This window comes from Xyrauchen texanus, chromosome 20 (assembly GCF_025860055.1).
Source record: "Xyrauchen texanus isolate HMW12.3.18 chromosome 20, RBS_HiC_50CHRs, whole genome shotgun sequence".
Taxonomy (NCBI): domain Eukaryota; kingdom Metazoa; phylum Chordata; class Actinopteri; order Cypriniformes; family Catostomidae; genus Xyrauchen; species Xyrauchen texanus.
Window position 1 is genome coordinate 8,864,018 of NC_068295.1, and position 253,795 is coordinate 9,117,812.

At 40.0% G+C, this 253,795-nt stretch overlaps 1 protein-coding gene across 1 annotated transcript; it reads left to right on the forward strand.

Annotated features, from left to right (window-relative positions):
• The first annotated feature begins 62,009 nt into the window (after positions 1-62,009).
• LOC127660285 (zinc finger matrin-type protein 4-like) lies at positions 62,010-205,008 on the forward strand. Its single transcript, XM_052150415.1, has 7 exons — positions 62,010-62,286; positions 102,546-102,650; positions 117,119-117,211; positions 137,976-138,135; positions 151,569-151,793; positions 167,759-167,855; positions 201,246-205,008. The coding sequence occupies exons 2-7, from the start codon at positions 102,546-102,548 to the stop codon at positions 201,262-201,264; spliced, it is 699 nt and encodes a 232-aa protein (XP_052006375.1). The 5' UTR covers positions 62,010-62,286; the 3' UTR covers positions 201,265-205,008.
• Positions 205,009-253,795: the final 48,787 nt, after the last annotated feature.

Genomic DNA, 253,795 nt, shown 5'->3' on the forward strand with positions numbered 1-253,795 from the left:
TATGCAAGAGTGGCTGAAGGAAAACTCTGAAAAGTCCTTGAGTTGCCCAGACTTGAACCCAATCGAACATCTCAAGTGAGATCTGAAAATAGATGTCAACCGACGGTCCCCATCCAACCTGACAGAGCTTGAGAGGATCTGCAGCGAAGAATGGCAGAAAATCCCCAAATCCACATGTGCAAAGCTTGTCGCATCCTATCCAAAAAAGACTTGAGGCTGTACTCACTGCCAAAGGTGCTTCAACTATGTACTGAGTTTAGGGTCTGAATATTTATGTTAATGTGATATTTCAGTTTTTTCTTTTGAATAAATTTGCTAAGTTATCAGAAATCAGTTTTTTGCTTTGTCATTATGGGTTGTGGAGTGTAAATTGATGTGAAAAAAAATATTTAAAGCCTTTTAGCATAATACTGCAACATAACAAAATGTGAAAACAAAAGGGGGTCTGAATGCACTGTATAAATATAAACACACATGGCCAAAAGTTTGGAATAATGTACAGATTTTGCACTTATGGAAAGAAATTGGTACTTTTATTCACCAAAGTGGCCTTCAACTGATCCCAATATATAGTCACAACATTAATAATGTGAAATATTACTATTACAATTTTACAAAAATGTTCAGAACTTCTTAAACTACTTCAAAGAGTTCTCATCACAAAATCCTCCACGTGCAGCAATGAGAGCTTTGCAGATCCTTGGCATTCTAGCTGTCAGTTTGTCCAGATACACAGGTGACAATTCGCCCCACACTTCCTGTAGCACTTGCCATTTATGTGGCTGTCTTGTCAGGCACTCACGCACCTTACAGTCTAGCTTATCCCACAAAAGCTCAATGGGGTTAAGATCTATAGCACTCTTTTCAAATGATCTGTTGTCCAATGTCTGTGTTTATTTGCCCACTCTAACATTTTCTTTTTGTTTTTCTGTTTCAAAAATGGCTTTTTCTTTGCAATTTCTCCCATAAGGCCTGCACCCCTGAGTCTTCTCTTTACTGTTACACATAAAACTGGTGTTTAGAGGGTAGAATTCAATGAAGCTGTCAGCTGAGGACATTTGAGGCATCTATTTCTCAAACTAGAGACTCTGATGTACTAATCCTCTTGTTTAGTTGTACATCTGGCCTGCCACATCTCTTTTTGTCCTTGTTAGTGCCAGTTGTCCTTTGTCTTTGAAAACTGTAGTGTACACCTTTGTTTGAAGTGTTCAGTTTTTTGGCAATTTCAAGCATTGTATAGCCTTTATTCCTCAAAACAATAATTGACTGACAAGTTTCTAGAGAAAGCCGGGTTTTATTTTTTTTCCTAATATTGACCTTAAGACATGCCAGTCTATTGCATACTGTGGCCACTCAAAAAACAAAGACAGTCTTAAGCTTCATTTAACAAACCAAATAGCTTTTAACTGTGTTTGATATAATGGCATGTGATTTTCTAGTACCAAATTAGCAATTAAGCCTGATAACTCAAGGATAAGGAGTTGGAGTGATGGCTACTGGAAATGGGGCCTGTCTAGGTTTGATCAAAAACTACTTTTTTTACAAATATTGATGGTGTTGTTTTTTAATTAAAGTACCAATTTCCTTCTGAAACAGCAAAAGCTGTACATTATTGCAAACTTTTGGTCACCTGTGTGGGTGTGATATATATATATATATATATATATATATATATATATATATATATATATATATATATATATACTTTAAAATGTGAAATTAAGACATGTAAATGCTGTTTAAGCAGACACCATGTTTGTGAGACAAACCAATGCACAGGACCCCAAAAGGTCAAGGTTGTCGGAAAGGTCACGCTGAGTGACATTGTCGGTTAAGCCTCCATGTTGTGGCAGCAGGGTCACAAACTTTGACCTCTGGGCCCTGAGAGCCTAAGCCTGGGAGGGCGGCCCAGGCAAGAGTTAAACAGGGACCACCATCTCTCACTAATTGACATAATCTCTAACTCCAGTAGCTGCCCCCGTTTCTCAGCCGAGCGGGCAGGTTAATCAATAGAACAGAGACAGTGGAGGGTGAGAGAGGGCCAGCGGTCTAAACCCATTCAGCCTTTCCAAAAGCTCCTCTATGAAGAAACCTTAACAAATAAAGCTATTCTCTGGCATTGTTTCATTGGGAATGGCCGATTGCCATGTCTGGCTCTTGCGACCCACTCCTTACAGCACACACTCAAAGTGAGTTCCCATGAGGGAAGTGGAGGCAAAACACAAAGCCCCTTTAAGCAGAAGAAATACAGCTTTTTAGCAGGGTGGTAGAATTGGGGTCATTAGGGTTGTGCCACCCCCTCAATAACCTTTACCTCCCTCTTTGCTGTAGTCGAGCACACCCCCTTCGTACAGGATTCCCTCATTCATATGTATAATGGCCTTGTGAAAAGATGCTGGGAGTTCAGCCACTGATGGGCTGCCAATCAATCTGTCACTCACAACTGTCAAATAGTATATACAGTGGCCCCAAAAAGTATTTGGACACTTATATCATCTGAAAACAAACGATGCTAGACCTAACTACACTTTTCTGAGCCATTTTTACAATTACTTTTAACCAGCAAGTTTTTTTGCATTTTTAGTGGATATATTAGGTCACACAGGTGACCTATATTTACTACATACAGAGCATATTATTCCAAACAACCATTCTGTTTCAGTCAAAAAAGACCCTGTAAAGTACTGTAGATTTACAGCACACCTCCCTCCCTTTTGCTTATAAACATGAACATTGAAATAGCCTATTTCACACTGAGCACAATCTTTGATACTAGAATTTCATCTAGAAAAAGCAACACCTATATGTCAGTGGTAGTGCTTATTCTTCTACAGTTAGGCTTTGAATAGATGCCTTTTTAACACATCGATACTCGGAAGTTCTTCCCGATGATTATACACACATATATATATATATACATATATGTAAGATTGTTTAAGATATATATAGTGCTGCTTGTTGCATAATAATTTTTATCTTTTCAAACATATTTCGACATGGCGTGTAATAAAATTGAAAACCACTATTTTCTATAAAGGTACACACTCTGCCGCCAACAGATGTCGAGCTATGACTCGGGCTATGACTATGGGCTGCTCAAAATTCTGCAATACTACAGAGTGCAACTCACATAGTTTTTCATTAAATTTGACCAAAATCATAATCAAAGGACATTGATTATTTACTGTAGCCATCACTGTAAGGCATATTGTGTATACATATCTTTCATATAACCTACAATGTATTTTCAGTTGCAAGTATGTAATTTTGTGGTTGGACCTATTTAAGGCTACATACAGAGAAATTGCATGATAAAAGTCACCATTCCTAATCGTTCAGTTTCAGCAGATACACCAGTTTCAAACACCAACCTGCAAACTCAGCAACGTCACTTTGTTCATTTTTAAAGTACAAAATCTTCAAAACTTTGGACTACAATCTGCTGGGCCGCATCAGTGCCTTCCCTACCTGTGACCGACCTCAGTAAACATTATATCACCCGCTTGTGGTTTCCGAAAGCTATATCAACAGACAACATTAAATGGAAGGCAACTAACAGTGAATTGGAAAGCACACAAATAAGGCTGTCAATGTTTATACATTGATGCCTGAAAAATGTATTGATAAAATAACATGTAGATCAACAATCGATATATCTATATATTTATGACATCCCTATTTACAGTAGATATACAGTAAACCCTTCATATTAAAGAATGCAAATGTCTGCCCAATAAAATGGCAAAAAATACCACAGACCCCAAACATATCTAGGGATCAGGATATCATACATATCTTTCGGGATGGAGCAACCATTTAATAATGCCTTAGTTACCACCTAGCAACACCCTGACATTGCAAAAACAAAACAAAAATTTACTTATCCATTGTTGTGGAGAATTCAAAGGCATTTTGACTAAATACAAGATTAAGAATAGTTTTTTAGTTTTTAACACATAAACGGGTCAAAAACAACTTTCCATATTTGACTGTCTTCACAAATCCCTCTTAATTTTGCAAACCATTCCCTTCATCCACCTGGCTCCATTCTGGTATGTAATGCTAACTTGATCAAATTGATAAATCAATTCCCAATGGATGAAATCAAGTACCGCCTATATTTTATACAGTAAAATATCCATTTTGTGTCGCAAATGGCATTTCAAGTTGACTTTCATTTTATACAGTAGCTCCGTACTCTATACTCTGTATGCCAACATTGCCTAATTTATTAAAGAATTAAGGGATTTTTTTTTTTTAAGTTCTGTGAGCATGTGATTCTGTGGGACCAATCACAATTTGTCCACTCAACCCAGAGTGAGACAATCGCATCCACCCAGCTCTCGCCCAGAAACACTCCTCAATGCCTGCATTCAGTGAAGAGTTGAGCATAACAAACAAAACAGCCATACAAATGGCATTCCACATTGCACATACTGTAAGTGTTTCACTGGATTCCATCTGTAGCACTGAGCTCATGCTGACCATGCCCACAGGAAACAGGTCAACAAACAGAAACAGAGGTGAGCACCTGTTTAAAGAACTTTGCTAAAAAAAAAAAAAAAAAAAAACTTTGAACAAAAAAATGCTACACATAACCTCACTATGGTACATACTTTTTAATTATATAATTAAATAATCATTAAAAGATCATGGTTGATATTGCTTACAGTTAATTTGTTACACTAGAAAAGTAAATTCGAGTACACTGCATTGTGGCAGACATTCCTCATAGTGTGCACAGCTGTATGCATACTTGATTTATACCAAATATAAGTAATATGCTAGTATTCTTTTGCAAACATTATAAATTACAAATTATAATAGGCCATAAATTTAGCCTTTAGTAGCCAAACCATGCCGGATAGATATATTGCCAGATCCATGCAAATCTGGTGCTGAATCAGGGGCTCCACCTGGAGGAATCTCAGCCCAAACTTAGTAAGAGCTGGCAGGCCAGTCTCTAAGATGGGAAGAACAGGTTTATGTGATTCACAGCCTTTCATTAAGCGTTCAATCACTGCCAAAATATCTCCCTCTCACTTTTTAATTTACATCACTGCCATACTCAAACACATCCATCCATTCAGGGGTGTCACTTCAAGGTTATCACCTGCCAAGCCACAGCTAGAAATGATTACACTGCTTTCCTGACACTGCCAGAGGTGGGAACTTCCAAGGGGATGTGTAAGGTGCCACATATACTTCACTAGTGTGATTAGATTCTTGGTCTGACCCATCACATTGTTGTTGCCATTGGGTTTTGCACGCACTCTTGGCCTCTGCACACTGGCCTCCCCACTCCATTCTGCTGTCTCGACTGAGTACTGTACCTTTACAAATAATTTGGTTCTCATCTGGTTTGCCTCAACTAAGACCCAGATTGTACACTAGACATCTGGACAAGTAGTGACACTCTCCTTCTAGAGTGCATTTGATTGGGCAAAAATCTGTATAGTGTAACAACATTTTTGGGGCATTTTTCACAGAAGAGAAAGATTGTAAATTTTACAAGCATACTATATTTCTGCTAAATGTTGATTTTGTCAATTTTTACCACTATGCTGGCATTTTTTTAAATCAAACATTGAATTTTATTATTGTAATTTTTGTATCACTGTATGTGATGACATTACATATTGAAGGTTATAAAGTCTTATGAGTATATTCTTTATTGCTCTTTTATGCTCTTTTCTCATGACTGCCATCTCAACTTACTTCTGAATTTACTTCACTGAATTGCATAATTTATTAAGCTAATAATTCACTACACAAAATGCTTTGTGGTTGCCACAAATGTAAACACAATTAATGTAGTCGTCTTGGTTGTACTTCATCACTTTGCATAGTTGTATTAATGTTTTCGAGCACAAAGGCATCTCCTGCCTTCAAGAACAGTCCATATAATTACAGTACACCTAACTTGGCTTGCTACTATGAAGTAACAGAGGAATTTGACATCAACAAAAAATATATGTTTTCTACTCTATTCTTTTTTATTTTTTTTTTTTTTTTAAGTTGATTAGCCAATTTATCCTGCTATCCTAAATGCATAATCACATGGTATTATTTGAATTTTATTTTGCATTTAGCATAATTTAGCAAAACAGGCTCAATTTGGGTGAAGATTCATGACCCACCAGTTGAGAACCACTGGTTTAGAACCATGGTCGGAAAAGCTGAATTTAGGAAGCACTTGGCTTGTGCTGTTGTGGTTCCATCTAATTCAGTGGCATTACAGCAGTAATAGGGGACATGGTACTGAAGGAAAAAGAAAAAATGTGAGGCAGAAATATTGAGCTCTTATGTTTGTGCAAAGGGGCCAAGTCACAGATTGAAATGATTTATGATCTACAATGTTGGTCTCTTCTTTTTTTTTTCCTGCTCAACTTTCAGAGGTTTGGAAGTCTAGCTCTCCAAACTCTGACAACATACACTCACATTCTTTGTGTCTATCTCTATATGTCTATATCTCTCTCTAATGCAAATTGTGAAGTTGAGATTTCTGTTAACACATTCCATGATCTCTTTCCAAGACAAGCGATCATGCACTTCAAAGGAATCTAAGAGGTTTATCACAGCTCCAGTGTGCTGCTCTATTTATGAGGCAGGCAAGAAATCATGCAACACATTTTAAGTGCCAAGAGAGCTGTTCGCGTCAACGACCCAAGCCAGATCAGCAAGATCTGAGGTTCTGCCGATATCCCTGGCAAAAAAGCAATGCAATATATCTCACCCCTCTTGTCCTCTGCACTCGATCTAATGAGCAGCTGGCACACTAGAGCCACCGGGCCTTTCATACTCAACAGAGGAAAGATTTTTGATTGTCATGAATGACAGTTGAGACTTGATGGTTCCTGTTGGAAAAAATTGCATTTGCTGCTCTCCTAACCTGGCTAAGCTGGTTACCAGCCTACAAATGCCAAAAAAACATTTTTAAAAACAGTCAAGAGACAGGCCTGAATAAGACCAGCAGACCAGTTCAGGCTGTTTCAAGCTGTTTTTTGCTAGCTGGGGTGGTGGAAAAAGAATACATTTAAATTTGTAATTAATGTTCTGATCTTTTACACTCTTAAGCAATGTGACACAATGGAAACCACACAGACGTCTAGCTCGAGTGTGTGTTTGTCGCCTACTAGCATCGCTTATATATCTGTTTTCAGCCTTTAATCCTTAACATCTGCCATTTTTCAGCACGCAACAGGTTTCCCCCCACATTATTCTCTTATTGTGATTCAACTGTGTGCATTTTATAGCGCGCACCCATTTTTCTCCTCTGTGTTACATGGATTATTGATCTCAAAGCACCACTTATCAAGAACAACCAACAACAACAAGCAACTGCGTGCGGGATTCAAATCAATCTCAAACCCTAACTGCTCAGGAACAACCAACAAAAAACAACTGCGGTAAGTCATGCCATCCGCTCATGTTATTTCTTCCTGAATTGCATGTCACATGTTTACAATAGCCTCTTCCATCAGCAGTGAGTGATTCACATGTGATAATTGTAAGGAATTAATCAGGCTGACGGAGAAGGTTAATGAGTGTGAGACACACATCCGAACACTAGTGGAAGTCAGTGAGAAATAGAAGCCAGTAGATACTGTTTCGGATGTGGGCAGTAGAGAGCAACAAGCACACTTTGGTTCTGGCTGTAGAGCCCCTGCAGCAGGGCGTTTGGGTGACGTCGGCATACTCGTTCAGCAAAGCAACACTACTTTCCTGTTTCCAATCGATTCTCCCCACTCATTGATGCACCCACTGAGAATCATGTCGAAAAAGCCCTTGTTATTGGTAAATCTATTGTAAGGAACGTGGAAAAAGAGACTCCAACCACTATTGTTAAATGCATTTCGGCTGCCAGAGCATCTGACATCAAATCAAATTTACAAGTGCTGGCTAATGCTAAACGTAGATTTTTTAAAACTGTTATTCATGTCGGCACTAATGAGGTCCGGCTTCGCTGACATGTTTGTTCTGTTGGTACATGTTTTTATGTCTTTTATTTTGAAAATCTAGTTCCTGTTTTAAGTCATGTGATTCCTATTTCCCTTATGTAAACTTGTCATGTGTTTCCCCTGTCCATGTGTCTTGTTTTCATTGGTTGATTACTTTGTTATTAGTCTTGTCTTTTCATTGGTTTTAGTTCATTTAGTCTTGTTATCTTGTTTATAGTTTAGTCTTGGTAATGGTTGTCTTGTTTACTTGTTAACCATGCCCTTGTATTTAAGCCCTCGTGTTTGCCATTGTCTTTTGTCATGTATTGTTGTTTTGTTCCAAGTCTAGTCTAGCCAAGTCACGCCTAGTCAAGTATAGTTTAGACAAGTTCATGTTAATGTTTTGTTCACGTTTAGGGTTTGGGTTTCTAGATTTCACAATTCATAATAAACTGCACTTGGGCTCATCTTCACACCATTGTCTCTTCGTCTGCCTGTTTCCAGCAGCATCGTTACATTCGCCATTTGGAGATGAAAAAAGATAATGATAAAGAGGTATGTGAATTTGCACAAATTATGTCAGACAATGTAATATGCTCTGGTCCCCTCCCTGCTTGTTGTGATGATGAGGTTTATAGTACATTAGTGTCACTGACTGGCTGGATGTCTGAGTGGTGTCTGGAGTATAATAGGATTTATAGATAATTGGAAGAGTTTTTGGGGTTGACTTGACCTTCTAAAGAGAGACAGACTCCATCCCTCCAGGGAAGGTGCCGCTCTCCTCTCTAGTAATTTGGCTCATAGTCTTAATAATGATAGTATTTGACTAACTGGGGCCCAGGTCAGGGATCAGACAAACTGGTTAATCTGAACATCTACTTGCTGCCTTGAGACGTCACACAGGTCACATAAACTACAACACATAGAGACTGTATCACCTAGATATCTCATAGAGTCTGTTCCTACCTAACACAATACCCTCACTAAATCATTTAGAAAAAAATGTATTAAGGTCAAACTTTAACAAAAAAGAACATCATATAAAACAGGGCTACTAAACATTAGATCTCTTTCTACCAAAGCACTAATTGTAAATTAAATTATTACAGATCATAATTTGGATGCGCTCTGTTTGACTGAAACCTGGCTTAAACCAAATTAATATATTAGTTTAAATGAATCTACTCAGCCAGCTTATTGTTATAAACATGAGCCTCATCTGAAGGTTCGATGAGGAGGTGTTGATACAATTTACAGTTAAGATTTTGGTGATACTCAGAGGACAGGATATACATTTAAGTCTTTTGAACTAATAATGCTTCATGTGACACCATCAGATATAAATAAAAAAAACTATGTTGTCTTTCATCCTTGCTACAGTATATAGATCACCCAGGCCTTATTCTGATTTCCTTGGTGAAATTGAAAATGTTTTATCAGCTCTTGTAGTTACTGTAGATAGAGCTTTAATTGTTGGTGACTTAAACATTCACATAGATAATGAAAATGACATATTGGGATTAGCATTTATCGATATTCTCAACTCTCTTGGAGTCAGACAAAATGTAACAGGACCAACTCATCGCCATAGCAATATACTAGATTTAATTCTGTCAGATGGAGTTGATAATATAGAAATTCTGCAGCAGAGCGATGACATCTCAGATCATTGCCTCGTCTCTTGTATGCTGCGATCAGCTAATGTTACTCAATCTACACCACGCTATCATTCAGGTAGAACTATTCTTTCGACCACTAAAGATAGCTTCACTAATAATCTTCCAGATCTATCTTGTACACTCGGTATACCCCAAAGCCTAGAAGAACTTGAAAAAAATTTAAGAAAATATAAGTACAGTCATCTCTAGCACTCTTGATAGTGTCGCCCCCATTCAATTAAAGAAATAAGCCCTGCACCATGGTACAATGATCACACTCATGCTCTCAAGAGAGCAGCTCAGAAAATGGAGCGCAAGTGGAAGAATACAAAATAAGAAGTATTTTGCGGTACATGGAAAGATAGTGTCTATAGCTACAGACAGGCACTAAAAGGAATAGGAATAAAGTTAGGAATAAAGCCTCAACAGAACCAGACATTAAGTTGCAGCACAAGTCAAGACTTCATGAATTTCTTTACTGATGAAATTGAAATAATCAGAAATAAAATCGGAATTATGCAATCATCTGTCATAGCACCTCAGAAAACAGTGTCTCGTAATTTTCCTCACTTGCAACTTCAATTCTTCACTGTCATAGGTAATGAAGAGCTAAAAAAAACCTATCGAAACATCAAAAGCCACAAATTGTTTGTTAGATCCAATACCAACTAAGCTCTTAAAAGAGGTATTTCCTGTAATTTCAGAACCTCTTCTTAATATTATTAAGTCCTCGCTATCCTTAGGACATGTCCCAAGAAACTTTAAAATGGCAGTTATCAAACCGCTTATTAAGAAGCCACAACTTGATCCTGGAGAACTGGCTAATTATAGACCGATTTTAATCCTTTCATATGCATTAGAATGGCGTTTTCTTCCACTGACAAATGGAGATTCAAAAATGTTTACAAGAATAATTAAACTGCTTTTGCTAATGTTGACAGAAGCAATATGATAAGTGTGGGTGAGAAACAGATCAATACTTAAGTCCTTTTTGACAATAAATGCCCACTTTCACTTTCTTCTTTTGTTTTTGGCGATTCACATTCTTTGTGCAATATCTGGGCTGGATGGAGAATTTATAGCAAAAAAGGACTTAATTGTTTTGATTTTGCTACGTTTGCTACATTACGTTTCCTCTCATCTGCACTAGAATGGAATTTTCTTCCACCGAAAATGGAGGTTCAAAAGTGTTTACAAGCTTAATAAAATTAATTGCTAATGATTGATTGCTTTTGCTTATAATGACAATATTAATTCTAAACTTTATGATCTTTATGAAGTCTGCAGTAAACTAATCAACACTCTAATTATCTTAAAAATTATACAATTATATCACTTGTTAAATGTATTAAATTAGTCATGCTGCCTCAGCTCTGCAAATTTTTTCTATAATAGACTGCTGTAATTTAAAATACGAGGATACAGCACATTTGATGTGTGATTAACAAATAGCCATGGAAAAAGCAAACAGTTTGAGTGAGCGAGCAGGGTTGTGTGAAAGTTGAATTCTAGCCAGTGCCCTGGTTCTATGGATGAGGTATTTGTTTGGATATGAGCTCAGGTCTATGAAAATAAGGAACTCATCTACTTACCACCTTTTGAGGACAGAGCAAAGTTTCCCTTAGAAACTCTTGACCTGTGGACATGTCATCAAGCTATCTGTAAACACAAAGAGACTGTGCTTTTAAATATATGACTATATATACACTGACAAACATAAACCACAATACAAAAGTGCCCAAAATAAGAGATTTTCTTAGTGCTGCCAATGTTTGTGTATTACACAGAACACACAAAACGTGCATATTTATTTCAGTGGCCATGTTAACAGGTTATAACATTCACACTGCTTATGTAAGAAGAGCAGCGCTGCAGAATAAAGAAAGTCACATAAGTTTGAATATGAGGTGAGTAAATTATGACAGAATCTTTATCTTTGGGTGAAATATCCCTTTAAGATTAACATAAAAGGAATATTCTGGGTTCAATACTAGTTAAGCTCATTTGACAGCATTTGTGGCTTTGTTAATTTTACAACTTCACTATTTTAATGACGTAAAGCCATAAAGACAAAAACACGAAAACGACCGTAAAAACTATGATTTAAGCAACTTAGCTCAAATAATGCATGCGTTTTAACGGAAGAATTTATGCAAGTGCTTTCCTAAAATTATAAGCTTTACATTTATGCCTTTAAACCCTCCAAAAATGGACCCATTTACTTACATTGTAAGTGCCTACTGTATCCTCAATTTGTCCATTTTCTAAAGAAAATGGAAATTTTGGGTGAAAATAAACATTAGGTATTGAACCCAGAATATTTCTTTAAAAACAAATGAAAACAGCACACAGCACAGAAATTGAATTCACAGTGGCAACGAGAGCCATGTACTGTAGCCTGAAAACCTCTCTGTTTAAGCAGAATTACTTGAGGAGACTGTGATGTCATAGTACAAACATTTCATTAGGAAAAACAAATGCCTCACGCTGGACCCCTGTCTAGCATACACATCCCTCATTTATACCAACACAGTAATGAGCTATTACTTCCAGGTATAATTTGGAAGACTTCTTACTGTATATAGACATGTATACATCCATTTTATAATGATAATAATTATTTTCAATTGTTTACATAGTGGCTATCTACAGTATATAATTTTAGCTTTACAGAGCATGTTAAATAGAAAAACAAAACAGCATTAAAAGCAAATAATTACAGAAAACATGATAAATAAAATAAAATGTAAGCTAAGGTAAACAAAAACAACAGTAAGTAAATGCAGTGACAAACAGGAAAAAAAAAAACAATATAGTTTCAAGCAGCGATGATGGGCCCAAGCACCATGTGTCCATTTCCAACTGGTGGCTTTCGGAAAACAAAGAAAGGTGGAAACATCTAACATCTAAATAATCTAAATAACACATTGCACAAAAGAAGATATGAGACACTTCCTGTTTTCCATTTTTCACCATTAATTTAATGCCTTACCATTGTAACCCCATTTGATTTATAAAAAATCTGTTCACAATTTAGCATCTTCAATGTCTTGGCATAATGTCACCCATATTTGGTACCTGTAACATGAAATCCCAAGGAGGAGTATTTCAAATTTCAGAAAATGCATTTTTTAAACTTCCTGTTGGGCGGAGCTTATGACTGTCAGTACAAAACCTTGATTTGATCTTTATGTGTACAACGTTTGGTGACGGTAGCTCAAAAGGGATGTGCTACAGAGCAAACATACTCATTTTCTGACACAAATCTGAAAACATCTGTGAAATGTTTGTGCTACCATTCTTTAAAATAAATGGCAATTGATTTTATATTTTGATATCTAATGCAGTGACATTCATACACTTTTAAGTGTACTCTACTGCTTTGAATTTCTCTGTGATCCAAAAACACCCAACATATTTTTAAACAGGTTATGTGAAATCCACTCCTGTGCTGGAACCAAAAGCGATTCATCTTAATTCATACCAAAGCATCTGTCAGGAACAAGTCTTTATTCTTGAGCAAATCCCTGTTGTAGCTCTGCTTCAGAGATATCGCTACCTCTGTTCACTGGATCTCAAATCACCGGCTGTTCACTTTGTCTCCAGCACTCAACACCTCTGTATAAAGTGAGCGCGATGTTGTGCTGGCAGCCATGAGCTGATGAGCTGATGGCCTCTTTATTTGCTCAAAGCAGTTCATCAGTCCTCGGGCTAAACTCCTGTCTGCACATGGACGTCAAACTCGGGTAAAGTCAACTTTGACTCTGCATATCCACTGGCCCTTAAGAAATGTGCTTAATTCCATTCAAAATGCTAGAGGTATACCGCTTTGGAGGTACGTTTGATGAATGCACAGCAGTGTGGTTGTTTTAGTACGGTCTGTGACTGCTTTCAATACATAATCATACAGTAACTACAGTGGCCCCAAAAAGTATTTGGACACTTAAGCCACACTTAAAAATGTATGAATGTCTCTGCAATATACTGTATAAGAAAATATCATCCCAAGTAGCATTTATTTTATTTTAAGTATTTGGACAGCTTCTTGTCAAGGACAGTCAGACATTGGACAGTAAAATGTTAGTGAAAAATATAAAGTGTTAATGTGATGAACTACACCTGTGGCTACACTGTTAGGAAACCTATATGAGAACTGTAGAGGAAATTACTTTTTGCATCCACTAAAAATCACCTTGCAACCATTTGATTTAATGTAATTTGCAAAAAATGCTATATTAATTCTATACAGTAATTTGTTATCAGATGGCACTTTTTAAGTGTCCAACCATGTCTAATTACAGTTTGGGGCTACTCTGCATGATTACGACTGGAAAAAATGCACTTTATTTCCCAATGCCTAGTGTATACATACGGTGTCAGTTTAATTCACTTTTGTGAACCCAGCCGCAATTCCCTGCACGTGTATGTCACTTAGCTCCCATAAAGAAAGAATTGAGAACATCCGCTCATCTTCATGCCAGTGGAAATGTACAGTGAGTCATTTAAGAGTCCATGTGTGGGGGATTAGCTCAAAAGATGATGTGAAATCTACATTTATGTTGTGTTGAGTGCATCCCAGGAGCTTACAGCCCTTTGATTCAAACAGGTGATGTAATTCCATGGAGAAATAAATTGATTGCTGAAGATTAGAACTGCAGTGTCTTTCTGGAATGTCGTTTTTGGATCACACCTGAGAACTGCTGTGCTGCAGAGGGGCTGTCGTTTCCAGGAAACACTTAGTAGGAACATGACGAACGCAGTGAATTCCATTACAGTGATCACATTCTCACATCCTGGGCTCCGTATGGACACATGAGACCTGAGTCAAACCTCAGGGGTGAGTGGAGACATGTCCAGATCTGGAGAATGTATGTCCAGGCAGCTCATGACAGTTCCACTGTGTTATCTATGGTTAGAGTTGGCTCAATGTCTTAACAATTTTGGGAATGTTGTCACCTCAGGGGGATATTCCAAGTAAATATGAAAAGATAATTATAAATAAGCACAAGAACATGCCTTAAGTAAATAACCAAATAGTATGAACCCCAAAGTGTGCACTCATCAGCAACACATCCAAGTATCCACATTTTAAGCATTGGGAAGACAAAATGTAAAAACGTTGTGAAATTATTAAATATTTTAAATAGGTGAAATATCCTTTTCCCCAGCTTGATAATTAGAGACAATAACAGTTGTGGCCAAAAATATTGGTACCCTTGGTAAATATGAGTAATCAAGGCTGTGAAAGGCATTTGATCTTTCATTTAAAAAAAAATGAACAAAAATCTAACCTTTAATTGAAGTAAAAAAAAAAAAATCCAATTATTAAATAAATATTTTTCTCCAAAACATGTTGGCCACATTTATTGGCACACCTAGAAATTATTATGAGTAAAATATATCTGAAGTATAACATTTGTTTTGTGCACCTGGGTGACTATGAACATGAAATTGTTCAGCCATGACTTCCTGTTTCACAGGGGTATAAATACGAGGTAACACACAGGCCAAATTCCTTTAATCATCATTTACAGTGAGTTAGACTAAAGAATATAGCTCTGATGTGTGGCAAAAGGTTGTCGAGCTTCACAAAATGGGAAGTGGCTATAAGAAAATACTGTTTGAAAACAGTGGCTGCATCTGAATTCAGAGTATGTACTGCTTTTGATGAAAAACGTACTTCTTGGCAGTTTAAAAAGTATCATCTTTTGGTATGCGAGTGATTAGTATAAATACTTTCCTAGTCATACTTCATACATTTTATATACATTTCAATTTTGTCATTTAGCAGACACTTTTATCCAAAGCATCTTACAAATAAGAAACAAGCTATTTGTCATACAAAAGTCAACAATATCCGCAGTATTGCACTGCCAAGTTCTCAAAGTGGTTCGAGTAGAATATAAGCTAGCGTAGCAAAAAGAGATTGAAGGGTTAGAATTTTATTTTTTTATTTTAATTGTTACATATTAGTGTGGATATGTTAAAGGGATAGTTCCATAAAAAAATGAAAATTCTCTCATCATTTACTCAAGCCATCCCAGATGAGTATGACTCTCTTCTGAATACAAATTAAGGCTTTTAGAAACATATCTCCGCTCTTTAGGTCCATACAATGCAAATGAATGGTGTCCAGAAATTTTAAGGTCCATAAAGCAAATAAAGGCAGCATAAAATAACCCATATCTTCAGAAGCTATTTGATAGCTGAGGGTGAGAAAAAGATCAATATTAATGTCCTTTTTTACTATGCTGCAAATCTCCACTTTCACCTTTACATTTTATATTCTTTAGATTTTTGGACATTCGCATCCTTTGTGCATACTGCCTCATACTGGGCAGGGAGGAGACTTTGTTTTGGACAAAAGGACAAAGTCTTGAAATTGTACACTTCATTGAAAAAGAAAATACTCTGATTGAACTTTGTCACAAGGACTATATTGTTCCGTTATTTTTTGTATTCTTTCTTTTACATATATACAAAAAGCATTTTAGTAATGCCTGCATACCTGTAAAACATAAAAAAATTAAATAAAAAAAAAAGGGATGTTAATATATAATAGATCACCCAAATATAACAATTTCTGACATCTTTTACTCACCCTCCTCGTTTAAATCAAAGAAATGTTCTCAGCCTCGCTTACAATGCTAGGAAGCTGAAGCTCTGGGGCGTGCTTTTAATTTGTAAAGTGAGCATGTATTGTCTATCACTGCTTTTTGTACATGAGCAATAATATAATCTCATACGCATGATCATGGTTGGAAAGATGGAGTATGAAGTAAACATAATGATGTGATTAAAGCACTGAATCCACCAGATACTTTATCATCAGATTGTGAAGCTCTTATTAAAGATGTCACTACTTTCAGCTCACAGTGATTGGTTGGCACCCGGCCTTATAGTGGTTCTCATTTGCATAAAGTTGAGCATTTTTCAATTTGAGTGCTGTGCGCACAGGACGCACTACAGTGCCAGGCGAAAGTATAAATAAGGCTTAATGAGAAATTGGCAGAGAAAATTGGTTCTTGCAAATTTGGCACCATTTTTTGGAATGTGTGAAAGTGAAAGAAATTTGAAAATGGGGCAGTCTTCCACACCTTCCTTAAAATACTTCCCCCACATTTTGAAAACCAGTTCCCTACTCTGCTTTTGGCATATTATATAAGGTTGTTATGTTTATTTGAAAGCAGACAGATATTTTTTTGCAATTCTGTTGGGTGACACTGGTCCTGGTACAGAAATAACACACTTCACCTTTAAAAATCAGTAATTGGAAAAACCCATAAAGGTTGAACATTAATCTGAAATATTGTGGGGGGGGGACATACAATGTATATTTGAATACGGCTATGAGCATGTATGTGCACAGATTCCTTCACTGTTGTAAATTAGTTGAGGATAAATTCAGACTAAATGTTAGAAATGTGGTTCTCTCATAAATCAAAATACTAAATGTCAACAGACAGCTAGGAATCCTTTTTTTTTTTTTTACAAAGCTACAATATTTTCCCTAAAAAGATTCCAGTGCATTCCATGATACTTCCACTATCACCATTAAATCACATCTCCTTCTACTTGGTGACTCTTTAACCGTCTCTATAAATCAGACAGCTAATGAGATCTGACCTGCTGATGATGGCACAGCAGCCACTGAAAAATGTTCCATTTTGTCTCACCTCACGGTTATAAATCATCTGCTCCGCGTCTCTGCTTCCTATCTCTCTGAAAACCTGACTGACAGGCTCCATGCAGACTCCTACTGCAAAATGGGGGATACAGGGGAGAGAAAGACACAGATTAAAGACTTCTGCTGTAGGCTACGTGTGTAACTAGCTGGCTGAAAGGCTAATACATTAACATTCATCTTGAAAGAGAAGTATTCTGGAGAGACATGAGGAAGAGAAATTAAGTGTGCTTGTTAGAGCAGACTGCAAAATGATTCAGAAAAATATTCAAAATGACAAAAGCAAAATGGACTTCCTGTCTGACTTTTCAGTCCTTATTTGATGTAAAGCTGAAAATAATGCAAAGACAACATTGACATCTAAATCATCTATCTGACAAGTATACCAAACAAAAAAATAAATAAATTTGAAAACTGCGTATGTCTAAAAATGTTTTAGCAAGAACTCTATAGAGTTTTAAGTGATTATGTAGCGTGTGGGATGCACGTGTGATGGCGGCTGGCAAAGATTTGGGCCAATCAGAAGATAACTAGGGTATGTGAAGGAGGCAAAAGTTACACCTACACACTCAACTAACTTTAGTGAAATAGCTGATTTATATTGAATGACTTGAACAAAATAAACTTCACAGAAAGAATGACAAACAATACAACAAATAAATCTTAAAATACAATAAACACAATTAGATAATTAAATTCAATATACTTTCTCCTCAAATTCTGTTCATTTAGTCCAATTACACTGATTTAGTTTAGTGGAAGCTAATAAAATGTTTATCGATTTAATATTCCTAATCTATTATCAAATTTAACTCTTTTGTAACCCTTTCCCAATTTAACTTAATGAAATTTAATTAAAACCAAATAATACATTTACAGTTACCTATCAATTACCTATACAATTCAAATAAACAGTTATACAATTAAACAAACAAGAATCAAATCAACTGAATTACCAAATGTACAAAATTCAGAGTTCTTCTTTGAATAAACGTTCAGATTCACAAATACCTCGACCTTTTTGTTGTCGAATGAATTCGAAGTGAAATGAAATCCACGAACAGAAGATATTCAGTTCAGATAAGACTCTGGGGTTTTTGGCTCGCCATCAAACTTTCCAGACAGTTCATGCAGAAACACCCACAATGAAAAGTCCTCTAGCTTTGTTGAAAACGTTGTCCAACTCGAACAAAACGCGTATACAAAAACGTATCGGTTACCTAACGTAACCTCGGTTCTCTCTAGATGAGGGAACGAGTATTGCGTAAGCTAGCTTACGCTACGGGAAAGATTCATCTTTTCTGAGATATTGAAGCCAAAAAATTATCCTTAATTTTTGTATCCATTGTCAACGCAGTGTGGCAGCTGCAGACCTTGAGCGGGCTAGCTAGCGAGCTCATAGGTTGCTCTGCGGCAACTGCTGCAGCCTATAGACGAGCTTGGGCTGAACTCGCGATCCAATGAGAGGCGTCCGCGGCTCACTGCATCAAAGCCCGCCAAAATGGGCGTGACTAGAGTGCATATAAGCGTAGTTCGTAGGCTGGAACCCTGGTTTTCATTGACTGAAGCTGAAAAGTCGCCGTGGCGCTGAAGCACGGCTGGCTACGCAATACTGCTCCCTCATCTAGAGAGAACCGAGGTTACGTTAGGTAACCGACACGTTCTCTTACGAGAGGTTCTCTCAGATATGTAAGCTAGCTTACGCTACGGAACCCATTGTCAACGCCGTCGCGCCAATCATCCACTGTATGAGCCCCAGGGAATTAAGGGGGACCCGGGAGCCCTTATGAGTGGGGAAATAATATTTGGCCGGCAAGAATGCGGGTCATTGATTGTGTAATACATAAGCACACAGTGGGAAGGGAATCGACAGAGGGCGGTGCCGGTCTGTGTGGAATGTGTCCCATCAGTGCAGCTCACCAGGGAGCTGTAGCGTATTAAACCGCTAGTAGTTTTGCCTGCAGAGCGGGCACTTCCATATTGTAAAATCTGACAAAGGTGGAGGGGAAGTCCATCCCGCTGCCACACATATGTCGTGGAATGGAAATCCCGCTGGACCATGCCCACGAGGATGCCATGCCTCTAGTGGAGTGAGCCCTAATGCCCAACGGGCATGGCAGGTCTTTTGACGCCGTATGCAGCAGCAATAGCGCCCACTATCCATCTAGATAGTGTCTGTTTCGAAGCGGCGAGACCTTTGCGCGCCTCCGAACTAAACGAAAAGCTGCTCAGAGCGCCTGAAAGCAGCGGAGCGCGGTATACAATCTCAGTGCTCTGACCGGGCAAAGGAGATTGGCATCGCGTTCAGCTATCGGATGCTGGCAGCGCCGATAGGGAAATGACCTGTGCTCTGAAAGGAGTACCGATCACCTTGGGAACATAGCCGTGTCTAGGCTTTAAAATGACCTTGGAGTCACTTGGTCCAAACTCAAGACACGCAGCGCTGACAGACAGCACGTGAAGGTCTCCCACACGCTTGACTGATGACAGGGCAGTCAGAAAACGGTTTTGAGTGAAAGGTATTTCAAATCCACGGATTGAAGTGGTTCAAAAGGGGGCTTTCATAGTTTCGAGAACTATAGAAAGATCCCAGATAGAAACCGATGGGGGCGCGGGGTTCATCCTTCTAGCTCCCCTGAGGAAGCCGGATGACCAGCTCGCTTTTACCCCATGACTGGCGCGCAGGGGTTCAGCTGAACGCCACAACGGCCGCCACATACACTTTGAGCGTGGATGGGGATCTGCCCTTATCCAGCAGCTCTTGTAGAAATACGAGCAGCGACTGACACCCCACATGTCCGCGGGTCCAGGTCTCTGTCGGTGCACCATTTTGAGAACACAGACCATTTTGACGCATAGAGTCTTCTCGTGGAAGGGGCTCTAGCGTGTATGATGGTGTTTATTACTCCTTCTGGCAGAGCGACGGGTAGTCGCTGATCACCCACGCATGCAGCCCAGCTCTGGGTGGGGATGCCAGATTGTGCCGCGAGCTTGAGAGAGGAGATCTGCTCTCACTGGGATGGGCCACGGCGCTGTCAGTGACAGCTGCGTAAGCTCCGGGAACCATGTCTGATTCTCCCAACGCGGGCTATGAGGAGCACCGAGTGACGCTGCTTCCTGATCCTCTGCATTACCTGTGGCAATAGCGAGACGGGAGGGAAGGCGAAGCGGGCGCCTGGGCGAGTCCTGGGCCAGCTGCCCTCGCTCGAGAAAAATATAGGGCAGTGAGAGTTGTCTTTGGACGCTAAAGAGGTCTATCTCTGCTCTACCGAATAGGTGCCATAACGCCTGGACTGTTTGAGCGTGCAGGACCATTCCCCTGGGGAATATTGTCTCTGGACAGTCTGTCCGGCCGCCGCTCAGGTGGCCTGGCACGCGCGGCCACCCTCAGCGAGCGCAGGTGGCACTGGGACCAACTCAGTATGCGTTTCGCCAGATGGAAGAGGCTCCTGGATCTGACACCGCCCTGACGGTTTAGGTAGGATACCACAGATCTGTTGTCCGAACGGACCAGGACGTGGTGACCCTGAATGACCGGGAGAAAGCGCACGAGCGCGTACTCGACCGCTATCATTTCCAGACAATTTATGTGAAGGAGCTTTTCCTGAACTGACCATAGGCCTAAAACCGGAGAGCCCTCGCAGACCGCGCCCCAACCGGTGTTGGACGCGTCTGTCGAGGTTTCTTCAGAGGCGTGAGGCTGTTCATCTGAAAAGATGCGGCTAGTCGCTGAACACGGCGTGCGCGCTGTGTAGATAAGCGAGCCGTCATTGCCACGGAGTCTAGTTCTATTCCCAGGAAGGAAATGGTCTGACTGGGCTGTAGTGAGCTCTTGGTCCAATTGACTGCAAGACCCAAACTGTTCAGATGGCTGAGGAGAACTGCTCTGTGAGACAGAAGCTCCATATGTGACTGAGCCATAATCAGCCAGTCGTCCAAATAGTTCAGAATTCGCAAACCCTGACTCCGAGAGGGTGCGAACGCCGCATCCATGCACTTCGTGAAAGTACGGGTGCTAAGGACAGGCCGAACGGAAGGACGGTGTATTGATAAACCTGGCCGCCGGCTGAATCTCAAGAATGGCCTGTGACGGGATTTATCTGAATCTGAAAGTATGCATCTTTCAGATCGAGAGAAATAAACCAGTCCCCTGGCGCATCATGCGCGAGGAGTTTCCTGATTGTAAGCATTTTGAACGGTCTTTTGCAAGCACCTTGTTCAAAACCCTGAGATCTAATATGGGTCTGAGGTCGCGCCTTTCTTGGGAACAAGAAAATAACGGCTGTAAAGCCCCGACTCGCTCAGAGAGGGTGGCACTTTTTCTATGGCCCTTTGCACAGAAGGCTTGCTATTTCTGAACGAAGCATGCACGCTTCTTCCGTGTTCACAGTGGTTTCGAGCCAGCTCTGAAGCGAGGAGGGCGGCGATCGAACTGTAGCAAATAGCCCTGTTGTATTGTGCTTAACACCCACTTGGATATCCCTGAATAGCTTCCCACGCTTTGAAGCGTAACGCTAGAGGGTGAATGGCCAATTCGCTCTGATTGCCGCACACAGAGCGCTGAACAAAATGTGTGAGCGCGTTTAGTGTGTTCATGCATGATTGCTCACAGACAGCATGAACAGGCTGTTTTGTGAGTGACTTCCGATTGGAATGAATGGGGAAAGAGTCACATCTGTTACGTGATGCGCAAGCATAGTCATGGGCACGGACTTACACACAGAGGAATGTTTGCTGGCCGTGTAACAGAGCGGGCAGAGAATGGGCGCACGCGACGCATTTGTGGGCGCTTTCATTGATTCTGACGCCGAGCGGTTCGTGAATCGCTTTATGTGAGCGTGCTCTGGTGGGGACACGAGACATGCAGTGCTTGTGTGCAGAAGTGAACACTGGATTGTGGGCACATTTTCTACACATAGGGCTGGTCGTGTGACAGAGCGGGCAGAGAATGGGCGCTACAGACGCATTTGTGGGCGCTTTCATTGACTCTGACGCCGAGCGGTTCGTGAATCGCTTTATGAGAGCGCGCTCTGATAGCGGCACGGGATGTGTTATGCTTGTGTGTAGGGGCGAACACTGGGTTGTGGGCACTTTTTCTACACATAAGACATGTTTGCTCTTTACAAGATTTATTTGGGTCGCCGTGAAAATGGCGCTTGAGTGCAGGCAAGCGGGCAGTGTCACCGGCTTGTTGGCTGCTAAATTCACCACTGTAGTAGCCTGAGAGAAGGGGACTGACAGGGGCAGAGTTTTGACGGTGGTCCGCCGCGGCGGACTGAGCCGCCGCTTGTTCAACAAAGTTAGGAAGACTTCGGTTGCTCTGGTTTCAGCGCTACCTTAAATCGAGGCCCGCTGGGGCGGCGGTCTGCGGCGGCTGTCTGAACGCTGATCGAGGGCGGCCGCCCTGTCGACGCTGAGAAGTCTGAGTTTGTTGAACTGGGCGCTGTGAAGAGGCTCGTGCAGGAGGCTGGTCACGCGAGCGCCTGCAGAGGAGCTTAGCGCGACGCCGCAGGAAGAGGTTCATGGCTTGGGTGGCTTTCTGGACTTCTGAGAAGCGGTCAACAATGCCACTCACCGCGGAGCCGAAGAGACCGGTCGGAGAGAGCGGTGCGTTGAGGAACGTGGAGCTTCTGCTTCTCCCATGTCGGCTAGTGTTAGCCATAAGTGTCTCTCGGTCACAGTCAGCGATGCCATGCACTTCCCTATAGCTTGGGCTGCAGCTTTGGTAGCTGAAGGGCGCAGGTCTGTCGCGCTTCATAGATCAGTAACAGCCTCTGGGTGCCTGCCTTTCTCATCCCACTCCGGCAGAAGGTCTGCTTGTAGGATCTGTAAACGCCATTGAGTGCAGCGCAGATGCGCTTGGCCGGGCGGCGAATAGGCTCGCCAACATAGGCGGAAGTCGCTCTGCAGGCCTTAGACGGGAGCACAGGCTTGGAACGCCATCTCGCGGAGGGCGGACAAAGGTGTGCTGCTACCGAAGTCCTCGACCGGGGAATGGATGAGTAGCCTCTCTCAGTGGCGCGGCCCACCGATGCGCAGAGAGGTGGAGACGTGGGAACGGGTCCTGGCTGAAAAAGGAGCATTCCACGACTTTGCAAGCTCTGTATGTAATTCCGGCAGGAAGGGAGCGCCCGGCCACGGGTGTAGAGCGGCGATGGCTTTGAAGAAAGCAGCCGCCGAGTCTGTTGGGTGCCTGCTCAGGGGCGGTGACCACTCGAGCCCGAGGCGGTCGACGGCCTGTGTGAGGAGGCGTGTTAACTCCCTTCGACCGGGCGCTGGTCCTGCTGGATTCCTGGGCCGAGGAGGAGGCTTGGGAGCCTGACCACCCTCGCTGTCCGAGCCATGATGGAACAGCGGCCCTTATCCTCCGCCTCGTCATCCGAGATGGCAGCAGTGCGGCCGCCGGGCGGCAACTGCGCGTCCCGGGGCGGGAGGGTGAAAGCGATGCTTGAGGGAGAGGCTCCGGCGAGGCAGTCGCTTCAACCACAGTTTCCGCAGCCTTTGTGAGCGGCGCTTCTTCCTGCGCTGCTGAAGGTAAGGCGGCGCGGCAGTTTCTGCTTTGAACGCTTCGAGTCAAGCCCGCAGGGTCGACATCGGTAGCTCCTCACAGAATGCGATCCGCCCTCAGCGAGGGCGAAGCTCTGCGTGCCCCAGTCCCAGGCAGAGAGCGCAGATGATGTGGCGGTCTCCTGTGCTGAGAAGGGCGCGACATGAGGCGCAAGTGGAGCGAGGCATCTTGAAAAAGACGCCGTACTCTTTTGTGAATAGTTCGTGAGAACTAGCTTGCTTTTAAAAGGATACGCCGTCGGATGGCGTAGCTCGCAGGATGGCTGAAGGTGGCTGAGACGGCCGGCTTCTTCTAGCGCTGTCCACGCTTGCTTGATGCCCCTCGAACGACGACGCGGCTTCCAGGTCAGCGATGCGAAGAGCTTCGCTGAAGAGATGAAAATCAGGGTTCCAGCCTATGAACTACGCTTATATGCACTCTAGTCACGCCCATTTTGGTGGGCTTTGATGCAGTGAGCGCCGGACGCTCCTCATTGGATGCGAGTTCGCCCAAGCTCGTCTATAGGCTGCAGCAGTTGCCGCAGAGCAACCTATGAGCTCGCTAGCTAGCCCGCTCAAGGTCTGCAGCTGCCACACTACGTTGACAATGGATACAAAAATTAAGGATAATTTTTTGGCTTCAATATCTCAGAAAAGATGAATCTTTCCCGTAGCGTAAGCTAGCTTACGCAATACGAGAGAACCTCTCGTAAGAGAACTGGCCTGCACAAAGCAGAAAAACATTCTCAGAAAAAACATTCTAACATTTTAGACAATTATTTTAACTTTCTTAACTCTTAATTCATTTAGCTTTAGCTCTAAATGCTATACCTCATGTTGGCATTTACACAACACGGTTTCTCAACTAAGTTCACTCAATAAACAAGCGTTTCTGATTCTCATTTAAATTTAGAATAAAAGACTAAAATTACCAATTTCCTCAATAATTAACTAAACTTTTTTTTTTTTTTCAGGTTTTATCTGGATGAACTGTGAAATGATTTTACTTAATCACTCAGCTTTATCTCGATTATACATCAAGATTCACTCCTCGGGTGAATGAAGTATTTTTTTTTTTTCTAGAGCTTTTGCTGCTATAAATTCCTAACAGCGCAGTTAATCTGCATCTCGTTACTCTTCACATCTTCGTCTGTTCTGTGTCTGTCTGCGTTAACTCTAGGGTGGAGTCAGCTGGATTGGCTGATTGGATAAATCGCGTTTGCAGCGCTGATCCAGACTCTTATTGGTCAAGTTCATCTACAATATTTTTACATATATTTACAAATATTAAAAATAAATACACAATTTTGCAATTTTTCTGACTCTTTGGTTCTCATTCTGTTTCTAGCTACTTAATTTCTTCACATATTTTAGTTAAATATGCACTTTTTAGTTTGTTAGACCTGGGTTACAATAATATTGTACAGAGTTTATAAAATATATTTAAAAATATATATTATTTTAATCTTGCATGCACACATTTCTTTTTTTTTTCTTTCTTTTTTTTTTTTTTGCATGTGAAAATATCTGTCAGTCTTTTGAATCTGGCATTCTGTGGGTGAGTGTGTTTGTGTGTTGAGCTTGAACTCCATCAGTGTAAGGCTCTCTTGTGCATGATGACTGCTGGCTGCACTGGCCGTGAAGTTGACAGTGATTTGCTCATGTCGTCTGGTTTATCATCTCAGAGCGAAAGCTCAACAGATCTGTTGATGGAGAGGCACATGTAAACAAATCCACTGCTTCCTGTGAATGCTGACTACAGTGCCAGAAATGTATGTACAAGGCTTGTACACTTTCATCCTCACACACAGAACAGTTTCAGTTCATTCCAATTCTGTGCAGCGTCTTCCAGTTTTACTTCGGAGGGGGCTAAAAATATTTTTTCAGACATTCTTCAGCCAAAGCAAATATGAAAACATAAACATGAAAACAAGTATCATGAAAGGCACATAGACAGCCCAGACACCAGAAGATTTTCTGCTGATGCTGGACTTCTGCTGGTGCCACACTGATCCCAGTAGAGTTCAGGGTGTTGAAGAGAAATTTGTTAGTTTTGTAGTTGCAGAAAATTATTGATGCCTTAATGCCTTTTTTATGCCATGTTGCTCATAACAGTTGACGGCGCTATTTTGTTGCTGTGTTGTTAACAACCATTTCTGCCGGATGTCGGTCTCAATAAAGCTCATTTGATTTCTTTGGGTTTTGGAAAGAGGGGCGTGGCTAATTAAACGGCTCAGTCTTGTGGAAGTAGAACAGCTAAAATAACTTGCAGCACCTTTAATATTCCCTTTAATACAACTTATAGTAATAAATATGTAATCTAAATATGAATCTAAAGGTTGATTTCCTCGCAGTGATTTTGTAACGGTTAAGGTCAGGGAATTGAAAGAAAGGGTTGATACAGGTAAAATTAACCATGGTTTAGTAATATTGTAGTAACCATGTTTTTTGGAAGGAACAATAGATTTAAAACAATTAACCATGGTGTTACTACAGTAATATGGTGTTAATATAGTAACCATGTCTAATTTTGTGGTTACTATGATTTTTCTACAAAATACGAAGGGAAAGTTAGGGTAAGGATTAGGGGTTGGTGTAGAGTGTCTGTGGGACTCTAAATAAACACGATAAACATGCCCCAGTGATGCCCCTATACTGTATTTTAATACAGATTATTAAAAAAAATATTCATTTGGTTTGGCCCACTTTTGCTTTAATGACAGCATGCACTCAACCTGGCATAGACTTTCCTGGCATGATCCATGTTATCCCAACATGATTTCTCCAAAGAGCATCTTGAGTGCTTCAATGTAAGCAAGGAAGTCTAACATTTCATACAAAGGTGTTAACACTGTCAATGTCACAAATTTGCTTACATTTCATTAGTTACTTAGGAATAGTGCTGAGTGTTATTCTTAATTCATTTTACTTAATAAAGTTTATTTCTGGTTTTAAGGTTTTCAATTCAGTATTTTCAATTTGGATTCAGACTGTGGAACTCACTTTGCTTTTGTCTCAACTATGATTTTATATAAACTTTACAAAGCTTAAATGTTGTAAAAGCTTTTTCCAGCATAGAGAAATATGTTATAATTGAAATATCTTGGACAATTTGCATGTCACGGACCATGATGTATGACAGACAGTGAGTGTTCCAGGCTTGCTTTGGTAGCATAGCTCAATCAAGGTACTAATGTCAGTGATGATATCCGTTGTGCCTCATGTAGTTTGTTTGTGCTGACTGACTCTTGTCTGTCACCACCAAATGACCCCTCTAAAACAGGAATTAAGAACAGTAATCTGTTTTCCTGTAGTAGTGTGTACCTTACAATGGATGGCTAATCTTAATTCAGCACATATATGAAATTACACCCCAAGAGTTGAGCCAGTTGTTAGAAATGTACCTTTTTAAAGAATTTGTATAGTCACTGCACATTTTTCCAAAAATTAAAGGGCCCCTTTGTTAGCAGTGGCAGACTTAGGCATGGGCAACACGGGCAGCCACCCATGGCAACATCTGTCCAGGGTGCTTGCCGGACCCTCCCAGCACTACTGATTGGTACTGGTGCTGAAGGGGGGGGGGGGGTTCTTCTAGGGCACCGTACAAGCTATAACCGCCACTGCTTTCAGAGGAAGGGGGTTCCTTGGGGCCCCCATTAGGCACCTAGCTCAGTGTGGTCGCACTGGTTGCACCATCCTAATGCTGGCTCTGTTCTGAGATAAAACTCATTTATAGACTGCATGAAATCAAAATTAGAGTTTTGTGGCTGTAACAGGTAAAGGTCGGGCAAGGAGGAAGCAGGAACCAGCTGAACGGTTAACATAAATGTTTAATTATATAAATGAACTTACAACAACATAAAACATAAACACAGAGATACACATGCAGCTCAGCCACGTGTCTCTCTCTCTCTCTCATATCGGCGTCTCCGGCTGCCCCTTATCTCACTCTCCCGCTGATCAGCTGATTCAGCGCTGGCCTCGTCCAGCATGTACACAAATTAATCAGAAAACAACTGGACTCAGCATTGTAAGCATGCATGCACCATTGACAGGAGACGTGAAACATTGCTTCCAGTCGGCCTTTATCCCTTTCTGAGAATTGATTAGCCTGATTAGGGGCTGGGTGTGTGGAATCATGACCCGGCCCGGCTTCTGCACTGCCACATTCCTCCCTCATTCTCTCAGGACGGGGACCCCCTGGCATGACTCTTTCCCTGGGAGGGGCGTGCCTTCCGCACCGTCTGCCGACAGATCATCCCCGTCTACCTGGATGAAGTTAGGGGACAAGTGGAGGGAAACAAAAAAAAAAGTGTGGCACCTACACTCTGTAACAGCGATCGTGCCAAATTAACAAAACATTTTAAAAAGAGAGGGAAAGGCCAACACAGAGTGGCAATGGAAGAGAGAGAGGACAGAGAGAAAAAAAATCGGTTCTCCGATACGCCGTAGCTTGGTCCTCGGCCACTCCTCTAACCTCTTGATGGACCACAGCCACACCTCCCCAGATGGATCAGAGGCAGACCTCAGTCCCCTGGCAGACAGAATGCCCCGCTGCATTTTTGGTGGACGGTAGGGGTCTCCCCCGCCCCTGGCAGCGGTAACCGCTCCATGCGTTTGGTTGGGAGCCCCTCCTCCCCTCGTGCTCGGTGGCCGTTCCTCTGCTTCCAGGCGGCCGGGTCCTTCGTCCTCCGGCGGATGGCCGCGGCTGCTCCATTGAGTTGGATGGTAGTGGCGAGGACTCTACTACAGCGCATCCCTCCTCCTTCCTAGATTTCGGCACCAGTGTAAAGGGATAAGATTGGCAAGGAGGAGGTGAGAACCGGCTTGACGATATAAATAATAGTTTAATGAAGAATTGAACCAAAAGACAAACACACACAGGTGTCGGACAGCTGACCGTAAATCTCGCACTCTCTCTGCCGCACTGCAGAATCCAGTCGGCCTTTATCCCTCTCTGAGTCTTGATTAGCCTGATTAGGGGCCGGGTGTGCAAAATCACGATCCGGCCCCTCCCTCCCTCCCTGCCACACTGACTGATTGCCTCATGGTATGGACATGCTTTTAGTCTGAATTATGGTGTAGTTAGCAGGGGCTAACTTGACCATGCTAATCAGCAAATCCTTGACCCCTTGGTTGAGTCAGACTACAATGAAAACAACACCTGGTACCATAAACTGTGCACACACATGCACATCCCATAAGTTGAGGGGTTTTAGTGGATGTATCAATAACAAACATTTCCAACAGTTTCCTAATTTACTACTCAGGTTAAGGGAGAGACAGTCATTGACTGCTTTATCGATAGGCTGTTGAGTAATGACCAGCCGCTGTGAAAGCCAACACAACTCGAAATAGCTTAAGCCTGTCAACTCCTAGGGTGAAGGGGCCTCAAGGAGAGCCAGGCCAGCCGTAATAATCTACTTATTCACAAAAAAATTATGGCTTTATTGGTTTCCTGTCAAGGGCCAGAGGCTTTGAGCTGGAATTATCTCTTCCTGAAGTGAACAGCAGATAACATATCTGTGAAAACACCATCTCCCATGACTAGCGATGTGTGCATATGTCAGTATGTTTTTGTCTTATGAGACATTCAGAACCTGTAATTACACATTGTGTGCTGTGTTTACACTGTACTTTGGTTAATTAGTTGCAGGCATTGATCCAAACAAAATTTGAACTGAAGAGACATACTATATATTTCTCAACTTGAATTGTTGACCTCTGCAGGCACAGTGATGGCCAAAAGAAAATTTCAAGGGAATAATGAATAGGTTATATGTTAAAGGAACAGTTCACCCAAAAATGAAAACCTCAAAGGGGCCCAGAGCTTGAAGGAGAACTGCCTTTCTACTAGAGTCATTTGAGATCTCTGCTTGGTCTCACTCTTATTCTACTTTACCAGAGGCTCCAACACTAGACAAATCTTTTTTAATACCCGACCAACATGTATGTTACATCTCATCTCCCCTGAAGGGGTTTAACACTTTAAACACGTGTCATCTTTAAAATTTGTTTAGAAACAGAAATATAAACACTCAGTTTAAACCTTTATTCAATTCAATTATTTGGTGCTACATAAAATGTACCTTTTTAAGTGGAGGTTTTAGACTTGTAATCTTGTAACAAAATGTTGTTCTTCTGGAACATTAAGTAACATATGGAGTGGCGGTGGCGTAGTGGGCTAAAGGACTATACTGGTAATCAGAAGGTAGCTGGTTCGATCCCCACAGCCACCACCATTGTGTCCTTGAGCAAGACACTTAACTCCAGGTTGCTCTGGGGGGATTGTCCCTGTAATAAGTGCTCTGTAAGTCACTTTGGATAAAAGCGTCTGCCAAATGCATAAATGTAAATGTAAATGTAAACATACAATTATGAAATAAGAGAAAATAGATTTTGTGGCTGGCTTTTATAATACAAAAGGTATTTGCTGTCCATGGTAAAATCTGCAATACATTCATTTGTCATTTCTAACTGCATGTTTAAATGAATCACTTTATCTCAGGGAGTACTGCAGCACAAGTGCTTCTACTCATTTAAGTGTGCAAGGCTGATATCACTTTAAGATTAAAGGGAGATTTAGTGCAGAAATAGAGCAGATGTACTGTACTGCTGGGTCCATGATAACCATACTATTCTATCTTCAAACTCATAACCTCTGGTTCTCTCAAATCCACAGCCTTGTATGCATCTCGTATTTACCACAGTTTGTAGACTGTTGATCTTAGAGGGAATTAGTGACTGTGTGTGTCTTGCTTCCTTCTTATTACTTCATACTGTAGTGGCTGGGCAGGCCAAGTTTCGAAACACCAAATGTATGTTTTTGATGTGTAAATTTGGTCAGTCTTTTGTCCAAATATAAATTTTTTGACTGGAGAGGAAGCTTTGAGTTTGGAAAGTTACAGTAGGCTATCCCGTCATAGAATGATGGTCTGTTTTACTTCAAAAGATCAAAGAAAATGTGATTTTCTCTTGATATGACCCCTTTAAGCCATGATGCTTTAATGCCGTTTTAGTTTGAGCAAAAACTTTGTTAGGCCTTGTGCAAGAGAAAGTGGAATTTTAATCCTCTTTGTGCCTCTCCTAGCTATTAATCTTTTTAATATATGCTACAGTGGGAAGTAATAAGTCTGAAAGTGCCATGATGTTTGAAGATCATACTTTCTAGCAGAAAAGACTGAAGGTTTGGTGGGCCTCCATGGATGATCAGTTCCATGGCAGTAGAATAAAGAACATTATTTGCTAAATCATCATGTTACAGCAAAGTTACTGTAGTTATTTGGACTGGAAATGTTCAGCAGTTGCAATGAATGGTAAACTGAGTGTCAAATCAATTGAAATGAAATATCCCCCATTCCTTTAATTGTTGCTGGCCTTGTTCAGAAAACATTGGCAAAGTAAGCCGGTCAATTTTGTGCAATCAAAGAACAAAGGCTGAGTTAGTGAGACCTTGCCAACACCTTCTAACTGAGCCTGCATTTCCCGCTCACACAAGGTTATTGGATGGACACCTGCGTGTGAAGCTGCCACTGAGCTGTAGTGACTAAAAGCTGAAGTCTCTCTCAGACACTTAGCAGTTACGGAGGTTGATGACTCTTCAGAAGTCATCGTGGACTGTGTTCTTAACCCCAGCGTTTCCTGGAATGTACTTGGGAGCTACAGGCAAGTAAGTTTTTTCCATGGCACTTCAATTCAATGGCTTTATCATATCTCCCAATGCTATTAGGCAGAGAGCAGTTTAACAAAAAAAAAAAACACACACACACAAAGACAATTATATGTTTCAAATACAAAATGAAATGGCTTGACAGTTTAATTTCTATGTTAACTAATTAAAACAGGTAGTTGGGATGAAAATGGTGTTTTCAATAGCCTTTATTATAGCCTTCATCACAGCCATGATGGCTTTCTGTTCTATTGCTAGTTAGAAGTAGGTTCATACAGTATAAGGGGAAGGAAAGGTTTTTATTCTAGAAAGGACAAAAGTCACCACTACTTTTTGAAATGGCTTTCGTCAGGTAAGTGTCTAATGCAGAAGTTCTTGAGCAGGAATTTTCATTTTGTTTGCATGTGTTATCAGTAGCCATCCAGCGATGACGTTTGTAATTTTTATTGTTATGTTTTAGCTTGTTGCAGCTGTTTTTCAGTGGCATTGAGTGACTGCAGATGACGATGTTCTCTTGTGCATCCAGACACACGCTCTACTCACGGCACAGCTCACGCTCCTTTCCAGTTAAATACCAAATCAAAATTGTAATTATTAAAATAATATGTTATATTAGGGCAGATTAAAACCCGGAACTCCTTGGGTACTGGGACCAATCCATCATTCTACATAAAATGTACTGATCTATGTATTAATCCACTGGCAAAAAAAATCCTGACAGTGCCAGATGTATGGATGAAGTTATAAAATATATATATTTTTAAATATGTATTGTAGGTCTTAAATTGGTCATCAAGACTGACTGTTTATCAAAACAGTAGAAAATTGTTTGACATTTTCTGTACATTAATATTCATGAGTTTCACCACATTGTGATCCCCCACACAATTCCACATGTGTGCGCTTAGTCACATTGTTTACGTATGTTTACATTTACTGTACACTGTGCAATCCACACATTTTATTAATGAAGACAAACTATCTTTTTTTGAAAGGTCTAAAAGTCTTTAGCACTGTTTTATTGAAATGTTCCAGCAACAGTTGTGTATAATAATTTTGACAGCAGTATTAATTAAAACATGCAAAAGCAATGTGTGAATTCATACCGTCATTTTTAAATATTGAGCCACATATACATCCAAACATTCCATTTCCGTGTCTATTACACCCGATTGTACTTTCAGTCCAAAAAAATTACAAGTCAAAGAAATAATGATGGAATGTCAGATGTTTACATCAGAATTTAATAGAAATAAATGGTAGCCTAATACTTTAAAATAAGGTTGTATGTGTTAACATTAGTTAACTACATTAACTAATTAACTTAATTAACAAGCTAACATGAACTAACAATGAACAATATAATAATAAAATGTTTAATTTCTAAGTTGTACATGTTAACATTAGTTAATGCATTATGAATATTAATATCAACATATAATAATAAAATGTTTAATTTCTAAGTTGTACATGTTAACATTAGTTAATGCATTATGAACGAACATGAACTAAAATTATCAATTGTATTTTTATAAACAAACATTACCGTAGATTAATAAATGCTGTATCAATATATTGTCTATTGTTAGTTCATGATACCGAATGCATTTTCTAATACAATTTTTGGAAGTACACTGGCATACAGATGGCCTCAAAGCTAACAGACATGGACTAAAAGCTACAAAACACCAGTTGTGAATTCATGAGGTCTATAAATGTCAAAACCTTTTTATTTCAGACTTCAAGACACTTAAAATGAAGTAGGCCTAATGTGTCTGTCACAAATACATTTTCTGCTCAAAGTTGCTCCATTATAGCAACCAAAGAAATTTCAGAAATCAATTCAGAATATCTCCAGAGCCTTAGGTGTCATTTTCACACGCCTGGCTCCTATCTACATTTAAATGACTAGATTTTCTCTGTATTTGTTCCACATGCGGCTGATTAAACTCTTATGACCGGAGTCCATTAAGAGAGCAGCCCAGATCGCAAACATTCTGACATGGTGTGGCATCTGCAAGGCTGGTCGCAGGACCTCCAGCTATATGCCATCAAAAGATTACAGTATGTAGTGGATAACAGCACACCTCAGGGTCTGGAGAGATATCAGAGGCTCTCAAGCAATGTGTTGATGGAGTACTTCCAGTTCTGACAGGGGAAATTTGGAAGTATCACATGATGCTAAGCCAACAAAGAAGAAGACCATGAAAAAACTGTTGCACCACCCTGCTGAAAAAAACAAACAAACAAAACAGATGAGAATAGTACAAATTTCAAGCTGGTCAAGTTAGTTAGTGCTAGTTTGGTGCTGGTCTATCTGGTGGACCAGCATGTCCATTATGATTTTTTAGAAAAGAATTCAGAATTGTTAACCAAAATGGTCTTTCTAGTGAAGCTAACTGACCAAGTAAGTCTTGCTAGTTATGCACAATCTAGCACTCAAAACAGTCTGCAACCTGAGGAATTGCCCCAGGCAACTTGTGATTACAGTGGTATAATGGTTTTGTGGGCGCCTGTGCACTTATCTGATTTGCCTAATACCTTTAATGAATTGGGTGTTAAAATACACACAACATGTGCTAAACAGTAAATGACAATATCAGTGGGTGCATTTCAACCTTGGTGAATTTCCCCCTTAAAGGTGCTATGTCATATATTTACTGCACTAAAGCATAAAATGATCATAATATGTTATCAGAGATTTAGGAAACATGCTAAGTGTGAAGACTGGCTTCTCCAAAAACAATGGTACAAGTCAGTATGTTCTACTTTTAAATGTCTGTTCTTGCCGGAATTTCTGTTTGTGTTTTGGTCTGTGTAATCCCATCTACTGCTCATTTTCCCAATAGTATTTTGACACCCTGGTTTGCCAGATTTGAAACAAATTAGCAGGCAAACACAGCATGCTGCAACCATGGAAGCCAGCAATACATCTAGCTAACATTGACAGAGATATAAAAATCCACATGAGCTGGTTTATAATTAGCAAACAATAAAAACATTGCAAATGCATACATTAGTTAATCAATTTACAGTGTAAGGCTCATCGCTTGCCATTGTCAGTTTTCTTGTTCCTGTTGCGTGTCCTCAACTAGGCAACCCGCTTGTGCTTCAAGTCTGGGGAGTAGGGGGTGGGGGAGACAACTCTCTCCAATATTTTGAATTTGGACTGCAGTACCTAATTTAAACGCTTGATGTCAACGTTACATATTGCTCCTTTAAAGGGTTAGTTCACCCAAAAATGACAAAAAAAATTTTTTTTAAATAAAATTAAATAAAAATAAAAGCATAAAAATAATCCATAAGACTCCAGTGGTTTAATTCATGTGCTCTGAAGTGATCTAGTTTGTTTTGGGTAAGAACAAACCAAAATATAACTCCTTTTTCACTGTTCAACTTGTTATTTCAGTCTCTAGGCTTGATCATTATTTTCAAGCTCAATTACTCTTCCTATAGTGCCATCTAGTGCTCTGTGCATGTGTCAAGCGCTAGGAAGTGAAATGGAGGCTTCAGAAGACATTGATTAAACTACTGGAGTCTTATGGATTACTTTTATGCTGACTTCATCTCCTTTTTGGAGCTTCAAAGGCCTAAACACCATTAACTTGCATTGTATGGAATTACAGAGCTGATATATTTTTCTAAAAATCTTTTATTGTGTTCAGCAGAAGAAAGAAAGCCATACACATCTGTGATGGCATGAGGGTGAGTAAATGATGAGATAGTTCAAGCAACAATTTAAATTATCTCTTTAATGTGCCTGCAGTCTGCAGAGATGATTAACTTTTACCCTGAATGTGACTGTCCTCTACTGGCCACAGCCACTTTGAGTGTGCATGACATTACAGTCTCCATGGAAGTTCTTCATACCCTGCCTTACTTGATGTTTTTAGCTTAGGCAATCTTTGGATCAAACATAATTGAAATGTTTGTAATTTCCAGTAATTCCTTTACTGTTAAACTTTAATATAGATACCACAAGAATATGTAAACTGTTTTTCTGAAAAAAGCTAATGTTTAGACATGCTATCATTTGACATTTTGGCTTTAATGTAATTCTCTCTGCAGTGAGGCCTAAGCTTCTCTAACTGAAAGTCTAGTATTACACCACAAAATGAAACAAACTTCTCTTTGTGTAATCTACTAAATACATTTTCCTTTTTTACTGTCTTCTGTCATAGTCAAGTGAGTAGCAACAGTGTCCCAATTACAGATGTTTCATCAAGAGGATGGCTGCGATTTGTTTACAGCAATACTACCATATTACTCCTAATACTCCAGTATGCACAAGGACGGATTAAGAACTGAGAGGCCCATGGGCATGGCTACACCATGGAGGCCCCCCCCCGTGACGTATCACGTAACAACATTCACTTTTATGTGGTACAGGACGCATGCCAGATTTGGTTGGATTATTCAAATTGATGGAAGAAAAGTTTGGAGCAATGTCTTACACGACATGTACTTTTTAATTATGAACAGATCCACAATAATGTGTTATTAATAGGGATGTGCATGGTATTAAAATAAAAAAATCACTATTTAGTTATTCTGCATGTGTTTAGAGGTCTTCAAGATCTGAGTCCGACGGTACCTGACAAACCTACAGGTTTTGGGCCAGATTCGGGTCAGTTTTACAAGAAAGCTAAAGGGCGAGTTACGGCTGTTCACATGTGTGTCGAGACCATGTAAGCATGCACTGGACGGATGTCTTTAATCATTGTGCCACAACTGTATTTATAAGCGCATCTCAAGACACCTGCATTCTGTTTTACAATTTGTTGTGCAGGACTGTCACATTTTCACATTAACTCATCTCGAAACAACTGTGTTCTGTTTCACTATTTGCATCAAGCTTTTTCAGCGCTGGTGTCACAAATCAACATTCTGATGAGGTAGCCTACAGGTTGCAAAGAGGACTTAATGTGACTGTTACACATGACTCCAGATTGTTTTTCACCTGGCAAAGGTTCAGGGTTTGATTAATGGTGAGCCAATGTTTTTTCCGCCTTTTGCTCTGGTGTGCAGACAATAATTACACAAGTTAAATGCTGAATCATTTCAAAATCAAAGCATCCCGAAGAAGTCCTATAAAATTCACTGCCTCATGGAAAGTGAACCTGCCCGGGCAGAATTACGCATTTTCTATTTATTAAGAATAGGCCTACTATGTTGCAGGCAGTGAAAGAGATTATTTTTGTTCAACTTTAATGTGATTTTAACATTTGGAGATCTATGTATTGTGCGATTTAGGCTCAAAGCTCACTGTGCACTTTATTCCCTGCTATCTGAGTTTCTGTTTGACAGATCCATGGCAATAAACGTTTTTATTCCAGAGTTTTATTCCGACAAATAACACAATAACCGTTCATGAACTCTTGTGGTTAACCAAATATTACAAAAGGTTACTGTGCACATACTGTATTTTGGGTATTAAGGCACCTTTCTCGTTATCATTAAACATTAAATGCATGCAGGACTTAAACATTTTAGTATTCTATACTGTTGCAAGAATTCTGTCACTTATATGAATTTATACCATCAGCTTTGTGGCACCGAGTGCCTGTGCTCACACTGCTGTCATCCAGCACGCATACCTTTTGTGCTGAATACTGTATCTGAAAAGGCACCTTTTACTTCCAATGAACCAGAAATAATATCAGTCGCAATTTTTATCATATTCTTAAAGAATTATTTGATCGTACTGCCAAAAGTTATGATATTTATTTACTCAAATGTGGTTGAAAAATGGCTAACGCTTTACAATATGGTTCTATTTGTTTTATATAATTTACATAATTTAATGCATTACATATCATGAGCTAAATATGAACAATATACTTAAAAGTATTTACTAATTTTAGTTAATGTTAGTTTTGTAAGTTAGCTAGTTAATTGTTCATAAAGTTCATATTACATTTTAATTTAAAAAAGTTTTTGTACAGTAAATGCTGAAATTAAAATTAACCAAGATTAATCAATGCTGTAAAAATATTGTTTATATTTAGTTCATGTTAACTAATGTAGTTTATTAATGTTAATGAATACAACCTTATTGTAAAGTGTTACTGAAAATGCAAAAATATTTGTTTTTTATTTTGAGGTGATATAACTGGATTCCACTTGCTGAATAAAACATGCAATGGGATGTTGTCATGTGGCAACGTTGCATACTAATGTTTGTATGTTATTACATAATGTATACTGTTCCACATGCTACTGCAAAGTATGCTGCACAGTGTGTAGTATGCTAGTCTTCCATTTTGAATGTAAAAATAATGAGAAGATCAGAAAAAGGATGAAGAGAAGCAATTGTAAGAGGCAGATCAAAATTAATGGTAAAAGGTTAACAAAGCATAAAGTTGATAAGGAGCAGAAAAACCTATGTGAGATTTTCCTTTTAATTAGGTTCATAGTTTGGAATATTACATTAGCAGTTACATATTAGCTGTTTTGTGTGAGGCTTAGCAGTAGGTATGAGGATAGAAAATAGCATTAGCTCAGAATAACACACCTGGCCACAGTGTGTTGCACTCACAATCTGAGCACATTGGCATTGTTAAAATCTCTTCTGAGACTAGATGAGACCCATGTGAGATTACACTAATCTTTACAAGAAAAAAATCCAGACTGATCTCACAGAAAAATCAGAAACAGTAGGTTGACCATTCTTTACCTAAAATCAGCCTGTGCTTACAGAAATTCAAATGACTGACCCCAGTGGCCAAAGCGGTAAGTGTTGTTGGGCTTATGGGCACGTGTGAGCTCGATTTTCTGAGTGAAATGTCCACTAAGCGGTGCCAAAAGTGAGTTATTTTCAGCTGTTCGAGCTGTAATAAAGTGAAGAAAAAAATTCACATATTATAAACTACAACATAAAATGTATGGCCGGTTAGAATGGGTCAGTCAGCCCCTGCTGGTAGATGCCTTAAGGTGCGTACACACTGCCAGCGACTTTGTCGCTGCAGGTCGCCAGTGGCTGGCGGTGAAGTCGCTAGTGGGTGTTCCCACTACTGGTTGCCTAGTAACGTTTATTAATGACATTCACGGATGTCATTCCATTGCTGTTGACAGCAAATCTCTTTTCTTGCCACTAAAAACAAACATTTTGGAGGGAAAAGACTAAATAGAAATGGAATCAGTACATAAAATGCTTTATATCAAAGATGAATGAGAAACCAGGCGTGCTGTTTGCCAGAGTGGCTGTTTATCTGCGGCGAAAATGCAAATGCCGGTCTGTCTGGGTCCATAAAATCCCCGCGATCTCAGATACACCTTTCCACGCAGTATTTTTCTTAAAAATGTCCTTGTATGTGGGAAGAAAATTTCTAACAGCAAGAATTAGCCTTTCATCCATCTTTCCATTACTGCAGGAGCTGAGAGAGAGAGAGGATCACGTGAGCTCTCCCGTCGTCTCTCCTATTGGCTGTCGCTTCCGTTAGTCGCTCCAAAGTTGAACTTTTCTCAACTTTGTCACGTCGCTGGACACGCCCACATCTAGCGCCAACGGTCGCGACAGCTCGTGTTGCCGGAAGTCGCTGTGCTCGCATTGAAAATGAATGGTATGGAGTCGCTGTCGCGCGCGATGTCACTGGCAGTGTGTACGCACCTTTAACTACACCTACTGGAGGTAAAGTTTCTCCATTTAAAGGGGTTAAGTCAACTCCAAAGGGGTTAAGGTTTGGGAAAGGTTAAGATCAGGGGCTCCCTATATCTTTAATGGCCATTTGGAGCTATGCCAGCAGCTATTCCCGTCTTGAAACGTGTCCTGATTGAGTTATCAACGTGAGTACAAGCAGCAGTTGTTTACCATTATAACTAATGTAACAACTCTAGAAGACATCAGCTTCAAAGAACAACACTTATGTTTGTCTGCCACAGATGCATTGAATGTGCTATGGTGTGATAAATGTTAGTGTTTGTCTGCCGCTAGCTCATGGATGCGTTTCAAGAGATGTGAAGAATGTGAGCTGCTCTCTGGTGGTGATGTATTTGGAGAACAGCAGTTATGAGAAATGTATTATACCATAATAATTATGATCAGTGCAAAGATGCAAATTAAATCAAAAGCAATTCACTTTCATGATAACGGACAATTGCCTTTACATCAGCTGCAATCTGATGCCATAGTTCGCATGAACCATACTCCAGACCACCTTAACAAGTGAACTCGTGTGAGATCTAGAGTTTGGGAAACAGTTTTCAATTCATACAACCAAACCAAACTTTGACATCAAACGTATCTGTGTGTGCACCAAAAATGCTAGTGTGAAAGCTCCCTAATATTCTGAGGGCTCTTATAGTATGAAATTGACTTACTTTTTTCTTTGTCTGGTGGTGACGCACCAGCCGAGGCTGCTGAGCTTACAGATTGTTTTTTTGTTTCCCCCCATGGGTGGGTGGGGCCTCCTTTCCGAATGTTTATGTGATTGAATCTGAAATAATATCTATGAAAATATATCTCAATTCTCTTGTATCGCCTTTCCTTATCACTAATCTAAATTTGTCTCTTTGTAGTTCACACCAACAGACTGTTTTCTTTCATGTCAAGGAAAAGTTGAATCATGGAAATGTATATAGGAAAACATTTAAGACGCTTTTGTTACTGTAAAGCTCGCAAAAAGGGAGGGCAAAGAAATGTAGACATTTCCCTTTCATTCACTTTATTGAATGCCATTAATCATTATCTTACATACAGCCCCCTAAGAGCCAATTCAAACACAGAAACCAGAGAAAGATTTACTGCTGGGTTATAAGAAAGACTTGCAACACAAGGTATACAATTTCACTTAAAGTGATAAAAAATGAGCTCCAAAAGAGCAACTACCAATCATCAAGAAAAAGATAGATGTTAAGTGTGAAGAGGTCTCTCATTGAACCCTCTTGCACTCTCATAAATTTTGAACAGTTTATCTGGTCTAAGTAGTCTAGTATTTCTTCCTAAATAAGAGGATTATAGGTACGGGCCCTGCCCACTATTATTGGTGCTAGCTAAGGCAAGTATCACTATTACTATTGCTCATACTATTTGAACAAACCACTCTTCCTAAGCAGGACTCAACAAAAATAATACCTATTCTAAGCATTCAGACTTTAGACAAACAATAACACGGTAAATAAAACAATAAAAATCATAGACCATATAGACTAACATTAAAGGACAGACCTGATCCATATCTACCCATAGGAAAGAAAAATCACAATGAGATCTCTTTAACATTTCAACTGATATCCATTATGTCTCCTGAACTCTAAAAGACCAACGTGTGAGTATTAAAACCTACCTCTGGGTAAGGAAAAGAATATCAGAGAAATTTGGAAGTGTGCTTTTTGACTTGGGGTCAGTTATTAACCACATGCCCTAGCAACTGCATAATAACATACTACAAACCACTCTCAACACCTTAGAAACTAAATAGCAATGACCTGGCTACCACCTACAACAGTCTAGCATCATAGTGACAGGGTTTGTACTGGCAAGTATTACTCACACTTTCTTCCAACATTTTAAAAATCTAGTTGTTTTCGCTGTTGGCTTCATTTAATTGTTATGGGCATAAAGACAGTTGGGTTGTGGAGCAATCCTTCACATAATCATTTGTTGATCTTTTAGATATTTCTGGCTTGAAGTTCCATCACGTTCAGCATGTAGCCTACCACAACTTGGCACATGCAGCCTCAGTGGTGGAATATGTTAATGTTGCTTTGTCTAAACAACTAAACAATGCTACTAAACAAACTGAGATAAACCCGATCCAGAGGTCGGAAAACTGTGTGAATGCTGTTAATGAAGAACAGACAGTAGCATTGATATTGAATGCAGAATGCAGGAAACTTTGCATGAAAAAGATGATGGCAGTATGAATTCAACCTTGCAGGACTCAATGAAAACAGCCTGTGTTTTCATATGAGCAATACTGCAGCACTTTCATGTTGTGGTCTTCTTTGTAAATGTCTGTTGTGGGATTCACAAACAACACTTGTGTCATTCTAATGGAGGAGAGATCTGACAATGTCAACATTTATAGCTCACTCAAGGGCAAAGGAGAACCTCAACCACGGGTAATACAGGGTCAAAGTCATTGTCGGTCCTTTACAATTGTTGCTAGTCAGATTGTATGGTATGACGCTGGTGAGATCTTGCGTAAAATTCATGGCATCCTGGGAATTTGTGGACTGCTCATTCTTCAGAGCGAACTTTAATTTTGAAAGTACGATCGTAATATGAGGTGAACGTAAAATAACAAGATATTTATGTTGTCAGAATGTCAGTGTTTAATTGATCGGCGGTTGGTTAGCAAGTCACAATAACCGATCAAAGACTGTCAGTTTTTACAACCAAAAATAATTCACATTTTCTTAAATATGTCTAAGATGGCAATATGGAGGCTAAAATCTTATATTGGCACTGTGCTTAAGCAGGACCAAATGGACTCTTTCAAAACCGTGAGAGCCTAAAGTCTAGGCTTATCAAGGCCATTAACACTAGAGGCCGTGCTTTATAATTGACTCGGGACTCCTTAGCAAAAATCTAAATCGTACTTTCCTGCCTGCTGAGGTACAAATCCTATTGCTTTTATGTGGCTTCAGAGGGCCGTTGACTCCATTTAGGGTTGTAGAACTCTGAGGCCCAAGCGCATAGATCAACAGCGTAAGGACGGCATTGAGACGTTTTGCCACCTTACTGGAATAATTATTGGTCTCATTCAACCTAATGATGGACTTATCCTCAGAGCAGTGCCAATGATGATTTAAACAGAGGAAGAAAACCCCTCTGGATGGTGGAATCGAAGTCCAACACGTTAACTGCTATAACAACATAAAATCCTTCACAGAAATAAAGAGCTCCATTGTTGTGGAGGCTGGAGAGCATGTCATATATACACTGCTCTAATGAGGCTGCTGACAGCAGAGGCAGGAGAAATCAGAGATTACTTAAGGTGTCAGACTCTTTGGACAGTAAAGGGTAAAGCAGAACTGAACAGGTGCAGTGCTTGTATAACACACTGTTAACTATATGACTGCTTGTCTTGTGCATTAATTCTAAAGTAAACAGTAGACAGGTTAAATTTTGTTTATTGTTAGAAAATCACATTTGATCTCATGAAATGTTAAAAGGTGAAGTTTTTTTCAAGGTTAAAATACTTTATCCAAGATTATAGAGATAGTTCACCCAAAAATTGTAATTCTCTCATTTACTCACCCTCATGCCTTCCTAAATGTGTATGACTTTTTTTCTTCTGCATAACAGAAATAAAGATTTTTAAAATAAAATTTTTAGATCTGTTGGTCCTCACAATACAAGTGATCCATATGACTCCAGGGGTTAAATCCATAAGTTCTGAAGCGATATTATAGGTGTGGGTGAGAAACAGATCAATATATAAGTCCTTTTTTAACTGTAAATCTACACTTTCGCTTTCATTTCCACATTCTGGTGTGGAAGTGACTTTCATTTTCACATTCAGCCAACTACTGGTTGGGGCTGGTCAATTGTGGATATATTGATCTGTTTCTCACCCACACCTATCATATTTCTCCAGATGATATGGATTTAACCACCTAACCATATGGATAACTTTTATACTTTTATTTCATTTTTTGACCCTCTGGGTTCTGGTCACCGTTCACTTGCACTGTATGGACCTACGAGATATTCTTAAAAAAAAATCTAAATTTTTTGAAAGAAAGAAAACCATGAGGGTGATGAGAGAATTTAAATTTTTGGGTGAACTATCCCTTTAATCTGCTAAATGCTTACAGGAATATTCCGGGTTCAAAACAAGTTAAGCTCATTCAACAGTATTTGGATTAAATAATGATGGGGATGAAATACAAATTATTCAACATAAAAAACATGCATTAACAATTACAATAATAATACAGTTTCTTTAATCTTTTTTTGTAGTAAAGTTATAATAATAGAGAGATGGCTACACAATAAGCAAATGAATATGTACATTACTGTGTTATTAAATCGGTACATTATAAGCAACTTGAGATTAGTATACATTCATGGGCAACTACCTTTTAGTATAGGGCCAAGCGTTTATGGGGCCCTAAGCAGAATTTGATTTGGGGCCCCTCTGTGATGCCAATATGATTGAATACTGTCAATGCTTAATTATTTGCACACTATAAATCTAACACACCCCTTATCAATTTTATTAGTTGTAGCTGTGTTGCTTACAACATACCAATGTCTGCCTGGCATGATTTTACACTTCTACGGTTTTAATTGTAACAGCAACACACCTTTATTTACCCAATCTTGTTATCCATCTGTTACCTGTTTTGTGGACTTCCTAGAGAACAGTTTGCAGCAGAAGCTGTAGACTGCATCATTTATTTTTGAATATGTGAGCCAGCTCCACTTAACATTTTTCCCCATTAATTAATTTTCTGTAGGTGTTGTGCTAGTGGAAACTTCGGCCATCAGGTTTTTCAGGGAATGTGAAGTTTTCCTTTATAGGCAGTGGCCCTCTGATTACCAGATCAGTCCTTTCTGAGTCAGACAGGATAGATGACCACTCAGCTGGGTCAACTGGAGGAGCTGCTGATCCATGGTGTAGGCTGGAAGTTACTAAGGGGGTAGATGTGACATCGATCCCAATGACCACAGAAGTAGAAGACCTATAAGGAAATTGCATTAATAATTATAATTATAATTAGAAATATTAATCTCAGGATATTCTACAGTAAACTGAGCAAAAAGGCTGCTGTGCTATTAACTTGCCACATCTGCTGAGGTTGAAACAGACATGGAAGGAACAGTAGGATCAGTGGATGCAGGTGCTGGGAAGTGCTCCTTGCCTGCAGAAGATGGACCTGATGAAAGATGAAAATAAAAATAATAAAAGCTGTTAGATGTCATATAAGAAAGGTAATGCAACTGTCTGTCAAAAACAAAAAAAAGGTCTCACAAAAGGCATGGTTTATCCATATAAATATATTAATCTGGGATTGTTGAAAAATCATCATCAGCTGTAGCACTGGCACTTTGGGTAGGTGGCGTTGGTTGTGCCCACCTCTAAAATATTTCAACAGTGCTCCTAGGGAAGTTTCATAAGAGTACATATTTGACGGAACAGAATGTTATTTTCTCAACATAAATCAGTATACACAGCAGCAAGCCATCTGTACACCTAAAACAACAGCTCTTAATATATAACTAGCTAATTGAGGCATAATGATATTGGAATATAATAGCAAAGACCCCAAAATGGTAAACTAATGTAAATAATGTTAAGTTGTTATCAGTACCAAGTATATGGAACAGAAGCTTATTTTTATTACAAAATATATATACCCGCCCTGCGATGGACTGGCGACCTGTCCAGGGTGTCCCCCGCCTTTCGCCCAATGTTAGCTGGGATAGGCTCCAGCCCCCCGCGACCCTGTACACAGGATAAGCGGTTGACGATGGATGGATGGATGGATGGATGGGATATATATACCCGCCCTGCGATGGACTGGCGACCTGTCCATGGTGTCCCCCGCCTTTCGCCCAATGTTAGCTGGGATAGGCTCCAGCCCCCCGCGACCCTGTACACAGGATAAGCGGTTGACGATGGATGGATGGATGGATGGATATATATACCCAGGAAAGTTATTTTTACACAGAAGACAAAAACTTTAATCTTAAACTAGCAAAGTAATATGTTGTACTATAATATATTAATATGTCAAGGCTATTTACGGATGTTTAATCAAACTTTCCTAAAAAAGAAGATATGCTACATAGGCTATGTTAACTAACTAGCCAGCTAATGTTAGCTCATAACATAGCCAAGTTACTTAACATAAATTTATCGTGCTGTTTTTTTCTCTTCCTCTGTTTTCTTCTTTTTCCTTTTCTCTGGAACAGAGGATATGGCCTTTTTTGTGACATTGCTGTTTTGCTGTCTGAATGTGTTTGCATCCTGATGCCCGTTTTAACATAATATTGTGTACATTTTAAATACAATTTCTGCGACGGTAAAATAAAGGAGAAAACAGCAGCATGTGCGCACACACACACACACACACACACACACATATGTTGGTGCGGCCATCCTTATGAGGACTCTCCAAAGTCATAATGAATCTTATTCTGTAAAAACTATATGGGGCTTTTCCACTGCATGGTACAGCTCGACTCAACTCTGCTCGTTTTTTTGGGGTTTCCACTGTGTATAGCACCTGTTACTGTTTTTAGTATCACCTCGGTCAAGATTCCAAGCAAGCCGAGTCGATACTAAATGTGACGTCAAAACCCTGCAGATCACTGATTGGTCAGAGAGAATCGTCACTACAAGCGACATGGGACATCAACCCGCTAGATTTAAAATTAGCAACAGCAAAAGCAGTATCATTTGTTCACGTGACTTTTGAATTGTAAAAAGTAATGGCTGTGCGCAAAACCACGCCATGGTCAATAAACGAGGTGCAGACTTTCCTGTTGTTAGCGACGAATGAAACGATGCAAAATGAAAAAGTCTTTTAGGAAGTGTCTCAGCTGTTGGCCACACACAGCTACCACCGGACCTACCAAAAGTGTAGGGAAAAGTAAAAAAAAAAACTTAAAAGTAACTACAGAACTATCAAGGACCACAACAGCCGGAGTTGTTCAAACAGAAGAAAGTGGAAGTGGTTCGACCAAATGGACGCTATCTATGACAATAGTCAGGCGAGCAATGGGAGGGAGAGTGGATGGTTGATGGAGGAAGGTACATTTTGTTACATTAACTCCATATTCTGCTTGAAAGCTTCACTTTATTTAGATGACCAGCTACTGGAAAGCTTGCTTCTAAAACAACCAGGCCAATTTAACTTTTGTAAAATCACCATGCAACAACTGCTTTATGAAGCACAATGAGCTAGTAGATAACAGCTAGCGGTTGTGTTAATGTTTATGGTCAGTAATGTTTGTGACGCATTTAAGATGATGTCACGGCAGTAGAGGTGGTGCAACTATGAAGATCAGCCCATAATCCCACCCACGTTAAGGCTGCACTAAACTGCAGTGGAAAAGCAAGCTCAAAGTAAAGCGAGCAGAGTCGAGTCAAGTCGCACCGTAACGTGCAGTGGAAAAGTGCCAATATATTATATCCCCTAACCCAAACCCTACCCCTAACCCTCACAAAAAGCTCTCTGCATTTTTAAATTTTCAAAAAAACATTGCACACACACACACACACACACACACTTAGGGAACCTGAAACTGAGCAATGTTATAAAATAAAATAGAAGTCCCGAATATTAGTAAAATTTGACAGTAACTTCACTGGAAAAAACGTAGCATATCCCCTGAATATAAATTAAAGTATGACAACCAATATAAGTTTCACCCCACCAGAAAAACATATCCAAGCAGTATAGCAAGTAAATAACTTTGCCAAACAGTTAACAGTTAATCATCAATCTGAACCAGCAGTCCTGGCATTGCTGTTCTGAACTGCAACTGACTGAACAGCGTAGCTTCTTCAGCTGACACACACACAACATTTGTATTAGCCAGCCCTTCTTTCCAGTGTTTATGGACATGACGTAAACACACAAGGATAAAAAAGAACACAGACCTGCGATTTTGCACCAAATCCGACCCGACAGCTCAAAATACAAATCATTATTGCAGGCTTACCATAGTGAATCAGGGTGAGACAAGGACAGGGTTCTGAGTACAGGATAAACGTACTGTGAATTACTCGCTCAATAATGGAATTTTGTTCGTTTTTAACCAAAAAATATTATTACGTTGTGCAGCTTTAACATTAACATATTGGCCCCATTCAATTCCATTTGTGAGTGCCTCACTGTAAAGATTTCTTTAAAGAAAAAGTGGAACAGAATATATTTTGTGGTCAATGTCCTGATGTTACCATTTACATCTGTGGTTTATGTGTTGGAGTGATATCTTAAAAACATTAACTCAGTCTTGTGCCATTAAAGGTCAGCCAGTACGATTTGTTCCTAAGAGATGCACCATACAATTAACAAAAGCACATGGCAAATTCTGTGCATATCTCACCCTATTTGCATTACCAGTGGACACAAACACACAAATCTCTACTAATTTGTCAATCAACATCTCCGTACATGGAAATCCCTATAAAATGGTCTCCAGAAAATCATGACTATTGAATTAGGAGGATAAAAATCTTGAAAACTCACAGGTAATAAGGTTTGATGGTTTTACCAAGCAACATCCTGTTGAAGCGTTTAAGGCCTTCACCTCCAACCACAGAGCTGTTGACCCAAACCCTTAAGATTCTGCCAGAGAATCCGCTTCCCCAAACCACTTATGCAATTAGAGTCGTGGCTAATCTCAAGAGGTGTTGAAGCCACGTCAAAACATCTATGCCAACATGTGTAGCGTGAGCAACAATAAATGCAGCTCTATAAAGAACCCTCATAAATGTCTGGGTCTTTCTCCAACCACAGAATAACACTTTATGATTTGAAAAATGAACCCAGAGCACAACTGGATGAAAAGCCAGGGGTGACAAATTGCATGCATTTTTTGCATCCTTTTTGCCCTTATAATATTTTTTTTTGTTTTGTTTTACAGTCTGGTTTTATAGGCAGTCCTCTCTGGGGTCATTAGGAATGTCTGAAATTTCTGTTTCTAAAGGTCAACATGGCTTGGCAGCACACTACATTTCTGATCTTCTCTCTCAGTAGGCTCCAACCAGACTCCAACAACTACTCTAAGTTTATGAAATAGCATACTTCGTAATGTTCCAATGTCCTGTGTATAGTTTAAGGGTGATCATGCATTCTGGGTTGTGGCCAAACAATGCTTTTAAAATGAAAATTAAAGCATCTCTTAAGTTGTCCTTTTTGTTTTTGCATACTCAATGTTGTTCTTTTGTGTAATCGTTCACCCAAAAATTCACCTTCGCTCGTGTGTATAGACCCCAGCTACGTTTCCCAAAAGCATCGTAAGCTTAGGTTGATCGGAGAGACCATTGGTGCCAAAAGTTTCTACAATCTTCAAAAATTTTGATTTTAAATTCACTATTGATTTATACAGTATTTAACACGTATTTCACACAATTACATCATAAGTAACTGTAATTCAATTACTGAAAAATTAAGAGTAATCCTTACTTTATTCAATGAAAAATGTATTTAATTACAGTAATTAATAATGTAATGCATTACACCCAACACTGTTTGTGAAAAAATAAATATGATTCAGGACTTTTATGATTATACAGTGCATGTCATTGAAGAGACGGTAAGTTTATCCCTTACAGCCTTGTTTACTCTAGTAGGTGTCGCTCTGTATAATTGTTGGTGTTATAGATCAAAACTTCCTTTTCATTCTCTTCCATTGTTTCGGTTGTGAACTATGAACGATGAATTCAATGACTGTCATTCGACTTTTGACAATCAATAACTATCAAAAATTATGATCATTTGATTGGAGGTGCCTTTCAAAATGTTCTGATGTAATGGTAGCCAGCTGATAGGTAGTGTGCACCGTGTGTACCATGCCGGCTGATATCGGTTCGAAACCTGCTCTGACAGGGTCAAGCAGGACTGGTTACAGTGGTGCCGTGATCCAGATGGGAGTGAGGTTTAGGGAATGAGTGTAATGGTAGTCAGCTGGTAGGTAACTGTGAAATGTGTAAACCTCACTCCCCGGTCTCAAGAGGCGCACTCTAGCGACTGATGCCAGAGATTGTAGTCTTTAGCCTCCTCGTTAGCGCCAGAGGTAGGGGACTCCAGTTACATGACTTGACTGGAGTCTGACTCCAGTTGCAAATTTAAAGACTTGTGACTTGCTTGACTAAATGAAGAAAATGACTTGACTTGGACTTGAGAACCATTTACCAACAATTACACTAAATGTGTGTGTGTGCCTTTTCTAAACCTTTTCAACAGTCAACAAAATACCATAACCATTTGCTGGCAATATAAAAACATAACAGGCAGATTTGCAGTCACAACACTTTATTTTTTAAACATGACAAGTAGTATAAAATATGCAGAATGACTCGTGAAGAAATCCAAGTGCTCTCATAGCGATTATGACTTCTGAAGACTTTAACTAAAGCCATAGAATGCAATACTTTTATGACTATTTCATATAAATGTATTTCTGAAGGGAACTGACTGTCTTTAGAAAAGTTTCGATGGCATTTTCTTTTAATTTTACCTCCGTATAATGCAGGGGTCGGGAACCTTTTTGCACTTAGGAGCCAATTTCAAAAATTTTGTCTTGACTTGAAACTCATCAGGACTTGACTTGACTTGCTTGAGGTGAGTCACTGACTTGACTTGACTTGACTTGCTTGATTTGTGTGCACTGCTCTTGAGACTTGATGTTTAAGACTTGAGACTTGCTTGTGACTTGAACATGTCTGACTTGCTCCCACTTCTGGTTAACGCGCCAACCTCCCATTCCGGCTAATGCCGGTTCGAATCCCATGCAGAGTAGGTTAAGCAGGACTGGTTGAGAACAGTTTTATTAAGATGTTTGTTCATACAAAAAGCCATCAACTGATTAAAGATTCAAACTGATTCAAAAGACTTGTCTCACAGGGAATAATTGAAATCCCCACCACTATAAATTACCATAATCTCGTTGACAACCTGCATTAATTGATTATGAAATGGGATTTAGGTTGGGATTATTGCATGATTATTGGACGGAGGTCTTTTTCACGAGGGACTCAATTCATCAGAGATGGCACGTTAGAGCAAAAAATAAATAAATGTTTATGCTAATTACAGAACCCAGTGGAACAACAGACTGAAAGGCCGCACAAAAGCAAGAATTGAATGTTGTGCAAAGCTCTCTAGTTCCACCTATTGATTAGAAAGGCTAACTGCACATCTGTTGTAAAGACAATGAAAACATATTTTTCTGGAGTCTACAAATTACAAGTCAGGAAAAAGAGAAACGTTCAACCTTCACAGATTTTAGGATATCTTGAGCTGTGATATACAGGTGAAACTCGAAAAATTAGAATATCGTGCAAAAGTTCATTAATTTCAGTAATTCAAATTAAAAGGTGAAACTAATATATTATATAGACTCATTACAAGCAAAGTAAGATATTTCAAGCCTTTATTTGATATAATTTTGATGATTATGGCTTACAGCTTATGAAAACCCCAAATTCAGAATCTCAGAAAATTAGAATATTGTGAAAAGGTTCAGTATTGTAGGCTCAAAGTGTCACACTCTAATCAGCTAAACACCTGCAAAGGGTTCCTGAGCCTTTAAATGGTCTCTCAGTCTGGTTCAGTTGAATTCACAATCATGGGGAAGACTGCTGACCTGACAGTTGTGCAGAAAACCATCATTGACACCCTCCACAAGGAGGGAAAGCCTCAAAAGGTAATTGCAAAAGAAGTTGGATGTTCTCAAAGTGCTGTATCAAAGCACATTAATAAAAAGTTAAGTGGAAGGGAAAAGTGTGGAAGAAAAAGGTACACAAGCAGCAGGGATGACCGTAGCCTGGAGAGGATTGTCAGGAAAAGGCCATTCAAATGTGTGGGGAGCTTCACAAGGAGTGGACTGAGGCTGGAGTTACTGCATCAAGAGCCACCACACACAGACGGGTCCTGGACATGGGCTTCAAATGTCAAACGCCTTACCTGGGCTAAAGAAAAAAGAACTGGTCTGTTGCTCAGTGGTCCAAAGTCCTCTTTTCTGATGAGAGCAAATTTTGCATCTCATTTGGAAACCAAGGTCCCAGAGTCTGAAGGAAGAATGGAGAGGCACACAATCCAAGATGCTTGAAGTCCAGTGTGAAGTTTCCACAGTCTGTGTTGGTTTGGGGAGCCATGTCATCGGCTGGTGTTGGTCCACTGTGCTTTATTAAGTCCAGAGTCAACGCAGCCGCCTACCGGGACATTTTAGAGCACTTCATGCTTCCTTCAGCAGACAAGCTTTATGGAGATGCTGACTTCATTTTCCAGCAGGACTTGGCACCTGCCCACACTGCCAAAAGTACCAAAACCTGGTTCAATGACCATGGTATTACTGTGCTTGATTGGCCAGCAAACTCGCCTGACCTGAACCCCATAGAGAATCTATGGGGCATTGCCAAGAGAAAGATGAGAGACATGAGACCAAACAATGCAGAAGAGCTGAAGGCCGCTATTGAAGCATCTTGGTCTTCCATAACACCTCAGCAGTGCCACAGGCTGATAGCATCCATGCCATGCCGCATTGAGGCAGTAATTAATGCAAAAGGGGCCCAAACCAAGTACTGAGTACATATGCATGATTATACTTTTCAGAGGGCCGACATTTCTGTATTTAAAATCCTTTTTTTTATTGATTTCATGTAATATTCTAATTTTCTGAGATTCTGAATTTGGGGTTTTCATAAGCTATAAGCCATAATCATCAAAATTATATCAAATAAAGGCTTGAAATATCTTACTTTGCTTGTAATGAGTCTATATAATATATTAGTTTCACCTTTTAAGTTGAATTACTGAAATTAATGAACTTTTGCACGATATTCTAATTTTTCGAGTTTCACCTGTATAGCCTAAACTGCCCTCACAACTCGATCAGATTAGGGCAGGATGTTGCAGAGAGAGAGAGAGAGAGAGAGAGAGAGAGAGAGAGAGAGAGAGAGAGAGAGAGAGAGAGAGAGAGAGAGAGAGAGAGAGAGAGAGAGAAATGCTACACACAAAAGTTATGGCATTAATAAAATGAACAACAATGACTTTGTGTGATCTGTCATTTCTAATGTTTCACTGATGTAAAATGTGCATTGTGTTGCATTACTATTGTAACGTGAGGGTTCTGTATGTGGTGATGGATCACTCCTTATGATAATAAACAACAGAATGGAAGACTTTCTGAAGTAGTACTTTACTGAAAACCGATCAACTACCAAACTTCCTTGTTCAGACATTCCACGTGACTGAACTAACCAATCAGAAGCGAGAACTTAGACTGAGGTAAACATGAGAGAATCAGAGAGGCAGATTCAGCAGAATATCCTGACCGTGTTAAATATGTAAACACGTAAATATGTAAATAATTAACTGACTAAACATTGCAAATACATTCCTAGTAAATTACTCAAATATAAATTATATTAAATTCTGAGCATTACAACTTCCAAATATGAAATATGAACTTCTAAATCTTACACTATCATAATACACCACTGCACAAGATTAAACCAAAACACACATACTGCTCTGTGCATTTATAAAAACATTGTTCTCGAAAAACAACTTGAAGAAAAAAGTACACTTGTGCCATTATTAAACTTTAATCTGGCTAATTTTCAAAACATATCTCTTTCCACTAGATGGCAGGAAACATCAGTGCCTGAGGCGAAGCACTGCAGAAATCCATCAGTGCTGTCCTTAATGTTTGTTAGTGTGGGACGCGCACCTCAAAGACTTCATGCTAACAAAGTGCAATAAGTCAACATTATATTAGTATTTACTTTCTTATAGGTTCCTGGTCTCATTGTGCAATGTATATCTGTGTACATTAGTCCAACGATTAGATCAACTTTCCATTTGGCTGATGTCACCTCGGCTGTACAGGCTATTGGTTAATGAAAACTGATAGCATAATAGCTAGCTATTGTTTTAGGCTACAGTTGTAGGCAAAGTAGACTTTCTAAAACCTTGCCAATGTTTACCTCAGTAATTTAATGTTAGTTAACATTAGCGTAATAAAGGTCACTATCGAATTTTCAGAAAGAAGCAAGCAAGTCATGGTTAATGACTGTGATATAATCTAAAGGTTATTGGCTATTGAAACAAAGGAACAAGACCTGTCCAAAGGGACTGTCCTGTCCAAACTTCCTATTTCAATAGTAAATAACACAGCATCAACACAGAAAAGAGTGAAACCAGGTCTTTAAACACCCTTTTAAAAATATTCTTTAATTTTCTTTAAAAAAAAAAAAAAAAAAAAAAACCTTTCAAATGATAATTAATGTATAACACTAATAGAAGTCACTTTAATCATAAACGTGCATGACACAAGTCTTGCAACTCCTCAGGAAACACAGCATGAGAGGAAATCTCTGTAATTTTCTCTCCTCTCCACATGTTTACCACTCAGTGTGAGGAAAAAGAACTTAATGAATCGGTTTAAAAAAAAAAAGAAAAAAATATGTGTCTCACACTTTGAAGAGTGCCTGAAGCTTGAATTACATATCAAGCTTCTTTAGCGTGCACGTGCGCACACACACACACACACACACACACACACACAAAATCCCCAGCACAGAATCAAATCTCAGAGCTCAGATAGGCTGCAACCAAAAGCAAAAAAGCGTTAAAATATCAGTACAAAAGGAGTCTTAAAAATTGTTTCTTTTATTTTATTAAGTAATGTCCACAATATTAAAACACTGCCTGTTTAGTCATTGTCTGAATAGCCAACAAGGCCTTAGGATTTAGACAGCCATAGATTAGAAGCAAACAGGTGAGTGACAGGTATCTTTCCTGTATCAGGTGTCTTTCAGAGTGGGACATTCTCCATGTATGTTGCCAAGTGTTGTAAATCCTAACAGCTGCTGGAGATTAATGCATTAGATCTACCACAGCTCTCACTGGCCACACTATGAGAAATAATCACTGTTGTGCCAAGCTGTCAAAGAATACTAACAGAAATCCCTCAGAGATCAACCTCACAGACACTTGAAAGTATTGACCATGTATTAATTGCAATGTCATTAACATAAAATGGCATTTGCTGTCATTCCATTCCAGACTCTAATTCAATAATGGCCTCAGTGAATTTTCAAAACTAAGAGAATTTCAGGGTGCAGAAAATAATTGAAGGAAATGCACATTTATGCATCAACGGCACAAACATTATCTGTATGACAAATACAGAATGTCGCTTTTAAACAGGGTTTTAATTGTGGTTTAAATGGCAGCAAATTAGCTCAGCAGTGATCACCAACCTGGTATCATAGAATAATTTTACTATACCTACATTTTTGCTAAATTATTTTAAAGTGACATGCTCTACATATCACAACAGTTTCCTGGAGAAATGAACACTAGAGACGGTTCAATAATAATTTGTATTTCCTTTTATTCCCCTAATTGTTAAATCCATATCTTCACAAGCGATATGAGAAACAGATCAATATTTAAGTCCTTTTTTACCATACCTGGTAAAAAAACATCTCCACTTGTGGACTGAAAGTGAAAAGTGAAAATAAAAGTGAGAATGGAGATTTATGGTAAAAATAAATAAATAAATAAAAAGGACGTAAATGTTGATCTTTTTCCTCACTCACACCTATAATATCACTTCTGGAGGTATAGATTTAACCAATGGATTTGTTTGGATTACTTTCATGTTGCCTTTATGTGGTTTTTGGAGCTTCAAAGTTCTTGCCACCATTCACTTGCAATGTACGGACCTACAGAGCTGAAATATTCTTCTAAAAATCTCTGTTTGTGTTCTGCAGAAGAAAGAAAGTCATACACATCTGAGATAATGTCAGGGTGAGTGATTAAATGATGAGAGAATTTTCCTTTTTGGGTGAACTGTCCCTTTAAAAAACAAATTTGTTTGAAAATGTATCTTGCTTTTAGTGCAATACAGTGGATATTTTACCTCGGAACTGCCAAGAAATGTGTAATAAACCACATAATACCATTTTGCAATCATGCTGCCACAGGCATGTCATTTTTACGAAGCCACTTTTTTGTTTCAAATCAAATTTTGTAATGTTGTGATTCCTCTCGAAGCTGGTTGGTTTGGTTAGGGTTTAAAACTTCTTTTTTTCAAGGATGTTTTGAAACCCTTATGGAGAAAATGAATAGGGAAAAATACTTCCAGAACCAATGCTTCTGAAAAAGTGCCATCCTTTCCTGGGTATTTTCATTTTCAGGAGAAAAAAGAAGCGTTACCATGGCTGCTTATCTAAGTTTAAATACTGAACTGGCAAGTGTGACGTCTTTAGAGAGAGAGACTCGTACTGTAGCTTTCAAATAAAAAATAAAATAACTTTCATCCCTGAAAGCTACAGCCAATAACAAGCAGCAACACCACACTCATGCCTCGATGCCAGTGCCATCAAGAGTGTTCATTTAGTAAAACTGCTGTAAATGAAAATAGATGTGTGCATTTGACAGTAGTTCAGCCCTGCAGCTATAACAGAGTCCATTAGCCACAGTGGCTCACTGTGTTTTGGAGACCAACAGGAGCTGAGCTAATTCTCTCTGTAGTCTAATGAGCTGCGGCTGAATCCTTGTCTCTTCAGACCTGAGGAACGTAAGGCAGGATACAAGCAGTTCGTAACGAGTCCCATTTGACCTCTTCTCGGAGGCAGGCCAGCGTTGGCGGCACCTGCTCACAGCGGCTGTCATCAGATTTCAACCACTGTCCAGACAGGCTGGCCTCTACCACCAGCTCTATCCCACAGCAGAGTCACGTGAGAGACCCTGCTGATTCAGACACAGAAAGAGTAAATGCCAAGGACTTTTCAGGATGCAAACCAACATGCGCGTGCACACGCACACACACACTTGCAAAAAAGTATCTATCTTTAAAGGAATATTTTTATGTTTATTCACCCTCATGTTTCAAACCCATATGACTTTCTTCTGTGAAACACAAAATGACATTTTGGAAATTTTGAAGAAAGTACAGGTCATTTATTTCCATTGCAACTACAATGAATAGCTTAGAATAGGATGCAAAAAAAATCATAAAAGTGGTTAATATGACTCGTGTGCTATATTTCAACTCCTCAAAAGTCATAAGAGAGCTTTGAATGGGGAAACAGAGTGAAAATTAAGATATTCAATGAAAATCATAAAAATCCACCCTAGTAGTTCTCCTTGGCACATTTATGAGAAGCAGCGATGTTGGTCATTAATAAAACATTCTTTCAGTCAGATCTCTTCAACAAATACCTGTTTATTGATTTAGTTTACAGAACCAGTCTGGTAACTTTAAAGCACCTCCTCCCATTCCAAAAGTCTCCTGGTGTATTTCATGAAGGAAAGAAAGTCAAATAAGTTGAAAACTACATGAGGGAGAGTAAATGATGACTGAATTTGTATTTTTGATAAGCTATTCCTTTAAAATTGATGAAACAAATTTGATGCAGTATTATTTTTTGTGCAGTCAGATAATAAATTTTTTAAAATAAACTCACACTCAGTACCTTAGAAGATAAAAATGTACGTGTCAAAAAACAGCCATAAAAATATTATATATTAATATTATTTTCCACTTTCATTGTTGTTTTTACACACACACACACACACACACACACACACACACACACACACACACACACACACACACACACACACACACACACACATGTTGGTGCAGATATCATTATGAGGACTGTCCATAGACATAATGATTTTTATACTGTACGAACTTTACTTTCTATCTCCTAACCCTAACCCTAAACCTAACACTCACAAAAAAACGTTCTGCATTTTTACATATTCAATAAAACATTGCTTAGTATGTTTAAGAGATTAGAATTATGGGGACACTAGAAATTTCCTCATAAACCACATTTATAGCATAATGCCCTTGTAATTACCAGTTTGTAACCTAAAAAAAATGTCCTTGTAAACCCTTGCAACAGTCGCCTTCAGCTTGCTCACTGAGTTTCTATATACAATTATTAATTAATGACTTATTTTTAAACACATTTCACAATCGTATTTCATCAAACTACACAATGATGACTCTAAGACATTATATATATTACAGTTTAATTTACAGTTTCATGCCTGATCTTCTGTAAAGCTGCTTTGAAATGATGCGTGTTGTGAACAGTGCTTTAGAAACAAAAATGACTCTGACATCCATACCAACACACCAAGCCAATTTTAGCTGCATCATTTATCAATTGGCCTGCAGTGCTCTATAATACAGCAAACAGAAAATTGGAAAAAACATGCATTTGCTCCATAGGCTAAACATGAGAATAAAATGGTGCCATCTGGTGTAAAAAATATAAACATTTGTAAGCCATGGAGCCGTAATGAAAGCATAATTTCATAGAATTCATGACTTTATGCTTTAAGGGCACTCGGCTCAATTATTGCAGTTTCAAAGGGAACATTTTTGTCCTTTAAGATCCTGAGTGAAACTATTTTGTGTAAACAGTGTATTATAGGAACTAAGGTTCTAATAACAAAATTTCCCCAAAAAACACACACCTTTGGCAAAATGTATGCCGTTGGCATTAACACAGCCAAAATGATTGAAAAAAAATGAAAATGAAAAAGACAAAAATGTCTGAAGGTCGCACAAGGGTTAAAGTAATTCATGCTACTCCAGTGGTTAAATCCATATTGTCACATGTAGTTGCTGAAATGAGATGGGAGAAGTAGGATATATTTGCAGGCTTTAATAAAAATGACCATACATTAACAAAATTAGAAGGTATTTATACATACAAGGGCTAATGTGGGAATGGAGAACAGGTGAGAACAATAAGGAACAGATGGCAGTGATGAGGGCAGTACATACTGGGTAATTATTTGAAGTAGAAACACTTCAAAATAAGACGAGGGAGACAGACTGTGACACATATTTTCAGAAGCGATATGATAGGTGTAAGAAACAGATCAATAATTAAGTCATTTTTCATGATTGATACCAACTTTCATTTTCACATTCTTCTTTTGTTTTTGGAAATTTGCATTATTTGTGCATATCACCCCTTACTGGGCAGGATAATTAATAGTCAAAAATTACTTAAATAATGTTCTGTTTCTCATCTACACCTTTTATATTGCTTATGAAGTTAAGAATATAACCACTGGACTCTTTTGGGTTACTTTCATTTGGGCCTTATGTGATTTCTAGAGCTTCAAAATGTTGGTACCCATTCACTTGCTTTGTATGGTCCTACAGAGCTGATATATTATTCTAAAAATCTTTGTTTGTGTTCAGCAGAGTAAATAAATTCATACATATCTGGATGGCATGAGGGTGAGTAAATGATGAGGGAATTTTCCTTTTTGGGTGGACTATCCCTTTAAATGACCCTGTGGCATGGGGGGTGTGGTCATGTGTCTGTCTGCGGGGAAAAAACTGGTTCACAATTATCCCTTACACCTGTCTCTCATTATAGTGATGTATAGGGAGACTAAAAGCGACACCAGAGCGTCAGTGGGGAGAGAGTGACCAGAGAGCACGACAGCACTGAAACGAGAGAGTGATTATTATTTAGAGTGCTTTATTTATTTAAAAACGATTTCTTTGTTATCGATTGTGTGTTTAAGGGGAAGAATAAAAGGACGGACCTTGAACCTGCTTCATTGTCTCCTGACTCCTTCATTGCCCACAAACTAAGATCTCATTACAGACCCTTTAAAATATTAAGGCTAGGTCTGTTTTTCACTCTTTTCTTGCTTATTGAACAATTTTAAGACCTTCACTGTGAGATGCCACAACTCATATTTATGATTCAACCTGATCATGACCATTGGAGGAAACAAATTCTTTAGTGACAAACACGAACAGCCAAAAAAGCATCTATGCTGAACTTGCATTGAATCAGATATCACCACAAATGGATAGAGCATCTATTCATTTTCCTTCTGTGAAAATAATAGACTAAATTACCTCAAAATATCCCTTTTTATATAACAGTTAGTTCCGGTCCTCTGTGGTGAAGATATTTTTCTATGATGACCTCTAAACTGTATAACTGACAGTTGTCCCATGCATGATTTCCAGCTGTGCTAGTTTATGTCTATCACAACTCTCTTTCTCCTCACAAAATACAATATTTTATATTATATATATGGTGGCCCTGCGATGGACTGGCGACCTGTCCAGGGTGTCCCCTGCCTTTCGCCCAATGTTAGCTGGGATAGGCTCCAGCCCCCCGCGACCCTGTACACAGGATAAGCGGTTGACGATGGATGGATGGATGGATATATATATATGGTGGTGGCGTAGTGGGCTAAAGCACTGAACTGGTAATCAGAAGGTTGTAGGTTCGATCCCCACAGCCACCACCATTGTGTCCTTGAGCAAGGCACTTAACTCCAGGTTGCTCTGGGGGGATTGTCCCTGTAATAAGTGCACCGTAAGTTGCTTTGGATAAAAGTGTCTACCAAATGCATAAAAAAAAAAATAAATAAATGGTAATTAACAATGTAATAAGTGAGATAGCATGCAGTCAGACATAAAAAGAATCACCTTCAGAGAGAAATCCCTGCTATTTAACTTGTGGGTCCTGATCACCTCTGTGTTTATATTGCTATAAAGACTGGCTGACTGTGCAATCTCCCTCACATAGATGTCAAATTACCTGATATTTTGTGACTCACTGAAAACAAAAAATAAAAAACGTCCTTTTTAATAATATGCTGTATACTATCACATTTCTTACTGGTTTGATGCAGTTTAACTTGGATTACAAGTTTGGAAAAGAAAATGTGTACAGATTAAGTAGAAATGTCAGAAATATGAAGAGCATCAGCCTGTACCAGGATGTGGCCTTATTTATGACACAAGAGACAAAAGAACACCAGCGTCACCGATTACAAAGCGCTCGGATGAATCGGCTTCCTCTGTCTTCTTTGTATTTGCATTGAGATGGGATGGAAATGTTTGAATGCACTACAAAAGCAGCTGTCAAATCTGCTAGGGGACTATAAAAGGACATTAATTTATTATGCTCAATTCAGTCTTTTGTATTCGTTAAAAAGCAGATGTTGTATGATTAAACAGGGCAATCTCAATATGGACTTTATACACTGAGAAGACTTCATTTAAAAGGCAATCACTAGTGCTGGGTTTGAGTCCTCCTTAGTCGAGTCCGAGTCAAGTCAGAGTCGAGTCCGAGTCCAAAAGGGGCCGAGTCGGACTCAAGACAGAGTCCATAACAGGCCAAGTCAGAGTTGAGTCCGAGTCTGAATGAATCTGTTCATGAATCTGAATTAAAATGTGTTACCGTAACCTCAACGTCAATATTTTCTTCTTATTTTAAACTTCACAACTAAGAAAAACAGTTTGTCAATATACATTTAAAACAAAAACACCTCTGTTGCATTTCATATATATTTGATTAGTATCCTGCTGAACAGACTTCAAAGTGATTTCAGAATGAAAGCATATGCTTCAGGATGTATGAAGACAAAACTGTCCTTCAACACAATTCTTATTGTGTTCTATTGAGATTTCAATTTGTTGCTTTTCCCCTCCACTCAAACATAGACTAAAGAAAGTGAAAGCTGTGCTTATTACAACCAGAGTTATTATTATTTCAAATTTGAGGTTATGTATAAATTTCAAGAATGATGTATGATATGTCTAACCATTAGACGACCAGGTGGAGGATCGGTGATGATCTGCTTCTGCAAGGCTGGAATCAGGCAGATTCAACTTTGTGAAGGACGCATGAATCAAGACATGTACAAGGCTATTCTGTAAGAAAACTTGCTTGCTTCTGCTCTGACAATGTTTCCCAACTCTGAGGATTGGAATTTACAGCAGTAAAATGCTCCATGCCACACAGCCAGGTCAATCAAGGTGTGGATGGAGGAGCACCAGATCAAGACCCTGTCATGGCCAATCTCCAGACCTGAACCCCATTGAAAACCTCTGGAATGTGATCAAGAGGAAGATGGATGGCCATCAAGACATCAAACGTGCCAGGAGTGGCATAAAGTCACCCAACAGCAATGTGAAAGACTGGAAGAGTATGCTAAGACGCATGAAAACTGTGATTGAAAATCAGTGTTATTCCACCAAATATTGATTTCTGAACATTCTATGTTAATACATGAGTATTGTGTTGTTTAAAAAATGTATATTCAATTGCGTTTTCTTTGCATTATTCGAGGTCTGAATACAATGCATCTTTTTTATTTTGACCATTTGTCATTTTCTGCAAATAAATGCTCTAAATGACAATATGTTTATTTGGAATTTGGGAAAAGTGTTGTTAGTACTTTATAGAATAAAACAAAAATGTTAATTTTACTCAAACAGTAGTGTCTTACCCCCTCTCTCTCTCTCTCTCTCTCTCTCTCTCTCTCTCTCTCTATATAGTGTGTGTTTTATGAAAAAGTGCTGGCTATATCTGTGGCACAGAAGAACACTGACAGAAAAATAACATGTTGCCATCATGTGTTTTGGACCATGAATTATAGTGATACCACAGTATTCTTTAAAGTATCTTGAAGTACAATTTAAATACCATGGCACATAAAAAAAAGTATCAATCAGTACCATGGTAGTCTATATAACAAAGTACCAAGGTATTACATATTATCTGATACCATCACTGTACTGTACTGTGTAATGGGTCTGCCACATTAGCCTAATTTTTTTTTTTTTTAACACCAAATGCACGACAAAAGTAAACCGTAACTCTCTTCTCAAGTGGCGCCCAGACTCTTCCAAATGAGCTTGTAGAATGACACCCGCGCGTGTGTGTGTGTGTGTGCGCGCGCGCGCAGTGCATTCCATATCTGTGGTAGTAGTCTCTCTGGATTACTGACGTGTGTGTCGGGGCTCTTATAACTGTGCGTTCTCGCTGTAAGCGCGCAGTCTGACGGCGTCGCCGTGCGCTCCTCACTGCGCTCTCCTATCATCTCTCACGATTTCACGGTTTATTAAAGGCGAGGATCAAACATTAAGATAGAACATTGCTTACATTTCGTTGGTTCTTCAGCATTTTAACCCACGTGCTCTTGGGAAACTGTGCCTCTGCTTAAGATTCGAAACGAACCGCGATTCATCGGAAAATAAGTTTGCCGGATACAGGTGCTACAACTCCAGCTGATGATCACAGACACATATTTAGACTGTCAGATTCCAAGAGATCATTTCAGTTCCAGCGCAAGGTGAGTTCAGATACATTATACATTCCATTATGATGAGGATATTGACGATGCTGGTAAGAGTTGTAGTTTCACTGTTTACTGAATGTCGGAGATCCCGGTTCACAGCAACAGTGATGCTTGTTACAGAAATAGCGGAGCGCGACTATAGTTGTCACAGTTTTTACTCTAGTGAATAGCTGTTTTAGTGGATATCTCTGTGTGTGTGTTTGTGTGTGGGGTGGGTGTAGTTGAAAAGTCTTAAACTGTGTATACACGTGCCGTAAAGTTTTACACACACACACACACACACACACACACACACACACACATGTTGTGTTTCCATGTTTTATGGGGACTTTCCATAGACATAATGGTTTTTATACTGTACAAACTTTATATTCTATCCCCTAAACCTAACCCTACCCCTAAACCTAACCCTCACAGAAAACTTTCTGCATTTTTACATTTTCAAAAAACATAATTTAGTATGATTTATAAGCTGTTTTCCTCATGGGGACCGACAAAATGTCCCCACAAGGTCAAACATTTCGGGTTTTACTATCCTTATGGGGACATTTGGTCCCCACAAAGTGATAAATACACGCTCACTCACACACACACACACACACACACACACACACACACACACACACACACACACACACACACACACACACACACACACACATGTTGTGTTTCCATGTTTTATGGGGACTTTCCATAGACATAATGGTTTTTATACTGTACAAACTTTATATTCTATCCCCTAAACCTAACCCTACCCCTAAACCTAACCCTCACAGAAAACATTCTGCATTTTTACATTTTCAAAAAACATAATTTAGTATGATTTATAAGCTGTTTTCCTCATGGGGACCGACAAAATGTCCCCACAAGGTCAAAAATTTCAGGTTTTACAATCCTTATGGGGACATTTGGTACCCACAAAGTGATAAATACACGCTCACACACACACACACACACACACACACACACACACACACACACACACACACACCTAAAAAGCAACCGATATTGTCCATGTAATGTGACAGCATGTGGTTGGGTTCATGCTGTCACGCTATATGGGGTAAGTTGTCACACAAGAACTTATGGTTTATTGACACAGATTTCAGAATTTTGTATTCAAAATATGAAATATTATATATATTATCTTCCACAACATATGCTATCTATAGACCTATCAAAAATGATATAGGCTATTTAATGACTTTTTATAAGAATACAGTAAAACACATATGAAACTCAAAACAACTCATGAAATAACAAAAATTCAAAAAGTACCAAAATATTATACCATTAATTTAATTTAAAGTAATTAAGGGATTGTATACAATTATTACACTCTTGTCCTGAGAACAGTTCATCCATTTAGTTACAATCTACCTTCATTGTAGTATGACCTTACCCAGTGTATGCCAGTGTAGTTTGTTTTCCCTTGAATACTTAAAAGCTATTACAAAAAATATGATATTGATGGATAGGAATCACAATAATCATCCTAATTTACACAGTGTTAATCTATGTGTTTGAAACCAGGATATAAAAGTATGATATTTTCAAATCAGTTTACATGCAAGTAACATTTGTAGGTGCATTAATTACTGTATTTGTAGATGAACATGTTAGATCTGTTGTTAGAATATTTAACAGGATCATGTGTCCGAGTGTCAAACTGCTTTAAACTGAAGTTGTAGCGCATAAGGTGAAAGCTTGAGAAAATTTAGTCAAATTTTAAGTTACATTGATCTTTATCCATTGAGACTCTTATAAGCACATCCGCTGATGAGAGCTGCCTGCCCTTGTCATTTTACTGTCCTGAGAACATGTTCATGTTAACAAGAGTTTCATGAAGAATATGTCATATAACATCAGGTATTCATTGGTAATGAGCAGTGAGTGAACATTGCCATTATCACATGACTGTGAAAGACTTTAGGCAGAAATGGAACAGAGTGTCGAAATGTCAGTTTTACAGTATTTTATGACTATTTCACACTATTTGAATTATATTTGCCACCTAGGTTAATACATAGTGTTCATTATGTGCACTATGCTGCAAACACTCTGTATCATTTTCTTAAGCTTTATTTACAGCACACTAAATGCCCATAGCATACAGAGAAACTTTTGCACCACAAGCTTTAAGCTAATATTTAGAAGACAGATGTTCTGCAGAACTTGCTGTTATTTCTATAAACGTTCACACTATATTTTTGGTATTTTAAAGAGCAGGGCAACTGTGCTGCTAGGGATGAATTGACTTGTAGTTTCAATTTTGTATTTTGTGTAATTGAAGATTTAATTTAACTGTGATTCCAATGTACATTAATGGTATCCCACCAGTGTTCTGTGAAGATTGCATTAACACACACACACACACACACTCATGTAGTGTTTCCATGTTTTATGGGGACTTTCCATAGATATAATGGTTTTTATACTGTACAAACTTTATTTGTAAAGTTTTTTTTATAGACAAAACAAGTGAAAAAAAATCTACCAGTGCTGAAGAAGTAATCCAAAGTCTTTAGAATACGTTACTGACCATGAGATATCTAAAGGAAAACATTACAAATTACATTTTACAACATGTATTCTGTAATCTGTAGTGGATTTTAAAAGTTACCCTCCCAACCCTGGTAATAAATAAAAATAAATACAAATTCTACAGAATCGCTGGGTTTTTAGCACATTTAAGGGAATGTTCTTAAATAAATACCGTTTTGTTTTCCGTGGCATGATGTTGATTACCACAATAAATAATTTGGACTCATCTCACATTTTGTAAAAACAAAGTTTTACCTGGAACATTCCCTTAATTTTCCTTAATCCAGTTCCTTCATAAATAACTTTTTCCACGCTAACTCTGTTGTGTTGGGTTAGGGCTTGTCGAGGATGTGTAACAGCATGAAACAACAAATCATACTGGATATGCTGGCCATGAGACAGCATCCATTTATTAAAGTGCACCCATATAAAACATTTATATTTAAAATTCTGTCCTTATGTACCCACTGCCATGTCCACGTTCCAAAACAGTTTGCTGTTTTCCATATTTATTCTGGGGAACACAGAAGAAGACATTATACAAATACTTCATTCAATACAATTCCACAGCTATTAAAAGGAGAAGAAGAAAAGAAAGAAAAAAACTATTACAAGTAGTCCATTTGACTTGTGTGCTATATTTCAAGTTTGCTAAAGTCATGAGCTTGCTTACTTTGAATAACAGACCGAAAATCAAGCCATTATTCACTTTGAATCTCCTCCTCTGCCAAAGCTCTGATTTCTCATTTGCGTTAACATCGAGATGTAAAATTCATAATTGACGCCAAACAACATTAGTTCATGCATAAGCAAACATGCTGCGCTTGTTTGAAAATGCGACAAGAAGTACAAGATTTGAGAGCTGCAGCAGAGTGGAAAAGTTTAAGAGAATAACAACATAAATTTCAGTCTGTTCCACACATAAAGCTATCATATGGCTTTAAAAGACTTGGGCTTGGTTTCCAAGAATGTTAAGAAGAATGTTGGTAGCACTTCATTTCTACGGCACATTTCCCAAAAGCATTGTTATCTAGGTAGTATGTATAAAGGGTACATCAATTAAAGGGATAGTTCACCCAAAAATGAAAATTATTTCATATTTTTCTCACCCTCATGACATCCCAGATGTGTATGACTAACTTTCTTTTGCTGAACACAAAGAAAGATTATAATTTTTTTAAATATCTCAGCTCTGTAGGTCAATACAATGCAAGTAAATGGTGGCCAGAACTTTAAAGGTCCAAAAAGCTTATAAAGGCAGCATAAAAGTAATCCATATGATTTCAGTTATTAAATACAATCCTCAGAAGTGATATGATTATTATTATTATTTCCTTTATTTTTCCAGGAAGGTCCCATTGAGATTAAAAGAAATCTCTTCCTCCAGGGAGTCCTGGCCAAGATGGCCACACTACAAAATTACACACAAACACACAACATATATAAAACATTCCAGAAAGTCAGAGCACAACATTCATCATAAATCAAGTAAAACAACAACATGATTCAATCATTGTATACTGTAGTAAATTTTTAAATACATTCAAAGGAGGAATTGTTTCTAGAGGGACAGTAGCTTGAAATTCATTCCACAGCCATGGGGCATAGTAGGAGAAAGATGATTTTCCATGCTCTGAATGTACCCTAGGTACTACTAATTTAATCCCATTAGATGATATAGTGGGTAGTTTTGGGTGAACAACTTATCAATATTTAAGTCCTTTTAGGCTTTGTGAGAGCCCTTTATTATGATTCACACTACGTGCAATCACGTTGCATGCATTTTTGCATCACCTTCATTAATCTCTGTGAAGTTGAGCATTGCTACATCTCAAACCAAAGCATACTTTTTTCTTTATTTAAATTCAGTAATAGTTAATATCCTAACTTTTGGCACCTCGATAAGTTTACATACAGTCATGCTTGTCAGTATTTCAGCATTATTTGCATGTTGAGAAGACAAACTCTTGGACATATTGGCCAACGTTTCAGCACCTTTGGACTGGACAGCTCCCGTAACGAAGTACTTAAATTTGACTTTATAACAAGTGATCTAAGTGCAGTTTGGGAAACAGGCATTACTTCATTGTAAAATAATGAGCAATATTAGTTAAGATAACCGTAAAGCTTAAATTGCATAGTTATTGGGAAACCCAGCCTGGGAAAAGAGTGCATGAGTCATTTGGACTACTTTAATGGATTTTGTTTCTTTTCTTTTTTTTCTGGAGCTTGACAGCAAGGTTAAGAAAACAGCATACAGGTTTGGGATGACATCATCACTGTGAGTACAGGTTTGTGAAATATTCCTGTTAGCTATTGTTCTGTTTCAATCCTGGAATGTACAGCAGATTCATATGCTTTGTTCAGCAGTCCATTCCCCTGATATCTGCTCAGTTCTTTGTTCAGGGTTTGGCTTTATTGTTTAATACTGTACACCTCTGGAAATAAGGCACGTGGGGCTTTTTCTCAGGATGATATATTTGTCCTGTGCCCTCTGTGCTTTATCTGTGTTGAGCAGGGATTCTCTCGCAGCTGTGGCACATGTCAATGGGATTGATGGATTTGGTGCTAGCACACAGGGGAGTTTATGGATCTTTGCGAGTGGAATAGCAAATGATTTGCTGTAAAATACAATGCGTGAGAGAATGACCCTAGTGCACAGAGACAGAATGCAAGAAACAACAAAACGCTTAAAATAGACACTTAACATTTTACTATGCACCAGGGGCGAAATGGGAAGTTAATTTGGCTATGGATTTTATATGGGGGGTTTGATGTCCTTTTGTATATCGGGTTTGGCACAAAGTGTGTGAGTAGATGATGACAATTTTAATTTCCGGTTGAACTACTGTATCTCATTGATAAAAGGCACATTAAAATCATTGCAATATTCACAAAATTGCTTAAAATTATATCACCTGCAAAATCGCTGCAAGTATATTTGAAATATCTGATATACAGTATAGCTTAGCCCCACTCACAACACACTACTGCCTGTGTATGCACTACAAGCCACAATACAGTTCAGATTATTGCAATGATTTCTCTTTACCCTCGATTTTACTTTATGCACATGGAGTCATAACCCAAGAGGCTTCCTTTAAATACCATATTGTTTGCCTAATCAACATAATTGCTACTAAAAAAGCATAATCATCTCAGAGGAATGATTATTATTTGCTTTTTTCTTTTCATTTTTTGCCTAAGAAAGGCTGCTCTTCTGACCATACACTCTAGTTGTTGTTTTTTCTCAGAACTGCACCATGGCAACAGGCATGACGATCAATCAGGAAAAAATCATGTATCTTTGGTATATCTGGAGATTAATTTCTTTTCTCCCTCTAATCGTATGCAAACACCTATCTCATTATTTTAGGATGTTGCAGTTGCATTCTGTTTTAATACATTATCATTGACGTAATTAAAATACATTTGGAACTAAAAGGCGATAAATCCTGCTGACTGTCAGTGCAAATGATGGATCTGATTACTTCTCTTTGAGCATGCAATCCGAGCTTGCACATTAAGCGACATCTATTTAAAAATTATTGCAATCATATCAAACTGAATTTCTGAAAAACTGGTTTCTGACATTATGCTGGTGTGTAAAAAGGCTTCTGTGTTAAAAAAAGAAAAGAAAAAGCTAAACAGCTCGGTCTAAGTTGGTTTAAGCTAATCTAGAAAGTCTTCCAGCCTGGCCAGCTGAAAAGTGCCTAACACTGCCTATAAAACCAGCCTGAACAGATAATTATACCATATTAGATTAGCAAATCAGTTTAGGCTCTTTTAAGTGTTTTTTAGCAGGGTTTGAAGACAGTAGTGAACCAAAGATATATAAAGTTGCCTGTCAGGTGGTAACTGTAAGAAGAACATACTGTAGACCAAACCGACTGTGTTTACATTAATGTCTCATCATTAAGTGTATTTGATAATTTAGGCATGAACCCGCAATAGCGCTCAAACATTAGCCGGCAGCCGCCTGTCAATCAAACAACACATAGCTACAGGCGTCAGGAAATAAGAAGTCAATCTTTTATATTTTTTCTTGATCAACCAACCAGTGGTTGTCTTGCTATCGCGATCGATGTAATGAACACCACAGTTCTAGATGTAGAACATAGGCTAAGTATAGAAAATAACTAAAAAGTTCATAGATATCAATCTTTTTTTTTTTTCAGATAAACATTCAAGATTGCTCTCACATCAACCCACATCATAGACACACAGAAACTAGTAATCAGAAATATGATATTTAATAAAAAAAAAATATTTTAATTAAATATGAAATGTTTACCTCGATATGTTTCTTCAAATTAGAGGCAGGATTAATGCTGATATATGGCTTGAGCAACTTAAACTCACATGACACAATTAAGCAATTGGCCTTTTTCATTGCAAAAAGCCCTTTCAGGTGTTGAACTGTGCTTGAGGCATCTTCCACAGTTGGCGCCAGATCTACAGCTGCTATTCAAGTGTGTGATTTTATTTGATGGGTGTCACGAGACTCTCTCTAGCCAATCATGTTGATAGATAAAAAAAAATCAGGACGGGGAAGTAGCAAACACAGAAGGCGGGAAAATAGCACAGTAAAAGTACAGTTACAGTACTTAAAATGAACTCAAGTAAAAGTAAAAGTATAACATTTTTAAACTACTTTAAAAAAGTACAATTCCTGGTTAAAACTACTTACAGTAAAGTGAGTATTTGTAATTCGTTACTTTACACCCCTGAAATCATACATCATCAATAGCAATGAACTGAGTTTGTACGAATTGCTTTTATACCATTTGTGAACTATACCAGAGAATTATACCAAAGACCAGCTTTTCAATGGAACTTGGGTGCAGTTCCCTAGTGTGCACGAGTTCAGAAAAATCACTTTTATACCAACCAAACGGACGTACTGGAATTCTGGGTGTGAAAGACACTCTGAATTTATAACAAGTAGATCTGTCTACACAGCAAAAATATTTTTCTTCAACAGTAGTTTTGCCTTGTTTGTAATCAACTAGGGTTGGGCGATGTCCCCTAAATTGGCAGTTGACGATGTTGACAGTAAAACATCGCGATGGACGATGATATCGTCGGTGGGGTGGGGTGGGGTGGGGGATTATATAATTTCATATAATTTTCAAAAATTATATGAAAAATTATAATTTCGTTATTTTACTAACCCAACTAATGACTCGTCGGCGCTTTATCAGTAGGTTGCACGACACGTGAAGCATTGTTTTTTTTTAGCTTTCACTTAAGAAGAGTTGTGCACTTTTTATTTTAATATATCTCTTTACATAAACACTATTTTCCACTTAAAAACTATAATTTTGTTATTTTACTCACTGATGACCAAAAGGTCAAGGCAGAAATGACCATGTACCTGCAGGAAATGGCCATTGATGGGGAAGAGGACCCGCTGACTTGGTGGAAGGCAAGATTAGCCTTAGCGTTAAGCGTAAGATTAGCGTTCATGGCAAGATTAGCACGGAAATATCTGTGCATATGTGCTACTCCATCAGAGCGGGTCTTCAGCACAGCGGGTAGTGTAGTTACTCCAATACGCAGCTTATTAAAACCAGATAAAGTGAATATGGTGGTATTTCTGGCCAGAAACATCGAAATTTAAACATGGTCTATGGTGAAAGATATTAGACTTCTTTACGCATTTTTCGCCATCCGTTGCGGAGCTATTCGATTTTGCATATTATTTTTTAAACGTTCATTTGTGTAGTTCATATGACCACTTTACAATATTTCAATAACATAATTTATTTTGTAGCCTGTGCTGAAGTTAATTGTGCTGCTAATTAGAAGTGAAATGTTAATGCTGAGTTTCGGTCTGAGTGTTGTTCCCGTTTTCTTGTTCTTTATTTGTTGTTCTTCTATGTTTTAATAAATGTGTGTTATTCATATTCACCTTGTTTCTTTCATTTGATTTGACATTATGGATTTATGGCCAAGGAAATTTTTCTTTAAAAGTATTAACCAGACAAAAGTTATTTCACGTTCACTGGTCTGGGTTGATCTTAAACTGCCGCTTCAGTGTATACAAGAGCTATGTGACAATGAGCAAGATTTTCTGAGACGCTACAACTACTAATAATTAATTAATAAAGGCTATTTTCTTGTAGCCTACAACATAAAATATTTTAATCTAAATGTACAGTGTAAGACATGTAAAAAAAAGACAAGAAGCTAACAATGTCAAGATCAATATTTGTGTAGCCTGCCTGACACGGTATTTTCACAGACTAACACGTCACGTCTCTGGCATATACTACAGTATTTAAAATAGCATATATGCATTAGTTATATTCTCAATTTAATTTACAGAGCAATCCCTGCAAAGTTTTTAGGTTAACTATAGAAGAGACTAGGATTAGTGAGTCACACTAGCAAGACTCGCAAAAGGGGGCGTGGCATCACGATGGTGGCTCTACATCGTGATGTTGGTCAGCCATCACGATGGACGATGATATCGTCCATCGGCACAACCCTATAATCAACCATAAAACAAGATTATTTTTTGTTTGCTTTTAGCTTTTAATTGTAGAAATTCACTATTCACAGAAAACCATGATTAATTTAATCCATGAATGAAAGTGTTCAATGACAGGGCAGTTACTGAGATTAAGCGGTAGTATTCGGCTGGTCATGTGATTCTAATATGTAAAATAAAACAGCTTTTATAAGGTTGCTAATATGATTAGACTTTAGAAAAATTACTGAGTGCTCCTTTAAAAAAATTAAATAAATAAAAATAATAATAATTGCCAGTAAGATTGTTATAGGATGTTTAGGCAATTTTACTGGAAGGCAAGACAATAATGAACTACTGGTTAAGACAATCATTTATTTGCAGTCTAGTGTGAAAGCACCCTTATAGCAGTGCCAAAGGCATGACGTGGGGCTTCAGGGCCGCTCAGTGCTTCCTGGCACACGAGGAGCCCAACGTGCCAGCTCCCCAGCGGGCAACACAGTCTTTCTGCTCTCACTACATCATGGAATCCGTCCTCATGTGCTAGTGTCATGTAGGCATAACTGGTTCATCCCCACACGCTTTTCCAAGAATTATATAGGGGGCAAAATAGCGGAATTCACCAACATACATGACTGTGGTGTTGCATCTGGCAGTCACATCTTTCAGCTTTATGGGGGGAAAAAAAATCAGTGGAGTCCTGTGATTGACAGGTTATGCAAACAAGGACATTGCAAGGTGTTTGAGTGAAGAGCAGAAAATGAAATTCTCACTGAAATGAATCTTTGCGCTTATTGCATCATGGCTATTTTTAGTCTTCCTGCTGACTTAGGTCATATTCATATGACATTTAGGGGGGAATTCACTTAGAATGAATTGTGCTTGCTGATAGCATGGTTTATTTCATGCATTGTCTGCGTTGTTGCATTTGCTGGCACAAATCAGGTATCGATGCAATCGCACCCAGAGTTTTTGTGCTGAACACTGTTTGCACACTGCATATCCCAATAAATTTTTTTGTCATTTTTCAATGAAAATCTTGACATCCATTGCACATTGATGATATTATGAAAGAAGCTCGATCTTAGTGGCTTGCACGTTTACCTGAAAACTTGTGTTGTTTCGTGCTAAAAACAAAGCAAGTTCTTGCAAGAACACACATGACAGAATTTAAATTTTTCAGTGAACAATTCCTTCAAATAGATGCAAAACAAAAGATAATCATCACTATTCAATATGCAAACAGATGTAAAAAGAAAACTGCGAATACTACAAAGATGTCATCCCTGCCTTCACATTTTTAAGGGATCTCACTGTGAATTTGACGACATTAAGTGAAAGTTCTTCTGCCGAAATCGCCCTGTGCTTAACAATTTTTAACTATTGCCCCCAGTGACTAAAGTTGGAAGTGTTGTTGAAAATATGGGCATGTGTGAGCTCCAGTTTCCATGTGAAATTTCCACAGAGTGGTGCCAAAAGCGAGTTGTAAAGTGAGTTGTTTTTAGTTGTAAATTATCAGAATCAGAATCAGCTTTATTGCCAGGTATGTGTACACATACGAGGAATTTGACACAGGATTGTACTATGTAACACAGTCAACAGAAATTCATATTTTTGTATTATATGCCCTAATACCAAATCCAACACTAAACCTAACCTTGAGTGCTGATAAAATGTAATCCTAATGGGAAAATGCAATCTCCGAATCATGCTCGTCATTGATTATGTGAATGCGATTACCTTCTGGTTTCCATGGGATCAGAACCAGTGTTGCCACAGTTACTTTGAAAAAGTAACTTAGTTACTTTACTGATTACTCTATTTTAAAAGTAACTTAGTTACTTTACTGATTACTTGATTTGAAAACTAAGTTAGATTACAAGTTACTTTACATTCAGCAGCTGCCGACAACACCCCCGCCGCCTCAACATAAAAATGACAACCTGTTTTGCCAAAACTCACTTTATTGGAAGTGCATTTTTAACAGTAATGTCAACAATGTATCTCCTGACATTTTAAGTTGAACTTAAAAACTATTTCCTGAAAAAATACATGTTTATAAAAAATTAAATAAAGACAGCTGGCCATCACTTTCATCCTCCTAACATCATACGTGTGTCTACCGCGAATTTTCCAACATGCCAATGCAGCCTTGTTGCGCTCTAATGTGGATCTACTGATCCAGTGGAGGGTTACTCCCATATAACTTCTGTTGTTAGCAGTCCAAATATCCACGGTAGTTGACACAAAGTCGACCTCATTCAGAGCGGCCTTCAGATTTCTCTCCATCACTGCATACTCCTTCTCCATGTAAGAAGAAAAAGCTATTCTGTGAGGAAGCTCGGCATTGACAGTAGTAGGGATCTTGTTTATTATCGCATGAAACAAGGGCGAGTCAACCGTGTTTAAGGGCAGCATTTCCTCTACAACATACTGCCCGACCAACTTCTACTCTCCACCACTTACTGGTTTTACACCGAAGTCCAGCTTTTGCTGTGGGTGGTGGGGGACCTCCTGCTCTCTGCTTCGCATCACCTGGTGGGACTTGCTCTGTAAGTTTGACTGTGCAGAGCTGCGACTCCAAATGTTTATTCAAATTTGACGTAGTATTTTTGTAACTAGATAGCACTTTGTCGCCTTCAGCACAGTGTACAACGAACCTTAATATTTCCATCTTTAGCTGACAGAAACTCAAAATAGTGACTGTATTTCTAGCTAGAAAACGCGCATCTCTCTCCTCCCTCCATTGTTGTTTACATTTGTGTCGCTGCGTGGTACACATGAACTGTCCTCATGCTGAAAACATGACTCGTCGCATACATTCACTCCCCGAGACGCAAAAAGAAAGCAAAAATATATATTTTTACTAAGGAAAATTACAAAAATAGTAACGCACAGTGACTTGGATAAGTAACTTTAATCTGATTACTGGTTTGGAAATAGTAACGCGTTAGATTACTCGTTACTGGAAAAAGTGCTCAGATTAGAGTAGCGCGTTACTAAGTAACGTGATACCGGCATCACTGATCAGAACACATGTCTCTGAGGCTGTTCATGCAAAGTGTTTTCAGTAGTAGCACCATAGAAAAAGGTAAACACTTTTGAATTGGTACAAAGATGTCAGATGGGACATGCCGTTTGTCAGTAACGCAGCAGAATGGGGTCGATGGCAGTATACTGGAACATTCGTCAGGAACATGTTGAATTCTGCGGTGTGCCCTTTGAGTCTTCTTGGCTGGACAGCCACTTCTAAGGAGAGTAGCCATAGTAATATATAGTCTCCATTATAGACAATTTGTCTAATTGTGAATCTTATGTAATATCTAAGCTCTTCGAGATGAATTTGTAACCCTTTCCAGCTTGATGCAAAGCATCAATTCTTGATCATGGGTCTTCTGAGATCTCTTTTTTTGCAAGGCATGGTCCACATCACAGAAAGAGTGTTGCCTGTTGGAACGTCCAATTCTTGGCGAAGAGAAGTCAGTGTGGAGTATGAAAATCAATATTTGTATTATCTAAAGGTTTGTGGTGTTCATGACCTTGAAGCACCTGTCCTCAGGATTTGTTCATTTGTTTTATTTCAGTTTTTCTGTCATTATTTTGACAGAAAATTTTTCCGTAGCTAATGAAAATATTGGAATCAAAAAAGTCAAATCTGTTTGCTTTTAAAAAATACACGAATAAACAGTATTGCACCATACTCATTTGAGATCACGTATACACTGTGGCTGTGTGTGTATTTCTGAGACGTCCCATTATTCCTAGATAGGGTTTAGCTAGCTGTGCTAATCCTCAGTTATCTTGAATATAGGGTAAATAGGCATTTATTCAAAGGATTTTCTTGGAAGGTCTGATAACAGCTGCAGCCCACATTTAGCCCCAGACCACATCCAGGGCATTGTGAAATGAACCAAAAGACTCTGGAGAGCGGAGGTGTTTGTGCGATAGCTTGCACACAATCTGAATAATGGACGAGATCGTGGAAAATGAATCTGCACTGCACACTAACAGCCTACACAAAACATTAAGCTGCAAGTTTAACAAAGGGGCATTAGCACTGTGGTCTCTCTCTCTCTTTCTTTCTCTCTGTCTCGCTTCTCTGATTGATGGCAAAAAGAGAAAAAATTCTGTATTTTTGTCTTGTTTTGTAGTAACAATATCTAAACAGCCTTAAAACAAGATACTTTTACTTGAGAAGCAAAATAACATAAGATATTAAGTCTCAATTTCAGAAAAATTAATATAGAGAGGTTTATGCTTAAAACAAGTAAATAACATGTGCAAGAAAAATAAATTGTATTGTAATAAATTGTCATTTGTAAGGGAAAGCAAAGTTATTTTTTTTTACCCCATTGGCAAATAGCTTTAACTTGTTTTAAGCATAAACCTTACCCAATTTTGTTCGATTTTTCTGTAAAAAAAAAAGATGACATTATGTAATTTTGCTTCTAAAGTAAATGTATCTTGTTTTAAAGATGTTTAGATATTTGTGATGGAAAAGAAGTAAAAAATACTGAGTATGAAAATGTTTTTCAGTGTTGAAAGAAGGTTTCTCATGGCTCTGATTCCTATTCGGACTGACGTGCCTCTGTGGTTGGGGGTTGTTTATACAGCTTGGAGGCTTTTGTTGGTGTGTTATCCTCATTTCTCATCTCTGTTAATCTGCCAATCTCACCGTGGGCTTCCACTTGATGGGCATGATGAATTTGTCAGTTTTATGTTCACAGGACTGCATATAGACAGGCCACCCTGGTCTTACACAGCGTCCTTAGCCCAGTTATATTCTGCAGTGAATGCAGTATATTTTAAACATTTGTATTTTTTTAAGGTAATGACTGTGTTTTTGGTGACTTAACCTGTTGATACGCAATTTTACCACACTCGGGAGTGACGTCACTCTGCTTACATTTAACATATAATTTACCATCTACAAATGTAATTAATGTTAACAAATTATACATCTTTTCAAAGGTCTAAGGGTTCAACATTGATATTCGATCTCTGTTTCACGATAGCAATGCTCCAGAAACAGCCATTTAGTTATTTGTGCCAGGAGTACAAATGAAAACATGCAATATCAAAATGGGACTTCATACATTTGTTATGAAAATGCGATCGCCAGATGAATCCAGTTCGCCACACTTGGGTCAATTGTCCATGACAAGCATTCATTGAAAAACACCCAATAGCACTTTTTGCCAATTAAAGTGATCAATCTAGGAAATATTGATATATTCTCCATTCAAAAGATACTACAACTGTGTCCATACTCCAAAGGGTCCAGTAAATACAACCATTTAAGTTCAGGTATGTCATTTTCATGGTTTGTGCTCAAAAAGGGGATGTGTATCAACAGGTTAAAGGAATAGTTCACCCAAAATTGAAAATTCTGTATCTTTTTCCAGTCTCATAAACATGTCATATGTCGTTCGAGAACCAAGCTAATTTTGGCATCAGTGGCATTGATGCACCATTTTTTTAATAATTTCCAGTGTATTAGTTAATTACATTTTCGCACACAGTGCTATTGAAAGGCTTGAAAGAGTATGTGTAATATAGCACACAAGTTACAGTATATGTATATCTTTTGAGGTACTTTAAGTTTTTTTTGAGCATGACCGACGTAGTCACTGTGAACTGTGGTTGTAAGTCAAAAGCTCTGTAAAATAAAATCCTTTTGTGTTCCACAGGTAAAAAATAAATAAAACAGCAAACATATTTGTATCATCAGGGTGAGTAAATTATGACTGGGTTTTCATTTTTTTGTGAATTATTCCTTTAATTGTCTTTCTGTCCATCTGAGCTAAGAGGGCATCCTTCTGGGGCCGTCTTTAGTCTGTAAATGAGCTTGTGATGCTAATGTTCTGGTCCATTACCCTCTGAAATGACAGTGTACAGTAGCTCACAGCTTGCTGGAGCCCCCAGTTAAAACAGCGCTGTTTCTGACTATGCAAATAGTATGAGGGAATAATCTATATTAGCTCAGTGACTGTGCTGCATTTTCGAAAATTCTTAATGACCAGTTGTGTCAGCACATCAGATTTGCAGCTATGAAATGTAAATGTCAGTGCTTTCTGATAGAATTTGCCGATTTCAAGGGACTAAAGCATGCAATTTATTAACCAAATGTACTTCTTTGATAACAGGTCTAACATGAAAAAATGCATAAGTCAGTGCAGTATAGGGCTGCAACTAACGATTATTTTGATAATCGATTAATCTAACGATTATTAGAATGATTATTCGACTATTCACACTTAACGGATTATTCTGCTTGTGTACCGACTTAAAGGTTATATTAAACGTGCTTACTAACAATAAAGAGGAAAAAATCTTCTTTTAAAAATACCTCTAAATGTCATTCATTGAATTAAAGGGGGTATTTTAATATGACATTATATATATATATATATATATATATATATATATATATATATATATATATATATATATATATAAAAAATATATATATAGTTTATATATATATATATATATATATATATATATATATATATATATATATATATATATATATATAAAATTCAGTTAATTCAAATGCATTACATTCTTATGGCAGAAGAGTTAATCATTGAAAAGACAATATAAAAGCAGTTTTAGAATACAATGTATTGTTTACCACCATATTATTGAACATAAGTCAATCATTGGCATACAGTTCACAGCAATCCATTTCACAAGTGAATTTGTCAATCAGTTGGAGATTTATTATGAGGGCTTGTTTAAGGACCTGTCAATGAACATTTGCGTCAGACATGCTTGTGTAGAGTCTGCATAATAAACATACATTTTTAGGTCACTGTGTCAAGTTAAATATAGTTTAATACTTAGAACACATCTTGAGATCTCTTAAATCGAAGTGTTTTAAACCCAAGAACGTAACACATGTTTGTGTTGTGTTGTCTGCTGATGGGTGGTTGATTTCTTCACTGTATAATCTGCATGTTGCCCATACAGCTGAAGTTTCACTTACTGCCCCCTGGAGTAAACGTGGTACTACAAGCTTGTATTTCTCAGGTATCTTCCTTATTACAGTTCGGGGGAATTGCGATTAATTGCGTTCATTTTTATAACGCGCTATTTTTATTAAAATGAATCGCATGGAATTAACGTGTTAAATGGACAGCCCTAATAATTATATTAATATATAATTAAATAAAGTGTTAGACTAAAAGTAAACCTGTAAAATCTTTTTTTTTTTGTCTCTTTACAACAGTATAACTCTCTTAAAATGTACATAATGTCATACATTCCCTTTTAAAGGGACTTTGCTCCCTTCTCACTTCTGCAATCATTTTACATTCCGTTTCCGTTTGTCCTACAAAGGCCATCTCATTTAAATGAGGCTTGTTTAACAGAGGACATTCGGTATACCTTCAAAGAGGCTTCCTACCTAGCATGCAGCCTTCCAAACTAGACACCGCCAAAGACATTTCTGAAGCTGCTTCTGTTTACGGTGGGGTGGTAAGCAAAGAACCACGAAGGCCCATATCCCTTTAGTCTTCTTGCTGATGTATTTTTAATGGTTCCCTCGTGCTGATGGATGAGTGAGAGAAGTTCTCATCAACTTTTTAGGGCTGTGCCTCTTTTATGTGTCTGTGGGATTCGTGCCAGTCTTGGGAGCCTCAGGCTTTCTGGCCTGCCAAAATTAATTCCATTTACATACACATTTCTCTACCTTCATATCAGGGTCTTCTCCCATAGAGACTGATGTAATGTCGGGTGGATATGGGCCACTGTTAAAAAAACCTGTGATCTTTGATACTGTAACCCCATTCCATAAACCTTAAAGTTTGAGCACTAAAGAATGCAACAGTGCTGATAATCATATTACATATAGTGTATAGTTTAGAGTAGTGATTCTCAATTGGTGGGCCATGACCCAAAAAGGGTTGCACGTTTGTTCTGATAAAAATATTACTATACATACAAATAATTAGAAAACATTTCCAATATTTTTTGTCATCATTTTCTCTCAGCTTCATGTTGCTCCAAAGTGTATGACAGTTTTTTCCCCTCGTGGAGGACCAAAGGAGATGTTATGCAGAATGTTAGTGACTGACATCCTAAAGGCCAAAGTATACTTCGGTTGTCTGCATTGCTGATTACTCCATGCATAGTATGCATTACGCAAATGTAGCAAATTTCAAAGCAGTTGTAGTGGGCATGCATTGAAAGCGTTTGTATTTGATCGCAGTTTGAAAATATATCCTTTGAAAGGCAACGTGGTCAACTGATTTGATACGGAAAGCACAAAAACTAAGTATTACTAGGCCTTTAATCACCATTTCTTTCAGTGTACGGAAAAAAGATAAAAGCAATAAAAGTTAATGGTGACTGAAAGTTGTTGGGCTGTTCGATTCCAGAAATGTGGGATTCGACTCCGATTCTGAGGGGTAGAGCCTGGAGTTTTTCAAAAGGGTGGCCAGGCAGGGGCAAGCAATCAGTCTGTGGTGGCACAAAAATGTACGGGCAGCATTTTTATATCGTCGGACTGTGGGGGCGGGCGGGGGGTTGAGTGGATACAATGACAGTGGATACCTTTGTACAGAGAGGATTTCACCTTTAAAGAACTAAATTGTGCCAAAACAAAAAAAAAAAAAAAAAAAAAGACTAAAACTGCAATTGTGAGTGGGGTGGCCATTGGGTTGGCCAGGCTTCAGTCCATGGTGGCCACGGCCACCCCTGGCCACCCTCTAGCACCGCCACTGTCCTAGAGTCGATTCCAGACTCATATTTTTTTGTTAAACGGACAGAAAAGTTAAATCTCATAATAAACAGCTCAATACTAAGTCTTTGCATGATTTATAATAGCATGAATGACATTTACTTTTAATATTTCCATTCTAAAATTAAATCAGGGCCTATGTGCACATACCAAAGCATGAAGCTTCAGTCCCATGAGATAAATTTGAGGGAAGTGTGAGTAGATGCCCCTGTATTTCGAAGAACTACTGCAAATAATCTTAAAAACACCATTTAACCTATATTGAAATTGTCTGTTTCCACTCATGAGCTCTTGTTTAGAAATAGGTTTATATTAGAATTTACAGTGACTGTCCACTACCTTTTGTATAAAATGTCCAAACAATACTGTAGCACTCTTCACATGAAGGACGACAGGAAACACGTATTCCCCACAAGGTAAGCTTTTTAATTCACATTGCTCTTTACACTATAACTTAACACACACAACACAATAACAGCGCACTGGGTTAGTCTGTCATCTTCCTCTCCTGGAGGCCCACTCACTGCCCTTTTATGCCGCTCTCCCCGTGCTCACTGAAATTACAGGTGTTAGACATAATTTAGCTCAGGTTTAAGCGCCCTTACCGCTTTTCTCTCCTGGACGGGCGCTTGACCACGCCCCCGCTGCCACATACCCCCACCGCCCGACTCAGGCCGGGGCGTCATCCGGCCTGCCTACCACTCCCCCCCCCATTTCTGGAGAGGAAGTCGGCGACAGCCATCTGCACCCCCGGTCTGTTGACCACCTTGAATTTATAGGGCTGCAGAGCTAGATACCAACGGGTGATCCGGGCGTTAGTATCTTTCATGCGATGGAGCCACTGCAGTGGGGCATGATCCGAGCAGAGGGTGAAGGCCCGCCCCAGCAGGTAGTAACGGAGGGTGAGGACCGCCCACTTGATGGCCAAACACTCCTTCTCCACGGTGCTGTACTTAGTCTCCCTTAAGGAGAGCTTCCGGCTAATGTACAGCACCGGACGCTCCTCCCCCTCCACCACCTGCGAGAGTACGGCCCCCAGCCCTCTGTCTGAAGCGTCCGTCTGCAATACAAAAGGGAGAGAGAAGTCAGGTGCATGAAGAAGCGGCCCCCCACAAAGTGCGGCTTTAATCTGCAAAAACGCCTGTTGGCATTGCTCCGACCATTGGACCGGATCTGGAGCCCCCATTTTAGTGAGGTCAGTCAGCGGGTTGTGACATCCGAATAATTAGGCACAAACCTCCTATAATAGCCAGCCAGCCCCAGGAACTGCCTCACCCCCTTTTTGGTCTTGGGTCTAGGGCAAGTCGCAATCGCCGTGGTTTTGTCAATTTGGGGACGCACCTGGCCATGACCCAAGTGGAACCCCAGATACCGTACCTCCACACGCCCAACCGCGCACTTCTTAGGATTTGCTGTGAGCCCCGCCCGCCGCAGCGATCTCAGGACGGCCCTCAGATGTTGCATGTTCCGCTGCCAGTCATTGCTATAAATGATTATATCATCTAAATAGGCAGTGGCGTACGCGGTGTGAGGTCTGAGGATCCGATCCATAAGACGCTGAAACGTGGCTGGTGCTCCAAACAAACCGAAAGGAAGCGTCACAAATTGGTGTAATCCAAACGGCGTAGTGAAGGCTGTTTTCTCACTGGACATTGGTGTCAAGGGGATCTGCCAATACCCTTTGTTAAATCCAAGGTCGAATAAAATCGAGCAGTACCTAACCGATCGAGCAGTTCATCAACACGGGGCATTGGGTACACGTCAAATTTAGACACCGCATTGACTTTTCTGTAATCCACACAGAATCAAACAGACCCATCACTCTTGGGAACAAGAACAACTGGGCTGGACCAATCACTGTGGGATTCCTCTATTACGCCCATATCAAGCATCGCATCTAATTCCTCCCGTACTATTTTCTTCTTATGTTCGGGTAAGCGATAGGGGCGGCAACGCACCACTGCGCCCGGCTCGGTCTCGATGTGGTGCTGTATGATGTTTGTACGACCCGGTAGAGGGGAAAACACATCCGCAAATTCCTTTTGTAATTCGGAAACCTCTGTGAGTTGACGCGGTGAGAGGTGGTCTCCACAAGCAACCGGAGTGTTAAGATTACAGTTTTTGTTTACCTCCGGTCCGAGCTCCGCCCTCTCGGAACTACCGTGGCCAGCGTCACAGAGGCGCCTCCTCCCTCCACAATTTCAGGAGGTTGAGGTGATAAATTTGACGTCGCGCCCTCTATCGGTACGTTTAACTTCATAATCGAGATCCCCACTCGTCGTGTGACCTCAAAGGGTCCTTGCCACTTGGCGAGTAATTTAGAGCTTCGATGTTGGGAGTAATCACGAGTACCTTATCTCCGGTGCAAATTCCTTAGCCGAGCACCCCTGTCATACAGCCGGCGTTGGCGTTCTTGAGCTTGGAGCAAATTCTCCTGTGTTAGTCAGCCCCAGTGTGTGGAGTTTTGCTCTAAGATCAAGAACGAACTGAATTTCATTTTTGCTATTAGAAGGTCCCTCCTCCCAAGCTTCGCGGATGACGTCAAGGACACCGCGTGGGCGTCGCCCGTACAGCAGCTCAAACGGGGAGAACCCTGTGGAGGCTTGTGGGACCTCTCGTACTGCAAACAACAGGGGGTCTAGCCACTTATCCCAATTTCTAGCATCATCGTGTACGAATTTACGAATCATGTTCTTGCGATCCACTAGGCCATCAGTCTGCGGATGGTAAACGCTAGTGCGAATCGATTTAATGCCCAAGAGCTCGTAAAGTTCGCGAAGTGTCCGTGACATAAAAGTCGTGCCTTGATCGGTGAGGATTTCTTTCGGAATCCCCACCCGGGAGATTATCTTGAAGAGTGCCCCTGCAACACTACATGGGGAGATGTTGCTCAGAGGCACTTCTTCCGGATATCGCGTCGCGTAATCCACTAGGACTAACACGAAGCAATGTCCGCGTGCTGACCGTTCTAATGGCCCGACGAGGTCCATCCCAATTCTTTCGAAGGGGACCTCGATTAATGGTAGAGGGCGCAATGGCGCTTTTGGGGTGGCCGGTGGGTTTACCAGCTGACATTCACGCACGCCGCGACACCACCTCGCGGACGTCACCGCCAATGCCCGGCCAATAGAAACAGTCTATTAGACGGAGAAGTGTTTTCCGTTCCCCTAGGTGACCGGCCATAGGATTATAGTGAGCCGCCTGGAAAACCATTTCCCGGCGGCTCCGTGGGATCAATAATTGTGTCACTTCCTCCTTTGTTTGAGCGTCCTGCGTCACTCTATATAACCGATCTCTAATCATGGCAAAATATGGGTATGCAATGGCGATGCCCGGCCGGAGCTGTTGACCATCAATTACTCTCACTTGGTCAAGAGCATGTTTAAGGGTTTTGTCCCGTGACTGCTCTAGAGGGAAGTCCCCCTCAGGGAATTCCCTGAGAGGAGAGGTGGCCACCTCGCCCCTTCCCTCCTCATTCCGAGCAGCCGAGGACGGCCCCGTCTCCGCCTCCCCTGCCAAAGCATCGCACACCGCACACCTCTTTATGCAGGACCCATCCGCACAAATACCCTCTAAAATATCTTTAAAATTCGGCCAATCAGTACCCAAGATTAGCGGATGGGTGAGGCGGGAACTAACCGCTGCCTCCACACTATGGTTTCTTCCCCTGAATTTAATCGCCAAAGTCACCATGGGATACTCGTGAACATCCCCATGCACACACCTCACCCTCACCAGTTTCGCTAAACCCAAAGCCCCGGGTTAAACCAAGCGTTGGTGGATGGTGGTCTGATTGCAGCCGGTATCCAGCAAAGCTTGGTAAATACCCCCCCTGATCCTTACCAGAATCCGGTATGCTCCAGCCCGATAGGGGGCAGCCTGCGGGACGTCGGAGACCCGCACCACCGTACCCACCTCCATCAGCGGACACTGATCCCGGAAGTGGTTCGGGTCTCCGCACCTCCAACAGGCCGGCCCAGGCGTTGCGGCCGCACTTGTGCTGGCGGGCGCCCCCACCTGAGGAGGAGAGCGGCTGAATGACGGGGAATGGGAGGGTACATTCTCCCACGGCCGGGAAGTTGGTCTCTGGAACCCTCCACGCCTGCGCGGGGCAGGAGCAGGCCCTGGGGAGAGAACAGAGGGAGAGAACATAGGGGAGGGGGAGAGGGCAGGGGCAGACACAAGGGAAGGGGAAAGAGAGAGAGAAGAAGAAGGCTCATCCGCCCTCGGGATCGCCGCCAAGTGGTCCTCCGCCAGTCGAACAGCTTCCTCCAGCGACGCCGGGCGATGGCACTGGACCCACCCCGCCGTCTTCCGAGGCAGCCGTTGAACGAACTGTTCCAGTACCACCTGGTCGATTACTCCCTCGACGTCGCGGTCCCCCGCGAGCAGCCACCTCCGACAGGCGTCCCGGAGCCGTTGAGCGAACGCGAACGGGCGATTGGACATTTCTAATTTCATGCCCCGGAAGAGCTGGCGATTCTCTTCCGGGCTCCGACCGACCCGCTGCAGAATAGACCTCTTCAGATCGGCGTAGGCCAGGAGGTTCGTCGCCGGCAGCTGCTGTGCCGCAAGTTGAGCTTCCCCGGAAAGGAGGGGAATCAGGCGGGCTGCCCACTGTTCGAGGGGCCAGCCCCAGATTTCTGCTGAGCGCTCGAACAAATCGAGGAAGGCCTCAGGATCATCTGCTGCCCCCATCTTCTGAAGCATGGGGGGGCAGCGTAGCGCGGGTGTCCGGGGTCGCGGTTGTGGCCGACACGGCCTCCTGGCTGAGGAGGCTACGGATGGTGAGCCGTTCCTCTGCCTGAGCCCGCATGATTTCGAAAAATTGCCGATCTTGGTCCTGCCGGAGCTCAAGCAGGGATTGCTGGTGGCCTTGATGCAGCGTCGCGAGGGACTGGAGGACTTCTGCCAGCTGGGAGGACTCTATGGGGCGACCACTTTCCATGCTTGGAAATGTTGTTTCCTTTAAATTCCCAGGTTTCGGCACCAGTGTAGCACTCTTCACATGAAGGACGACAGGAAACACGTATTCCCCACAAGGTAAGCTTTTTAATTCACGTTGCTCTTTACACTATAACTTAACACACATAACACAATAACAGCGCACTGGGTTAGTCTGTCATCTTCCTCTCCTGGAGGCCCACTCACTGCCCTTTTATGCCGCTCTCCCCATGCTCACTGAAATTAGAGACAGGTGTTAGACATAATTTAGCTCAGGTGTAAGCGCCCTTACCGCTTTTCTCTCCCGGACGGGCGCTTGACCACGCCCCCGCTGCCACAAATACACTTCCGTTTTATTTAAAATCCAGGTTGATGTACTGATTTATTTAAAATACTTTTTTTTAATATTTTAAATGTTTTTAAAATTGTATTTTTTTTAATTTGATTTCAAAAAATAATTTAAATGTAAAATTGTGTAAAATGCAGGCTAATTAAAAAAAAAGATATGTGTGTGATGAGGAGGAGGGCGTGGCTGGGCCGCGAGGACATACGGCCAGTGCTGAATCAGGTGATCAGCAGGCAAGGTTGGGAGGATTACTTTTTAAATGTACTCCACTACAGATTACAGAATACATGCTTTAAAATGTAATTTAAATGTATTCCGTTATATTACTCAAAGTCAGTAACGTATTCTAAATACTTTGGATTACTTCAGCAGTGGTAGATTTTTTTTTATAAATAAATGACAATAAAATGCAAAGTAATCTCTTCAGTAATCAAAATACTTTTTGAATGTACATTTATTCTAATTACCAATTATTTAAATTGTAACTGTAGTGGAATACAGTTACTTATATTTTGTTTTTTAAATACATAATCCTGTTACATTTATCCCATTACTCCCCAACCCTGTCAGCGGGAGAGCGAGATAAAGGGGAGCCGGAGATGCCAGTTCTAGAGAGAGAGACAGACGTGGCCGTGCTGCATGTGTGTCTGTGTTTGTCTTACGCTTTATGTTGTTTAAAACTAATTTATATCATTAAACCTTTATGTTGACTTTTCAGCCAGTTTCTATCTCCTCCTTGCCAATCATTGAACTGTTACAATGTGTAAAATGTTTTAAAACACTGTAAAAGTGGCCAGAACGAGCAGAGAAGTGTTACATTCTAACTTTTATAATTGCAGCACATTAATTGTTTAAACTTTGACATACTGATTTATTGATGTGATCTGGGAAGCTAACTCAACTCTGCCATCTCCTTGTTGCAGACTTGTTATTGTTTGTTTTTAATTTACTGTCACAAATTTGGCATGTTACTTGATTTTAATCCAAAGTAAAAATACCAGCAAACAATACAGGTCTGGAAAGCAGATATGTTGAAGGGCTTGTTTGACTGCGAATACAGATGAACAAACGGAGCGGATTTACAGATGCTGATGGACTACAACAGACTTGGGTCTTTTGACTCAGGTCAGCTCAGGTCACTACAAAAGACAAGAGTTAGGTTGATGATCTTTAAGATGCAGCCATATCATAATTCTATAGTAAACTGTTTTAGTGCGTTTAGGTTTCTGAAATGTTTAGGAAATAAACACGGTCTAAAAATATCAACCGGTTTCCCTGAAAGGATTCTACCCCAGCATTCTCGATTCCCAACGCCTCAGAATCAATTAATCTATTCTTTTTGGAATCGATTTTCAGCCCTAGTGACTGATACCAACAATCTGCCAAAAATGTCTCTTTTAGTGTTCCATAGAAAAAGAAAGTCAAATGAGTTTGGAGCATCATGAGGGTGAGCATTTGCTGACAGTTTAAAGTTTTGAGTGAACTAACATTTTAATGGCCATGTGTCCATACTCTAATGTATTTGAGCACAATTTCATCTGTCACTTGGCATTATGGCAAATTCTAATATAAAATCTGGCCTATTGTTTGGTCCATGTGTTTAGCTGGGAAATCAAAAAGAAAACACTTCTGCTGTTGTTTATGCATTTAGAAAATTGTCTAATTAAGCTTTCCAATTCATAATTTCATGTTCATCATTTTGCATATTCTTTGGCATATGTAGTTCATGGTAATATTAATACAATTTCATGATTTGATTTAAAGTGACAGTTCAACCAAAAATTCTGTTTACTCACCCTTATGTTCACAACCATGACTTTCTTATGTGGAACACAAAAAGATGATGTTTGGCAGATTCCACCATTCACTTTAAGGTTATCTTTTTTACTTACAATGAAAGTGAATGTTGTCGGAGGCAAAAAGTCTGCCAAACATCTCCTTTTGTGTCCCACAGAAGAAAGAAATTCATACAATGAGTAAATGATGACAGAATTGTTATTTGAAGGACATTTTTGTTTCTTTTGCTTGTTACATTTTTTTTTTTTTTTTTTTTACTGTGTAAAATCTGTGTCCTGATGCAGAACCAGTTTAGAAGCACGGTTTTAGAATGACTGTTGATGCACAACTCTACACTGCAGGCTGATAATCAAATAATCCTTTCTATATTAGGCACAGAACAGCACGATGCCGGGTTATTTTGCACTGCATCACTTGATACATATGGAAGAACATGGCACATTACACTCAGCTTTATGATGGTATTTCTAATTGCCGTTCTAGAATGTAGGAGCACATTTATTTGAAGGAGGCCTAATGATATCATGTGGTGGGATACATCATTCTTTTGGCCAGCTCTGAAGGTCACTCATGACATCGAGCAGCCCATTGGGACCAGAGAAATGGAGTCAAGTGATGACCCTATGCATGATTTGAAGACTTTTTGCATATTTTCTGTGCTGGTTTGGGGGGAATCTGTAAAATTCTGCGGAATAGATTGAAACATGGAAAAATGTGTTAAACAGAGCCTAAAGTACTACACTATAATTGGTAACTTATGCCATAATAAAAATAGCCAAACTGTTTAATAAACAAACAGACAAGGGGTGGGGGATGTGCTGAACTTTGTAAATTATGGGCGTTGAGTTTTCTGTAGAGTTTTCCTTAGAGGTCTGCAGTAGTGATAGAATGATTAATCAGCCAATTTGGCAATATTGAAATCGGACGTTTACTGTATTGGCTCAGTCAATTAACTCACAGCTCCCCACTGTGTCCCAAAATCTACAATTAAAATCTTTGCCATTAATGCACATATTGTGTTTTCAAATATTTTTTTGTGAATTGAGCATAGAATGTGTAAAAAAAAAAAATATGATATCAGCACCAGATAGCATCAGCCATTGAATAACCCATATTGGTTGACCACGAAGTAGCTGAAGTTCAAACCTCACTTATATACAAGACCCTGTTACCCATCCTGACTGGTACTATTCCATTTTAAGGCCAAAACTTACCCAAATGAAATTTGCTATTATTTATTTATTATAAGTCATGTTAAAGTAAAAAACATACATTATTTCTAATAAATGTAAACATTATAAATGTAATTAAATTATTAATTATTGTCTCATTCATTGCAAACTCAAAGTTATCCTTAGAAAAAAAAAGATTGCAACCTGGCCTTAATCCTGACAATTTTTCAGTCCCCCTTGGGCTCAGGTCAGGCAGCAGACCTCTAATCCATTTTCCTGGATGAAAAAAGCTGGAGTGTTGAGCCGAGCTGCAGAGAAGACAGATGAGATGGTGTTTTACTATGCTCTTCACAATGAGAGGCTGTTCTCAGAATACCTGAATTGTGATTAAAGCGATGCATGAACCGAGTTCATTGATCACCCTATAAACTAGGGTTGCACCAGTCCGATACCTGGATCGTTATCGGCTCTGATACTGAAGCTTTTAGACGGATCGGGTATCGGTCCGACGTGCTCGATCCAAATACTGATACTGTGTGTTAGTCAGGTTCGTTACTGTCAAGCTAAAAAAAATGACATAAAATAACCATTAAAACACAATTAAAGTAGTTTAAAAAAGTTCAAAGCCACTTGAAGAAGTGTGATAGCTCTGTGAATCACAAAAGGATGTGTTTTATTTGAGCAATATCACATGAGCAAGAGTGCGATATGGCCCTACATCAGCACTGCTGCGGCCGAGTGCCATAGTTTCATAAAAACACTCATTTGTGCATGGAACTACTATTTTACGTGACGGATCAGAAATTGCTGTTGCTGGTTCAAACCAAACCACTTCAGAAATAGTATCATGGCTTGTGTTGTTTCAGATAAGTTATTGGATAAACAAGGATGGATGTGTGTGTGTGTGTGTGTATGTGCGTGTGTGAGAAAGAGAGAGAGAGAGAGAGAGAGAGAGACGGAGCGTATGCGATCACCTGTTGCCACACCCAAGCAGAAATGCTGTCAGCTTTCTGAAGGTCAGCTTTCTCAGTGGAAAAATAGCATCCAAGCGGGCGTATTTCTCGCTATTTGGCAGTAGTCATTCACTATAGAAACCACAATGTCCTGCTCCATTTTAAACAGCTCCCATTGTATAATTAATCAGTCTGTTGTGTCTCTCAGCTGTGATGAGCAGTAATGCTGAAGTTGTTAGTTTAAAGCCGTTTAAAGCTCTTTCCTAGCTTTAGTAGTAATATGAGCGATCACGGTGTGCTGTATGCAAACACTGGCTTTAAACACAAAATTTTTCTTTTGCCACCACCTGCTGGCTAACATATGTTATGTCAAAACAAAAAGACAAACCATGGCTCTTAACAAATCTGCACTGCTCTAACACTTTAGTTTAGAACGGCACAAAAACAAGCGGTGTGATACACACAGTGAAGCGTCGGAGTCCTGATGGTGTCAGACCATCAGTGCTCATGGAACGTCTCTCCTCCAATCAGATTTGAGGACCTGAACTAACTGTTGTATAAAAGTAAATATATAAAATGAACGTGCAGCTCCAGCGTGTCAGTGAATGGTGCTGCTCTGTTTACACACACTCGCGGCTAATTTATCTTTCACAGCGGATTTGAGCACTACTCCAGAACAGCATCTCAGATGTAGATGCTCAATAGTTCGGTTCACTTATAATATGCATTTAGAATGGCACCGGAGGTGACTTTTACCAGAATTTGAATAAGAAGCGAATTAAACTACTGTGAACTTGCCTACATATAGACACACTTACAGGACTTCCTGGAAAGTTCATTATTCAGAATGTCAAAATAAATGTATATGGGTTTAAAAGATAAAGGTGCACGATTGAGATATATCATTATACAGTATATTACTATTATAATATATTATTATTTGTTTACAAATTATAATAATATTTAAGTTGAATGGGTTCCAAAAAAATAACTGTGTGAATGAAAAGTGTGCTGATATCTTACAACTAAATTGAACAAAAAAGAGATCTGAATCCTTTAAAGTCCAGATGTAAGCTGAAAAAATGGTGCAAAAAAAAAAAAAATGGCTTCTTTTATACTGATGACTTATTCTGTTAATTTTGCTGCTACATTATCCAGCATACTAGTTAATAATAAAGTGTTTCTTAATAAGCTTTACATTTATATTGAAATAATGTGTAGTTAGACATTTGTGTTTCTTTACATATTAAAGAGCACACACAAATAGTTCCACACAATAATGTAAAGATATTCTAAACAGATTATGCAAAAAGCAACATTGGTATCGGATCGGGATCGGTATCAACCGATACTGAGATTAATGATATCGGAATCGGATCGGAAGAGAAAAAGTGGTATCGGTGCATCCCTAGTATAAACACAATCTATTTAAGCTTATTGCAAAATATTCATATATAACTAATATACAGTATAAGTAGTTTGAGAATGTAGGGGGCCGACTTGTGTAACTGTCACTGCTTAGTTCTTTTGCCACATTGTCTGTTGTTGAAACAACTGGAGAAGACTTTCAAATTTTTTCTACAATGTAAATTGCACACACTCATACCTTACATATGTAACATACATAAGTTGTTAACAAGCTGTTCTATGTAAGGACTACAATGGTTATCCAATTCATCAAGCACATAAACTCACATCCTTGTGGTAGTTGTACTCCTCATTTAGCAACATGTTTGCAAATTATAACAATATGTGTGTAATTTATGTTGTAGAAGAAATCATGAAAGTATGATAGAGAAATGTTAACCTAATATTTTATTTAACTCATAAATCGAAAAATGCAGTTCTAAAAATCCATTGGAAATTTCCATGGAAACCCATGGCTCACGAATGCTAAACAGAACAGTTTTATGGGAGAGGAATATAAAGCTGTTGGTGATTTTCACCACATGGGCCCTGAATAAAACAGGACAACATCAGCATGATTGTTGTGATAGCATGACCCCTGCACACTCACGTCCAGCTGTCAGGAGAGCAGGAGGCAGATGGGCGATTGAGAAATGATGACTCATCACTGATGAAGATGTGCACCACGTCTGGAGGCTGGAACTGGCACAAATCAAAATCACATTGCTCAGTGTTCTGATGTGCGGTATGTTTAAACTTTCACAGGCAAATGTAGATGTGGCCTGGAAAGAAGCATCTTCTGGGCTGTAAAAGGTGTTGTACCTGTGGCTTTGAAATGTCATTAAAAGAAAGAGATTATGAGGAATATATCTAACTAGATTTGCATTTCCTGAAGGACATATCAGTGTGTACAAGGTAACAAAAATATAGTGTTAAAAGTTTTAGGTAAGCTTAGGTTTAGACTTTGGTTCTGTGTAAATAAAATGCTGCATCAGAGCTGCTCTGCCGTTGTCATGACACTCTGCATGAATCTTGTTCTCTTACGAGAGGTTCTCTCGTATTGCGTAAGCTAGCTTACGCTACGGGAAAGATTCATCTTTTCTGAGATATTGAAGCCAAAAAATTATCCTTAATTTTGTATCCATTGTCAACGCAGTGCGGCAGCTGCAGACCTTGAGCGGGCTAGCTAGCGAGCTCATTGGTTGCTCTGCGGCAACTACTGCAGCCTATAGACGAGCTTGGGCGAACTCGCATCCAATGAGAGGCGTCCGCACGCTCACTGCATCAAAGCCCGCCAAAAAGGGCGTGACTAGAGTGCATATAAGCGTAGTTCGTAGGCTGGAACCCTGATTTTCATCTCTTCAGCGAAGCTCTTCGCATCACTGAACTGGAAGCCGCGTCGCCGTTCGAGGGGCATCTAGCAAGCATGGACAGCGCTCGAAGAAGCCGGCCGTCTTCGCCACCTTCAGCCATCCTGCGAGCTACGCCATCCGGCGACGTATCCTTTTTTAGAGCAAGCTAAGTTCCTCAGCGAACTTCACAAAAGAGTATCTAGCGTCTTTTTAAAGATGCCTCGCACTTCCTGCGGCTCATGCCGCGCTCCTCTCAGCGCCAGAGACCGACACATCATCTGCACTCTCTGCCTAGGACTGGGGCATGCAGAGCTCGCCCTCGCTGACGGCGGATGCGACCTCTGCGAGGAGCTTCCGATGTCGACCCTGCGGGCTCGACTCGAAGTATGCAAAACCGGAGCTGCCGCGCCGCCTTCTGTTTCGCCACGCCGGAAGAAGCGCCGCTCCCAAAGGCTACCGGAACCGGTTTTAGAAGCGACTGTCTCGCCGGAGCCCCTCCCTCGAGCATCGCGTTCACCCTCCCCGCCCCCCCGGGACACGCAGTTGCCGCCGAGCGGCCGCACTGCTGCCACCTCGGAGAGCGAGGCGGAGGACAAAGGCTGCTGTTCCATCATGGCTTCGGACAGCGAGGAGTGGTCACAAGCCTCCTCAACGGCCCAGGAATCCAGCAGGACCCGCGCCAGAGTCGAAGGGGAACTGGGAACTGATACGCTTCCTCACACAGGCCATCGACCGCCTCGGGCTCGAGTGGTCACCGCCCCCTGTGCAGGCTCCCAACAGACTCGACGGCTGTTTTCTTCAAAGCCATCACCGCGGCCCGGGCCGCTCCCTTCCTGCCGGAACTCCATGCCGAGCTCTCTAAATCGTGGAACGCGCCTCTCTCGGCCAGGACTCGATCCCACGTCTCCACTGCTCTCGCTTCAGTGGACGGCGCCGCCGAGAAGGGCTACTCTTCCATCCCCCCGGAAAGCCACCCAAGCCATGAATCTCTTCCTGCCTCGCCGCGCTAGCTCCTCTGCAGGCCGCCCACGTAACCAGCCTCCTGCACGAGCATCTTCACAGTGCCCAGCTCAACAAAGCCAGACTTCCCAGCGCCTACAGGGCGGCCGCCCCAGATCGCGCTCAGACAGCCGCCGTAGACCACCGCCCCCCCGCGGGCCTCGGCCTAAGATTGCGCTGAAACCTGAACAACCGAAGTCCTCCTAGCTTTGTTGAACAAGCGACGGCTCAGTCCCGCCGCGGCGGACCACCGTCAAAGCTTCGCCCCCTGTCAGTCCCCTTCTCTCAGGCTACTGCAGTGGTGAATTTAGCAGCCAACAAGCCGGTGACACTGCCCGCTTGCCTGCACTCAAACGCCGTTTTCACGGCGACCCAAATAAATCTTGTAAAGAGCAAACATGTCTTATGTGTAGAAAATGTGCCCACAACCCTGTGTTCGCCCCTACACACAAGCATAACACATCCCGTGCCCCTATCAGAGCACGCTCTCATAAAGCGGTTACGAACCGCTCGAGCATCAGAGTCAATGAAGGCGCCCACAAATGCGTGCACGCGCCCATTCTCTGGCCGCTCTGTCACACGACCAGCCCTATGTGTAGAAAACATGCCCACAATCCAGTGTTCTCTTCTGCACACAAGCACTGCATGTCTCGTGTCCCCACCAGAGCACGCTCACATAAAGCGGTTACTGAACCGCTCGAGCGCTAGAGTCAATAAATGCGCCCACGAATACGTCGCGTGCGCCCATTCTCTGCCCGCTCTGTTACACGGCCAGCAAACATTCCTCTGTGTGTAAGTCCCGTGCCCATGACTATGCTTGTGCATCACGTAACAGATGTGACTCTTTCCCCATTCATTCCAATCGGGAAGTCACTTACAAAACAGCCTGTTCATGCTGTCTGCGAGCAATCATGCATAAACACACTAAACGCGCTCACACATTTTGTTCAGCGCTCTGTGTGCGGCAATCAGAGCGAATTGGCCATTCACCCTCTAGCGTTACGCTTCAAAGCGTGGGAAGCTATTCCAGGGATATCCAAGTGGGTGTTAAGCACAATACAACAGGGCTATTTGCTACAGTTCGATCGCCGCCCTCCTCGCTCCAGAATACTGCGGCTCGAAACCACTGTGAACACGGAAGCAGCGTGCATGCTTCGTTCAGAAATAGCAAGCCTTCTGTGCAAAAGGGCCATAGAGAAAGTGCCACCCTCTCTGAGCGAGTCGGGGCTTTACAGCCGTTATTTTCTTGTTCCCAAGAAAGACGGCGGCCTCAGACCCATATTAGATCTCAGGGTTTTGAACAAGGTGCTTGCAAAAAGACCATTCAAAATGCTTACAATCAGGAAACTCCTCGCGTATGTGCGCCAGGGGACTGGTTTATTTCTCTCGATCTGAAAGATGCATACTTTCAGATTCAGATAAATCCCGTCACAGGCCATTCTTGAGATTCGCCTTCGACGGCCAGGTTTATCAATACACCGTCCTTCCGTTCGGCCTGTTCTTAGCACCCCGTACTTTCACGAAGTGCATGGATGCGGCGCTCGCACCCCTGCGGAGTCAGGGTTTGCGAATTCTGAACTATTTGGACGACTGGCTGATTATGGCTCAGTCACATATGGAGCTTCTGTCTCACAGAGCAGTTCTCCTCAGCCATCTGAACAGTTTGGGTCTTGCAGTCAATTGGACCAAGAGCTCACTACAGCCCAGTCAGACAATTTCCTTCCTTGGGATAGAACTAGACTCCGTGGCAATGACGGCTCGCTTGTCTACACAGCGCGCGCCGTGTTCACCGACTAGCCGCATCTTTTCAGGTGAACAGCCTCACGCCTCTGAAGAAATTCCAGAGAGTGCTAGGTTACATGGCCTCAGCCGCAGCAGTACTTCAGCTGGGTTTACTGCACATGCGCCCGCTTCAGCATTGGCTAAGCACCCGCACGTCTCGCCGGGCTTGGGCCACAGGCCGCCAGCCCATCAAGGTGACTCAGACCTGTATTTCAGCTCTGCAGCCTTGGACAGTGGCCGAGTGGTATCAGCGAGGAGTGACAATGGGAGCTGTATCTCGCCGAAAAGTCATCTCGACAGACGCGTCCAACACGGGTTGGGGCGCGGTCTGCGAGGGCTCTCCGGTTTTCGGCCTATGGTCAGTTCAGGAAAAGCTCCTTCACATAAATTGTCTGGAAATGATAGCGGTCGAGTACGCGCTCGTGTGCTTTCTCCCGGTCATTCAGGGTCACCACGTCCTGGTTCGTTCGGACAACAGGTCTGTGGTATCCTACCTAAACCGTCAGGGCGGTGTCAGATCCAGGAACCTTTTCCATCTGACGGAACGCATACTGAGTTGGTCCCAGTGCCACCTGCGCTCGCTGAGGGCGACGCACGTGCCAGGCCACCTGAACGACGGCCCGGACAGACTGTCCAGAGACAATATTCCCCCAGGGGAATGGTCCCTGCACGCTCAAACAGTCCAGACGTTATGGCACCTATTCGGCAGAGCAGAGATAGACCTCTTTGCGTCAGAAGAGAACTCTCACTGCCCGATATTTTTCTCGAAAAGCGAGGACGCGCTGGCCCAGGACTGGCCCAGGCGCCCGCTTTACGCCTTCCCCCCTGTCTCGCGATTGCCACAGGTAATGCAGAGGATCAGGGAAACGCGTTGGTGCTCCTCATAGCCCCGCGTTGGGAGGATCAGACATGGTTCCCGGAGCTTACGCAGCTGTCACTGACAGCACCGTGGCCCATCCCAGTGAGAGCAGATCTCCTCTCTCAAGCTCGCGGCACAATCTGGCATCCCCACCCAGAGCGCTGGGCGCTGCATGCGTGGGTGATCAACGACTACCCGTCGCTCTGCCAGGAGTAATAAATACCATTATACACGCTAGAGCCCCTTCCACAAGAAGACTCTATGCGTCAAAATGGTCTGTGTTCTCAAAATGGTGCACCGACAGAGACCTGGACCCGCGGACATGTGGGGTGTCGTCGCTGCTCGTATTTCTACAAGAGCTGCTGGATAAGGGCAGATCCCCATCCACGCTCAAAGTGTATGTGGCAGCCGTTGCGGCGTTCGCTGAACCCCTGCACGGCCAGTCATGGGGAAAAAACGAGCTGGTCATCCGCTTCCTTAGGGGAGCTAGAAGGATGAACCCCGCGCCCCCATCGGTTCCTATCTGGGATCTTTCTATAGTTCTCGAAACTATGAAAGCCCCCCCTTTCGAACCACTTCAATCCGTGGATTTGAAATACCTTTCACTCAAAACCATTTTTCTGACTGCCCTGTCATCAGTCAAACGTGTGGGAGACCTTCACGCGCTGTCTGTCAGCGCTGCGTGTCTTGAGTTTGGACCAAGTGACTCCAAGGTCATTTTAAAACCTAGACACGGCTATGTTCCCAAGGTGATCGGTACTCCTTTCAGAGCACAGGTCATTTCCCTATCGGCGCTACCAGCATCCGATAGCGAACGCGACGCCAATCTCCTTTGCCCAGTCAGAGCACTGAGATTGTATACCGCGTGCTCCGCCGCTTTCAGACGCTCTGAGCAGCTTTTCGTTTCGTTCGGAGGGCGCACCAAAGGTCTCGCCGCCTCGAAACAGACACTATCTAGATGGATAGTGGACGCTGCATACGCGTCAAAAGACCTGCCATGCCCGTTGGGCATTAGGGCTCACTCCACTAGAGGCATGGCATCCTCGTGGGCATGGTCCAGCGGGATTCCCATTCACGACATATGTGTGGCAGCGGGATGGACTTCCCCCTCCACATTTGTCAGATTTTACAATATGGAAGTGCCCGCTCTGCAGGCAAAACTGCTAGCGGTTTAATACACTACAGCTCCCCTGGTGAGCTGCACTGATGGGACACATTCCACACAGACCGGCACCGCCGCTCTGTCGTTCCCTTCCCACTATGTGCTTATATATTACACAAACACTGACCCGCATTCTTGCCGGCCAAATCTTATTTCCCCACTCATAAGGGCTCCCCCAGGTTCCCCCTTAATTCCCTGGGGCTCATACAGTGGATGCTTGGCGCGCACGGCATTGACAATGGGTTCCCGTAGCGTAAGCTAGCTTACGCAATACGAGAGAACCTCTCGTAAGAGAATGTATCGGTTACCTAACGTAACCTCAGTTCTCTCTAGATGAGGGAACGAGTATTGCGTAGCCGGCCGTGCTCGCGCCACGAGCGACTTTTCGCTTCAGTCAATGAAAACCAGGGTTCCAGCCTACGAACTACGCTTATATGCACTCTAGTCACGCCCTTTTTGGCGGGCTTTGATGCAGTGAGCGCACGGAGGCCTCTCATTGGATGCAAGTTCGCCCAAGCTCGTCTATAGGCTGCAGCAGTATGTTGTTTTTTGTTTTTGGCACCATTCTGATTAAACTCTAGAGACTGTTGTGCGTGAAAATACCAGGAGATACGCAGTTAAAGAAATACTTAAACCAGCCTGTGTGGTATCATCAATCATGCCATGGTCTAAATAACTGAGATCACATGAGATGGTTGATGTGAACATTAACTAAAGCTCCTGACCTGTATCTGCAGGATTTTATGTATTGCACTGCTGCCACATGATTGGCTGATTAGATAATTTTATGAATAAGAAGGTGAACAGGTGTTCCTAATAAAGTGCTTGGTAGGTGTAGATTTTGAATGCAGAAAATTATCTTACTGTAAGTAACCAATCAGATGACCACATCAACACCATAGAAATGCCCTAGCAACCAACCAAAAACCCTTGTAACCACCCTAAACACACTAGCAATTCAACTCTGATCGCACTAGCCCGCTTCTAGCAACCACCAAGAACACTTTATTAACCTAACTAGTAACACCCTTGAAACCACCTACTAGAACACCATAGTAAGTAGCAACCCATCTAGAAAACACCCTTGCAACCACCCAAAACACTCTAGCAACCTTCTAGCAGCCACCCAGATCACCCTAGCAACCCATCTAGCAACCACTCAAATCACCCCTGAAACCCTACCCAAATCACACAAGTAACCTTCTAGCCACTACACAGAACATCATAACAACCATCTAGCAACACCCTAGCAACCATCCAAAATACCATAGCAACCTTCTAGCAACCACCCAGATCACCCTAGCAACCCATCTAGCAACCACTCAAATCACCCCTGCAACCCCATCCAGATCACACTAGCAACCTATTTGCAACCTCCCAAAACACTCTAGCAGTACCCTAGAAACCACCCAGAACACCCTAGCAAGTAGCAACCCATATAGAAAACACCATGTCACCATCCTAAACACCCAAGCAACTCAACCCAGATCACACTTGCAACTATGTAGAAACCACCCAGAACACCATAGGAACCCATCTAGCAACACCCTAGCAACCACCCAAAATTTCCTAGCAACCATACCCAAATCACACAAGTAACCTACTAGCAATTACTCAGAACATCGTAACAACCATCTAGCAACACTCTAGCAACCATCCAAAATACCCTTGACACCACGCTCAGATCGCCATAGCAACCATCTAGCAACCATCCTGATCACTAATTACACGTAATAGTTTACAGTCGTATGAAATCTTTATAACATAACTTTTTCATCATGATTATGGAGCTCATTTCATCTGTGCTTGTATTCTTGTTAGACTGGCACGGATAAATGTTTTAGGACTTAAGTCTCTGCAAATACAGAAAAAAAAAAAAATAAATGTTACCACAGGGCTCTCGTTTGGAGGAAATAAAAATTCTAACATATTCAATTAGACTAGCGCAGAGGTGTGCTCAGAGATCACTGCCGTGTCACAATACAATTATAATCTCTAAAATTAAATTGTGTGAAACAGATTTTGTGTCTGAATGCACACGGAGGGCTTGTTTTTAGAGCTCGTATAGTAAGAAATCATGAAGGCAGCAAAGTGAATCAGAAATGAACTTTATTATGCCACAGTATCTTTTTCCTCTGCTTATTTTTTGGCAAGATTTTAACAACCGGTTTCTAATAGGAGGATACCATCTACTGAGTGACAACAATTGTTTAAACATTGAGATGGTGGAGTATTAGTCTTGGATAGACAAACTTTTCACTATTGGCATAAAGTCACTTAGTTTGGATGACATGAGTGTGAGTAAATGATGATAACATTTTAACTTTTGTGTGAACTATCCTTGTAATTCAGCAGCCTAGTGAAGTAAAGGTCCAGTATGTTCTCAGCTGTCATGATGGAGACAGAACGATATCTGAATGTGTACTCTATGTTCCTTTACTGCTTGATTCTTTTCATTTTTATCTGAAGTTCTCAGCGACTGTGAGTCATCGGTGTGACGTGATGTCAGGCTGATCTGTACCCATCATCTCTGCACACTCACTACACCTGACCTCCTCAGCTCCACATAGAAGCTCCTCAAGAATCAGGATTAAACCTCTGAATAATTGATTCTCCACATCAGAATCATGCACCCTCACTCTCAAATGGCAAAAGAAAGATATTGAATTCTCAAGGCACTTTGCTTTTCAGTAATACATCAAGAAATTGGTTTGATGGGTTTCCTTGGATATCTTATTCTTGAGGATTTCAAAGCCCAGTAATCTTTTGTAATAACTGCTAAATGATAATACAACTTTACAACTCTACATTAGGGATAGTTTTCTGTCATCATTTATTTCCCCTTATGTTTTTCTAATTTGAAGTTCTTACTTCTGTGGATACAAAAGGAGATGTTAGGCATATATTCTGTAGGTCTCAGTCACCATTCTATTACATTATATGGAAAAAAAGTTGTAATGAAAGTGAATGGTGGCTGAGACCGTCACTCTACATAACATCTCTTTTTGTGTACCGGGACTTTTCCCAGTGGGAAAACGGGGCCACGACTGGCTGAACAGGGCCAGATATATGCCAAAGGGGGCCGCGTAATGCAGAAAAGGACAGCGGCATCCCCCTTGCTTAACAACATTTGGGCTGGTTTCTATGTAAAATCCAAGGCTGAGTTCTCTTCCCAGTCTGCCTCGGTGGTGTAAGATAACATTTCAAATGCAAGAAATAAAACATTTGTCACTAACCTTTGTTTTCTTCAAGAAAAGAGAGAATGACAAATTTTGCCATGTCCCCAGAGACTCCAAATGTATTCCTTATTTGCCTTATATATATGAATGTGCCCCTTATTTGCCATATTCCTTATTTTACACATTGCATAGCTCTTATTAACAAACAGAAGCATGTGCCAAGGACTGAAAAACATGCACACCTTTTCTTAGCGTTAAGTGAAAAATTGTCTCACAATCTCAGTGTAAATTCTAAGGCAGCACTGGATGTAACCTGCATTGTGTTAAGCGCAGTGAAAACAAATCAAGAGACATGTTGATTGTAAATTTACTAAAAAGTATTGATAAAAATAGCTCTGTCTCATTTCAATTGGACTATTGCACCCAATAATTGTTTGTGCTGTGTATTTTGGTGCTTATCAGAGTATAGCATAACAGGTAAGCAACATGCTAAACTCAAACTCTAATAGAATAAAGTGTAAACAATTTACAAGTCTCTCATGCATGTCACATGATGAACGCTATTTCAGTGTTGTGTGTGAGTGACGATTAAGAGAGTTGCAAGCATTTCAATTTCTATTACAGTTCACAGCAATCCATTTCACAAGTTAATTTGTCAATCAGTTATAGATTTATTATGAGGGCTTGTTTAAGGACCCGTCAATGTACACCTGCATCATGCTTGTGTAGTGTCTCGGGTGCGTTGCTTCATAAACATCAAATTTTTAGGTCACTGTGTCATGTTAAATATAGTTTAATACTTAGAACACATCTTGAGATCCCCTAGTTTGGATTTGCGCTTCATCAAGTGTTTTGAACGCAAGATCATAATGCATGATCGTGTTGTGTCTGCTGAAGTTTTTTTGTTCACTGTATAAACTGCGAGTTGCCATACAGCTGAAGTTTCACTTACTGCCCTCTGGAGTAAACAGGTGGTACTACAAGCTTGTATTTCTCAGGAATCTTCCTTATTACAGTCCGGGGGCATTGCGATTAATTGCGTACATTTTTTTTTATGTGTTATTTTTAATAAAATTAATCGCACTGAATTAACACGTTAAATCGACAGCCCTAATATATTTGACGTACCATGACGGACCCTCCACCTCCAAATCGATCCCGCTTCACAGTACAGGCCTTGTTGTAACGCTCATTACTTCGACTATAATTGCGAATCCGACCTTCACCCATGGTGAGACAAAACTGTGACTTGTCAGTGAAGAGCACTTTTTACTAGTCCTGTCTGGTCCAGCGAAGGTGGGTTTGTGCCCATAGGCGACATCGGTGATGTCTGGTAAGGACCTGCCTTACAACAGGCCTACAAGCCCTAGGTCCAGCCTCTCTCAGTCTATTGCAGACAGTCTGAGCGCTGATGGAGGGTTTGTGTGTTCCTTGTGTAACTCGGGCAGTTGTTGTTGCCATCCTGTACCTGTCCCGCAGGTGTTATATTTGGATGTATCGATCCTGTGCAGATGTTGTTACTCGTGGTCTGCCAGTGCAAGGACAATCAGCTGTCTCCCTGTAGTGTTGTCTTAGACGTCTCACAGTACGGACATTGCATTTATTGCCCTGGCCACATCTGCAGTCCTCATGCCTCCATGCTGCATGCCTAAGGCACGTTCACACAGATGAGCAGGGACTCTGGCCATATTTCTTTTGGTGTTCAATATAAAGGTCTCTTTAGTGTCCTGAGTTTAGTGTCCTGAGTTTTTATAACTGTGACCTTAATTGCCTACCGTCTGTAAGCTGTTAGATTCTTAACGACCATTCCAGAGGTGCATGTTCATTAATTGTATATAGTTCATTGAACAAGCATGGAAAATGTTGTTTAAACCCTTTACAATAAAGATTTGTAAAGTTATTTGGATTTTTACAAAATTATATGTAAAATACAGTGTCCTGAAAATGGGACGTTTCTTTTTTTGCTGAGTTTATATATGTATATATATATACACACACATAGATCAGCCACAACATTAAAACCACCTACCTAATATTGTGTAGGTCTCCCTCGTTCCAGCAAAACAGTGCCAACCCACATCTCATAATAGTATTCTGAGATGATACTCTTCTCACCACATATTCATGTGAGTGGTTATCTGAGTTACCATAGACTTTGTCAGTTCGAACCAGTCTGGCCATTCTCTGTTGACCTCTCTCATCAACAAGGCATTTACGTCCACAGCACTGCTGCTCACTGGATGTTTTTTTTGTTTTGTTTTTGTCACCATTCTGAGTAAATTCTAAACACTGTTGTGTGTGAAAATCGGAGGAAATGAGCAGTTTCAGAAATACTCAAACCAGTCCATCTGGCACCAACAATCATGCCACGGTCATATTATATATATACTGTATATATAAATTGTTTGTTTTGTTTGTTTGACTACTGACCAACTGGACAAAAAATATAATACAGTTTGACTTGACTTTGAAAAATTTGTTAAACGAGTCCAAGGTCAAAATAATTCAGTTTTATGGTTGTTTTGTTTGTTTTCAGATGAAGTCTGCTGGAGCTGTTGATGTAGGACTCTTTACAGAGAGCTACTGTAACATCTGCAATGCTCAGTTGATCTCTGAGTCCCAGCGTGTGGCACACTACGAGGTGAGTTATCCTTCTCTCTCTCTCTCTCTCTCTATATATCTCACGCACACTCGTGTGACACACATTACTTTAAAAGCGTCTCTCATCAATTGATCATCTGGGATGTAATAATCAGTTGTAAGCTAAATGCTTCTCTCATGTATTTTTCACGAGCTTCTTTTAAAGTTGTAATGCAGTGTACCTTTCCCAAGAACCCACAACCCCTCCATAAGTAACTTAATGATTGACCATTAAAGAATCATCCCCCTGCATTATTTACATCACTCACACATGGTTCACTAGGCCACGGAGTACGCAATCACTAGATTAACGAGCAAGCTAATGAGGACAAACTCCTTTACACAAATCAGTGTGGCTAAGGGAACGTGTCTGTTCAACTAGATCGTTTGGCTAGACAAAGCCTCACGGGGAGCCAATAAACTATATACAGTGTTACGGTAACACTTCAGCTCTTCTGTCATTGATACCCGTGATCCCTCTTCTTAACCTCTTAAACTCTGCAGAGAGGCCCTATGTGGCAAGCCGTTTTAACACTTAAAACCCTGAAGTCCCTGGATGCATAAGTTAGGCATATGTGATATCATTTGAAAGCTTAGAAAATTTGAACTTTACAGAGAACCCCGTTACTTTTGCATTTAGTTACATAAAATAAAAAAATAAGGCCTGAAAACATTTGTTGCAAATTGGACCCACCTAGAGGTTACGTTTTAGAATTGTTTTAAATAAATATAAAAATCCTTCACATAGCACTTAGATATATCATATAGTCATTACGGCTGTCGATTTAACACGTTAATATTTAATTAATTCAGTGCGATTAATTTTATAACAAATAACACGTTTAAATAACACGTCTTATTTCCAATGACACCTAGATAGGGCTTCTAGACAACTCAGAAGCCAATATATTAAACAGAATTGTGTGGAAGCTCTTAGCACTTCAAAAAAAGACTGGTTGTCTATGGGTGAGGGCTAAAATGTGTTAGAGCACCACCTACATTTCAGATCAGTATAATGTGATGAAAGGTGATAGAGAAAAAAATATTTGTTCTAGTACTTGCTGCCATCCAGTGAAATAAAATAAGGCTTTTTGCTTGAAAATTAAGGACACAGAGCTGAAATGGCATGCTTTTAAACTTTAGACATAAAAAAAACAATTATCATAAAATTGTAAACATATATAATGTTATTTATTCATTATTGCAATTTCTTAAAATGTAGGGGGTTATCTGTAAAATGGGACAAATTTTTATTAAACTAGTCCACTGTATGTGTGCACAGGGAGCTTTTAAATTTGAGTGTAAAAAATTTAATGCGGCAGTCCAAAAATCCAGCAGAGCGTAAGAGGATCAGTAAGCACTCTCAGATGTCCTGCATTTCATGTGAAAATAGGTTGGATTTACTTGTATGTGGTCTGATTATGTGTTGGAATTTACTATACAAATGACAATTTACTGGGGATTTCAAATTTTATTAGATTAAAGATTAACCAATTTAATTTTATGGAAATTTGTTATGAAATTTAACTGCTACATTTTTTTTGAGTGTAAATTTTTTTTTCTTTTTTTAATCAGAGAAACCGTCTCGGGTTATGACTATAACCCTTGTTCCCTGAGAAGGCAACGACACTGCGTCGTTGAAAACGACTCTTTGGGGAACGCTTCTTAGCGTGCACCTCTGAATTATGAATGAAACTATTCCAATCTTGATTGGTGTTGCGTCATGACGTAACATGTGACGGCATAACCGGATGCATAAAAGTGACGCCGGCACACAAACACATTAGCCTAGTGATGAAGCAAGCCGCTCTCAGGCATTGAGGGCATGGCTAGTGGCATTGTTCCCAGAGTCGTTTCAGCGACGCAGTGCAGTTCCCTCGAAGGGAACGCCTCAGGTTATGACTATAACCCTTGTTCCCTGAGAAGGGAACGAGACACTGCGTCGTTGAAAACGACTCTTTGGGGAACGAATGCCCACTAGGCCACGCACCGAAAAAAGGCCTGCCCTAGAGTGAAACTGAACTCAAGCACTCAGCTAGGACGAGAGCACACGTGCGCCAGGCATACTAGGGAGGTGCAGACTATAGAACCTGATGAAAGTGTGCGTGGTAGCCCAACTGGCTTCCTCACAGATCTCCTGGAGGGGTACTCCCGATAAGAGAGCCCTAGAGGACGCCATGCCTCTAGTTGAATGAGCCCTTATGGCCAAAGGTGAAGGCAAATTGCGCACCTTGTAGGCCGAGATAATAGCCTGAACAATCCAATTACTAATGGTTTGTTTAGAGGCAGGGAGCCCCTTCTTAGGTGACCCAAAACACACTAACAGTTGGTCCGACCTCCTCCAAGAAGAGGACCTCTCGAGGTAAACGCTCAAAGCTCTGACAGGGCAGAGCAAATGGAGCCTCTCTTCTTCTGCCGACACATGAGGTGGAGGATGAAAAGCCTGCAGGACCGTGAGACCGTGCCGTGTTAGAAGGCACCTTAGGCACATAGCCAGGTCTCGGGTGCAAAATGGCTTTAACTCTGCCAGGGGCTGAACTCCAAGCAAGCTGGTGTTACTGCCAGGGCTTGAAGATCTCCCACCCTCTTTAGAGAGGTAATAGCTAAGAGAAAAGCCATCTTGAACGTCAGGTCCTTGGGCGAAGCCGACTGAAGGGGTTCGAAGGGGGCCAGGGATAACCCTTCGAGAACCACCGCCAGGTCCCAGGCAGGAACCCTGGACCTGGTTGTCGGTCTCATCCTCCATGTACCACGGAGAAGACGAATGACCAGCTGGTGCCTCCCCAGAGGCCCATCACTCAGTGGTGCATGGAAAGCCGAAATGGCCGCCACGTAAACCTTAAGTGTGGAAGGGGAGAGACCCGCAGAGAAACGATCTTGAAGAAACTGCAGAACTGAAGCCACCGGGCAGTTGACTGGATCTACTTCATGTTCTCTACACCAAGTGGAGAACACATTCCACTTGAGGCCATATAATCTCCTAGTAGACGGAGCCCTAGAGTTAAGTATGATTTCAACCACCCCCGCTGATAGACCAGCATTTAGGTACTGAACCCCCTCAGGGGCCAGACCCACAGTTTCCACAGCTCTGGACGAGGGTGGAAAACTGTGCCCCCTGCCTGAGACAACAAATCCCTCCTCAGAGGAATCTGCCATGGCAGAGCTATCAGGAGTGAAATTATGTCTGAGAACCATACTCGGGCCGGCCACATCGGGGCAACCAGAAGTAGACTGATGCCCGGGAGCAGAGCAATCGGGGGAAATGCGTACAGGCGAAGCCTCGGCCAAGCCTGTACCATGGCGTCCAACCCCAGTGGGGCTGGATGTGAGAGGGAGAACCAAAGTGGACAGTGGGACGTCTCTCGAGACGCGAATAGATCCACTTCCGATGGTCCAAATTTGTCCCAAATCAACTTCACCACCTCTGGATGAAGTCTCCATTCCCCGGGCCTCAGCCCCTGCCTCGACAGGATGTCTGCTCCCTGATTCTGAACCCCCGGAATATACATTGCTCTGATAGACAGTATTTTCCCTTGGGACCAAAGAATTATTTGATGCGCCAGTCTGCACAGAGGGCGCGATCTGAGTCCCCCTTGTCGGTTCAGATAAGCTACCACTGATGTATTGTCCGAAAGTACTAGGACATGGTAACCTTTGATGTCTGGAAGGAAGCTCCTAAGAGCCCTGAACACAGCCAACATCTCTAGACAGTTTATGTGCCAAGAATGATGATGGTCCTGCCACAGACCCCTGGCAAAGCGGCCGTCCATGACCGCGCCCCAGCCAGTGAGGGAGGCGTCTGTCGAAACGGTTTTCCAGCGACATGACGCTCCCAACACTGGTCCTTGGGACAGGAACCAAGGTTTCTTCCATATTAGCAGAGAACGAAGGCATCTGCGCGTTACTGTGATTATACGAAATGGATTCCCCTTGGGGGAAAACCCCTTGGCTTTCAGCCACCACTGGAGGGGCCTCATGTGTAGTAGAAGGCCCAAAGGTATAATGTTGGATGCCGCTGCCATGAGGCCCAGCAGTCTTTGAAATCGCTTTACAGTGATGGCCTGGCCTAGCTTTAACCCGGACACCATCGCCATAAGGGACTCGATGCGTGCAGGAGACATGCGTGCCTGCATCGTAACCGAGTTCCACACAACACCCAGAAACGTTGTGCACTGGGATGGTTGTAACACACTCTTTTCTGTGTTGAGTCTCAACCCCAAATTTCGAATGTGGCAAAGGACGACATTTCGATGCCGAACCGCCATTTCTCAAGACTGGGCCAGAATGAGCCAGTCGTCGATATAATTGAGTATGCGGATGCCCTGAAGTCTCAGTGGAGCAAGAGCTGCATCCATACATTTGGTGAACGTGCGGGGAGATAGAGCTAGGCCGAACGGAAGAACCCGATATTGGTAAGCTTCGCCCCCGAAAGCGAACCTCAGGAACCTCCTGTGACATGGAAGGATGGATACATGAAAATAGGCGTCTTTTAGATCTATCGTGACAAACCAGTCCTCGGATCTGATCTGACTCACGATGACAGGAATAGTAAGCATTTTGAACCTGAACCTCCTCAGAGACCGGTTCAAAACTCTGAGATCTAAAATCGGCCTCAACCCCCCATCCTTTTTTGGAACTATAAAGTACCGGCTGTAAAGACCGGACTCCCTGTCTGAATGAGGAACACGTTCTATGGCCCCCTTCAGCAGCAGAGATTGCACTTCTTGTTCCATCACCTGAGCCCGCTCCGGAACCACTGTAGTCTGCACCACCCCAGAGAATTTGGGGGGCGGTGCTCGAACTGCAGTCTGTACCCTGATTTTATTATATGCAGGACCCATGCAGATATGTTGGGAAGATGATTCCATGCCTCTACAAAATCTACTAAGGGAACCAGCCTCTCGAGGCTGGTCTCGGGTGTTTTCCGAGCACTGTTCTCGACTTCCTGAAGCGGAACACCGGCAGGATTTAGTCGACACAGTTCTCGTGACCACAATTGATGTGTGTTTTTTATTTTTTGACACGAACGGCACGGTGTGCGTTCGCTGGAAATTGATGTGACCCGAAGCGTCAGAGACGGCGGGAAACCGACACCGATTCCCTGAGGACTCCGCTGCGAGAACAACCTCGGTTGCTCTCTGGGATGGTTGTAACACACTCTTTTCTGTGTTGAGTCTCAACCCCAAATTTCGAATGTGGCAAAGGACGACATTTCGATGCCGAACCGCCATTTCTCAAGACTGGGCCAGAATGAGCCAGTCGTCGATATAATTGAGTATGCGGATGCCCTGAAGTCTCAGTGGAGCAAGAGCTGCATCCATACATTTGGTGAACGTGCGGGGAGATAGAGCTAGGCTGAACGGAAGAACCCGATATTGGTAAGCTTCGCCCCCGAAAGCGAACCTCAGGAACCTCCTGTGACATGGAAGGATGGATACATGAAAATAGGCGTCTTTTAGATCTATCGTGACAAACCAGTCCTCGGATCTGATCTGACTCACGATGACAGGAATAGTAAGCATTTTGAACCTGAACCTCCTCAGAGACCGGTTCAAAACTCTGAGATCTAAAATCGGCCTCAACCCCCATCCTTTTTGGAACTATAAAGTACCGGCTGTAAAGACCGGACTCCCTGTCTGAATGAGGAACACGTTCTATGGCCCCCTTCAGCAGCAGAGATTGCACTTCTTGTTCCATCACCTGAGCCCGCTCCGGAACCACTGTAGTCTGCACCACCCCAGAGAATTTGGGGGCGGTGCTCGAACTGCAGTCTGTACCCTGATTTTATTATATGCAGGACCCATGCAGATATGTTGGGAAGATGATTCCATGCCTCTACAAAATCTACTAAGGGAACCAGCCTCTCGAGGCTGGTCTCGGGTGTTTTCCGAGCACTGTTCTCGACTTCCTGAAGCGGAACACCGGCAGGATTTAGTCGACACAGTTCTCATGACCACAATTGATGTGTGTTTTTTATTTTTTGACACGAACGGCACGGTGTGCGTTCGCTGGAAATTGATGTGACCCGAAGCTTCAGAGACGGCGGGAAACCGACACCGATTCCCTGAGGACTCCGCTGCGAGAACAACCTCGGTTGCTCTGCAGCGGGGGGGACAGCCCTCCGAGGTTCTACCACCCTGGTTAGGACCTCTTTCCCGAAGCCCTCCTAGCCTTAAGGACATCCCTCAGGTCGCCCCTCTGGCTGGAGGGCTTCCGCTGGGAGCGTTTCCTCTGTTGCCAAGCTCCTGGAGGAGGGGCTCTAGAGGAAACGCTCTCCTTTTGCTCTGCGCGGTGCGAGGAGCTGACTGAAGGCTGGGGCTGATCTGCTTGCCCCACCCTACTTGATTTAGACTTTGCCCTACGGGGGAGGAACTGCTTGAACACCGCAGATTGTTTCCTCGCCTCCTGAAACCTGTCGACGACCGATGTAACGGCGTCGCCGAACAGGCCAGAGGGCGAGAGCGGGCCCCTCCAAACAATAGACATAGAGCGCTTGCTGAAGAGCGAAAGCTAATGTGTTTGTGTGCCGGCGTCACTTATGCATCCGGTTATGCCGTCACGTTACGTCATGACGCAACACCAATCAAGACTGGAATAGTTTCATTCATAATTCAGAGGCGCACGCTAAGGAGCGTTCCCCAAAGAGTCGTTTTCAACGACGCAGTGCGAGTTCCCTCGGAAGGGAACATTATTTTAACCAAACACCACTGTTGGTGTTAAAAATAATCAATGCATGCCATACAATATTTTCATACTAAGAAAGAATGCTATTTAAAAAAAAAATATTTCCATGCACCAATATAAGAGCTATATAAAAGTTATTTTATTAATAATAATATATATATATATAAAAAATTCAACTTCCCAAATTTAAATTAAACTAGAGATAAGTTTAAGTTACAGATGCTATTAAAATTTTCAATTTGTGAAACTGGCAAAATAATGTTGATTAATTTTAAATCAACAACAAAATAACAGTGAATATATCATAAATAATGTAGTTATCCTGCCCTAAATGCTATATAAACCTCAGAAGACAAATACACAGATTTTTAATCCCAGTATCCAAAAAATTTTATATGTCCTCAAAGAAATGTACTAGAATGTCAGATGAACTCATCACCCTGAGTCTGTTACAAGAGTCTGGGTTGGTGGCCGGTTCATTCCAGGCCCTGATTCACCCGGCCATTTCCCTGGAGAGTCAGAGAGTCAGAAAGAGAGAGAAACAGATAGAAAGATGGAGATATGCTTGGTGATAACACGAGTCTGCTGCACCACAGCACGCATTAGAGCTCTTCCCCTGGGATTGGCACGCACCAATCTCTCTCCACCTGTCACACCAACTTTAATGCACTTTTGAATAAAAAGAGTTCTTGGGAACTCTTCCTCTTTCAATTCCTCATGGTGTGTGAGTGAGTGTGTGTGCATGGCTGATAATCTGATGGATAGCTAACGGAGATAGACTAAAAGCTTGAGAAAAAGCTTCTTATCTGTCAGCTGCCCATCACTATTTGGGTTGGAAACTTCTGTCCTTTCTACACGTCATACTTGATTCTTTGTCCTGTCCATTTCTCCACCCTGTTTCCTTTTATATATCTCTCGATATTTTTACTGGCTTCCAAGATTGCTGATTAGTTTCAATAACTGCAATGCTGTGCAATACGCAAAGGTTGATCCTAATTTTTCTTTATCACTTCAAAATCAGCTGATATATAAAACAAGTGCTAAAACAGTACTCTCTCTTTAAGAATAGTAGCAGTCGCTAGTTAGTTCCAGTCCTCTAATCTGATTGGACAAGGGGCATTCCAAGAGTGCTTATCAGAGACTTTAGCTGCATCCGAAACCAAAGGTAGCTGTCTTGTTGCCTCGCTACCCTATCATTCAGTCACTCAACAGACAGCGTTTACAAACGAAGGTACCTCCAGAAACTGGTTTTGGACAGGCTACTGAGGCAGCATAATGTCACATCGTTGCTAGGATACCAGCAACTGATTATCGACATCTGGTGTCCATTAAAGGTAACGTGTCTGTTCATTCAATCCAACTAAACCTCTAATCTAACCGCTGGACTAATAATTTAGAACAAAATCAGAGAGTCATCTATGCTGCCTTAAAAAATCGATCAGATGAATGTATCTCAGTATCTCGGATGTGCTTTGGTCCCTTGCTACCTCCGTAAACAGCCTCCGGAGGCAGCAATTTCTTGGTTTCAGACGCAGACATTATAAAGACGAGATTGGTCAGCAGTAGTAATGGAAGCCCCACCTTACAGTTAAAAGAGCCAAAAACATTTTTAAAAGAGACATTCAAGATTCAGTTCACTCAAGAATGCACAAGCATATTAGCTGAACCAGCATGAATGATGTTTTTGTGTGTGTTTATGTGTATTTGTATGTGTGTGTGTGTGTGTGTGTGTGTGTGTGTGCGTGTGTGTGTGTGATTTGAGCTAAATAAATTGTTGTAAGATTTTATTGTTGATATGAAGTGTTATTTGATTGTACTTTTAACTAGCCATTTAGAAGATTTTTGGTATTTCCTCATTCAAGTATATTTTACATGCATTAAGAAACGAGATTGCTGATTTCCTTACGCCATTTAAATGATAACGAGAAAGCAGTTTAACACACCTAGGTTCCTCCCGGAGAATGCAGCTTAATGTGGCCATGTAAAAACTCATATTGCCATTCTAACAGGATTTTGAGAAGTGCGCATGTGCATGGAACAGGCTGGAGAACAAACGTCATATGATGGAGCCCAACAAGTCAATACAGTGGAAATAATTCAACATTTCTGGAACAAACAGTGGGAACATCACATACGCTATAAACTATACCCATTTACACACACCAAAGTAAAATATAGACGGTCTCACAGGTTCATGTATATGTGCTCCTACATTGAGGTAATCCCAGAGTTTTACGTAAGAGGGAAACCCCATTATTGCAGCGCAGTTCCATGCATATCGCGATGGAAACTTAAGAAAACAAACAAGCAGCAACTGGAAATAAAGCAAAGCAACAGAGAATAAAATAGTGAAGTCTTCCTCGGATCCCATGTTTGTTATATACCCAAGTGTTCTGGGGAAATTACATTGCTGTGGAGAAAGCTGCTTTCAGACTGAGCCGCATGTATACAGGAGTAAAGAGTACGCCAATTATACAGTGCATGTAGACCGGAACCCTGTTTTCTCCCAAAAACCCACTATCTGTTATCCATGTAAATGTAGAGAATGTAGGAGCATATACTAAAACGTTCATATTATAATCAATAAAAGCATCTACTGTACATATACATTCCATCTAGAGCTGCAAGATTTGGACAAAAAATCCTATTGCGATTATTTTGAAACATTTTGCAATTTAAATTGTGATAAGCAAAAAAGTCAAGTCATTTTTATTTGTATTGCACCTTTCACAACACACATCATTTTAAAGCAGCTTTACAGAAAATCATGCTTTAGTAGAAAATTAAACATTTAAGTCATCATTGATTGAATATGATTGTAAAATGAGTATAAAAGTTAATAATTAAATAATAATTGTATTTAGATCCCCAGTGAGTAAGCCAAAGCTGACTGTGGGAAGGAACACAAAAGTCCATAAGATGTTGGTTAATGGAGAAAAATAACCTTGGGAGAAACCAGGCTCACTGTGGGGGCCAGTTCCCCTCTGGCTAAACCACATGAATGTAATGCCAATATTAGTTATTTTGTGTGCAGTGCAATTCATGGTTTAAAATGTGTAAACAAATTAAGTGTTAAGGGTCAGTGTTTAAACAAAGATGTGTATGAACTGTAAGATTCATTAATAATTTCTTTAAAGTCCATCCTATATTAATTGCAGAAGTTCACATAGATGCAATTGTCCTTTGTTAGTTGGCAGATGAAGGTTTTTGTTGGCAATTAATTGATAGTCTATGTATTCCATTTCAAGAGTGTAGTCCATCAGTAGGCAAAGGTGATGCAGGCAGAGATCAATGAGGTGCATTATTGGCAGGTCCGGTGGGGTCCTCCCTATATCCTGGTTCATGCAATGACATATGAAGTATCCCATGTCTTATGGTTGGAGTTGGCATGAGTGCATCCTGTAAATTCCATCATAAAAGACTGAAATGATGTCTGGCTAGTATCAGCTGTAGTTTGTCATCATCATTCAGCAACACTTAGCAGTTGAGTCCGACACTAAGCAGGAACGTAACTGGATCTGGCCAGCTCTGGTAACCTCGGGATATGAATACGACAGGGAAACAAATAGAATAATATTATCTTAGATGCCACTAAATTTATTGCAGATTTATAGATTATGAGAAATGTTTCTGGTTCCGGCAGAACTAACTAAAGCAGCCTAATTGTGACACCCTTCATCAAATAGCTGTCAATTGTGAATCAAGTCAATCACTGAAACAACAGCACATAAATTATTGCACAGAAAATCAACATGATATAGTAGTTATTTGTATGAATATAGTACTTGTTTCCCTTGTAAAGAAATAAATAGATATCCTGTGATAGTAAACTTATATTGATATGTAATTATTAATTAATAATTGCACAAGGTCATGTCGCAATTAATACCATAATAGCACCCAGCCCTAGGGGCACTGTAAAATTTAAACTTTGACATCATCCTAATCATAAAACATTTTATAGCTATATAAAGGATAATTTCCTCTCTTTTTCCTCTTAAACCCTCAAATATAATCTCTCCCAGGCCAAATGTGGCCTCTCCCCTCAGTGCCTGTTCTATAGCTCATTCTGTGTGCATCAATGGTCTCTTTCATCCTCTCTCAGTTTTGAGCTCTTCACTGGACCAGTGTGATCCAGTCTGACTGCTTCAGAGACCACAAAGCTCCTCTATCTTTCGCTCTTTGAGCTCAAAATATCCCAAAGAAGCCACCGTGAGCCCAGCTGTGCCTTCACTCCCCTCCAAATCTTGCTGAGGTTGCTGAATCTATCTATCCGACGTCTAGAAACTTTGTCTAGTGTACTCCTTTAAACCTTGAAGGGATAGTTTATCCAAAATGAATTTTTCCGCCATAATTTAACTGTTAGGAAGTGTTAGGGAACTATCCCTTTAAGGTACTTTCACTCAACTAGAATGAAAGCTTCAACTCATCACTCAACGCAAGTGTCATTTAAATTTAAATCTTTGCAGATAGCTTCATCGAAGGGCTGCAGTATGAGTTTGCTTTTATGCCAACTTTTCTTACAACAATCCTAGAGAATTAGATGTTTCTGGAAAGTTTTGTTTTGTTTTTAATCTTTCAATTGAAATCTCATGTAAGTGTATCCATGACAACAGATCACAGGTTCCATATGTGTCATGCTTTAATGATTAAAGCTGTACTAATTGTGTCAGTAAACATTTCATACTGTATTAAAGAAAGAAACCAAGATAGCAAGCAAGAGAGAAAGAAAAGAAAAAAGAAAGACAGAAAACAAGATAGCAAGTAAGAAAGAAAAATGTAAGAAAACAAGGTAGAAATAAAAAAATTGCAAGAAAGAAAGAGAATAACTTTTACATGGCGTTTGTACATAAATGTGAGTCGGCAGTGTGTGTACTTAACCACCCTACAATGTTAAAAGTCCACCCACTCCTCTTTCTTATATTTCTATTAATCAAAAGCAGTGTGTCAAAATGAATGGTTTTCGAGCAAGCCTCGCCCACGACTGGTGACGGACTCCACCCTATGATCATTGATCCCCTGAGTGATCTAAACACAGTCTGCCATTATTTCCCATGCTGGAGCAGATACAGTGAGAAGAATAATGTCTCAGCTTCGTAAGCATCATAAGTGTAGTGTTGTCAATGTTGTAAAAGGCTGTAAAAGTGAACATAAGAGTCTTCATGTACTCCCGTCATCAGAACTACTGAAGACGCAGTGGACAAGTTTTGTTTTTGAAGGAAATGTGCCCCAAAACATACAAAAATGTTTGTGCAAATCACTTTACACCAGACTGCTTTGTGAATGAGTGTCAGTATAAAGCAGGATTTTCAAAAAAATGTATTCTCAAGCATGGATCAGTACCAACTGTTTGTGTTCCAGCTTTATATCCTGAAGATGCAAGTATTGCACTTTATATTTTGTGAATGTTTTCAAATCGCCTTTCCGAATGTGCTTGTTAGCTGATTTCACGGCTAATGCAGCTAAAGTTACCATTGTCTCTGACTGTATTCACGGAGACCAGATATACATATATATATATATATATATTCATACATAGGGGGCGGAGAGCAGCAGCTCATTTTAAAGAGACACACACAAAATCAACGTGTTTTTGATTCCACCCAAAAAGGGCATTTACAACATTGAATTATAAATTATCTGTGGGATATTTTGAGCTGAAACTTCACAGACACATTCTGGAGACACCGGAGACTTATATTACATCTTGTAAAAAGGGGCATAATAGGTCTCCTTTAAGGCTAATAAGGTCACTTGGCAGTCATATTCATAATGCCTCAGGGCTAATGTTTTCTAGTCAAGTAGAGCTTCTATCTGTTTGATTGGGGAAAGATGGTTGGTTAAGATCATGGTAATTTCAAATAAATGTTGTCCCAAAACTATAGCCAAGTATGCACACAGACAAGTTTACTGTATTGAAAAAAAAAAAAAGACCTGAAATGTTCACCATCTGGATAGCCTAGAAACTTAAAGCAAGTCTTTGCGTCAGCTTTTTTAAGGAGGTTGCTGTGTCTTTGCCCTCTTGGCCCACCTTGACAATTTGAAACTTAAGCAGCTGTAAATGTTTTGAAAGCTGAGCAGTCACATGCATTTTTCAAAGTTCTGGTGACTGCCAACTCTTTGGTATCCTCAGATTCCTCTAAAATAGTCAGAGTGTTTAAGTGGAGTAGCCCTCACAAAAATCTATAGTTCTGGCAAACCCTTGCGGCAAACTTGCAGCAAATTTGCCACTCATTATATTTACATGCAAATGAGCTTTGCGCAAACTCTTCATTGTTGCAACTAATTTGCCATAGAAGTGCTTTCCAGTAGTGGCAAATTGTCCGCTGTTGCCAAAGGTTTCCAGCAGGTTCCCACTACTGGTGAAAAGCTGCAAACCTCTCCAATCTTATTTTCATGTGAAAATAATTAGTGACAAATTTGCTGCAAGTTTGCAACAGAGACCAAGATAATATTCAGTGCAGGCAATGTGAGTTAAAAATTCCTGAAGGGAATACCTGTGCTTGTAAGGCATCAAAAGTTTAGGATTTAGGCTTGGGTTGTGTAAATAAAATGCTTCTTCAAAGCCACCTTACCATGGTCATGACAATCATTGCACATTTTCAGTCAGTTCTCTTGCGAAGGCAAGGAAGATGAGACCAATCCTAATTTAAAAGGGATTTAAAAAAGAAGACCAATCAAAATGCAGTATGTGAACAGATGTAAGAAAGAACACCAGTTGCAATTCATTAAGTATATATTACGATGACATCATTGCTGTTGGTTATATTTGAATGCTGAACATTGCGGACAACATGGTGCATTGTTTTCTATGAATGTATGCACACCGCGGCCGCCACTCTCGTCTGTTGTCGGCGCCCACCTACAACACCGAAGGCTGCTCAAATTTTGACATGCCATGGAGTGCAACTCAAATATTTTCCATTAATTTCAACCCAAATCATTATCAATGGACATAATATTTACTCTAGCCTTGTTCATTCTTCAAGAAGGGAAAAACCTTGCTAACTTTTGTGTGTACTGTCTGCCACGTGAACCGCATCGATGTGCCATGTGTTTGTTTGTGCTGTGTTTTACATACACTATGAGATTTTCTTCTATAGTCATTGATAGTCTGCTTTAAATATATAAAACGTGTTTGATATCCTCCCAATAGATTGAATAATAGTTGAAGAAATTGTAGTCAAAACCAATCATACACTACGCACTTTTCTCAGACCCCGACTTTCAACAAATCTGCAGACTAGGGCCGACTAGCCCCAAATTTTCCCGAATGAAAATCGGGGCTAAAGTCGCCATTAAAATCTTATTGTGTAATCCAGCCTCAATCTGTTTCAAACCTCCATTTTCAATATCCTTACATCATTGTTTTCCAAAGAATGTGGTAATGGAAAACATTCTCGTAAGACCAGCATTCCTGTCTAAAGTTGATTGTCAGAGCTGCACAGCCACTACAAATCAATACAAGCTTGAGGGGACATTGTGTTGTGTTTAGAAAAAGACTTGCATGAACAAAAATGTATTCTCAGTAGGTATATATACTCTACATTTCAGCTGTATCCAAAAGCACACAAAAAGCTATTGATTATATTTTTGCTAAAAGCAAAAGCAAACCAACAACAACATTTTCCATCTTAACTGTGCTGATAATATGTAATCTATAGATTGCTTAAATAAAACCTTTCTGATGCTGATTAGCTGGTTGATCGTGTGCATATTGTATTGCAGAACTTGATATCTATATTATGTGCTAATCCAACTGTCTTTCTTTCTCACACACAACAGAGCAAGAAACATGCCAACAAAGTGCGGCTGTTCTACATGCTCCACCCTGAAGATGGAGGTCCACCATCTAAAAGACTGAGACCAGACAATCCGGTATTTTCCAAAGCTCTATTGTTTTATCATTTAAAAACGTAGAAACTTCTGTTTGTGAAATGTTTGTACATAATTCATTCATTCATTAATTTTATAGCTCTCATTTGTTTCAGTTTATTTTTGCTCCTATGGAATTTAGGAGAAGCCTCTTATACAAAAGGTGATACTTAAATGAAACATAAATGACACAGTGTTTTTTTCTACACTTATCACGAGGCTGCTGTGTGACATGACAAGGGGGGCATTTCAGCGATGCATCGCGATTCATAACGAGTTCAGTTGTACAGATGTAGAAACAAAGATGCAAGTTAAAAACGACTGTTTACAGACCAGCTGTATCAAACACATGACCATTTGTGCCTGAATGAAACTAGAATCCTGAAATTCTTTCACAAACCCACGCACATATCAACGGGAGAGTTTATTCGGGATAACAAGCCAACAAACAACATGAAAGACGAGCTCGAACCCATTATTGCACTGATTTGCACACAACGGGGGAAAACACAAAAGAAAATAATGACGAGGCAGTGGTTCGGGAGATGTTGGTGATGTTTTCATTGACTTTCTCTACTCTTGCGCACTCTCCTTTTCATTGGCTTTTGCTTTATTGCCATAATTGCTGGTCACTCGCTTGTCAGGACTGTGCGCACACCTGATGATAAACATTTTAAATCCATCGTAGCTTTTGCGACAGGGTCATGCGATGTTCTACTCGCAGAGCAAACAGATGGAACAATGCAGACGAGTTACTTGATACATTTCTGAAGCAACAACTGCTCTATTTATACCGCTTTACTATCACCTGTGCAGGTGAGGAGAAGCTGACAGCTGCACTCTCATAGAAGGAGGTATATCTCTCATCCTGGACCAGCAACTTCCAGTTGTGGTTAAAAATTAAAATGAATAGCATGGCAAAGTTTAATTTTAAATAATAATTAAATACTATTAAATTATTTACAATGCATGTAAAAAATAAAAAATATATATATATAATCAGTTGAAGTTATAGTATTCAGTGTGTTTTCATGGAGAACCAAGATTTTTTTTTCTTGCGCTTTTAAGAGATTTTTTATAAGGTTCTAAAGAAAGAAACTGAGAAACTCTATTTAACTATAGAACCATTTATTTAATCTTGTGGATGTTCCATGTTTTGGTCACAGCTCATACTGAATGTAAAAGGCCAGTATATGTAATGTGACTCGTTCTGATTTTTTAAAACAGCTGTTAAATAAAAGCTGAAGGGAATAGATAGATAGTAATATTACTATTAAAATATATTGTGGTGGAGTGGTGGTGGCGTAGTGGCTAAAGCACAGGGCTGTTAATCAGAAGGTCACAGGTTCTAACCCCACAGCCACCACCATTGTGTCCTTGAGCAAGGCACTTAACTCTAGGTTGCTCTGGGGGGATTGTCCCTGTAATAATTGCACTGTAAGTCGCTTTGGATAAAAGCGTCTGCCAAATGCATAAATGTAAATGATGCATCGAGAATTGTTTTATAATCGAATCGTTAACCTTTGAATCGTAATCAAATCGTTAGGCCAGTGACGATTTGCACCTCTAATGACAATCACAGCCAATCACAACATGGTTGACATTTATTATACAAAAGATTGCCAGAGTGCCTGCCCATTTTTTCAGCCGTCTTGGTTCTGGAAGTATATTTCCCATAATTTTTTTCCCATTCAGGATTTCATAAAGTTCTGCAAAAAAGATTTCTAAGCTATGAACCAAACCAACCAGCTTCAACCAGGTGAATCACAACATTACAAACTTTCATCTGAAGCAAAAAAGTGGAAATTGAACAAATATTTAAAATTTTTGTGTCAAGTCATGTGGACATGCTGAAAGGAATTCATTATTTCATATATAATAATGATTTGAACTGTTGTTGACATGGACTAGTAATCCATTTGTTATCGGACCAGTAGCACAGTCCTATGGGCTGAAATATGTGCCACCAGAAACTGAATTTGAACCATTTATATTTGAATTTGAATGGCTAAACTTGAATAATTGCATTGAAAAACTGAATTTGAATCACATCATTTGAAATTGTATTGTTTAATTAAAATTGAATTTATTCAAAAACTGAATCTGAATTGTATCATTTGAAATTGAATTTATTCGTTTGGAACTGAAGTCCAATAAAATTTGATCCTCACTGAAAATTAAACTCTCTATATATCTTCACATTCACTCCTCACAATTCAGATTCAGTTCTCAAATTCAATTTCAAGTTACTGAGACAGACATCCGGGTAGTTGGAGGATGAAGGAAGAGCAATCGAGCGCAGATCGATAGATAGCGTTCATTGGCGCACAGGACTCCTCTTGGGCCAATCAGCACCAATGTTTTGGAGCACAGTACGTTACCCGCCATGAAACTATGGAATTTACGACTGTGTCAATAATAATGAATGTAACTTTATAAAACTGAACGTAACTTTTTCAGAAACTATGAAAAATATTCCATTACAAAAGAAGAAAAACACAATTAAAATGAAAAAAATGAACTCAGTCGCATCGAATTTAACAGGCTCTTCAAATATGCTTCATTTTTTGTTAATGTTTTTCAAAGATTCGTTTTCGCAAATCGTGGATTCTGAATACATTGCCACAGATTTCGCTTACGCTTCGCAGTTTTTCGTTTGCTGTTTTGAGACAAACCTCTCGTGGGGGTGGGCTTAACAGTGATCTACTCTGATTGGATAGTGAGCTTTTGATGGACAGGTGCTCTCTGACCCGGATGTACAGACGTCACTCAGTGGCGCGCATATTGGAAAGCTCTCGCGGTGATTTGTAGTTATGCAATACGTCGTGCTGTTGTATTACTTACTAACAATATGTAAATAATATTTGACCTATAATTATATCATTTAATATTATATGAGACCTTCGATCGTCTAATAATCGTCTTCGATCAGTCTGTAAAGATGAGCTTTCAGGAGAGACATGGAGCGGCATCATCTTCCTCCTCTTATTTATTAAAAAAATAAAATAATATATATATATATATATATATATATATATATATATATATATATATATATATATATATATATATATATATTTAATGCAAAGAACAGGAACATACAAAAGAGAAAGCATACGTACATCACATAATATCAACCAAAACAATAAAGACGACAAAATAAATAGAAAAAATAATAATAATTAAAAAAAAAGATAATAATAATAATGTATATAACAATAAAAGAAGAGGTAGGGCATTACATCACACAAAAATGTTCACATGAAGAGATCAAATGCAGTGCAGATTCTAACAGTCCTTTCTTATTAGTAGATACTGAAATCAAATTTAGATAATTTTCTATTTATTTTAAGAAGACAGAGAAGACAGGTTTACAGTTTAAAAATTTGCATTTGTGAATATAGAATTTGCTTAAGAAAATAATTAAATTAATAACAAAACAGACATTTTCGTTTGTGGGGTCTGAATCAAAATACCCAAATATAATGTTTCTCATATGTATTGAGAAGCCTGGCAAAATCTTACACTTGATAAAAACATCAATTTCATTCCAGAGCTTCTGAGTGTAATGACACGACCAAAATAAATGAACCACTGTTTCATCAGAATTCACACAAAAAGAGCATGTTAGCTCAATGTCAGATTTAAATCTTTGTATAAATTTCTTAACAGGATAGAACCTGTGTATCAACTTAAAGGAAATTTCTTTCACTTAATTTGTGAGAATGAATTTCTGCTGTAAAACCAGATTTTTTCCAATTAAGGTTACCAAACAAATTATTCCAAAAGGAAATAACAGGTGGAACAGAAATCAAATCCTTAAGAAATAAAGATCTTATAGTTTTTAGCTTTCGACTCTGAAAAACAGATTTGACCAACAGAAGTATCACAAGGTTTAGGAAAGGATGCAGTAGATACTGGTGTGAAGTAATTACGGTTTTTAAAAAGCATACATAAACCACAGGGAATAGCACCCATTACTGTAGCAAATTCTTTTGTGGTTACTGGTATTGGTATTCAGAAAGAAATTCTGAATATCTGAATAAAAGACCTTGCTTATTAAACAAATGCTCCACTCCTCCTCCTCTTGTCCTTCAAGGCAGCTTGAAGTAAGTTCGTGTTACTGAAGTAACCAATAACATCGATACAATTTTCTAATTTTACAGAAAACACTCTAAATTTCAACACAGTGGTGGAATATTGCATATATTTTATTATATTTATTCACAATGTTTTGATAAACACATATAAAATATCATAATTTTATATATTTTTTAATAATTTTTTTATTGTCATTCACAAGTTTGCAATGCACTGATGTCATGTCATGATGTTATGTAGTTTGATTGTTTGCTCTTTTGCACAGTTATTATATTCAAGGACGTGTCAATGTAGACAGTGCAGATATCAAACTGGTCTTTATTCTACAGCAAGGCAGAAATCTTGGTGCAGATGTTGCATCTGTACATAACAACCTTGAAATTCTTAACCAGTCGCTCGGGAATACCAGCACAAGGCAGGGTCAGCAGCAGTCCGTTCAGCAGTCGGGGCAGAGTCAAACAGTGGACCAAGATATGGCCAGGTTTCAGTTTTGCAGTCATGACAATGACAAAACAGCAACATTTTATTTAGCATGCATTTACAATACAACAATAAATTTGCAAAATAAAGCCAGAACTGTTGCACACTGTAACGTTACATGAATAAAAGTTTTATCGATGTTATTGGTTACTTCAGTAACACGAACTTACTTCAAGCTGTCTTGAAGGACAAGAGGAGGATGATGCCGCTCCGTGTCTCTCCTGAGAGCTCATCTTTACAGACTGATCGAAGACGATTATTAGACGATCGAAGGTCTCATATAATATTAAATGATATAATTATAGGTCAAATATTATTTACATATTGTTAGTAAGTAATACAACAAAGCACGACGTATTGCATAACTACAAATCACCGCGAGAGCTTTCTAATATGCGCGCCACTGAGTGACGTCTGTACATCCGGGTCAGAGAGCACCTGTCCGTCAAAAGCTCACTATCCAATCAGAGTAGATCACTGTTAAGCCCACCCCCACGAGAGGTTTGTCTCAAAACAGCAAACGAAAAACTGCGAAGCGTAAGCGAAATCTGTGGCAATGTATTCAGAATCAACGATTTGCGAAAACGAATCTTTGAAAAACATTAACAAAAAATGAAGCATATTTGAAGAGCCTGTTAAATTCGTGCGACTGAGTTCATTTTTTTTTCATTTTAATTGTGTTTTTCTTCTTTTGTAATGGAATATTTTTCATAGTTTCTGAAAAAGTTACGTTCAGTTTTATAAAGTTACATTCATTATTATTGACACAATCGTAATTCCATAGTTTCATGGCGGGTAACGTACTGTGCTCCAAAACATTGGTGCTGATTGGCCCAAGAGGAGTCCTGTGCGCCAATGAACGCTATCTATCGATCTGCGCTCGATTGCTCTTCCTTCATCCTCCAACTACCCGGATGTCTGTCTCAGTAACTTGAAATTGAATTTGAGAACTGAATCTGAATTGTGAGGAGTGAATGTGAAGATATATAGAGAGTTTAATTTTCAGTGAGGATCAAATTTTATTGGACTTCAGTTCCAAACGAATAAATTCAATTTCAAATGATACAATTCAGATTCAGTTTTTGAATAAATTCAATTTTAATTAAACAATACAATTTCAAATGATGTGATTCAAATTCAGTTTTTCAATGCAATTATTCAAGTTTAGCCATTCAAATTCAAATATAAATGGTTCAAATTCAGTTTCTGGTGGCACATATTTCAGCCCATAACAGTCCGAATAAAAAAGTTTCATGTAACCATGTCAATCGGAATGAATTGGCTAAATCTGATGTAAACTTTATTCAGATTGTAAGGGGTGGTGTAAACCTTTTATAATCATGATAAAATATTTGCCATGTACATGCTTGATCGGATTACTTTCTGTAACTGGGACTTTGTGTGCATGTCCATAACTGATGCAGTTGTCATGACGACGAGGGAACACTGAACTCTGAGAAGACGTGTAACCAATAGAAGATTGAAACGTCACACACTGACATCTAATATTTCACATCTAGATATTTTGTATTGTTGGTGGATGGTAAGTAGATGGTATATTTTTAATTTTGGGTATTGTTTATTAAAACCAGAAGCCCTCATGCGACATCATATCCTTGTTTGTTGCACTCTCCGAAATAATCTCACTTGCACAAAGCTTATTGTGACCGACCTTTCAGCTCTCTTGAGAGTGTGTGAAGATGAACTGTGTCTCAAGTACTCTGATGTGCACGCCGTCTACAGAAGCTCACGCCAAACTCCTGCAAAAATATAAATAAGGCATAAACTTATCAAATATAAACTTTAATAGTGAAAACATATGCTCCAGTTTCACATTAATTTAATGACTGTGTAATGGCAAATGTCCGTGGTCATTGCGAGTATATTCACACATTGTGAAGCAGCGTTAAATGGCGATGGAATGCCGAATAATTGTTCTGTGTAAGCACGTCACAAGATCAATTCAGATTTGATGCTTTAGACATATAAACTCACACATCAACCTGATCACTTTATTTAGCGTTCATGTATACAATACATTCAGAATCATAGAACGGATTAACCTAATTCTTATTCAAATAAATAGTGTCCATGTAAACACAGTATTTACATTTAATTTACATTAATTTGTATAACAAGTGCTAAAATGCTCTAATTTTAATGAGCGTTAAAGAAGTGTTTCGGTTCCGAGCACATTAACGAGAGGAGTCGCAGATTAATGTGGAGTTCCACGTTCTTTAACATATCCTTGCTATGTTTGATTAAAATGTATGTTTCTTTTTACATTTTGATCCACAACTGACTGTAAAGAACAGAAAAGATATTAAAAGATGCATTATTCCATGAAAGTGGAGTGCGTGGAACTCGTCTTTGATGGACACACATGACACGGAAGAATTGTTCCATTTTTAACTCCAAGCCCTTTTCAAAAAGACAAGGCAATTTTCCAGGTATTCCAGTGCTTAAATTTTTATAAGCACTTTAAGCACTTCATGGACCTTGTGTAAACCCTGTAAATAGTGTAGAAAAAAGCAATAAAGAGATTTTGATGTTTGAAATGGTCATTACATTAATGATCACACAGACAAAAAATATGGTTCATCATTTATTTTGGATGCCAATATTTTAACATTCTATATATTGTCCCATCCTTAGTCAAAGCTGAGCCTCTGCTGAGAATAAAACACAGTCTTGTTCTCAGTTACCTCTTAAAACTCACCTGACTCCTCAACTTGCTCAAAGTGAAGTGAGCTAAACTGGAAAATCTGTTTGAGTTTCCTTTTAAAAAGTGTCAAGCAGAAGTATACAGGCTCAGAAGAGAGCAACAAAGGAGCAAAGTAGGTTGGAAAGGTGCTTGGGGATATTTTTTGAGTCTTGATCTGTGTTTGTGTCTGTTTGTGTGTGTGTGTGTGTGTGTGTGTTTATTTGCATTAGTAGTGGCTTTGTCAGGCAGAATGACTCAAAGTGTGATATTGTTGCCCTGCACACTTCACAAACAAGACGGAGTGTTATTTCTCTTTCTCTATTCTCTCCATTTTTCTAAATCTGTATTTCTTATGGCACATTAAAGAGGCAGAATTATTGTGCACTTCAGGCTTTTATTTTTAGTTTGTTTTCACATCCTTCCCAATGTTACAACAGTGGAATGTGAGAGTGGAGGAGAGCGATAAACAGACTCCTAATTAAATGCTCTTTGTTAAGAACAGAAGCAGGACCAGACACTGCTAGAGTTATCGCACACATACATTCACACCTTTACACGCCAGCATGCTCACATGTGCACGCTCACAAAATCACTTTTCTTTTATTATCAACCCGAAAATACAACCCCAATTTCCAAAAAGTTGGGACAGTATGAAAAATGCTAATAAAAATGTAAAAAAAGTATTGATTCGTAAATTATATTCACCCTTTGCTAAATTGAAAACACTAATGCAACTCTACAATTATATGACATTTTACATTGTGAATTTTTTTTTTTTTAATGTACAGTAATTTCAAAACAGTTGATTGCAACATGCCCCAAAAAGGTTGCGATGGGGGCAATTTAAGACTAATAACAATTTGACAAGTTAAAATAAGGCAATGTGAAACAGGAGATGTTAAACAGGTGAGGCAATCGTGTCATGGTATATAAGGAGTCTCCAAAAACAGCCTAGTCCTTCAAGAGCATGGATCATTCGAGACTTGTCAATTTACCAACAGATGCTTCAGCAGATATTCCAGCATTCTAAGAACAATAATCCCAAAGACAAATTGGAAGGAATTTGGGCATTTCATCCTCTACAGTGCACAATAGATTTAAAAGATTCAAGGAAAATGGTCAAATCTTGTTAAGACGAAATCCACTTCTGAATGCGTATGATCTCTGATCTCTCAGACATCACTGTCTTAAAAAACATCATTCATCTGTAATGATATCATGAACATGAGCTTGGGATAACTTCCATTCAACACCATTTGCCGCTGCATCCACAGATGCAAGTCAAGTCTTCACAATGCAAAGCAGAAGCCCTACATCAACACTGTCCAAAAGCGCTGCCGACTTTTCTGGACTCAATCTCATCTGAGATGGAAAGTAGAACAATGGAAATGTGTTTTTTGGTCTGATGAGTTCACATTTCAAATAGTTTTTGAAAAACACAGCCGTTATGTTTTCCAGGCCAAAGAGGAAAAGGGCCATCCAAGCTGTTATCAAACTTGTTATTACTGGAGTGGTGGTGGTGGCGTAGTGGGCTAAAGCACATAACTGTTAATCAGAAGGTTGCTGGTTCGATCCGCACAGCCACCACCATTGTGTCCTTGAGCAAGGCACTTAACTCCAGTTTGCTCTGGGGAATTGTCCCTGTAATAAATGCACTTTAAGTCGCTTTGGATAAAAGCATCTGCTAAATGCATAAATGTAAATGTGCCAGGTCCAAATGTGTCAGGTCCAAAAGCCAGTGTCTGTATGGGCCAGCGTTGTGTCAGTGCCCATGGCATGGGTAACTTGCACATCTGTGAGGACACCATTAATGTAGACAGATATGGACAGATATGGACAACTTCAAACCACATACTGGCTGAATAAGCAGAGAGTGTGTGTGCTAGATTGAGTGCATTATGAAGTGCACAATACAGCAAAGAAGACTCCGTACAATTATGCAGCTGAAGACATGCATAATGGATGAATGGGGGGAAATTACACTTTTTTAAACATAAAATTGTGTAAACTTAAACATAAACTTGTGTCTTCAGTGCATAAATGTTTAATAAGTGTTATTAGAAGAAATGGCGATGTTTCACAGTGGTAAACACTCGACTGTCCCAACTTTCTTGGTGTGTTGCAATCATCTGTTTTGAAATGTATGTACATTTTCAAAAAAACTTCCACAAAGTAAAACATCATATAAAGTTTAGTTGTAGTGCTTTCAATATAGCAAATGATGAATATAATTTACAAATCACTCCTTTTTGTTTTTATTGGCATTTTTCATACTGTCCCATCGTTTCAGAATTGGGGTTGTAGGTCATATGTAAATGAATGCATACAGATATGTATGAGACTAGTCATTGGCAAAGAAAAAATGCATATTTGAATGAAAACTAACAGAAAATATGAAATAGACTTGCATTTATCTTCTTCAGTGAATGCTACTGGTAATGACTTGTCACAATTAAAATGAAAACATTTCACGTTCAACTGAACAGAAATTAAATTTCAGGGTTTTACGTGGTTATTTCTGTTGTATGTTGGACATTCTCGCAAACCTTTGTTTGCTGATTTATTCTAGGTGTTCCTGACTGTGGTTTTCACAGTTTTATTTATTGGATTAGAGTCCACATATCATCTCTGGAGGTATTCAAAAGAATGTTTGTCCTGGTTTTGTGATCATTATCATTACAGTAATCCATATGTACAGGCCCTGTGGACCAGAAAACAATTTACAGGAAGCCAGGATTCAAACATGCACGCCTGAAAAGCAGGAGTAAAGTGAGCCGATAGTGACTAAAATCTCAAATTCATATAGTCTTAATGCTCGCTGGTGATATCTGCACCCCTAATGGGTTTAGACAGATTTTTACTCTTCTTGTAGTCTTATAGTTTTGAAGGACACAGACATATAGGGGTGGTTGATTGCTTAAATATTGTCAATATAACAACCTTGAACATGATGAGGAGTTCAAGGGTAACACCTTGAACTCTTCATCATATTCCTCAAACCCAGGTGTGAGGAGTGCACAGAAGACTGACCTGTTCTCAAATCACATTCACACATTCAGCAATAATTGTGACAGTACATGCAAGAACCAGTGTGTGCAATTTCTACACAGCTTTTTCTCCTGCTTTGTTTAAACTTTTGGCAGGCACCGCAGTGTGAACTGCACAAAGCATGCAAGAGTGTCAGGTGTGCTCTCAGCTGCGCTTATGTAAACAAAGATGTCTCGTTCGCCAGTTTCAAGTGGGGAAACGATGAATTAACACTGATATTTTCGGTCTCTCACACAACACTATCGAATTGCTTCATAAGAATTATATATATAAGGCACAAGTTAAGGATGACTTGTATGGTGCTTTTGGAATATGTACAGCCTATCACCATCCTCTCATCCCTCAGTCTGACACATAGTCACTGACACGCAGTATCTTTTCTCAGCACTGACCAGGATGGGCCAATCACAGTCGTTTATTCTTACTGGAAGTTTACTGGAGTTTAAAAATGCTTTTATTGATTCTACTGAGGCAGATTAACATTCACATGTATGAATCCTTGCAATTATTATTCTTATATAACAAACTATCTATTTAAATGCAGATGAATGGAGGATTCGGTTAGCAATGTGTTCATGCGCCGGGGTTGCTCCTGCAGCAGTATCACTTTTTATTTATTTATTTTTCCTTCTGTTTTTGTATGGTTTGAAAGTGTATAGGCATAATTCATATGTTTTATGAGTTAATGTAATACAGAAATGATACACAAAATGTCAGAACAATGTTGGCATTGTGACAAATGTTCATGGTCACTGTCGGTCACAAATGTTATAGATCATGGTCACTGTTTCTGGTTCCTGCAGACCTAACTAAAGCTGCCTAATTGTGAGTTGAAGGATAAATTAGGTGTCTGCCTGGCTAAATAGATGAGTCTTTAGTCTAGACTTAAACTGAATGAGTGTGTCTGCATCTCAAACAGTGTTAGGGAGAATATTCCATAGTTTAGGAGCCAAATATGAAAAGGATCTACATCCTTTTGTGGATTTTGCAATTCTAGAAACTTTTAACAGGCCATAATTTTGCGATCGCAATGAACTTGATGGAATATAGCATGGTAGAAGGTCACATAAGTAGACCATTCAAAGCTTTGTATGTAGTTAACAGAATTTTAAAATTAATAAAAAATGTAAAAGGTAGCCAATGTAACACTTAGCACTCTGGATGCTGCATTTTGAACCAATTGTAGTTTATTTATTGATCTTGCTGGACATCCTCCCATTAATGCATTACAATAATCTAGTCTTGAGGTCATGAATGCATTGATTAGTTTTTCAGCATCAGCAACAGAGAGCATGTGTCAAAATTTAGCAATATTTCTTAGGTGGAAGAATGCTGTTCTACAAACATTGGTAATTTGATTTTTAAAGGACAGATTGGTATCAAATATAACACCTAAGTTATTCGCTGTTGAAGATGATGTAACAGTACATCCATCAAGAGTAAAATTATATTTTAGCGGCTTATTTTTAGAGGATTATGGTCCAATAATTAGTACCTCTGTTTTGAAGAAATTGAGTAGAAGGACATTTCTGGCCATCCAATCTTTTATTTCATTGATACAGTCTGCTAATTTGGAGAATTGTGAAATCTCATCAGGTTTTGAAGAAATATAAAATAGGGTATCGTCTGCATAACAGTGGAAACGTATTCCATGATTTCTGATAATATCTCCCAGGGGAAGCTTTTTCAAGGAGAAAAGCAGAGGCCCATACTTTACTTTTGTTTGGTTTTTCATTTTCATTATCTATGTTGAAGTCACCAAAAATTAAAGCTCTATCTACAGTAACTACAAGATCTGATAAAAAATTTGCAAATTCACCAATGAAATCAGAATAAGTCCCGGGTGATCTATATACTGTAGTAAGGGTAAAAGAGGACAAGTTTTTTTTTTTATTTATATCTGATGGTGTCACATTAAGCATTATTAGTTCAAAAGACTTTTGAAATGTATATCCTATTCTCTGAGTAACACCAAAATCTTAACAACACCTCCTCCTCAACTCTTCAGGGCTCATGTTTATAACAATAACCTGGGGGAGTAGATTCATTTAAACTACTATATTCATCCGGTTTAAGCCAGGTTTCAGTCAAACAGAGCACATCCAAATTATGATCTGTAATAATTTAATTTACAATTAGTGCTTTGGTAGAAAGAGATCTAATGTTTAGTAGCTGTTTATATGGTTATGACATCTTTATATGATGTTTATCTTTAATTTGTTTTTGTTCAAGTTTGACCTTAATAATTTTTTTCCTAAATGATTTAGTGAGGGTTTTGTGTTTGGTAGTTCAGGGAACAGACACAGTCTCTATATGATATCTAGGTGATACAGTCTCTATGTGTTGTAGTTTATGTGACCTGTGTGACGTCCTAAGGCAGCCAGCAGCTGTTCGGATTAACCCGTTTGTCTTCTTCCTGGCCTGGGCCCCAGTGAGTCAAATACTATCATTATTAAGAATATGAGCCAAATTACTAGAGAGGAGAGTGGCACCTTCCCTGAAGGTATGGAGTCTGTCTCTCTTTAGCAGGTCAGGTCTACCCCAAAAACTCTTCCAATTGTCTATAAATCCAAATTCACACACCTCTTTAACATTATCTCTAGTGATTTCCGACTGGCGAAGCCGGATGTCATTAGTGCCGACATGAAAAACAATTTGGGAAAATCTAAGTTTAGCATTAGTCAGCACTTGTAAATTTGATTTGATGTCAGATGCTCTGGTACTCAAAATGCATTTAACAATAGTGGCTGGAGTCTCTATTTCCATGTTCCTTACAATAGAATCACCAATAACAAGGGCTCTTTCAACATGATTCTCAGTGGGTGCATCATTGAGTGTGGAGAATCGATTGTAAACCCGAGCAGGAATGGGAGAGTTTTGTCGCTTTGCTGAGCGAGTATTCCGTTGAGACGTCACCCAAACGCCCTGTTGCAGGGGCTCTACAGCCGGAACCAATGTGTGTTTTGCTCTCTGTACTGCCCACATCCGAAACAAGATCTACTGGCTTCTCTTTCTCACTGACCTCCACTAGCATTCAAATTAGGGTTTGTGATCGATGTGAATTCCTCACGCTATTGTTCGTTGTTGTTGATTGTTCTTGATAAGCTGTGATTTGAGATTGATGCAATAATCCATCCAACACAGAGGAGAAAAACGGTGCACACTGTAAAAAGAGTTTAATCATGATAAAAATTTAAAGAGGATGAACGTAGAAAATGCACGCAGTTGAATCGTGATAAGAGAATAATGCAGGGGAAAACACAATGCGCGCTGAAAAATGGCTAAGGATTAAAGGCTGAAAACAGATACATAAGCGATGCTAAAAAAGATAGCAGGCCACAAACACAACACAAACATCTTGTGTTGTAAATATGCTTCTCATCTGTGTTTCACATTAGTGTCGCATGTGCCATCTCTGGAGCAGAGTCCAGCAGTGCTCTAGAAACAGTAGAGTGCAGAGCAGGATCACTCACACTACTCAATTCTGTTTGACTCTATATCATGATGCAAACCACAAAACTTACGTGACCCATTTGTACTGTAATGAGTTTTTTACCTAAAGCACTATGGAGGAAGTCAAACATCTAAAATGGCTAGACAGCCCAACATTCTGACCAACACTGATGAGGAAACAAGCTGCAACACTCAGTCATGCGCAATATATAAAGGTGTTCTAATGTTAGATATTAGGAAACAAACTGACCGGTTAACATGCCTTCAGATATTCATATACTCTCAACAGAGACTGTATATAATATAATATATTAATTCAACAATATAAATCATTCAGAGCCTAATGAATTGTTTATGTTTGTTGGATTTTTTTTTACTTGTATATTATTTCTTTTGTTGCATTGCTTTAAGAAGATGTTGAGTTTGAGGAAATGTCAAAAACATCAGACTGAAATGTGGCATAATGTGAAATTTAGCATTATGGTAAGGCTGATTTAAAACCAACTTATTTTATTTTTACTTTGACTGTGTTTGTCAAGTTCCAAATAAAGATAAAATTATATAAGATGAAGTAGTTTTCCTTTATAAAGTATTTAATTCTTTGGCTGGATTATTCAAAATTAGGCATTATAATATGGTTATTTAATACATAAACCAATTTTATAGATTTTTCAGAAACAAATGTATAATATAAAAATAACTCATATTGTGATATAAGATTTTGGTCATATCACCCACCCCTATCAGAGACACAATTAAAACCTCTCCGTCTTAACGCTCATATTCGAGATGAGGAATCACGAAAGTAGTCTACTAACACATTCTTAGTAAACTTAAAGGCAAAATACAAAGTGCTTAAAATCATTGTAATGTTGATTACCATTAATACTTTTCATGAATATACTGTGTATAATAATATTCATTTGATAAGTGTGTGTGGAATGCATGGGCATTCTAAACTGGATATATTTGCATTTACTGAACAGAGATCTCATGAAACACTAAAACACATTCATAATGACTGCAGTGCGCACACACATTTATTGATGAGCGTAGCCTGAGCTATGACAATGAACTGAAAATGGCCTGTTTTGCATTTGTGTAGCAGCATGTTAACACTACTGGGCAGCAAATACACTAACCTCTACAAACACACATTCTGCTGGCCAGCTCGCTTGAATCAGGTCACAGGCTCAGAGAAACAGAACTAGGCCATGAAGTTTCAACTTAGTCCCTGTCCTTTCAGAAGGCAGGTGAGAGCTAACAATCTGGTCCCCTAATGCACATGCAAGGAATGCCACAGCTCTGAGGCGACTGGTGTGTAAAAGAGAGTATGTTCTCTTTGAGATCAGGCTCACATTACACTCCACTGTGCCAGTATGCAGCACTTCTGGCATAACATGACCTCACATTGAGGCATGGCAGAATTCAGGAGAAGTGACATAATAATTCTTATGTAAATTGACAATTGGATAGACATAAGTGTCTAGTTCGAAATGTCAACTTGTAGAGATTCTGCTATACTGTCATTTTCAGGTCTCTTCAGAGATGTTAGATTAGGTTCGAGTCCGGGCTCTGGCTGGGCCACTCATGGACATTCATAGAGTTTTCCCTAAGCCACTCTTGCATTGTCTTGGCTATGTGCTTAGGGTCATTGTCCTGTTGGAAGGTGAACCTTCGGCCCTGAGGTCCTGAGCGCTCTGGACCTGGTCTTCATTAAGGATATCGCTGACCAGTCTCCCAGTCTCTGCCACTGAAGAACACCACCACAGCATGATGCTACCACCACCATGCTTTGCCTTTGGGATGGTATTGCACAGGTGATGAGCAGTGCCTGGTTTTCTCCAAATATGACACTTGGGGGCCGAAAATTGAGGCCAAACAGTTCAATATTTCTTTCATCATGTGTCTTGCACTGAGGAAAGGCTTCCATCTGGCCACTCTGCCATAAACTCCTGATCAGTGGAGTGTTGCAGTGATGGTTGTCCTTCTGCAAGTTACTCCCATCTCCACATGTGATCTCTGGAGCTCAACCAGAGTGACCATCAGGTTCTTGGCCACCTCTCTTATCAAGGCCCTTCTCCCCCAGTTGTTCAGTTTGGCTGGTCAGCCAGCTGTAGGAAGTGTCTTGGTTATTCCAAACCTCTTCCATTTAAGAATTATGGAGGCCACTGTGCTCTCGGGAACCTTCAATGCAGTCAAAATGTTTTTGTAGCCATCCCCAGATATGTGCCTCTACACAATCCAGTCTATGAGCTCTGAAGGCAGTTCCTTTGACCTCATGGCTTGGTTTTTGCTCTGATATGCATTTTCAGCTGTGAGACCTTATATAGACAGGTGTGTGCTTTCCCAAATCATCTCCAATCAATTGAATTTGCAACAGGTGGACTCCAGTCAAAGTATAGAAACATCTCAAAGATGATACAGAGAAATGGGATGCACCAGAGCTAAATTTCAAGTGTCATAGCAAAGGGTCTGAATACTTTTGTTAATTTGATATTTCAGTTTTTCTTTTTAGTAAATTTGCAAATTTAGAAAAAATTAGTTGTTTGCTTTGTCATTATGGGGTATGGGGTGTAGATGTAGATGATGTGAAAAAAAATATTAAAGCATTTTAGCATTAGGCTGCAACATAAGAACATGTGAAAAAATGAAGAGGTCTAAATACTTTCTGAATGCACTGTATATGCCTGGCTTCACCTTGACATACAGATTTTACTGTAATAAATGTGAAAGCAGAGCACACCTGAGCCTGTATACATCATTCCAAGGTCTAATACAACAAAAACATCAACAAAATTCACACATAAACTTGAGAAGTATAGTTTTATGATGACTGAGGGTGCTTTCTTTTATATATTGTTATTAGGGCAGGACCCAGAGGAAAACTGTACTGCTCAATAGAAGTTCTTTCATAGCATAGAGGACTGGAGTTTAGATTAGAGGTGTAACTGTATGAAAATTTCATATCACGATTATCGTGACCGAAACAATGACGTTTATCAGTATTATCACGTTGTTGTTAAAATGTGCTGAAAATGTACAAAAGTACTGATACACACACTGAAATCATTTAAACAGGTTTATATTTGAAACTCAACAAACAACAAATACAATTAGTAAACAAGGGAATTACAAATTCAGTATAATAATAATAATTAATATTATTATTGGTGTTGTTACATTATTATTATTATTATTATTATTATTAATAACTTAGACGCACATTTTAAATGATCAAAATATGTTGGTTGGGTTATAAAATAATGAAAGAACAGGTAAAATGTTAAAACATTCATCTCAAATCACTCCTTCATGACCCCGTAATTATTTGAAAAGCCATGTATTAGTGGTATGAATGTACATCACTTAAATGCCGCATGTATTTGTTATTTGTTACTGTCTTGTTTTCTTGTTCGTTTGTCTTGGCTCAAAGAGAAGCACTTGCTAGCAGTGGAGATTTCTTTAAGACTGCAAGGGAAGCTCAGCTTCCCCTATAATGTCAAAAAAAAATGGTCAAATATGTACTATTGTGTAAACAATTTATTGACTAAAAATGCGTTAGAACACGTTCATCTCGAAGACGAGTTCGTTCAGAATCAGCTACATTACATATAGCAGGTCGGCTGACTCGAGTTTCTTCTCATACATTCCCGTAGCGTCAGTGCATTTCCCTGTTGAAGCCGAGCGTCCATTGACTTCAATGGGGCTGCTCTGAACAGTTTTTTTCAGTGCTCCGAAAATAGACGGTCATTGGATAAATGCTGCGATTATGTCCCGCCCACGGACGCTCAGCGTCTCTGAGGAAGAATGAGGAGTGGGCTGGCCCGGACTCCGGGCTTTCGCGTGATGATTGGAGGATCTGTCGAAAGACTGCATCTCCTTTTGATTGACAGTGAATCTGTACTATAAGAAGTCACTGAAGCTATTTCGCGCTCAGTCCCATCACGGATTTCTCAAGTGTAGTCGAAAGACAAACTGCTGCCACCTATTTCTTTATATTTGTTTGGCGAAATTGCTAGTCAATTTGCATAATACATTTCACACAATTATACACCACATTCCTTGATTCAGTTTTACCAAGTTTAATATATTTTGTTTTAGAGCGTTCGTTCGTTCGTTCGTTCGTTCATTCATTCATTCATACATTAGGCTAGGCTAGCGTCGTACGGGTGAAACTGCGCACGATGGCAGACGGTGCTAATATTGTCGACCTGATTTTGGCGAAGCCATTTGAAAGTCTTCCTTACGAGGAAAAAATTAGAATTAAACAGCAGGGCAGATCAACACCTAAGATTGATTTAGTGCAAAAAATAGGGTAAATAAGTTTATAATGTAGGCCGAAAATGAGCTTCCCCTCTTTGAAAGACCAGCAGCCGCCACTGCTTGCTAGGAACTTTTTCTTTGCGGAAGCTTGCATTTTTTACAAGTGGGATAAGAAATAATTTCAATCCAATTAAATATTGAGTCCAACTATTTACATTTCCTCATACTTTTCCCCAACTCATGCACTGAGCTAAAAGTCAACTTACCTTGCATGCACTATAAAGTGATGGATGGTTGTCACGAAGATGACTCGCCAGGTTGGACGCGTTGCCCCGTTTCATAGCGACTTTCCTCTGGCAAGCTCTGCAGACAGGGTTACCATCTTCTACTAATTTTCCCTCAGCATTCTTATAACATTCAAAATATGACCACACTTTGATTTGGCCTTCTTGGAAGGTTGGAAATTCTCCCAAGCCCTGTCATTGCCTTCCGCCATGTTTTCAGGCTAAAAAAAACACAATAACAATGTTGCGTGCTGCACCCATGCGTCAGAATTATGCTGTGCGTGTGTGTGAACAGCATTTACCGTGAGTTTTACAAATCACGCTAATCGCACATCGCGCATGGTTTTAATTGATAATTAAATGTGACACGGTACTACGATACTAACCGTCGTCTAATTTTATTGTGGTTTAACTTGAAACCGGTGACCGTTTCATCCCAAGTTTAGATGTTTCCGATGTTTCTCCAAATGTCCTTTAAATAATAATAGAAACTATGAGACCATTGTTGTCACACAGTAAAAGAATAGAGCTATACAATTAATGTGGCGATAGCTCTAAATAAAATAAAATGCAATTTTCCTTAATTTTAAAAAATCTGGACAAATCTGGAAAATTCATGGAAAAGCATATGGGAAATATCCCATGGGATATCACTAGGAGTATAAATGTGGACTTCTGCATGAGATTGATTACCTTAAAACAGATCAACCAACTCAATATAAGTATTATTACTATAGCTTCAAAATGAACGAGTTAACACATGCGATTAATAAAATATTATTTAACATAATATGGTTTAAGTTTAGGGTTAGTACATAGTAATTACTATAGTTGTTGTAATTATATAGTACCTACATGTAGAACTGTACTGTAAAATAAAGTGCTACCAGGAAAACCGTGTTTACATGACCTCACACGTTGACAGTTTAATAAGCATTATCCATGTGAAAAAAATTGTGCTTGTGAAATCACTCAGTGATGCTAAATACCATTGGTTCTTGTGTGTAAGGTAATCTATCATAATGTGATTGAATATGCAACAGTACGAGAGATTTGAGAGTTATGGTGCAGGGGAAGATTTTCAGTGAATAACGACTTAATATCAGTCTGTTGCTCAAACAAAGCTATTGTATGGGTTCTGATCCACTTCTTAAAAATAAAACTTTTAAACATTTATTTTACTTTTATGGGGCATTTTTTTATGTGTTAAGAACCTTCCGCATTAACTTTTATTGTATAAAATAAAAGAGCATCGTGAACAATCTGCTAAACCTCTCTCAGAACTTCTGGGTGGACTGTTTCTTTAAAAAGCATGTAAAACTAAAATCATGAAGCAACCCAAAACATCCTAACACATCTCACCTAATATGTCTCACTTTGACACCCTTGTGAAACGTGTGAAAAAAGAATTTGAGAGGTGCTGGAAATGTAAGCGCAGCGTAGTTCTAGCGGGAAGACTAGAGTGGTGGTGGCTTAGTGGCTAAAGCACAGGGCTGTTAATCAGAAGGTCATTGGTTCAAACCCCACGACCACCACCACTGTGCCCTTGAGCAAGGCACTTAACTCCAGGTTGTTCCGGGGGGATTGTCCCTGTAATAATTGCACTGTAAGTCGCTTTGGATAAAAGCGTCTGCCAAATGCATAAATGTAAATGTAAATGTAAATGTAAGACTAGCAGCTGTACATCATCACACCATTAGCTGGGTAATTCCCAGCCAATCACATGTAAGCCGTTGCTTTATAAGTCTGCTCATAATCTATCACATTGCTGTTTCAGTGTGCTAACATGGCAACCTCCACCACCACCATTTGAGTACCGTCCTGCACGGGGGTAGGCTCCTCGCCCCTGCCTCCTATCTCCGGCAGGATATGATGGTTCTGAGGAACTTCTTCTGACCGCCAGACGGGGCATATGCCAAAGAGAGACATTACTTTTCTGTTTTATATTCATCAAATAAATATAATCTTAAATCTCACTCAAGTCTGCAAGTCTTCCTGATAGAAATGACATGTTGGTGGAAATTTTAATGACTTTCAGAAAAAAGGACAAAAATTGACATAAATCCCCTGCGATGCATGTACAAAGACTGCTGGACATTTAGAGTAAACAAATTAAGAAACAAATGACAGAAACAACATAAATCCCCTGTGATGCATTTACAAGACTGCTGGACATTGTTAATAAACAAATGTAAAAAAAAAAAAGCTAGTAAGACTTTGAAAAATGCTTTAACATGATGTAAATGTTTTACTTTCTAAAAGTCCACAGTGCTAAACAAGCCAGAAGTTGAAGAAACACCCACTTATCGGATATTTTTGTTAATGCAACATAATTTTTCCTCTTTGTGTGATAATTGCACCTAGAACATTTGCATTAGAGACATTTTAAAGTTCTTGATGCACTGTGTGTTCTGTATTTCTGCTTCTGTAGGAGAGTGCGGAGAACGAGGTGGACAGAAACAAATGCTGTACGCTCTGTAACATGTTCTTTACGTCTGCGATCGTTGCTCAGTCGCACTACCAGGGCAAAACGCATGCTAAGAGAGTTCGCTTGGTGTTGGGAGAGTCACCAAGTTTACCAACACCCACAGGTAAGAGACACATGTGCTTAAAATGTAGCCATTGCAGACCATATTTAGGGGGGTTTCGGCCTCCATGTATCTCAGGCACCTTAAAAATCAGCTGTCTGCAACCTTAAAAATATGTGGTCTATTTTCATATTCCCTGAAACAGCAGAGTAAGCTACGTGTGGTTATTTCACTCTTAAATCATCCTCATTATAGTTGTTTAAAAACTCTACAGTTCGTTATGTTAAGTATTGTCCTTCCTTCCCTCTAGTCATTGGTGGACCTTATCTTAGCCATAGGCAGCATCAAGCAGCAATGTACATCACGGAGGACCATGCTCCTAGACATGTGCTCCTCCCATTTAAAATCACAAATTAAAAAGCAACCATATACTATACATCCTATTAGCAATATACAACTTTTGACAAATGCAATGTTATTTGTTTTCTACCTCTCAAACATTGTCAGCTATGCAAGAATACGTGACCTCAGCGATTTATACAATAAATGTTCTGTGGACATTTCATATTAAGATAAAGGGCAGAGCTCCCCCAAGGCTGAAATCCCAGAATAGCCTCTGGCTCAAAATAATGTTTAGATTCCTGCCTTTTTCCCTCTTTATTGAGAAGAGAGTAGACAGAGGACGGGAAATGATGGAGAAGGAGCCAGATTCGAACTCACATCACCTAAATGAACACCACAATCAATGTGTCACAGCATATGCACGAACCGCTAGGCAACAGCTCTGACAAAACAAAGTATTGCGTGGAGATTCAATCTAAAGAACTGATCTACAAACATACCTCTGATTTGATATACAATAAAAGGTTTTATATAAAGATTAATTATAAGCACTTGTCAAAACAACTGTAGTCCACTCCCTTCTTAATTAGATTTGACACTGTGAAACCAAATTGATTCTAGACAGACACCTTTAATCACCTGAGCTTTGATAGCTGGATATATACCAGTTTGGAAAGTCATCAGTGTCGACAGTAATATAATCATCAAACTTGGACTCAAGAGATTAGCTTGGTGTTTTATGCTCCAGGCAATTGTTTTTCTTAACACATTTTTTGTTTCTCTGGCCATATTGGATTATGCTTGACTTTAAAGTGAGCCTAACCGCATCACAGATGTCTACTGCAGGCATCAGGACACAAACAGCAGGCGTGTGTTTCTATCTTTAGCCTGTCAATGACTATTGAATATAATTTCCTGTCATAAGGGGAAATGATTTCAATCAAACAAGATAGAGTTTCTTACAGCCCTACAGACTCATTCCCTTGACTAGACATACAATGCACAATCTGTTATACTGTTTTTCATTCTCTGTGTGCATTAGATATTATAACAAGCACTCAGTGGAGAGAATGAGAATGTGATCTTCAATTTGAGGTGCAGTTTGTTCTTGGTTTACTCTCAGTGTAGGCTTGGAAATAATGTGTTTAGAGTTCTGGGCATTGTTCCCTCTTGTTTTATCTTCTTTCCCTGCTGAAACAACAACAAGTTAAACCAGTCTAATATAGTTTGTTGGTCTGGTAGCTGGTTTGAACTTTTCTAGCTGGTATGGCTGCATGATAATGACATAAATCATAATTGTTGATTATTTACGTTGATATTGTAATTGCGCTAAATTTTGTTTTGATAGAATTTACATTAAAATTAGGGCTGTCAATTTAACACGTTAATTCAGTGCAAATAATGTTCAAAAGTTTTACACAATTACTCATGTCCCCAGACCGTAATAAGGAAGATTCCTGAGTACCACCTGTTTTCTCCAGGGTGCAGTAAGTAAAACTCCAGCTGCATAGGCAGCTTGTGTGCTGTGCGTGCAGCTTACACAGGGAACAAACCAACACTTCAGTAGACCGCACAACACGAGTATGCTTTCTAACGTTCAAATCACAGCTTGGAGTGCAAATCCGAATTTAGGGATCTCAAGACGTGTATTTCAAAGTATTAAACTATGTTTCATTTGACATAGCAATCTAAAATAAAATAGTATGTTTTTGCCGTGACGCAACCAAAGTGAGGCACTCCAAAAGCATCCTTCTGATGCAGGTGTACATTGACAGGTCCTTAGACAAGCCCTAATAGATTGTTGTGAGCTTTTGGCCAATAATTGGCTTATTTTCAATAATACTGTATGAAAATAAACAATACATTGGATTCTAAAGCCACTTTTTTATTTGTATTTCTGTTGTCTTATACATGCTTAACTCCTCTAGCACAATAATGTATTATCTGAATACTTTTTTTTAAAATAATATATATTCCGATAAGCCGCAACATTAGAACCACCTACTTAATATTGAGTAAGTCCCCCTCATGCCACCAAAACAGAGCCAACCCACAATAGCATTCTGAGATGATGTTCTTCTCACCACAATTGTACAGAGCGGTTATGTGAGTTACTGTAGACTTTGTCTGTTTGAACCAATCTGGCTATTCTCTGTTGACCTCTCTTGTCAGCAAGACATTTCTGTCCACAGAACTGCCCCTCACTGGATGTTTCTTTTTTGGCACCATTTGCAGTAAATTCTAGAGACTGTTGTGTGTGAACATCCCAGGAGATCAGCAGTTACAGAAATAATCAAACCAGCCCATCTGGCACCAACAATCATGCCTCAGTCCAAATCACTGAGATCACACTTTTCCCCATTCTGATGGTTGATAGAACATTAACTGAAGCTCCTGACCCATGTCTGCGTGATTTTATGCAATGCACTGCTACCACACGATTGGCTGATTAGATAATCGAATTGATGATTGCTGCTATATATATCTTTATATTATTTGTATATTATTTGTCATTATTGTATGTATACATATATGCACAATAATTACAAATAATATTATTTGTAATTATTTAAATATAACTATTTTTTATTATTTCATCAATTTGCATTGAAATATTGTTATATATGCAATTAATTCAATTAATCGCATATATAACATCATGTAATTAATTCAATTAATCAATTTAAACAAGAGCATGCTTGAGAAGAATGATGAAAAAAGTGTTTAAATAAAAGAAGGAAAATTCATGGTAAATATCACTTGTGAGCAGAATTGTTTTATTTGCTGTAATTTCTAATCAAGCTGCAATTTTGCCAAATTATGCAAAACGTGTGAAAAAAAATATATTGAATAGTGAGTATTTAGCATTAATTCATAGCCATGAAATTAGCTTAGAAAAACAAAGGATTATGCCATTTTATTTAAAAAACTGGAAATGTAATTTCCATCACCATCATTGCCACCACATAATTCTATTAAACACTACAGAATTTGAGAGGTGCTGGAAATGTAAGCGCAGCGTAGTTCTAGCGGGAAGACTAGCAGCTGTACATCATCACACCATTAGCTGGGTAATTACTTTTCTGTCTGTTATTGCACCTTACAGCCAGTTTTATACATCAGTAACGTACACGTCAGTGGCAAAAAATATTCCAGATTGTCAGATTCTGTTAATATTGCTAAACTACAATATTCAGCATGACTAAATATCAAAGGTCAAAGGAACTGTCTTCAGAGCTGAGAGACAGGATTGTGTCAAGGCACAGATCTGGGGAAGGCTACAAAAAAAATGTCAGGCTGCATTGAAGGTTCCCATGAGCACAGTGGCCTCCATAATTCTTAAATGGAAGAAGTTTGGAACAATCAGGACTCTTTCTAGAGCTGGCCACATGGACAAACTGAACAATCGGGGGAGAAGGGCCTTGGTAAGAGAGGTGACCAAGAACTTTATGGTCACTCTGGTTGAGCTCCAGAGATCATGTGTGGAGATGGGAGAAATGTACAGAATGACAACCATCACTGCAACACTCAACCGATCTGGGCTTTATGTCAGAGCGGCCAGGCGGAAGACACATGAAAAAGCACCTAATGGACTCTCAGACTGTTAGAGACAAGATTTTCTGGTCTGATGAAATGAATATTGAACTGTTTGGCCTCGAATCCAAGCGCCATGTCTGATGAAAACCAGGCACCGCCCATCACCTGCGCAATACCATCCCAACAGTGAAGCATGGTGGTGGTCACATCATGCTGTAGGGGTGTTTTTCAGCAGCAGGGACTGGGGGACTGGTCAGGGTATGAAAAAGCTAAATGTGGCAAAATACAGAGATATCCTTACTGAAAACCTGGTCCAAAGTGCTCAGGACCTCAGTGCCAAAGGTTAAACTTCCAACAGGACAAAGACCCTAAGCACACAGACAAGACAATGCAAGAGTGGCTTAGGGACAATGCTGTGAATGTCCTTGAGTGGCCCAGCTAGAGCCCGGACTTGAACCCAATGGAACATCTCTGGAGAGATCTGAAAATAGCTGTCACCGACGGTCCCCATCCAACCTAACAGAGCTTGAGAGGATATGCAGAGAAGAATGGCAGAATATCCCCAAATTCCAATGTGCAAAGCTTGTCGCATCATATCCAAAAATACTTGAGGCTCTAATCACTACCAAAGGTGCTTCAACTAAGTACTGAGTTAAAGGTCTGAATATTTATGTTAATGTGATATTTCATTTTTTTCTTTTTAATACCTTTGCAAATGTATCAAAAATCTATTTTTGCTTTGACATTTGACATTTCACTTTGGTATGGAGTGTAGATTGGTGTGACATTTTTTTAAAGCCTTTTAGCATAAGTCTGCAACATAACAAAATGTGACAAAAATGAAGGGGTCTGAATACTTTCTGAATGCTCTGTATATTAGAAACTTAATCTGCAATGAAATGAATGCACAGCGATGTTTGACTTTTAGAAAGAGTGCATCAACGGGCACAAACTCTTAATAGGTTGTGAAGGAATCTTCTCTCATCATAGTGATATGTGGGTGGCGAAACCAGGGTGAAGTGAAGCTGCAGATATGTGTTATTGGCCTCATGTTGCTCCAAAATGACAAATAATTTTAACAAAATGATTACCATCTTAGGAACCAATATGTCCAATATTTGGGATTCATCCTCTACACGACACAAAACTTGCATTCTGATGCATTTGCACAGCTATATAAATAGGCTGTACCATGGTAAAACTTTAAAGGGATAGTTAAATCAAAAAATAAATTTCTGACATAAATTACTCTCCCTCATGTTGTACCAAACCTAGTCTCTGCCTCAGACGGCAAGCCCATTGACAGCCCACAGTCTTTTCTCTAACCGTCTGATGCTTAATAGCACACAAAACTGGAAATGTTTTCTTGATCAACTCAGCGCAAATCGAATTTGGAAGCTGAGTTGTGTTTACAATGTTCCATGTTGATAGAATGAGTGCTTTTGAGGACAAAATAATCACATAATTTTCCAAGGTTTGCCAGGTTAGTGACATGAAATTTTAAAATATATTCAGAATTCCATTTGAGGCATGTCGCAGAAAGTAAAGCGGATATCCAGAAGCAGAGCTGCATTTTCTTACTTAGTTATGTCTGTGAAATATTCTATAATGAGGTTTTCTGAGACCCTCTACACATTTTCTACTATTCACCCATGTGTTTTCTGCAGGGCCATGCACAGACATTTTTGGGGGCTGGTGCTCATGCAAAAAATGGCAACCCTCTCATAATTATTAATTAAAAAATTCAGTTGCATACAGTAGCACATCTTTTACTTACAATTGTTTTTATTTCAATACAAAATTATCAATTCACACAAAGTCTATGGTCTTTAGCATTCACTTTTATCAATGTTTCCCACAGGATTTTGTGAGACTGTGGTGGGTGGACCCCGGACCCTCTTGGGGGGGTCGAAGGGGCATGGTCCCCCATCAGAAAATGTTGTACATTTTAAAGTTAAATGCATTCATCTTGTGCACTTTGAGAGCAAAATTAATAGGTTAGATCTATGACAATTTTGTGCTCTAGTAATAATTTAATCATAAACACAATGGTTGTATAGATATGTGATGTGTGGTGATAACATGGCAAAAAGTCACATCCACAAAACATGGTAAACGAGACAGAATTTAACGCAGTTCACAAATGGTCAAAACACAAAATCGACTAGAGCATACATTTGAACCATCAAAGAAATTAAGCAAAAGTGGTTACCTGTGTTCAACTTGCATTCAGATGCTGAATTGGAGTGAGAAATTCATTTCCAAAGCAACAGCACAAAACATGGGCCATCACAGGCTAGGTACAGTAATTAATGGGAACACTGCTATTTCTACATTTATCACAAGAACAGGCAACAACAAAGAAAACAATGCCACATTGTGCATGCTTTAGTGGTCTATAAAATAAATAACCAATCATACACAAAATTGAAAAAGGTTTTTCTCTGAATAAATAAAAGAATAAACCAACCAATCTACCCTCCAAACTACAAAGTAGGCCTATGTTCAGTTGCAACAATTAGGCTAAGTGTGTTCTGTGTACTTAGGTGAAGGGAGAAGGATCATTCTCCTGCTTTTAAAATTAAAATTAAATGAACAGTTAAACTTTCAAATCTGAGCTTGTAGAGGCCTTGGACTATTGTGTTGAAATGACAATCAGTTGGCTTGGATACAATTACCAGTACATTTTGTGTCACAGGAGTAAGAATCGATAATTGACTAGGCTGAATCTTAAAGCTTTTGCTAAACAGTATGAGCATGTAAACAGTGGACGAATCATATATTTGCACATTTTCTTGTGACGGGTGACAGGCCGGCTAACGTATCTGATATATAAATACGATTGACTATTAATCGCATAATGCATATTTATTTGTTTCAGTTGCCTGACAAAGGAACAAGCCTACCGGAGTTCACAAATTTTTCATTGACGACGGCCTCACAACGTTATATTACGCCAAAGCCAGTCTAGCTTGCTTGTTGTTAAGCTTAACTATTGCCTAAGTTAGTCTCGCTGTATTGAGATGTTTTAATAGTGGTTTAATTTCACAACAGTGAAAAACAATGCTGAAGCTTAGGGTAAACGTCTCGGGTTATGACTATAACCCTTGTTCCCTGAGAAGGGAACGAGACACTGCGTCGTTGAAAACGACTCTTTGGGGAACGCTCCTTAGCGTGCGCCTCTGAAGTATGAATGAAACTATTCCAATCTTGATTGGTGTTGCGTCATGACGTAACATGTGACAGCATAACCGGATGCATAAAAGTGACGCCGGCACACATACACATTAGCCTAGCGATGAAGCAAGCCGCTCTCAGGCCTTGAGGGCGTGGCAGGGCGACGCAGTGTCTCGTTCCCTTCTCAGGGAACAAGGGTTATAGTCATAACCCGAGGCGTTCCCTTCCGAGGGAACTTCGCACTGCGTCGTTGAAAACGACTCTTTGGGGAACGAATGCCCACTAGGCCACGCGCGAAAAAAGGCCTGCCCTAGGGTGAAACTGAACTCAGGCACTCAGCTAGGGCGAGAGCACACGTCGCCAGGCGTACTAGGGAGGTGCAGACTGTAAAACCTGATGAAAGTGTGCGGGGTAGCCCAACCGGCTGCCTCACAGATCTCCTGGAGGGGTACTCCCGATAAGAGAGCCCTAGAGGGCGCCATGCCTCTAGTTGAATGAGCCCTCACGGCCAAAGGTGAAGGCAAATTACGCACCTTGTAGGCCGAGATAATAGCCTGAACAATCCAATTACTAATGGTTTGTTTCGAGGGCAGGAGCCCCTTCTTAGGTGACCCAAAACACACTAACAGTTGGTCCGACCTCCTCCAAGAAGAGGACCTCTCGAGGTAAGCAGCTCAAAGCTCTGACAGGGCAGAGCAAATGGAGCCTCTCTTCTTCTGCCGACACATGAGGTGGAGGATGAAAAGCCTGCAGGACCGTGGGCCGTGCCGTGTTAGACGGCACCTTAGGCACATAGCCAGGTCTCGGGTGTAAAATGGCTTTAACTCCGCCAGGGGCAAACTCCAAGCAAGCTGGCGTCACTGCCAGGGCTTGAAGATCACCCACCCTCTTTAGAGAGTAATAGCTAAGAGAAAAGCCATCTTGAGCGTCAGGTCCTTGGGCTGAAGCCGACTGGAAGGGGTTCGAAGGGGGCCAGGGATAACCCTTCGAGAACCACCGCCAGGTCCCAGGCAGGAACCCTGGACCTGGTTGTCGGTCTCATCCTCCATGTACCACGGAGAAAGCGAATGACCAGCTGGTGCCTCCCCAGAGGCCCATCACTCAGTGGTGCATGGAGCGCCGAAATGGCAGCCACGTACACCTTGAGTGTGGAAGGGAGAGACCGCAGAGAAGCGATCTTGAAGAAACTCCAGAACTGAAGCCACCGGGCAGTTAACTGGATCTACTTCATGTTCTCTACACCAAGTGGAGAACACATTCCACTTGAGGCCATATAATCTCCTAGTAGGCGGAGCCCTAGAGCTAAGTATGGTTTCAACCACCCCGCTGATAGACCAGCATTTAGGTACTGAACCCCTCAGGGGCCAGACCCACAGTTTCCACAGCTCTGGGCGAGGGTGGAAGACTGTGCCCCCGCCTGAGACAACAGATCCCTCCTCAGAGGAATCTGCCATGGCGGAGCTATCAGGAGTGAAATTATGTCTGAGAACCATACTCGGGCCGGCCACATGGGGGCAACCAGAAGTAGACTGATGCCCTCTTGGCGGACCCTTTCCAGGACTCCGGGAGCAGAGCGTCGGGGAAATGCGTACAGGCGAAGCCTCGGCCAAGCCTGTACCATGGCGTCCAACCCCAGTGGGGCTGGATGTGAGAGGGAGAACCAAAGTGGACAGTGGGGCGTCTCTCGAGGCGCGAACAGATCCACTTCTGATGGTCCAAATTTGTCCCATATCAACTTCACCACCTCTGGATGAAGTCTCCATTCCCGGGCCTCAGCCCCTGCCTCGACAGGATGTCTGCTCCTGATTCTGAACCCCGGAATATACATTGCTCTGATAGACAGTATTTTCCCTTGGGACCAAAGAATTATCTGATCGCCAGTCTGCACAGAGGCGCGATCTGAGTCCTCCTTGTCGGTTCAGATAAGCTACCACTGATGTATTGTCGAGCGTACTAGGACATGGTAACCCTTGATGTCTGGAAGGAAGCTCCTCAGAGCCCTGAACACAGCCAACATCTCTAGACAGTTTATGTGCCAAGAATGATGATGGTCCTGCCACAGACCCCTGGCAAAGCGGCCGTCCATGACAGCGCCCCAGCCAGTGAGGGAGCGTCTGTCGAAGCGGTTTTCGGCGACATGGCGCTCCCAACACTGGCCCTTGGGACAGGAACCAAGGTTTCTTCCATATTAGCAGAGAACGAAGGCACCTGCGGCGTTACTCTGATTATCACGAAATGGATTCCGGCTGGGGAAAACCCCTTGGCTTTCAGCCACCACTGGAGGGGCCTCATGTGTAGAAGGCCCAGCGGTACAATGTTGGATGCAGCTGCCATGAGGCCCAGCAGTCTTTGAAATTGCTTTACAGTGATGGCCTGGCCTAGCTTTAACCCGGACACCATCGCCATAAGGGACTCGATACGTGCAGGAGACATGCGTGCCTGCATCGTAACAGAGTTCCACACAGCGCCAAAGCGTTGTGCACTGGGATGGTTGTAACACACTCTTTTTGTGTTGAGTCTCAACCCCAAACTTCGGATGTGGCCAAGAACGACATCTCGATGCCGAACCGCCATTTCTCGAGACTGGGCCAGAATGAGCCAGTCGTCGATATAATTCAGTATCACGGATGCCCTGAAGTCTCAGTGGAGCAAGAGCTGCATCCATACATTTGGTGAATGTGCGGGAGATAGTGCTAGGCGAGCGGAAGAACCCGATATTGGTAAGCTTAGCCCCGGCGAACCTCAGGAACCTCCTGTGACATGGAAGGATGGATACATGAAAATAGGCGTCTTTTAGATCTATCGTGACAAACCAGTCCTCGGATCTGATCTGACTCACGATGACAGGAATAGTAAGCATTTTGAACCTGAACCTCCTCAGAGACCGGTTCAAAACTCTGAGATCTAAAATCGGCCTCAACCCCCATCCTTTTTGGAACTATAAAGTACCGGCTGTAAAGACCGGACTCCCTGTCTGAATGATGAACACGTTCTATGGCCTCCTTCAGCAGCAGAGATTGCACTTCTTGTTCCATCACCTGAGCCTGCTCGGAACCACTGTAGTCTGCACCACCCCAGAGAATTTGGGGGCGGTGCCCGAACTGCAGTCTGTACCCTGAATTTATTATATGCAGGACCCATGCAGATATGTTGGGAAGATGATTCCATGCCTCTACAAAATCTACTAAGGGAACCAGCCTCTCGAGGCTGGTCTCGAGTGTTTTCGAGCACTGTTCTCGACTTCCTGAAGCGGGATACCGGCAGGATTTGGTCGATACAGTGCTTGTGACCACAATTGATGTGTGTTTTTATTTTTTGGCCTTGAGCGGCACGGTGTGCTTTAAGCTGGAGATTGGTGTGGCCCGAAGCGTCAGAGGCGGCGGAAACCAACACCGATTTCCTGAGGACTCGCTCTTGAGAACAACCTCGGTTGCTCTGCAGCGGGAGCAGCCCTCCGAGGTTCTAACACCCGGTTAGGACCTCTTCCCAAGCCCTCCTAGCCTTAGGGCGTCCCTCAGGTCGGCCCCTGGCTGGAGGGCTTCGCTGGGAGCGTTTCCTCTGTTGCCAAGCTCCTGGAGGAGGGGCTCTAGAGGAAGCGCTCTCCTTTTGCTCTGCTGCGGTGCGAGGAGCTGACTGAAGGCTGGGGCTGATGTGTTTGCCCCACCCTACTTGACTTAGACTTGGATTTACTGGGGAGAAACTGCTTGAGCGCCGCAGATTGTTTCCTCGCCTCCTGAAACCTGTCGACGACCGATGTAATGGCGTCGCCGAACAGGCCAGAGGGCGAGAGCGGGGCATCAAGCAAAAAAGCTCTGTCTTTTCTTTTATTCCCGATAAATTTAGCCACAGATGCCTCTCCGTGGTCACCATAGCTGCCATAGAGCGGCCAATAGCGCGGGCCGTCTCTTTAGTTGCCGGAGAGACAGATCTGCGGCTCTCGCGCAACTCAGCGATATCTTCGGAGTTGGCCCTCCCCTCGTCTAAATCTTTCAGGAGATCGGCCTGATGCGCCTGCAAAATCGCCATTGAGTGCAGGCACGAACCAGCCCGACCTGCCGCCATGTAAGCCCTGCTTATTAATGCAGATGTATCTCTGCAGGGCTTACTAGGCAGCGCCGGGGTTTTAAGGGAAGATGCCGACTCAGGAGAGAGGTAACCGGCTAAAGCCTCCTCCACACCAGGCATCTTCCCATAGCCCATATCCCGTGCCCCTAAAACATCGCTGTAATCGACCACACTGGGGGTGGAGACACGGGACGAATGTGGTTTATCCCACGATCTCGAGATCTCTTTGTGGAGATCGGGAAAAGCGGCAAACCCGGCTGGGGTTGTGGCGCGTGCTGCAGGAAGCGCTTCGTCTAATTTGCTTCTGACGTGCGTTCCCTGCTCATTTTGTGGCCAGCTAATGTTAAGTCTGGCCACAGCACGCAGTCACAACCTGAATCAGCTCCTCAAAAGCCTGGCCGAAAACCGGCGTGCTTGGCTGCTCGCGGTCGATCGCATCAATGCTGAGCATTTCCACTTCCTCGGAAGCAGAGAGCTCGAGCATTGGGACCTGATCGTGGGCAGAAGAAGCCGCGACGCGGGCTTCTGCACCACTCACAGTAGGCTCGGGATCCTCAAATGAAGAATGAGAAAGTGCGCAGCAGTCTCATTCTCATCTGCAAGATCCGCTCGCGAACCCCACGATCTCAATCGCCGCTGCCTCAACAGACGCGGGACCAGAACCGTGGGGAACGCGAGCCTGACCGTGCTCATCAAAGCACGCCAACCGGGGCGCAGCACTCTCATGGGTAGTGCTTCACAACTTACACAGGCAGATCCTCGAGAGCTGCCTGTGCGTGCTGCGCTCCCAAACAGTTCACACACAAATCGTGCGTGTCCCTACCCGTAATAAAACGAGGGCAGGGGTGCACGCACTTTGAACTGCTTGGTGGCCATAATTCTTTTAAATAGGACAAACAACACCAAATAAGACAAACAATATACATAGAAGCTTGCTGAAGAGCGAAAGCTAATGTGTATGTGTGCGGCGTCACTTTTATGCATCGGTTATGCCGTCACATGTTACGTCATGACGCAACACCAATCAAGATTGGAATAGTTTCATTCATACTTCAGAGGCGCACGCTAAGGAGCGTTCCCCAAAGAGTCGTTTTCAACGACGCAGTGCGAGTTCCTTCGGAAGGGAACACTATTGTTACCTGGCTGTCACTAATGAAGTCAGGTCAGAGAGACGTGAATTCTGCTCCGCAGGGTGCTTGATTTGCGTGCGCTAACTGTGGTGGCTGTGACAAGGGATGTCGAAGAGGGAGGGGCAGGGTCTTGTGCGGTTTTGCAGATTACAGAACTTTTCTGTACAATCACTCACGGAGACTCGTGGAGACTTGCACGCCATTAAACAGCATAAATTATTATTTTATGGTATGATACATCTTCTATAACCCTGACCCTAAACCCCCGTAATGACAAAACCGACTGTGATTGGTTGCTTTACATGTCATTTAGATGGCTTTTCCTGTCTAAATAGCTGGTACTTGGCCAACTGGCTTTAGACCCCAGACCTATGCCGTAGTCATAGGTCTGGCTACGCAAGACTATTACAAACCCATTTGGCTTTCTTTCTCCTGTGAAACACAAAAGCAGAAGTTTAGCATAGTGTTCACACTGCTCCTGTCCAAACAATGAACAAAGTGACAAAAAGTATCATAAAAGTAATCTAAACAACTCATGCGCTATATTATAATTTGTTTAAAGCCATATAATAGCTTTGTGTGAGGAACGAGCAGAAATGTAAGTCATCACAGATATTTTATCAGGTTTTTCGGTCTTTATGTGATTTAAAAAGTCCAGTAAACAATCGCAGTTTCTTTGTCTCATTCTAACCTGAGGCAGTGTCATGGCCTTTGGCTATATGGGGTTGGTAACCATGGTAACAAATCCCATGGTGTCCTCGAAAATGCCACCTGGAAGATCAATCCAATCGCTCGCTTTTTCTCATAAGATGGAGGGCTCCCTAACTCGAATTCTCATCTGCACAAGCGCTGACCCTCTGTTGACCTGCTTAACTGCTCAATAGATCAGGCTTGGAAGCATCTCTTAGCGCTTTGTTTGTGTGTCATTTTGTTTGTGTGTGTGTGTGTGTGTGTGTGTGTGTGTGTGTGTGTGGTGTAAGATCTTTATTGTTTGTGTGATATTGAATAGGCTCATAAAAACTGTGTTTTAACTGTTATCTATGATTTATTTTTGTAAAAATGTTTTGCTTGAAAAGTGAGCTTGTGCGGTTTCTAATGCTACATGGTTTGATATTTTGTTATCTCATGCAGTGGCATTCAAACATATTTAGTTTGGTGTGAGTGTCCAAATACTTTTTGGGTCCCCAGTATGTTTACTGATGCTGAATGAAGTGCTCTATTTATGAGTGTTTTATATCTGTGCAGATTCAGCTCCGCCCACCCCTCAGAGCACAGACCCGCCCCTTCCTTCGTGGACTTCGCTGGCCAATCACGGAGAGGCGGGCAAGTACTGCTGCTTGTGTGGCGCCTGGTTCAACAACCCGTTGATGGCACAGCAACACTACGAAGGCAAGAAGCACAAGAGAAATGCGGCACGGGCACGACTGCTGGAGCAGCTGGCAGGCAGTCTTGATGCCAATGAAAGCACAGGTCAGTCAACAGGATGAGGAGAGAAAGAGGAGAGTGAGCGGTATGATCAAAATCATATATTATATTTTGAGTATTTCTCTATCACAGTGATTACAATAATGGTAAATATCGCAGAATTCTGTTGCTTGAAATTGAATGAGACATGGTTTATGAATTAAACAACCATGTGTTAAAGGAATAGTTCAACCCAAAATGTTTATTTTCTCATCCTTTACTCACCTTCATGCCATCCCAGATGTGAATTACTTTTTTCTTCTGCAGGACACAAACAAAGATTTTTAGAAGAATATCTCAGCTCTGTAGGTCCTTAAAATGCAAGTGAATGGTGACCAGAACTTTGAAGCTCCAAAAATCGCATAAAGGCCACATTAAAGTAATCCATATGGCTCCAGTGGTTTATTCTATACCTTCAGAAGTGATATGTGGGTGAGAAACAGATCAATATTTAAGTACTTTTTACTATAAATCTCCAATTTCACGTTCATATTTTCACTATTTGAAAGTGAAGATTTATCAGTAAAAATTGACTTAAATATTGATTTGTTTCTCACCCACATATCACTTCTGATGGTATGGATTAATCCTCTGGAGTCGTATGGATTTTTGTTTTGATGAACTATCCCTTTAATCTCTATTTTGAATTAAATAATTTACAAATGAATGGTTGTTCATCGCATTTGATTATTATCTCTTTTTTTGGAACTTGATTGACACAAACCACAACTGATCGGATGAGCCATGTTCAACATTATATAATATAAACATTGAATTCTGTATTAATGTGCCAAGTTGCGATGTTGTTTGGCAACTGCAAATAAATAAACACTTTATTTGGTGCCTAACAACACTTATTAAAGATCCTGTTATACCTTTATTTACTTTGATATACAAACATTCCATTCATCCCTAGTATCAGTGTGTGTTTTCATAGCCAATTTTAGCAACCGATTTACATTTACAGACATCATTCTTGCACCAGAATGAGCTCATCTCTGTGTGTGCGAATTTGTATGTGTGTTTGCGAAGACTCAGAAAACTGGCAATCTGCTGTGTTTTCAAAGTTCGCTTTTAACAACAAAGATCTAAATCTTGTTTTCCCCTTGGGTGTACAACTATACAAAAATAACCCAAAGATCTGCAAGGATGCGATTAAAATCTTACTTCCAGAATTCAGGCAGTAAGCAGCAGACATGCTCCTTACACTCTTTAGCAAGGTTTTGTGGCGTACTCATTTGAAAATATCCAAAAATATTTCAAAATATCTTCCCTTGCTCTCCTCCCCACAGTTAAATCTTCTCAGTGTGTTCCTGCTCTTCAAATTCATACTGTATTTCACATGGATGTAATCACTTGACATGCAGTCATTGTTCAGTTATCACTTGTCATGCTGTCATTTGTGATCCAGGTATTTTGACATATGTCAGAAGCCAGTTCATATAAACCAGGAGTCACATTGCTCAGGGGTTTGAACAAGGTCATGTTGAGTATCGCCTTCGGATACATCTGGAAAACTAGATAATTTCCCTAAGGCAAATCAGCTTTTCAGGCTTGTCACTTGTCTTGACACAAAGAGCTTTGATTTAGATTTCCCTACTACTTAAATGAATGAGGCAGTCTGGCTCATACTTTTTTCAGTAGTTTTTATTTATTTATTTATATTTATTTATATATATATATGTGTGTGTGTGTGTATATATATATATATATTTATTTTTATTTTTTTTTTTCAGTGGGATTCATTGATATTCTTGCTCTCTAGCATAACAGTTAAATGTATTTTAAGAAAATCGAAATTATAGACTAAAGTAATTTTAACAAGATCATGTAGCCAGAAATGCCAAATATATTAGTATGGAGACAGAGATATCCCATTTGTGAGGGTGAAAGTACATGCCTAATGTTCTTGCAAATACCAAGGGTTCCAGTGGCTCCCAAGTTCACAAATGTATCAGAGCTTTAGTCATTGGACATCAGCGCTTCTGGAGCCAAAACAGCACAATAGGACAATGGTGAGAGTGATATTTTTAATTGCTGTTCACAATCATGCCTGTAAATTCATCTCAGGGGCACTTGCACTTTAGAGGAGAACCACATATGGGCTAATTAACTAATAATGAATGTATTTGTTGTCAAAGATAGTATAGGATAAGACGGGTCACTGGAATACTTATGAATGGGAGATATGCCATGGGCACTGGCACACCCCTACAAACACTGGATTTTTGAACTGATGCTGATAACAGCTTGGATGATTTTCCTCTTGGCCTGGAAAACACAACGGCTGTGTTTTTCAAAAACTATTTGAAATGTGAACTCAACAGACCAAAAAACACGGTTCCACTGTTCTACGAGACCTGAGAAATCGTCAGTGCTTTTGGAACGTGTTGATGTAGGGCTTCTGCTATGCATAGTAAAGTCGTAACTTGCCTCTGTGGATGCAGCCACGAATGGTGTTTACTAACAAAGGTTTACTAAAGTTATCCCAAGCCCATGTATCTATGTCTGAGGGATCAGAGATCACGTGCATTCAGAAGTGGTTTTCGTCTTGCCCTTTACGAACTGAGATTTGACAAGATTCTTTGAATCTTTTAACTATTTTGTGCCCTGTTGAAGGTGAAATGCCCCAAATCCTTCCAATTTGTCCTTAGGGAACATTGTTCTCAAAGTGCTGGATTATTTGCTGAAGCATCTGTTGGCAAATTGACAAGTCTTGAATAACTAGGCTGTTTTTGGAGGCTCCTATTATAACATGATAGCCTAATCTGTTTAACATCTCCTGTTTCACATCGCCTTCTTATTTCAACTTGTCAAATTGTTATTATTCTTAAATTGCCCCAGTCTCAACTTTTTTTGAGCGTGTTGCAATCGTCTGATTTGAAATTATTGTACATTCAAAAAAAAAAAAAAAACCTGCAATGAATTTCACAAGGTAAAACATCATATAATGTGTAGTTGTAGTATTTTCAATTTAGCAAAGGGTGAATATAATTTAGAAATCACTACTTTTTGCTTTTATTAGCATTTTTCATATTTTCCCAACTCTTTTGGAATTTGGGTTGTATATGGGTGTGTGTGTGTAATATAGTTATAGACTTGTAAGATGACAACCGTAGTCTATAATGCTGTATAACACAATATTTCTATATTACTCTGTGTAGCTATATTTGTTTTTCAGAGCTGAAAAAAGAAATGTTGCAGGTTCATACACATTAAAAAGTGGTCCAGGAGTTCCCTTGCCGTAAACTAGGCTAGTAACTAATGTTACTACATGGGGACTGTCCTTGTAATGGGTATAATGTCATGCACTTTGTAAAGCATTGGCTGTATACTATATAGGACCCACCTATGCATTCTAGAGGTAATGATGCAAATTCTAAATGTTATAAATTAATGTTAAAAAAGGAATTTCACATGGTGAAAGACACCTTAATTGAAGAATACCTGGAGTGGCAGATCAAAAGACTATTTCATGTTAAAATGATAGTAAAAAGTATACAGGCGTGCAATTTTTTATACACATATGCATACTAGGGTTAATAGAGTTTTGTGAATCTATAATAAACCTAATTTTAATATAAGGGAGGTGTGTTTGAGCTGAAAACAATGACAATGACTATAAATCTAAATACATAGGGTTCAGTAGTATTTAGAATCTGGTTAAAATGGATTGCGGGTAGTTGGTGAATAAGAAGTAGTTTATTTATTTATTTATTTATTTTTTGCGCTGAATTACTGCATGCCAAAGTGTCGCAAGTTTGCAGCTGTTTAGTGAATTTGCATCATAATGTTTTCGCCTCCATTACAAATCCTGTAGAATCTGCAGGAAAAGGTGTTGATGGTCCTTGTCAAAATGGGTGACAACAAAAAGAAAATATTTCAATGACAGTTGCATTCTGCATAAGAAATAATATATTTTTTTTCCCCTTCACTTAGCATGGTGCCCTTGTCGAGTGCTTTTGACTATCACTTCTATTCAAGTTGATTACAACAGCCTCCCATCAAGGTGTTCCTCACCAAACACACATATATACAGGTGACGTTAGCTCAGCTTAATCTGGTGTTTTGCCAGATCCTTTCCATTTTGGACAATAAGCATATAATTTATTATTACATATTAATTTGTATGAGCTATCCCTTACAAGTGATATTGTAAAATCTTTACTGAGGGACCAACTGCAGTACAATACATCCCCCAAAATGTTCTTTTAGCCAATGTAGTTGCTTTGTAGAGCACTTCATAGCATTTTTTTAGTTATAAAAAAAAAAAAACTGCAGCTCTTCATTCAAAATTACTCTTTCCTCACATTCACAATCTTGGTGCTTCTATCTCCTAAGCTTTATCTCTGGTTTGATCATCCCTCAGGTAACTGTCAAGAGCTTTGTTGGCCTGTCCTGTCTCATTCATCATCCTCATTAGCAGTCCTCACTGCTTACACAGGGTACATACAACATACAGTACAGACGAACACACATTTGCCCTCAAGCTAAAAATAAAAAGACTGAGAAAATGGGATTAATGCAGAAGAAAGTACAGTAGCTATTCATTACCAGTAGAGCATCTCATCAGGTACAGGAAGCCATCGGTAGGGCTCATCAGAGAGGTGACTGCTTGTGGTTCTCAGCTCAGACTCTCATCTATTTTCGTGAAGAACACTTCAGTGTAATTGCCTTCCAACTGAGGCTATATTTTGTTGCTGAGAAAATTGGAGGCGAAGCACACCCCTCTCCTGCTGCAAACAGGTTTTCGTATCCCCCTAAAAAAAAAAGCAGAGAGAGTGACAAGTGTTAGGATGTAAATACCAGCTCTGTGCTGAAGAGCCTCCTGCCATTCCATGAAGGGTGGATATTAAAAAAGTGCAGCGATTTGCCCTGTTTAAAATTGCAGGAGAAGTTTAAGTGCTTTACAGAATCAGTAAAAGCCAAGGACGAGCCTGTGCCTCCTTCCTGTTTTGTTCATATCCACCTTGACCTACGGGATTAAAAATTGCATTTGTCGACTGCAACACAGCTGTGATTGAAAGCGTGTAGAATTATCTATTTACATTTTATAATTCAATACTGCATTTCATTTTATTTACCCTTGTAGGGATGATCTGGCTGATGAAAAATTGGGTTTTATGTGAATTTACAGCACAATGTTTTAGCAGAAAAACCTGCATTTTATTCACTAACTGCCTGCAATCCAACCAGGTGCTAAATGCACTACAATAGTATTTTAATTAAAAGGCATGGTGTGGGTTAAATAAAAGTTAAGCTCAATTGACAGCATTTGTGGCAAAATGTTGATTACCACCAAAAATAATTACAACTCATCCCTCATTTATTAAAAAAGAAAAGTAAAAATACAGGTTACAGTAAGGGACATACACACTTACACACATACTGGAAGAGAATGGGGCCAGTCCATAAATGTAAAATTACACGTGGTTTCAAAAGTATAGCCACAAGATGTAAAAATTCAAATATTAATGTAATGAGGCAGGCGAGGATTAAGGATCTAAATACAGCTTTTATTAAACAAAGGTAAACACAGTAACTCTGTATATAAAGAAACAAACACAGGAAACAAGGCACAGAGCATAATGTAAAATGCAAAGACTGACAAAGAAACCAGGGGAAACAAGGGCTTAAATACAAAAGGGAAAACAAGGGAATGAAGAACACCTGGGGAAACATTCAGGGTAAACCAGTCACAATGTGAAACTACAAAAGGACTGCTAAACTGACACAGAAAACAGGAACGTGGAACTAAGCAACAATACTTTTAACATAAAAGTCTAGGCACAACCAGGGAATGTGTGACAGTTAACATGATTTTAGTGTGATAAAATCATTTAATATGGTAACCTTATCTGTGTAAAGTTAAATCAAATATTAAAACTTTGTTGTCATGCTCACATAATCAATGCAAGCTGATGGTGACTAAAACTTTTAGTAATTCAAATGACTCAAGTGGTTAAATATATACTACCGATCAAAACTTTTGAAACACATGACTTAAATGTTTCTCTTAAAAATCTTTAGATCTGAAGGTGTATGCTTAAATGTTTGAAATTAAGTCAAGTCAAATCAATTTTATTTGTATAGCGCCTTTCACAACACACATTGTTTCAAAGCAGCTTTTTGTAGACAAAAATATAATTGTGCCACCATATTCATTTATTTCATTATAAAACTAAAATTTAATAATTTAATAGAAATTGATGACTTGGACCAAATAATAAAGAAAAACAGTCAATAAGTGTCCAGCATAGATGGGAACTTCTTCAATACTGTTTACCTCAAGTAGTTGGTTGAGAAAATGTCAAGAGTTCATGTCTACAAACTCTAGGCAAATGGTGACTACTTTGAATATGCTAAAATATAACACAGTTTTGATTTATTTTGGATTTTTGTTTAGTCACAACATAATTCCCAAATTCCATACATGTTATTCCATAGTTTTGATGACTTTACTATTATATTAATATGTGAAGGAAAAAAAAAAAATATATATATATATATATATATATATATATATATATATATTTGTTTGTGTTATGCAGAAGAAAGAAAATCATACACATCTGAGATAGCATGAGGGTGAATAAATGATTAGAGAATAAATGATTAGAGATATTTTTGGGTGAAATATCCCTTAAAGTAATTGTAATTTTTCTACTTATATACACGTTTTATGTAAAAATGTATAGATTGCACCTTATTTAAAAAAAGATTGCTGGTCTTAGCTAGCTACCAAGCTGGTTTCAGCTGGTCAGCCTGGTCTGGTTTATTGGGTTTTAGGGTGTGTTCAAACTTGGCAGGTTTGGTTCGATTAAAAGAACTGTGGTGTGATTGCTCTGTTAGTGTGGTTCATTTGAAAAATTGTAAACGCTGTCACCCTTAGTGCGCCTAAACAAGCATACCGAGACTGCCTAAAAAGTGGGTCTCGGTCCGCTTCCAAACAAACTCTGGTACGGTTTGATTGATATATGAATGCAACATGGACCAAAGACATCTAAACGGACCAAAAACAGGAAGTAATTTGCCTAATATTGACCTCAAGCTTACCTGGTTCTACTCATCATAGGAGCTATGTTTCCCATAACAGTTCTGTACTGGCGTCGGAACCGCCTGTCAGCTGTCCTTGCAGCATATCTTCGTTTGTGTGTACAACTGAGGATTTCTTGGCATTTTTTGACCCCTTTACACATTTTATTAACTCTTCGTTTGTTCTCAGCTGGAAAAAATATTACCATATAAACATACAGTGCATCCGGAAAGTATTCACAGTGCTTCACTTTTTCTGCATTTTTTATGTTACAGCCTTATTCCAAAATGGATTAAATTCATTATTTTCCTCAAACTTCTACAAACAATACCCCATAATGACAACGTGAAAGAAAGAATTTATAAAAAATAAAAAAACAAAAAAAGTATTCACAGCCTTTGCCATGACACTCAAAATTGAGCTCAGTTGTACCCTGTTACCACAGATCATCCTTGAGATGTATCTACAACTTGATTGGAGTCCACCTGTGGTAAATTCAGTTGATTGGACATGATTTGGAAAGGCACACACCTGTCTATATAAGGTCCCACAGTTAACAGTACAAGTCAGAGCACAAACCAAGCTATGAAGTCCAAGGAATTGTCTGTAGACCTCTGGGACAGGATTGTATTGGGCACAGATGTGGGGATGGGTACCGAAAAATGTATGCAGCATTGAAGGTCCTAATGAGCACAGTGGCCTCCATCATCCGTAAATGGAAGAAGTTTGGAACCACCAGGACTCTTACTAGAGCTGGACGCCCGGCCAAACTGATCGATCGGGGAGAAGAGCCTTAGTCAGGGAGGTGACCAAGAACCCGATGGTCACTCTGACAGAGCTACAGCGTTTCTGTGGAGAGAGGAGAACCTTCCAGAAGAACAACCATGCAGCACTCCATCAATCAGGCCTGTATGGTAGAGTGGCCAGACGGAAGCCACTCCTCAGTAAAAGGCACATGACAGCATGCCTGGAGTTTGCCAAAAGGAACCTGAAGGACTCTCAGACCATGAGAAACAAAATTATCTGGTCTGATGAAACAAAGATTGAACTCATTGGCCTGAATGGCAAGCATCATGTCTGGAGGATACCAGGCAGCAGTCATCACCTGGCCAATACCATCCCTACAGTGAAGCATGGTGGTGGCAGCATCATGCTGTGGGGATGTTTTCAGCAGCAGGAACTGGGAGACTAGTCAGGATCGAGGGAAAGATGAATGCCGCAATATACAGAGACGTCCTTGATGAAAACTTGCTCCAGAGTACTCTGGACCTCAGACTGGGGTGAAGGTTCATCTTCCAACAGGACAACGACCCTAAGCACACAGCCAAGATAACAATGGAGTGGCTACGGGACAACTCTGTGAATGTCCTTGAGTGCCCCAGCCAGAGCCCAGACTTGAACCCGATTGAACATCTCTGGAGAGATCTGAAAATGGCTGTGCACCAACACTCCCCATCCAATCTGATGGAGCTTGAGAGTTCCTGCAAAGAAGAATGGAAACTGCCCAAAAATAGGTGTGCCAAGCTTTTTGAGGCTGTAATTGGTGCCAAAGGTGATTCAACAAAGTATTGAGCAAAGGCTGTGAATACTTATGTACATGTGTTTTTCTTTTTTTTTTTATAAATTTGCAAAGATTTCAAACAAACTTCTTTCACATTGTCATTATGGGGTATTGTTTGTAGAATTGAGGAAAATAATGAATGTAATCAATTTTGGAATAAGGCTGTAACATAACAAAATGTGGGAAAAGTGAAGCTCTGTGAATACTTTCCGGATTCGCTGTATATACTGTACATCCAACGAGCGCATTTCGCCAGCATTGTTTTGAATGTTCGGTAAGTTTCGTCAAAAAATATTCGTCATGAAAGCTATTCAATCAGGTCGTGAATTTTCCCTGATGCCTTTGGATTGGTATTGTGAGGTTTGGTGTTAAAAATGCCAGTGTGAATGCTAAACGAACCAGGACTAAATGTATCATTTTCATTTTTGGTCTGGACCAAGAGGACCAAGAGAACCAAACTACAAGTGTGAACACACCCTTAGAGTGGTTTCTATTATTCATTATGCAAAGATTCATGATCAATCACAGTTAATGGCAAACATCATACAAGTTAATGCTAATACTTTTCCAGACAACCTTTTGATAAACTAAGATGGTATTTTGATATATTCTAACCCACTTTTTAAACTTTACTCATTTTTAAATGAAAGAGACATACTTTTGGCTGAGTTCTAATGTATTATTCAAATCCTGAACATGAGTAAAATAGCACTAGCAAGTAATCAAGTCTTTCCATCTGTCTGATCTGGCAAGATTAAAAATTTAGTGGAATTTTTACAAGTGCCTCTTTATTTTGTAGCAATTTCCTGGGTAAGAGAAGAGAAACCGATTGATGGTCTATTGTCAGAAAATAAGTTTGACCGCTTTCCCACAAACCAGCAGTTAGAAACAAATCTTACCATTGAGCCACATCGTTCTCTTTTTGGCGCTCTCTGTCTCTCTCTCTCTCTCTCTCCGTTATTCTTTTTGGCATTTCAGTCGGTTTAATTAACTGGGATTAGAAGCCACTGCAGTGTCTTCCCAGACTGGATTATGAGTACCATGCAAAGAGGTCATCTGTGGTCTTACATGAAGAAAACAGATTGCTTTTTAACAGAAACAATCACTGAGTGAGGCTACTTAAGAAGAAGTCTGACATTTGTCATCTTTGGTAGAGGATGCATTCTGTATTCTGATGAGGAAATGCATGGGATTGAGTAAATAATGACAGCATATTCATTTTGGCTGGACTATTCCTTTAATAGACACACCAAAGGAACAGCAGTTTAGAAGCTATAATTAGCTGTTCTCAGACTAAATCAAGCAGCCTGTAAAGTGCTTTTTATAATGTCAGCTACATTTTTATTGCAATACTTCTCAGTCATGCCATACTCCCGTTCATAGTAAACCTTACTATGAATAGTGATTTGGATTCATTATACGTAATTGCACTCACCATATGTTTGGTGTACTGACACTGTGAACATGTATCACTTCACTCTCAACTTACAGAAAGCATCCAGAAACCAATAATAGAATGTGCATGTGTATTTCTGTGAACATGAGGTAAAACAGTTCAGAAATATTTCCAATAAAGGTACTAAAACATTAATGGAATTAAGTGCATGTTTTTTAACTGATCTTTGATGGATTATGTGGTTTAATGTGCCTAGAATCAAGGGCATGTAGACTTTATGGCCGTTTTTTTATTGCTACTGTTTTATAAGCATATTGATTGTTCACATACCAGTTAAAGCAGGTGTTGTAGCTGGTAAAAAAACAAAACAATATTCTTCACAGATTTTGCTCAATTTTTTGTCATTTCCTTTGACTTTGTAAGATGGAATGATAAGAAAAACTATTAATTTGACCAATCCTAATTTTTAATGATCTGTCAAGTGTTCTAGACCGTGATATATGGATTGTATGGTTTAAAGGTGCTATATGTAAGACTGACAACAAGTACTGCAGTCTAAATTCAAAATATTTGAGAGTTGTCTTTCCTGCCCCAGACTCGAAGCTCATGCTGGTTTCCAGAATGAGGACACGCAACAGGATCCGTTTTAAAGGATTTCTGGGCTTTAAGCTGTCTCCATCTTCCATAGGCATCTCCAATATTTAGCCTTGTTTTATTATGCCTCTGGTCATGATGGTTTTAGATGGATGGCGAGGCTTTTTAGGTCGGGTGGAATCTGTTATCTCTGATCCTTTTCCTTTGCTGGCTTCCATGGCTGCAGCACGCAGTGTTGTTTGCCTGCAGACGTGATCAAATCCGGCATCCTGGCGGTGTCTAAATACTATTGGTGAGTGGGCAGTGGGCAGGATCACAAAGGCCAAAACATAAACAGAAATTCCGGCCCAGAATGGAAATTTCAAAGTAGAATATACTGGCTGTAGCATTGTTATCAGAGAAGCCAGTATTTCAATTTAACATGTTTCTAATTCTATAATGACATATTGTGATAATTGTATGATATTGTACTGTACAAATATTACATATAGCACTTTTAAAGCAATGACCCATGAGAGGTCATGTGCTAAAGGGAAGTTCACCCAAAAATGAAAATTCTCTCATCATTTATTCACACTTATGCCATCCCAAATAAGTATGGCTTTCTTTCTTCTATATTTTTAGAAGAATATTTCAGCTCTATATGTCCTTTCAATGCAAGTGAATGGTGGCCAGAGCTTTGAAGCTCCAAAAATCACATGAAGGCAGCATAAAGTAATGTATATGACTCCAGTGGTTTAATTTAAGTCTTCTGAAGTGATTCGATTGCTTTGGGTGAGAAAAGATAAATATTTAAATCCCTTTTTACTTAAAATCTCCACTCTCACTTTCAGAACGGGAAAGAATGTGAAAGTGAAGATTTATAGTAAAAAAAGACTTAAATATTGATCTGTTTCTCACCCACACCTATCATACAGGTTCAAAAGATAGATTTATGCCTTTAAGTAATTTTAGGAGCTTCAAAGGTCTGGCTACCATTTATGTGCATTGTATGGACCTACAGAGCTGAGATATTCTTCTAAAAATCTTCATTTGAGTTCAGAAGAAGAAAGACAGTCATACTGTACACATCTAGGGTGTAATGAGAGTGAGGAAATAATGAGAGAATTTAAATTTTTGGATGAATTATCCCTTTAACACATGACTTCTCATGCCTCATTGCTTTAATCCATACATTGCAAAATCAAGACAGCATACATCAATATTTTTATGCGACAACAGCAATATGATATAAGACACCAAAATTCAATAAAAGTTACATTTATTAACACTATTAATCAGAAGAAACTATTCTTCGCTCATTTAAAATAGTTAATTAGCCTAACTTTAGACTGGTTATGGTTGCCAATCAATTACTTCAAGCTTATCAATGGCTCATCCAATTAGAATTTAGACTTGGAATTATCTGCATTATAAGACCACATCCACAGTAATACATTTTTGTTTAACAAATCCCATTTATTTAGATAAATTTGCGCCTCCCATCAACATTGGAACAGCATTTTGCTCCTGCGAAAACAGACTTTAGAAATGCTTTACAAATTTTGCATATGGAAAATGATAAAATTAGGAAACTGAAACTGGAGTTTTAAATGAAAACAGGTTAGTTTGGGTGTGGCAATAGTCAGATGGGCTGGTTTGAGTATTTCTGTAACTGCTGATCTCCTGGGATTTTCATGCACAACAGTCTCTAGAATTTACTCAGAATGGTGCCAAAAAAAAAAAAAAAACATCCAGTGATGGGCCACTCTGTGGACAGAAATGCCTTGTTGATTAGAGAGGTCAACAGATAATGGCCAGACTGGTTCGACCTTACAAAGTCTATGGTAACTCAGATAACCACTCTCTACAATTTTGGTGAGAAGAATATGCTTTTCTGAGATGCAGGTTGGCTCTGTTTTGGTGTTATGAGGGGGACCTACTCAATATTAGGCAGGTGGTTTTAATGCTGTGGATGATCGGGGTATATGTATATATATATACACTACCATTAAAAAGTTTGTGTCACTTGCCTGAAATGTTTCTCATGATCTTAAAAACCTTTTGATCTGAAGGCGTATGCTTAAATGATTGAATAATTGTTTGTAGTTCCCTGTCAAAAAGCTACACTTTGATGCTGCGCTGATTTAGCGCTTTGGGAACAACTTTAGGTGTGACCAGCTGTGAATATGTGTGCAACACATCAATGAAATTGACCAGAATTTATAGCCTCTGCTGGTGACATCATTTGATGCACCTGTAGCAGAGCTATAAATAGATGCGTCACAGGTGCATTGTCAGATCTCTTGTCTTCAGATCACTCTGTGTGTGTTGTGCTTCATGAGCCTGTCAGAAACGTTCTACTTTTCTCTGTTAGGAGTTAGATTTTGTTAGGCAGTGCACAGAAACCTTTCTCTTTTTAAAAAAAAAAAGAAAAAGAAAATGACTTGGAAAAAGACAGAGTGTGTGCGTGTTCCCTTGTTTACTCTGTACGGCTGAGAGGGACACACACCAGTTTTGTTTTGTATGTTTGGGGGAAGAGCATTGCGATCTGTTCTCAGTCAAAATGCTTCACACTCGTCTTGCTTACTTCGAAGAGTCAGCGCCCACACTTCCATCGTGGGGCTCTCGTATGGATCTGGCTAAGGAGCGTGAGACGGGACCGTCCCTATCGCTCGCGCTCTCCCCAGATCCAGCTGGTCCTTCCTGTGATCCTGAAGCACGCTCCGGCACCTCTTCGGTTCATGAGGGGAACCATGAATCTCTTGAGTCTGCGGACTTCGAGTTACCCACCTCTGAGCATTCCAGGCATGATAATAAATCATCAGAGGAATTACTCGAGGTGATTACTCGTGCGGGGGCCAGGCTTCAATTAGACTGGCCACACGAACAAGAGACCCCCAAACGCTCCAAGTTCGTGGCCAAGGGAAGGGAACGCCTCATCAGTCCCTTCCTTTCTTTGATGACCTCCATGATGAGCTCTCTCGTTCATGGAGGAAACCTTATACTTTCCGTGTCTTCGTGCCCTCGACGTCAATATATTCGACTATCGTGGGTGCAGAGACACGCTTGAAGTGACACTTGCGGGTTATCTCTCGCCTGGCTCGGCATCATCGTTAAAAAGACCCAATCTCCCCACAAAGCCATGCAGGACCACCTCCGCGCTTGTGGGGAAGGCTTATCAGGCAGCAGGTCAGGCTGGTGCAATGAGTGGCTTAGGCACAACTCTATGAATGTCCTTGATTGGCCCAGCAAAAGCCTGGATTTGAACCCAACTGAACATCTCTTGAGAAACCTGAAAATGGCTGTCCACCGACAGTCCACATCCAACCTGACAGAGCTTGAGAGGATCTGCAGTAAAGAGTGGCAGTGAATACCCAACTCTGGGTGTGCAAAGCTTGCCTTTTAGTATAAGGCTGCAACATAAAAAAAAAATGAAAAAAATTAAGGGATCTGAATACTTTCTAAATGCACTGTATATATACACTCACCTAAAGGATTATTAGGAACACCTGTTCAATTTCTCATTAATGCAATTATCTAATCAACCAATCACATGGCAGTTGCTTCAATGCATTTAGGGGTGTGGTCCTGGTCAAGACAATCTCCTGAACTCCAAACTGAATGTCAGAATGGGAAAGAAAGGTGATTTAAGCAATTTTGAGCGTGGCATGGTTGGGAGTATTTCACAATCTGCTCAGTTACTGGTTTTCACGCACAACCATTTCTAGGGTTTACAAAGAATGGTGTGGAAAGGGAAAAACATCCAGTATGCGGCAGTCCTGTGGGCGAAAATGCCTTGTTGATGCTAGAGGTCAGAGGAGAATGGGCCGACTGATTCAAGCTGATAGAAGAGCAACTTTGCCTGAAATAACCACTCGTTACAACCGAGGTATGCAGCAAAGCATTTGTGAAGCCACAACACGCACAACCTTGAGGCGGATGGGCTACAACAGCAGAAGACCCCACCGGGTACCACTCATCTCCACTACAAATAGGAAAAAGAGGCTACAATTTGCAAGAGCTCACCAAAATTGGACAGTTGAAGACCGGAAAAATGTTGCCTGGTCTGATGAGTCTCGATCTCTATTGAGACTTTCAGATGGTAGAGTCAGAATTTGGCGTAAACAGAATGAGAACATGGATCCATCATGCCTTGTTACCACTGTGCAGGCTGGTGGTGGTGGTGTAATGGTGTGGGGGATGTTTTCTTGGCACACTTTAGGCCCCTTAGTGCCAATTGGGCATCGTTTAAATGCCACGGCCTACCTGAGCATTGTTTCTGACCATGTCCATCCCTTTGTGGCCACCATGTACCACATCCTCTGATGGCTACTTCTAGTAGGATAATGCACCATGTCACAAAGCTCAAATCATTTCAAATTGGTTTCTTAAACATGACAATGAGTTCACTGTACTAAAATGGCCCCCACAGTCACCAGATCTCAACCCAATAGAGCATCTTTGGGATGTGATGGAACGGGAGCTTCGTGCCCTGGATGTGCATCCCACAAATCTCCATCAACTGCAAGATGCTATCCTATCAATATGGGCCAACATAAAATCAGTTTGATGAGCAGACAATACTGTTATCAAAAATATCTCTGCAGATGTCTGAGAGAAGTATTGCCAAGACAGAGCACACATGGTATCTCCACATGTGCTTTTCTTTGCATCTCTCTCATTCTTCACATCCATCCTATTTTTGGTCCTCTGCTGTTCATTATTGGTGGTACCACCTGCAAAGCCTTAAATTAGCTCACATCTGCTTCACTCCCTCCCAACTGAAGCACTTGGCGCTCATCCACTCTAATACACCATCATAATGCACAACTTCTCAAATCAAAAAGCCACCAGGACAAAATATACCTTAAATTGCTAATACTTATGATTCCATAAAGACTTCAGAAATTGATATATGCCCAGATGGAATCTACAGACATTTTTTTTTTTTTTTTTTTTTGCATTTCCTGCAATGGTTTTGAGGGACATTCTGTGGAATGGATTAAAATATGATAAAATGTGTTGAATGGAGCTGAGAGTAGTACACTTTTATTAGTAAATGAAAGCATGAAAGCAATCAAATAAGCCAAAATACTGTATTTAATTAACAAATGCACAAGAGCAGAGCATTCATAGAATTTTATGTTGCAATTGTGCTGAAATTGTGCAGAAGTGTGGAATCTGTTAAGAATGTATTTTCATCTGACATATATAGATAATACAGTTTCCAAGAAAAATCACAGGCATTAAATATAAATTTCTCTTCTCTATGTCCACTTCAATAATGCTTAAAAGGGAATGAGAAATGGGACAAACCCATTTAAAGAGCATTTCAAGTTAGCTTAAGCAACACTTTTCCTTTCTGCTTTCAAGTTGAAATCTGTTTTTGTTTTGTGTTGTAGGTCTGCGTCGGAGTTACTCATGCAGTGTTTGTAAAGTGGTCCTGAACTCCATAGAGCAGTATCATGCACATCTGCAGGGCTCCAAACACCAAAACAAGTGAGTGAACATCTCTCGTCCAGGAATCTGTCCCTTTCTTTCACACCCATTCAAGAGGAACATTGTATTGTTTAGAGGTGGCTCTTTCATAATTCAGGAGACTTGATAGAGTTCTTATACTGTACAGTTCATTGAAGTATTAACTTTCATTTATTCTAAAACTATAGGCTGATACCAATATTTTTACATTTACCTTTATTCATTTAGCAGAGGCTTTTATCCAAGTGACTTACAAATGAGGAATACAACAGAAGCGATTAATCCTAAGGAAGCAGTAATACGAGAAGTGCTACAAAGTTGCAATTTGCTAAGAGAAGTGCAAGTGAAGAGACAGTGGTAAAAGAATGGAGTGAGATTTATTTTTATAAGAAGACAGAAGACAGTTAATGTATTGGTATGACTGGGTCAAGTGCTTTTGAAAGAGATGCATCTTTAAATGTTTTTTGTAGGTGACTAGAGGATCAGCTGCTTTGGTGTGGTTTAGCAGGTCGTTCCACGAACGAGGAACAATTATAGTGAAATATTGGGAAAGAGATTTTGATCCTCTGTGAGATGGCACCACGAGCTGTCACTCACCCACTGATCCTAAGCTTCTGGAGGGCACATAGACTTGAAGTAGCAAGTGAATAGAAGGCTGCCTCAATGCCTTAAACTTGATGCGAGCAACCATTGGTAACCATTGCAGTTCGATTAAGAGAGGCATGACATGTTGTCTCTTGGGCTAGTTGAAGACAAATCGTGCCACCTCATTCTAGAATAATTGCAAAGTTTTGACTGTACATGCAGGAAGTCCTGCCAGAAGAGCATTGCAGTAGTACAGTCTAGCTATTACAAGAGATTGAACAAGGAGTATTGTAGCATGCTCCGATAGGAAGGGTCTGATCTTCCTAAGGTTATACGGAGCAAATCTGACAGACTTTGGCTACTCCAAGTGTGCCAAACTTTTGTTTTTAAGCTAGATCTATTTTTTCATTAACTAGTTCGACATGATCTACTCATTTCAGTTTAAACTCTAATATGGAAAAACAGGCCATGCAAATAAAATAGTTAATCTTTTTATAAACAATGTCTGCCCACCAAGCTTGTTTATAGAGGATGAGTTATATTCATGGTCAAACAATTTTATGGAGACATAAAAGCCATTTTATATTTTTTAAGTTACATTTTTGTACTATCACTTACATGTAACATGGAATACAATATAAATATAAACTGCTTGCCACTTATTGTGTAAAATACCCTTTAGCGTCTGGACATTTATTTATTTCTTGAGGAAACAATGTAAATCATTTCACATAAGGATGACTGGACAGGTAAGCCAGTTTTTGTTTGCAGGTCACAAGCAACTGTGTGGCTTTAACAGCAAGCTGATGTTGAGCTTTGAGTGACAGCACCCAGAGCTGTGTCTTTATTCAGAAAATAAAGTTCTCTGCATTTCCAAATTAAGTTTTACCTGTGACAATGGCCATAAATTGTAAAATATTTATTGGAAGTGGGGCATTACGAACTATTACAAACTTAATCATCATAAAATCTAATTTACGTGAGGAGGATGATCGTATTTACATTCAAATTAATTAATTTATACAGAACAGAATCCAAAGCACAATCTGCAGAAACAACCTTCTTAGATTGTCTGGATTCAGTCAGATTTACTGAGCAGAAAGTGTTGTGCTTCCATCACTGTGTAACATTTATCAAGTCTGACAGACATCTTTTTCATTGCATTATTTTATGTTGCTTCATAAAAGCCAATATTGCAAACGACTGCGTAAATAAATAGGTTTAGAGTGCATTTCAATGTGTTTTTTGCTGAGTTCAGCATGTCCCAAGCAGCAATAAAGGGCTCAACTTCTACCCTGCATCTGGAAGCAGCACCTCAAATCACATGCAGTCTATCTAGTGAACTTACTGTGCTGTTTCTAGCTGGTCTGTGAAAATTGGATGTCATCTTTTCAAGGGCTGTTGCATTGCAGAAGTGATGTTAGTGTTCCTCAGGTTGACATTGTTTTAAAATCTAAAATGAAATGCTCTCACACAGCTGACACTTTATGAGTTTGGACCACTTTCACCTTATTTTCGATTTTGTCAATTAGGCAATTTTGCAATCTAGGCAATTTTTAGTAATCATGACAGCCCTACATCATTCTTGACAAAATGGAAAAATCAATACAAATTATCTTGATTTTTTTGTTTTTTCAGGAAAACAAGAGCATGCCCTCTTGATAACTATTAACATGTTAATGCATGCCATTAATAAAAAAGTTTAACGCGTTCATTTTTCTTAATTGTGATTAACACATTTACCATTAAACATCATAAATACTGACGTGAAGGGCGGAACCTTTGTAATGTGCCCAACTGGAGTCATTACACTGACGCACATGCCACAAACACACACACACACAAAACTGCACCAGAGCCCTTCATCCAAGTGGAGCTTACAAACTTAGCATAAAATAGCATAAAACGGCAGTCCCATAGACATTCTATAGGCAGTACTGTTGTAACACGTTTGTTGACTATTATGCTCTTTCCTATGATAGAGCCGTGGAGGTTTTAATTTCAGTAAATAAAATAAACTCTGACTGCGCTTCCCTGTCAGTGATATTATGTATATATATTTGATGCTATTTGATGTATAAAATAAGCCCAGATGGGACTTGTGATAGAAATCAAGTATTGAAATCAGTAATTATCAGCTGAGTCAGGCTGGGTAAGGTGCATTTTAATTACCACAGAAGCATGTCAAGTTTCAACATCACCAAAACACAGAGACGTTTTTGTCTCCAAGCTCTTTTTATGGTGAGTTCAAAGCAGCACTTTGGTGCTCTGATGCAAATTATGAACGCAGCTTTACGATTGCTGTAACAAAGCGGATAGTCACAGTCTATAGCCAGATTCATATTGTGGAGGATTAGAGTTGTAGGAAATTTGGTTGACGTAAATGTACATGGTACGGATTAAAGTGCCTGCATACCTCCACCATTATATGTAGTAACAGTATGTGTGAGCTAGGAATTACATTAAATTGTCCTTATTCTACATTATTATGTAAGGAAATTTCCAATGGAATTAGTCGCTTCCGACAACCATTATAAATTAGATAAGTGACAAATAACTAGATTATTTTTTCTGAATACAATTCTCCACCATACAAATCGTAATACAACATCTTGTTGTATCCACTCACAATTTCTATTGTTAGGAATTAGCTTCAATAAAGGAATTATGATTAATTCACTTATTGGAGTGTTATTATCCCCATGGTTTATTGAAAATAATATTACATATGTTTAGGTACAGCTTTGAAGCAAAATCTTTTAAAAACAGGAATGAGATTATTTATCAAAATATACCACAGTCAAATTATCTTTGAATACAGACAAACTTTATTGCTATTCTAAACATAAAACTAAAACACATACAACATGAAACGGGTTGGTGAACAGAATGTTAAGTAAATGATCAATACAGAGAAAATAGAGTCTGTTTTCTAGAGACTTTTCTAGAGTCTGTTGGCAATGCCTTAACTCTTTCCCCGCCAAACACGGAATTTTCCGAGTTTTATGAAAAAACGCTTCCCCGCCAAACACGGAATTTTCCGGGTATCCATGTTTTAGGTGGTATACGGTAAGGAAGACCCGCACGCATGTTTTGAAAGAGTACGCAACTCTTTGATCAAAGAAACAGACTGCGATCGTCTCAAACGTGAAGTGGAACACCATACTAATACTAAAGCACTTGTTTGATAAAAATGCCTTTTTCTCAGCTTTTTGTCCGAAATGTTGTTTTTGACAAAACCTACCTCTGTTCAAGTGGCAATAAAAAAAGAACAAATGAAGATAAAATAAAATCGGTTTTTTTGCCTAAAAGCAGAGGCTCAGATCTTTATTTTGATATATAGCATCTTCATATATTCATGGAAGAATATTATTTACTCAAGTCTGGGCTGTCCTTTTCAAAAGTTGATTTATGATCCTTTGTAGAGGATTCTTACAAACTCCTGCTAAAAAATAGTGCATGTTTAATCATGAACTTTTATATATTGAAAACGATACAAGAGACATGCCATCAACATTCTCTACGTAACAAGCAAGCATTTACATACTAACATTCATTCATGAATATTATATGTGTAAGTAACAAAACATGAAAATCCATTATTACAAATCATAATATAATTCATTAGTTTTACAACATGGTTAATACATTACAAGTTATGAGAAACCTGATTGTAGGGGTATAATATCCAGTTGAATCTTGAAGTTACCATACAAGATTAAAGATTATAATCATCGATTTGTTAGTTAGAAGTGATTACAAATCACTACACATATTTTAAAAAGGTACATCAGGCTATAATCATTCATTTGTCAGTTATAAAAGTGATCATAGGTCATAGAGCCATTTTCAGAATTATCTAGTAAGGCTAGGTATGGTGTATATTTTATAGGGTAAAATCACAAGTACTGGAATGAGGATCTCATGAGGATCTCACAAGGAAACCCTTCAAAAGAAACCTGCTTTAGCTCTGTTTGCAGGATAATAATCATGATGTCTCATGATCTGATGAGTCTAAGTGTAGCAAATTGGTTTATATCGGAGGACAAAACAGAGTGTGTTTTTAGTCTTTCTTGGGAATTCAAGGGAGTGTTTTCTCTATCTTTTATTGCTTGTGAGCCCTGCAACCAGGGCAGGGCTTGACTGGGATTTTATATGGCAACTGGACCAAAAGTGGTTTTATCGTTTTGTGGTCCATTCTGCATAACGCGGCGGCTCATTTTAGCTTATTGCGTCTATTCGGCATGTTTTGTGGCCGACCCACTAGCCCGCTCGGTTCTCTCGATGGCCAGTCTGTCCATGATCGGCCCCAAAGTGTGTACGGCCCACCAGGAAAATGCCCGGTATGCAAGATTACCAGCCCTGACCCAGGGGCCTCTTTGCAGAGATGGTCTTAATAGCCGTTTAGGCACCATGGATGAGTTTTATGACTCTCTAATGGCTTGGTTGGGGCTCTCTCTGATCTGTGGAATGTGTTGTTGTGTTCATTTGATGGCTTTGTTCATGGATAATCCTACAGAGTTTAAGAGATTTAATGCCCATTGTAATGAATATGCAAACTATGTGGAGACTAGTTCTTTCAATTTTTCAAACTCCCACTTACACTTTGGGAAACATTTAATGTTACTTGAATTGGTGCTATTTTAGTGCATTTCTATCTTTATTTTGTGGAAGGCTTTGCTTGTAAAATGTTAATAAAGCATTATATTGCTACATATTGTTTTGTTTTCTTTCCTTAAGAAAAGAAGTATATATAATGTGAAATTTCAGCACTTTTAAAATCTGCAATTAATTGCGATTCAATATTTGAATTGACTGATAGCACTAATATTTTTTTATCAAATGTATTTATATTCATACTATTTTTAATGATTTATTATTATTAATTAATGTATTTTTTTGTTTACATATTTAAAGAAATAGATGTGGGAATTTTTTAGGACGTCTTCCTTTCAAGGCAGCTGGCCCATTTCTGTGTGCTACATGGGTCGAATACAACCTCGTACAGCAGCCCCTAATTGCTCTTCACAATAAACCAATTGATTTACATGCCAGAGGAGCCAGAGCTGGGGAGGATGACTCCAGCTGAAAGCCAAATCACTACTACTGTATCTTACAATAATTAATTGTAATTAGAGCTACATCCTCTCTTACAATGAATTACTGACAGCCAGGAAAAGTATTGATTAAAGAGGATGTTTCACTATCTTGTCGCTGCAGCGTGCCCCTGTGTATTCTGATTAAGCAAAGAAAAAGGTCACGACATGGTGTGATTTGCATCAAGACAGCATAAAAGAAGAGCAATCTGTTTGTAACAATCAGGGCTCAGGATGTTGGTTTGTTATGGGAGGACAAGGCTTCTGATCGTTGCCGAACACATGCGTCTTCTACATGCATATTAACTTCTTTTGTTGAAAATTAAGCTCTTTTCTCTAGAGCAGTTAACCATGTTTTCTATCACTTGCATTAAGCACTGAATTAAAAACTTGGAACTGCATAATGGAACCTTAGCAAATTAAGTATGGATATTCATTTTTAAATGATAGTACTTTATTAAAAAAATGTCCCCTTAAATAGCTAAAATGTTGTTAGATGCTTTTGTATGTAGTGTTATAAATTATAGTTGAAGAGTAGTTTGTTGCTTTGGAAACTAGTGTTTCAGAGTAGCTTCCCCAGTGACAGTGTATCCATTGCCCTTCATAGTGAGGACATACACACTGACACAAGGAATCACAGGGGTCTGTCCCTCTCACGCTGAGATACACACACACAAACATCAGAGGGACACTTGGGCCCTTCCCTCTCATACGGAGACACACACACACTTTAATCAGAGGAGCTCCAGGGGCCCATCCCTCTCATACTGGCACTCAGCAGATGGGTAAATGAGGTGTAATATCTGGCAGGTTGTTTTCCATCATGTAGGGCAGCATTCAAAATCACCCGATTTATTTTGAAACTGCCAAATGAAAAACCTTCACCTGCAGCAGCAAAGTATGCTGGGAGATACTGTGACACTGACTGTGCTGACCTAAATATTATCATATACAGACAGAACAGCCACAGTGTTCTTGTAAATTGCAAAGTCTATTTATTTGTTTTTTTAGGTATGCACCAAACCGATGTCTGGATCATCTGTTATCGGCTCCGATACTGATGTTTTTAACTTGACAAATCCAATACTGTGTGTTAATCATGGTCGTTACCATAAAGCTCGAAAAATGGAATAAAAGAACCATAAAAGCACCATGCTCTTTTAAGTCACACACATAAATATGTATAGTAAAATTATAATATTTATTCTTATTAATAATAATAGGCAGAATTAGGTCTTGAGACTATTTATTTTATGGGAGCATAGGAGCTGCAGGCTGATGAAGCACTGCTGTTTTCATCTCTCAGATTGGCATGCAATATGTGAGTGGTCCATGCGAACTACATCTCAAATTTTGATGTTTGATAGTTCGGTTTGAGGCATAAATGACCAGAATCTCCAAAGCGGTTGGTCAAGATTACGATTAAAGATCATATTTCCAATCAGTATTTTAATCTGACAACAATGGTATCATAAATTGTGCTTCTTTAGCTCAGATCACACTTTTTTTTCAGGCTGGTCCAGTTAATGAGTATGCACGTTCTTGAGTTGCCTGACAGGCGATGTCTGTATCTAAAATGAAATTGACTCTTTTACATGTAAGGTGGGAATCTTTTCTGCATCTTTCTACAATTTGGGCGTTCCAATTTCTCCCATTCATTTTAATGCCAGTGGTCAGCCTCAGGCTAAATAGTCTCTGCTCTAAGGTCACCATCTTCCTGGAGTGTTCTGTCAAAATAAAGTAAAAAAGTAAAATTACGACTGAAATAAATATTACTATGTATAGTAAAATTATAATATTTGTTATTATTATTAATAATAATAGACAGAATTAGGTCTTGAGTCTTATTTATTTATTTACCTTTAATTTATTTATTTTATTCATCTATGTATATATGTACTGTATGTATGTATGTATGTATGTATGTATGTATGTATGTGTAGTGTCAAGTCTGAGTCTGCTCCAAGCATATAACAGTTAAGTTTGAGTCTGCTCCATGCCATGTCATAACCACGCCACAGTCTGCTCCACGCCAGGTCACAGCCAATTCTGAGTCTGCTCCACGCCATGACACAGCCAAGCCTTCCGTGACTCCTTGCTCCAAGCCTCCTGAGGCACCTGTCTCAGAGCATTCAACAGCCATTGTCTCCAAGTTGAATGATCCACCACTGATGTCAGTGCGTAGGGCCCTGAAGACCCTTCCTCACAAATTGTCAGCGTCCACGCCTGCAACAGCCAATGAGCCAGAGCCACGCCTGCTACAGCCAACGAGCCAGCACCCACGCCTTCCACAGCCAATGAGCCAACGGCCATGCCTGCCACTGCCAACGAGCCAATGCCCACACCTGCCACGGCCAACGATCCAACACCCAGGCCTGCCAAGGCCAACGAGCTGGAAGCCTCATCCATCCCAGAGCCAGCATTATCAGCCTTGTCCGTCCCAGAGCCAGCATTGCCAGCCCTGTCTGTCCAAGAACTAGCGTTGCCAACTTTGGCTGTCCATAGGAAGAGGAGAAGAAAGGTTTCTACTTCGAAGTCTCTTCCCATATTCATGACCATGGAGGTCGTTTCCAAGTCTCTGCCCATGTTCGCGACCACGAAGGTCATTTCCAAGTCTCTTCCTGTGTTAATGACCAAGGAGGTCGTTTCCAAGTCTCTTCCCATGTTCACAACCACGGGGGTCGTTCCCGAGCCTCTGCCATTGTTCACAATCGCAGAGGTCGTCCCCGAGTCTCTGCCAGTGTTCACGACCACAGAGGTCATTCCCGAGTCTCTACCCATGCCCACGACCACAGAGGTCGTTCCCGAGTCTCTGCCAGCTTTCACAAACACAGAAGTCGTTCCCGAGTCTCTGCCAGTGTTCACGACCATGGAGGTCATATCCGAGTCTCTGCCCATGTTCACGACCAAGGAGGTCGTTCCTGAGTCTCTGCACATGTCCACGAACACAGAGGTTGTTCCTGAGTCTCTGCCAGTGTTCACAAACTTAGAGGACGTTTATGAGTCTCTGCCCATGCTCATGACCATGGAGGTTGTTTCCCAGTCATCCAGGACTCTTTGTCTCGAGCCTGCCATGGCTCTGCCTTCTACGGCTTCGCCCCTCGAACACAGAGGTTGTTCCTGAATCTCTGCCAGTGTTCACGAACTTAGAGAACGTTTATGAGTCTCTGCCCATGCTCATGACCATGGAGGTTGTTTCCCAGTCATCCAGGACTCTTTGTCTTGAGCCTGCCATGGCTCTGCCTTCTACGGCTTCACCCCTCGAGCCGGCTCTGCCTTCCACTTTATTCACAGCAGCGCCATCTTTGATTTTTGATAGGGATGACAACAATGCTGTGATGGATAGACCTTCAGTCTCTTCTATGGATTTTACAGTTGTTTAATTGCTGTTGGATCATTCTGCTGACAAAATATTGAAAATATGAGTTGTGTAAAATTAGATTTGATGTAGGAGCATTTTGAAAGCTTTATACAGTGCATGTCATTTTCATTCTCCTTCAAAATTCAATGATGGCACTACTGTGAATAAAGGTCTATTTTCAAGAGTTGCTTTGTCGTGCCACTTAAACTAACAGAGCAATGATGAAAGTACAATATTTTTTGAAAGATTAAAACCCTTAATAAATGCACCGCAGAAGCGCATATAATAATGCTCAAATTTGTTGACTCTAACTTGTATTTTACTTTCCAACAAACCTGAAAGCTGCCAAAGAAAATTGGTCAGAAACATTAACATAATAAATGTTAAATCATAAACCACAGAGATTACACAGCAGGGCCATTTCTGTCTTTGATTCAGCCTCTTATTCCCCAAGTTACAACATACTGTGCTTGTAGGATTTTAATATAAGTCAAAACGAGGACATCACCAAGTTGCCTTCTAATAATGTTCATCAAAAGGCAGCTCTGAAACATAGACATGTCAAAACTCATCTGTCACTCTAAACTCTCATGGCAAATTTGTCAAGTGAGCAATAAGAGATGAAAAATGCTTTGAAAAAAAAAATACTTGTAAAAAAAACTGGCAGACACGATGGATTTTATAGAATCAGTGTTTAACTTACTGTGAGTTATAAAGCCGTTCTTTTTTTTCTCACATCATTAAATAATAGGAACATTCAGCCTAAAGGAACGGCAGCTAATGTGAAGGAAATTGATTTTTGAAGACCTGGAATGATAATGATACCAGTCTAAAATAAGTCATAAATGAATCAAGAATTCTCATTCAGCTGTGACAGCTGGTAGGAGGGAGAGTGCTTCAAATGGTGTTTAAAAAAGTTATCTCCCACGGTGGACAAAAACCTCACCTTTAAAGGATCTATGGCTTTTTTAAAATAGACTTTTAGCTACTCTTATGTGCCTGTCACCAGATATTCCCACTGGATTTAAAGTAGACTTTATTGCCACCTGATTTATGGTGTAAAATGTAGAGTTGGACACCAATGTGCTGTTTAAACACACTGAAAGAGACAGCTTGTCCTTTCTCTGCCTAGACAGCATTTTATTGATGGATGCACTGACTTCAGGCATGTTCCTTGTCTCTTTTCCCCATCTTTTCCCCAGTTCAGACTTGTATTAAACAATCAAGTGTTCCGTGAAGAACATCAATGACAGTTCGAACTCTGATGGCTGTGATTATCTATGTGAAGAGCAGGAAGGGAATGACAGGGATACGTCCTGCTTTAGGGGTCGGAGAGAGCTGTCACCACCCTGACACCCCCTGCTGTAGCCCATATGTGGAATTATCTTGAAAAATAATGTTACATTTCCACCCATCAGATGTGCAGATGCTTGGACTCTTACGTCATTATTTACTCACCCCGATGTTGTTCCAAACCAGGAACAAAAATTTCAGGGCTCTATTTTCATGAGTGTGCAAAGCGCATTGCTACGACCGTGGGATACGTCTTATACAATTTTTGTGAGAGTGCTAATTCTAAGTGCAATTTCCGTGCCAGCAAAAAGTGCAAGTGGCCGTGGGTGGGAGTGTTTGAGCCATCTGTGGGTGTATGCTTGCAAACTGTGGGTGTATTGTAATAAAATGGCCCAAAGTACAATGTCCTGAGAAAAAGGTAATTGCAGTATGACATTTGAAAAGCACGTCTTATCTCAGCGCAAAGTCTGAGGTGGTAGTGATCATCAGACGATAATCTGATAATCAGTCTGTGTTTATTAAAATGTGTGTGATTAAAATTTGTTGGATATGGTCGGTTTAATATTTTGGCCAAAACAATAACATGATCGACTGGTAGATCACGATCGACTCGTTAGGCACCGCTGACTTATGGCATAGCACAGAGTGCTCACGCTCTTAAAATAGGGCTCTCAGTCTTAAATTTTAGACTTAAATTTAAATATGGCTGAAATTTCGTATGGCTTCAGAAGACTGTGTATGTAGCACAAAAGTCATGTAGACTACTATTATGATGCTTTGTATTTTGTCGACAGATGTGATCATGAAAAGTGCTGCGTGAATATTGTTGAAAATTCTCTGTTTTGTAGTTCAACAGAAAAACAATGACAGCTTATGGGTTTGGAATGACTTGAGGGTGAGTAAAGAATTAAAAACAATTTGGTGAACTATTTCATAAAGATAAAGTGACTTTTGTATCTACTGACTAGCTGGTCACATTTCAGTAATGACAGGTTGAAAAGTTCAGGCCTGGTTGCCCCACTGCTCTCATCAGAATTGAGAATTTCTTTTACTACCTTTCAGGTGGCCAAGCAGACGGTGCATTTTCAGTTCAGCACACCGATCTATCAGTGGATCTTCTGCACAAGCAGCATTTAGCCTCCTTTCTCTTGTAGTATGTTAGTTTCAAGGTGACACTCTGCAGGACAGCTTAAGAGGCGTTCACAAATACAGAAATTTGCATGGAAAAAGCTAGCTGATGTCAATCATTTTCAATGAGTTGGTGTTTTTTTGGCAACATGAGTGACAGCACTTGTCATTGTTATGTGAGCGTGTCCAGTGATGAGACTCACCCAAAGCTCACCCAAAAAACGACAATTATGTCATAATTTACTCACCCTCGTTTTTAGTTTTTTTTTTAAACCTGTGTGACTTTCTTTCCCCCTTGGAACACAAAAGGAGATGTTAGGTAGAATGACTTTCACTTTCATTGTATGGAAAAAGATGCAATAAAAATGAATAGTCACTGAGACTACCACACAGCCTAACATCTGATTTTGTGTTCCACAAGAAGAAAGTCGTGGCATTTGGAAAAACATAAGGGTGAATAAATTATGACAAAATTCGAATTTTGGGGTGAAGTCAAAGCTACCTGATGATATAACAATTAGTGTTGGTGATTTCTGGTGACATTAACTACTATAACGAGTCCTGTCCATCGAGAAAACAACATTTGAGAAAAGTTCATGCAAAAATTGGTAGTGACACAAAGAGATAGAAGTGAAAACATTGGAGCATTGGAGTTAATGTAACAGCAATGTTACTGTTCTATAGAAATTGTCTCAGTACACATGCAAGGATATAATAAAAAAAATAAGCATGGAATGCTACTTTAAGAATTGTCAGCATTCTAAATAGGTTTGATTTATGTATTGATAATCGTTTATCTTTGTCATGATATGATACATTATACACTACTGAAATTTATATTCTAATGAATTACCATCCAGAATATTAATTTGTAGTTGCAGGAAACCTGATTATCTGTCAAAGCAGCATGGCTACTTATTTTTTTTACCATAAATGCATCCCATTTGTTGTCAGATTTTCTAGAGCTATGACCCATTGTGCAGTCCACCAATTCCGTAAGGACAGTAGTAGAAACGCCCACTATAACCAACATTACAGCAACTTGCCAACTTACAGCGATAAAATCTCTGTATGTGTGAACGCCACTTCACTGTGCAATATCCCACCAAGATTTGCATATATTCAACTCTAATTTTGACACAAACGATGCAGTAAGGATCATTAGATTTATATCCTGAGCTGTCAAATTACATCCCATTCCTAATCAGTGTCTCTTTGGTAAGCATTTAGCACACTATGAATTTGGGGACCGTGATCCAGCTGATCAAAGATAATGAGCACCAGTCTGACTCAAGCTGTGCTCTTGTGTCTTACATTGAACCTTGTGTTTGTCAGAACATCCTTGCAGATGTGGCTTGCCAGAGGCGGCGATTAATCAGTGTCGCCCCCCAGTACTGCCCCCTGACCACTGCAGACAGCCAGACAGGTTGTTAGCATCAGCCACGGCCAGCAGAGACCTGCAGAGTTGAAGCCCTGCTGTTTTTACCAGCTATTTTCCAACATAGTCTCATGACAACTTGTATTAATTCATATGAGATGGCGAAATCGTAAGATATTGTACGACTTTGCTCTTATGAAAAACGGTGACCTTTATTCCTATAAAGGCCAACCAATCAACAAACAAAATTTTAAATGATACAATACTGACTTCAAACTTTAGCTAGCCTCATATCCAACACTTTATTTAGCTTTTGGGTTTGGGGAAGGGGTTAGACTTTATGGATAGGGTTAGGTCAGGGTTATGGGTTACTCTTAGGAAAAATCGTGATAACATTGTTTAGTATCAGTTTATTTTTCTCTGTAGGAGTAAAAGTCGTAAGTTTTTGTACAACCCAACATGTACGATTTTTTCACGATTTTGCCATCTCTTATTATTACAACATTTAATGACTTGTCATTAAAATGGGATGGCCAATCTATCTAAAAAAAAAAAAGACTCTTCAATTGAAAGTAATGTAAAACTGAAGTGTGTAATTTCTGTTCCACTAGTTTCACCAAACAGAATTGCAAAAATAATCACTGTTTTCAAACAGATTCCAGAAAGCCAACTTCCATTGGTTGTATAAACAGACAGTCTCACCCCACACTCACACCATTGGTCAGGTTGGTGTGTCAGGCTGAATGGGCCGCTCAGACAGAGGAATGTTTTTAGTGCCACAGAACCACAGCGTTACACATTTAGGTGAAACTACATATAGGTGTCTCTTCAAATTAACCTGGGATATACAAATTTTAACATCACCAAAAATTAAAAACCAAAAATTAAACACATGAGCTTTAAAGATGTTTAGATATTTTTACTGGAAAACAAGACAGAAAAAGTTAGAAAGTGATTTTTGCAGTGCTGTCTGAAGCACAATTGGGGAGTAGGAGGATTGTCATGCTGCACTGTGACCAGAGCTTGTGGCATGGGGTCATGCCAGGCTGTGCTGACAGAATATGTTAGCTGTGCTTACCCGCCACCAGCCAGTGTCATGCTCTCTGAAGCTCTAGGGTGCACCAATGGAGAAAGACTGCCTGGTTTAGCATCTGCTGCCCAGTGCCTCTGTGTGCTATAAAAACATTCTGACACTCTTTTTTTGCCACCAAGATTTAGGTCATTCTCTCTGCTGAGTCATACTGCTGATCACACCCCAAATCCCTCTCCACTGAAACATTTCAGCCAAGATACAACAACCACATAGAGCTCGTTTCTAAATTACACACTTACCCAGGGAAAATTTTGATTGCTCAATTGTTGCTCTTTCATGAATTCTCAGTTTTGTTTAAAGGAATTTTTTGGGTTCAAAAAAAGGTAAGCTCAAACAACAGCTTTTTTGGCATAATGTTGGTTGCCTTAAAAAATAACTTTGGCTTGTTCATTCTTTACTTTAAAAAAGCGAAATTCTGGGATATAGAGAGGCAGTTACAATGGAAGTGAATGGGGCCGTTCCGTAAAGTTTCATAAGTATTGAAACCATGCAACACAAGATGCGTGTTAACATTATTTTACTGTGATAAAGTTAAAAAGAAAAGAGTTAGTAAGCGATTTTGTTGCAATTTTACAACTTTGTTTCAAACAACCATAAAAACAAATATTTAAACAAATTTACAGCTCAAATAAAACACAAGTTTTAACAGAAGTAATAATGCTTCAATAAAATTATAAGCTTCATATTTTGGCCTTTAATCTCTCCAAAAATATTCACTATTTACTTCCATTGTAAGTGCCTTACTAAAACGGCACTAGAAAAATAAATTGTGTTGCTAATCAACATAATGCCACAAATGTCGATGACTTTAACTTGTATTGAACCTGTTCTTTAATTTAGCATCAAGTTAAGTATCAAGGCTCAGATGTCTCTTCTATTTTAATTTCGCTCTCTCTCTCTCTCTCTCTTAGGAGAAATAAAAATAGGAACAAATTAGACAATCTTTGACATACAAGAAGGGTGGCTACATACTACAGGAAGCTCTGATGAAGCATTGAATAGATAGGAATGAAGAAAATGTTTTTTGAGGGTGTGGAAAGTGTCGGAGTGTTTTTGAAAATGTGCAGCATGAGCAGTGTTTTGTCTGATTCCTAAACACAAGTTCTTTGCTAATTTTATTAGAGAGAGTGGCATTGTAAACATGTTACCAAAGAGACTCCAAAGCAGGGACATAGAGAAATCTGATTTCAGTGCATTTCGACTCTTCTATAGCATTCACTCACTTTTATATTCTCCTTCATAACCAAATCACCAAAACAAACTCTGGAACAGTGGGTGAAAATGGATCTGATCATCACAGTATAAACTTTGTATTGCTTCTCAGTAGCTCTATTGGCAGACATGGATCTGGCAATGCAGGTGAAAGTCAAGAAGATTTAAATGCATGCGTTTGGGTGCTGAAAGCCCTTCCTCTTTACCGCATCCCATCTCTGCCTACAGACATAACTCTGTCACCCCGCTAAGTGTGGTTTCTTATCTCTTTGCTGCTCATGCCTATTGGACTCTACATGACTCAAGCTCATCTTCTTTGATGTTTTGAGCCAGTGACTGTTCTGCGACGAGAAGTCTTGGATCTCACAACTAAATGTCTTGTTGTGTGCGCACTTCTGCAACAGTCTGAGACAAGTCTAAGGCGCTACGACTGTTTTCAAAACTGCCTGATTTCTAGACATCTTTTTGTCATGTGTGAGCACTGTCCCAGCCATTGAAAGATGGACAGTGAGCCACAGCCAATGAAATAGAGAGAGATCGCAAGAGGAGGGCAAGTACCCTCTCTATGTGGCTCAGACCCCTGTTCCTCACCTTTGGTCCCACTCTAGGTGCGTCTATCCGTTGCAGATTGTTAACGACAGACGCCACCCTGACGGGCTGGGGAGCAGTCTTAAGTGGTTGTCCAGCTCAAGGGGAATGGGAGGGTCATCAGCTTGATTGGCACATCAACTGTCTTGAGTTGATGGCTGTATTTCTGGCCCTGAAGTACTTCCTCCAGCATCTGAGAGGCTGCCATGTCTTGGTGCCTACTTTCATATAGAAATACTGCCACAAGACATGAAGTTCCTGTGGATTGCTTTCGGAGGTGAAGCTTACCAATATCGGGTTTGATATTTGCGAGTTGGCTGAGCAGAGTATGATTCTCTAAGATAATATCTCTCCTCGACGGCACGCCTTGGGTGACACCGGAGAGGAGGGACCTTCTGTCTTAAGCGTAGGGAACAATATTTCATCCCCAACCCGGGCTGTGGAACCTTCATGTTTGGCCCCTGAATTGTACCAACTGAGGGACACTGGGTTTTCACATGAAGTTATTGAGACCATTCTGAGTGCTAGGGCTCCTTCCACTAAAAAAAGTTATGCCAATAAATGGGGTGTCTTTGAAAGGTGGTGCACTGCACATATGCAGATACAGTTAACTGCCAGATTGCTTCAGTGCTGGACTAGAAATTATCAGCAGGCACATGCCCCGCCACTCTAGGGTTTATGTGGCCGCTCTGTCGGCTTGCCACGCCTTGATTGACGGGGTGCCACTGGGGAAACATAATTTTCTTGCTCGCTTCGTTCGTGGGGGCATGCGACTGAGGCCTCCGGTTAGAACCAGGATCCCTTCATGGGACTTAGCTATAGTCCTTGAGGGTCTGGTTGAGACCCCTTTGAACCTCTAAAGTTGGTGTCTGACAAGCTTCTGATTCTAAAGATGTTTTTTTCTTATGGCTATTACTACTTTAAAAGAATTGGGGAATTGCAGGCTCTTTCTGTCTTGCCATCCTGCTTAGACTTTTTCTCGACCATACATCCGGTCACTTCTGTCCTCTGCTGTTCATGATGCCGGATCAGGAGAAACTTCACAGACTGTGTCCAGCCCATGCTCTTCAGACCTACGTCCACCGTACGCTAACAAACTTCACTGACTGAACAACTTAAACAGCTAATTTAGCTGTCTGCCTCAAGGTAAGTGGAGCTCCAGGTCACACCTACTGATGACTTGGACCAAAGGTAGTAAGGTGTTTAGCAGCCAGAAAGACTTTATTCCTAAAGGTCGCCCAGACAAGCTGTTACGAACCACTGAAACAAACACAAAAACACCTTCTTTTTAGCTAAATTTTGTTCTAAATGATGTCACACCCGTTCGTTCTACGATTTTGTAGGAAGTACTGTATATTGGGGCCTTAAGAGTCATTTTTTCGATAATCTGACTCCACTGGTCATGCTGTATGATTTTGATTCACACGCAAAGAAAAAGGCTTAAAATTGTAATTTTTTGGGTAATCAGACTACACTGGTTGCAGAATATTTTTTTGATTTACTAAAAAGAACCATATCATAAGAGTCATTAGTTTGGGAATCAGACTACACTGGTCGCACAGCATGTTTTTGTTTCACTTAAAAGAGCTGACACGTTAGTGTCATTCATTTGGGTATGTGTTTACACTGTTCGTGCAATATGTTTGTTTCTCACTAAAAAAAGAAATGCCTCATTAGAGAACATTTGCTCATAACAGTCATTTGTTCAGGAATCAAGACTTGTGGCGGCGTTGAATAGTAGTGCAGGAAACACTGCAAGAGTGTTTTTGAATGTTGTACCATCTGCATCAGTGAAAGAATATACATTTGAGAAACAATTAACAGTGCCGAACGGTTCCATTATTATTAGAATTTTTTTATGAAACCAACTCAGGTTTTCCAACCCTAATGAGAAAGCACAGGATAGCGATGATGTTCGCTGACCCATTTTCCTTCTGTGATAGTGTGCGAGAGCCTGAGAGAAAGTACCTTTGGCACTCCTCGTGACAAAAATGGAATAAGGGGTGAGGAAAAGAGAGAATGAGAAAAAGAAGAGATGGCAAGAGAATGAGGTCGCAGAAGAATGGAGGGGGGACTAGACGAAGAACGGTGGGCTGCTTCAACAGTCTCGCTGATTGATTAGATGAGAGTGATGTAATCTAAATCCTTCGTATCACTGTTTAGGCCCTCTACTATCGATCCCTTGGGTTGCCTGGAACAAGATAGGAGGTTCCATCTCATTGGGCTTCCCCTACCTGTGTAATTATTCTCCCTGAACTCCAGTCCATTCCTCAGAGAAAGCCCTGGGGAACAGGGCTGAGGATGGGCAGACAGTGTCATCTCTGGTGGGAAAGAGCTGATCTGGGGAGTTCACCAGACAAATTTAGACTTACATGTTTTCCAGTCCTAAATGAAGAAGCCACAAAAAACTAAAAAAACAAATGGTAGCTTGAACTATCTGCATTGCAATGAGAATGTGACAAAATGTCATGACATTTTGAATATGCATTTATCCATAGCGACTTACAAAAGAGAATAAAGTATCAAGGATAAGCAATGAATGCAAAAACATGACAACCATCTCCCATGTATGTACAACGGAACAGTGTGCTTGCAAAGCATTGCCAAGCATTTACGTCTGAATGTTTGTGGCCCAGAGTTCACCTGGCTCACTCCAGGAGAGTGGGAACTCATTCACTGGAAAGATTGCTGTTGATGGACAGGCAACTAATGGGTTACATTTTATCTTGCTGCTGTTATATAACTCTGCGATGAGCTGTCTAATGTGTGGTTGGGTGCTGGGTGAGAGAGTGGCTTTAGGGATTATACCATCCTGTCTCCAGGGGTCGATGGGGTGCGAGCTGATGTGGGCACGGCTCCCGTTGGATGAGTGTGGAGTCATGTAATGAGCTTTGGTGGGGTGAAGAGTCATTGGCTGACAGTCTCTGTGGATTAGTTCCCTGCACAGCACAGGCATAAAGGGAGACTGGCAGTAAAAACAGATTTCTCTTCCCGTCCTTCAGGGGGACAAGCGTGAGTCTTAAATCTGACTGCCTTCCTTTCTTTTGCCTTCTCTCAGCTTTTTCCTGCTGCATCTCATAAGTCAGGCAAACTACCAGCTTTGCATTAAAAGCAAGAAGTTGCTTTTAGTAGTGCAATATCTGTAAAATTGTTCATCTTACAAATGTGATTAATGAGCATGAGAGTGCAAATTGTCTTTTTGAAACTCTCATATATATATCACTTGCATTCATGAAGTTAAGGCATAGTTAAACCTTAGAAAACAGCTTCGCTGAGCTCTTTACTGTAAGTCTTTTGGAATTGCGCCTCTTAAACTCCACTTAGTAAAACCCCAGTTAGTACTTATTTGTCTTGAATTATGTTTCTTAATATCCCTATAAATGCTGGCATGTTTGAGTTTTGTAATGAGAGATGAGAGTGCTTTCTAATCTCATAATGGATGTGAGGCGTCTACGGTGAGACACATTAGCAAACAGTCCAGCTCAAATTCCTGTAGTTGCATCATTAATGCTATGGCATACCCTGCTGAAAAAACATGATAAACCAAGTGGGTTTGCTGGTCTTAGCTGGTCTCCCAGCCTGGTCAGGTTGGTCTGTTTGCTGGTTTTTGAGGGATTTGGGTCACTTGTCAGCTGGCCTAGCTTATTCCGGGTTCAATACAAGTTAAGCTCAATCGACAGATTTTGTGGCATCATTTTCATTACCAGAAAAATTTATTTCGATATGTAAATGCTTTTTTTAATTATAAGCTGCCCATTTCCACCTTTAAACCCTTCAAAAATTGGCCCCATTCACTTCCATTGTAAATGCCTTACTGTAACATAGATGTTAGCAACATTATGCCACAAATGCGGTCGATTGGCCTTAACTTGTATTAAAACAGCTAAGACCAGAAGACAATCTTGGTTAAACCAGGCTGGTTTAAACTGTTTTTGTATTTCAGCTGGGTTCAGTGGTATTCTAGACAACTTTGTGGCAAAAGTTTATTCCACATACTTTTGGCCAAGTAAAGTGCTGGTAGAGGAGCATGAAGGATAAACCGTCATGTTAGACGCTAAATGGTGCTGTAAGATTCCTCTCCAATTACTTTGTGTCAAGACACCATAGCAAAACTTGTTAGCACCCTACCAGGTGCTGACATAAATAACTAGGCTCACTGTATCCTCATTAGTCTACATATGCCAGGGTTTTTCTCTGTGCCTGTGCCACCAAAAAGCTCCATTTAAACTGCATATAATAAAATAAATAAAACATTTTGTCTTGTTTTCCCAATAAAAATAGAAATAGAAATCTAAACATCCTTACAACAATACACATGAGAAGCAAAATGACATGCAATATAAAATCTTATTATCAGAGAAGTGTCACAAGAAACAAATTATTTTGCGAATGGGGTAAGAAAAACTAACGTTTAAATCAAGTTTTCTTTCCTATTGGAAAAAAAAGCTGATGCAATTTTTTCGAAGACTTTCGCCCATTCCAGCTTAAAATGCAGACATTTTATGTCATGTGTTTCTTAAAGGAATAGTTCACCCAAAAATAAAATCTCATCATTTACTTACTCTCATGTGATCCCAGATATGTATGACCTTCTTTCTTCTGCAGATCACAAACGAAAATATTTAGAAGAATATCTCAGCTCTGTTGGTCTTTTCAATGCAATTGAATGGTGGCCAGATATCTGAAGGTGCAAAAAGCATATAAAAGCAGCTTAAAAGTAATCTTTTCGACTCCAGTGGTTAAATCCATATCTTCAAATGCTATATAAGAAGTGTGGGTGAGAAACAGATTCATTGTTAAGTCCTTTTTTACTATACATCTCCACTTTCAATTTCAGGTGTGAAAGTGAATCTAAACAAGCGTCACATGTGACTTTTAGGTGGTTTTCACACTAGGTACATTTGGTGCGGTTCGAATCCGAGCGGGATTGTTCCTAGTGCTCCCTAGAGCGTTGGTCTTGTTTCAGACTTGAGGTTTCAGACTTCATCAACTTGCGTCATCACAAACGTGCACGTGATGTAAAACACGACATGGATCACTTTATTTGTGTGTATTTTTTATAAATTTTATGTCAGGATGCGCACCAGAGTGAACGACACTCAAAGGCGTGGGAAGTGGGGTGCTGAGGGTGCTGAAGCTCCCCCGAGTGGCAAGACTAGAAAACTATTTGTGGCAGCGGGGGCGTGTGCAAGCGTTGACCACGCCCCCGCTGCCACACTATTCTATCATTAATGTTGTTTAATAATAAATATTGACGTGTATTATTAAAGTTGATATGAATTAATACAAATTAATCAATCCTCAATATAATTTTTTTTTCTTCAGGAGAATATTGTGATTTACTCATGTTTAAGCTCATCATAAAAAACATCTATTAGCAACACCGTGAGTGCAAGGCCAAATTTGGGGTCTTCAATTAACAGGTAGGACATTTCTTAATAGCTTAATATTTTAGCATATGTGTTCTTTTGATAGTTGTTTTGTCTGAACAACTATATTGTTTTTTAAGGTTATTTCTCATTCACACTGACACAACAACAGTTTTGAACGTGGTAGAATGTAACTAATGCACTTGCTGGCTTAATGAATTACTTAATTGCTGGTATAATGATCCATTGCGGTTTGTGTGTGTGTACAGTGATCACGATGGGAGAAAGGTGCCTCTGGTTGTTCTTTGCAAGGACCTCAGCCTTACAGGCTCCATGTGTTTAGGATTAGGGAGGGGGTGGGGTTAGGGCATATGCTGCCTCCCAGAAACAAACTGAGGCCACTTTTTACAATGGGCGTACAGTGATTGATAGACATGTAGTTCTCTGATTGCATGATGTGTAAATCGTCTGCTAAAACTGCAGCACCCTTGCCAAATATTTATTGCCATGCCTATGACAACACTTGCACCTCTGTGCGTTACATACCGTAATTCAGCATTTGTACATGTCCAGGAGAAGGCGACTATATCTGATGCTCAAAACTAACTTTTTTGAGGACACAGCTTGTTGCACTCTCACTCAAGCACATATATAAAAGGTACCTCACCTTTTCAGTGTCCCACGTTTCCCTGACACTAATGATGCAAATGTGTGTTTGTTTTTGTGCTACTGGTGGTGTCATGCTTAAATCGACAAGTCATTTTACTTCCTGAACAAGTGCAGACCAGAGTTCAGGTTGCTTTCTCACTCACACGAACCTTGCAACATATTGCAACCGAGCTCAGACCACCTCCTACAGGTAGTCTTGGGTGCGGTACAGTGGTCTGCTCCCCAGTCCGCAAAACAGCTTTCTCATTATTGACTTTTCATGTGAAATGTGCTCTGTTTCGGACTAAATTGCCAGTTTGAAAGCCCACTTAGATCTCATGCCATATGAGGGTGAGTAAATTATGAGAGAATTTTCCCTAAATGTATGTTGTGCTAAGGATTTTTACATAGTCTATTTGTGCTGGGAGAAGTCTTAGCAACAAAATTATTCTTTGCTGTGTAGCTGGCCAAGGCAAAATTGGGCACCTTTTGAGGCAAAGAAATTGTGAAATGGATTGTCATGCAAATAGATTGCAGTAATCATGAGATGCATAATGGAGCACAAGCTTAAATTGCCTGTCTGCACAGGCTCAAAAAGTTGCCAGTATGTCAATGCATTCAAATAATATGCAGTCTAATGTAAGCCAGCAAGCTGTCCAACTCCAGCCAATGAGCCAGACAGAGGAAAGGGACAAAGAACACACCAATACTTCACCAGGATCTCCAGAGATGAGTCACAACTGACAGTGTTTTTTTAAGACTTGTGTAAATAGGCATCCGAGCACATCCAACGCAAGTCTACCCTTACAGCGACGCTGAAGGGGAAGGCTGATGTCAGCTCCTCTTTCTTCGGCTGTCACTCTGGCGGATTTGAGCGGATACAGGAGGATCTTGACCCTTCTGGCGCCCTCACACACACCTCAGACTCATTTTGGCATTGGCAGTGACGGCAGCTCCCCTTCACATGGGATGTTAGGGTTGGCACTGTTTCAAAGGTGACGGCTGTCTCTGTGACTAATTAAACGCAGCACAATCTGTGAGCACACACAGTATAACAACACTATAGAAATGTGTGTAGTTAAATATCTGGCTATGAGGCATGCCAAGCCATTTGTTAAAATGCTTACTAGTACATTGTAAAGTTTTATAGGCATTTTACATGGTGTTTTGCAATTTTAAGTGGGTAAACCTTTGAATTAAGTAAAATCTCATAATTGCATTGCGAAAAAAGCACATATTCAAACTTGCACATAGTGTTCTGTTTCCGAATATGTGACAAATAGCATTTGGTGTCAAACCTAGCATGACACATAAATGCACCATGTTTTGAATTTGATTTTTTAAGCTTTTTCAAAACTTCGGTGGAGGGGAAGTCTTCAACCTCCTCATTCGGTCTGTTCCACTGTTATTGGAATAAACCAAACAAGTCATATGGATTATTTTAATGGAGCTTTTATGGTACTTTTTGTGCTTTTTGGAGCTTGGCAGTCTTGGTCACTATAAACTGTAATTTCTACTCCATTAAATTTGGGAGGAAATAAGAAAGAATTCAAAGGAAAAAGTAGTCTGGAGAAGAGAGATGCAGGGAGGTAAAGGTGCTTCTATTGCTGGGTCTATTAAAATCTGTATTTCTGTCAAAGTGATGGAGAGTAAGTCTGCGTTTATGGGCCATTAAAGAAAGTGGGTTAGGTGTGGGGCAGAAACCCTACAAATTGTATTCACTTTAGTCTACTACTGAATGTACTGTGAGTCACTCTGTTCTGCTGTGGCAGTTCAAGGCGCTCTGAAATTCTTTTGAAAACTCTGTTGAGCGAATTCACTAACAATTGTGGCACTTTAGTGCCTAGTATTTCAGTGCAAAACTCATATTCACATATCACCTGCAGTCCAACCTAACCAGGCATTGCACTGTTGGCATTGCACATTGGTATAGCATATTCCATTATTTTCACTGCAAACATGCATTGTTACACCTACTTATTCATTGGATTATCTAATCAGCCAATTGTGGTCAGGTCAGGAGCTTCAATTAAAGTTCACATCAACCATCAGAATGGGGAAAGAATGTGATCTCCGTGATTTCGACCGTGGCATGATTGTTTGAGATAAACAGGCTGGTTTGAGTATTTCTGTAACTGCTGATCTTCTGAGATTTTCATGCACAACAGTCTCTAGAATTTACTCTTTGAGTGGTGCCACAAATATAAAAACATCCAGTGAGCGGCAGTTCTAGGAGAAATTTCATCATGCAAATTCGCTCTCTGACAGTAGGTGGCGCTCATGCAGCCGAAATATAGCTGTTACCCTGGTAACGCCTGTACACAAAGCAACCCTGCGCTTATAAACAATTCTTTATTAGCCAGGACCAAGAGTCGGGAACTCTTTGTTAAAAATCAAGTGGCTCGCCGGGTGTCTCACCATTCACCAACACATGAATGTTTTAAATTTTCTAGAGATAATTTTCCAACAGAAAGTAAGGGTAAGATTGCAAAGCTTGTTGTCAATGACAGTTTTGATTTCCTTTCTTCAGAATTTGTCATATAGCTGCTCCTAGTCAAGGTTTGAAATTAACACCCACCAAATGCAGACTTTTCATGCGGAGTATTTTGCCGATGTACCAGCCACTGTGGAAGGCGACCTGTAAGATTTCTCGGAGTGATATATTACAAGAAATTAGACACAAAGATATGTGTTTGATGAAATGTGATTATATTTTTAAAGAAAAGCCACCGATGCGTGTCTGATTTGATATATGTGCGCAGTGAGCTCCGGTGTTCACTAGTGCAATGAAAGCGCTTCTTCAACACACGCACATTCATAATTCTGGGCCTCGTTTCCCAATAACTATCGATCTTAGCTTTTAAGAGCATTTTCTACGAGCGATTTTATTGAAGTTCGTTATTTTTTAATGTTCACCCAGGTTTTGATACAGCACCCGCCACCCGCAAAACGCGACGAATCTCAATCCAGCTCCTCGTCCAAATTTATTTCATGCGTGGGTAATTTTGCTCATCTACCCGCAACAGGTGGGTGACCTGTAAGACATCTCGGAGTGACACATGACAAGAAATGCTGTTAGTCAGAAAGACGCGCTTGAAGAAACAGACAAAAGAAAAGGCATCAGTGCTTGTGTGTGATTCGCTGTTTGTTCAGAGGTGTGCAACGGGACCCTGTCTCGTGGAACACGCACATGTAAAGAGTTATCGCTCCTTTTTCTTTGTTTCATTTAACTGAAAACTGTTTGGAAGAATACTGTAATCTATGAGAATGCTGCACATGATCTCCGATCATCTCATAAGGTATACTGTGAGTTTCGCTTTATTTCCACAAAGCAGTTCACTCTTACACATTGTGAATGTGACTCTGCAGGTTCGGTAATATATACAGGTATCTTTGTATTAAAGAAACAAAGACGAAAATGATTACGTCATAATGTAATACAAAACACGTTCACCTTGAACCTAAAATTGAGTTCTTTAGGCAGCATTAACTGTATTAACAAACGCAATACAAACACATTTGATAAGAACACACATTGTATTTAGGGAGGTGGTTATATAGAAGATTCTTTAATCACTTTGTTATTTTAATTGCTTTTTTCATTTTGTTTAAAGTACAATTTGAATTTAGAAATATCTTTTGTTGAAGTTTTTCGTGTTTCAATAAATTAATGTAATTTTTAAAGCAAAATCAATCAAGCAAAAATATTCACCATATACTCGTGATATTTTAAATGCGATTATCATTAAAAAAAAAATTGCATATCACCCAGCCCAATAGCGAAGTTACATTTTTGTAAACAATTGTACAATTTGTACAATTGTAAAATGAAGTCATTTTATGGAGACCCGCACAAACACGTGTACTCAATTCCATATTGCAACATGTTACCTATTAATGTTTGCATATTTGTTTGTTTTTGAGTAATCTATTGGCATAAACATTTTATTTTATTGAAAAACTTTGTTTTTGAAAATAGTAAATTATTTGTTTGTGGTATGGCTCTTTCGAAAAAAATGCATCAACCAAAATTTTTGAAATTGGCTCCTAAGTGAAAAAAGGTTCCCGACCCCTGCATTATACGGAGGTAAAATGAAAAGAAAATGCCATCGAAACTTTTCTGAAGACAGTCAGTTCCCTTCAGAGATACATTTATATGAATTAGTCATAAAAATATTGCATTCAAGGGCTTTAGTTAAAGTCTTCAGAAGTCATAATCGCTATGAGAACACTTGGATTTCTTCACGAGTCATTCTGTATATTTTATACTACTTGTCATGTTTAAAAAATAAAGTGTTGTGACTGCAAATCTGCCTGTTATGTTTTTATATTGCCAGCAAATGTTTGTGGTATATTGTTGACTGTTGAGAAGGTTTAAAAAAGGCACACACACATTTAGAGTGCAATGTTGGGTCATTTCAAACTTGTTGTGCTACAAAACATGATATTAATCATGAATAATTTTATTTACTGACAACTCTCAAACATTTTACATATTAACCTTTCTGGATAATGAAATGTTAGTGAAATTATACTTACCTTGCCTTGTGGTTTTTGAAATGTCTGATGAAATTCGAGGTTGTTTTGCCGCGTTGTGAGTGCAGCGTTAACTGCGCAGATGCAGATCAGTGGTGCTGGCGGGTTTACATTTTTGCATATTAATTAATTGATGTCGCAATATTTTTTTGAAACATTTCATTTCTGTTTATAATAAGTTATTGAAAATAATAATAAGAAAAAACATTCAAGTCACTGTCAAGTCATGCAGTTCAAGTCAATTCAAGTCTCGAGTCAAAGGTTCTCAAGTCAAGTCATTTTCTTCATTTAGTCAAGCAATTTACAAGTCATTTTCTATTTCCTTTTTTAAGTGGCTTATTTTGGGCTTGTTTTTCCAGACAAGGTTGCTTGTTTCTCTTGGGAGATTTGGCAACACTGCAACTGGTATTTAACCCACCCCTTAGAGTACTGTCATTTTAAAAAGAGCGTTATTAACCGTTATTTTATTTTGTTCTAACCGGTAACCTTTTGAAAAGGAGGCTGTGGAACTTTTGAACCGGAAAGGAAAAATACAGTTTTTGCTCAGAACAAATTGAAATGAAAAACATTTCATTTTTAGTCCCTGTATACAAATATATCTGCTAAAATCTGCATTGCAATAAGGAAGCAGGTGGTCGCAGCAAAGCTCTTTTGCAGCGGTTTGTTGCCTCAACTCTCTGATTGGTGGATCTTTCCCTTCAGGATCATGTGTAGTGTGGTTCTTCACTAGAAATTAAATTAAGTTGAAATATGTGGACTGATTGCTTTTCTCAAAAGCATATTCCATCAATTAACAACCTCAGTGCTCACAGCATGTCTGTCTTTAAAGGTTTATAAGTTATTGTTAAAGGTGCTATATGTAAGATTGAAAATGTTTGAATTGGGTACTGTAGTCCAAATTGAAAATATTGGAGAGTTGTCTGCCCTGCCCCAGACTCAAAGCTCATGCGGGTTGCCAGAATGTTGACATGCAAATTAGCCAACTCAGAATCCGTTTTAAAGTATTTCTGGGCTTTAAGCTGTCTCCATCTTTCAAAGGCATCTCCAAAATTTAGCCTTGTTTTATCACGCCTCTTGTCATGATGGTTTTTAGATGGATGGTGAGGTTTTTAGGTCGAGTGGAATCTGTTATCTCTGATCCAGTTTGTTTGCTGCTTCCATGGCTGCAGCACGCAGTGGTGTTTGCCTGTAAACTTGTTCAAATCTGGCATCCCGGCAGTGTCGGAATACTATTGGTGAGTGGGCAGTGGGCGGGATCACACAGGCCAAAACATAAACAGAAATTCAGGCCCGGAATGGAAACTTCAGAGGTGAATATACTGGCTGAAGCATTGTTATCGGAGAAGCCAGTATTTCAACTTGGCATGTTTCCTAATTCTCTAATGACATTGTATGGTAATTTTTATGATTTTTATTGTATTTACAGTAGAAATATTATATATTGCACCTTTCATAATCAATTCCCTTTTGGAAAAAAATTATGGTATTTTTTCTTCTGACACCAGACTGTGTCACTCTATTGCCATGTGCAAATTGCAATCAGCACTTACTTTGGCTGTGTTTGCACAATTAACTGATTTGCATACCAGTATTTCCTTTAGTGAATCAGATGCTAAAACAAAGACGATAATGCGTACAAATAAACAATTCTATCAGCAGGTGCATTTGTACCTTTTTTTCTTCTCATTATCACTCTGATAAGCATGTGTCCATTGTATGACTGGTGGGTTTGACAGATTTCAGGTTTAGAAAGACTATTCTACAGGCAAACTAGCAGGAGAGCAAATTTCTTTTCTGTCCTGTTTGCACAAGCTTGCAGACAGTGACCTCCCTAGAGGCTGAAAATTCCCCTGGTGTTAAGCTGTGTCACTGTTACAGGCTGGAGGACAGGGTAAGGTTGTGATTTATAAAAGAAACAATCCTAGTTGGCAGAATTAGGGTAGTTTCCTGTATTCCTCTCGAGGTGTCTCTGTGTGTGCAAATTAATGTTTGAAGAAAGAAAGACAAATATTCTCTGGAACAGTTTATCTTTGACTCTGATGGATTGGATAAGTGTAAATATTTACACCATGTCATTACATGCAAGCCAAAAAAACTCTCACACTAACTCCCTCGTCAAGCTTGGCAGGTTTTACTGAGGTTTAAATGAAGACATTTTATTGAGGATTTTTTACCTCTGTCAATAAATTCAAGATGCAAATTGCAAGAACACTTTGACATGGTATACTGTATCAGGGATGGATTAACCACCGGGCCGACCGGGCCATTGCCCAGTCCAATCAATTATTGATTTGTTTTGGGATATCTATTAGAAATCTACATAAATTTCAGCAGCAAACTTTATAGGACTTCTTCAGGATGATTTGATTTTGAAATGATTCAGCATTTAACTTGTGTAATTATTGTCTGCACACCAGAGCAAAAGGGGGAAATACACTCACCGTTTATCTAGCACTGATCCTTACTTAACCTTAGGTGATAAACAGCGCTGATGCAGCACAACAAATGGTGAAACAAAGGTGGAGTAAGTCATTTTAATCCAATACACTTTGTCAAATTTTGCGAATATCTCTTCACAGTCCGCTAGCTTTCCATTCTGTGTGTTTGCTGAAAAAAAAAATACAGTGTTTGTACAAAGCCCTGGCTCTTTAAATGGGAAAATAAAAAAAAGTGGATTGGACCGATCCACACAACACTATTGCGCATACATGATTTTGGGGGGCGGAGCTTCTGAAGGAGCACTGAAGGGAAGGGTGTGTTTGTTTGGCTGTTGAATTCAAATATCAACAGTCTTTCTCAGGAATCACATACTCCACCTATAACATTGTCTAAAAAAATGGAAACGGTCCTGCGCGGAATGCTGAATAAAGGGAGATGTGGTACAACAATCAAAGACGTCTGTCTGTAGGTGTGTTTACATGGTCTAGACACAAGTTTGAACAGCCGTAACCCGCCCTTCAGCCTACTTGAAAAACTGACCCGAATCTGGCCCAAAACCTATATGTTTGTCGGGTACCGTCGGACTCAGATCAGGTTGAAGACCTCTAAACACATGCAGAATAACCAAATAGTGACTTTGGTATTGTAAAGTGATCAATGGAAAGGAGGAGGCGAGAACCGGCTTGACGATATAAATAATAGTTTAATGGTAAACTTAAAAGACAACATAAACACACATGACGGACATGTCCGCTAACGATCTCTCTCTCCCGCACGGCCCTCTGCATTCAGCCTTTAAACCTCACGGAGGCATAATTAGCCTTATACGGGACCGGGTGTGTAGTATCATGACCCCGCGCTGTCTGCCGGCAGGTCATCCCCATCTACCTGGACGAGGGAGGGGACAAGGGGAGGGAAACAGAAATAATTAAAATGGGGGGGTACTTCCTGTAACAGTGTAGTACCCCCCAAAAAACTGTACAATTTAAAAGAGGATAAAGGCCAACGCAGAGCGACAGTGAGAGAGAGAGAGAGAGAGAGAGATGAAAAAAGGCCAACGCAAAGCGACAGTGCGAGAGAGAGAGGAGAGAGAGATGAAAAGTTCTCCGATATGCCGCAGCTTGTTCCTCGGCCACTCCTCCACCCTTTATCGGACAACAGCCACGCCTCTCCGGGTAGATCCGAGGCAGTCCTCCAGCCCCTGGCGGACGGAACACCCCGCCGCATTCTCTGGAAACAGAAGGGGTCACCTCCGCCCCTGGCAGCGGTCCTCTCGCTCCAGGCAGTCGCCAGTGAGCCCCTCCCCGCTCGCGGTCAGCGGTCTTAAACCCCGTTACATTTCAGCGGCCGGTAGGCGACTCCTGCGCCCCTGGCAGCGGCCCTGACCGCTCCAGGCGGCCGGCTAGGAGCCCTTTCTCCCCTCGCGGTCGGCGGCCATCGTCCTCGTTCAGGCGGCTGGGCTCCTCGTCCCCCGGCAGATGGCCGCTGCTGCTCCGTTGGGGTGGACGGTAGTGGCGAGAACTCTATTACGGCGTATCTCTCCTCCTTCCCGGGCTTCGGCGCCAGTGTAAAGTGATCAATGGAAAGGAGGAGGCGAGAACCAGCTTGACGATATAAATAATAGTTTAATGGTAAACTTAAAATACAACTTAAACACACATGACGGACATGTCCGCTAACGATCTCTCTCTCCCGCACGGCCCTCTGCAGTCAGCCTTTAAACCTCACGGAGGCATAATTAGCCTTATACGGGACCGGGTGTGTAGTATCACGACCCGGCCCCGTCCTCCGCCCTGCCACAGGTATTTACCATTATACCGTTCACATCCCTATTAATAACGCATGATTTGGGATCAGTTCATAATTAAAAAGTACATATAACTGGCCATGTAAGATATTGCTCCAAACTTTTCTTCCGTCAATTTGAAAAATCCAACCAAATCTAGTTGTGCATATAGGTGAACGTAGTCACATGACACGTCATGGGGGGGCCTCCATGGTGTACCAGCCCATGGGCCTCTCAGTTCTTAATCCGTCCTTGACTGTATCACATCCCAATGTTTTTATTTGATCTTCGGACTACATTGCACAATAAAAAATGACATTGCATTTTATCTAGCGTATGGGGTTTTTGAGTCAGGTACTAAGAAAGATAAATTACCTACGTAAAAACACATGTTAGAACAAAAATATTCCCCCAAATGTTAACAGTTGTCTGAACGAAAAATGTTATGTTATAAAATGTTCCCAGCTTGCATTGTAATATGAATAATTTATGAGGTTAGTGTTTTAAGCTTATTTTTTTTTGCTGTTTATTGACTCTATTTATGCTGTTACTGTCGTTTTTTGTTGCTAGTTTTAGTCAGTTGTTGTGTGGTAATGTTAGGAGCTCATCTTTTAACTTAATACATTTTGTTGATTGTCACCTTTATTGAGGTTTGTGTTTTAAGAGTTGAGGTTTGTTGTGTGTCTATGCCAAAAAAAAAATTTGGTACTACATTGCCTTGTAACACAATCCTCTCTTCAGAGACAAATATTGCAGTAAAATTAAAATAACAGAAATTTTGACGATATGAAAGATCTCATTGTGAATTGTTAGTTGACTGAATAAGAAATTTGTAAAATATTTGAATTTAGTGAATAAATTAATTCCATTGACTAAACAAAGCAATGTTACTGAGGACAATTATTAAGACAGTTGTTGAGAGAACTCTAAAGTCTTACTGCATCATGTTGCCTCCAGTTTTTATGTTTGCTCAACAATAATATTTTTACAGTGGTATTTGTCTGCCTGTCAAGTTAAGTCAAGTCATTTTTATTGGTATAGCGCCTTTCACAACACACATCGTTTCAAAGCAGCTTTACAGATGATCAGGCATTGACAGAAAATAAAACTGCGATATCTATGTCTTAGAGTCATCATTGTGTAGTTTGATAAAATATGATTGTGAATTGTTTTTAAAAAATAATTAATAAAATAATAACTGTATTTAGAAACCCAGTGAGCAAGCCCAAGGCGACTGTGGCAAGGAAAAAACTCCATAAGATGTTGATTAATGGAGTAAAATAACCCTGGGTCAAACCAGACTTACTGTGGGGGCCAGTTACCCTCTGGCTAACATAATGAATATAATGCCAATATTACTTATGTATAGTTAAAGTCATGGTTTAAAATTATTAAACTAAGTAAGTGTTAAGGGTCAGTGTTTAAACAAAGATGTTGTATGAACTGTAAGATTAATGACTAATGTCTTTGAAGTCCATCCTGGATTAACTGCAGAAGTTCACATAGATGCAATTGTCCTTGTTAGTTGGCTGATGAAGGGTTTTGTTGGCAATTAACTGATAGTCTATGTATTCCATTATTGGAGTGTAGTCCATCATTAGACCAAGGTTATGCAGGCAGAAATCAGTGAGGTGCATCACAGTTCAACCGGCCGGTAATTTCTGTGAGGTCTTTCCTAAATCCAAGGTTCAGGCAATGGCATATGAAGTATCCCATGTCTTATGGTTAGATTTGGCATCAGTTCATCCTTTGAAGTTCATCATAATAGACAGAAGAGATGTTTGACTGACACTGGCTGGTTCTGGTGACCTCAGTATTGGAGTCCTGAGACAGGGAAACAAACAGAATAATATTATCATAGATGCCATTCAATTTAGTGCAGAGTTATAGATCACGATCAATGTTTCTGGTTTCTGATTCCAGTAGACCTAACTAAAGCAGCCTAATTGTAAGTTGATGGATAAATTAGGTGTATGCCTGGCTAAATAGTCTTTAGAAATTAGTCTTTAGTCTAGACTGAGTGAGTGTGTCTGTATCTCGAACAGTGTTAGGGAGACTATTCCATAGTTTAGGAGCCAAATATGAAAAGGATCTACCTCCTTTTGTGGATTTTGATATTCTAGGAACTATTAACAGGCCAGAATTTTGTGATCATAATGTACGTTATTGAATTTAGCGGGTCTCATAGAATCACGTTACTATACCAGTGTTTTTGCAAATGTTTTTTTTTTTTTTACATGCCCAAGTAAAGCCTGGTTTCATGTGTCACGCGAGTCATAACGGAGAGAGACGCGAGCAATGGGGGATTTGAGGAGAGAGATGAGATATTCCAAGTGTTTTACAATAGAATAATTAATGGGATATTGTTTATTGTTCAGGTGACAAGATTGCAGAATGGTAGTGTCTTCACACTGCTATGACAGAATGAACAGATAAAGGCAATAATCCACAACACAGCACTATAACAACAGATGACTGTAGCGCAAACTCATCACATAATGAATTACTTACATAGAGGTATCCCGATAACGAAAATGCATTCGCATTAACACCTTCTTTAAATGAGGTCAGAATCCATTCCTGACCACCTCCGAATGTGGTTTTCTGATCATGATCCGATCATAATGGATCTTGGGTGCATTTACACCCGAGACAGATCAAAATGACAGCTAAACTTTATATGATTTTCTTAGTAACACTTCTCTACAGTACTTGTAAACTCTTTTTTCTTACATAATACAATTATTTAAACTTAAATAAATATTTCATATCGATTTATTCAATTATTTGGTACATTATGTAGCCTCCGCTTCATGTTGTGATAACAACCCTACATTATCCATAGTTCAATATTCAAAGCACGATATGATGAATGACCTTATTTTCTTTTCTATTTCAGTTTGAAACAACATCAGTAATGAAGAACTGGAAATACTGAGGCTGAAACAGAAAAAGAGACCATTTCAAGAACTTAAGGAGCTACACATACTACACATGATCTCTTGTTGTTTGGCCACGGGAATTGTTGTTCTACAATTTTTGAGGTTCCTCAACTGACAACAATTTTATATTTGTATTCACAAACGCAAAAAACATTGATCTACTTTGGGAATATCTCATCTGTCTTTACTTGAGCAAAAGGATGCCTATGATGTTCATCTATGAAGTTAACTAAACAATTTCTGAGATATTCACCTGGTTACATAAGCGCACCAGCCTGAATGGACAAAGAATGGTCCTGCTAGTTAACTTTTTGCCTTTCAAACTCTTGTATGCAGTAGCCGGTCACTCTTCTCTACTCTTCAAACTGCCCATCGCTGCTTTGGTTTTTCACTTTGGCATGCTGATGACAGAAAGAGATCAAACTTTTAGAGTAACTGTGTTGTTTAAAGTCTCACTTGTGTGTGAATGCTCCCAGCGAGGAGCCAATTCAACTGCCTTTGTGTGAGTTCTGTTACGGCTGTGGTTGAAAATCCACATTTCAGCACTAATTTCAGCACTGTTTTCACAGTCTTACTACCACAGTCAGTGTTGTACAGGGCAGAACATTCCAACAGAGCTCTGACGCTGCTTAAACATTGATGTCAAATGGAATATAATCAATATACAGGAGTCGAGATGCAGTGTGTTGGGAATTTTCATCATGTCTCAGTCACTAATATTTCACAAGGAAGGACATAAATGTGTAAACCAGGTGGCACTGAGCTTGATCTAAATCTATGCCAACATGACTGCCTGTAAAACTAGAGCTCAGTGCCTGCAGTTTGAAGTATGAATGATGTTTTTGTTTGCTTTCTTACAATGTTGCATAGAATACAAAATGCTGATTTGTTAGTGTATTTCTTGTTACCGCAGATTATAGCATCTAAACTAAGACCTGGGGCCTCATTTGTAAAGACATGTGTATCTTCCTAAATGTGAATGTACTGTATGATAATTTCATAATTGTTCCTACAAATTACAGTGGAAAAAGTATGTGAACCCTTTGGAATTACCTGCATTTATGTATAAATTTGTCTCAAAATCTGGTTTGATTTCATTTAAGTTACTATAATGAACAAACACAATCTGTTTAACTAATAACACACAAATAATTGTATTGTTCTTGTACATATTGAATTCATCTTTCAAACATTCAGTTTAGTGTAGGTTGGAAAAGGCATGTGAACCCCTAGGAGTTGGCAAACCTGTTATCCAATGAAATCTAATCCAATCTAATGAAACAAGATTGAATGTGTGGGTTAGAGCTACTTTGACTTATAAAAAGTACTCACACATTTTAAGTTTTCTATTCACAAGAAGCATCTGATGATGTGGACCATAACTTGCAAAAAAGAGATCTCAGAAGACCTAAAATTAAGAATTGTTGCTTTGCATAAAGCTAGAAAGGGTTAGTACTGTGGATACTCTCCCTAGAAGTGGCCTCCCAGCCAAGATGACTCACTGGGCAAACTTCAGAATGCTCAACGAGGTAAAAAAAGAACCCAAAAGTGACAGCTAAAGACTCAAAGGAATCATTGGAACTGGTTATCATATCTGTTTATGAGTCTACTATACGGAAAACATTAAATGGTAATAGTGTACATGGCAAGACACCCCGAAGGAAGTCGCTGCTTTCCAAAAAAAAAACATTGATGCGTGCCTGAAGTTTGCCAAAAGACCACCTTGACACTCCACAATGCTACAGGCCAAATGTTTTGGGGACTGATGAAACTAAGGATGAATTGTTTGGGAAGAACATGCAGCACTACGTATGGCTTAAAAAGGGCACCACATAACAACATGAAAACATCATCCCAACAGTGAAGTACGGTGGAGGGAGAATCATTAGTTGGGGCTGCTTGCTGCTTCGGGGCCAGGACCACTTGCCATCATCAAGAGAAATCTAAATTACCAAGTTTATCACAATATCCTACAGGATAATGTCAGGGTAGCTGTGCTCCAGCTGAAACTCAGTAGAAATTGGGGGATTCAGTAGGACAATTGTCGTAAACATCTAAATAAATCCACTACAGAATTCTGTAGATTTTTGCAAAAAAAAAGAAAATCCAACTTTTGGAGTCACCTAGTCAGAGTCCAGACAATAACCCAATAGAGATGCTGTGGAATGATCTCAAGAGAGCCTGTCACACCAGATTAACTATGAATATAGCTGAGCTGAAGCAGCTCTGTTATAGAATGGTCCAGAATTCCTTCTGAACGTTGTGCAGGTCTAATCCGCATGGTTGAGGTTATTGCTGGCAACGAGGATCGAACAGTTATTAAATCCAAGGGTTCACATATTTTTTCCACAGCTTTGTGAATGTTTAATGGGATGTGTTCAATAATGACATGGACGATTATAATTGTTTGTGTGTTGTTAGCTTAAGCACATTGTGTTTGTCTATACTTGTGACTGAGGTCACATTTCATGACCAATTAATGCAGAAAAGCAGCTAATTCCAAAGGGTTCACATACTTTTTCTTGCCACTGAATATATTAAATGTCTGTATGCACGCAATATATTCAGTTATTTACTTATAGATCCCGATTTTATAGATCACCTCTACCATTGAATCAAATCCATGTACAGTATGTGCATTTTATAAATGAGGTCCCAGTTCTGAAATTGTGTCAAAATAGAGTGACATTTATGCAATTCAGAGTATTATGGTAGCAACCAAGCCAGATGTTTTAAAATTGTATGGTTGAATAATTCAGATAATGGAAATTATCTACGGTATACAAAATATATTGTTAGTTAAACACTTGACCAGCTCAACCAGAATGATTATTGTGGAGTATTTACTTGAAACGATTTCTGTGTCTTGCCTTTTGGACAATAAGTTATTGAGTGAAATTCTTAGGCTTTTACAAAATGTGTTGACACAGCCATCGAAGACCCCAATGATGTCTTTGTTGAAGGTGTTTAGTGGAATAACACACATGATTTTAATGTAATTGAGACTACTGGATGGCTGTTAGTTATATAGGATGCTTGGATGGGAATAAACTGAGCCTAGACTCCTGTTGGATTGCAGGACTCCAAATTAAATGAAATGGCTTAGTCATTCTGTATTGCAAGAAATGTCAGAAAACTACTGTACTCTTCAGAAACACAAAGCATTGGGACAAAGGACAGTACATGTTTCCTACAAAGACACAAAAATGTGATTTATTTGATGTGTGATTCATTTGATGTGCAGTATGAAGTGACAGATATTTAAGAACAAACTCAGGCTGTTAAGATGTATCAGTTTATATCAGTTCTTGTTTAAATGCATCTCAGTCTTTAGCCTTTTGCTGACCATGTAAACTCAAATAGCAGTCTTGCTGTCCCATGAATGGAAATGCAATTTCAACTACATATTAATTAAAAATATTTTATGGTTAATATTCGCTGTAGGCTAAAAATGATATATTTATTATAAAAATATTTATTAAATACAATGTAGGAAAGGATATATGTGTTACTTGAAAGACTTTTGTGAATTTCTTGTGAACATTTTTGTTTGTTTTTTGACAGTGGAAATGGTGATAAATCTGTAAGTCTGTACTGTGCACATTTGTAAATACACTTGATAATGACTATTTTCACTTTCAAACTATAAATGAGTCTCTGGGTAGTGTGTTTCCTGTGACAATATCATCAACATAATAGTATGCATCTTAAAGATTAATATAATGCTCTCATAAATCAAACAAACATGCAAAGCAACCTCAGAGACACGTGTTTTGATCCAAGAGGAAACCAGGAAGTAATCACGTTCACATAAACAATGGTAAGTGCAATTCAGTGGTTGCATTTTCGCACTAATATAACAATTTTATTTCACTGACAGGTTTAGTGTTGGGATTTGGGTTAGGGGTAGGGGTAGAGTAAATACAAAATGCATTCCTGTTGACTATTTATAACTAAAAACTTGTTTTTGGTGCTAATTTGTGGATACTTCACCCGAAACTGGAGCACACATTCGATAACACTTCTAGCTTTGGCCACTGGGGGCAGTACTTCGAATTTTGGTAAGCACAGACTGATTTAAACAGCAGATCTTTCTAACTACTTTCACCGAATACAAAGTGCGATCTGTTTGGACAATTTGTTCTAAAAAGATAAATGCCTTGGAATAGTAATATTGCCCTGAAATTTCCTTAGAATCATGCTGCTTTGAGCAAGCAAGTAATATATAGTTAAATATAAGATTTTACCTTTGGGTAATTCTTCAAGTGTTTCAGTTCAGTCTTTTAAACAGAATAGCAGAGATATAATAAAATTGAGAAGACATTTTAGATGTTGCTTGTATCCCAATTCCTAAAATAAATTAATAATCCAAAGCATTTCTCTTAGTTTCTGTTTCTTTACTTGCAAAGATTGCCAGTGGTTTGAAAACCAAGCACTTACCAGATGATCAACTGGTAGATGGTCAAGACACTCAAAATTATATAATTTTGTAAACCTGTGCACCACAGATAAAGATGAAGAATGATGTTTTGAAGGGAAGGAAAATTATTCACTATTTCAAAGCCAGCGGGTATTACTAAGAGGTCAGCATAGATCGTACAAGCTTTCGGATTTCAGGGTTATTGAAGGTAATGTGTCTACATGCAGTTTGCTCCCGACTGCACTTTGTTGTAAGGTTCAGTCCTTATTGAGGTTGGAGGCACAATCCGTTTTCCTAGAGAACTCGAGACTGCACAATGACATTTTAAGATTAATATCTCACAGCAAATGAAAGAAAATTTGTCAGAATATTTTTTTTTTTAAAGGAAGTGCTGAGATTCTAGTTGGGATCTATTTTGTGACCAGCAGTGCACAGAACACATGCATTTGGGACACTAGAAATGTAAATTGACTGAAGATAGCCACTTAAAGAAATAGTTCCCCTTAAAATATAGAAATTCTGTCATTACTCTGTCATTAACCTGACATGACGTGTCTTATAGGCCATCTTTAAATGTGCATGCATGGGAATTTTGTATGGGTATATTTTATAAGAATCATCATTCTTTTGTCTGTATTTTGCCCATCAACACTTTATACACGCATCTTTGCAGTAGTACCAGTATCATCTTAAATTACAATAATAGTGTAACAGGTGCATAGCATTGCCGCATCTGGTGTGTTACCGCATAAGCGCCATGAATACAAAATCTTAACATGACAAATTACACATTATCCACAGCATATATTACTTTAAAACATTATATAAATACAGATTAATATGCAGAGACAAGTAAGTCATTCATAGGTACATTTTCTCAAAAAGTATAAGCACTGTTTCAGTCGTGCAGAATTTTGCTCTTTTTTTTGTGTGCAACCCGCTTAGACCCGCCCCAACAATGTTACTCAACTAATGGCGTGAGTTGGAGGAGAGACTATATCTTTAATTGACCAATGACAGGTGAGGTGCAAATTTTATTTTTTGCAATTCCTTTTGGTGGAGCTAGTAGCGCAGAACTTGCATATTTCAGCTTTTCGTACTTCAGCTTTACATGTAGTCTTGTGTATTTTATTGATCTTGTATTTAAACGCTCCTCTAAAAGCAACCCCAGTGGCGTGGCCGGTGTCTGGATGTTCGAAAACAGTTTACCATTGCTCAGCTGTTTCGAACTTCTTTTTGGCTCTGAGCGAAGTAATAAGAACTTCTCCATGAGTATACCGGGGACTTAAGTATGAATGAGATTTGTGAGCTACTGTGTAATGGAAGCTTTTATATGGCTTCAGATGATTTAGAATATAGCGCACAAGTCAAATGAAATACTTTTATTATACTTTTAAGGTGAACGCATTATCTCCATTTGTCTCTGTCTCTTTCCCTTGCTTTGTACTGTGTTTCCAATACAGCAGCACAACTGTAATCTAATTACCTGGGAAATCAAATCAGCTCTCACAAGGGCAATAATCATGACTCTTAAAACAGCTTGATTTAATTTACATTCATATTGACGTCTTGTGACAAAGACAATCTTTCCATACAAAAATAGATAATTTTACTGCAACAGTATGCCATCCCAGATAATATGACCTTCATCAGTGACATCTACAGAGGACAAAGACGCAAAAACAATGCTGCAGCCACCAGACACAAAAGACATGTTCATGGCCAAACCACCAAACATTTGTTATGTTTGTATAAAAATATCTGTAATTCCCTAGATGCTCTCTTTAAGATCCAGCTGTGAGTTGTCTGGTTTCAGATAAAGAAAAAAAGTCCTCTACAGGAGACAAAAATTAATTGCTGGGACTCAGGAAGTTGCACATGGATGCAGATTCCACTTAAGCATTCTTATTGATTTTAGAAAATGCCAGCAAAAAGCGGTATGTGGCTACAGTGTTTTTATACAAACTGGTTAAAAGCACTAGGAGAGCATTCCCAGACATTAAATGTTTACTAAGAATCATGTGCTATGTTTCCTCATCACTTACTGTACCCTACAGTAACACTGAATCCCACATGCGCCTTAATATGGGAGATTGCTTTTGACAAGAGCCACAGTTGTATGAAAGGAAAGTTACCCTGAGTGACTGTATCAGCTATGCATCTTCTGAGCATTAATACTGCAGCAACACACAGAAAATAAATTCCCTTTTCTCACATTTCAAAATAGATCACGATATACAGTGGTTGTTATTTTTACAGCATTTTTAAGATATTCATCAGAATAGTTCCCTCATATTTGATTTTTTTGAGTTCTCAAATTGCTGTTATTGTACAACTAAGGAATGTGTGTTAATAATAATAAAAATAATAGGGTACAATTTAATTTCATGTTGACTTTGAGATCCTAGAAATATTTCTATTTTTATTTTTTGTTTTTTCATTCTTCAACCTGATTTGTTTACAACAAAACAAGATAAAAGATAGCATTGCGGTTAAAACTGCAATGAAGCTAAAGCAATTCTGCATACCAGGATGTTTACATAAAGAGTTTGTGTCACAGCTATGAAGGTCAAATAAACTCTAACAAATCTTGCCTCTGGTAATATTTTCTTTCTCCCACAGCAGAGAGTGCTTCCATCATTTAAACAATGTTCATAATGTTTAGGACTTTATTTATACAGAATAAGTTTAAAGGTTTGCAAAATGCACTAGGTCTCATATTCTCGAACTGAGGGACTTTTATTTTGACGTTCTCACGTCTGGTGAGAGATTTCAGGAGATCGCGGGTAAGGCATTTCTGCGCATGTTTTCTAAAAACGACTGAGGAGTTGAGAAAAATAGACACCTTTTCTCCCGTTTTAACAGGTATGCCTCACAAATAATGTAGAAAACATATACAATGTGTATGGATTGAATGTTTAAATGACTATATTGTGTGTGTCAATATTTTATTTGTCATTCAGAGGGGTAATTTGCTGAGTTTGATGTAAAAATGCTGATTGCTTGCTCCAGAATGTTAAAGTTAGCTGTTAAAGGCTTCAGTTGGTTTAAAAGTAGATTTAATGACATGTTTAAATGTGATGCTTGGTCCATCTGCTCAATTTTGAGTTTAAAACAGTTTTAAGAGTTGTATTACCCTTAATTGATATTCTAAGTTTGGCGTGCTCCTGTGAATGAAGTGAAATGCACTTAAACTGAAACAAATAACACTTTTTTAAAATGTGAAATCAATTAACATTCATACAGAATGTCTCAGGTATATGTGAATGCATGCAAATATTTAATATTCTGTACTTTTGTCTTGTTAAATTATGTATTGTCAATGTGGTCTAAATTGAGCTAATGCACAAAAGGTAAAAAAGATGACACAACATTGAAAAATATAATTTTATCGTTTTGAAAGCAAACGGACATTAAAGGGCACCTATTATGGCATTTAAAATGTTCCTAATATTGTTTTGGGAGTCCCCAACAACAGTTTTACATGCATGCAATGACAAAAAACAAGTTTGTTGTCTTATAATATGCATTTATGTTTACCTGATTTGCTCACCGACTCCCAAATGATTTGTTCAACGACTCATTTTTCCAAACCCCTCCTTTGCGTGACGCTAATCTGCGGTAATTGGTCAGATGACCCAGTCAGTTGTGATTGGTATACTCTGTGCAGAGATTGTCGGAAACGGAACGCCCATCACCACTTTGTAGTTAAAAAAAATCTTAATCAGAGAAGGAATTTCAGTTGATTTATGTTAGCGATCATAGCCCAAAGTTCGGTGGTAAACACCCAATCAGTTATTGTTTGCGTTAGCCCAACGCATAAACATATTGGTAATTAAAGCACTGCATTACTACAAGTTATTGCTCTATTCTTTATGACATCTCCAATAACATCGACAAACATTTCACATATTTAAAAAAAATTGACACTGGAGACCTAGAAGCTGCGCTGAGCGTAACTTACACAACACACACAAATACTTATTAACCATGCTAAAAACACATAAAAGCAACAATTATTAATAATACTTACAGGTTGTGATTTGGAGGAGGAAGCTGATCCAAATAAACTTGGTACTGAACCTTCCTTCAGTATCAACCGGCTCGCGAATCCACACTTGAAAGCATTCATGTTCGTAAAGCAATCGTCATTAAAATGACGCAAACACAGCACAAGGTTCGGGCTATACTTGTGTGGTATAGTTGTAAATATAAACTCTAGCCAATGATTCTTCACGTGCTCGACCCTGGGCAGTGAAAAAAAGGTCGCTTTTGATATGCACTTCAGAACACAGCGTCTTGCTGACGACATGATGTTTTCAAGTTTTCCCTGGTGTCTGCGCGTGCAATGAGTGGGCACGGCCAATTTGATAATTTTTCGTCTTGACGTCACAACGAAAAGGAAAATGACTCGTTGGAAAATCGATTCATTACATTGACTCAGAGTCGACTCCTACTTTTAAGAGACAATAACTTTTTTTACGGTGAACTTTCATATACAAAACTTTGCAGGATGTTTTTGTTCACTTAAATCTATGTTACACACTACATGAAAGGTAATTTTCAAAATTCCATAATAGGTGCCCTTTAAGAAATGTAGAATAAAAAAAATACTGAGTTGAGACGAATAGACACCTTTTCCGGTCTGCAACATCTGTGTGCTCTAAACTGCGAGTTTTTTATTAATAAAAGACCCACAGTGGCTACAATTTCTCCAGAAGTGAAGATTTTGCAAATGGGATAAAAACGCTGCTTTATTCAAGACATTGTTTTATATATATATATATATATATATATATATATATATATATATATATATATATATATATATATATATATGATATTATGTTATGTAATTGGTATAGTATAGCTTCTCAGAATACACAACTCGTCGAACATTGAGGCAGATGGGCTACAACAGCAGAAGACCACATCAGGTTCCAATTCTGTCAGCCAAGAACAGAAAGCTGAGACAGCAACAAGAGCTGAACCTGCCACAACACAAGCTGAAAACGGCATGTGTCACCAGATGGGGATCAATGCAAATGATGACTGCAAGGGTCCTTGAGCAAAAGAAAGCCATCATACAGGTCCTGGCTGATGATAAAATATCAACGTATCTTGTTCCATCTTGGGCTGACCTGGATGTCTTGGAGGCTGTCAACAAATCTCTCTCTCCATCGATGGAGTTCACAGATGCCCTGTCAGGAGAAGAGTATGTGACCATTTCATTCGTGAAGCCTATCCTACACATCCTCAATTCACGAGTGCTGGCTGAGGAGGAAGATGACACGGAACTGACCAAAACAATCAAAACCGGCATCCTTGACTACCTTAAGGGGAGGTACTCAGACCCCATTACAGAAGAGCTACTGGACACAGCCAGTTTTGTTGATCCCAGATTTAAAACGACATACATTTCGGCACACCATGTCCCCACCATTGATCATAATCGAGGTAAAATGTTCAATTAATCGAGATTTTGATTTTAGGTCATATCGTCCAGCCGAACATTCTACCATATCAAATGTCTTTTCGGCGTCAAGTGAGATGGCAGTGACCGGAGTCTAATCATTCGCCACTGACCACATGATATTGATGAAACGCCTAACGTTATCAGAAGAGCTGTGGCCCCAAATAAACCCCACCTGATCTATATGTATAAGAGATATCATAACTAAATCGAATAGCAACATTTTAACATCTAGCTGGATCAGGGAAATTGGATGGTAACTCTTACACTCGCTTGGAAATTTGTCCTTTTTAATAATCGGACTGATCGGGGCTTGCGTAATGGTTGGAGGAAGCTTTCCATTCTTTAAGGACTTCTAGCAAAAGTGGAGCTAATTTTGTAGCATAAGATCTAAAAAACTCAGCGGCAAAGCCATCTGATCCAGGAGCCTTGCATGTAGGCAAGGTTATCTCTGAGTCAAGATAATTTTTTTGCTCCGTCATCAGTTTATGGAGTTCTAATGGTTCCACAAAGTTTGTAATATCTTCATCGGTAGATTAAAACATGAAACTATAGAGATCAAGAATTCTTTAAAAGCATTATTAATATCAAAAATTTCACCACCAGCAGATTTCACTGAGGGAATGGTAGAAAAAGACTCTCTTCCCTGCTTTGTCCCCATCTCAAAGTATGTCTATCTTGCCAAAACTCCACCTTCCGCATCAAAATATTGTTATATCTGTATTTCAATCGGGTAAATTCTCTGAGGCCATCAGCTGACATTCGGCACTTCAGCTCTGCCTAGGCACATTTAACATTCCCTTTAAACTCCAAGTTCTCGTGCTTTGGATTTTTTGACGAATGAGGCATACTGTATGATCCAACCCTTAAGTGCCTTCCAAGCCACACCCAGAGAGGATACTGAGGACCGTTTGGTCTCCATTTAAACATTGATTTCAGACTTTAACGTTTGTTGGAATTCAGGATTTTGCAAAAGGGATACATTAAAGTGCCAATATATGATTTATTTTTCTCCACATGTGGCAACACCTCTAAACTCATCAAGGTGTGATCTGAGATCTGAGTAGATGTTTCCAATTGATCAGTCAATATAAGGGGAAATGAGGGACTTGTATATAAAAAATATTCTAGAATAAATCTTATGGACTGATTAAAAGAATGTATCAATAGATTAAAGTCTCCTACCAGTATTACATATTGATTGTTACAATATTGCAATATCCCTCTTATTAAGATCTATAAAAATCCCTGATCATCAGTGTTAGGTATGTAAATATTAGCCAAAATCAACCTTTGACCCTGAATTTATGCTAAAACAATAATGACTCTTCCTAATTAATCTTTACTCCATTTGAGACATTTGAATTGTAGATGTTCACTTATCAATGTAATGACTCCCCAGCTCTTACTTGAGTCAGTACTAAAGAAAGCCTGCCCACTCCATATCTTCCCAAAATGTTCAGCTTCCTGCGGGGAAAGATTTGTTTTTTGAGGAAACACTATATCATATTTCTTTCATTTAAGAAAATAAATATCCTTCCTTTTTATGGGGTGCCCCAACCCATTCACATTCCACGTGGAGAGAGACAATCCACTCATATTAACATTTGACATTTTGACATATTATAAAAACTAGATTGTTTCAAAAACAAAATTATAAAGACCACATTCCAACATTATTGCAACAATCAAACCTCAGAACCAAACAAACAGAAAAAAGAAAAACGTGTGCATTATCACGCATTAACGCTGTGTCCATCCTTCTAAACTCAAACTGTCCATGAACGCCTTCGAGAGCCCCAGAGACAACTTTGCCGTCGAATTGCTCAAGTGTTTCTATACAAATTTTGTGAGACAGAATTACATAACAGAAGAAAATCTATAAAACAATCTCCAGCCAATAGGCAGAATAAACACCAAGAATGTGTAGATTCATCCACATTACTGTCCTGAATGTGTGTTCCTCCACAAAACAAGCTTCAGTCGCTAGTGGAACCGGCACAAAAACTAAAAAGACGTTCAGTTTTCTCGGGCAGTCAAACGAATGTTCAGTGAGCCGGCTATGCCCACTCTGCTTTTTTAATTTGTTAGGTTGGATGACTTCTTTACAGTATCTGTCCTGTGAGAATATATTACATTTAAATGTTTATTTTGTTGTTTTTTATTAATAACTGGCAGTAAATAACAGGAAGGGCATTAATAAGAGACATTATTCAATGACAAATGGATTGTGTTGATATCGTTTTTGGACACACATTACACAGAAAGAGTCAAACCAAACCTTTACTCTCAGCATGCTTCTTTGCCAATAATACTACTCAATCACTGATGAGTGAAAATTAATAAATACCAGACATTTTTAGTCACATATGTGAGTGATTTACATGCATTGTAGATGGTTTCGCATAGAACAAAAAAGCAATCTTGGGATTTTAAGAACTGACATTGGTATAGTTTAAATGAAGACGCTCCTCATAGTGACTACTCTGAATTTGTACTTATTTAGTTGGCCTGCTTCTTTTTTGAAATGCTGGACATGATATGAAACCACAAACAGCAGAATATAAATATCAATACATCATCTTAAGTATCCATACAATATTGTCCGAAAATGTGTATATTGATAAGTTGATATTTGGTTGTATTGACCCTATTTGTTAGGTTATGCATAACTAAATATGAATTAATAAAAATCATGTTATACAACATTTAGTTCTGGTCCTCTAATCTGATTGGAACAGCAGCACTTTACAATAAGTTGTTAATAATATGTTAATGCTAATTTCAACATATACTAAACATATTTTCAACATTAATAGTTGTATATGAACAATAGAACATTTAGAAATGTTAACATTGACCAAGTATTGTTATTGTTAGTTTAGGATTCCTAATGCATTGCCTAATTTAGAAAAATGCAAACTTATTGTTTTAGCAGTTACTCAATATTAACCATGTTTATAGAACTTAAATTATTACTCTCACAATTGTACAGGTGTACTAAAAATTCTGTATTTGTCTTTATTATATTTAATCTGTATTCTTTAATTCTTTACATTTTTAGTTTTGGACTTCAAAAACTTGACACTCAATACATTTCCCATAAATGGCTGCAATTCATATCTGATAACGAAATGCTTGCAGTCTTTCAAAGTAATATGATTTTTACCAGTGATATTGGAATTGCCAGCAGTTGACTAAAATGATTTTCAGCATTGGTTCTGGAGTCTTCACTGTCTAATAAGCTCACTTCCAGTAGACATCTGCATCATCTGTCACTGTCAGACATATACGGGACTGCTTTTCACACTGCTGTTCCTTCTCATATTGAGATCTCACACCCCTGACAAAACACTCATGTCAAATCTGACACATGCAAGACATTTCACACACTATCTACATCTACCCATCAATACTATGCAGTAGGCAAATAGTGCAGATAGGCAGAAACAATATGGAGTTTCATAATAATTTCATAATTTAGAGAAATAATGGAAATATGATAACACTTTACTTGAAGCTTGAAAATGAATGCATTATAAAAGGTATACTTAAAACATTAATAAACTTTTTTTTTTTTATCAGTCCTTTAATCAGTTGTATTTTCTCATAAAAATACTGTACATTTACAATACAAACCTATTCATAGTTATACTTTCTTTTATAAAAAAATATATACCTGGTCCTGTATGCTTTCACAATATGGACGCTTTCAAAGATGTAACCATGAACATTTTTATTCATTACAATAAATCATGACAGTGGTTCCCTGTCAAAAAGCTACACTTTGATGCTGCGCTGATTTAGCGCTTTGGGAACAGTTTTAGGTGTGACCAGCTGTGAATATGTGTGCAACACGTCACTGAAATTGACTAGAATTTATAGCCTCTGCTGGTGACATCAATTGGATGCACCTGTAGCAGGGCTATAAATAGATGTGTAACAGGTGCATTGTCAGATCTTTTGTCTTCAGATCACTCTGTGTGTGTTGTCTACAGTTAGACTGGCCACGCGAACAAGAGACCCCCCCAAATGCTCCAAACTTGACGACAGATTTCTGCCTGGTGGCCAAAAAAATTAAATAAAAATTTTTTTTTTAAAAAGGAAGGGAACGCTATATCAGTCCCTTCCTTTCTTCTATGACCTCCATAACGAGCGTTCTCATTCAGGGAGGAATCCTTATACTTCCGTGTCTTTGTGCCCTCGACGTCGACATATTCGACTATCGTGGGTGCTGAGGCTCGGGGGTACTTGGTAGAAGAGACATTTGCGGATTATCCAGGGTGGGAAATTTACTTTTTTGCCCACCAGCCACAGTGGCTGGTGGATGCCCAATTTTACCAGCCACTTATATTTTTTACTAGCCACTTTTTCCGAAATTCAAATTTATAAAAGAAAGTGCACTAGCATATTTTGAATTGCTTCAATCATTTTTTATTATTATTAATACAAAATTAATATATAATAAATCAATAAAAAGTGATGTGAAAAAGTCACTTTAGTCTTCTTCAGAGTCATCATCATCTTCAGATGTCTCCTTCTCATCTTCAAGTTGGCTCTTCTTGGCTCCTCTTTCCATGAAAGCTCGATAATAAAGCAAATACAGATAGGGTTGGAGATGAAAAGTTTAACTGACACGCTAATCGAGCTCCGAGCACCCACGGTAGGCTATCGGCTCCTATCCTCGCGGCTGCTAAAACTATCGCTAAACTAAAAAAACGATAGCTATCTAACCATCACAAAACACACAACTTCAAGTTAGTAATTTAACGTTACTTACTTGCACATCCAAACGTAGTCCCGAAAAGGTCTGCCCTTTTTGCCGATCGCATGGACGTTTCTGAATAGAATTCTCATTCAGTCCAACTGCGCGGATTGCATAGAGCAGATAGCCTTTATTGCCACACTTTGCTCCTGGGGTCCCGTCTTCGCCAGCTGTATGGCAGTGCACTTGATATGAGACTTGGATGACTCGTGCTCTTTTATTGACTCTATTTTAAGGTTAGTTGTTCCTCTAACGAACGAATTGTTTGCATTTTCGGACGACGCATAGGTTCGACAGTAAGTACAGTGCATGGACTGTTCGACGGGAAGGTAGGCTAACCATTCCCTCATTTTCCCTTCATCATCAGTGTGCCACTTGTTCGAAAAGTACCTTCTCTTTTTATTTACTTCGCCCTCAACAGTTTGTACAGCTACTGCTGACTCCGTGGCGGGCCTCTTAACACCAGGTATATGTTCCCACATTTTTTTAATTTTCCTTTCGTCTGTACTGTATGTATGCCTACCTCAGCTCAGCTATATGTGTCACTGAAAACCAATCAAATTAGTTACTCGACAAAAGTGCATTATTGTTACTTAGCAACAGCATTCTTTGACAAAAGCTGTCCAATCCGTTACAAGGAATGTTTTAAGTAGTAACCAATAAAAATATGTTTTACAATCTACCCGCCACTGTGGCTGGTATACAAGGCAAAGTCATGCGCCACTTTGAAAAAGTACCCGCCATTGGCTGGTGGCGGGTGCTAATTTCCCACCCTGGGGTTATCTCGCCTGGCTCGGCCTCATCGCTAAAGAGACCCAGGACCACCTCCACGCTTGTGGGGAAGGCTTATCAGGCAGCAGGTCAGGCTGGTGCTGCCCTGCACACTATGGCAGTGTTACAGGTGTACTAGGCTGATCTGTTGAAGGAACTGAGTGCGGGCACCACGATGAAGCCTTTGGGCAATTCCTTCCTCGTCGCACTCAGGGGGAGGGGCCGTCGACCACCCAGCCCCGCCCCAGTCCTTCTAGAAGGGAGGCTCAAAAATAAAGTGTGTCGAGTCATGCTCCCCCTCGTAGAGACTGGGGACCGGCTCATCGCCCTCAGCAGCCCCAAAAGCAAGACCTTAGGGCAGTCATTTCTAGGAGGAAAAAACCCTGACGGTCTTGCACCGAACCTTATGGGGGTAGCCCCTCTCAGGAAGGGGCACATGTATCATCCACTTCTACCCTCCTGATAACCCCACGAAACCTCTCCATTCCCGTCGCCTCTGGCGTTTCGGGAGTTAGAGGCTTCCAGCGAAATGTTGGGTGTACCGTTGCTTCCTGCCTTAGTCCACTCGACATCCCCTCAACAGGAAGTGTCAAAATTAATAACATCTCAGAGAACCTGGCAGTGTGGAAACTTCTGCCAGGTATTATTATGTGGGTCCTAAGAACAGTAGAAAAAGGCTACAGAATGCAATTAGTTCGCCGTCCTCCACGTTTCAACAGCATGGTTCCCACTACCGAGCAAGCATGTCTACTGTGGAAAGAACTGCAAAATCTCTTGGTCAAAGGGGCCATAGGACATAGGACATGTTCCCCTTCCAGAGAAAGAGTCAGGTTATTACAGCAGATACTTCCTGGTTCCCAGGAAGGGTGGGGGGTTGTGTCCGATCTTAGATCTTTGAGGCTTGAATCGCTCAGTCAGGGCATTCAAGTTCAAGATGCTAACTAGCAACACGGTTGTGTCCCAAATCCAACATCACGATTGGTTGGTCACGATCGATCTCATGGACGCATACTTTCATATAGAAATTCTGCCACACCACAGGAAGTTCCTGAGGTTCGCTTTCGGGGGCGAAGCCTTCCAATATCGGGTTCTTCCATTCGGCCTAGCCCTATCACCCCGCTCATTCACGAAATGCATGGATGCAGCACTGGCTCAGCACAGGAATATTGTCTTAGCTCATCTGTTTTCTCTGGTTTCTCTCTCCCACTCAGGGAATTACCTATCTGGGCGATGTATTGAATTCGATCACGATGCAGGCACAATTGTCTCCCGCTCGAATTGTGTCCATTCAGAACACCCTGAGCAAAGTCAGGCTAGGCCAAGGTTGCACTGTTCGTCAGTATCAACGAATACTAGGTCTCATGGCATCTGCGTCCTTGGTGATCCCTTTGGGCCTTCTGCACATGAGACCATTTCAGTTGTGGCTCAAAGCCAGGCAATTTCATCCAAGGGTCAGTCCACTAAGGCTAATAAGGGTTACAGGCCGCGTACTTCATACCCTTTCTATGTGGATCAGACCCCGGTTCCTTACTTGTGGTCCCACTCTAGGTGCGTCTTGTCGTCGCAAGTTGCTAATGACAGCTGCCTCCCTGACGGGCTGGGTAGCGGTCTAAAGTGGTCATCCAGCTCAAGGGGAATTGGGAGGGTCGTCAGCTCGATTGTCAGATTAACTTTCTCGAGTTGATGGTTGTATTTCTGGCACTGAAATACTTCCTCCAGAGGTTGCCATGTCTTGGTCCGGGTGGACAACACAGCGGTAGTCACATAAACCATCAAGGAGGTCTACGTTCTCGCCAGCTGAACAGACTGGCATGGCAGATTCTCCATTGGGCCCAGGGCAAGCTCCTTTCAATCAGAACAGGTTATATCCCTGGTTGCCTGAATGTGGGAGCAGATTTGCTGTCCAGACAGAAAAGGGAGTGGAACAAATCTGGGTGAGATTTTACAGGGCAGAAGTGGACCTCTTCGCCTCTCAACAGACAGCGCAATGTCCCCTCTACTTCTCTCTGAGTCACCCAGCCCACCAGGGTCTCAACGCAATGGCCCATACATGGCCCAGAATGCACCTTTATGCATTTCCCCGGTTTCTCTGCTCCAGGGAGTCTTGGCCAGAGTACGCCAGCAAGGGTCTTGTCCGAACAGGGCATGGTTCTCGGAGATAATGTCTCTCCTCGACGGCTCGCCTTGGACAGGAGGGACCTTCTGTTTGGCCCCTGAAGGGTACCAACTGAGGGACACTGGGCTTTCGCCTGAAGTCATCGAGACCATTCTAAGTGCTAGGGCTCCCTCTACTAGTAGTTACGTCAATAAATGGGGTATCTTTGAAAGATGGTGCAGTGCACATAATGCAGATCCAGTTAACTGCCAGATTGCTTCAGATCTGGACAATCTGCAGGAAAAATTGTCAGCAGGCACATACCCTGTCACTCTCAGGGTTTACGTGGCCGCTCTATCGGCTTGACACGCCTTGATTGACGGGGTGCCATTGGGGAGACATCCTCTGTTCGCTCGCTTCGTTCGTGGAGCCATGCGACTGGAACCTCCTGCTAGGACCAAGATCCCCTCATGGGACTTAGCAATAGTCCTTGAGAGTCTGGTTGAGACCCCTTTGAACCTCTAGAGTCAGCGTCTGATAAACATCTGACTCTCAAGATGGTTTTTCTTATGGCAATTACTTCTCTAAAAAGATTTGGGGATATGCAGGCTCTGTCTGTCTTGCCAGCCTGCTTAGATTTTGCCCAATGACTAAAAGCAATATTGCACCCTCATCCTGACTACCTGCCTAAGGTTCCTTCTCGACCGTACATCCGGTCAGTCTCGAAGCCTTCTGCTCCCCGCCGTTTACAACGCTGGAGCAGTAAAGACTTCACGGACTGTATCCAGTCCGTGCCATTCAGACTTATGTCCACCGCACTAGCCAGTGGCGTAAGTCAGGGCAACTATCTGTTTGCCACGGGGACCGCAACAAGGGGCGGCCGCCACCAAGCAGTCAATGTCACATTGGGTGAGGGATGCTATTGCCCTGGCCTACGAGGTGTGCGGTCAAGCTTTGTCAGTAGGTATCAGGGCTCACTCTACCAGAGGGGTCACCTCTTCTAAAGCCTTGGTTAGAGGTGTCCCTCTGCAACATGTTTGTAATGCGGTAGGCTGTCATCTCCGCACACATTCATAAGATTTTATCATTTGGATGTTCATGCCAGTCCGGGCTCTTATGTCCTTGAGTCAACATCAGAAGCTCATGTCTGAGACCTCTCGCACTCTTGTGAGCACAACTACACAACCGTAAGGTGTCCGGACATCCACATTGCGGCGGTGTGGGTATTCTAGTTCCCAAAGCGCTAAATCAGCGCAGCATCAAAGTGTAGCTTTTTGACAGGGAACGTCTCTGTTTACTTAACTGTAACCCCTGTTCCCTGATAAAAGCGGAACAAGATGCTGCGCTTCATTGCCGCACTGGGATGCCCCAGGACTGCTCTTCAGACAAAATACCTGATGACGCATCTATTTATAGCCCTGCTACAGGTGCATCCAATAGATATCACAAGCAGAGGGTATAAATTCTAGTCAATTTCATTGACGTGTTGCACACATATTCAAACTGGTCACACCTAAAACTGTTCCCAAAGTGCTAAATCAGTGCAGCATCTAGTTCCGCTTTTTTCAGGGAACAGGGATTACAGTTAAGTAACCCGAGACATTACACATTATAGGCTTCAAGTAAAATGTTAGTGGAAATGTAATTATATAGTATTGTTATATATCAATATAAAATGTTTACAAAATGTTACAAACTATTCAATTTGAGGTTGAAACTCAGATGTGGTAATATTAAGACCAGAGACGTAAGACATATTTTTAATCAAAATATCATGATGTTTGTCAATCCCATGAGGCCTTGTTCATAACTGAGTCTACACAAAAGCCAGCAGATAAGTTCACAACATTTCAATTACCAATTTCAGCTGAGCAGAAAATTACATCTCAAGGATATGGAGTTGGTAAAACACTGGTAATAATTACTGCAACCCTACTGATATGTTTCCTCATTTAGGTTGGTGAGAGCAGCTAGTCTGTCATAATACTGCTTATTTTGCACAACTTCAAAGAAATGAGTTGAGGTGTATTGAAATTAACTGCCGTGTTAATCTTAATTGAAAGGGAAATAATATGTATTCTTTCTTCCCAAGAACTTTTGCTTTAACAACTGATTTTTAATTACTGGGCATTAAAACACTTTTTTTTAACTATATATATCACTTTCTAAGTGTCTATTTCACCAGTTTCCTGGCTCTACAATGACTTTTTTTTTCCATTTCACACAAATCACGAGTAACATGGATGATTATCAGTTAAACAATTACTTCTTAACACTTTTCACCCTGTTCTTCATCAAAACACTTACTATAGTGCATGACTGTGATGCATTTGTAAACCTTTGCATTGCATAAACAACTACATTTATAAGCTTGTTTGAATGTGATTAAATTGCACAGCAGCTTAGCTGATGAGTCCCAGAGATGGACTGGCTATAGGGAGATCCAGGACTTATCCCGGTGGGTCAACTGCGAAACTGGGCCGAATGGGCCATAAAATGGTACCTCGATATCCCGAAGGGGGTTCTTGATATGCACCTACCAAATAATTTATCATAGCTAGGTTTGTTTGAAGTATGTGGGTTAGGGGTATGCAGTGAAGCCATTATCTGTATTTGTGTCAGCAGGGCTTAACCTGGAAGTGCGTCAAAAATAAATGAAACATAAATTTTTAAGTGTTACTCTTACATTTATAGTCTCTATTAATCAAATATGCCTTTTCATAATAATAGCCTAATAATAATAATAATGATAATTATTAATATTATAATTATTACTATTATTATTATTATACAATTTTTATTTACCAAAAAAAACTATTTCTTACTAGGTGAAGCTGAATTTATAGGGTACATTAACTGTGGAATATGGTGTTAACTCTGGTTTCTCCTGGTATTTCAGATATTAATCTGGTAAATGGTCTGCGTTTATATAGGGCCTTTTTAACCTTAACGGTATTCAAAGCACTTTTCACTGACACATTCACCCATTCATACACCAATGGTGGCAGAGCAGCCATGCAAGGTGGTAGCCTGCCATTGGGAGCAACTTGGGGTTCAGTGTCTTGCCCAAGGACACTTCGGCATGTGGAGTCGTGTGGTTTGATTGGATTCGAACCACCAATCCAGCGATTAGTGTCTGACCCGCTCTACCAACTTGGCCACAGCCGCCACAATATCTGCATGAAAGAGAATTTTTGTTTGTCTGTACATGTATAACAACATTATTCATGAGGCAAAATGTGAAATGTCAAGCACACATTTTGCAGTGAATAAAAAATTAAAATTCAAACATTAAAAGAAATTAAAATAAAATGAATATAGCCTACCAACAGGTGAAAGTCCTGTAAGTCTATCAGGATTTTTTACACTAGGATGCCATTATTTAGTAAAATAATAATAATAATGTATGTATATAGCACATTACCAGTGTTCCAAAACTTAGCACAGTTTAAAGATGATGGAAAAAAAAAATGTTGAGCATGTTTCAGTTTCTTCAAGAACCATTAAAACACCATTAAAGTAGTTCATATGACTTGTGCATTTTATTCAAAGCCACTTGAAGATGTGCAATAACTCTGTGAACCACAAAATGCTGTGTTTTATAAGTAAATACATAAAATGCACACGCAGCACCAGCACGCCAGTGAATGGCGCTGCTCTGTTTACACACAAACTCACAGCTATTTTTAGCCTTCACGTGGTGTGCAATATTTGAGTGCTACTCGCAAACAATATCTCAGATGTAGATGCTCAAATGTTCGGTTCACTTATAATATGCATTTAGAACGGCACTGGAGGTGCTTTTTTTTTTACCAGAATTTGTTTAAGAAGCTAATTAAACTACTGTGAACTTTCCTACATATAGACACACTTACAGGACCTCCTGGAGAGTTGAGGATGTCAAAATAAAAGTGTGAGTGTTTAAAAGTTAAAGGTGCACGATTGAGAAATATTAATATACATTACTATTATAATATAGGCTATTATTATTATTATCATTTGTTTACAAATTATAATAATATTTATGCTGAATGGGTTCCAAAAAAATAACTGTGTGAATGAAAACTGGGCTGATATCTTACAACTAAATTGAACAAAAAAAGAGTTCTGAATCCTTTAAAGTCCAGATACAAGTTCTACTGATGATTTAAACTGTAATTATAGTTAATTTTGCTGCTACATTATCCAGTATACTAATTAATAATAAAGTGTTTCTATAAGCTATATATTTATATTTAAATAATGTGCAGTTAGAGGTTTGTGTTTCTTTACATATTAAAGAGCATACCCAATTAAATCCACAAAATAATGTAAAGATATTTGTGGCAGGGCAGAGGGCGGGGCCGGGTCGTGATCCTACACACCCGGTCCCGTATTAGGCTAATTAAGCCGTCGACCTTTATCCCTCACGGTGGCTTAATTAGCCTAATACAGGACCGGGTGTGTAGGATCACGACCGGCCATGCCTTCTGCCCTGCCACAATATTCTAAACTGAATACAAAAAACAACACTGGTATCGGATCGGGATGGGTATCGGCTAATACTGAGATTTCCAATATCGGAAGAGAAAAAGTGGTTTCGGTGCATCCCTAGTCCTAAAACCAACATGGCTGCCCATTGTGCAGAACATGCTGACTTTGTGATAATTAATTATTATTAGTTATTTGAACCTTAATAAAGAATGCATTAAATACAGCATATAACGGCGTAGTGTTTCCTTTTTAGACACTCTGACAGGCAAGTTCTGCAAAAACGGAACACCAGGTACGGCTCCGCTATATTTCACGACAACACTGCTTCTGTATTTACTTATTTAGCATTTTTATATTAGAATACTCTGCGATCTACATCACCTTAATCTGTTTGGAATGTTTGGAGTGCGTCTGGATTGTGAGCTGTTATTACATCCTCCTCAATCAAGTGCGAGCTAAAGGCGCGTCATCATTAGCATTTCAAAAGATCTCATGTTGTGTTAAATGAAATCAGATGATCAACAATGACAGTTTTTGTCACACACACACACTCTCTCTCTCTCTCTTACACACACACACATTCACACTCTCTCACTCACACTCTCTCTCTCTCTCTCTCTCTCTCTCTCTCTCTCTCACTCACACAGGTATGATTATTTAATATAAGAGGGGAAGTCAAAAACTGTAGCAGAAATATTGATGACTTATTTGTACATCAATAGGACAATGTATCCTGGGACAGGGATTTTCAAACTTTTTAATCCCAAGGACCCCAGATATGATGATTCCATGCAGGGGACCCCCTTGCCTAAAATATAAAGGCAACTATGTATTTTTGAGTAAATAATTTTATATAATGTAAAGACATATTGCAATTCATATTACAATAAACAAATCTGAAATGCTGTTTCAATAACACATTCCTTTTATTATTTGGCAACTCAATATAGCCAAAAATAATACTCACAATTAAAAATTTTATATAGATTCTGTAGTTTTATGTATTTCTGAACAATATATAAATTTTTAACACACATGTTTTCATTGTTTTCAGTTGCTCTTGGGCTGCTAGATCCAGATAAGTACCAACCCCTGGTGCAAATGAGTTTCTAACAAAGTCCAGGTGGGTGTTGTACAAATCAGGGAAATATTGTTTATAATAGCCCTGAAGATGTGACAGGTGAGACTGGATTATGGGCGTGATGTTGTCAGCAGTGGAGGAGATTCACTCCTGATTATAGAGAGGAATTATTTCTGTAACTCCCTCTTTCAGTTTGCTTTCCCACAGAGATAACTTTTGCGTGAACGTGTGCACCTTGTGCATTCAGTATGTGAACATTGCATGCTCTGAGGACACTGAGATGCTGGAAAAAATCTGCCATGTATGACAACTTCAGTATCCATGAGCCATCTTCAAAACAGTTGGCAAGCTCTGACTTTTCACCAGAGAGAAACTCTCTCAGCTCTTTTCACAGCGTATACACAAGATTTAACTCAGCCCCGTGGGAAAGCCAGCGTACCTCTGAGTGGAGCAGCAAGCTCTCGTAATCAGCACCCATTGCTTTGCAGTAAACCAAATAGTCAGGTGTGATTTTATATAGTTCACAGATTTAACTACATCCCTCAGCACGTGATGCAAATCATCATCAATGCGTTTGGCCACAAGAGCCTCATGGTGAAGCATACAGTGTGTGGCAAAAGCATTGGGGGCTTTCTCTTTGATCAGGGTCACGACACCACTGCGCTTACCGGTCATAGCGGCAGGACCATCAGTGCACACTCCAACACACCGAGACCAGTCTATTGAATTGGCCGTCATGAATTGATCCATCATATTAAAAATGTCCTGCCCTGTGGTTCTGCCTTTAAGAGGTCTACAAAAAAGAAGTTCCTCGATAAATTTGTCATGCCCGAGGAAACGAATGTAGACATAAGCTGTGCTTGATTTTTGCAACATCAGTACTTTCATCCAACTGCAGTGCAAAATTTTCACTGGCTTGCACTTGTTCTAAAAGCTGCGAAGCAATATCATTGGACATGTCACCTATGCATCTGCTCACTGTATTGTCCGACAAAGGTACACAATCTACTTTTCATGCCGCTTCCTCTCCAAATAACTCCCTGACAATATCTTTAGTAGCTGGTAATAATAATGCTTTGCCAATTGTGTCTGGCTTCTCAGCACGTGCGATGTGGAGTGATGCCAAATATGATGCCTTTAAACTCCTCTCAGGGACTGATGCTTGATGCCGAATAGTACTAGTCTGCCAGGCCAAACGCAACTCCTGATGTGGTTGGATGGTTTCATGCACTCATTGGAGAGAATCTCTTGACAGAGAACCCATTCAGGTCTCTCGACTCCCTGCTTTAACATACAGGTAAAACCAAATGTAATGTAAGATTTGTTATATTTTCTAATTTTTTGTTTAGCATTCGCCAAGTCAGATTGACACGAACTGCTTGCAGGAGCACGATTATTAAAATATTTTTCCATCATTTGTAGAGCATGTACTAAGCTGCTAATTGCTAAGTATTTTGGGATAAACACGTTACAAGGAACCACTCTTATACATCACAAAACTATATGTAGATTTGGTTATTAACATCTTTAGGTTAAAAAATTATTACCTTACTGCAAAAAAAAAAATATATATATATATATGATTTTTTTCTGTCAAGTTTTTCGCGGACTCCCTAGCTCCCACTTGCGGCCCCCCAGGGCCCAGTTTGAAAACCCCTGTCCTTGGAGATACCATCATACAGGTCTAATGCCAAATAAACTAGGCAACAAAGAAAAGTCCAGAGTAGGTGTACTGCTGAAAGTGAAGAGTTAATAGAATCTATCAATATTGATATATCTGATTAAAGCACTTAACTCCAGATTGCTCCAGGGGGGCTGACCCAGCAATCAGCACAAGTAGCTTTGGACTTATAAGTGCCTGTTAAGTGGCAACTAACTAGTCAACAAGTAAGAGCTGAAGTGCGTACCAAAAAACTTTGACCCTGTGATTGCTGGATCATGACCTTCGAAGTGCTGCAATGCACCTATCTCATGCCTAAGTACCATCTCTGCGGAATAGTCATTAGACTGCTGTTTGATCATGCTCCACTTTCATCTCTCAAGGGTGCATAAATAAATCCTGAAATGAGCACCATAGCGAGATCAATGCCAGTGATGAAACAGTCTTGTCAAATGTCCATGGTCCAAATTCTGAGAGGTCAGTTATATATATGATTGTGATTGCATTATGGCCCCGTTTCCACCTGGTATTATGTAAGAAGCTTTTTTGGTGATCCATTTACAAGTGGTCAGTTATAAAAACAGGTGGAAACGGTGTCTGAAAAGTTTTGTGATCGGAAAACTGAAACTTGCATGTGACCACATTGCATTTGAGGTGTCCGTCCTGATGCATCCCTGCCAACTGTGAAGTACCATCCCTCACCTGTAAAACAAGAGTTTATACTTTGCTAGTTTCAAGCAACTTTAAATGAAAATTAGAATCCAAACAGAAAATTTGAAAAATCAAATGCATTCACAAGCACAAAACTTGAGTGGTCCCTACTGAGAGACATCCCAGAGTGGAAAGACATTCAGAGCAGCCTTAAACACCTTTACTCCAGAATCCCCCCTCTCAGTTTGACTGACGAAATCACTGTCTTTGATGAGTGGGCTTGCACGAAAAACATTGTCACTCGTCGCATCACTGAGTGGAACATGAGCAAGACTGCCGTGTTTGAGAGGTGGGCAGATGTTTTCCGTGAGCTGGAGAGCAAGACCATCAACTTCGGAGTCTTAGCCAAGGTTGCAGAGTTTGTTTTATTCCTGCCTGGGACATCTGCATCTGTGGAGTGTGTTCTCTCATTAATGAACGCAGCATGGACACCGGATAAATCTTGACTCAGTGTAACAGTCAGGAAGGCAAATGCAATGCTTTTCTTATGTCTTAATTTTGGTCTGGACTGCTCTGCATTTTACAATAAACTCTTGAATGACAAGCACACACTGAGAAAAATTGCTACCAACAAAAAGTACAAGGTGACAGAAGAAAATGCACCCTCTACTTCTGTGCCTAGGTAAGAGTCTGTCTAGTTTTCCACAAGCAGGAATCTGGTCACCCTAAGTGTAATGCTAATGCAACCTGCCTTTCATACACTTAAGAAATCAGAGCAAAGCAAGGTCCAATTAAGGCAACCCAGATGAAGATTTTATTGCTTAAAGGTTGCTTGTTCATACCTCAGGAAACAAAATGTAGTTTGTATTTAAATATCAACTTCGTCTCTGATGTTTCCCCTAAATTTTCTTTTAGGGGAATACAGCTTGGGCCCGTAGACCACTAGGCTTGGAATGAAGACCAGGAGTCGAGGTTTCAATCAATTCGTTGAAGTTTTTACTGAAGAAAGTTGCAGAATCAAACAGCAGATGTAAGCAGTACAAAAGCCTCTGAGTTCGTAGATAGGAGAAATCCATGCAAAATTACAAACTCAACTCGAGTCCAAAAACTTTAGTACTTACAGTCAGATACAGCATCAAGTTGTCATCAATGCAATGGTCTTCTAAGATTCTGATTGGTTACAAGCATGGATAACTAATAGAACACTTCTGAACATGATCATCTTGTACGTTGTTTATCTCATTCACTATTTGCATTACGCTTAAGTTCTGTATATAGGCTCCAATGGTCTGGGTCGGGCCACAGACAGTCCTCCCTTTATGGTCATCCATTGGTCTCTATGATGTCCACCCCTAGACTGCTATTCTAACTCCACTAGACTCCTGAAACAGAAATACTTGGAGAAATGCACACACAGCTTCTCCTATTCAAAGTCGTATACTACAAAGCTTCTGTTGGATACTGGCCTAATCCTGTTGGAACTTAAAACATAGATATAGCTGTACATTCTCTCAGGAGAGCTGAAGTAGTATTCTTGTTAAATTGGCTAAACCATTCATAATCATTCACATTTTAGACATATTTTAATGTTTTGATTAGTAATTCATTAGTAGTCATTTAAAATTAACCATAATTAGTTGATGGTTCTCAATGAGGAAAATCAAATTCAGTAATTATGATTCTGTATTAATTAATAGTAGTAACTAAAGTGTTTATTTAGTACTACTCGATTAATAATTCCTGCATAGTTACCTATTCATGACAGACCATTATTAAAAAGTGTTACCGAATACTGATTAGTTCCACTAAATTAATTAAATTAATCACATTAGGTTAAATGGCGATCAGTTTAGATTTAATTCACTTAAAGGATATACTGAAGAAGAGGAGATGGTGATTCAAGCATCCACCCCTTCATTCTTATGAGAAACAAAAAGAAATGTTAGCATACAGTAAAAATGTAGCTTTTTATAATTTCAGAATTTGATGAAAATCAAATCGTTGTTTACTGTATGATAAATTGCTTCAAAGGGATCTTCCTGTTTGGATCCATTACACAAATTACATGCTCGACTCTCTGCACAGCACAGATAGAGTTCCTTCACGGATTACCTTAAGAAGTATCGTGCATTGCCCTACTGCCTCACAGAGAAAGCAAGCACAGGTTAAAAGCAAAACTGGGGCATGTAATCTTGTTAAACTGAGCTCAGTCAAGTCCACTTTCCTTTCGGGAGAATTGGGGGCTATGGGCTATTTGTACTATCCAACTCTGTGCCTACAACAGCATTAGAAACTCTTGGCTTACCACTACCTATTTCATTTCTGCACCTGAGGAGGGCTGACAGTAGCAGTTAAAGTTTTTATATTTCAAGCAATTTTAAAAAAAACTTCTTTTTAACTTACCAACAAAGACTTGAAGCTTTTTTGGCACCAATGTGTAACTGGAGCCGACTGGTACGTGATAGCTGTGCGTAATGTGTAAACCTCACTCCCCTGTCCTCAAGAGGCGCACTAGCGATTGACGCTAGATGCTGTAGCATTTAACCTCCTTGTTAGTGCACCCGTCTCCCATGCCGGATACGCAGATTCGAATCCTGTTCGGAGCGGGTCAAGCAAGACTGGTTACAAATGCGACAAATTAAAAGAGTATAGGATGTATATTTGAAGCTTTAATTATGTATTTTGACATGACTTCCATTCTCATGCTGGCACAGAAGATTTGTTGTGCAAGTATGTCGTCATAAACCAGCTAAAACAGGGTGCTATTTTCTGTCAAGCTTTGGCTGTTTTCCATCAACAATATGTAAATGTGGACATACTTATTGGTACACTCAGCATTTACAATTATAGCTAAATTATGGCCAATTCCAATTTGCTTTTGCAGTGATTCCTTAATTGTCATGGCCTAAACTCTTATAGAGAGAGTTGAGTAAGCACTGTCAGCAAAGGAAATGTGTTGTCACATGTCTGCTCACCCTAAAGATGTTAAAGATGTATAAACCTGTTAATTAGACAAACAAATGGCATTATACGCTGTATCTGCAAGTGAGCAATGCAGTAAACTATTGCTCTGCAGTGCATCCATAACTTCAAAAGGATTCTGTATGTATATATAACGCACTGTGTTTGCTCGCTGACTTGTTTTTAATCTGTATATATACTATTGGGAAATGGGTAGTGGGCTGGATCACACAGGCCAAAACACAAACAGAAATTCCGGCCCAGAATGGAGATTTCAAAGTAGAATATACTGGCTGTAGTATTGTTTAAATCTCTAAAAACATATGATAATTTTATGCTTTAGTACAGTAAATATACTACATATTGCTCCTTTATATAACTTTAATATTTACTAATGTTGTTACTATTTACTATGTTACTATTGTAAGACACACTACATAAATACGGTTAAATACGTTTCAATAGTGTGTGTCTGGCAATGGTAACATTTTCATACAGTATATTATAATAGTTGTTGTAGTCAAGGAATAAAGTAAAATACCTATAAATGTTATTCCAGTAACCTATAACTGCACCACATTTCATTACTGCGTGAGAGGTCATTGTATGTATTTCATGCAGACTAATCTATGGCCACATACATGCTAACATATATCATTAAGAAAATCCCATCACTTTACTGAGAAACTCTCTCCCAGTAAGCACACCAAATAACTCATGGAGCCTACAGTCAAACAGCATCCAAATTTAAGCTGTCCTGAAGAATGACCCCGCGAGACTGTCACAGAGGTGTCAACACTTCCCAAGTCCTTTATCTCACATAATGTCACTGCTGTCAATCACTCAGCCAGCTCAAATCGCAGACGGTGCTATGTGAGAGCCATCCTAATGAGAAACACATTGTTATTCTATGACAAAATCCCCCCAAACCATATTCCCAAACTGAGAACCTAATCAAGACACCAAACACCACAGGACTGATGCTATTTTAAACACACACACACACACACACACACACACACACACACAGAATACCATGCTCTGTTTTGTTTTTACATGAGGTTGTAACAGCATATGAACATGACTAATGAGTTCATATTTATGTTGCATATATTGCCAAAAAACAACATTATTTGAGTGTTGACAATGATACATTAGATTGAATGAGCGCATAGTGGTCTTGATCATACTTAAGATACATTTAACAACAACAACAACTTATATTTATATGGCGCTTTTCTCAAACTCAAAGTGCTTTACATAGTATAGGGGGAATCTCCTCAACCACCACCAGTGTGCAGCATCCACCTGGATGATGCGACAGCAGCCATAGTGCGCCAGAACGCCCACCACACACCAGCTATTGGTGGAGAGGAGATGGTAGAGTGATGTAGCCAATTCAGGGATTGAGATTATTAGGAGGCCATGATAGATAGGGGCCAATGGGGGGAATTTGGCTAGGACACCGTGGTTAAACCCCTACTCTTTACGAGAAAGTGCCCTAGGGATTTTTAATGACCACAGAGAGTCAAGACCTCGGTTTAACGTCCCATCCGAAAGACGGTGCTTTTTTTACCGTATAGTGTCCCCGTCTCTATACTGGGGCATTAGGACCCACACAGACCATAGGGTGAGCACCCCCTACTGGCCTCCCTAATACCACTTCCAGCAGCAACCTTGGTTCTCTTACGAGAGGTTCTCTCGTATTGCGTAAGCTAGCTTACGCTACGGGAAAGATTCATCTTTTCTGAGATATTGAAGCCAAAAAATTATCCTTAATTTTTGTATCCATTGTCAACGCAGTGCGGCAGCTGCAGACCTTGAGCGGGCTAGCTAGCGAGCTCATAGGTTGCTCTGTGGCAACTGCTGCAGCCTATAGACGAGCTTGGGCGAACTTCGCATCCAATGAGAGGCGTCCGCGCTCACTGCATCAAAGCCCGCCAAAATGGGCGTGACTAGAGTGCATATAAGCGTAGTTCGTAGGCTGGAACCCTGATTTTCATCTCTTCAGCGAAGCTCTCCGCATCGCTGACCTGGAAGCCGCATCGCCGTTCGAGGGGCATCTAGCAAGCGTGGACAGCGCTAGAAGAAGCCGGCCGTCTCAGCCACCTTCAGCCATCCTGCAAGCTACGCCATCCGACGACGTATCCTTTTATTCAGCAAGCTAGTTCTCACGAACTATTCACAAAACAGCCGCGCAGGAAGAAGCGCCGCTCACAAAGGCTGCCGGAAACTGTGGTTGAAGCGACTGCCTCGCCGGAGCCTCTCCCTCGAGCATCGCTTTCACCCTCCCCGCCCACCCGCGACGCGCAGTTGCCGCCGAGCGGCCGCACTGCTGCCATCTCGGATGACGAGGCGGAGGATAAGGGCCGCTGTTCCATCATGGCTTCGGACAGCGAGGAGTGGACAGTCCTCCTCGGCCCAGGAATCCAGCAGGACCCGCGCGCCTCCTCACACAGGCCGTCGACCGCCTCGGGCTCGAGTGGTCACCGCCCCCTGAGCAGGCACCCAACAGACTCGACGGCTGCTTTCTTCAAAGCCATCGCCGCTCTACACCCGCGGCCCGGGCCGCTCCCTTCCTGCCGGAATTACATACGGAGCTTGCAAAGTCGTGGAGCAGCTCCTTTTTCAGCCAGGACCCGTTCCCACGTCTCCACCTCTCTCGCGTCGGTGGGCGGCGCCACTGAGAGAGGCTACTCCTCCATCCCCGGTCGAGGACTTCGGTAGCAGCACACCTTTGTCCGCCCTCCGCGAGATGGCGTTCCAAGCCTGTGCTCCGTCTAAGGCCTGCAGAGCGACTTCCGCCTATGTTGGCGCGCCTATTCCGCCGCCGGCCAAGCCGCATCTGCTCTGCACTCAATGGCGTTTTACAGATCCTACAAGCAGACCTTCTTCGGAGTGGGATGAGAAAGGCAGGCACCCAGAGGCTGTTACTGATCTACTGGCGCGACAGACCTCGCCCTTCGCGCTACCAAAGCTGCAGCCCAAGCTCTAGGGAAGTGCATGGCCTCGCTGACTGTGACCGAGAGACACTTATGGCTAACACTAGCCGACATGGGAGAAGCAGAGCGCTCCACGTTCCTCAACGCACCGCTCTCTCCGACCCGGTCTCTTCGGCTCCGCGGTGAGTGGCATTGTTGACCGCTTCTCAGAAGTCCAGAAAGCCACCCAAGCCATGAACCTCTTCCTGCGGCGTCGCTAAGCTCCTCTGCAGGCCGCTCACGTGATCAGCCTCCTGCACGAGCCTCTTCACAGCGCCCAGTTCAACAAACTCAGACTTCTCAGCGTCGACAGGGCGGCCGCCCTCGATCAGCGCTCAGACAGCCGCCGCAGACCGCCGCCCCAGCGGGCCTCGATTTAAGGTAGCGCTGAAACCAGAGCAACCGAAGTCTTCCTAACTTTGTTGAACAAGCGACGGCTCAGTCCGCCGCGGCCGGACCACCGTAAAAGCTTTGCCCCTGTCAGTCCCCTTCTCTCAGGCTACTACAGTGGTGAATTTAGCAGCCAACAAGCCGGTGACACTGCCCGCTTGCCTGCACTCAAGCGCCGTTTTCACGGCGACCCAAATAAATCTTGTAAAGAGCAAACATGTCTTATGTGTAGAAAAAGTGCCCACAACCCAGTGTTCGCTCCTACACACAAGCATAACACATCCCGTGCCCCTATCAGAGCACGCTCTCATAAAGCGATTACTGAACCGCTCGAGCGTCAGAGTCAATGAAGGCGCCCACAAATGCGTCTGCGCGCCCATTCTCTGCCCGCTCTGTCACACGACCAGCCCTATGTGTAGAAAATGTGCCCACAATCCAGTGTTCACTTCTGCACACAAGCACTGCATGTCTCATGTCCCCACCAGAGCACGCTCACATAAAGCGATTACTGAACCGCTCGGCGCTAGAGTCAATAAATGCGCCCACAAATGCGTCGCGCGCCCATTCTCTGCCCGCTCTGTTACACGGCCAGCAACCATTCCTCTGTGTGTAAGTCCGTGCCCATGACTATGCTTGCGCATCACGTAACAGATGTGACTCTTTCCCCATTCATTCCAATCGGAAGTCACTCACAAAACAGCCTGTTCATGCTGTCTGCGAGCAATCATGCATGAACACACTAAACGCGCTCACACATTTTGTTCAGTGCTCTGTGTGCGGCAATCAGAGCGAATTGGCCATTCACCCTCTAGCGTTACGCTTCAAAGCGTGGGAAGCTATTCCAGGGATATCCAAGTGGGTGTTAAGCACAATACAACAGGGCTATTTGCTACAGTTCGATCGCCGCGCGGCTCGAAACCACTGTGAACACGGAAGCAGCGTGCATGCTTCGTTCAGAAATAGCAAGCCTTCTGTGCAAAAGGGCCATAGAAAAGTGCCACCCTCTCTGAGCGAGTCGGGGCTTTACAGCCGTTATTTTCTTGTTCCCAAGAAAGACGGCGGCCTCAGACCCATATTAGATCTCAGGGTTTTGAACAAGGTGCTTGCAAAAGACCGTTCAAAATGCTTACAATCAGGAAACTCCTCGCGCATGATGCGCCAGGGGACTGGTTTATTTCTCTCGATCTGAAAGATGCATACTTTCAGATTCAGATAAATCCCGTCACAGGCCATTCTTGAGATTACGCCTGACGGCCAGGTTTATCAATACACCGTCCTTCCGTTCGGCCTGTCCTTAGCACCCGTACTTTCACGAAGTGCATGGATGCGGCGTTCGCACCCCTCGTGAGTCAGGGTTTGCGAATTCTGAACTATTTGGACGACTGGCTGATTATGGCTCAGTCACATATGGAGCTTCTGTCTCACAGAGCAGTTCTCCTCAGCCATCTGAACAGTTTGGGTCTTGCAGTCAATTGGACCAAGAGCTCACTACAGCCCAGTCAGACCATTTCCTTCCTGGGAATAGAACTAGACTCCGTGGCAATGGCGGCTCGCTTATCTACACAGCGCGCGCGCCGTGTTCAGCGACTAGCGCATCTTTTCAGATGAACAGCCTCACGCCTCTGAAGAAATTCCAGAGAGTGCTAGGTTACATGGCCTCAGCCGCAGCAGTACTTCAGCTGGGTTTACTGCACATCGCCCGCTTCAGCATTGGCTAAACACCCGGCGTCTCGCCGGGCTTGGGCCACAGGCGCCAGCCCATCAAGGTGACTCAGACCTGCATATCAGCTCTGCAGCCCTGGACAGTGGCGAATGGTATCAGCGGGGAGTGACAATGGGAGCTGTATCTCGCCGAAAAGTCATCTCGACAGGCAGCGTCCAACACGGGTTGGAGCGCGGTCTCGCGAGGGCTCTCCGGTTTTCGGCCTTTGGTCAGTTCAGGAAGAGCTCCTTCACATAAATTGTCTGGAAATGATAGCGGTCGATTACGGCTCGTGCGCTTTCTCCCGGTCATTCAGGGTCACCACGTCCTGGTCCGTTCGGACAACAGATCTGTGGTATCCTACCTAAACCGTCAGGGCGGTGTCAGATCCAGGAACCTCTTCCATCTGACAAACGCATACTGAGTTGGTCCCAGTGCCACCTGGCCGCTGAGGCGCGCGTGCCAGGCCACCTGAGCGGCGGCCGGACAGACTGTCAGAACAATATTCCCCAGGAATGGTCCCTGCGCTCAAACATATGGCACTATTGCCGAGCAGAGATAGACCTCTTCGTCAAGAGGACTCTCACTGCCAATATTTTCTCAGCGAGGCGCTGGCCCAGGACTGGCCCAGGCGCCTCGCCTTCCTCCGTCAGCTATTGCCACAGGTAATGCAGAGGATCAGAAGCGTCACTCGGTGCTCCTCACAGCCGCGTTGGAGAATCAGACATGGTTCCGGGCTTACGCAGCTGTCACTGACAGCGCCGTGGCCCATCCCAGTGAAGCAGATCTCCTCTCTCAAGCTCGCGGCACAATCTGGCATCCCCACCCAGAGCTGGGCTGCATGCGTGGGTGATCAACGACTACCCGTCGCTCTGCCAGAAGGAGTAATAAACACCATCATACACGCTAGAGCCCCTTCCACGAGAAGACTCTATGCGTCAAAATGGTCTGTGTTCTCAAAATGGTGCACCGACAGAGACCTGGACCCGCGGACATGTGGGGTGTCAGTCAGCTGCTCGTATTTCTACAAGAGCTGCTGGATAAGGGCAGATCCCCATCCACGCTCAAAGTGTATGTGGCGGCCGTTGTGGCGTTCAGCTGAACCCCTGCACAGCCAGTCATGGGGTAAAAGCGAGCTGGTCATCCGCTTCCTCAGGGGAGCTAGAAGGATGAACCCCAGCGCCCCCATCGGTTCCTATCTGGGATCTTTCTATAGTTCTCGAAACTATGAAAGCCCCCTTTCGAACCACTTCAATCCGTGGATTTGAAATACCTTTCACTCAAAACCGTTTTTCTGACTGCCCTGTCATCAGTCAAGCGTGTGGGAGACCTTCACGCGCTGTCTGTCAGCGCTGCGTGTCTTGAGTTTGGACCAAGTGACTCCAAGGTCATTTTAAAGCCTAGACACGGCTATGTTCCCAAGGTGATCGGTACTCCTTTCAGAGCACAGGTCATTTCCCTATCGGCGCTGCCAGCACCGGATAACGACGCGGCGCCAATCTCCTTTGCCCGGTCAGAGCACTGAGATTGTATACTGCCCGCTCCGCTGCTTTCAGGCGCTCCGAGCAGCTTTCGTTTCAGTTCGAGGGCGCACCAAAGGTCTCGCCGCCTCGAAACAGACACTATCTAGATGGATAGTGGACGCTATTGCTGCTGCATACGGCGTCAAAAGACCTGCCATGCCCGTTGGGCATTAGGGCTCACTCCACTAGAGGCATGGCATCCTCGTGGGCATGGTCCAGCGGGATTTCCATTCACGACATATGTGTGGCAGCGGGATGGACTTCCCCTCCACCTTTGTCAGATTTTACAATATGGAAGTGCCCGCTCTGCAGGCAAAACTACTAGCGGTTTAATACGCTACAGCTCCCTGGTGAGCTGCACTGATGGGACACATTCCACACAGACCGGCACCGCCGCTCTGTCGTTCCTTCCCACTATGTGCTTATGTATTACACAATCAATGACCCGCATTCTTGCCGGCCAAATATTATTTCCCCACTCATAAGGGCTCCCCGGGTCCCCCTTAATTCCCTGGGGCTCATACAGTGGATGCTTGGCGCGCGGCGTTGACAATGGGTTCCGTAGCGTAAGCTAGCTTACGCATATCTGAAGAACCTCTCGTGAAGAGAACGTGTCGGTTACCTAACGTAACCTCGGTTCTCTCTAGATGAGGGAGCAGTATTGCGTAGCCGGCCGTGCTTCAGCGCCACGGCGACTTTTCGCTTCAGTCAATGAAAACCAGGGTTCCAGCCTACGAACTACGCTTATATGCACTCTAGTCACGCCCATTTTGGCGGGCTTTGATGCAGTGAGCGCGGGACGCCTCTCATTGGATCGCGAGTTACGCCCAAGCTCGTCTATAGGCTGCAGCAGTTGCCACAGAGCAACCTATGAGCTCGCTAGCTAGCCCGCTCAAGGTCTGCAGCTGCCGCACTGTGTTGACAATGGATACAAAAATTTAGGATAATTTTTTGGCTTCAATATCTCAGAAAAGATGAATCTTTCCCGTAGCATAAGCTAGCTTACGCAATACTCGTTCCCTCATCTAGAGAGAACCGAGGTTACGTTAGGTAACCGATACGTTTTCCCCAGGAGGTCTCCCATCCAGGTACTGGCCGGGCTCAACCCTGCTTAGCTTTAGTGGGCAACCAGGCAATAGCCGCAGGGTGATATGGCATGATAAATTGTAAAATATTGCTCTCACAATTACAAAATTGCTGATGATATAAATGTTATATATGTGTTTATATAAATAGTGTTTAATTTAATAGGATGGCTGTATTAAATTTGTTTTTAAATTGATTTTACTGCAGTGCCTTTTATTTGTTCTGTATTTTTATAAGATATTTAACCGTGAACATGATAACTATATTATTAAATCGTCTGATGACACTGCCATTCTTGCACTGTTAAACACTCATAGCAGTATACACCAGGTTATCACTCAAAAATGAATAGATTTATTTCTTGGTGTGATTTGAGTGATCTTGTGGTGAATGTGACAAAGACGTAGGAGATTATATTTGACCCTAGAGAATTAGGGGATTGCATGTCTGTATTTTCCATGAGCAATCCATTGGACAGGTAGAATCTTATAAATATCTAGCAGTATATATTAATGAAAAACTCACTCGGAAGGCTCATGTGGACAGTCTATGCTGCAGGTTACAACAGAGATAATCTTTAAAAAAAATAAATAAAAAAAAGACTTGAGGCTTTTGGTGTCAACCATAATATCATGGTGCTGTTTTATAGAGCAGTGCTAGTTAGCCTCATTAGGCACGGTATTAAACCCTGGTTTGGTAACCTGTCGTCCAAAATGAAATTTAAGATTTTTAATTTGGTCAAAACTGTTATGAAGATAATTGATGTTAAAAATGACCCATCTCTCCAGTTGATTTATGATCAGTCTCTACATAGACCGGCACATACGATAGTAGCTGATTCTTCTCATTCTCCACAATGAAGCTACTTCCATCAGGGAGAAGACTCAGGGTCCCCAGTTCAGAATAAACAAGTACAAGCACTAGTTTCTGCCTATGGCTATTAACATCTTGAACAAATAACAGGAATACTCACTATGTGTTGTGTTTATGTGGGGGAGGGAGAATTAATTGCGCACAGTGAGGATATAAATTGTACCATAGATGTATGTTACATGTGATGTTTGTAATTTAGACTTTTTTGTATCATAAGGAATAAAGAATTTCCAAACAATACCCCCCAACAAGTGAACACAATACAACCACAATAGCCTACATTTATGCAAGAAGAAGCTATATAATTTAGATAGATTTTAGGTACATTTTCACCAAAACGTTTTTAACTTTTGTACATTTGCTGTTTAATGAAATGGTTTGGCATTTCATGATAATGGCAGGTCACCTATTGGGGCATGTTGTCACTAAAGGTCAACTTGTGTATCTTTTTGTCCTGGAAATAGTCAATAGCTTGTTTTTGTAGTCAAGACTTTATAGATTGTGCATATACTAAAACAGAATAAATCTACCATGAGAAATATTTTTCTGAAAATAAAAGTGTGAAAACTAGCCCTGGTAACCCCCACCACACACACACACACACACACACACACACACACACACACACACACACACACACTCACACTCTCTCTCTCTCTCTCTCTCTCTCTCTCTCTCTTTCTTTATATCTATATATATATAGAGTATGTATCCAATGGTGTAAAGAACATTGTAAGGAACAGGTGCCAAATGCTTTGTGCTAGCTTGCAAAAGAGTTGCTGAAAAGGACAAATGGCAACACACATCTGCCTCCGTCTCAAATGTCAATTCTCTCTCCTTCACCACGTGCCCTTGTAAGATTTATGGGTACCAAGAGAAATCTTCATTCTTCATTTTCCTCTTCTCTGTGTCTCTTTCATCTCCTCTATTAAGGCATGCTAAATTTGTTCGATCAAACATCTAGTTTTCTTTTCGTGCTCACAAAGGCCTCTTAGAGACAAACTGATTTTATTGACTGAAGACACCAGAGGGTGTCACTTTCAATAGTGCCTGTGAAAGACCGTCGTCCAATAAACAGGCTTTTTTGAATTGGCCTATTTCAGCAGGCATTTGGCTGAAGGGCAACGTGAGGGGTAGAGGGAGGGGTCTATCTGACTGTCAAGAGCTTGATAATGGCAGTGAAGACCCAATGGGGCACAAGATGTGTATAGATCAATTGTGGAGATAAAGTGGAGTTGACATTCAACTCTGGGTCCCTGGGGGCCAACAACAGCCACTATAGTCTCAGGCATGCTAGTGCAAATGATCACATTACAATAGAGCACTGTTAGTAAAAAAAAAAGCTGTTAGTACTGACTAAAGTAGGGCTACTCAAGCTCAGGGGCCACAAATAATTATTAATTTATTTTTAGCATCAAGGGTAGGCACTAGATGTATCAGCCGCCAATATTTATCGGACAATTATCTGACCAAATTTAAACCATCGGCATATCGGTTTTAAGCATTAAAATGCAGATGCGAAAAAACTATTGTTTATTTATAATTAATTATCTCATGTTAAATCTCTGAATTCAAATGCGCAATCCATAAGTAATGATATCCACAGAATGTAGAAGTGTTGGCACTTCATAGAACATGTAATATTAGTGTGAGAACAGGGGCCTGGGTAGCTCAGCAAGTAAAGACGCTGACTACAACCCCTGGAGTCGCAAGTTCGAATCCAGGGCATGCTGAGTTACTCCAGCCAGGACTCCTAAACAACCAAATTGGCCCAGTTAGCATGTCCATGAATACTGTATTTGAACTCTGGTTTACTCTAAATCTACCACAATCACTGTGCCAAGCTACTAAACAAGTAAAGATGTATAGATGTCATAGAGGTTAAGGTTGATGGGCCCCATTTTTATTGCTGTGATAACAAAGAAAAGAAAATTACATGTTGCTTTCCAGTTGCGTTTGTAAACACAGCTGAAAACAGTCCATTACTAACATACGTTTACTACACACGTAATTTAAAAAGTTTGAGGGAACTTGTATGAGCTTTCTGTAAATTCCACTCATTCTATTTTAGACAGTGGTCTAAACATTTAATAATGTCTTACCATGTCCAACAAAAAAGAAGCAACATCGGCAACACTTCTCTGTTATCAAATCTTTCCATAATGTGTATGCCTTACTGATGTTTATTCTAGTTTTTTGCCTTTGCCGGTCTTTCTGTCTTCTTGCTTCTGACCTTTTTCGCTTCTTCAGCAGTACAGCTACTGCATCTCCTGTTTTCTCCGCTTCTAAAGCATGATAATAAATATGTTCCATTGTGTTCTTTTTGCTCTTTGTGTCACCAAACAACACTGTGCTAAACATAGCCATGCGTATCTACATAGGCGGCAGCCAATGAGCGCAAGGATTTTCTGTTTTTTTGACGTTTTAGACAGCTGACTATGTAATTTCAACATGGCGAAACACATTGAAGGGGTGATGCTCACCATGTGTCATAAAAACACTTTTTATAGAAGGCTATTATGAGTACAGTCTTCATCCCATGAATGTACACCATTCAGATCACTCTTCACAAAAACGCAATTAATTTGTTAATGTGTAAAACTTTTTAAATTAGCTGCTTTAAAATAGACTGCTTTCAGCGATTCAGTCAGCAAGTGGCGCCACCAAAACTTAAAAGGGTGTTTTGTTCCTTTAGTAAATTTGTATTTTTCCATGATGTGGCTGACATTTCCGTAGAACTGCTCTACATATGCATTTGTGTTATTCTATTATATACAGTACATTTAAAAATGTGAGTTTCATCATTCTGAACTGCAAAAACAGAAGTGCAAAAATGCTTTACAAGTACAAATGATTATATATTTTTTCAACAGCAATCATCATACTTTGATATGTAGATATTTTTAAATATATATTTTTTATCTTATTATTTTCTATTTATCTTTCTTTGTGGCTCTCTTAAAATGTTAGCCTGTCATGTGTTTAACACATCCTATCCTTGTTCAATGGAAATTATTTGTTTTAGAACAATAAAAATATTTTGTACATATTTCTACATTTTCAAAACAATTTCTGAGCAAAACAGTGATTTGTTGACAAAACCTAACCTAACCTAAGTGGCAAAATATCGGTATCGCCCAAATATTTTCATACCGGTGCATCCCTAGCAGGCACTCCTATGGTATGAGGTATGATCAAATCCTTAGATCACAGTATTTTAAATCAAAATAACCGTATATAAATAATTATGTTTGCAGGAAATTCAACCCAACATATTAAATAAATATGTTATAAAATATTATATACATATATAATACAGAATTTAAAGCTTTTCAAATGAAAGATATTTGATCTCATTTAGTAATTTTCTTTTATATTTGGAACATTCACACTTTAACATGATTCATACAAAATGCCACCCAACAACTTAAAGACATGTTTGTGATTGTTACAGTTGCAATTATGATAATGACATCCGTTCCGTTTACCTACAAAAACAAGTTCAAAACCTTGAAGGTTGTGCCATGTTTCCTGACAAGTGCTATAATTGACCTTGGCAAATGATTAGTGCAGGAACCCCCAGGCAACAGCTCTCCACTGAGCTGACTTCAACTTCTGTCTTCGTTTATAAAGAAACAACCAAAAGCAGCTTTCAAATACACACACGGAAGCATTGCAGGTTTACTTGCTCGTCTGTTGTAGCTATTACCATCAATCATACAGGCATTTTAGGTCAACATGAAATTACAATTTTGTTATGATTTTATGTAATTTCCTGGTCTTATAGTGCATGATTCACTTGTCTCCTAATGTTCACACAGAAATACAATACATTATGGAAGTAAAATGGGTTGCATCACAAACGTTGTTTCATGTTGGCTTTAAAGGTGTCATTTCTGCGCTATTAGCGTCACCTAACGGAATTTCACAAATAATGACCATTTAATAATGACGGATTTCCCAAACACACCCGTCTGCCATTGGTCAGAAACAGGTAGTCCCGCCCCAAACTCAATTCATGTTTTGATATGTTTGTCACATTTTATTTGAAAAAGTAAAATGATATTGATAATGATAACCCAAACAGATGGTTCGTATGCTGCCTATACAGTATAAACTGATTTTCTGTTAGACTTGCACAAAGCCAGACAAAATAACTCATTAGTGAAATGCAACAGGATTCACTTCAATAAACAATATGTAAGACAGTTTACACTGTGTGCCCTCATACCAGTTCCTGTCTGCTTGATATAATTAATTTCTAAGTAGATTCAATTAAATGTGGGATGGTGTTTCAGTGTTTGGCTTAGGTATTATATCCTGTATTAGAGCGTGTCAGTATGAACACACAAACCAGAGACGTGTGACTCATTACACACACACACACACACACACACACACACACACACACACACATACGTTTGTTTTGCTATACTTGTGAGGACATCTCATAGACTTTCATTGATTTTAAAGCAGGCTAAAGGGACAGCTGTGGCACAGTTGGTAGAGCGGGTTGGCCATTAATTGCAGGATTGGTGGTTTAAATCCCGGCTCACATGACTCCACATGCCTAAGTGTCCTTGGGCAAGACACTGAACCCCAAGTTGCCCCCAATGGCAGGCTAGCGCCTTGCATGGCAGCTCTGCTGCCATTGGTGTATGAATGTGTGTGTGAATGTGTTACAGTGTAAAGTGCTTTGAATACCGTTAAGGTTAAAAAGGTGCTATATAAGTGCAAACCATATATTCTGTCCCCTAAACCTAACCCTCAGAAACCTGTGCACTTCATTAGAGTTAAAGATAAACATAATTTAGGTGATTTATGAGCCTAAATGAGCTAAAATGTCCTCACAAATAGGTTCTCTAGCACTTTTACTATACTTGTGAGGACATTTTCAAAAATGTGGCACTCACAAGTATAGCAAAACCTGTACACTGTGGCAACTTAGTGCTTTTCAGGAGGAGATACTGTAGAAGTCAACTGGTAGGAGCTGCTGATATCCTGAAATCATTAAAAGTGATGTGTGTAATTGTTTTGAAGTTAAAATACTTTCTCTTATCCCTTGTTAATATGCAGAGTCAATTATAAGTTAGACAATTGTAGCTTTGTTTGAGCATCCTGAACAGCCTGACAGAAACATTGGCTCAACTAATGTTGTGAGTTTGGGGTGGGGCTATCTGTCTGACTGACCAATGACAGATGAAAGAGTGCTCGGAAAAACCAAGGAATCAAGGTTTGGCTGGTTAGCTTCGTAAGCCCCTGCTGGTAGATTCCAAAACTGTACCCTTCAACAGACAAAAAAAGCATGGTTTCTAGTGATGGCCATTAAAAAGTAGCCGTGTAAGATTCAATATTTTTCAAGCTACACATACATCATAAATAGTTCACTATATTATAGAAGAAGTTTACCTAGTGCCCAATGTTTTTGAAGGACTCTTAAAAGCATAAAATGTACTTTAAAACAAGCAAGGAAAATTGTACTGCTTTTTTGGGATATGCCAGGGTATTCGACTAATCAACTAGTCATCTAACAATTGACTAGTCGATTAGTGGGCTCCACTCAACTACTAACATTAATATTTATAGTGGTGGTGGTTTTTATAGGAGACACAATTGTCAAATTATAGCTGATGTAAATTTTTTCAGTGTTACAGTACTTCCTACTATCCCAGCCAATTATGCAGAGACAACTATTAGTAAGTCATTCGTAGGTTAATTTGTTAACGTGCGTTTGTGGCGCTATAAAAATTCTGGTTTGTTTTGAGAGACCCGCTTAGACCCTACCCAACAATGTTACAATACTAGTGGTGTTAGTTGGTGTTGGGATAATCTGACTGTTTGAACATCTGCAGGTGAGGGGTGTATTCAGAAAGTTGTTTTGAAAACATTATTTATTTTTGCAATTCCATTCAGTGGCGCTATAGAGTAGCAAAAATTACATACTTGAGCTTTAAGTTAGAAACAACTTCTTGGAGTGTTTTGCATATTGATAGGTGAATAACAGTCAGCACAGTAAACCCTCTGCAAGAAGTTCTGTCTCTTTAATGCTTTGGGTTTATTCTTTTTATGCGCTGTTGTCACAGCAAAGCACTGCATCAACAATACATTTCAAGATGATTACTGTCGGACATAAATCCTCTGCTGTGAGTTATATTCCTGTATTTGTGAGGTATTGTGGGGAGATTAAAGTCCTTTGATCATTTTGTCTGACACTGCTTAGATAAATAGTTGCAGTAAAAAGGTTTGAACTGCGTGAACTAGATATGTACCCGCAATATTATCTTGCAGTTCTGCGCTTTTGAATGCTAGGCAATGAACGTCCTGAAGCACTCTGGTTGCATTAATGCATGTCATTCTGCTTTCAGAATATGCATAAGCGATTTTGTACCGCTCTGTTATGAAGCCTTTCCTATTTCTTACATTTCTTACTGTAGTTTTGTAGATAGTTTTGTGCAATAAAATGTTTCAGTTATTTAGCCTATTTATTTGTTGAATATCCATTAGTAACCATGTTGAAACGCTGCACTTAGCATCTGTATGTCCCTCTATAATTCACATTATGGTGCCTAATTATACATTATTATCCTTAACACCTACTAGTCGTTCAAACAACTGGCCAAATAGTCGATAATGAAAATGAGAATTATGGTAGTATTGCTCGTCTCAACATGCTAAAGTCATGTGTTTATATCTGAGGGAACATAGAGTAAGTTGATTCCTAGGGAACTGTATAATGTAAGATAAAAGCATCAGCCAAATTAAATGTAATGTTAGAAATGTAAGCGATAATCATAGTTGAACCAAGTAATTAATAGTCCTGGTAACTAATAGCAAATAGTTCTGGGAAGCATGCAGCAGATCAGGTGACTTCAGGATAACACTCTAGATCTGAACATGGCATTTTCTCTGCTCATCCTCATTTAGCCACTGCTTTTGATGTTTATAATGATACACATAGGCACTACAATCTTCTCCAAGTGACCAAAATATCCAGGGGAACCTTTTAAGGACATATCCGTGCATTTATAAATATGCAAGTACAGAATTTGCATAACATTCATACTTGAGAGCTGATTACATTATGCCTGTCAGATACACCAGCTCTGCTAATGGAAAATGAATGTCTGCACATTAATCTGTTTTGATGTCTTAGGTTTGAAGGTTAAAGAAACATGTATGGCAGAGCGACTGGCATAAACAAACACAATCCACGTTAGCATCAAAGTCAAGTTATGAAGCACTTGTCACATTTTTGCCATATTTTTCAAAAGAAGTTGTGTTTTCATCTGACATTATAAGTATTGCTCTTATCTAACACTCAATTAAGGTATTTTTCAGATTTAGTTTGCTATTTTTATATTAAAGGGCATTTCTGTTAAAACCCTAGCTTTCATATAAAAAAAAATTTCATTTCCCATATCAATGCAATTACATATAGAAAATGATTATTTTATGTTTCATGGTCAGAAAGTAAATCGTAAGCAGTAATTTAGCAGATACTTTTATCTAAAGTGATTTACAGTATATTTCTTATAATATCAGTTAACCTTGAGCAACCTAAGGTTAGGTACTTACACAACACGCACACCTAAATTTAACTAAGCGTTCTAGGGTTAATCAAGACAACAAATCTGGTGAAATGAAGATGTTTACTAGAGAATGTTGTGCACAGAAGAGCAAAACAAAAAGTTATTTCACCTATTAGAAGATACAGTATCTTAAAAAAATGGTGTCAGGTAAATCTATCTTACATGTAAAAAACAATTCAGATGAATATAAGAAACCACAAATCAATGCAAAAGTTTAAAGGAAAAGCAATGCATGAAGCATAACATCTTAATACACACAAGTAAACTCAGATGTCAATGGAAAAACTCATAGTATGTAAACTCCTTTGATAATTTAATAGTCTATGAAAAACCCCTTTTTTCCCCCTTTTTAAAAAATATAAATAAACAAAAGACAAATAAACCAGGCAAATAAAAATGTCAATACCTTTAGAGGCTAGTAAAGAGTATGAGACATGTAAATATTTCACAACTATCATAAAATGAATGTAAATTATGTACTCTCTGGTCCTATTGGGTTTTCCTGACAACCCACTTCTTCTACACTGTGTTCTTCTAACACGCAAAATGATTATAAAATTATTTTATAATATCAAAGTTTCCACTAGATGCAAATAAAAAAATACAGGCTCCTTGGCGCATACAATTAAAGTTTACACTCAAAGAAGGAAATATTCAGTACAACCTTAATTTAGATATATATTTTTTCATGTAGTTCTTATAAAATGTTTTCCTCCATCTTTAATTTTTTTTTTTATTTATTTATTTTTTTTTTTATGCATTTGGCAGACGCTTTTATCCAAAGCGACTTACAGTGCAATTATTACAGGGACAATCCCCCTAGAGCAACCTGGAGTTAAGTGCCTTGCTCAAGGACACAATGGTGGTGGCTGTGGGGATCAAACCACCAACCTTCTGATTACCAGTTTACCAGTTATGTGCATTAGACCACTACACCACCACCACTCCAATTCTTCACTCTCTATCTATCCCATGTTTAGTCTCAGCCAACCACATGTAAGACAATCTGATATTCTATATTAACCAGCTACAAGGTGTTTTGTTTGACAGGTTTGTCTTGCTCCACGTACTCCAAAATATTATGCTACAAACTCTTCAATGTAAATGTAAATTTCAATAGACTATAATCATATGATCTTTATATGCTAATAACAAAATGTCTGAATAGACACTCTGGACTCTGGAAAGCTAATGAACAATGCTGGCTGCACACATCTGCAAACTCAGGCCAAAATAATCAAGACATTCAGACATGTTAATGAGCTGTTCAGCATTTTACTGAGAAGTTGGAGTGTTCCAGAAATTAACGGGAAAATAAGCTTCTCCAAGACCAGCCTTACAAAACAATATCTCATATATGATGTTTGTCTTTCTGTTGCATTTTGGGTGGAGAGCACAATACCATTTCCCTAACAAAAACAGTGAATTAATGTTCCAACGCTCTTACAATGGAAGTTTGTGAGGCAGACGTGCAACAATTGCTTTATAGATTTATACTCTGAGGGGATTTCTCAGAGTTGTCATTTTTGCAATTCAAATTATTGTCTGTGGAAATCAACAGAATGGCAGATGGTGTTGATACCAAAACAGTCAAAGATAACTTGCCTAAATGAATGGCATCCTGTTGCTCTAACTCCCATCATCAGCAAGTGCTTTGAAAATCTTATCAGAGACCACATCTGCTCTGTGCTGCCTGCCTCACTAGACCCATTACAGTTTGCTTACAGAAACAACTGCTCCACTGATGATGCCATTGCAGTTACAATACACACTGCTCTTTCCCACTTGGGAAAAAGAACACATATGTGAGAATGTTGTTTGTAGACTACAGCTCAGCATTCAATACCATAGTGCCCTCCAAGCTTGATGTGAAACTCTGCAGCTGAATCCTGGACTTCCTGTCAGGGAGACGCCAGGTGGTAAGAATGGGCAGAAACATCTCCTCATCACTGACTCTCAACACTGGAGCCCTGCAAGGCTGTGTTCTCAGCCCACTCCTGTATTCCCTGTACACACATGACTGTGTGGCAACACATAGCTCCAATTCCATCAAGTTCGCTGATGATATGACGGTATAGGTCTGATCACTGATAATGATGAAACAGCCTATAGAGAGGAGGTTAATACTCTGACACGCTGGTGCCAGGAGCACAACTCCTCCCTCAACGTCAGTAAGGCCAAGGAGCTTGTGGACTTCAGGAGTAATGACAGAGAACACAGCCCCATCACCATCAATGGAGCACCGGTGGAGAGAGTCAGCAGTTTCAAGTTCCTCGGTGTCCACATCAATGAGGAACTCACATGATCCTTCCACACTGAGGCCATTGTGTTGAAGGCTCACCAGCGCCTCTACTTTCTGAGATGGCTGAGGAAGTTTGGAATGAACCACCAAATCTCACATGGTTCTACACCAGCACTGTAGAAAGTATGCATCACTGCTTGGTACGGTAACAGCACCGCCCTCAACCGCAAATGACACATCATCGGAAGTGAGCTTCCCTCCCTCCAGGACATATATAACAGGCGGTGTGTGAAAAAGGCTCACAGGATCATCAGAGACTCCAGCCACCCGAGCCATGGTCTGCTCTCACTGCTACCATCAGGCAGGCGGTATCGCAGCATCAGGACCCACACCAGGCGACTTCATGACAGCTTCTTCCCCCAAGCAATCAGACTTTTGAACACTTGATTGCTCACGGTCAACATATATCAGCAATGCACTTTATTAATCTCACACTAGACTGTCATAAATTATATTTATCTTAACAACACATTGGCAACTGACTATCAACCGACAGCCTGAATTTCAATACAACCACTATACAACCTTACTGCACATTTATATATATATTATTTTTATTGTGTACTGTACATTGTATATTATTATTTGTATATTGTGGTGTGTGTAATTGTGTAAATTAGATGTGTAAATTGCATTGTATAAATCTGATGTTTATTGTAAATTGGTATATGTCTCATCACAGTCATGACTGCTATGTTGCTTGGAACTGCACCCAAGACTGTTCACCCACTGTTGCACTTGTGTATATGGTTGAGTGACAATAAAGTGATTTGATTTTTAGATATTTTTCCAATATTATTTGGGTTCAGCAAAAGAGAGAAAGTCATACACATTGGGAATGGTAAATGAGTAAATGTTATGAGAATTGTAATTTTTGAATGAACTATCCCTTTAAAAGTGAATGTTTATCGTTAAAACTGAAGTGTGTAATTTCAGCACCACTAGATTCAACAAGCAGAAAAATAATTCCCAGGTGTGTCTTAATCAGCTCCCTAGTTCAGTAGTCAGGACGCTGGCCAGAGAATCAGCCATTCTAGGGTTGTCCAGTTCACAAAATCATTCCAGTACAATGAAATATTCGCACCCTTAAAATTCCCAGAATCCACCGTAAAATTTCACAATGCTCCCTTATCAGAAATTAATTTTAATGACGTTTGTAATTTGTATTTCTTCATTGTCATTTATGACACTCACAATGTAATTTATTGTTCTCTGCACTGTACATTTTTATATCTACTACGAAAATGCACAATAGTGTCATTTTTACAGCATAGTTGTTAACACCAACTTCATATAATTGCGTGACCTGTAATTAAGGTAAAAAATTAAGGGGGTTAGGGGCACAAATGCCCCCAAAATAAAAAATATGGGGACAAAAAAAATTACCTCATAATTAATTCTTCTGTTTTTTATTTGTAACATCTGGTAAAGTTCCTAATATTCTATTTTAGTCCTGGCTTAGCATATAATAACAGAGCCACAGTTTTAGACTTTTAGGTGAAATCAACTTTCAAATGGCTTACTTATTGCTGACTCTGTATATTAAGATGGCATACGAGAAAGAATTACACGCATCAGCATTAACGTGGTGTTTCCCTCAGCTAAATTGGATTTGTGGATTTCCACACCATTTTTTTGGTTTGGTTGGAAGCCCATTTCAAGCGGTGTTCTGTTGCTCTTTTCCAACGAGGAAGTTGAAAGGAATGTAGACTTAAATATATGAGCGAGTTCCTCTGGCTTATTTTTGGGTCAGACAGACATGAGTTTTCTCCCTGCATTAGATTGTTTTCATTAGAGTATCTCGGCACACTGCAACACACAATATTACGTTTGTGCTAGCAAAATGCGAGCGCAGCAGAGCTGTTTACGTTTGTTTTGGTCTCTTTGTTTATCAAGTTTATCTTCCCCTGGCCTCTGGGGAAGAGGAAGGATTTGATGGAGATGAAGAAGGGAGAATGGTGTTTAAATGTGTGTAAAAAGGGGGAGGTGTGATAGGATCTGAAGCATTCCTCTAGCAGCTGAGGCTAAAAAGAGAGTAAATATCTGAACACATTAAGTGAGCTCAGGACTTCAGTTCTGTTTGATTGCAGGGAGAGCGGGGCACAAGGTCAGAGAAATCATGACAGTATAAGAGTTTTTGAGTGTATGGGGTGAATTCATTACAGCTGCGCCACTTTTGTGCACAGTAATTCATCTTAACCACCTGCAATCCAGTTTAAAGCTAGAGTGTGTAAATTCTGTACCACTTGCATCAATCAAACGGAATTACAAAAATAATGATTCTTTTCAAACACCTTTCCTGAATACTCTCACCAATTGGTTGAACACAGAGATTGTCCCGCCCCAAACTCACACCATTGATTGAGTCAACGTTGCTGTGTCAGGCTGGCCAGATGCTAAAACAAACTATTCTGTCATTATTTACTCACTCTAATGTCACTCAAAACCTATATTACTTTTTCTTCTGTGAAACAAAAGAAAATGATAAATCAAAATATTCATGTTTTTTGCCATATGATTAAAGTGAATAGTGACTCTAGGCTGTCAAGCTCCTTAAAGGACAAAACGTAAAAAAGATAGTCCCGCCATGTGTGAAAACGTATAGAAACTGAGAACAGGTTCTTGTTCAAAACCTGGGAGTAATTTTTTTTTTAAATACCAGATTCATTACATTTTCAGGACTTTTGGTTCCGTTAAAGGTTCTCACACTGATGCGGGCCAAAAACTGTACTAAAATGTAAATGTGCAGGACTGAGATTCTGAATTTGGGGTTTTCATAAGCTGTAAGCCATAATCATAAAAATGATATCAAATAAAGGCTTGAAATATCTTACTTTGCTTGTAATGAGTCTATATAATATATTAGTTTCACCTTTTAAGTTGAATTACTGAAATTAATGAACTTTTGCACGATATTCTAATTTTTCGAGTTTCGCCTGTAAATGAGAACATAGATTTCCTTACACCGTTCAAAAGATTAACTAGGTTTCTCCTCAAGAACGTGGCTTAATGCAGCCATGTAAAAACATAATCAGCATTCTAACAGGTTTTTAAGAAGTGTGCATGTGCGTGAACTGACCGGATAACAAACGTTATATGATGGAGGCCAAAAATAATTCAACGCAGTAGAAAGAATTCAAGATTTCTGGGACAATAAACTATAACTTTACATTTACACTCACCACAATAAAATATCGATGGTCCCTCACCTTCGCTTATATGCACTGGTATATTGTGGGAATACTGGAGTTTTACGTAAGAGGGAAACCCTGCTATTGCAGTGCAATTCTCTGCATATCGCGATGGAAAGTTAAGGAAACAAATACAGCAACAGCTCTGGAATATCATGAAATAAAAGCAAAGCAATGAAGAATAAAATAGTGAAGTCTTTCTCGGATACCATGTTTGTTATTTACGCAAGCATCGCAGGGAAATTACTTTACTGTGGAGAAAGCTGCTAACTGACCGAGCCGCATGTATACGGGAACACCGAGTACGCTGCTTAAACAGTGTATGCAAACCGGAACGCTGCTTTCTCACAATGACCCTGTGACGATGAGGAGGGCTGGGGCTGAATTGACATAATCAGCTGGGAGGGGAATAAAGACAATCCGGGAGCACCAATTAGAGACAGACATACGCGACCGCTGTGTGTGTGTGCTTTTATGTCAGTAAAGTTATGTTGAACGTTCTTCCGTCTCCTGCCTCCTCCTTACCCATCCTTTACCCATTACAAACCCACATTCTGTTGTCCAAGTTAACATACTTTTCTGAACGAATGACTTTGAAGGCCGTTTTTTATTTTTTTTATCTGCAACCTGAATCACATAGTGCGGCCAGTGTTTTCCAATTCCAGAATAAAGGACTCTGAGCCAGTTATTTTGAATATACTGCGCAAAACATCGGGCACTTCCGGATCAGTGGAATTTAATAAAATACGATATAAATGAATTAAATATGTTATCACATTTCTTGTTCACTTAAAGGCTCACTTAAAGTTGTCACTGCATCTTTGGCTGGGATAAGAGAAAGTATTTTAACACTGAAAAAATATGCAGGTACAATTTATTCCCTGTGTATTGTGGCTGAGAAGCAATTCCAAACAAAGCACCAGAAGTACAGAAAGATGCCCCATGAGGCCATGTACCTAGGCGTTTACACGCGTAAACCGCATGGCCATGACCACATGGCTGACAGCAACCTCCATGCTCCCCGCAGAGAGTTCATTACACGCATAACACGCATTAACCCAATAACTACACACAGCTGCTGCATTAATAAAGGAGCGGCACTGGGCTAAGCTACGCAATGTGTTTAGAGTACAGATTTATGGTGACTGCTTCCAGTACCAATCAGGACAGATTCTGTCACCCTCCCACATTTCCATGTATCACACTAAGAAACTTCACAGGTGACCCAACCCACACTGAAGCAGAATAAAATTGCAATGTCCTTCACACTGAGAACATCTCAGAACATGAGATTATTCAATCATTTTGCTGAAGTAAATGAGAAACTTTTTTTGTGAGGGATTTCAGTGTGTTCCAGCACAGTAGGAAACAAGATGACACCTGATTAAACAGCAGCACAGACCCAAGCTTCCATGTCAGACTTTTGCTGAATGATTGCTTGGTAAGTCTGGTCGGTTGATTGACTGGGGAGGATCATGATGCAAGCAGGATGTAACACAGTCAATGTGAGAGGATGTCTCTACAAAATCAGCTTGTCAGAGAAGCTTCCATTTACTGACTTGAAAGGCAATTTAAAGGAAATCAATCTGATCTAATATTGAAAATCCTCCTGTGGTGTATTCACAGTCCACTCTTTAATATCTCTTTTTGTCTATTGTTATTTCTCCTAGGGAATTGTTTGAGAGACTTCTGAGATAAAGTCTAACTAAATCTCCTTAGCAATAAAAGAGCAAACTCTGAGCCATATAATTCCATCAGATTAGTTATTTTCACAGATATGTACATTTAGCCTGGCTTGGAACAAATAATACACTCTGTAAAGGTTTTGTCTATAATTATTGGCATCAAGGATTTAAATTATGAATGGTCATGTAGTGGTCATTCTTACAAATATTTTAAATGTTATTCTTAATTAACAACTAAAGCCTTCATCAGCCAAATAACAAAGCACTTCAGGATTCAGAATGGACAAAGACATTAGTCATTAATCTTAAAGTTACACAAAAAAAAACAATTTGTTTAAACATTGGCCCTAACAGTTTCTTAGTTTACCAATTTTAAACCATGACTCGTACTACACTTAAATAACTAATATTGACATTATATTCATGCTGTATAGCTAGAGGGGAACTGGCCCCCACAGTGAGCCTGGTTTCACCCAAGGTTATTTTTCTCCATTAACCAACATCTTATGAAGTTTTGTGTTCCTTTCCACATCTGCTTTTAGTTTGCTCTCTGGTGGTCTAAATACAAATATTTATTTATTTTATTATTTATTTTAAAGGCACAATTTACAATCCTCTTGTTTATTAAACCACACTATTATGACTCTATGACATTACAGATTAATTTTTTGTTAGTAGGGATGGGCTAAGTACTTTAAGGCCAGTATCGCTGATATTGTTACCAATACCGATACCTCTAATAAATAGAATTTGTACTAATTCTTTGGATAAAATTAGTATTAGTATTTTTTTATATATATTTTATAGGCCTAAGCAGCAAAATATTAGGCTGCTT

Excerpts from the sequence above, each read along its gene's own strand:
- LOC127660285 (XM_052150415.1), top strand. The coding sequence starts at position 102,546 with ATGAAGTCTGCTGGAGCTGTTGATGTAGGACTCTTTACAGAGAGCTAC. Across the intron at positions 102,651-117,118 it reads AGCGTGTGGCACACTACGAG|AGCAAGAAACATGCCAACAA; the intron begins GTGAGTTATCCT and ends CACACACAACAG. Across the intron at positions 117,212-137,975 it reads GACTGAGACCAGACAATCCG|GAGAGTGCGGAGAACGAGGT; the intron begins GTATTTTCCAAA and ends CTGCTTCTGTAG.